Raw genomic sequence first — 281479 nt, 5'->3', positions numbered from 1 at the left:
GGTCCCACCTGGAGCCTGGCATCCCTTCCCCGAACAAACCTATTCTTTATCACGCATGCATCTCCATCACTGTGCAAGGCTCTGTTGCCATGGCTCCTGCCACAAAGGGTTAGGGATGCCAACCTCCAGGTAGAGCCTGAAGATCTCTAAGCTACAGAGATAAGTTTCCCTGGAGAAAATGGCTGCTGGGGAGGGTGGGCTCTATGGCAGGGGTAGTCCACCTGTGGTCCTCCAGATGTCCATGGACTACAATTCCCATGAGCCCCTGCCAGCAAACGCTGGCAGGGCCTCGTGGGAATTGTAGTCCATGAACATCTGGAGGACCACAGGTGGACTGCCCCTGCTCTAGGGGGCTGTTTCCCACTGCGGTCCCCTCTTGTCCCCAAACCCAGCCCTTCCCTAGGTTTCATCCCTAAGTCTCCAGGAATTTTCCACCTGGAGTAGCCACCCCAGGACTCTCAATCAATGCTAAAGTCACACTGGCTTTTGCTGAAGAAGAAGAAGAGGTGGTCACTGGCAGTCTTCAAGCAAAGGTTGGATACACACTTTTCTTGGATGCTTTAGGATGCTTAGGGCTGATCCTGCGTTGAGCAGGGGGTTGGACTAGATGGCCTCTATGGCCCCTTCCAACTCTATGATTCTATGTGGTTCTTATATGCTGCTTTTCTCTCCCCGAAGGAGGCTCAAAGCAGCTTCCATTTGCCTTCCCTTTCCTCTCCCCACGAGAAAACCCCTGTGGGGGAGGTGGGGCTGAGAGAGAGCTATGACTGGCCCAAGGTCACCCAGCTGGCTGCATTTGGAGGAGCGGGGAATCAAAACCAGCTGCTCTTAATCCCGCCACCCAGCAGGCCCTTGCCTTCAACTCACTTTCAAGAGCATCTCTCTTCCTCAGTGGCTCCCAAATTATAAATCCTGCAAGGTGACTTATATTGTCTATGCTGGCAAGTGTCCAGTAGGCTGATGGTCCCAGTCGCCTTAAGAGGGGGACCTGCATGGCAGCCGCCTGCCCCAGTAAATGATCCCCCCACATAGCAGCAGAGGGGCTGGTGGCCCGCCTTGTATCTTGAAACTAACCCTGCTGGCCAGTCAAATGTTCTTGACGACACAGACACTTACCCGTACAGCCCCACACTTTGCCCCATGTGCATTTAAGGGAAATCAGGCACCAATCCAAAGGGTGGCGGGAGAGTTAAATCCGCGGGCTTGAAGGAAGCCAGACACCCCCCCTGGGAGCTCCATCAGACCTGAGCACAACAGAAAGTGCGGACAGAGCTGCTGGCAGCCATTTCCAGCTGAACAGCCAAGCCTGGCCCTACCATCTCCAGCCGCCTTCTGAAACACCAGCCGTAGCTGCAAGGGACTGTGTGCGAGTTGCGTAACATGGAGAGCGGCCAACTCTGTGGGGTTTTATGAGGGTTTAATTACAAAGGGGATTTTTTTAAAAAGGAAAAGCAACAACCCCCAGAGTTTACCTGGTATCAGGGAAGGGCGGGGCTGTCTGACATCGCCCGCTCCGGGGCTCTCTGTGTTGTTTATCAACAGAAAAGACAAAGATCCGAGAATACAGCCGCTTTGGCTTGTCGGCTGGGATGTGAGGCTGGAGATCGGGGATCAAGGGCTGGTGGCTTCTTGGGAGAAAGAGAGAGAAAGAGAGAGAGGGAGGGATCTTCGCAGTCTCTCTCCATAATCCGCAGCCGACATTTTCACGTCTCGGGTCTTTGTGCCCACGGATTTCTCTAGAATGGGCTGGAGGATTGGCTGGCAGCGTTTGGGTGGCTCTTCCAGCACCAAGAGAAGGCAGAGCAGTGGCAAACGGGGATGTCTTTCTCCTGGCCGCCCACACAGGCCTGGCCTGTTCTTTCTTCCTTTCTTACAATGCAAGCACTTGGGGGCACCCAATGAAATGAACGGGCAGTACAGAGAAAAGGAAGTCCTTCTAAAGGAGGGCCCTATATACTCGAGTATAAGCCGGCCCAAATATAAGCCGAGGCACCTAATTTCACCACAAAAAAACCTGGGAAAACTTATTGACTCGAGTATAGGCCGAGGGTGGGGAATGCAGCAGCTATTGGCAAATTTCAAAGATAAAAATAGATCCTAATAAAATTACATTCATTGAAGCATCAGTTAAACGTTTTTGAATATTTACTTCAAAGAAAAACAGGAAACTAGCTCTGTAAGTGCAGAAGAGGATAACCAGGGTGGCCAAAGTGCTTAATCCATGCTCCATCATCACAGGCTCCCCCCCCACACACACACCAAATACAGAAAAGTCAAGAGGATGAAGAGCTGCTGGGTTTTGTACCCCGCTTTTCACTAACTTAAGGAGTCTCAATGCAGCTTACAATCGTCTTCCCTTCCTCTCCTCATGCCAGACACCCTGAGAGAGCTCTGACAGAACTGCTCTGTGAGAACAGCTCTGGCAAGAGAACCAAACAGTGGCCCCCCCAGGCCAGCAAACCAGAGCAGAACAACAGTACCCAAAGTTGGCTAATTACTACAACAAGTGCAACTAAACTGGGAGAATGGACAATAACTACAACAACAGTATCCCCCCCCCAGGACAAAACACTGAAATAAACTGTAAAACTGAACACTGAAAGTAAGAACTGTACAATTCAACTTTTAAAAGGAACACAACCCCAAGAAGAAAAGCCAAACAATGCAGCCCTTCAGATAAAAGATGAAACACTGGGAGAAAGTGAATCCCAAAGCAACCCCAAAACCCACCCTCCCCACCCACAGAAACCAAAATAATAGTTCGTAAAAAGTGATTAATAAGAGGAAGAAGTGAAGGCAAGAGGAAAAAAATATCAGAGTCCCTCAATCAAACCGTTGATGTCTTCTCCAGCGATGATCCTCCAGTGCTCAGCGCAACAGCCAGCCAGCCGCACTCTCTGGGAGTCAGACTATAAGAGTCTACTCTACCAGACAGAGCAGCACAGGCCAGGAGGCCTGCAGCAGAAGGCAGGTAAGAAGACCCCTGGCCTTATATAATTTCCTGGCCAAACACAGAAGATTTTCCAAAAGAAAACCCACCTTTGCTTGGCAAGGACAAGTTTTCCCCCAAAAAAACATGCTGTAGGCTAACTTCCTCAGCATAGCAATGCATTTTGCAAATCATGCATCATGCATTGCAATGATTGGTTAGCCTCAGCACGCCATTTAAAAGAATTTATTTCAATTACCGTACATACTCAAGTATAAGCCAAAGGGGGCTTTTTCAGTGTTAAAAAATGTCCTGGAAAACTCAGCTTATACTTGAGTATATACGGCAATCTTATTTATGTTCTCTTGTGGCAGAGTTTCACAAAGGAATCATATAATAATATTAAATATGTAACCAGACTGAGGCAATGGACATTGCAGTCTAACTGGCAACCCTCCTAGATGCTAACATCTACGTTTTCAATCCACTCAGTTGCAGCTGAGAGGAAGACAAAGAGCTCCATCACATCTCCCTGGAAAACACAACGCTCACGTTCCTGAGGCAGATGGAAGATAGCTTTGTGGGCTGCAACACAACTACATTCAGGACCTGCTATTGTGAACAACAGGTTTGCACAACTACCAAAGCCTGCTTGCTGGTCAAATCCTGCAGGCCTCTCTTTGCAGTTGCAGGTAATGGATATCAGGTGGGACTGATTTCATCTGTGATTGCAACATTCCTTCCCTAGACCAAAATGTTGGAATTGCAGGATTTTCACTGCTCAGTGGCCAGATGCTGTTTATAGCTCAATGTCCTTATCTGTGTGAGGGTGTGTAAGTCAGGTGCCACTCAGGTAGACATTACTGAGATGGAGACAAGAGCATTTTGTTTTTCCGGCATTGTGAATGACCTGCTATCTATAGTAGTAGTCAACCAAAATTTCAAGGTCCTTAGTCAGGATTTCCTCAGTCCTGTCAATTGATTTGTGCGTTACTCTAATCAACACGTGGAACTCACTGCTGCAGGAAGTTGTGGTGACTTCAAGAGGGGACTGGATTAATCTATGGAGCAGGGGCCCGTCCGGGGCTCTTAGCTACAAGGCACAGAAGGAACTCTCTGTCTGGGGCAGAGGTGTCCTGTCTTCTTGGTGTGCGGGAGGGGGCTTCTGGAGTTCTGGATCTGATGGGACCTAAGTTTTGGCCACTGTGTGACACAGAGTGTTGGAATGTATGAGGCACTGGCCTGATTCTATATTGCTTTTCCTGTCCTCACTATTACTAAAAATTATAAAGTTGAAGTTACCTGCAAATAACTCACTCCCTATGTGATTGGCCCTCCCTGTGGTTGTACTGCCAATAAGGAGAGATCATTCTGCCCATCAGGGCCAATCAGTTCAAATTGCAATCTGCCAATGAGGGCCCATCAGTTCAAATTGCATACAGACATCTCACTCCCTATCTGATTGGCCCTTCCTAGGGGTGTGCTGCCAATAGAGAGAGAGAACACTTTGCCAATGAGGGGTAATCAGTTCAGATTGCACTCTGCCAATGAGGGCCAATCAGTTCAAACTGCATGCAGACAACTCACTCCCTACCTGGTTGGCCCTCCCTCAGGGTATGCTGCCAATATGGGGAGAGCAATCTTCCAATCAGGACCAATCCTGGGGTTTATCTGTCCACTTCTTTCTCTTCCTGCTGGTTGCTGGGTGGATGTGATGCTGGCTTCTCTGTAAGGCCCTGCTGCTGGTAAGTTGCTCCATCCTCAGCCCCACATCTCCCCCAGGCAAAGGAGAGAAGCCAGCTGCTTTCTTTGCCTCCTGTGTTGGTCTCAGTTTTCAGCTTTCTGCTAGAAGGAAGCACAAACAAGCTGCCAAGGAGGCAGAGAGAATCATTATTTCAAAAACAGAATGCAGTCAAGGGTTCCTTCAGGCAGTCCAAGGGCATCAGCAGAAGGAGCAGGTCCACAACCCAGGCCTCTCAGCCTCCAGTTAATATAGGCTGTCAACAGCTCCTCAGTCCTCACTCTGTCATGACTCACAGTTGTCTGCAGTCAGCAACTGTCTTCCTAACATGGGGTGGTCCCTTTTAGACTGGAGCTCGCTTCCAGCACACAGCCGGCCTTGCTTAATTGGCTCAGGTGAACCAGGTGGGCTGACAAGGCAGGGAGCGGCAGCTGGAGGCTGGACAGAGGAATGAGAAGCTCCTGCAACAACTTTGGGATCTGAGCTCTGGTTTGTCTACAGCTCCATTCCCTCCTGCTGGTCAGAGCTCTCTGCCAACTGAACATCTGGCTGAGATAAGCTCTCATCCAGCTGAGGCTCAGGAAAAGCTGGGAGCTTCTGGCAAGGCTTTTCCTGCCGGGGAGTCCTCCTTTAAAGGACCTGGATTCACAACACTTCCCCATGATCCTGCAGCTGGCCATCAGAGCACTCTTTGCTTCCCCCCCACCACCCTCCTGCTCCTCAGAGGGGCTAGGAGGATCATAGAATCAAAGAGTTGGAAGGGGCCATAGAGGCCATCTAGTCCAACCCCCTGCTCAACGCAGGATCAGCCCAGAGCATCCTAAAGCATCCAAGAAAAGTGTGTATCCAGCCTTTGCTTGAAGACTGCCAGTGAGGGGGAGCTCACCACCTCCTTAGGCAGCCTATTCCACTGCTGAACTACTCTGACTGTGAAAAACTTTTTCCTGATATCTAGCCTAAATCGTTGTACTTGAAGTTTAAACCCATTACTGCGTGTCCTCTCCTCTGCAGCCAGCCCCCCCCCCCACCTTCCCAGTCCTGCCTTTGGAAGATGTGGAGGGCTGGGAGGTGGAAGCCCACTCTGCCATGGCCTGCCTGGCCCTTGGAAGATGGGAAGTTGGGGACAGAGGTGACCTGTGTAGACGCTGTTGAATTGGGGGGAGGGGGTAGGAGTGCCCGTGACCCTCCAAGACAGCTGTTTTCTCAAGGAGAACTGATGCCTGCTTTCTCTCTCTTTCTCTCTTTCTTTCTGTCTCTCTTTCTCTGTCTCTGTCCGTCTCTGTCTCCCTGTCTTTCTCTTAGGGCAGGGGGAGTCAACCTGTGGTCCTCCAGATGTCTGTGGACTACAATTCCCATGCGCCCCTCCCAGCGTTGGCTGGGTCCGGCATCGCTATTTTGCACGGGCCGCAGCCTGGTCTGGAGAGGCCTTTGTATTGACAGCACCCTGGTTAAAACAGGTCTCCGTAGCTTTTCTCTTTCTTAGAGCCTGGTCTTTCCTGCACATGCATCAGGTCACTAGTTGGACTCTGGCAATAGAAAAGGCGTCAGAGCCCCGAGAGGCCAATAAAAGCCTGGAATTCATGCGGCCTTGCGAGGTTTCTTCCTTGGCTTCCAGTTGTCCCAGCCTGGCAGGCAGACAAGGGTTCTTCAGCCGTGTGTCATGGCAGGGGGAACGTGGACTCAGGGAGGTGTGCTTGGCTTGGCCCTTTTCCGGAGGGTCACGATGACCCAGCCAGAAAAATATGGAAGGAGGGAATTCTCCGCTGGGCTCGGGGTGTGATTTGGAGACACCGTTGAGAGTTTCACCGTTGAGACAAACACGGGCAGTTCCAAACCGGACGTGCCAGCAACCTCTAACTCCAGGCCCACAGAGGGGAGTTTTCATCACTTCATTAAATGCTCTCATAACTTTACAAGTTTCTGCTCATGGCTGGTGGTCACTTGGGCAACAGGAAAACATCGGTCTGGAGTTTTGCAAACAAGGAAGTCCTAGAAGCAGCAAGAAGCCCTGGCCTCTGGCCTGGAGCTGGTGGGCTCCTTCCAGGAGAAGGAGAAGGAGAAGGAGAAGGAGAAGAAATTGGTTCTTATATGCCGCTTTTCCCTACCCGAAGGAGGCTCAAAGCGGCTTCCAATCGCCTTCCCATTCCTCTCCCCACAACAGACACCCTGTGGGGTGGGTGAGGCTGAGAGAGCCCTGATATTCCTGCTCGGTCAGAACAGTTTTATCAGTGCCGTGGCGAGCCCAAGGTCACCCAGCTGGCTGCATGTGGGGGAGTGCAGAATCAAACCTGGCATGCCGGATTAGAAGTCCGCACTCCTAACCACTACACCAAAGTGGCTGTATGATTCTATCCGAATCAGCTGATTCGTGCTTGAGGCTGACCGAAGCAATTCAGCCGACTCTGAAGCCAATTGGCCCCGTTGAAGGCAATGGTGCCATTGAAGTCTACCAGAATGGTCTCATATCCATGTTCTCCATGGCTGCCTACCCATTACTGGGCTTGATTCATGGTATTGTCTAGCCTTGTTGGGGCTTTGATCCCTCACATCTTCCAGAGCGCCTTGCTTGCGACATGTTCCCATCCTGCAAATGGGCAAAATTGATAATTGCCTGTACTTGTCCCTCTCTGAAGCCAGGGGCACCTTCCAGCCCAACAAAGTTTTATCCAAGGCACAAGCTCCCCTTTGCAAGCATACCTTTTCAGACACAGAAAAACAGAGGGCATTTCTGCACCCTTTAAATGTAGTGAAATGCTTACTTTAGAAGAAGAAGAGTTGGTTCTTATATGCCTTTAGTCGTTATCATCAGCAGAGGGAAGGTTTGGAGGCTCAAAGTGCTGAAGTCATCTGTATCGTCCCACCCTTGCACCCCCCCCTCCCTGTCCCTTATTCCTGGGGATGGGAATTTCTTTTTTAAAAGGTCTAATGTCCTGGAGCAACAAGTAGGTGGACAAGCGTGCAGGCAATGTCAGAAATAATTTCCCCCCAAAGTTGTAACACAAAGCATGCCTCTCTAACCCCCCCCCCAAAAAAAAAGAAATCCAGAATGAGATTAATGTTTAAGTTATATGCATAGGCATTTAAATGGAGAAGTATGAATTAAGAAAAATTAGCGAGCATGGCAGGACCTTTAAAGCATGGAGAAAGGGGATTGGCTGCCTGGATTGATTGACAGGTGTGTAAACCACGTTGCTCTCTTCTGCCATTTCCAACAGCAGGGTGAGAAGCGCAAAAAAGCGGCAGACAAGAGCGAGACAGCAAAACGGTGAGGAGGATTTGGGAGACACGATAATATTTAGCGCTATACCATTCAGCTGTCGTAACACTATTTTTGCTGATGTGCGGAAATGCCCAGAATCTCCTCAACCATTGCCTATAGTTAAAGATTGGGCAGAGGGGTCAGTCTCTAGGAACAGCTAGTTCGAGTCGGGATGCACAAGTCACTGAGCAATTCTTCCTCTGAACCCCCAGAGTGATCCTCTGGGCTCTGCTTCTTGGCACTTCTGTGAGCTCAGTGCCCATGGCTGTGGCATGCAGTGACCTGCCTTGTTACACAAGGTCCCTTGCAGGGGTGGGAGGCCCTGGTTGGCATTCCAGTGACCTTGGAGAGCCAAGAAACACAAAGGAAGGCTGGAGAAAAGCCACTGAGAAGCAGCTGGGGAGGGAACCACCAACCCCAGAGCAACCCTGCCTTTCTGAAGAAAAACCTTGGCAAGGATGCCCGTTGAAAGGACTGGCAGGCGGGGGCATGACTGCCAAAGAGCTGCGGGGACTGGCAGAACCATTTTGGAAGAGATCCATCTCCTGCCCCGGGGACCAAATGGCCTGGCAGTTCATCGGGCATGGGCAGGACGTTTGGGGATCTTGTGCATGGGCTGTAATGTATCCCCCGTGTCCCTGACTAGCTTGCCTCCATTCCTCAGCCCCAGTTCCCCAGCAGGGGCACCAGGCCAGAAACCTCTCATCTCGCAGAGTCCCTGTGAAGGCTGGGTGAGGAAAAGGGCGTATCACTTTCCCGTGTCACTAGGGGAAAAGGGCCAAGCACGCCAGAGCCACGTTCACCGCACTGTTGGGCCCCATCTGTTCTTCTTCCCCTCTCTAGAGAAGGGACCTCCACTCTATAATGCCTCAAATAGCCCCAGATCAGATCAACCAAACTCCTGCAGGAGAAAGAAGAATTCTGGACATGTCACCTCCAACCATTAAGACCTCTGGGACTCAGGAGGGTCTCTGTGTTGGTCTGCAGCAGTAGAACAAAATCTGAGTCCAGCATGGACACTTCTTCACTGCACTTCGTTATATCTAAAAGAAATGTGCGTGAATAAAACTGGGTCGGTCTTAAAGGTGCCCTGGACAAACTTTTTTCTGCTGCCTCCAGCTGAGCCAATCATCAACCACGGACACTTCAGCGCCTCGTTATGGGGATGGGCCTGGCTGGAGGGGAAGGAAAGTTTTTCCACCTTCCACCTTGCTAGAATGTCATGCAAAAAGAAGAGGCCCTGGGAAAAGCATAAAGCCAGGGTGTTTTGATGTCTTTTGGGGTCAGGAAGGCCAGGGTATGAGGAATAAGCTGTGAAAGTCCCAGAGTGGGGACTTCTTCCATCATCGAAGCACACCTCGTCTTACACATTTTGCAGCTTGATTTTTCTGTGGGTTTTGACCTTCGTGGCACGGAGGGTAAGGAAATGTCCTGGAGTGAGCAAGCCAGGAGAGCCATATTTAAAGTGAGAACGGAAGCCTAAGTAACACTGAAGAACTCTCAAACCCTCAAATAAAAGTTTATTAATGTTGACATCCCTCAATGCACAGTCAAGAAGGATTTCCTAAGGAAAGACTTACAGGGAATCCTTCTTGACTATGCATTTAATTACATCCTTCTTTGGAAATGTTTAAACAGAGGCTGGAGATCCCTCTGATGGAGAGGCTGATTCTGTGAAGGTTCAAGGGGGTGGCAGGTGACAGTGGATGTGCAAGAGGGTTCTGAGTGTCCTGCATAGTGCAAGGGGTTGGACTAGATGACCCAGGAGGTCCCTTCCCACTCTATGATTCTATGATGCAAGTTCAGGAATTATTAGCCTATCTCTCCTAATCAAACAGTTCAGGACAGCAGTGTTTTCACCATTTCTTCGTTTTCACCATTTCTAGCTCTGCCTGATGTATGAACGCACCATGTGTACTCTTTGGATTTTTATTTATTGAACCACCTTATATTTTGAGTACTTGAAGCCTTGAATTCTTGATGCCAGGGGAAACTTCAGCAATCCGTTTCCATTAAAGGTACAGGAGACTTCTCTCCAAGACAGTATTCAGCCCTACTTCTAGCCCATTTTAATCTTCGAGAGGACCCTGCCCCTCCTCCCATGCTTGCTAAGCTTACTCGGGAGGAGTCTCTGGTGACGCACCTTGTCAAAAGCCATTTGAAAATTGGTCAGGGAAGAAAGGGGTTGGGAAGAGTGTTGATTCTTTGGAAATGTTGTGTTGGAGGAGAGTTTTACAAATACTGTGGACTGCCCGAAAGACATAGAAGGGTGTTCTAGAGCAAATTCAGCCTGGACTCTCCCGAGAAGCTGAAGTGACCAAACTGAGGATATTGTTCTTTGCTTGCATTGTGAGAAGGCAGGAGTCACTAGAAATGACAATAATGCTAGGAAAAGGGGGCAGCAGCAGGAAAAAAGGGAAGGTCCAGCATGCGATGGACGGGCTCCGTCAAGGACCCTCTATCTGCAAGACCTGAGCAAGGCTGTTAACAAGAGGACATTTTGAGGACATTAATTCATAGGGTCAGCAGAGTCTTGATGGTCCCACAAAAGCACAATGTGAATCTGGAGGTTGTCATGGGTAATAGCCATCTGGAACAGCCCTGTAAATTGTCCAGTCTCTTTTTGGCAGCTTTAAAAAGGGACCAGACAACAGCTATGGGACAGGGAGAAGCTTCGGTCTCTGTGCCCGACTTGTAGGCCTTCTATGGGCATCTGCTTGATCCAGTGAAAAACAGGATGCTGAACTAGATGAAACTTTGGTCTGATCCAACCAGGATCACCTTTCTTCGAATGTGGCTCATTTCAAAGCACACCTTTTCTTACAGATTTTGCAGCTTGATTTTTCCGTGGATTTTGACTTCCGTGGCACGGAGGGTGAGGAAATATCCTGGAGTGAGCAAGCCAGGAGAGCCATATTTAAAGTGAGAACGGAAGCTAAGTAACACTGAAGAACTCTCAAACCCTCAAATAAAAGTTTGTTAATGTTAACCCCCCACTCCGATAAACTGTTCCCCCATCTCTGGCCTCTTTCTGTTAATCCTATGCAGTCTTTCCTCTGGGATTTGCACGAACTTATCATATAGGAGGTATTTTTATCTTGGGAAGAGGGTGTGCGAATGAATCCTAAGAATGCTTCTCCATCATCATGGCTTGAGGTTCACAGTTCGGATGTTTATTTCTATCAGCCGCCCCTGCCTTGCTTCTCAGGCTGGCTCTCCCGCCAACCTCTCTGGGTGAATCATGGGGAAGAGCAACCGAAAATGATCAGAGGCCTACAGCATCTTAAGCACTCAGGGCTGTTTAGCTTGGAAAGAAAGGTGAGTAAGGTGAGACGTGATAGAGAGAGATTATGGCAGAACAGGTTTGCTCTGGCCTACAGGCCTATTCTACCCTGTCTACACCCAACACCTGGAGAGGCTTCTGTCTTTATCTCTCTAGGGCAGGGTAGTCAAACTGCGGCCCTCCAGATGTCCATGGACTACAATTCCCAGGAGCCCCTCCAGCGTTCGCTGACCTCTCTATAGAATTGCCTGATGGGAGGGTCAGAATTCCCAGCTTCCCTTCACGGGTCTGAGGCTTTGCCTCTGTCTCCCTGCTGCCCAGTACCTGGTCACCATGGGGACAGTTTATTGGTTTGTGCATCCCTGAAAGAACAGCTGCTTGACACCTGTTGGCCCTCCCCCCAGTGCTCCTTTTAAAACACCATGTCTAAAAAGGTGGGGAAGGGTCTATGTGGCACAGAGAAGCACCAGCAGCAGCACATAACTTTAATATGGTCATAGACCAGCGTAGAACAACCAGAATAAAAAATTATAAAGGATTTATTAATGAGGAAACATTTCACAAGCATACTTTTAGCACAGCACCAGACTGAGCAAAGGATTCAAATGAAATGGGCAGCGCAAAGTTCCTCTGTCCTTCTCTGAATACATGCCTCATCAGATGTTAAAATATAGGACAGTCTCTTTATTTTAGGATGATGCAAATCTGCACCAAGTTTTAATTACCTTGAAGTTTCCTGCAGCTCTTCTGGCCAACACATAGTTAATGATTGGTTGCCTCCTCCTCCTCCTCTCAGACCTCAGTTAAGAGTTTTGTCTGCTCTGGTGGACTTGGCACCAAAGAGACTGCCCTCCTTATTCCCCTGAATTTTATCACCTCACTTTTCCCCACCCACTGACCTGTACACCATCTTAAGAACCTCGTGGCTCTTACCAGGTGCCCTGAAAAGGAACTAATTAATTGCTCAACCCAAGTTCAGCCACCAAGCTTGCTGGCTGACTTTTGGCTAACCCATCTTCAGTCTAGCCTACCTCACAGGGCTGTTGTGGGCATGCACTGTTGTGGGCAGGGGGCCCCACTTGTCCCACTCTGAGCTCCTTGGTTACAGTGAAGTCAAAGATCGCCCGATTCATCTCCGCAGCTCTGAATTTCTCTCACTGTCCAGATCCAGCCCAGAGCACTGTTTTGATGACAGAGTTGTGCTCAGCACTTCCTAGGATCAGTCACAGCCCCGCAGGTCATTTGAGGTCACAGGTAATGTGAGCTCCTGTCGGTTCCAGCTGGCCATCCTTGTCTCTTGAATGTAAATACAACCCACCTGTTGCAAGTATGCGTGCCACTCTCACTCTTGTGCCAAGACTTCGTAGCATTGCATGCATGTGCGGAACTCTCCTCCTTCTCCCCATGTGCCCCCCTTTTCTCGCCATCCCCCCCCCTCACCCTCTCTCTGGTCCTGACCTGCATCTGTTCCATGCACAACTGTAGCTCAGCTATTTGGCCAATCTGACCCTCCCTTTCGAGATCAAAATAACGTGGTGTGTTTTTAATTTATTTACCCACCACCTGTTGGTGTTGTGTCTGGGTCATCCCATGGGGGGGGGAGGAGTCCATGGAAACTCATCCAATCAGCCGATTTGGGTAGAAACAAACTCATAGATAATCTCTAGCCCCTGTCCTCCTAGTCCCTTAAACAGCTCTTCCCATGAGCCCAAGGGGCCACACAGAACTAGTTTTAAAGCAGGAGCAAAAAGGTCAGGGCGATGGGGAGGTCAGGCACACAGTTCCTTCCTGTTTCTCAGCTGAGCCCCTTCATGGCATCTGACTCGCCGAGCCCGGCACTCAACTCAGAAAAACACCAGAGGAGCCCTGCTGGGTTAGGCCAGGGAGGGGTCCCTCTAGCCCAACCTCCTGCCTTACACAGGGGCCAACTAGTTCCTCTAGGGCCAACAACAGGCCAAGATCCTCAGAAGAGCTCTGCTGGGTCAGATCAGGGAGGGTCCACATAGACCATCCTCCTGTCTCACAGAAGGGCCAGCCAGTTCTTCTGCAGGACCAGCAAAACGGCATGGAGGTTGAGGCCTTCATAAGAGCATCAGAAGATCCATGCTGGATCCGACCAATGGACCAGAGTCCATCTAATCCAGCATCCTGTCTCTCACAGGGGCCAACCCATGTAAGGTTTTCTGTGCCTGGGGCCATCATTACATGACTTCCTCTCCTTCCATGGGCCTTTCTGTACAAGGGTGCAGTCATCCTTTCTCAGCCTGGAGAAAAGGAGGTTGAGAGGGGACAGGATAGCCCTCTTTAAGTATCTGAAAGGTTGTCACTTGGAGGAGGGCAGGATGCTGTTTCTGCTGGCTGCAGAGGAGAGGACACGCAGTAATGGGTTTAAACTTCAAGTACAACGATATAGGCTAGATATCAGGAAAAAGTTTTTCACAGTCAGAGTAGTTCAGCAGTGGAATAGGCTGCCTAAGGAGGTGGTGAACTCCCACTCACTGGCAGTCTTCAAGCAAAGGTTGGATACACACTTTTCTTGGATGCTTTAGGATGCTTTGGGCTGATCCTTCCAACTCTAGGATTCTATGATTCTATCACGTATGACATACTTGGGAGGGCCAGGGTCAGACCAAGTGTTCTAATGCAATGTCTCAGGAAATAATCGGAATGGATCACGATAGCTCTGCTCCTGTCAGCAGTGGCTTCTGGGGAGCCGTTCTGAAAAAAGGGGGGAATCAACAACGGCCTGCTCGTGTGCCTTCTCCATGGCGCTCCCCCCCCCTTGTGGAATGACCTGCTCGAGAAGGTCAGGAAAAGACCCCCCCCACACACACACACCCTTTCCTGGCTTTCTAAAAGAAAATTATTCAAAGACAGCTTTTTTGAACAAGTAATAGAATTAACCCGTGTTAAAATAGGCAGAGCTGCCCAAATTGCCCATCTTATCAGCATCGTCAGATCTCGTAAGCGGGTTGGTCCTGCTTAGTAGTTGGATGTGAGGCCACCAGAGGGTTCACTATGCATCAGAAAGCCATGGCAAACCCCCTCAGCTCACAGCTTGCCTGGAACACCCCCAAGTGAGTGGCTGTGTGAGATGCTGGCCCATTGGTCACTTCAAAGAACTTGCTTCCACTTGTGACGGTTGACATCTGACAGGATAATTGCCATGGCACTGACGCATCAAAAGACAGCATGGGCAATGTTCAGAGCACAGGCCTGTGACCAGGTGGGCAGAAGGGCCATACTCCATTCAGACCTGGAGCTCCTTGAATGACCTTGGGGCTGTTGTGCTCTCTTTCCCTCCCAGCCTAGCCTAGCACACAGGGTCGTTGTGAAGACTTATGTCAGGAATGGGACATAAGGCTGCCCATTATGGGAGTGTGGCCCAGTGGCAGAGCATCTGTTTTGCATGCAGAAGGTGTGCGGTTCACTCCTCAGCTGTGAAAAATAACCAGGCAAGAGGTGGATGAGCGATAATGGATGAGCAAGAGGGTTGTGAGTGTCCTGCGTAATGCAGGGGGTTCGGCTAAATGACCCAGTGTCAAGAGCAGACAGTGAGGTCCCTTCCAACTCCATGTTTCTAGTGGATGGGAAAGATTTCTGCCTGAGACCCTGTAGAGAGCCACTGCTAGTCTGAGCAGACCTTGAAAATCCAAGGGTTTGAGTCAGAAGAAGGCAGTTACACATGAGTGCGCTTTTGGGGAGGGGCCCTGGCTCAGTGGCAGAGCCTCTGCTTGGCAGGCAGAAGGTCCCAGGTTCAATCCCCGGCATCTCCAGGTAAAAGGGCCAGGCAGGAGGGGATGGGAAAGACCGTGACCTGAGACCCTGGCTCAGTGGCAGAGCCTCTGCTTGGCAGGCAGAAGGTCCCAGGTTCTATCCCTGGCAGCATCTCCAGTTAAAAGGACCAGGCAGGAGGGGATGGGAAAGATCTCCGCCTGAGATCCTAGAGAGATTGCTGCCAGATAATATGGAGCTTGATAGACAAATGGTCTGATAAAAGTAAGAATTATCTCTCATTTGCAACTGCATCTCAATCTGACGGAAGGAATCCGCCACGAAAGCGGCACTCACACTCTCCCGCCACGCTCTTTGTGCTCCGCTTGTGGGCTTTTTGCATGGCTCTGCCTGGCAGCTGTTAGCAAGAGGCTGCTGGACTGGATGGACCCTGGGCCTGATCCAGCAGGGCTCCTCTGGTGAAGAATATTTACGCTTCTGTGGGTCATTATTACTAAATCTCCCTCCTGTCTCGCAAGCACATTTTCTCGCTATGAACATAATACGGAGGGAGAGCAGCCAAGAGGGATGCTTTAGCAGCCCAAGCCCCGATTTAAGCTAACTAGATATCCTGGAATTCAATTTTTGGATCCCAGAAACCCTGGCCAACGTCTGTCAGCCTCGCATGGCAGCCAAGCGCTTGCCAAGAATTTGCTCGTAAGAAGGAGGGGGCTGGAGGGAAGCTCAACATCCATCTAGATGCATTTCTGGATGTTCCTGACCTGTCCTGCTCTCAAGAAGTCACCATGGCTTAGCCAGTCTGTCGCTGGGGTGGGTTACGGCACTGCAGCTTTTCCAAGCCGACCCCCAAAGCGAACACGGAGCTCATGCTTTTGGGTTCTTCCTGCAGTGACCTAAAATTTCGAGCTAGCTCCCTTTTGGCTGTGCAAAATTTCCTCGGTTTCACACAAGAATTGAGTTTCTCAGGTGAATATTTGGAGGAATCATGCAGCTTTTTGGTGTTCAGAAAAATGGCAAAATTCCCTCCCATCCTGAGGAGGGAATTTGCAGTAATCCAGGGTCTGTGGTCAGCATTCAGCGTGGCTTCTCTCTTCTTTCCTTGCCCTCAACATGCTTTTGTGGACCAGTGTGCCCCCTCTCTGCTTCTCCGCCTCCTGCTTCCTTCCCCTGCACCCTGCCACCATTTGTGTGTGTGTGTGTGGGGGGGGGGTTGTTGTTGTTGTTGCTGGTCATGTTAAGATGAATGAACATTGTTATAAATTAATGCACCCACAGAATAAATACCCTCATCTCCATTTAGTGACTAAAATCGGCTTAGAATGACCACCTAATGTGTGTTTGGAATGCTTAGGAGCCCCTCTAATTTCCTCAACTGTGGAGCCAGACGTGGGGTTTCCGAGAGACGATTTCTTGTGGTTTGTTTTCCCCCCCTCTATCTGATTGCGTTAAGATGCATGTTCATAATTGCGATTGTGCAGCCCCACACACACACACACACACACACACACAGAGGGCTTCTCTGAAAGTATTTGAAAAGGCCTTGTTTTCCCAGCCCCCACCTTTTTGCCTTCTTCCTGAACAGGCTCCCCCCCCCCCCCGTCCACCTATCATTTCAGCTTTGAAGGACAAATTTGGAGTCCAGGGGCACCTTAAATAAGGTGACCAGATTGCCCCACTATTGGAGGGACATCTGGGGGCACCTGGCAAATTGTACTTATGTTGCAAGTAAAAATATATATATTACAATACTATTTTTGCGTTCTATGAATATTTGTTGTTCCATATAGACCAAATTTTTAATCCAGAACCCCTCCGGTCAATGCTGTCCTGCTTTACCAATGTTAAAATCTGGTCATCTTAACCTTAAAGACCAACAAAGTTTTCTTCAAAGTTTTATTCACACTTCCTCAGTTACAAAGAAATCACAAACCCTCAATATTAACATTTGCAAACTCCCTGTGAGGATGGCCAGGCCCAAAAGCAAAGTGGACCTCCGGAGGCCGAGACGAAGGAGACCCGGAGAAAACAGACAAGTGTGGGAATGGCCATAGGGAAAGGCTGTGGCTCGGGGGGGAAGAGCATCTGCCCGGCATGCAGACGGCCCCTGGTTCAATCCTTGGCCTCACCAAGTACAAGGGCCAGGCAGGAGGGGATGGGAAAGGCCTCTGCCTGGGCTCTGGAGAGCAGCTGCCGGTCAGAGCAGACAATATTGACCTTGAGGGACCAAGAATCGGATTCAGTATAAGGCTGCCTAAAGTAAGTTCATCTGTGTTGCAAGAGTTCAGATACACAAAACGGATCAAAGTACCCAACTGCTTAAACGAAAATACTTTTATCATAAGGAAAAACAAATTTTGGAGCAAGAGAGAGAGAGAGAGTTAACTATCTAATTGTTCTGCTGTCTTCATTCAGTCTGTTCTGGAGGCGAGCAAGAAGGGAGTGTGAAGCACGCACACGACTGATCTTGCGTATTCCCAAACTGTGTCGTGACCACCCCTTTGGGACGTCAAGAGAAGTGAGCAGAGTTTTGACTGTTTCAACCTTCTCAACAGTGTCTGCCCTCCTCTGGGTCAGGAAATCTAACGCATCACTTTAGGATGGGTGAGACTTGTCTTGGCAGGTGTCAATGCCAGGCCTTCATGCTGGGCCTGGGGGGGGAGAGACCTCCTGCCCAAAGCCCGTCAGAGGGCCGGCACATCATCGGAAGCACAGTCAGGACTCTCTATGATATGACATTCCCAAACGCTGCCAGTCACAAAATGGCGCGCAGAGGCGCAGCAGAAAACTACAAGGAGAAATCAAGGAGAAATTAAAGAGGAATTCCTCTTTCGAAAGAGAAAAAGTGGACTGAATGTCTGTATCTATTTTTTAAAAGTGGATTATGGGGAAAGATCAATGCTAGTTTGGGGCACCCTCCGGTTTGGGCTGCTCCAAAGCCGTCATGTTGGGTGCTTGTTCGCAGACCCCCCACCCCCCCGGTTGGGCGACTAGTCTAGGTGGCCTAATAGCAAAAGGCAGTTTCATACACACGTGGGGGAGGGGGGGAGGATTAACTCCCCCCCCCCCCCGTTCTGGCCCTGTGCCCTGAGATTGGAACCCGGTTCCGGGGCCGAGGTCAAGCCCCAGTGCTGCGCGGCTCAGAGGAAGGATCAACTGTGAAGCATTTTGGGCTTCCCGGCCACGCCAGGCACTCAGGCCCTGGGAGAGATGCTTCACATTCCTGAGACTGTTATGGAATCTTAATCCGTTCTGCTCCCTCTGAAATAGTTTCAGCAGCCAGAGAGAACTGGGCTGGGGGAAACAAGGACCAAGGTGAACTTTGCACACGGGGGGGGGGGGTGTGGGTTGTGGGTTGTGGGTTGTGCACAGGACAGTCTGAGAACCTGCCCCTTGGCGGCTTCTTCTCTGCTGCCCACAGCAGCCAACCGTCTCCATTGCAGGAGTGCCTCAGAAGCCCCAGTCCAGGGCTGGGGGACACGGGTGCAAGGTCCGACTCGGCCGCCATCTTGCCACGTCTTTCCCAGCATGGCAGTTTATCTCAGCCTCAGTTTCCCATCTGTAAAGTAAGTAGAATAGCAAAGGGGTCCCAAGGACAGGGTTCCTGTGAATAAGGGACTGCAGGCAGGACTTTCTCAGTTCCAGATTTCATAGACATCAGAACCTCAAATGAGCTCTGCTGGAGGAGACCATGAAGATGATGAAGATGATGATGAAGATGATGAAGAAGAAGAAGGGCTACTTTTTAAATACTCCATTTTTCACTGCCCGAAGGAGTCTCAAAGTGGCTTCCAATCACCTTTCCATTCCTCTCCCCACAACAGACACCCTTGAGGCAGATGAGGCTGAGAGAGCCCTGACAGGACTGCTCTGTGAGAACAGTTCTATGAGAACTGTGGCTAGCCCAGCTAGTTCCATGTGGAGGAGAACTAGGGCATCAAACCTGGCTCTCCTGTTGCCAGCACTGGGCTCCCAAAGTAACTGTGTGTGTGAAGGCACCAGCTCTTTCTCACTATTTCTGCCGGCAACTGGGTTTGAGGTACACTGCCTCTGAGAATGGGGGTTCCGTTTAGTGAGCGTGGCTAATAGTCAGTCATAAAATTGCCTCCTAGGAAGATCGATTCAGGTGGATCACCATGCTGGTCTGAAGCAGTAGAACACAGTTCCAGTCCAGTCAGGCACCTGTAAGACCAAAGAAGTCTTATTCAAGGTACAAGGGAGGAAAGGCTGGAATCTCTGGGGTTTTCGGTTGAGAAAAAAGGCAAGTGGGAGTGCACACAATTGAGGTTTATCAAATCAGGCATGGGGTGGGGAGAGGGGTTTCCTCCCTTCCCAAAATGCTAGAGGGCATCCAGTGAGGCTGGTGGGCAGTAGGTTCAGGGTGGACCCAAGGAAGTTCTTCTTGACATAGAGAGGGCTTCCCATGTGGAATTTGCTGCCAGAGGATGGAGTGATGGCCACAGGCACAGCCAGCGCTCACAGGGGATTACATAGAGGCACAAAGGAGAGTTCCATGCGTGGCTGCTAGCCATGATGGCCAAAAGAACCCCCATGTCCAGAGACGGAAAACTTCTGAATACCAGAGCCAGGAGGCAGCATGAGACAGGGTTGCCAGCCTCCAGGCTGGAGATCTCCCAGAATTACAACTGATCTCCTGCCTTCGTGAATCACTTATCTAAAGTATTTGCTCCACTTCTTCTGAAGGATATGGCTCCTTGGAAGGGGGAGTGCAGATTCCTGAAAAGAGTCCCCCCCCCTTAATCCCATTCTACCAGGCTCAAGACTCCAGGTATTTCTGAACCTGGAGTTGGCAACTTTGGCCTCGGGGGTCCCTCAGCTGCATGAAACAGGATGCTGGACTGGACCCGTGGCTTGATCCAGGGGTGGTTTTTCCCTCTCTGTCCCAGCCCCCATCTCCAATTGCGGGGAGAACACTGCCCAGCATCTCAGGGGTGTTGCGGGAATTACAAGAGAGCTCCTGTGCGCGTGATGGGCGGATGCGCGGTGCTCTTCCGATATTTATCTCCATCCCGAGAGACACTTTCCCTGCCAAACTCCTGCGTCTGTCAAGCAGATAAGATAACGAGGGGGGGGGGCAGACGGTGTTTTGCTGTCTAGCGAGCTGCCCCCCCCCCCCCCGAGGGCCTTCGTTGAGGATGGAAGGGTGCAAGAGAAATCAGTCAAAGAAAGAAATGAAAAGTCCCAGAGAAGTTGGCGGCCTTTTCATCCCTCTTAGTGCCTCAGTAACGCGTTTGTTGTGGACGGGTATCCCTCGGCACGCTCTCCAATGGCCATGATTGACGGCACATTCTCCCAATGAGGTGCTGAATGTTCCAAAACCGCCAGGCAAAGCCCTGCCCACACCAGGGGGCTTTGGGTCGTTCAAGGTGCAACCCACTGAGCCTCCCCTGGCAAAGCTTGGCCCGCCAAGGTGGGGGAGGTATTTAGAGGGACTGTGCTGCCCTGTTACAGCTGTTACAGTTCTCTCAGAGCTCTCTCAGCCTCCCCTCCCTCACAGGGTGTCTGTTGTGGGGAGAGGAGGGGAAGGTGAATGTAAGCTGCTTGGAGACTCCTTTGGGTGGTGAAAAAATGGGGTGCAAAAAGCCAGCTCTTCTTCTACTTCCACAGTTGCCAAAGCAAACTGGGTGAATTGGCTTAAGATTTTAGGGTCCCTCCAGGGCTTAGATGGACTCAGGGCTTCCTAGAGTTGGCCTGCTTCTCAAGCTGTCACTGTCCTCTGCCAAGGAGACTCAAACAGGAAGCCCATGTTGGCTGGGACCAGCCTGGCGATTTGGGTGTGGAGCCTTGGGAGAAGGGGAGAGCTCAGCAGAGAACTGTTCTGCAGAGTCCCCCGTCCAAGGCAGCCATATTCTCTGGGTAAGCTGATCTCTTTGGGCTGGAGACCAGCTGTAATTCTGGGCAACCTCCAGCCATCCCCCTTGTGGTTAGCGGTCCTAAGAGAAGGTTTCCTCTCCCTCACTTGTGGGAGTTCATAGACAGTCTCCCAGTTAAGGCCAGTTTGCTGTGAACGGGCAGTGCAGGCCTGGCTCTGGCCGCTCCGGCCTCTTGGGCTCTGCTCCCTCAAAAGTGCACCTTGCCTGTGGCTCACAATCACATCCCCTCTCCCTCCACGAGAGCCAAACCGCAGGCCTGGAGGTGACTCATTTCAAGCCCAAAGGGGGAGATTCCTACGAGGTGGGATTTTAGCTCTCAGCCCTGGTTCCTGGCCAGCTGGGTCTGGGGGGAAGCCCCCACACAATCCCTCGGTGCCACAGCCCAGCTGCTGTTGGTGACCTCGATACCCACTTTTGCTCCCGAGGCTCCCTCAGCTGCGTTGTTCCGGCGACAGTGCAACACAGACACCCCAGGCAGGTCTGCTCTTCTGGGGACATTTCATCCAGCCTGATTTTACAAAACCACAACTAGTCTCCTCCCTTCCCCCAAATGGTGCAGGCCAGGGGATCAGCAGGGGCTGTTCCTTCGAAGAAGGACATTCTGCCAACGGAAGACTAAAACGTGGCTTCTCATGGCATTCTTATCCTCGGCAAAATGGAGAGGGGGCCGAGGAGAGCGACACGGAGGATCCGGGGCCTGGGGACCAACCCCTGGGACAAAAGGCTGAGGGACCGGGGGATGTCCAGCCTGGAGAAGAGGAGGCTGAGAGGGGACAGGAGGGCTCTCTGGAAGTATATGAAAGCCTGTCCCTTGGAGGAGGGCAGGGAAAGGTTCCTGACAGAATCCGCAGTAATGGGTTTAAACTAAATGTACAACTATACTGGTTAGATATCAGGAAAATATTTCCATAGTGAGTAGTTCAGCAGTGGAAGGGGCTGCCTGAGGAGGTGGGGAGCTCCCCCTCACTGGCCGTCTTCAAGCAGCGGCTGGACAGATTCTACTCCTGGATGCTTGAGGCTGATCCTGCTCTGAGCAGGGGGTGGGACTAGATGGCCTGCATGGGCCCTTCCCACTCTGGGATTCTAGGAGTCTAGTTCAGCAGTGGAAGGGGCTGCCTGAGGAGGTGGGGAGCTCCCCCTCACTGGCCGTCTTCAAGCAGCGGCTGGACAGATTCTACTCCTGGATGCTTGAGGCTGATCCTGCTCTGAGCAGGGGGTGGGACTAGATGGCCTGGATGGCCCCTTCCCACTCTGGGATTCTAGGAGTCTAGTTCAGCAGTGGAAGGGGCTGCCTGAGGAGGTGGGGAGCTCCCCCTCACTGGCCGTCTTCAAGCAGCGGCTGGACAGATTCTACTCCTGGATGCTTGAGGCTGATCCTGCTCTGAGCAGGGGGTGGGACTAGATGGCCTGCATGGGCCCTTCCCACTCTGGGATTCTAGGAGTCTAGTTCAGCAGTGGAAGGGGCTGCCTGAGGAGGTGGGGAGCTCCCCCTCACTGGCCGTCTTCAAGCAGCGGCTGGACAGATTCTACTCCTGGATGCTTGAGGCTGATCCTGCTCTGAGCAGGGGGTGGGACTAGATGGCCTGCATGGGCCCTTCCCACTCTGGGATTCTAGGAGTCTAGTTCAGCAGTGGAAGGGGCTGCCTGAGGAGGTGGGGAGCTCCCCCTCACTGGCCGTCTTCAAGCAGCGGCTGGACAGATTCTACTCCTGGATGCTTGAGGCTGATCCTGCTCTGAGCAGGGGGTGGGACTAGATGGCCTGGATGGCCCCTTCCCACTCTGAGTCTTTGTTTCTACATATTTCTGAACCATGCAGGCTAGAGATCTTGTTTATTGCAACAGAGAATAGGAAGTAGGGCTTCATTCACTCATTTATTTATTTTTGGATTTGTATACTGCCATTCCCTGACAGGTCTCGCGGCGGTTGACAACATAAAATTCTAAAAACAATAAAATCCCAATTTATACAGTTAAACAGTATCACAAAGATGGCAGTAATATCCTTATTTATGTGGAGGAGGAGTGCAGAATCAACCCTCCCAGTTCTCCTGGTTAGACTCTGCCACTCTTAACTGTGCCGAAGTCACTTGTGGGTCACTTCTGGGCCAGGTCTCCTCGCTCCCAGACAGGGCCCCCCACCAGCGCTGATGGTCCTGTAGAGCCCCCTTGAACCCCATTGCCTCTCATGGGAACCCGCCATGCAACAATGTGGGTTTTGTAAGAAGATGCTCTGTTTGTTCCTGTAAACAAGTTTGCCATAAGTGTGGTGAATGTTTGGAATGCTCTAGAATGACCAGGTCAGGATTCAGAAATAAAGACCCTTTTATCACCCCAGACCAAACCAACACAAACACACACAAACACACACACACACAGTCTTCTTTGGGCCCCGAGCGAGAGAACATTCAAGCACCAACAATGAATTAGAAGCAGGACTTATTTTTAGGAACTGTGTGTGTATTCATAGATTTCGTCCTTCTCCTCCCCCCACCCCCCAATTTGGAATCTTGATCTACTCTTTTTCTCTTGCTTGCTATTAAAATATATATATATTTAAATGACACAGAAAGGCTGCTTTGGTGGTCGGGGCAGCAAGGCAAAAATATCCCGTGGCTTTGTTTGGGACTTTTGAGTTAGTTATTTATTTTTTTAAAAAAACTTAAAAACAGCAGCAGTCAAATCTTTAAAAGGGTTTCAGCTGCAAAGTGGGAACCCCCCAAAACACCCCACAGGAAGAGAGACCAGCCCTCCAGCAACTGACAGCTCTCACAGGCCGCAGCTGCCTGCTGGGCTCAGCACCCCTCCCGCCCCCCTCGGAGTCTGCCTTCTCGGGCGTCCCAAAGGGCTGGCAGCAGCCGGGCCTCTTACTCCAACTCCCCAGCCCGGATCTTAGCCTGGGGCCCCACTTCCTCCATATCTTCCACAACAAAACAATGTCAACCTGTTCAACAGGGGAGATTCAGGTGAGCAACCGTATTGGTCTGAAGCAGCAGGATAAAGGTTTGAGTGCAGGGACTCTTGGGAGACCTTCCCAGGCTCAGTCAGATGCAAAGAGTTTAGATTTCTCCTCCTCCTCTTATTCTTGTTCTCATCTTCCTTCTTTTTAATCTCTTTTTCCTCTCCCTTCTTCTCCTTCCTTCATTTATAGCTCACTTTTCTCAACCAGACTTAGGGCCGATTGCAGAATATGACCAGCAATTCAATAAGACCTGTGAGGAACAGGGCTACAGCGGACACAGCCTGCCATAATGGGGGAAGAGGGCCGCAAAAGCAAAAGGAACTGCAGAAAACCACACTGATTCCAACGTGGGCAATACAAGTCCATGTTGACTGTCCCTTCAAAATAAAAGACAGTTCAAGAGTTTATCTTGCCTGGATCACAAACTTTTCCCCATCTTATTTTATTTTATAAGGACATGAGAGAAGCCATGTTGGATCAGCTCAACAGCCCATGATCCAGTCCAACACTCTGTGTCACACAGTGGCCAAAACCCAGGGGCCTTCAGGGGGTCCACCGGAGGGGCCAGGTCTGTTGCTAGTCCCATCCATCTTCACCCTAGCATGGAAGCAACCCCACAAGTGACAAGCCCTGCTGAGTTTGTTCTCCTGTCTGAAGACCAGTGAGTTAGATTCTAAATTACATTGTATACACACTGACATCACATTACAGTACCATTGTCCTAAACGAAATGAAGAAGAGATTGTAATGTAGATATAAGGGTCGAATGAGGTTAGCATAAGTAGTGAGATAAGAAACCAATGTCCCTGTTGAGTCCTGGGGATTTCATTGTTTTGAGTGTTGTAATAACTTGCATCTCTGCAATCTCCTTTTCTAGTCTGTTCTTGAAGTTTATTGTTCCATTGTCTGAGAGTGCCTGCACATGAACGCTCACTTGTTGAATAAACCTTAAAGGTGCCCTTGGACTCTATTTTTGTTGTCTCACTTCGGACTGACATGACTACCCACCTGAATCTTTCTGTACCAACAGTCGGTCTTCAAGGGTAGACCTCACATACAGCATATTGCAGTAGCCTAATCTCTAGCCGTGCCCGGGGGCATGCACCACAGAGGCAACCTTTCCCATCCAAGAAGGGCTGCAGCTGGCTCACCAACCCCATTGAGACCAGGAGCTCTCCTTATTCCTCAGCCAATTCTTTTCCCACCGGTAGCACCACCACATTTGGGGGATTAAAGTTCAGGTCATCACAGAATGGAATTATTGGTTTTAGAGCTAGAAACATGTTTGATTGCTATTGAACAAACAAATAGCCCATTTTTCACACACACAGACACACACACTCCACCCACACACAAAGCCGCAAGCACAGGTCCAATGAGTGACTTGTTTCCATGTGTGAGAAAATGGGCTGCGTGGCTGGCCACGAGAGGGCAGCATAACTAAAACTGAATTTTTGGCAACTGAGGTGAGATCAATGTTTTGAAATACTGTTTGTTTGTTCCTCCCCTGGTAGATAGTAACTCTTCCCCACCTGCTGCCAGAGATCCCTTGAACCCAGGACCTCCTGTGCAAATGCTCCAATCCACTTTGAGTCTAGACCAGGGGTAGTCAAACTGCGGCCCTCCAGATGTCCATGGACCACAATTCCCAGAAGCCCCTGCCAGCGAATGCTGGGAATTGTAGTCCATGGACATCTGGAGGGCCGCAGTTTGACTACCCCTGCTCTAGAGCAACGCTTTTCAAACTTTTGCCTGTGAAATAATTTTTCAGGCTTTGTGATGTCCACTGGCCATGCCTCCCTGCCACACACCCCGGAAGTGCCTTCGCCACCCATGATAACAGACAGGTTCAAGGAGACCCAGGAGGGTGGGGGGGGGGGACACAGGAAGGAGTTTAAGGCAGATGGGGAAATGCCACAGACCCTGCAGCTCATGCAATCCCTGCTGAATGTTGTGGTCTCGTTCTCATGCAGGTGACCAACCAGGCTGAAAATCCTGCACAGAGGCAGGTTACCTGCTGTCAACTCCAGTGGAATTTGAGCATCCTAAACTGGGCCTCAAGGTGGGCTTGGCCAGGTACAGCCCTGCCTTGTCAGACCTTGAGAGCCAAGCAGGGGCAGCTCATGGATAGAAGGTCACCAAGGAAGACTCAACTCCAAGGCAACCTCAACTCCCCACTTGCCTCGGAAACGCCTTGCTGCAAACAGCCCCAGTTATTCAGCATTCTGCAATCCAGAAGGGCCCCTCTGCCCATCAGTCTCCCCTTTTGAAACATTTATTTGCTTCTCTGTGTTTCCTCCCAGAATTAATCCTGTTCCACATAGGCCAGTGTCATCCAGTCACTCACATCATAACAAAGGCAGAGTCCAGTGGCACCTGTAAGGCCCGCAAAGTTTTATTCAAGGTGTATCTTGAATCTGAGGGACCGTCTGTCTCCTGATGCTCCCTGCAGGGCCTCCCCTCCAAGCACCAGCCAGGGCTATGCCTTCTTAAATTCTGGGATCCAACGGAATCGGGTTAGCCTGGGCCATCCACAGCGGGGCTTAATGGCAAAGAAGCTAGACCAAAATTCCAAACTGGGTGAAAGCAGGAGCGGGGGGGGGGGGTGCGGAGACAGGAGCCTGGAAAATTTTCCCTTTGGCCTTAGCTCCGTTTGTGAGACAGAAATCCTCCTTAAGTGGCTACGGATGGGGGGGGGGGCAGGTTGCCCCCAAAGAAGCCCAGCTGCTGGGAGCTGAGGCAATCTCCGTTGTAAGGTTTTCCTTCCCCCTCCATGGAGCTTGCTGAGGGCTGCGGATGACGGAGTCCTTCCAGCAGAAGCGATGGCAGTGGGGAGAGGGGGGGAGGCAGGGGGTGTCTCCTAATTGCTACTCTGCGTCGCCTCATTTTGCAGGGTTTGCTGAAGGCCAAGCCAGGAATATGAATCAGACGAGGAAGGACATGTGCCTGGGGGGGGGGGGGGGCTGCCAGAGTTGCATTTCTTGTTCCTGAGCAGAGAAATTTCCAGAGGACTGTAAATCTTCTTCTGCTTCCCAAAAGGAGGGAGGGAGGGGAGGGTGGAAATGGGCCTGCTGTGGATGCAGTCAAAAGGGGGGGGGGCAGATTCCAGCAGCAGGGACATTTCATGCCCTGGGTTCTTTGAATTGGGCCAATTGGTTTAAGGCTGGGGAGCCAATCAAGGCTTCACCTGGAGCCAATCAAGGCTTCACCTGGAGCCAATCAAGGCTTTGGCAGGAACGTGGGATGGGAGGTAAGTGGGGGGGGGGGCGTTGAGTTCAGTTCTTGGGTGTGTTCTCAATAGAGTTGCTATTTCACTGCAGGAGCCACCCTGCCCCTTCTTGAACCCGCTCTTCAATAGGGATTCTGAGCTCAGAAATGCACCCAAGACTCTGCAGGGCTGGCGTGGGCACAGCCTGCTTGGGCTGCTGGTGAAGGGGCAGTCAGGCAAACTGGGCACATGTGCATGAGAAGCCATTCAAGAGATGAGAGAAGGGCCGTGGGGAGGGAGGCCAGCCTCCCAGGGGGGCTTTCCAGCTGCAGACGGTTGGAATGAGTGACTCAGTGTTGCCACCTGGAAGCTGCTCTTTGGCCTTTCCTCTCTCTCTGGGGGCACTTTGTGCTCTGCCTCCCCTTCCATGGCCTTCCATGGAGTCAAGCAGATCTCTCCTGAAGATACCATGCCCTCCTCGTGCCCTGCACACACGATGCTGGTCAAGAGGGCCATTTGTGAGAGGGAGGGCATTCTTTAGATGTGGCTTCTCTTGAAGATATATAAGCTGATTTTTCTGCAATATGCTTCTGGGGAGTTTTATTTCCTTCACTCCGGACCACGCTTCTGTGCCTGGGCAAACTCTCCAAATATATTAACCAGATATCCCAAGAAGGACATCAGTTCTTCTTGGAGCCTGGGCCAAATGCCCCACAGCCTGTCCTTGCTAGGCCCCATTCCAAAAATCTGCAGGAATTTCCCAACCCAGAGTTGGCAACCTCAGCAGGGTATAAGGCCATAAAGTTTATTTTTATATATTAATTGGATTTATAGGCTGCCGCTCTCAGAAACCGGATTTTTAGAAACCCTAAAAACAATCCATACAATAAAACAGGGGTAGTCAAACTGCGGCCCTCCAGATGTCCATGGACTACAATTCCTACAAGCCCCTGCCAGCATTCGCTGGCAGGGGCTCGTGGGAATTGTAGTCCATGGACATCTGGAGGGCCGCAGTTTGACTACCCCTGCAATAAAATAATCCAGTAACAAAACCCCCATTAAAACCCTAATTACCACAAAAACAACAAGAACTCAGGAGATGGCAAAGGAAACCGTAGCCCTCCTTAAAACAGGGTGGCCATTTACGAAGGTGGCTTTTTCGGGGGGGGGGGACCAAGATGTTCAGTGCCAGATGTTCAGGCGCCAAAGGCAAGAGGGTCCCGTATTACCCACTTTAGCACCAGCCCCAACCACAGACCTGGTGGAAGAGCTCCGTTTTGCAGGCCCAGCGGAAGGTGGAAAGCTCTCCGAGATGCCAGCCTCCAGGTGGGCCCTGGGGATCCCTTGGAATTCCAGCTCATCGCCAGAAGACGGACATCTGTTCCCTCGGAGGCAGCGGCTGCTTCGGAGGGTGGGCTCTGGGGCGAGGTACCCCACCGAGGTCCCTTCCTTCCCCAAACCCAACTCTCCCCCAAATCTCCAGGAATTTCCCAACCTGAAGTTGGCAACCCTGTTTAGGTGACAAAAGTTGTGAGAGGCGGGAAAAAAATCCAAGAAGAAATACATTTTAAAAATTCATAAGTTGCCATGGAAGGCCCTTGTGTGCCTGGACACTTGTGGGCTCTTTTGGGGGGGAGGGGGCCGCAGGCACTGAGCCCCTTGCCTTCGCCAGGCCCCACCCCCATATCCCCAGCTGGGTCTGGCACCCCTGCTGCCTCCCCCCCCCCTGCCCTGCTCTGTGGAGGGCCCAGGCTGCAGCAGCCGCTCTTCTTCCTCCGCCTGTCAGGAGCACCAACTGCTGGACGCATCAGCCCGGGACGGCTGCAGGGGACGTGGACAAATAAGGCCAGAGCTCTGGGCCAAGGGCACCGAGGCATCTCCGTATTTATACCCGCTCACGCTGGCGAGGGGGCATTTCCAGTGACTTCAGGGGACCGTCCGGAGGGGACTTTCCACCTGGCTCTGTAGCAGGATGGGCTCTCTGGCCAGGTCCCCCACCCCATTCCCCGGCCCGATGTCATGCTCCCCTCCCCCCAGCCTCAATTGGGGGGTCTTCGGATCGAGAGGGAATCTGAGTATCGAGAGGAAAGCAGAACATGGTCTGGATTGGGGGGGGGGGATGAGGGACCGGATGCTAAACTCATATGAGCCGACCCTTCTTGGGTGATTCCCAACAAGCAGCCCCCCCCCCACATCTCCTAACTCACTGCAGGCTTAAGGGTTGTGAGCTGCTCAGGGTTGCCAACCTCCAGCTGGAGTCTGGAGTTCTCCTGGAATTTCAGCTCCCCTCCAGACTTCAGAGATCAGTTCCCCCCTCCCCCAACCCTGCCCTTCTTAAGCTTCACCCCCCAAACCTCCCTTCGTTTCTTGGCCTGGAGTTGGCAACTGTCTCTGTGGGTGTCCCCACCAGGGCCCTGGAGGCAGCTGGCCTCAGCTTGTTCCCAAGGAGAACTCACTTCCGGCGCGCCCACGGGTGGAGCAGGGCCTGCCTGGTGGTGGAAACGCAGACAGTTGCCACGCGGCCTTTCCGTGGGGATTTCGGGCCAAGAGGTGTTCAAAGGTGACGGGAAGTAGGCTCAGGCTGAGGAAAAGGAAATGCTACTCGACACAGAGAGAAAGTGTAAAATTTGCTGCCGGAGGATGCAGTGATGGCCGCTTGGATAGATTCATGGAGGATTTGTTGTTGTTGTTGTTAGGTGCGAAGTCGTGTCCGACCCCTCGCGACCCCCTGGACAAGGATCCTCCAGGCCTTCCTGTCCTCCACCATTCCCCGGAGTCCATTTAAGTTGCCCCGACTGCTTCAGTGACTCCATCCAGCCACCTCATTCTCTGTCGTCCCCTTCTTCTTTTGCCCTCGATCGCTCCCAGCATTAGGCTCTTCTCCAGGGAGTCCTTCCTTCCTTCTCATGAGGTGGCCAAAGTCATGGAGGATAAATTCATCAAACAATATGAGCTGAGGGGAAGCTCCACATTGGGGGCACTAAACCTCTGCATCTGAGAGACAGAAAGCACCATCAACAGAGGACCCTGGCCTCTCTGCCCTGTGGCTGGCCCTGCAGAGGAACAGGTTGACCACTGTGTGAGTCAAGATGATGGACTGGAGGGACCCTCCCTGGCCAGACCCAGCAGGGCTCTCCTAATGTTCTTAGGAAGGCCTCGGCCTCTCTGCCCTGTTGTTGGCCCTGCAGAGGAACTGGCTGGCCCCTGGGAGAGATGGGAGGCTGGACTGGAGGGACCATCTCTGGCCTGACCCAGCAGGGCTCTTCTGAGGGTCTTCTCAGGGGAAGGCCTCGGCCTCTCTGCCCTGTTATTGTCCCTGCAGAGGAACTGGCTGGCCCCTGGGGGAGACGGGAGGCTGGACTGGAGGGACCCTCCCTGGCCTGACCCAGCAGGGCTCTTCCGAGGGTCTTCTCAGGGGAAGGCCTCGGCCTCTCTGCCCTGTTATTGTCCCTGCAGAGGAACTGGCTGGCCCCTGGGTGAGACGGGAGGCTGGACTGGAGGGACCCTCCCTGGCCTGACCCAGCAGGGCTCTTCTGAGGGTCTTCTCAGGGGAAGGCCTTGGCCTCTCTGCCCTGTGGCTGGCCCTGCAGAGGAACTAGCTGGCCCCTGGGGGAGAGGGGAGGCTGGACTGGAGGGACCCTCCCTGGCCTGACCCAGCAGGGCTCTTCTGAGGGTCTTCTCAGGGGAAGGCCTCGGCCTCTCTGCCCTGTGGCTGGCCCTGCAGAGGAACTGGCTGGCCCCTGGGTGAGAGGGGAGGCTGGACTGGAGGGACCCTCCCTGGCCTGACCCAGCAGGGCTCTTCTGAGGGTCTTCTCAGGGGAAGGCCTCGGCCTCTCTGCCCTGTGGCTGGCCCTGCAGAGGAACTGGCTGGCCCCTGGGTGAGAGGGGAGGCTGGACTGGAGGGACCCTCCCTGGCCTGACCCAGCAGGGCTCTTCTGAGGGTCTCATCAGGGGAAGGCCTCGGCCTCTCTGCCCTGTGGCTGGCCCTGCAGAGGGACTGGCTGGCCCCTGGGTGAGAGGGGAGGCTGGACTGGAGGGACCCTCCCTGGCCTGACCCAGCAGGGCTCTTCTGAGGGTCTTCTCAGGGGAAGGCCTCGGCCTCTCTGCCCTGTGGCTGGCCCTGCAGAGGAACTGGCTGGCCCCTGGGTGAGACGGGAGGCTGGACTGGAGGGACCCTCCCTGGCCTGACCCAGCAGGGCTCTTCTGAGGGTCTCATCAGGGGAAGGCCTCGGCCTCTCTGCCCTGTGGCTGGACTTCCAGAGGAACTGGCTGGCCCCTGGGTGAGACGGGAGGCTGGACTGGAGGGACCCTCCCTGGCCTGACCCAGCAGGGCTCTTCTGAGGGTCTTCTCAGGGGAAGGCCTGTGCCTCTCTGCCCTGTGGCTGGCCCTGCAGAGGAACTGGCTGGCCCCTGGGTGAGACGGGAGGCTGGACTGGAGGGACCCTCCCTGGCCTGACCCAGCAGGGCTCTTCTGAGGGTCTCATCAGGGGAAGGCCTCGGCCTCTCTGCCCTGTGGCTGGACTTCCAGAGGAACTGGCTGGCCCCTGGGTGAGACGGGAGGCTGGACTGGAGGGACCCTCCCTGGCCTGACCCAGCAGGGCTCTTCTGAGGGTCTCATCAGGGGAAGGCCTCGGCCTCTCTGCCCTGTGGCTGGACTTCCAGAGGAACTGGCTGGCCCCTGGGTGAGACGAGAGGCTGGACTGGAGGGACCCTCCCTGGCCTGACCCAGCAGGGCTCTTCTGAGGGTCTCATCAGGGGAAGGCCTCGGCCTCTCTGCCCTGTGGCTGGACTTCCAGAGGAACTGGCTGGCCCCTGGGTGAGACGGGAGGCTGGACTGGAGGGACCCTCCCTGGCCTGACCCAGCAGGGCTCTTCTGAGGGTCTTCTCAGGGGAAGGCCTCGGCCTCTCTGCCCTGTGGCTGGACTTCCAGAGGAACTGGCTGGCCCCTGGGTGAGACGAGAGGCTGGACTGGAGGGACCCTCCCTGGCCTGACCCAGCAGGGCTCTTCTGAGGGTCTCATCAGGGGAAGGCCTCGGCCTCTCTGCCCTGTGGCTGGACTTCCAGAGGAACTGGCTGGCCCCTGGGTGAGACGGGAGGCTGGACTGGAGGGACCCTCCCTGGCCTGACCCAGCAGGGCTCTTCTGAGGGTCTCATCAGGGGAAGGCCTCGGCCTCTCTGCCCTGTGGCTGGACTTCCAGAGGAACTGGCTGGCCCCTGGGTGAGACGGGAGGCTGGACTGGAGGGACCCTCCCTGGCCTGACCCAGCAGGGCTCTTCTGAGGGTCTCATCAGGGGAAGGCCTCGGCCTCTCTGCCCTGTGGCTGGACTTCCAGAGGAACTGGCTGGCCCCTGGGTGAGACGGGAGGCTGGACTGGAGGGACCCTCCCTGGCCTGACCCAGCAGGGCTCTTCTGAGGGTCTCATCAGGGGAAGGCCTCGGCCTCTCTGCCCTGTGGCTGGACTTCCAGAGGAACTGGCTGGCCCCTGGGTGAGACGGGAGGCTGGACTGGAGGGACCCTCCCTGGCCTGACCCAGCAGGGCTCTTCTGAGGGTCTCATCAGGGGAAGGCCTCGGCCTCTCTGCCCTGTGGCTGGACTTCCAGAGGAACTGGCTGGCCCCTGGGTGAGACGGGAGGCTGGACTGGAGGGACCCTCCCTGGCCTGACCCAGCAGGGCTCTTCTGAGGGTCTCATCAGGGGAAGGCCTCGGCCTCTCTGCCCTGTGGCTGGACTTCCAGAGGAACTGGCTGGCCCCTGGGGGAGATGGGAGGCTGGACTGGAGGGACCCTCCCTGGCCTGACCCAGCAGGGCTCTTCTGAGGGTCTCATCAGGGGAAGGCCTCGGCCTCTCTGCCCTGTGGCTGGACTTCCAGAGGAACTGGCTGGCCCCTGGGTGAGACGGGAGGCTGGACTGGAGGGACCCTCCCTGGCCTGACCCAGCAGGGCTCTTCTGAGGGTCTTCTCAGGGGAAGGCCTCGGCCTCTCTGCCCTGTGGCTGGCCCTGCAGAGGAACTGGCTGGCCCCTGGGGGAGACGGGAGGCTGGACTGGAGGGACCCTCCCTGGCCTGACCCAGCAGGGCTCTTCTGAGGGTCTTCTCAGGGGAAGGCCTCGGCCTCTCTGCCCTGTGGCTGGCCCTGCAGAGGAACTGGCTGGCCCCTGGGTGAGACGGGAGGCTGGACTGGAGGGACCCTCCCTGGCCTGATCCAGCAGGGCTCTTTGGAGGGTCTTCTCAGGGGAAGGCCTCGGCCTCTCTGCCCTGTGGCTGGCCCTGCAGAGGAACTGGCTGGCCCCTGGGTGAGACGGGAGGCTGGATTGGAGGGACCCTCTCTGGTCTGACCCAGCAGGGCTCTTCTGAGGGTCTTCTCAGGGGAAGGCCTCGGCCTCTCTGCCCTGTGGCTGGCCCTGCAGAGGAACTGGCTGGCCCCTGGGTGAGACGGGAGGCTGGACTGGAGGGACCCTCCTCCCTGGGCTGACCCAGCAGGGCTCTACTGAGGGTCTTCTCAGGGGAAGGCCTCAGCCTCTCTGCCCTGTGGCTGGCCCTGCAGAGGAACTGGCTGGCCCCTGGGTGAGACGGGAGGCTGGATTGGAGGGACCCTCTCTGGTCTGACCCAGCAGGGCTCTTCTGAGGGTCTTCTCAGGGGAAGGCCTCGGCCTCTCTGCCCTGTGGCTGGCCCTGCAGAGGAACTGGCTGGCCCCTGGGTGAGACGGGAGGCTGGATTGGAGGGACCCTCTCTGGTCTGACCCAGCAGGGCTCTTCTGAGGGTCTTCTCAGGGGAAGGCCTCGGCCTCTCTGCCCTGTGGCTGGCCCTGCAGAGGAACTGGCTGGCCCCTGGGTGAGACGGGAGGCTGGACTGGAGGGACCCTCCTCCCTGGGCTGACCCAGCAGGGCTCTACTGAGGGTCTTCTCAGGGGAAGGCCTCGGCCTCTCTGCCCTGTGGCTGGCCCTGCAGAGGAACTGGCTGGCCCCTGGGTGAGACGGGAGGCTGGACTGGAGGGACCCTCCTCCCTGGGCTGACCCAGCAGGGCTCTACTGAGGGTCTTCTCAGGGGAAGGCCTCAGCCTCTCTGCCCTGTGGCTGGCCCTGCAGAGGAACTGGCTGGCCCCTGGGTGAGACGGGAGGCTGGATTGGAGGGACCCTCTCTGGTCTGACCCAGCAGGGCTCTTCTGAGGGTCTTCTCAGGGGAAGGCCTCGGCCTCTCTGCCCTGTGGCTGGCCCTGCAGAGGAACTGGCTGGCCCCTGGGTGAGACGGGAGGCTGGATTGGAGGGACCCTCTCTGGTCTGACCCAGCAGGGCTCTTCTGAGGGTCTTCTCAGGGGAAGGCCTCGGCCTCTCTGCCCTGTGGCTGGCCCTGCAGAGGAACTGGCTGGCCCCTGGGTGAGACGGGAGGCTGGACTGGAGGGACCCTCCTCCCTGGGCTGACCCAGCAGGGCTCTACTGAGGGTCTTCTCAGGGGAAGGCCTCAGCCTCTCTGCCCTGTGGCTGGCCCTGCAGAGGAACTGGCTGGCCCCTGGGTGAGACGGGAGGCTGGACTGGAGGGACCCTCCTCCCTGGGCTGACCCAGCAGGGCTCTTCTGAGGGTCTTCTCAGGGGAAGGCCTCGGCCTCTCTGCCCTGTGTCTGGCCCTGCAGAGGAACTGGCTGGCCCCTGGGTGAGACGGGAGGCTGGACTGGAGGGACCCTCCCTGGCCTGACCCAGCAGGGCTCTTCTGAGGGTCTTCTCAGGGGAAGGCCTCGGCCTCTCTGCCCTGTGTCTGGCCCTGCAGAGGAACTGGCTGGCCCCTGGGTGAGACGGGAGGCTGGACTGGAGGGACCCTCCCTGGCCTGACCCAGCAGGGCTCTTCTGAGGGTCTTCTCAGGGGAAGGCCTCGGCCTCTCTGCCCTGTGGCTGGCCCTGCAGAGGAACTGGCTGGCCCCTGGGTGAGAGGGGAGGCTGGACTGGAGGGACCCTCCTCCCTGGGCTGACCCAGCAGGGCTCTTCTGAGGGTCTTCTCAGGGGAAGGCCTCGGCCTCTCTGCCCTGTGGCTGGCCCTGCAGAGGAACTGGCTGGCCCCTGGGTGAGACGGGAGGCTGGACTGGAGGGACCCTCCCTGGCCTGACCCAGCAGGGCTCTACTGAGGGTCTTCTCAGGGGAAGGCCTCAGCCTCTCTGCCCTGTGGCTGGCCCTGCAGAGGAACTGGCTGGCCCCTGGGTGAGACGGGAGGCTGGACTGGAGGGACCCTCCCTGGCCTGACCCAGCAGGGCTCTTCTGAGGGTCTTCTCAGGGGAAGGCCTCGGCCTCTCTGCCCTGTGGCTGGCCCTGCAGAGGAGCTGGCTGGCCCCTGGGTGAGACGGGAGGCTGGACTGGAGGGACCCTCCCTGGCCTGACCCAGCAGGGCTCTTCTGAGGGTCTTCTCAGGGGAAGGCCTCGGCCTCTCTACCCTGGGGCTGGCCCTGCAGAGGAACTGGCTGGCCCCTGGGTGAGACGGGAGGCTGGACTGGAGGGACCCTCCCTGGCCTGACCCAGCAGGGCTCTTCTGAGGGTCTTCTCAGGGGAAGGCCTCGGCCTCTCTGCCCTGTGGCTGGCCCTGCAGAGGAACTGGCTGGCCCCTGGGTGAGACGGGAGGCTGGACTGGAGGGACCCTCCCTGGCCTGACCCAGCAGGGCTCTTCTGAGGGTCTTCTCAGGGGAAGGCCTCGGCCTCTCTGCCCTGTGGCTGGCCCTGCAGAGGAACTGGCTGGCCCCTGAGTGAGACGGGAGGCTGGACTGGAGGGACCCTCCCTGGCCTGACCCAGCAGGGCTCTTCGGAGGGTCTTCTCAGGGGAAGGCCTCGGCCTCTCTGCCCTGTTGCTGGCCCTCCAGAGGAACTGGCTGGCCCCTGGGTGAGACGGGAGGCTGGACTGGAGGGACCCTCCCTGGCCTGACCCAGCAGGGCTCTTCTGAGGGTCTTCTCAGGGGAAGGCCTCGGCCTCTCTGCCCTGTGGCTGGCCCTGCAGAGGAACTGGCTGGCCCCTGGGTGAGACGGGAGGCTGGACTGGAGGGACCCTCCCTGGCCTGACCCAGCAGGGCTCTTCTGAGGGTCTTCTCAGGGGAAGGCCTCGGCCTCTCTCCCCTGTGGCTGGCCCTGCAGAGGAACTGGCTGGCCCCTGTGTGAGTCACGATGCTGGACTGGATGGGCCCTCCCTGGCCTGATCCTGCAGGGCTCGTCTGTTGCTCTTAGGAAGGCCTGAAGGCTTCTATGCCCTCCTGTTGGCCCCCCAAAGCTTCCATTCACTGCAAAAGGAGTTAACTCTGTGGTTTAGAGATCAGTCATAATTCCACATGCACTCCAGGCATCCCCTGGAAATTGGCAGCCCTTTCTATCATTCACCCCTCAGTTCTCCGGCACATGCTCCCATGTCGTTGCTTCACCTCCATGTGCTTATGTTCAGCACATTGTGGCGCATGGATGAGCGAGGACCCCAAGATGAGCCCATGACGGCCTGTGTGGGGAATGTGACGCCAGCACAACAAATGGGCTCTCAGTGCCCCACCCGGCCGTCCTCCTGCCATTCACTGGGCTCGGCCAGCTGTCCCCTTTGGGAGCCCCCCCTCCCCCGTCCCCCCCTCCTCTCGGCTTTCTCCCCGGATGAGCCCTGGCTGCGGGAGCGTGGCCGGCCCTGGTGCCAGAGGAGCGGTTGTAGAGGCTCAGAAAGGCTTGTTCTTTTTTACAAGCTCATGAAGCTGCCCGGAAGCCCCCGTGGCAGCAAAAGGACTGAAGCGATTAGCACCAAACCAAGCCATCACTGTGACGGGTGGCTCCAATGTGCATAATTGCAATCACATTATTGAGGATCCTGACTCCTAAACAGTCAACGAGAGCTTACACATAAATTTAAGACGGTCCACACTGCAAGAGGGGCTTATATAATGGGCTGAAAACAACTAGATAAAAATGTATTAAACATTAATCAACTTCCACTCACTCAGGATACCTTTCCAGGGCCATCAAGAAACCCTGGCTGACCTAGATGTACCCCCATGTTGCAGCTGGTCATCCTACAAGGTCTTCCTCAGGAGTTTTCTTACTATGACTTATAACACTGCACTTATGTGGGAAGCAGCCCAATTTTCTTTTCTTAATCTGGTGCCATTACCTTCTCTTCTAGCATTAGCTGGCAAAATGAAGAAGAGTTGGTCCATAGACCCCACTTTTGACTAGACAAAGGAATCTCAAAGAAGCTGGACATGGCCTCCCCTTCCTCTCCTCACAACGTTCCTCGTATGCTTTTGAATCTTGCACTTTCCAACATAAATGGAATCTAAAATGACAATAAGAGGGGTTTTGCTCCTACTTCAGCCTCAGCTGGAGCCACGAAGCACATGTTACAGCACAATAAAGGTACATTAGCAGATGCGTATGAGTCATCTGTGGCATTCTCCCCAGCCCCGCCCTCTTTCTGGCTCACTGTGGTCTTCTGGAGAGTAGGGATCCGGGCAGCAACTCCCCCTTAGCTTCTGCTTGACCTCTGGTGGCAACTTGTGCGACCTCTAAGGATGTGTGAAGATGCAGAGCAGGGCTTGGGCATGCAGCGGTAGAATTACCCAGCTGGAAGACTCGGGGGTTTCTGACGGGAGAGATCCGGTTTCAGCACAAGGTGAGGGCTGCATCATTCCAGCACAGCTTGGGCACTCCGAGGTTGGCTTGACACAAGATCCTGCAAGTCGCCGTGGCAATCACAGCACGGAGAGCAAGAGCCAGGTCCCTGGTGTAGATCCTCGATGGACCCAGCAGATCTACCCCTTCTGTCCCCCAGTGACAGATCCCTTTGTCACCTTGCAGACTGTTGCTGAAAACCCCAACCATTTTCGACTGCGGTCTGCCAAGCGGTGAAGGGGAGCATGCCGTTTGGGGTGGGTGTGCCTCTGCTTATACCCAAGACAAAACTACAGCTGGAATTCAGCTCAGTGGTATTCAGAACCACCCCAAACAGTCTTGAAATTCCGGGAGTAATGAAAAATTTTCTCCCCAAGTTTTTTGGGGAAGCCGGGGGTGGGGAGGGAAATTGTAATGTTACAGTGATATAACAGTATTCACTCAGGTGGGTAGCCATGTTGGTCTGAAAGTTGAAGTCCGGTGGCTACTATAAGACCAGCAAAGTTTAATTCTGCATCTGGGGTTTTATGTGCACGCATGGTTCTTCCCTTCTTCTGAAGAAAAATACATTTGCACAAAAGTAGGACTCCTTCTCACTCATAGAATCCTACAGTAGTTCAGCAGTGGAAGGGGCTGCCTCAGGAGGTGGGGAGCTCCCCCTCACTGGCCGTCTTCAAGCAGCGGATGGACAGATCCTTCTACTGGATACCTGAGGCTGATCCTGCACTGAGCAGGGGGTGGGACTAGATGGCCTGCATGGCCCCTTCCCACTCTAGGATTCTAGGAGTCTAGTTCAGCCCTGGAAGGGGCTGCCTCAGGAGGTGGGGAGCTCCCCCTCACTGGCCGTCTTCAAGCAGTGGATGGACAGATCCTTCTACTGGATACCTGAGGCTGATCCTGCACTGAGCAGGGGGTGGGACTAGATGGCCTGCATGGCCCCTTCCCACTCTAGGATTCTAGAAGTCTATTTCAGCAGGGGAAGGGGCTGCCTCAGGAGGTGGGGAGCTCCCCCTCACTGGCCGTCTTCAAGCAGCAGCTGGACAGATCCTTCTCCTGGATGCTTGAGGCTGACCCTGCACTGAGCAGGGGGTGGACTAGATGGCCTGCATGGCCCCTTACCACTCTAGGATTCTAGGAGTCTATATACTCTACTGCTGCTCTCTTCCGTCCTCCAGGACAGCAGCTTTGGCTTGGGTTGCCAGCCTCCAGGTGGTACCTCGAAATCCCCTGGGATTAAACTCATCTCAGATTATCCAGATCCGTATCCCTGGAGAAAATGGCTGCTTGGCAGGTGGACTCTTTGTTACTAGACCTTCTCCCCAAGTCCCACCTTTGCCAGGTGGCACCCTCAGAATCTCCAGGTGTTCCCTGGCTCCCCCTCCCCCCAGCACAGCAGCACAGGCTTGGCCCCAGGGGTCCTGTGCAGTCCCTCTCTTGTACCCCGACTCTCTCTGCGTCTCCCTGGGACTGGGAGGCCAAAGGGGGGGGCTCTCTTGATGGCCCAAGGAGGGCACGTGGCCTTCCTGGCATGTGTTCTGGGACAGGTGAATGGAGGGTCATTTTGCAGAGCTTATTTTAGGCCTGCATTACACCAGAACCTTTTAAAAGATAGTGTCATGATGCATTGGGAACTTGCACAGCGACACACTTCTCTAGGGACGGCACCTTTCCGATAGCCTGGATCACTTGTGAAATACTTGGATGACCTCAGCCTCTCAGGGCCTGCGGTCTGAGCATCTCGGCTGCTGCACGGCCCAGCAGCCGGCTTTCCGATTGGGCAGAGAGGACATCCCGTCCACCAATGGGCAAGCCCAGATGCCTGGAGACTGCATCTCCTCTCCTGCACTGAGTAACCCTAGAAAGGGGGAACCTTTTCGCCTTGGTCACTGGATAGACTTGATAAAAATATCTCCTCTAGTAAATGCACAGTTATGATGCCGGCCACGGGGACGTGAGGGTCGTCATGGTGAAGGCCCAAGCGTCCTTCTTTGGTCATGGGTCCAAGAGAGAGAGGGCACCAGGCTTTGCAAACAGTGGGGCCAGGCAGGAGATGGGGAGTCTGTTGAATCTTTCCTGCCCCCCCCCCGGGGGTGGGGGTGGGGTAGGGTTGCCAGATCCAGGGTGTGGGACCTCCTGGAGATTCAGGGATGGGGAGGCCAGAGACTTCAGTGGAACACAGTGTCATAATATCCACGACCAAAGCATATCTTTTTCTCCAGGGGAACTGACCTCTGCAGTCTGGAGAGGAGCTGTGATTCCAGGGGATCCCCTGGTCCCACCTGGAGGCTGGTATCCCTAAGATCAATAAAACAAAGTCAGAATCCAGTGGCACCTTTAAGATCAACAAAGACTTATTCCAGGCATCAGCTCCGTCAGAGGAAGAGTGCTTGCACTTGAAAGCTCTCGCCTTGAATAAATCTTTATTGATCTTTATTGATCTTCAAGGTGCCCCTGCTGGACTCTGGTTTTGCTTCATTTAGCTGCTTCAGACCAACACGGCTGCCCCTCAGATCGACTCTAATACTAGCAAATTTCCAGGTCCAACCTAGAGACTAAGTCAGATGAAAGAGAAACTGCCGATCCTGGAGACTTAAAATAGACAAATCTGACCAGTTGACATTAAAAAAAAAATCTGCTTTTGTTTATAACTGAGCACCTTAGAGACCTCCGTGAAATGCTGAGCTTGAGGGGCTGTTTGGATGAAGGATTTGATGATATTGAGACACGACTCATTTAGAAATAAAGCACTAAGGAAGAAGCAAACACTGAAAATGGGGGATTGAGAAAAAAAAATTGTGTAACCGATATGAAGATAATATCTATTGAATAATAATTATTGAAGTTATTCATTTTTTCCCAATTGGAGCAATTAAATTGGAGCAATTTTTATTTTTGATTTTATTTTATTTTTGATAGCCAACCGGTTGCATTTTTCTATTTTGGATACTTCCATCCGACCAGCACTCTTTAGCACGTAGTAATTTGGCAACATGGACCCCCCACCATGACCCCACCATGGGGGACAATTCCACGGAGGGTTGAGAGCCATGGCAGTCGGTGGAATCTCTGATGGACCACTAAATACCAGCAACTCTCGAGGAGACAGACGGGAAGATCCATGACCTTCCTGCCATGCTAGTAGGCTTCCTAGAGGCATCTGGTTGGACAGGTTCTGTGAGATGCAATAGGAAAAAAGCTGTATTTTGTTTTGGGTTTTTTTGCACTCTACTTTTTACCACCTGAAGGATTCTCAAAATGAATCATAGAATCATAGAGTTGGAAGGGGCCATGCAGGCCATCTAGTCCCATCCCCTGTTCAACGCAGAATCAGCCCTAAGCATCCTAAAGCAGGGGTAGTCAACCTGTGGTCCTCCAGATGTCCATGGACTACAATTCCCTGCCAGCGAATGCTGGAAGGGGCTCATGGGAATCGTAGTCCATGGACATCTGGAGGACCACAGGTTGACTACCCCTGTCCTAAAGCATCTGGTCAAAATGGCTTCCAATTGCCTCTTCCCTTCCTCTCCCAACAACAGATGCCCTGTGAGGGAGGTGGGGCTAAGAGAGTTCTGATGGGACTGCTCTGGGAGAACAGCACTATCAGGGCTGTGATGAGCTGGCTGCATGTGGAGGAGTAGGGTACCAGACTTGGTTCTCCAGATCAGAAGCTGCTGCTCTTAACGATGACATCACCCGGATGGAGCTGCTGGGCTCCTAACAGCTGGTCCAATCCAAGATCTCGTCACTCTCTCCAAACACCTTGCCAGTTTGCTCACGTACCTTGAGGAGAAGGTTGCAGATTGACCTTTAGCCTGATTTTCCTCCCTACCGCATATATATTTTGTCTTGTCTCCCCCCCCTGCCCTTTCACCATCCTTCAGCATTTGCATCCAGTGAATCACCCATGAAGACTTATGACTTCTGAGGAAACTTACACTGAAAAGGGCCTCACCGGCCTGTGGAAATGCAATCCTGCATTGCCCAACCTGAGACGGACCAACTCCTGCCTGCAGGCTCCACCAAGGCTGGGAGGGAGGGGCTTTTGCGCCGGAGTTTGGCTCAGCGCTAGATGCACTTTCCAACTTCTGAAAAAGCAGAAAGGGGGAGGCCTGCGGAAGGTCCCCGGTTCTATCCCGGCATCTCCCGTGTAAAAAGACCAGGTGATGGGAAATGGTCAGCTGCTGCCAGTCTGAGCAGGCAATGCTCTGTTTCCATTTAAGGCACCTTTCTGTGTTGCTGCTCTCATAAGTGGAGCCTTGAGTTGGAGAGAGGCCCAAAGAGGTTGCAGAGAATTTGGGGGCCTGGTCTACAACACATCCCGCATTTATGTGGAGTGTCTCCCAGGCCATGGCCTCTCCATGAACAAGTATCCTTCTTGGGTGGTTTATCTCCTTCACACTCCAGACCAGCATTTGAAACCACAAGATATGTGCAATTTGGTTTGTTTGATCCTGGACTAAAAAATGCCAAAACACACACTATAATGGGAGGGGGGGGAGAATAATTTGCATTATCAACTTAAAAATTTACAAATGACATTCAGAAATTCAGGCTGATCCTGCCTTGAGCAGGGGGTGGGACTAGATGGCCTCCATGGCCCCTTCCCACTCTAGGATTCTAGGAGTCTAGTTCAGCAGTGGAAGGGGCTCCCTAAGGAGGTGGGGAGCTCCCCCTCACTGGCCCTCTTCAAGCAGCGGCTGGACAGATCCTTCTCCTGGATGCTGGAGGCTGATCCTGCACTGAGCAGGGGTGGGACTGGATGGCCTCTATGGGACCTTCCCACTCTAAGAGTCTAGGAGTCTAGTTCAGCAGAGGAAGGGGCAGCCTAAGGATGTGGGGAGCTCCCCCTCACTGGCCGTCTTGAAGCAGCAGCTGGACAGATCCTTCTCCTGGGTGCTTGAGGCTGATCCTGCCTTGAGCAGGGGGTGGGACTAGATGGCCTGCATGGCCCCTTCCCACTCTAGGATTCTAGGAGTCTAGTTCAACAGGGGAAGGGGCTGCCTCAGGAGGTGGGGAGCTCCCCCTCACTGGCCGTCTTCAAGCAGCGGCTGGACAGATCCTTCTTTTGGATGCTTGAGGCTGATCCTGCCCTGAGCAGGGGGTGGGACTGGATGGCCTGGATGGCCCCTTCCCACTCTAGGATTCTGTGATTAGTATGAGTTAATTTAATGTTTCTATGTTGCTTGTTGTTTCACTTCATTCATTATTGTTAATCTCAGTTATCTGTATTGTTCTGTTTTATGTGAACCGCCCTGAGCCTTCAGGGAGGGTGGTATATAAATAAATCAATAGATGAATAGATAAAAATATAATTGATAAGTCAAGGGGGTGCTATCCTTATTAACCCTTAGGAGGTGCTGTGAGGCTGTTGTGCAAATGGCAGGCATTTGGGGGAAGTGTGTACTGGGCAATGGGGTTGATGCTTGATTGGTGGGTTTAATGATGGAGGCCAAGCTGTCTTGAATAATGGAGAAAGAGCAGATATAAATGTTTGCACCTGGTGTGGCTGTTGCCCAGTAAGGCTCCCCGTTGGCCACTGGGGAGTTTATTGGTTGTGGAGACTTTTTTTTTATGTTGCTTTTGACAGCAGCTGCCCCAGGACACAAGCCCCAGGCACCATAAGGGGGATGCAGGATGGAGCAGCCTGTGGGAGGCCCACCAGCAGCCCAGGCACCCCCATTTACACCACCCATGCCAGCCCTGCAGGCGGAAGATGGTCGTACCTTCCCCTGCTGGCAGAGGAGAACAGTATGGTGAGCTCCTCCATTCGCCTGCCCTCCCAGGACCATCTCCTTGCTTGCCTGCCAGCCCACCAGATGGACAGCCCCCAACCACTGACCCCATCTCCCTCCTCGAGGCTTCCCCTGAGAGCTGCTGGCCAGGGTGCGTAAGTGGTGTGGAGGGCAGGGAGGGTGTGCTGCAGAGCCCGGCCTGGGTTTGCCATGGCGATGGTAGGCTGGGTCCAGGCACAGGCTGGCTGCAGCAAGATTTGGGGTGGGGGTGAGCAAGGCAGCTGCGTGGGGGGGGGACCACTCTTAACCACGGCACCAACTGCTCCACGGCCACTCAGCCACCAGAACAAGCGTCTCTCCTTGTACAGATCCACTTCTCCGCCCTTGAAGACTGCCTCACTGGCAGTCTTCAAGCCAAGGTTGGATGCACACTTTTCTTGGATGCTTTAGGATGCTGAGGGCTGATCCTGCGTTGAGCAGGGGGTTGGACTAGATGGCCTGTATGGCCCCTTCCAACTCTAGGATTCTGTGATTCTATGGGCTGATCCTGCGTTGAGCAGGGGGTTGGCCTTAGATGGCCTGTATGGTTCCTTCCAACTCTATGATTCTGTGATTCTAAGATCGCCTCCCCTCCTTTTCAGCGCAAGGAGAACTTCCCCTCCTCAGATGTTCTCCAGCACCGCAGAATCTTCTGGCTTCACCGTGCAGAGGCAGGAGGACTATTTTGTGTCCGCTCAAGAGAAGGGCACCTTCCTCTCCTTCTGCTTCTCTCTCTCCTAATCAGAGCCTTGGCTTAATTAAATCTGGAGGCGGAGAAGGAGGCGACGCCCACCGAGCATTAATTGTTCCATTTCGCAACCGCTAACGGATTTATAGCTTCCTTTCTTGCTCTGTCTTTAAAAAGAAATTCTGGGAAATAGGAATCTACCTTTTGGGGGGAAGGGGGTGCTCTGTTGTTCCTGATTCACAGCAACAGGTGAGCAGGTGAATGGGATTTCGGTCTGCTGACCATGACATGCCTGCTAGCCTGCAGGCCGGTGGCATTTCAGAAAGCCTTGCTCAAACCCCTGGCATCCGAATTTGCCTTATCCTCAAGCCTAGACAGAGATCTGCATGCAGAAAGAGTTGCACCATTAGTGCAAAAGATGCCTACACTGGTCTTTAGCTCACTGGCTTAATTGACTTTTAGAAAGGAAAAGAGATTGATGAGAGGATGGGAGCCAAAATATCTGAACAGGACTTTAGGGTTCTGGGGACAGGGGAGAACAGACTGAGAAGAAGAAGAGCTGTTGTTTTAATAACCTGTTTTTCACGACACAGAATTACAGTCACCGTTCCCTTCCTCTCCCCAGAACAGACACCCTGCGAGGTAGGTGGGTCCGAGGGAGCTCAGAGAGAACTGGGACTTGCCACAAGTCACCCAGCATGTGGACTATGATTGGGGACTCAAACCCACGTCTCCAGATTAGGGTCTGCTGCTTTTAACCATAACTATAACTCTCACATATCCAGGGTTTGATCAACAATTCAGGCCTCTGCCTTCATCTCTGGGTTTCTTGAAAGCACCTCGTTGACCCTCAATGGAAACAGAAGACTGAGCTAGTGGGCTTTCTGCTGTTCTCTTCCAGGAGTGGGCAAATTGTGGCCTTCCAGCTGTCCATGGACTACAATTCCCACGAGCCCCTTTCAGGGGCTCATGGGAATTGTAGTCCATGGACAGCTGGAGGGCCACAATTTACCCACCCTTCTGTGACCAACATTCCCTCTAATTTTTCCCCTGTACTCAGCCCACTCAGCAACTCAGCTGATTTCTCTCTCGCAACATTAGGAATGCTCATGATTTTCAAGGGCATTCTGAGATCACAAATTGCTCGCCCAGAAGAACATTGGCCATCCTGTCCTGACCGTGTGAGGAATCCCAGCCAATCAGGGATCACTCTAAGAGTTCCCAGCCCGTTCGCAAGCCGCCCTCGCCTTCCCCAGGTACGGATGAACCTCTCTGAAAAACTGCGCTCCTCGTTTCAGCTCCACTCAATTAAGGAACGTTTTCCAGGACGGGGTGTGCCGGTGCAGAGTCGGCTTTGCAAACAGTACGAGCCAGTGAGTCAGCCCTGGGACACGGTGACCCTGGAGGAGATTGGTGCCATCCGTTCCAAGAGTCACCGCTTTCCATGGTGTTCCCGATCAAAAGGCCCCATGCGCAGGATGTGTCATGCTGCCTCAGGTCTCCAGCTCATCAGGAGCACACCTGGCGCACCCCCCTACTGCTTACACTGCAGTCTTGTCCCACCCCGACAGCTCTTCCCCCCCCCCCAAGGAGGTGACGCTGATTAAAAAGACAATGGCCACGGGTTGGTAATGGCTTAGGAGAGATTCAGTAGCAGCCGTCTGGAAGATGCGGGTCTTGAAGAGGGGCTGGAGGAAGAGGGCCAAGGTATTGTCCACCACCTTACACCTCCCCACGTGAAACTACCATAGACTGAAGCCTGCCAAGCGTCCATCAACATCAATATTGTCTGCTCAGGTTGGCAGCAGCTCTTGGGGTCTCAAGCGGAAGTCTTCCCCGTTCCCTCCTGCCTGGTCCTTTTAACTGGAGATGCCACCGGGAATTGAGCCTGGGACCTTCCGCCTGCCAAGCAGAGGCTCTGCCCCTGAGCCAGGGTCTCAGGCCAAGGTCTTTCCCATCCTCCTCTCCTGCCTGGTCCTTCTAACTGGAGATGCTGCTGGGGATTGAACTGGGGACCTCCTGCAGGCCAAGCAGAGGCTCTGCCACTGAGCCACGGCCCTTCCACTAGGGGAGAATGAGAGGGGACCTGTGCATACCTCAGCTGCTACTGTTTATGGAAAGAATGAGGTCTTGGGCTCTGCCTGTGGGTTACAGGTGATGCATCTCAAGTGGTTCATCTCACCTTTTCTTCTATGTCACATTCCTTTTAGCAGCAGCAGCAGCAGCAGTAGTAGTAGTAGTAGTAGTAGTAGTAGTATACCATAAGGAGGGAGAGGATAATGCCAGCTCAGATCACATCAAGGGGCATCTTTTGCTCCGGAAACCTTGTCTTGAAACAGATGGCTGAGAAAGAGACGTGCGAAGAACAAGCAGAGCAGGAGCCTCAAAGCAGCACCGAAGAGCCACCCTGCAGAAGGACAAAACGGCATCAGGTCTTCGAAATATTAGGGGAAACTAAAAAGAACTGCAAATTGAGAGGTCTGCACATTCTTTGAGAGTGTGGAAAACCTTTGAGTGAGGGGGGAAGCCAATGATATATTTCATTCATAACCAGGCCACAGAGTATGGATCAGAATAATCCACAAAATGAGGCCAGGGACAGACCGACAAATTTGAAGGAAATCTGAAATTTACAGAAAAAATATACAGTATTAAAAAATGCATTGGGAGATTAACATCCCCCCCAAAAAAAAACCCCTAAAAGAACTCCAGTATCAGGTGCTGCGTTTGATGGCCTCCACCACAGCCTGCTAAGCAACAAGGCCCCCCCCCCAAAGAAACAGACTCCCCGCAAGAAACCCCATCTGGAATAGCCACAGAAGGGCAAAGCTGAAGGCAGCATGGGGTGAGGGAGCTGGGGGTCGCTTGGAGCTGCTGGGATCAGCTGAGGCCGGAGGGCACCCTCTGAGCGGCAGTGCATAGCTGGCACATGGGAAAGACATTAATGCTCTGGAACTGGAATCACAGCCCTCAAAGAGGATGACGGTCCCTGGGTGCACTCACATTAAGAAAAAAGGAGGGGTTTTTTTATGCTAAGGAAGTTTAGAGTTCAGGATAATGCTAGTAAATGTTTCCAGCCAAGTGAGGGGATCAGTCGCTTCCAGAGTTCCAAAGGATCCCTGGGAAGGGATATCCGCGCTATCACTTGTGCTGCACAAAGAGCCACACCAGATGTGCTCTGCTAGGGCCCTGCTGACTGGGGCGCTGTGAGCTCTGCAGACGCTTAAACGGGGCCGGAAGAACACCCGTGGCTGTAAGAAAAGAATGCCCACTTAGGCCAGGGGTAGTCAAACTGCGGCCCTCCAGATGTCCATGGACTACAATTCCCAGGAGCCCCCTGCCAGCATTCGCTGGCAGGGGCTCCTGGGAATTGTAGTCCATGGACATCTGGAGGGCCGCAGTTTGACTACCCCTGACTTAGGCCTTAGCATCCATGGGAAGCAGCATCCTGGACGGGAGAGGCACTTCTGGGGAGCCCTGTGCGTGAACGAGATCTTGGGGTATTTGCAGGCTGTAAGCGAAACATGAGCAGGCAGTTTGATGCGGCAGGAAAGAAGGCCAATGCAGTCTTGAGCTGTGTAAAGAGAGGCATCACAACAAAATCGCAAGATGTCAGAGTCCCTGTGCTGTATATACCACATTGGTCAGACCCCACCTGGAGTCCTGGGTGCAGTTCTGGAGGCCCCACTTCACAAAGGGTGTGGACAAAACTGAGAGGGTGCAGAGGAGGGCAACGAGGATGATCCAGGGTCTGGGGATTAAGCCGTGTGAGAAAAGGCCAGGGGACTTTGGGAATGTTCAGCCTGGAAAGGAGGAGGCTGAGAGGGGACAGGAGGGCTCTCTGGAAGGATCTGAAGGGTTGTCCCTTGGAGGAGGGCAGGGAGAGGTTCCTGGGGGCAACAGAAGAGAGGACCCACAGTAAAGAGTTTAAACTACAGGTAGAATGGTAACTGCTTAAATATCAGAGAGGCTCAGAGTCCCAACATTAAGAGGATGGGGCCAACCCCCAAGGCCCCCCCCCATGAAATATCTTACCCCTTTCACTCCCAAATACTCCGGCATGCAGAGCTACAGTAGCCAGAACATTTCACACTTATTTCGGTAGCATTCGCAACAACCTTGCAAGGATGGCCAGAGTTATCTCAGGTGTTGTTTGGGTAGAGGTGAGGCTCAATCCCTAATGGCCCTCAGAAATAGTGTTCTGCAGGGATGGGAGGATGCGCCATTGCAGAAGGGCACCCCAGAAAATGCTTCCCGAGGAAGGTCACAGGAAGCCATCTTTCCTTGCTGAATCTAGGCTGGCCAGGTCAGCCTGGGAATTTCTCCTCAGCCTCAGAGGAACAGATCCTGGTTTAAGAAGCCGACGCAGGAAGAGAACGCAGTTCCTAAACACATGTGGTGCTCTTTTCTTGCACGTTGTTCGGGCGTGAGCAGAGGTATGGTGGGCTCTGGTGGACCACAAGACTCTGCTCCAAGCAGGGCAAGAAGACGGGGGCTCTGGCTTCAGGAAGACTTGGGGCGGGGGGGGGGCATAGTGGAAACCTTCTCTTTCCCTGGGACAGACTCCGGCAGGGTGTAGGTGTTTGCTGGAGGCTATGATGACAAGAGAAATACCTTTGCAAGGCGAGGCCAGGGTGTATTTGGGCGTGACACGGGGGAAGTCGGAGCAGAGGGATTTGCTGGTGTGCAAGGGAGAGAGAAAGCTCTATTCTCTTTAATTATACCTGTGCCGGTAACTCGCTGCCTGATTTTATTTTGATTATTAATCACTGCTTAACAACTCCTTTCTTGGCTCAGGTGGGAAAGATTTCATCTGCAGCTCTGTGGAGTCCAAGATTTATGACAGACACGCAGGGCCGATCCTAGCCAAGAATATCTGACAAGTGGACAGGACGGAGAGCCCGGAAGGAAGGAGACTCTGAGCTTGTCACTGGGTGATGGGGTTTTTTTTTTAGATTTTTAAAAAGATTATTAGCAATAAAATGAATGCAGACAAAGTTCTGAAATACGAACTACAACACTATTAGAAAACATTTAAGAATCCAAGCTCGAAATTAATTCCTCGTTCTAGACAGGAAAGCATTTAATGCTCCAAATTTCTCAGACGTTTGGCTGTGTGATAGACCAGTTAGTTTACACAGAAGAATACTTTCTGCTCATTTCTCCTCCTCTTTCTGGATTTCAAGGTCGAGGACAGAGGGCACCTATTGGGTAAGGGCAGTAACCCCGTGGCCTGCTCCCTTGTTCTCTTGCCAATGGGATTGAACATCGATATGCACCCTCTTGCACAGCTGGCCCGGGCATTAAGGGGACGGGGGCAGGGATGGGGTTTTTAAATTGTATTCTATTCTATTATTGCAACTGTCTTTATCGAATATGTTTTATTGTGCCAACCGCCCCAAGCCCCTAGGGGCAGCATAGAAATTAATCATTTTATTCTATTTGGGGGGGATTACGTTCTTCTTCCAATTCTAAACAATAATTTGCCTTGCAGATCTGATGGCATTAAGAACAAATTCACAAGCATCTTTAGAGGAACTTCAGCACAATTTATTAAAAAAAAAACACACCCAAAAATCCTTTAAGGGAAAATGGTAGTTCTTTCCTCTAGGGACAACTGCAGCAATCACATTCCAGAGCTCTCTTGCTCTCCTGCCCTCCCACCAGATGTGTATAAAATTGGCATTGGTAGTCCCCCCCTCCCCCCCCCACAAAACCATCCTCATTCGTCCCTGGGTATGTTTTTGTTAATTTATATATAGAGAGAGAAATGCCACAGATCTAGCGTTTTCATTCAATTTTCTTTTATTATTATTATTTTAACTGAGAAATTTAAACAGCTTCTTGGCACTGACGCCAAACCTCTGAGATTATTGAGGCTTTCAGATCTTTTGCCCGGAGTCTGGGAAACGTTTTCTTCCTTTTGCCATCAGTGGCTAATAGGAAATTATTTCGTGGGCAGGAGACGTTGCCTTGTGTAAGGCCATGGGGAGACCAGCGTCTGGCTGTCCACTTTTCGGAACAAAGCTAGTTTGGAACATCTCGGTCTGACCCAGCATCGACCCCTTTCCCATTCAGAATAGGAGGATCCATGAGAACCCTTGAAGGAGCATCAAGCGCAAGACCTTTTTGAGGTCAGCAGGCCCAGCAGCGTGGCTTTCTTCCCAGGCATCCTAGCCGGAACGGAGATCCAGAAGAAGAGGTTTCATAGAAATGTTGTTTTAAATTCCCTTTGAGATTACAACACGAAAAAGGAAGGTTCATGTATATAAAAAATTATATTAAAACTGAATATATAGATAGTTAGAACAAGAATATTGCCTGGGATAGGTTCCTTGTTTTTCTGTTTAAATTCCTTTTGGGAAGACCTACCTTTCACACATACTAAATCAGCGGTTCCCAAACTTTTCCCCCCGATGCTGCCCCCTTGGCTCCCAGGCCACAACCCTAGTGCCTCCCCCCCCCCCCACACACACATACAAACACACCCCTCTTCCCTGCTGTCTGGTCGTGTGAAAATTCACAACATCCTGTATTGCCTCACTTCTTTTTTTTCAGTTGTTGTACAGTGGCTGTGTTTCAATCTGAGGAAATACATAATTTCTTTGTAAAATTCACTTGGGAACTCCTCTATTAAATTGTATCTGTGTTGTAAACCAGTCTATTAATTAATTAATTAATTAATTAATTAATTAATTAATTAATTAATTAAAGCACTTTCAATCCATTTTCATTGCACAAGAAGAATATTGGCAAGTTGGGACATGCCCGGAGAAGGGCAATTGGGATGGTTGAGGGGCCGGACTCCGTGCCTTACGAGGAGAGGTGCAGAGAGAGTTGGGCCTGGGTCGCTCGGAGAAGAGGTGGGTGACATGGGCTGAACGAAGAAGAAGAAGAAGAAGAAGAGGCTGAGGCTGAAGTTGAGGTCCTTTTAACAGGACCTAGGCAGAGGTGCCTGGAGACTTCAGTAACAAAATGCAGAGCAAGGTGTCTCCTATATATTGATGACACCCAATCCCAAGCCTGCACTCATAGAATCTTAGTGTTGGAAGGGATCTCCAGAGTCATCTAGTCCAACCCCCTGCACAATGCAGGAACTCACAACTATCTGCCCACCCACAGGGACCCCAATTCCATGTCCAAGTGACCCCCCCCCCAAGTAAAAATTTCCAGAATCCAGCCTGTTCTGGAGGAAATTCCCATCCCACAGTGTCAATCAGCAATCCCCTGGGTCTGCCAGGAAGGGCCACAGGAGACAAACCCTGGCACATCCCTTCCTGCCCACCCACTCACCACCTGCCTCAGTTTACTGAATTGGCATTTCAGTGAGATGGCTCTCTAGCCTCTGCTTAAAAACTTCCAAAGGAGGAGAACCCATCACTTCCCGAGGAAGCCTGTCCCACTGAGGAACCGCTCTCACTGTCAGGAACTTCTTCTGGATGTTTAGCCGAAAGTTCTTTAGAATTAATTTCAACCCGCTGGTTCTGGTCAGCTTAATTCAGCTGCTCCATAGGAATATTAAAGCACATGAGACATGCCGGCCCCGAGTATAGCATGATGGAGAGAGGCCAACTCCTGAGCCGGCCCATTGTTCCCTTGCCTTGGTGTGCTGCGACCGACTCCCCAGCTCTTCCCGTCTCTCCTTTTTGGCAAACAGTGCTAAAGTCAACCCAGACAGCTGAAGCAGCTACCATAAACCACAAGGAGCAGCTAGAATGGCGGACTTAACTGCTGCTTTCAGCTCCCCTTATTGCGAGGGGATGACTCAGGCCTTAGGAGCACCAAGACTTTGCTCCTTGACAATCTTTTGTTTGCAGTTTGGGCTTCTTTCTTTCTTGTTTGCATGTTTGCTTGCTTGCTTTGGTTTCCACCACTGCCGCAAGAGCAGACTTCAGGCTCTGGGCACAGTTTGGGAAATTTCATTTTGCTTTCTTCATGTCTGCTGTGCTCCCCAATGGGGAGCCAATCCAGCTTGCCTCTTTCTCCGCCCTTTCCTTTTACCATCACAATAGCCCTGTGAAGTAGGACAGGCTGAGAGGGTGCGACTGGCCCAAGGTCACCCAGCAAGCTTCCACAGCACAAGCTGGGATTTGAACCTGGGCCTCCCAGATTCTAGTCTGACTCACCAGCTGCTAAAGCACAGTGGCAATTCCCTGAGAAGCTCTTCCTCTACAGGCCCCAGTCCGATGAACGCTCACTTCATGCACCCCAGAGCTGCCCCTGCGCAGAAGTAAATGCACATCCTGGAAAGACCTACCTTAAGAGGCTTCTGTTGCTAGATTCAGGCAGGAATCTGTGTTGGCCTGAAGCAGCAGACCAAAGATACAGCCCAGCAGCACCTTGAAGACCAACAAATATTTTAGTTATTTGTTTGTTTGGTTGTTTGTTTGGTTGTTTGTTTATTTATTTAAAATTTATATCCCACCTTCCTTGACAAATGTCACCTTGAGGCAGCTTACAGAATAAAAACCATAAAACAGAGTAACCCATAAAAAACCATTAAAACGTTAGAAACATTACACAAGCACTAGCCGTAAAGCCCGCTATATCCAGAAATGGGCAGTGGGCGCTAGCATGGCTCTCAGGTGGGGGGGGGAGGTCACAGGGAGGGAGAGCATTTAAAATGACAGGGCAGGCCAGGGGGGGGGGGTGAGGGAGGCCTGCTTCCTCCTCCCCCCCGCCCTGCCCTGTCATTATGCAATGGTGCCATGGCAGGGAACTGGCTCCCGGCTTTGGCGCCATTTTAAATTGACAGGTGTGTGTGGGGGGAGCGAAGCCTTCCCCTCTGCCCACCCCCCACAGTTACCTGTGGTGCATCCCAATTGGGCCCTGCCTCGGACATGCCATGCCCAGTCCCCGCCCACCCACCTACCCCTTAGGCTGTTATTTTAACAACTGTTAAAGATAGTTATGAAGATGGCAGTATGAACTCAATAATAAACTCTCCAATCCAATTTAACTAACCCCAACCAGGACTAATACCATGGTCCTAAGGATGTAAAACTGGCCCTTGGTCTTCTGCATTCAGGATGGGAATGCCTAGGATGGGGCGGGACCCCCGTTCGTAACTTTGTGAGCTTTCGGGTGCAGGCACCCTTCAGGAAGATTGAAGTGGGCTGTTGCCCAGTTGGTCTGAAGTGATAAACTAAGTTTCAGTCCAGTGATACATTTAAGACAAATTTAATTCTGAGAAGAAGCTTTTGTTGGCATGCACATTTCAATATCTCTGAAGAAGTGTGCATGCACACAAAAGCTTCTACCCAGAACTAAAATAGAATGGTGCCATTGGCCTCCAGTCTCCTAGAAGTTACTGGTGAGCCCAGCCCAAAAGAAACCTCCCTCAAAGGCCCCCTCCCCCTGCCTTTGACTGATAGAAACAATAATGGGAGGCTGACCATACTCTTATGGTTGCCTAGTAACAGCCGCTGAAAACATTTGTTTCTTAAAACTACAGACACAGTTTCCTATCATTTTGCAGAGGGTTTTTTTTTTAAGATTCCTGGTGCTTTTAAAACGGATTACAGATTTTCCTGCAAACCTGGGGCTTTCGTCAGATTTGTAGAAAACATCGGTCTGGTCTGTCCATGACCCCAGTTTCTGGATTTAGGTATCCGCAGATTTGGCTCCATTGAGAATTCAGACCATTGACTGGCAAGGTAACTCAGGATGAAATCCTGTACACCCTTAACTGGGAGTAAGCCTCAATTAGCGGAGTGGGACTTACTTCAGAGTAAACATGCAAAGGCCTGCATGGGAAACATCTTGGATTTCTGCACCAGTAAAAGATAAAGGCTGTAATCCTGTTCCAAATAGCTGCCATGCAACTGGCATTGAAAACCTCAAGTTAGTAGCGCCTGGCTTGTTTCATAGGTTTTAATGGAGCTCCGTCACGACTCAGCGACTTTGGACTGAAGCCAGCCATTTAAACCTATGTTGGATTTTTTATTTCATTCCCCCCCCCCCCATTTATTCAGGAATAGGCAAATCAAGTGCAGGCACAAATCAAAAGGTTTTTGAAATTTAACTTCCAGGGGGAAGAGGATTCTCAGAGCTGAGACGTTGTATTGTGTTTTCCAGAATCAACTTTTTTGTTGTTGTTGAAGCTGTGGGCACTTATTAAATTTGAAATCACATACGTATCTAAAACGTTTCCAACCTACTTTCTCTCCTTAGACTCAGGGTTAAGGCCCTTAGCATGTCTTGTCCAGCCCTGGATGGATGCAACTAACTCCTCCTCGTGCCGAGGACACAAAAATCCAGTCAAAAGGAATTGAAACAGGAAACGGCATGCAATGTGACACTAAATATTTGTTCTACTCACTGTGTCCTACAGAGTCCAGTTGTGCCAGCAAATTTTATCCAAGGTATAAGCAACTTCCATGTGCAGGCACACCTTGAAAGCAGGTGCCCCCTGCATAAACCTTTGTTGGACTAACATTACAACTAGGCAAAGCCCCTAGTTTTAAAAACTGTCCATCGAAGGGTGGGGGGGGTGGAGGGTAGGGAGGCCCCTGCAGAACAGAGTGGCTGAGCTCACAGACGGAGCCACCGTGTTCTGCCGGAGCCCTGCCACCCTTCGCCCTCTGCACTTCCACCCTTGTGCCTGCACAGCAGGGAGGGACAGGAGGCTGCGGTCCCAGCCCCGCTCAGCTTTCCTCAGGAATGCCTCTTCCCTGCCGTCCGATCAGCTCCATGCTGCAAACCTTGCCGGACAAGACAGCAAGGCCATCTGCTCTTGGGCCCTTGGGCCCTTGCTGAAGAAGGAGATGCTCTGTGCACAGGGCCCCTGTTGGGAGGAAGGGGTGGGAAACCGGAGGACCCCGAAAGAGCTTCTCTCCTCTCTGCTTCTTTGAAGCTGTTGGGTTGTTGGAGGGGGGGGGGAGTGCATGAATCCTCAGGCTTGCCGGCCTAGGAGAGGAGGGCAGGGGTGTGGAGCCGATTCCCACGGGGCTCGGGGCTGGGCAGCCTTTGGGCACCTTACCCCCAGGCTGCACAGATCAATTGTGCCTGTCCCACGTACGGCCATGCTTCCCCTCCCCAGATCTAGGCTGTAGGGCAGGAGGGAAGGTGGGGAGGGGGGCAAGCAATTGCCCCCCCCCACCTGGCCTTCTTTCCACTTGGCAGGGATGCATGAGTCCATTGGACAGGCCCAAAAGGGGGGGTGAGGGGGCTGATCTGTGAGGGGGCAGTGCCACCAGACTTCTCCATGAAAAGGACCTTCCCCCAACCCACGAGGACTGTGTTTTTATGGCTGTGCTTGGCATGGAAAAATCCTTCCCCCTCCATTTCTGGCCTGGTTGGGGCCTCCCCTCTCTCTTTCCGATGGCCCAGCATCACACGGTGCCTCTCCCAAAGCCATCGCTCTCCCTCCCTGCAGCGGAGTTCAGTGCAGCCAGAGCAGTAGGCTGGGATGCTAGTCTCCCTTTGCCCCAGGCTAAATTCTCTTTGACAGCGGTGGATTTAATGCATCCGCAAGATGAGCCATTGCTCTGGGAATCCACCCCAAGTCACCACAGAGGTCACAGGGGTACGTGGCAGAGTCACTCGGGGCGCTTCTTCCTCTCCTCCCGTCCTGTCCCTGAGTCAAGCAGAGGCCAATGAAAGGCTAATCTCTCTCTCTCTCTCTCTCTTTGCCTAGGATGTCTTCCAAAGTGAGTGTCAGGCTGGGTCATCATCATCCCAAGAGGCTTAAGGGCTTAGCAACAACGGCAGTGAGACACAGAAAGGGATGGTCAGTTTTTAATATCTGCTGTATGTGTTTAAAGCTCTCTGTAGCTAAAAACCTTTCCAGGAGCTTTCATGGCTCATGCAGTCTGGAAGGGATTTGTACGCAAGAAAGAGCAGCCATGTTCTGGCTGCCATTTTGCTTTTAGGCAGGAGCTGCATGATACTGGAGGAAAGACGCTTGCTTTGTGAGTTCAGCATCTGTTAACTTTGAGACAGGTAATTGCTGAACTCTGGAACCACCTCTGAGGGCAGGCAGTGCTGGGGGGGGGGGAGCTGTAGATGTCTTTGCCACATGCTGCAATCCTGGCACACTCCATGTATTGCACTGGCCTGATCCTGCATGGTTAACAGGGGCGTCTTTGCATCTGGCAAGCTGGGGTTGATTCCTCCACATGCAGCCAACTGGGTGACCTTGGGCTAGTCACAGTCCTGGTAGCAAGGGAGGGTGGTATATCAATATAAAAATAAAATTATAAGAAAATAAACAGTGTTCTTTGGACTGAGCAGGAATCCCAGGGCTCTCTCAGCCTCACCTACTTCACAGGATGCCTGTTGTGGGGAGAGAGAGGGAAAGTGATTATAACCTGCTTTGAGAGTCCTTTTGGCAGTGAAAAGCAGGGTATAAATGCCAACACTTTTTCTTCTTTTTCATCAGTGCTACACTCCAGATACTTTCAAGCGGGTAGCTGTGTTGGTCTGAAGTAGCACATCAAAAATAGAGTCCAAGAGCACCTTTAAGACCCACAAAGATTTATTCAAGGCAGGAGTTTTCGAGTTTTGGTCTTAAAGGTGCTCTTGGACTCTATGTTTGTTACACTCCAGAGATACATTCATGCACCTAGGCATAAGTTGACCCACATATATTATGTACATTTTACATATTCCACACCAAAGCCAAAAAGGGTCATATATGCATTGTTTGTAAAGTATCTATATATCAGCTGTAGCTATGGTGAAGCTAATGCCCATTTCTGGTGTACAAATCTACATATGTAATGTGATAAGGATGATGATGTCAGCCATTCAGTCGTGTCCGACCCTCGGCGATTCCACAGGAAAGTCTCTGTCATGCGCCCCTGTCTCTGACTGCTCCTTTCAGTTGGTCCATGGTCATCCCTGTATCAGCTTTGCCGAGCATTCATGATTTCTCCTGTGAGTTGGATCGCATGATGTGTCCAAAGTAAGCGAGCTTTAGGCGGAATATCTTCCCTTCTAACGACACGGTTGGTTTGCTCCTCTCTAAAACTGTCTTGTTTGGCTGTCCACGGTATTTGCAGCATTCGTCTCCAACATCAATACCTAATGTAGATACCTTTAAATCCGTAACTGATGAGGCATTTCGAGATATCTTTCTAGCTGAGAGGTCGAAATACTCTAAGCCAGGGGTAGTCAAACTGCGGCCCTCCAGATGTCCATGGACTACAATTCCCAGGAGCCCCTGCCAGCATTCGCTGGCAGGGGCTCGTGGGAATTGCAGTCCATGGACATCTGGAGGGTCACAGTTTGACTACCCCTGCAATAAAATAATCCAGTAACAAAACCCCCATTAAAACCCTAATTACCACAAAAACAACAAGAACTCAGGAGATGGCAAAGGAAACCGTAGCCCTCCTTAAAACAGGGTGGCCATTTACGAAGGTGGCATTTGCAGGGGGGGGGGGACCAAGATGTTCAGCGCCAGATGTTCAGGCGCCAAAGGCAAGAGGGTCCCGTATTACCCACTTTAGCACCAGCCCCAACCACAGACCTGGCGGAAGAGCTCCGTTCTGCAGGCCCAGCGGAAGGTGGAAAGCTTCTGGGAATTGTAGTCCATGGACATCTGGAGGGCCGCAGCTTGACTACCCCTGCTCTAAGCGGTACCCCTGCATCAGGTTTGGTAGAACGTTTCCCCGGTACCTAACAGATCTTTCAGCTGCTTCCCCGGGGAAAGCATTTACAGCCGCACAATTTGAAGCCTCGCCTGCCCACTGGTGCCTGCCGGGCAGACTGAGTAGCCTCCCACTGGACTCCCTGGTCTCAGGAGACTGAGGATCTTGCTCCTGATGGGAGGCGTTGGCCGATTTATGATCCCATCTGCAGTAAGCTGAGTCAGGCTATATCACGCCTCCCTGCCTTACGTGAGGCGGGTGCTGATTTCCTTTTGGCTGACGTCTGCTGGTCTGTCACTCCCACGGCTGCGACGTTTATTCATTGATCTGTTAAAGCAAGGAAGAAATTTGTTGGCGGAAATGTCAAGGGAAGTTAAAACGGAAATATTAATTGTTTTTTCCCCCTCCTATATTGACTTTTTATGGTTTGGACTTTTATCATTTTTGCATTTATTGTGTGTATTTATTATCTTGTATATTTCTCAGTGGAACAGGCTTCCTCGGGAGGAGGTGGGCTCTCCATCATTGGAAATTTTTAAGCAGAGGCTGGAGAGCCATCTGACGGAGAGGCTGATTCTGTGAAGGCTCAAGGGGGTGGCAGGTGACAGTGGGCGAGCGATAGGGATGTGAGTGTCCTGCATAGTGCAGGGGGTTGGACTAGATGACCCAGGAGGCCCCTTCCAACTATATTATTCTGTGATTCTTTCTGATGTTGATTGTTGTTAAGAAAAGAAACAACGTTGTAAGGCAGAGAGCAGAGGGACAGCTCTAGTGCGGCATTTGTTTCTCTCCTGCAGTCTGGCTCAGACGGGGGGAAAGCAGGCACCTACTCTGCCTCAGCACCGCCCCACATATTGCCCTCCTGGACTCTGGGGCTGGTGGCAGGAGACCGGGCATGGCTGGGAGAGCCCGGCTTGGATGAGGCCGTAATTTACTGCAGGCATCTCTGTCGTGGGCATGGCCCGCTGGGGGTCTGCCAGAGGTGGGCCCGAGGCTGGGACATGTCTTGGAGAGGCTGCTGCAGACATGATGCAGCGTGGTGACCCCCATGGCCCCAGGACTATGGCGTGGCTTCAGGAACACCCAGGACAGCAGGAGGCCAGAGCATCCACCACTGAGGTGAGCTGGACGGCCGGCTTCCTTCTCTCCTCCTCTTTGTCCTTTTTGCGGTGCTTGCCACCTGCTGGCCAGGTCTCTGCTCTGCCCCAAAGAGGCCTTGGCTTGCCTCACTCACCCCCTCTTCCTATAGCCCTGTGAGCCCACCAAAGACCTCACCACCTCAGAGTTGTGGGCTCAGCTTGCTCGCCTTCCCTTCAGTGCTGGAGCCCCCTTGCAAGGTGCCAGGAAGAGGGAAGGGTGTTCCGGCTGGCCTCAGCAGGGCCCACCCCTAAGGCCACGATCCTCCTCCTCGTGGGATTCAGCTACACTGTTGTCATGGTGGGGGGGCAATAACCATCTATAGTCATTTCCTTTGCTTTCACACGCCCAAGCGCGACATAAGATGTGTTTCCACATCAATAAGTACTTCCTTAACAGTGAAAAACACTTGTCTTACTTTTTATTGTACTTTATGCAGTACAATTTCTTCTTTATATCAGCCAACTTCAGGTGGTGGTTAGGCGTCCCCAGGGCAGAGTGACCACCGATCTTTACACCACATAAACTGGTTTATTTATAATGTATTTATGTATTTATTTTGCAGCGCAAGCTATCTCTTTTCAGAAGGAAAAATAATAAAACGTAGCTACTTAATTTGATGGGGTGGTCAGGCCCAGCCTTCCAGGGAGGGATGTCAGGTGGGACCTGGGGATCCCCTGGAATCTCCGGACTAAAGAGATCAGTTCCCCTGGAGAAAACGGCTGCTTTGAGGGGTGGGCGGCAGAGTGGTCCTCCCCACCCCCAGTCCCAGCCCTGCCTGGCTCCATTCTCCAGTATTTCCCACCCCAGAGCTGTTTCTAACACCAGCCAAACACCCAAACATGGATTTTTTTTTGGGGGGGGGGGTGAAATATATATAAAGGGATGGGTCCTTTGAGAGGAGGGAGGGGGAGCCTGTGTTGCTTTTTTTCCGGGGCAGCCAGAAAATTGTCCCTCCCTGTTCTAATCCTGCCTTGTTAGAAAAGCAAAATGTCTTTCATCGGAGTCTGGTGCGATCCGTTTGCACACCTGCCATTTCCTGCTGCTCTCATAAAACGCTGAAGCAAGATGAGGACAACTCCCCCTCTTACTGGCTCCCATGGAGTCTGGGGGCGGGAAGGGGTGGGCCGCAGATGTCTGCCCGGCTCTGCTTTCGTCTGACTCCCCCAGACTTAAAAACAGCCACTGCAGTGACTAACAGCATTGCTGCCCGGCCACCTCCGCAAATTCCTCCGGCAGAGTTTGTGGAGCCACCTGAATGTTGCAGGACCCTCCAACTCCTCTCTTGGGGAGGGTCAACAGTTGCCCAGGGCTGTCCCTGGCACCACGAATGGCCCTCCGGCCATGGGCAACCCCTGTCCCCACCCAGACCCTCTTCTTCACTTGGAGGAGATGCCTTGTAAGCCCTTGTGGTGTCCTGGTTGGAGACTCAGAGGCAAACTGGAGCGTGTCCAGAGGAGGGCAACCAAGATGGTGAGGGGTTTGGAGACCAAGACATATGAAGAAAGGTTGGGAGAGCTTGGTCTGTTTAGCCTAGAGAAGAGATGACTGAGAGGGGATTTGATAGCCATCTTCAAGTATTTAAAAGGGTACCAAGATGAAGCAGAGTTGTTCTCTCTTGCCCCGGAGGGACGGACGAGAACCAATGGGATGAAATTAATTCAAAAGAAATTCCATATAAACATTAGGAAGAAGTTCCTGACTGTTAGAGTGGTTCCTCAGTGGAATAGGCTTCCTCGGGAGGTGGTGGGTTCTCCTTCCTTTTTAAGCAGAGGCTGGAGAGCCATCTGACGGAGAGGCTGATTCTGTGAACTCAGGCAGATGGTGAGTGGGGGCCTGAGCTTGGCTCTAGTGAGCATTAATTGTATGCTCAAGGAAATGTTGATCACCACTTTGGGGTCAGAAGGCAAATTTCTTCCAGGCCAGACTGGCCAGGGATTCTGGGTGGCCAGGCCACTGTGAGTTTCCTGCATTCTGCAAGGGGTTGGACTAGATGACCCCGGAAGTCTCTTTGAATCTAAATCAAGGACTATTTTCATTTCTGTTTTATGGGTTTTTATTCTCTTATTGTAAACCGCCAGGAGCCAGACTGGTTTCGGGTGTGGCAGTGGATAAATCCAATTCATAAATAATAATTATTAAATCCCCCCTCTTGCTATAGGAGTCACAGTTGGGCCCCTCCTATTATCAGTGCCGTGGCGAGCCCAAGGTCACCCAGCCAGCTGCATGTGGTGGAGGAGCAGGGAATCAAACCTGGCTCGCCAGATGAGAAGTCTGCGCTCCTAACAACTACCCCAAGCTGGCTCTCACTTCCCTGGAAGTGACATCACAGCAACTATGACACACTAGGAATTTCCTCTAATTTCTATGGTCCTTACCATGGAGATTGGGGGAATTCCAAGGGTACCATGGGTGGTTATAGTGTAATTTCTCATTAGATATCTGGATATTATGTCTCAGCATGTGGAGCACTCCCCCTTTCACCCAGCCATGCCTCCCCCAAACTCCTGGGATTAGCAGGCTCAGGGGCTGACAACCGACTGGCTTGTCTCCTCTGCAGTGCAATGCATCTAGTCCCCTTTTGCCTTTCTGCAAAGCTACCCATGCAGGCATGGCTGGTACATCGGGTTGCCAACTGCTTCTTGGTCTCCTTCCTCTCTGCCTACTGCCATTTTGGTCTTGTGCCAGTGTTGTGATGTCACATCTGGCGAATACTCGGAAGTCATGTCACACTGCAAATGTGGCACTCTAGGATTCAGCCCGAACTCTATGACATTCACTGGAAGTGATGTCACACCATCCGTGAGTCATCATTTTCCCCAAGGCTGAAGGGTGATGCTCTAGTTTCCAGGATCCAAACCAACTAACTTCTTCAGTTAGGGAGGGGGAAGACAGGGAGGGTACGGCACAGAGGGTCTCTGCCCTGCCCTGAATGCACAGTTAGAACAACAGGGGCTAGAAACTTCAGAACGAAGGCCATTTAATTTTGGTCAACTGGGGGACATTGCCTCCTTTCTCTGAATAAATGTAGCCTCCTTTCACACGCAGGGAGAGTATGTGGGGAGGAATGAAATGGAGTCTTCCCATCTCTATGCTCACCCATTCTGGTTTGAGATTACAAAAACCGTATCCTGGTGCTTATTCATTGGCGAGGAAGGGATCTCCTGAATGTCTGTGAGAAAGCACGAATTGATTTGTAGCAGAGTTTTCTAACTGCCTCTGCCTGGAGGTCTCCCAAGGTCGCCTTTTGATGGTCCGAGATGCTCTTGAACTCACTTCTCTTTGTTATTCCATCCTGTACCTGGCCCAGGGAGGTTTGAACTCTCAAAAGCTCACACTCTGCAAACCTTGCAGGTCGTGAAGGGGCTCCTGGATTCGAATGGAGCACGTCTCCTGCAGACCGCTGAAACGAAGCCGTTTGAAATAGTTTTCAGTGAAAGGACCCATTTCCTGGTGTCCCTCTCGGAAGCCAGGCCTGTTCTTTTCTTGGCTCCAGCCCAGAAGAGCCATTCCCTCACCCCCCACCCCCCTTCACAATTCACAGATGTTGGGAACTCATGGGACGGACGGAGGGTGGGCGGAGGAGAACGTCAGGTGTTAAATAGCTCGCTCCTCCCCAGGCTGCAGACGAAATTTCGTTCCTCCTGACAGGCCTCTGACTTCAAGTCCCAACGTCAAGAACTCCCCCTCTCCCCTCAAGCCCTTGGAGTGAGGCTCCACCTGCTTGCGGAGCTGATGTGAGCTGAGCCAACCAGACAGGGTTGCCAACCACCAGGTGGGCCCTGGAGAGCGCCCTGAATTACAAATAATCTGAGGAAGGGGGCAGCAACTCCTGAAGGCTCCTTCCCTGCTGCTAAGTGGGTTGGTGTTGAAGGTGCACGGTTGCTCTTCTCTACAAGTAATCTCCAGATGACAGAGATCCGTTTTCCTGGAGCTGCTTGGGGGGGGGGGCGCCCTGGACGGCACCTCGCCATGCTGAGCCCCCCCCCAGCCTCCACCCCCCAGAATCTCCTGCCTGCAGCTGACAGCCCTAAATCTACAGGGACCGGTTCCCCTGGAGAAATGGTGGCTCCAGTTGGCATCCTCGCCCTGCATAGGTCCCTCTCCAGGTTCCACCTTCAGGAACATTATTTTATTCCTTTATTTATTTTCATATTTATATACCGCTGCTCTCCAATCTCTCTCCAGCAATACAACATCCACAGCATTTGGTGTTCTTTGGGCTCAGGCACAAAACGCGCAGGGACCCGGAGTGTCTTTGCTCCTCCCCGGAGTCCCCTTTTATTCAGCCTTTGAGGAAGAGCTCATTCGCTTCCCAAACCGTAAACTGGAGGCTGGTTCCCAGCTGCCGTCTTGGGTGAGGCCAGAAGGGTCCGGGGGGGTTCCCTCTTGCGCTGCCTCTCCAGCATTGGCAGTCTGGGTTTCGCCTGAAGGCCGATTCACTCTGGGTATGTCTCTCCCCTTCTGCCGCGGTCTCAGGAACACAAAGTCTGAGTCGGGCCTGGTACCCGTAAGGCCAGCCCAGTTTCCTTCAAGGTCTTGGCTTTCCCGTGCAGGCACCCTTTGTCAGATGCAGGTGACAAGGTGGACCTTGGGCTGGGCATTCTGAGGCTGGCCTACCTCACAGGGGTGCTGTGAGGTCAAAGCAGAGAGAGCTCTTTGGGGTAAGGAGGGGGGAAAAAACAGCACGCTGTCTGTCTTAAAGCTCTGAGGGATCAGAGGCTGTGCCGGCCCCTCCCTTGACAAGCTCCCCTTGGGAGATTATTATTATGCATAATGCACTTTCCCCTGCAGTCCCCAACCTTCAGGGGGCCTGGAGATGTCCTGGAACGGCAGCCCTGTTCTCCAGGTGACCGAGGTCAGTCCCCTCCCCCAAGGGCGGAGTCTGTGGCATTCTCCCTTCCCATCTCTGGGATTCCCCTCACCTGGAGTTGGCAGCCCTAATTTCCTATAAACGTACACCGGCATGTGTGAATGGGAAGCGCCAAATGCTTAGAAAGCCCCCCCCCCCGCCCCGCCCCGAGGATTCAGACAGCGGGACTGGAGAAGTGGGGCTCTCTGCCCAGGGGCTTGATCCGCAGTCTGCTCCGGCTGCCCGGGCTTCCCCGTCGCTTCGGAGGCCAGAGCGGTGCGCGGGAGGCGGCGGCCAAAAGTTCCCTCCGCTCGTCGGAGTTTCTGCCGGGGCGGCAGCTGGCAATGGAGAGATCCCAATTGGGGGGGGGGAGGTTGCCAGCCTCCAGGCGGGGCCAGGAGTCGCCCCAGAACCACAGCGCCAGAGCTCCGTCCCGCTGCCGGGCATGCCTCCCGTGGCGTCCAACCGCTTGCCATGGCCTCCCGCGGAGTCTCCCGGCCGGGAGTTGGCCGCCCTAGGCCCGCGGCCGGTGGGCGCCGAAATTAGGTCCTGATGTCACCGCGGCGGGGCGGGAGGGCACCGCTGGCCCCTCTGCTGGGCGGCCGGCAGGGCTCATTGGCCGCCCCGGGCAGGCTCCACCCCGCCGCCCGCCTAGAAGAGCCCCCGGGCCACGCTCCGATGCCCCCGGCCCACCACCCGGAGCCTCCCCGCGGCACGGCGGCCATGGCCTGGGAGCCGGCCCCGATCCCCCGCGCCCTGCACGGCGGCCTCGAGCCCGCGCTCCAGCGGTGAGTCCCTGCGCCTCTCTCCCGCCCGCCCTCCCGCCCGCTCCGTCGGGAGCATCCCTGGCGGGGAGCCAGCCGAGAGGGAAGGCGAGCCTTGCGCCTGGGGCGGCCCGGGGCAGGGGGCACGCTCGGGGTCCCCGGCGCCCTCCGCAGCAGCCCCGCCGAAAGGCCCGGCCCAGGGGATGGGAGAGCCGCCGCAGAGCCGCTGCCTGCCCGGCAGGCAAGCTCAGCCTGGAGAGAGCATCTGGCTGGCGGCGCAGGGGGCCAGCCGCCATGAGTAGACCTGGTGCCCGTCTCAGGGGGCCCTTCGGACCTGGATGCAGGGGGTGGGCTCACCTTCCTTGCACGTTTCTAAGCAGAGGCTAGGGAGCCCCCAACCCCCAATGCTCATTCTGTGTGTTTAGGCAGATGGTGATGTGACTGAGCTTGAAGGAGAAGAGTTGGTTCTTAGATGCCGCTTTTCTCTGCCCAAAGGAGTCTCAAAGCAGCTTACAGTTGCCTTCCCTTTCCTCTCCCCACAACAGACACCCTGTGAGGGAGGGGAGGCTGAGAGAGCCCTGAGATTAATGAAGAAGAAGAAGAGTTGGTTCTTATATGCCACTTTTCTCTACCCAAAGGAGTCTCAAAGCAGCTTACAGTTGCCTTCCCTTTCCTCTCCCCACAACAGACACCCTGTGAGGGAGGGGAGGCTGAGAGAGCTCTGAAAGAACTGCTCGGTCGGAACAGCTTTATCAGTGCCGTGGTGAACCCAAGGTCACCCAGCTGGCTGCATGTGTGAAAGCACAGAATCAAACCCGGCTTGCCAGATTAGAAGTCTGTGCTTCTAATTACTACACCAACCTGGCTCTCCCAGCATGCCTAGAGAAATGTTGATTGTCACTTTGGGGTCAGGAGGTGAATTTTTTGGCCAGGGATTCTGTTATTTTTTGGGGGGGGGGCATCCTCTGGGCATGGAATTGGGGTCCCTGGGGGTGGGCAGGGAGTTGTGAATTCCTTGCATTCTGCCGGGGGGCTGGACTAGATGACCCTGGAGGAGCCATCCCACTCGTGGTAAGCTAGCTTTGTGTGTTCATGTGTGTGAATCCAGGTGCCCAGGGGCTGAGGGGTAGGGCTGCCAAATCCAGGTTGGGACAAGAACCTCAGAGAGTCCCAGGCCACAGAGTCCCCCCTCCAAAACACCCATTTCCTCCAGGAGAGCTGATCTCTGTTGTCTGGAGATGAGCTGTCATTCCGGGGGATCTCCACCTGGAGGCTGGCATCCACAAGACAAGTGGGTAGCAATGTGGGCCTAGAGAGCATTTGGCATGCCTTCTCTCAGGGAAGGGGAAGCTAGTTGCATAGAATGAACACTTCTCCCACCAGGGGGGGGGAGGACAAGTTGCGGAGGGGGGGCAGCAGCATTCCCTGCATGGGATGCAGCTCTGCTAGGCTGCGGTTATGCCCTGCAGTGAATGGAAGAGCTGAGGAGCACAGGAGCATCATAGGGGCCTGGCTGGGTCAGATCAGGGGCCACCTGGGCCCACCTCCTGCCTGGCTGGATCCAAAGTCCCCTTGTTTGGCCTTCCTGGGCTCAGGGCTCCCACCATGGCCGCGTCTCTGGCAAGGCTGAAACACAGTGGCAGCTCTCCCGTCTGCTCCCAGCACTGGTTACTGCTGCAGTTCATTTTGCCACCCCAGCTAAGAGCTGCTGATTAACCAGTTCTCCATGAACACGATGCACCTGGTCGGTTTATGCAGAGCTCCCACTGTCCCATCTCAAAGCAGTGGCTTCCAAAATGTAATTTAACTTTGAGTGGAGAAGTGGTTGTCAATACATTCTCTTCTGGTGAAGGTGGATCTCGGGAGAGGAGGCAGAACTCAGAGGTAGACTGCTTTGGGACCTGGAGGTTCTGTTGAACTGCTCCTGCCTTGAATAGATCTTTGTTGGTCTTAAAGGTGCCTGACTGGACTCTGATTTTATTGTGCTGCTTCAGACCAACACGGCTACTTAATTGAATCTATCTTCTAATCAGGAAGCCTTTGTAAGTAGTGAGGGCTATGCTTATTCATCGGCGAGGGAAAGACACTTTGCACTGGCTCAGAGACAACAGTCTTTATTGCTCCCTGTCTTGTAGTCTCAGTCGCTGTGGTGGGCTCTGTCCCTTTGCTTGCTTTCTGAAATGAGAGATTTTGAAATTCAGGCCTCCCCAGGTTTGCCAACATCCAGATCTCACCACTCGTTGTTGTTGTTAGGCGCAAAGTTGTGTCTGACCCATCGCGACCCCATAGACAGTGGTCCTCCAGGCCACTGGTAGTCCTTTCCTAATCTGGGACTTGTGTGGAATATGAACTCTGTATATGCTCAGGAGCACACGGATCCTTCTCTTACTGTGCAGCTTTATCTGTGAAAAACCTCTCTGTGTTTTTATCTGTTGGGAGGGCATAGAGAGGCTAGAAAGAGATGCCTGGAGCTTAAGATGGCTTTGCTGTTTTCCCTCTCCATTAAATAAAATAATCAACTGAGGAGAATCAAGTCCAGCATTTGATCAAAGCTGTAGCCCAGAACTTGCCTTCAGCACCACGGCCTACTTTGGCCCAAAGAAGTTCGGTTCCAGGTTAGAAAGAGCAAGTGTCAGAAGAACTGTAGCATTTCGCTTCCGGTTTATTTCTTCTTGAAACGGAATATTTTCAAGCCGTCTTGACTGCGTATTTCAGATGGCTGAGAAAGGAGTCAAGGCTTTGAGATTCTGGGGCTGGAGCCTGGATGGTGCGATGTTTGTGGAGGAGAGGGACCTCAGACGGGCAGGAGGCTGCTGGGTCCACCCTGCAAAGCAGCCGTCTTCGGGGGGGGGGGGGGGGGAGCGGACTGATATCCGTGGTCTGGAAATCCGTGGTGGTTCTGGGAGATCTCCAGGCCCCTCTGGAGGTTGGCAACCCTAACTACATGGCTGTATGCCTGCCTGTAGGATGCCAGAAGTCCTACCTGAGGATTACAGATGGGGGGGGGCTCTCTTGAGCCTACGGAGACTTGTTTTGGAGACACTTTCCTCTCCCCTGCCTCCCAGCTGGCAGAAAAGGAGCGTAGAGGCCTGGCCAGGACCGAGCAGCAGCCGTGTGAAATTGCTGGCGGTCCGGAGCTCAGGACCCCTGGCTTGGGGAATGTGGACCGTGGCCAGCAGAGGGCTGGCAGGGTGACGCCTGGGAGGGAGGGAGGGGGCGTGGCCCAGAGTGCAGATTTGTTTTCCTTGGGAAGGAGCCGTCTTGGACTTTCGACAAGCTCCGCCAGCTGCGGATATCAGAGGCGGCCGTCCCTCCAGCCCTTCTGGGACGGAGCCCTGGACAGAAACCCGAATGGCGCAAAGGGAGTTTTCTGGTTGCGGAGCAGAACCGGCGGCCCAAGAAATGTGGATCCTGATAAACAAAGGATGGCAGAGCGACCAAGTGTGAACACCCAGAGGCCCAGTTCTGATACTGTAGGACGGGGGTCCCCAGAATGGCACCCACAGCACCCACTGCCCCTTTCCTGGTACCCCTCAAATGCTATTAGGAAATGGGTGGGCCTCGGCAAGGGGTTTGCCCAGCAGGGCTTCTGATTGGCTGGGCAGCCTGTGGAACGGAGCTCCTGCCTGCCTGCCAGTCTCCAGGTGGGTGCCAAGAGGAAATGGACCGGCCACCTGCGTGAAGCCAAGCCTATAAAGCAGGGGTAGTCAAACTGCGGCCTTCCAGCCAGCATGGGGTCGTGGTTAAGAGTGGCGGCCTCTAATCTGGATTCCCCTCTACTCTTCCACAGGCAGCCAGCGGGGTGGCCTTGGGCCAGTCCCAGTTCTCTCGGAGCTCTCTCACCCCTCCTCCCTCACAGGGTGCCTGTCCGTTGTGGGAGAGGAGGGGAAGGCGATTGTAAACCTCGAGACTCCTCTGGGTAGTGAAAAGTGAGCTAGAAGAAACAACTTCTAGCAGAAGCGGAAGTCTCTCCTTCCAGGAGAACTGATCTCTGGGGCCCGGAGACCCCTTGTGACTCCGGAAGAAATCCAAGCCCCACGTGGAGGTTGGGAATCCCAGCCGTGTAGCTGTCAGGAGAGGGTAGTTTCCCCACGGGTCACAGAAGGGCTCCATGAGACTGTCGGCTGGGGTCCCGTCTGCACTGCCTTGAGAAGGGAGGTAAGATGTGGTGGGTGGTTACCTGGAAAGGATGGTGTTTGGGGAGAAGGCCCGGTCACCAGGGCTGGCCACCTCTGGTAGTGCCCGGAGAGCTGCTAGGACGACGGATCTCTAGACAGCAAAGATCAGTTCCCTTGGAGGAAATGGCTGCTCTGTGGGGAGGGCTCTGGGCATTGTACGTGGAGGGGGTCCCTCCGTGTCCCATTGGCCGGACAGAGAGCTTCTACCCCTCACTGGACGTCTTCAAGCAACGTTGGGAGAGATCATAGAATCATAGAATCGTAGAGTTGGAAGGGGCCATGCAGGCCATCTAGTCCAACACCCTGCTCTACGCAGGATCAGCCCAGAGCATCCTAAAGACCCTTCTCCTGGATGCTAGAGGCTGATCCTGCACTGAGCAGGGGGTGGGACTAGATGGCTTTCATGGCCCCTTCCCACTGTAGGATTAGGAGTCTAGTTCAGCCATGGAATGGGCGGCCTAAGGGGGTGGGGAGCTCCCCCTCACTGGCCGTCTTCAAGCAGCGGCTGGACAGATCCTTCTCCTGGATGCTTGAGGCTGATCCTGCACTGAGCAGGGGGTGGGACTAGATGGCCTGCATGGCCCCTTCCCACTCTGGGATTCTAGAAGTCTATTTCAGCAGGGGAAGGGGCTGCCTAAGGAGGTGGGGAGCTCCCCCTCACTGGCCGTCTTCAAGCAGCGGCTGGACAGATCCTTCTCCTGGATGCTTGAGGGTGATCCTGCACTGAGCAGGGGGTGGGACTAGATGGCCCCTTCCCACTCTAGGATTCTAGGAGTCTAGTTCAGCAGTGGAAGGGGCTGCCTAAGGAGGTGGGGAGCTCCCCCTCACTGGCCGTCTTCAGGCAGCGGCTGGACAGATCCTTCTCCTGGATGCTGGAGGCTGATCCTGCACTGAGCAGGGGGTGGGACTAGATGGCCTGCATGGCCCCTTCCCACTCTGGGATTCTAGAAGTCTATTTCAGCAGGGGAAGGGGCTGCCTAAGGAGGTGGGGAGCTCCCCCTCACTGGCCGTCTTCAAGCAGCGGCTGGACAGATCCTTCTCCTGGATGCTTGAGGCTGATCCTGCACTGAGCAGGGGCTGGACTAGATGGCCTGCATGGCCCCTTCCCACTCTAGGATTCTAGGAGTCTAGTTCAGCAGGGGAAGGGGCTGCCTAAGGAGGTGGTGAGCTCCCCTCACTGGCCGTCTTCAAGCAGCGGCTGGACAGATCCTTCTCCTGGATGCTGGAGGCTGATCCTGCACTGAGCAGGGGGTGGGACTAGATGGCCTTCATGGCCCCTTCCCACTGTAGGATTAGGAGTCTAGTTCAGCCATGGAATGGGCGGCCTAAGAAGGTGGCCCCTCACTGGCCGTCTTCAAGCAGCAGCAGGACAGATCCTTATCCCCGATTCTTTAGGCTGATCCTGCACTGAGCAGGGGGTGGCCTAGATGGCCTGCATGGCCCCTTCCCCCTCTAGGATTCTAGGAGTCTAGTTCAGCAGAGACTTTTCCTGGATGCTTAAACCCCATCATGGACGCACAATTCTGAGGTGGGGGGGGGGGCGGGAAAGGAAATGACAGCCCCCTCTCGATCAGTGTCTGGGGAAACTTCCAGGACCACCCCCCCCCCCTGAGACAGACAGCAGCCACCACTGAATCCATGAAGACCCCATAATTACGATCAAAGGGCTGCTGCTGAGAGCTGTGCAATTATCCCCCCCTCCATCCCAGATTAGGTGGGGGTGGGATGTTTGCAGCACAGCCCCTCCCTCATCAGAAACCATAGCCAGAGGAGAGCAGAGCTTTGAGCCATGGAGGGCCAGGATTTGCGGGCAGGCCTCGGTCTTTGTCATCTCCCCATCTGTTGTGAGGAATACTTCCGATGCTGCGCTGGGGCTCTGGGGCTCACCTCCTCCTTCACCTGGGCACGGAAGGCCCACAGCAGGAGCAGAAGGTGTGGCTCAGAGGCAGAGCCTCTTCTTGGCATGCAGAAGGTCCCAGGTTCGATCCCTGGCATCTCCAGCTAAAAGATCTGTTTATAGATAATAGGCAAGACCCTTTCTGCCTCAGGCCCTGGAGAGCGTCTGCCAGTCTGAGCAGACAATACTGACTACAATGTACCCAGGGTCTGACTCAGTAGAAGGCAGCCTCATGTCCGATCACATGTGACACCCACAGGGAAAGCCAGTTCTGGGGAGGGGCAGTGGCAGTCTTCAAGCAAAGGTTGGATACACACTTTTCTTGGATGCTTTAGGATGCTTAGGGCTGATCCTGCGTTGGGCAGGGGGTTGGACTAGATGGCCTCTATGGCCCCTTCCAACTCTGTGACTCTGTGATTCTATAAACATGCCTGGCCTGCAGAAGGTCCCATGTTCAGCCCCCTGACTCTCCCGTGAAAAGAACCAGGTAGGAGGGGAGGGGAAACGGCTCTTGCTGAGCTTCCGGAGAGCTGCCAGCCTCCAAGGGGGGCCTGAAGATCTCCTGGGATAATTTCCGACCGATCTCCAGAGAGTCCTTCCGTTTTGTTTTTTTTTAAAACGTGTTGCTTTGGAGGCTTTGGAGGCATCATGTCTCATTGAGCTCCCCTCCCCAGAATCCCACCCTCCCCCGGCTCCACCTCCCAAAGCTTGAGGAATTTCCCAGACATGAGTGGGCACCCTAACGCCACTCAGTTCCACTGTCTTCCAGAGAAGACACCCCAGCACGAGGGGGGCCGGTCCTCAGCCACCTGCCTGAATTAGGCCCTCTGGAGCAGACTCCTCCATTCCTGCACGGGTATTGTTCCCAAAGGGGAGGCAGGCAGAATATTTTTATCATTGTTGCTTGATTTATTGTCCACCACTCCTGGACACCCGGCTCACAGCGGGTTACATGCAAAATTCAGTACAGTAATACAATCCCCAATCCCCCCCCCTGTTAAAAATACAAAACCGTATGGCAGAAATGATAACAAACCATCTCAACAGATGGGGCGGGGGGGGGGGGGAGAGAAGCCCCATCTGATCTTCTACCAGCACTGGCCTCAACCGTAGACCTGGCAGAAGAGCTCCATTTTGCAGGCCCTGCAGAAAGTTGAAAACTCTCCCAGCTCTGTCATGTGGCCTTCCCTGCAACAGAGAATGCGGGGGAAAGGTTCTTCCCTGCTCCGTCCCCACCTGGGAGAAACACGGTGGGATTAATGTGTCAGGTGTTTGACAACATCTTCCCCTAAATTTTGCTTGGGGGAAAGCCTGTAAGCTGGATTCCTTCTTTGTTTGCATAGGGTGTCTTTTTGCTACACCCTCTCTTTTCTACCATGCACCAGAGTTTGGGGGGGGGACTTCCCCAAGGTGCATGAGATCGGGGCCCTGCAGAATGCCTCTCCCCATAGACCAGGGTTGTAGCCTCTCTCTTTCCTCCTTTCCCCTCTTTAAGTGGCACCTGTTCCACTGGGAGGAGCCTGTCTGGCTGCAGAAAAAGAAAGAAGAAAAGAAAGACCTGTCAGATTCAAAGGCTGCTCACTGCTTGGGGGGCATGTGCTCACCCCACTCCCACCTCTGCTAAACAGGGGGTGCATGTTTGGGGGGGGGCTCTTCTGAAAAACTGCAAATCCTCTTGGACCAGCTGGGCAAAAAATATACACTTTCCTCAAATCCTTTTCTGCCCTCGTGAATATACCTGTCGGTGCTTGGCCAGAGGTATGTGCTACTTTGTACATCTCTCTGCGATTTGCTCACAGGGTTGCATTTGGACTAAGTTCCAGGAGACTGAACGGGGGAGGGACCAGAGCTCTTGCTCTGTTACTTTGTGACTCCAGCGCTGAGTTCCACATTGTGGGTGGATGCAGGTATCCACCCACCCACCCACCCATCCATCCATCCATCCATCCCTGCCTCCCTCCCTCCCACCATCCTTGGATTTATATCCGCCTCTCATGACTTTTTTTGCCTCAAGGTGGCTAACAATTGAAACCATAAACAATTACCCCATTAAAACAGTAACAATACATACAGTGACCCCCAAGATGGCGGAAACAACTCCCCCAATGCAGTCTGCTAAGTCCAGCCAAACAAGTCAGCACTAATTGTTATTATATTCCAGGGATGCTCAGCGAGGGTGGGGCCCCTGGTCGAACTCTGGTCACCCCTCCCCTCCCCTGGCCTCAACCAAACACCTGGCGGAAGAGAATTATATAATCATAGAGTTGGAAGGGGGCATACAGGCCATCTAGTCCAACCCCCTGCTCTACGCAGGATCAGCCCAGAGCATCCTAAAGCATCCAAGAAAAGTGTGTATCCAACCTTTGCTTGAAGACTGCCAGTGAGGGGGAGCTCACCACCTCCTTAGGCAGCCTATTCCACTGCTGAACTACTCTGACTGTGAAAATCTTTTTCCTGATATCTAGCCTATATCGTGGTACTTGAAGTTTAAACCCATTACTGCGTGTCCTCTCCTCTGCAGCCAGCAGAAACAGCATCCTGCCCTCCTCCACGTGACAACCTTTCAAATACTTAAAGACGGCTATCATGTCCCCTCTCAACCTCCTTTTCTCCAGGCTGAACATTCCCAAGTCCCTCAACCTATCTTCATAGGGCTTGGTCCCTTGGCCCCAGATCATCTTCGTCGCTCTCCTCTGTACCCTTTCAATTTTATCTACATCCTTCTTGAAGTGAGGCCTCCAGAACTGCACACAGTACTCCAGGTGTGGTCTGACCAGTGCCGTATACAATGGGACTATGACATCTTGTGATTTTGATGTGATGCCCCTATTGATACAGCCCAAAATGGCATTTACCGCTGCATCACACTGCCTGCTCATGTTTAGTTTACAATCCACAAATACCCCAAGGTCTCATTCACACACAGTGTTACCTAGAAGCGTATCCCCCATCTTTATGAAATTGCATCTGGTTCTCATTTGCCCATTTTTCCATTGTGTTCAGATCTCCCAATTTGGTGTCATCTGCAAACTTGATGAGTAGTCCCTCCACCCCTTCATCTAGATCATTAATAAAAAGAGCTCCGTCTTGCAGGCCCTGTGGAACTTAGGCAGCTCTGTTAGGGCCCTTAGCTCTTCCGGGAGCTTGTTCCACCAGGCAGGGGCCAAGGCCAGGCGGAGATCCGAGGAGGGGGGGGGGGGGGGCTTTGTGCCTGAGCTCTTGCTGCATCTCATCTGAGCAGACCATACTGATCAACATCCTGGCAGCTGCTTCTGCCTTTGGAGAGGGCCTGTCCTTCATTGTGGAGAAGCCCCTGCTGTGGGTGTGCGGGAGGTCCTGCTTCTGTTTGGGGTTCAAGCCCAGGTAGCTCCAGTTAAAGGGTTCACAGATAGCCAAAGGCCTCCACCTGAAAACCGGGAGACGGCCAGGGAGGGTCCATCTAGTCCAACCTCCCGTCTCACCCAGGGGCCAGCCGGTTCTTCTGCAGGGCCAGGTCGGATGGTTTGGGGAGGCCAGGAGGAGACCCCACAGAACGCGTGCAGCTGTATTATACAGAGTGGGACCACCGCCGTACCTGGCCCAACAGGGTCTCCCACATGAAGGCAGCCTCATTCCAAGGCTCATCACGGTCAGTCTTGTCTGCTTAGCTTGGGAGCAGCCTCAGGGCCAGGTCTTCCCCATCCCCTCCTGCCTGGTCCTTTTAAACTGGAGTTGCCACTGGGGATATTACTGTTCTTTTTAAAAAAGGTCTTCATGATTTCCATGTGGGAGCACAGGGCTCGGATCCTTTTCCTCTGAGGTTAGCCAGCTAAATCGGAGCATCCCGTCACTGACTGCAGGAGCTTTCACCCCCCCGCAACCCCCCCCCCCCGCACCCCTGCCCAGCTCCTTCTCTCTCCACTGGCCATGATGTCACCTTGGCTGCCCGTCACTCTGGTTTTCCTCATGGCCTCTGAATCTGGAGAATGCCTGCCTGGCCTGGCCTGACCTGAGATAACGGGCCCCCTCCCCAGGAGCACCTGCTCCCCAGAGGGCCAAGCTGCCCGAGGCGCTCTCTGGCCCCAAATCCACAGAGCTTGGAGCTTGGAGCCTTGGCCGGGGCAAAAAGAGCGGCCTTCAGGGGCCGTTTCTCAGAGCAGATCAACAACGGCACTCCTCAAAGGCTTTCTGAGGAGGACTTTGAGTCGGGGGGGGGGGGCAGGGGCTCATGGGGGCATTAAATCAGCCTCGAGATGGCTGGGCTGCATGGCTTCTTCCGTGCAGGGGGGATTGGCCTGGACCAGAGCCGTGGCGGCACTGATGGGTCCAGATGGGATAGCTTCCCCCCCCCTGTTGCTGGTGGGATTCCAGGGTGGGGCCCCATTTCCCTGGTGAGTTAGAAGGCTGGAGAGGAGAAAGACCCAGCAAGGAGCTCGTACTCTGAAAACCCCTTGCATCTTAAGGCACTGCAAGACTCGAACCCAGCTCTTCTACTGCTGACCCTCTGAGACAGACTGCCGTTAAGGACTGGTGGAGAGGAGTGTTGGGGTGGGGGGGAGGAGGAGGGGGGAAGGAGGCTGACTTGAATTGGGGATTTCCAAGGGATACAGAGATGGCTGCCTCCTCCTCTCCCCCCCCTTCTCCCCTTGTGCAGCTGTGTGTTCCTTTCATAGTGGTGCCTACAAATCACAGTCGTGTGCAAATCAAATGCATCACAGGGGAATTCCAAAGGGTTGCGCATGGCCAAGTTCCGGGAGCTTTTTTTTGGGGGGGGGGGCAGGAACAGAGAGACCAGCGGCTACCTGGTGCCTCTGGGCCTACAAGGCCCTCTGCCCAGAGCCCAAATAACAAGGGGGCAGATCAGAAGCTACAGACCCCCAGGCAGTCTTGGGCACAGAGAGATGGCTGACACTGTACAGGTGCCACCTCCAGGGAGGGAAATGCCTGGAGATATTGGGGGGGGGCAGAGCTTGGGGAGGGTTGGATTTGGAGTGGGGTGGGCCCTCAGAGGGGTATGATGCCATAGACTTTGCCTGGTGGAAGGGGGAGGAAGGGGTTGCCCCCCCCCCCTGGGCACGGAAGGTTGCGGGTTCCAGGCAAAGACCTTCTTGGGCTGAGGAGGGCAGCGACCCACCAGCGACTGGCATGGATGTGCCAGGGGACGCCGTTACCATTGTAGGTCAGGAAGAGGGATGGACACCTCTCTCCCATCATGCACCTGGGATGCCGGGGGGGGGGGGGGAAACGACCTTACACGGAAGGGGCAGGCCGCTTTCTGGGAGTAAGCCCCACTGAGCAAACCTGAGAAGGAGAAGAGCTGGTCTTTTGCACTCTGCTTTCCACTACCCGAAGGAGTCCCTTTCCCTTCCTCTCCCCACAACAGACACCCTGCAAGGTGGGTGGGGCTGAGAGAGCTCTGCAAAAACTGCTCTGGGAACAGCTCTAAGAGAACTGTGACTGGCCCCAGATCACCCAGCTGGCTGCACGTGGAAGAGGAGTGGAGATTCAAACCCAGCTCTTCAGATTAGAGGCTGTGGCTCTACGCCACGACACTACGCTGCTCTTAACCAGTACGCACCAGTTCTCTCAGAGCTCTCTGAGCCCCAAACCCTTCACAGGGTGTCTGTTGTGGGGAGAGGAAGGGAAAGGTATCCACTGAAGTCCATGGGGCCGGACAAGTTCTGGGGGGTGGAGGGGGATACCTGGAGATTTGGGGGGTGGAGCCTGAGGAGGGTGGGTTTGGGAGAAGGGAAGGACATCAATGGGGGACAGTGGAAGAGAGTTCCCCTGCTAAAGTGGCCATTTCACAAGAGGTTTCACAAAGGAAGAAGGGGAGTTGGTCTTTATACCTCGCTTTCCACTCCTTAATGGAGTCAATCCGAGTGGCTCACAGTTGCCTTCCCTTCCTCTCCCCGCAACAGACCAGAGTTCGAGTCCGGGGCACCTTTAGACCAACCAAGCGTTAGGCGAGGTATGAGCTGTTGGGTGCTCCCTGGCGGAGTGGGCATGCACACGGAAGCTCATATATATATATCTGGAACAAAACTTGGTTGCCTCCTTCTGCTGCTTCAGCCCCACACGAAACGAAGCTGGAAGCTGAAGAAAACCCACCTGAAGCCCACCTGAATCTGCCTCCCTGCAACAGGCACCCTGTGACACTGTGGAGATTTCGGAAGACGGAGCTGGAGGGGACTCCAAGGGTCATCTAGTCCAACCCCCTACGCCATGCTGGCAATTCACAGCTGGCTCCCCGCCCCACGCCCCCGGTGACCCCCTGCTCCAAGCCCAGAGGAGAAGCTAATTTCAGTCGCCAGAAGCAGTTTGTGGGTCTCCAGGGAGAGGAGCAGAATCGTGCGCTGCCGGGCTGGTGCAGACACGCCTGGCCCCTGTCTAGGAGCCGGGGCGAGACGGGTCGGTTCAGCACGTGTGAACGGTGGGCAGACTGGGAGGGAGAACGGGCAGAGAGCGGGGACTGGCCCCAAGACCCCCCCCCCTCCTGCTGTCCTTCCACTCCCTTTGGGGGTCCTGCGCTTTGCGTGTCTTCCCCGTTTCGCCCCAGGGCCCTCTGCGACGGGAGGGGGTTGCATGGGGTGGCCAACCCCGGTGTGTGTATGTGTGTGTGTGTGTGGGGGGGGCGCTGTGGAGGCGAAGCGAGGCGCCCCCCCTCCCCTTCCCAGCCTCCCCGCGCGGCCGGCGATCGCCAAGGGGCTAGTCCTCAGCGCGGGAGGAGGTGGAGGTCGCTTTCGGCAAGGCAGGCAAGGCGCCCTTCCAGGCAAGCCCGAATCTGTTCCCCCCCCCCCCCCACTTTGCATGCTCTGCAACCCATCTCTCTCCCCCCCCCCCCCCCCCGCCAGTGGGCCCCGGAGAGTTTCCCCCTTTGCAGAAATGCAAAACCGGCGGGGGATTCCGCGGCTGCTTGGGGGGGGGGGGAGGGGGGCGCGGTCGGGTTTTCCGAGCTGTTACAAACCTTCCAGGCTGCAGGCCCAGGTCGTCAGCTGAAAAAAACAGGGGTGCCAGCCTCCCGGGGGGACCTGGCGATCTCCCGGAATTGCAGTGTCTCCCCAGACCGCAGAGGTCGGTTCTTCTGAAGAAAACCGCCCTGATCCCAGGAGGAAAAGCGGTAGAGGCATTTAACAACGAAAGGAAAGCTTTGGAGAGGGGGCCCTGGGGCCTGGTGCCCCATGGAGGTTCCTGCCCTCCCCAGGCTCCAGCCCCATATCTCCAGGATCTCCCAACCTGAATGTGGTAACTCTCCCTCGCCCATCCCCTGCTGCCCACCCTAGGAGAAAAGGTTAGAAACATGGAACTGGAGGGCACTTCAAGGGTCATCTAGTCCAACCCCCTGCACCATGCTGGAAAATCACAACTGCCTTCCCGCCCCACTCCCCCAGTGATCCCTGCTGCACGCCCAGAGGATAATTTTAGGGGCTGGAAGCCCTTTGACTCCTTGTGCCTGAAGGAGAACGGGGCAGACATGTTCACCGCTGGGCGTGTTCAGACTCGCCTCTTCCTTGTTTTGTCTGTTGGGGGAGAGGAAGGGAGGGCGATTGGTGGGAGCTGCTCTGAGACTCCTTCGGGCGCTGAAAAGCCGGGTAGAAAAATAGCTCTTCCTTTTCTTCCAGCTGAGATCAGTTCTCCCGGGGGGAAATGGCAGCTTTGGCATGGTACCCCAATGAGGACCCACCTCCAAATCTGCAGGGGCTTCCCAGCCTGGATTTGGCAGCCCTGCCTCTAAATCCTGTTGCCAACTCAGAAAGGAGAAATACCTGGGGATTGGGAGGGGTGTCGTTCGTGGAAAGGGGGGCCATAAGACCACAGAATCCCTCCTCCAAAGGAGGCATTTTCTCCAGAGGAGATCAGCTGTTATTTAGGACAGGGGTAGTCAACCTGTGGTCCTCCAGATGTCCATGGACTACAATTCCCATGAGTCCCTGCCAGCTGCTGGCAGGGGTTCATGGGAATTGTAGTCCATGGACATCTGGAGGACCACAGGTTGACTACCCCTGATTTAGGAGATCTCCAGGCCCTACCTGGAGGGTAACGACCCCACCCACAAAGCAGAGATTTTCCCCAGGGGAACTGATCTCTGTGCTCTGGAGACCAATTGGGAGGTTTCCAGGCCCTGCCTGGAGGTTGGCAATCTTAACTAGATGTATCTCCCCCCCCCCCACTACCCTTGAATGCGACTGGCTAGCACCTTCCCCTTCCTCTGTGAGCTCTGGGAGAACTGGGAGTGGCCCAAGGTCCCCCAGCTGGCAGTCTGTGGAGGAATCGGCTGTCCAGGTTGGAGGCTGCTGCTCTCCCCCTCTCTGGTTCTCCCTGTGACCTGTGTGCTTCCCGCCGCCTCCCCCACAGCAGGCCGTTTAGCAGCCCCTCCCTGGGTAGCCAGTTGCAGATGAGCAGCACCTGCCCCTCTCCCTCCCAGGAGCCCTTGCTTGGTGGCTGGAGGAGAGGGGCAGAGCAGGGGTGATTCCTCGCGGGCTGAGCAGCTACCTTTCCAGCTGCAGGTGCCCTTTGGTGATGGGCTGGTGGAGGGAGGGGGAGGTGCTGCATGCCAGGCGGGGAGGTAAAGTTAATTTGGGGCTGGGGCCGTCCACGGGACCAGACCCCTCTTTTGGGAGCTCCTGAAGTCTGCCTCCCCTTCCTCATCTTCCGCTATTTGGACCTTTCTTCCCTCTGGTGGGGATTTCCCCCCCTGACTGCTATCAGGGGTGGCCAAACTGTGGCTCTTCGGATGTCTGTGGACTATAATTCCCACATGCTGGCAGGGGCTCATGGGAATTGTAGTCCGCGGACATCTGGAGCATCCATTCGGCCGTGCAAGAAGAAATTACTTCCTCTGTCGTCTCTTGCTCGTGGGCGTAGAAGGTTTGTGGCACGTATTATTTGTCTCTAGGTTTGCGGATCCCCCCGGCCACTTTTCCTGGGCGGAGAGCTACTTCCGCTCCACCATGTCGCAGGGCTCGCAGGCCGGGGAGCTGCTCAGTCCGGACCTTTTCCAGCATCTCTTGGACCTCCTTGAGCAGTAAGTGGAGAGATGCAGGCCCAGGGGGAGGGGTGGGGGGATGCCTGGCGTAGAATATTCAGTGGGAACAGTCTGCTGGCCAGGAGTAGTCAAACTGGGGCTCTCTAGATGTCTGTGGACTACAATTCCCATGAGCCCCAGCTGGCAGGTGCTCATGGGAATTTTAGTGCATGGACACCTGGGGAGTCACATTTTGGCCACCCAAGCGCTAAACCAGCCATTTTCAACCTTTCAATCCGGTTGGAGCTCCTGGAATAATTTTTTAGACTTTGAGGAGCCCCGGAAGTGATGTCACTTGGCCACGCCTCTCTGCCACACCCCCAGAAGTGACATCACTACCTGTATTCGTCGTCCTCCTTTTGCACTAAGCCAGGGGTAGTCAAACTGCGGCCCTCCAGATGTCCATGGACCACAATTCCCAGAAGCCCCTGCCAGCGAATGCTGGCAGGGGCTTCTGGGAATTGTGGTCCATGGACATCTGGAGGGCCGCAGTTTGACTACCCCTGCACTAAGCCATGGGTCCCTGTAGAGCCTGCAGTCACTTTTGGGATTTGATACAGCCCAGTCATAAAATGGTTGCCCCAAGAGGTGGAGCCAGCCACAAAATGACTGCCATGGTGTCCCTTCGGCCACCCAGCAAAGATCCTTATGCCATGGTGGCAGCTCTGGCCAAAGTGACTTCTTAAAAGGTCTTCACATGCGCAAAGTAGCATATAAATGCACGGCAATGTCTTGTAGTGGTTCGCATTGTTAGATAGCATGCCTATTGATATGGGAACATTGGAGTTAAATTTACCGGTAGGGGAGAGAGCACGGTGGGAGCTTGTAATCCGGAGAAATCCCATTTCAGTGGGTCTGCCACAGTGGAGGGCCCCAAGAGAAGGTCCCCCGGGCCCCGCTCTCATCCGTGTCCTCTCCCCTTCAGCGGGCCGATGTGTTCGGTGCAGCCCATCAGCCTGAACTTTTCAGACGACCCGACGGACAACGGGCCTGCCAGCAAGATCGAGGTCAGCCTGGATTGCTTCCGGCTGCAGGACCCGGGAGTCAGTGATCCGATGTGGGTGAGTGAGGGCTGCGCCCCAGGGAGAGGGGAAGGGTCCGGGGAGGCGGATACCAGCAGGCGGGTGGTGTTTCCCAGCGGAGGGTGACGGATGCTCAGCTTTTATTTGCGGATCGAGTGAAAATATTGAGCAGCGCCCTTGCCTCTGACCGCAGCTCAAGACAGCTGACGGTAGAAACGAAATGCAGGAAACAAAATGCATACTGTAATGATGATAAAAATACATAACACCAAAAATTAAACACACGGCTTAGAGCAGCCGGGATTTGACCGCACGCTGGCCTGCCATGTGTGCAGAATTCCGATCCTGCCTCCGCCCTCGGCCGGTCTTCAGACGCAGCAAAAGGGCCCTGAGCCGCTGACCCCTGATAGAGGACGAAGGGGCCGGGCGCATCTCTCTGGGGAGGTTGTTGGACACTTGTGGGGCTGCCACGGAGAAGGCCCTCTCTCGTGTCCTCCCCCTTCTTCTTGGGAGTCCGGCGTGGGGCTGTGCCCAAGTGGTAAGCTCTGCCTTTTGGGTGGGGGTCCCAGGAAAAGGGATTCCTCCCAGCTTTTGGCCCCATCAAGGCTCCTCGGTTTGGGAAGGAGGCCGAGGCCTGGTCATCTGCAGCCCGCTCTTCCTTTGCCCGTGCGCACGCTTGCTTGGCCGCTGGCAGGCAGGCAGGCAGGCAGGTGGCTCCCCCGAGGTGTTCTGAGTGCGAGCCGAAGCGTGGGGCCTGCCTTCCAGCCCGCTGCCTCGGAGGCAGGCCGTGGCGTCGTCTTGCAATTGAGTGCAGCTCTGGCGTGTGGCTCTAATCTGCTGTTGACTGCCGGGCGGCTCTTAAGTGCTCTCTGCCCCTGCCTTCGTGTACCAATCTGCCACTCTTCCCCCGCGGCACTCCCCGGGACGCCCCTCTGTCTTTCACTCATTCATAAAAGGCTCTTGGCAGGGCCTGAACCCTCGGGGACGCTGTGCAAACAGAGTGTGCCCGGAGCGGGGCCGGGGCTGGCTTTCTCCCCTTCTGGGGGATTGTCAAACATCGCCTGACAGGCGGAGGAGCAGCCGGTGTTTGCTTTGCTGCTTCTGAGAAGGAACAAGGGAAGCTGTAGCCCCGGGGAAGGTGTTTTGTTGCCTTGAATCAGAAAGGCCTCCTTGTCTCTGGCCCTCCTCCCCACCCTCTGCATCGCACGGGGCCGGGTGTCCGCCTCGCACCTGTCTCCAGTCAGACCCCCGCAGGGGTGGTGTCCCTGTGGACACAAGGAGCCCGGCCGCCTGCTCCACTTTCTCCTGAGGCGGGTGGAGGGTCGGCCAGGGGGGGGCAGAGACCCACGGAGGAATGCAGCCGAAGGGGGGGCCACCGTCCTGTCTGGGAGGCTCAGCGCAGGCCGGCACGGGAGGCCGTGTCCTGCCCAGCAGAGGTTTTGTACACGGTGGCCCTTCTGAACCACAGAAGAATGTCTCGGTCTGTGCTTCTGAATGGCGGGGGGGGGGGCGCAACCCCCTTGATGTGGGTGGAACATTGGAGGGACGCATGTGGAGATTAGGCCTCCCCGCCGGCAGGAGTTGGCTGCATTAGATTTCACTTGGGGAGGGGGACGGAGGCCGGCGAGAACCACGGAGAAGATGAGCTTCAGGTGGGTCGCCTGTTGCTCTGAAACAACAGAAATAAGTTTGAGTCCAGCCAGGCACCCTTAAGCCCAAGAAAGCCCTGTTCAAGGTGTAAGCATTCATGCGCACGCCCACTTCTTCACACAGAAGCCTTCACCTTGAATGCAACTTTAGCGGCCTTAAAGGATAGATTCAAGTGGGTCGCCGTGTTGGTCCGGAGTAGCACATGAGTCCAAGAGCAACTTTAAGACCAACAAAGATTTATTCAAGGCGGGAGCTTTTGAGGGCAAGCGAATAAATAACGCCTTGAATAAATCTTTGTTGGTCTTAAACAGGGGTAGTCAAACTGCGGCCCTCCAGATGTCCGTGGACTACAATTCCCATGAGCCCCTGCCAGCGAATGCTGGCAGGGGCTCCTGGGAATTGTAGTCCATGGACATCTGGAGGGCCGCAGTTTGACTACCCCTGGTCTTAAAGGTGCTCCTGGACTTTGATTCTATTGGGCCTTAAAGGAGAGAGCGTATTTCCATAATGGGTCACACACACAAGTTCTAGACTGGGGGTCCCCAACATGGCGCCCAGGGGTGGCAGAATGCTGCTGACACCTTGCCTCGTGCCTGCCCAATCTTTTGGGAAAGGTGTTGGGGCCAGGTGGGGATTTTGCCCAGCAGGCTTTCTGATTGGCTGTGCAGATTTTCAAAAACACTGATAGGCGGCAGCTGCTGACTCAGCATCGGGGTATCCCTGAGGGGCAGCCTCAGCAGTCGTGGTTGGCTCCTCCTCCTGTGGCCGCCATTTTGTGGCTACACTCGCCACCCTTTCTGTGAAAGTTCAGAGGGGCTCCCTGAAGCTAATAAAAGGCTGGGAACTTGTGTTGTAGGCTTTGGCCCGGTAGAACCATGCGGATAGAATGAGGAGAGAGAGGATGGAGGGGAGGGATAGACTGCGCTGTTTCAGATTGCGGGCAAGGCTTGACTTTGTTTTGGAAGTTTCCCCGTGCGCTAATAAGGCCTGTTTGTTAATGACAAGGAGAGTTTACGTGGGAGAGCATGACATGAGTGCCTCCCCCGGCCCCCCTCGATTCACCCTCTTTTGCTGTCTGTTTTTATTCACTTCCTCCAGACACCACTGTCTGCCCCACAGGAGGCCCAGGGAGGCCTAAGATATTCTCACAACCACCCTGGGAGATCAGGTAGGACAAGGGAACATAACTGCTCTGGGATCATCCAGCAGGTTTCCACGGCAGAGCGGAAATCTGAACCTGCATCTTCCCTGGCCCAGTTCAGTATTCTGAGCACAACACCACACTGGCTCTCGTGGCGAGATTCTCCCAGCTGGTTCTCCTGCAAGCGTGGCCAGGCCTTGGGCTCTCACCCTGATGGCCCCACTGGCAAAGGCTTTTGGGGTTTTGTAATTGTACGACAATTTCTTTACACGGGCAGAGTCGGTGCTTTCCACAGGAGATCCAGTGAGTTCAGTTCGGCCTGAAAGACTGTAAATAAATTGGTGGTTGTTGATGATCCAGTTGAGTACAAAATATAAACCCTGGCTTGGTTAAGAACTTCAGAAGAGCCCTGCTGGATCAGACTGTTCAGGGTCCTTCCAATCCAGCCTCCCGTCTCACCCAGGGGCCAGCTGGTTCCTCTGGAGGGCCAGCAGAGAGGCTGAGGCCTTATATTACAGAGACAGGGAACCAGTGTTGATGTAGAGCTTGTGGGGAAACGGGAACTTTTCTACCTATGGGGCGGTCCTGTCCTTTGGTTTTTGACTTTTGCAAGGCGGAGTTTGCGGAGATTAATTTTATTACAAATGAATATTTTGAACCTGAAGTGGAGCTGGCAGTTCTACATTTGTATCTTGGTGACTGTAAATATAGCAAGCAGAAAAACACTCTAAATTTTCGTTTAGTGGCTGCCAGGAGTGTTATTGTGTGCAATTGGAAGAGGGTTAATAATGTTTCATTGGAAGACTGGAGGTGAAAAATATGTAACTTCGTAATTTGGGGGGAAACGTCTGATAATTATTAGAGCAAAACAAGGTTGGAAGATTGAGGTTAGGCTCGGTTCTGCCGTCTCGCTGATCACGGAGGCCTGAGGCGGCGTGTAGGAGGGGCCAGCGCATGGCGTGGAGAGGAGGGGGGTGGCGTGGTGCGGGCCTCCTATGCACTGCCCAGGCGACCGAACTGAGCCGAAGTGCACATCCCTAAAATGTGAGGTTGCAGTTAAGTAATTATGAGAGTAAATTTCCAGACTCTTAATATTTGCAACTCTCTGTTATTACATTATACTGATTATGGGGGTGAAGCGAGAAAGGTTTGATCATTCATTCATTCATTCATTCATTCATTCATTCAGATACTGCCCTCCCCCAAAGGCTCAGGTATATAAATATAAATACATAAATAAATAAGAATATGTCTTAATTTATGGATGATGGTTTATTTCTTTCCTCTGCCCTTGTGTTTTTTCATTGTTGTTGTTCATGTTTGTTTATTTTGGTAAATAATATATATATTTTTAAAAAATGGAACAGCAGAAAACTGTGATCCAAAAACAGGAGGGAGAAAGTGAGCGGTTGATGGAGGAACATTGTGTGTGCTTGAGGAGGTGGAAGGCGAGTTTGGCGTTAAGAGCAATGGCCTCTATTCTGGAGAACTGTGTTTGATTCCCACATGCAGCCAGCTTGGGGAACTTGGGCTGGTCACAGTCCTTTTAGAGATGTTCTCATAGAGCAATTCAGTCTCAAACGCACTTCCCTCATGGTGAGTGTCGTGGGGAGAGGAAGGGAAGGAGATTGTGAGCTGCTTGGACACTCCTTTGGGCAGGGGAAAGCGGGGCATGAAAACCAGCACTTCTTCTTGTCTTGATATATCTGGAAACGGAGGCTGGGAGGCGGGGCTTCCACAGCCTGGTGGAGATGAGCTCTGAACCAGGCTCTTTCTGGCTTCTGTCATCCGCACCTAGAATGTGCAGCATGTTCAAGAGCCTCTTCTTACCCCATTCCTGTCCCTTCCGTGTTCTGTGCAGCAATCACACCCAGGATCCCCAGTCGCTGCCTTTCCTTGAGGAGCTGGTGCTCAGCTTGCAAGAAGACCCTTGGCGAGGAGTTGGAGATGGGGGTTAGGCTGAGCCCTGCTTCGGGAGAGGGAAGGCAGCCTTCAGTCATCGTCCCCCCCCCGTGCCCCGCCCACTTTGGCTAGATTTGAGGCCCCCCTCCTCCCCCTCCCTCCCTCCGCCTGTGCCTCTCTGCTCTGCTCCCCTGGGGCATCTTGCCTTGCCCAACCAGTTTGACAGAATGCCTTCCCGCTGAATGACTCCAACCTGGGGAAAGTCTCCCCAACTCAACAGGCTCCTTAACCAAAGGGTGGGTGGAAACTTCGGAGAAGCTCCTCGTGCCATAAAGGAAATGGGCTTCCTCCCTTTCCACATCCGAGCCCCTCTGCTCTGTCCGGGCAAGAACGGCAGGAGTGATGGGGGGGGGGGGGAAGCGTCTGTTTTAGCTTTCTCGGTTACTTTGCGCCTCACCTCTAACGTTTCCTGCCTTCCATGATCAGACCGGCGGTCCCTCCAGTCCAGCATCCCCCCTCACACAGTAGCCAATTAGTTCCTCTGCAGGGCCAGCCTCAGGGCAGGGAGGCCCAGGCCTTCAGAAGACCCTCAGAAGAGCCCTGCTGGGTCAGGCCAGGGAGGGTCCCTGCAGTCCAGCCTCCCGTCCCACCCAGGGGCCAGCCAGTTCCTCTGCAGGGCCAGCCACAGGGCAGAGAGGCCGAGGCCTTCCCCTGAGAAGAGCCTCAGAAGAGCCCTGCTGGGTCAGGCCAGGGAGGGTCCCTCCAGTCCAGCCTCCCGTCTCACCCAGGGGCCAGCCAGTTCCTCTGCAGGGCCAGCCACAGGGCAGGGAGGCCAAGGCCTTCAGAAGACCTTCATAAGAACCCTGCTGGGTCAGGCCAGGGAGGGTCCCTCCAGTCCAGCCTCCCGTCTCACCCAGGGGCCAGCCAGTTCCTCTGCAGGGCCAGCCACAGGGCAGGGAGGGCCAAGGCCTTCAGAAGACCTTCATAAGAACCCTGCTGGGTCAGACCAGGGAGGGTCCCTCCAGCCCAGCCTCCCGTCTCACCCAGGGGCCAGCCAGTTCCCCTGCAGGGCCAGCCACAGGGCAGAGAGGCCGAGGCCTTCCCCTGAGAAGACCCTCAGAAGAGCCCTGCTGGGTCAGGACAGGGAGGGCCCCTCCAGTCCAGCCTCCCGTCTCACCCAGGGGCCAGCCAGTTCCCCTGCAGGGCCAGCCACAGGGCAGAGAGGCCGAGGCCTTCCCCTGAGAAGACCCTCAGAAGAGCCCTGCTGGGTCAGGCCAGGGAGGGTCCCTCCAGTCCAGCCTCCCGTCTCACCCAGGGGCCAGCCAGTTCCTCTGCAGGGCCAGCCACAGGGCAGGGAGGCCGAGGCCTTCCCCTGAGAAGACCCTCAGGAGAGCCCTGCTGGGTCAGGCCAGGGAGGGTCCCTCCAGTCCAGCCTCCCGTCTCACCCAGGGGCCAGCCAGTTCCTCTGCAGGGCCAGCCACAGGGCAGGGAGGCCGAGGCCTTCCCCTGAGAAGACCCTCAGGAGAGCCCTGCTGGGTCAGGCCAGGGAGGGTCCCTCCAGTCCAGCCTCCCGTCTCACCCAGGGGCCAGCCAGTTCCTCTGCAGGGCCAGCCACAGGGCAGAGAGGCCGAGGCCTTCCCCTGAGAAGACCCTCAGAAGAGCCCTGCTGGGTCAGGCCAGGGAGGGTCCCTCCAGTCCAGCCTCCCGTCTCACCCAGGGGCCAGCCAGTTCCTCTGCAGGGCCAGCCACAGGGCAGAGAGGCCGAGGCCTTCCCCTGAGAAGACCCTCAGAAGAGCCCTGCTGGGTCAGGCCAGGGAGGGTCCCTCCAGTCCAGCCTCCCGTCTCACCCAGGGGCCAGCCAGTTCCTCTGCAGGGCCAGCCAGAGGGCAGAGAGGCCGAGGCCTTCCCCTGAGAAGACCCTCAGAAGAGCCCTGCTGGGTCAGGCCAGGGAGGGTCCCTCCAGTCCAGCCTCCCATCTCACCCAGGGGCCAGCCAGTTCCTCTGCAGGGCCAGCCACAGGGCAGAGAGGCCAAGGCCTTCCCCTGAGAAGACCCTCAGAAGAGCCCTGCTGGGTCAGGCCAGGGAGGGTCCCTCCAGTCCAGCCTCCCATCTCACCCAGGGGCCAGCCAGTTCCTCTGCAGGGCCAGCCACAGGGCAGAGAGGCCGAGGCCTTCCCCTGAGAAGACCCTCAGAAGAGCCCTGCTGGGTCAGGCCAGGGAGGGTCCCTCCAGTCCAGCCTCCTGTCTCACCCAGGGGCCAGCCAGTTCCCCTGCAGGGCCAGCCACAGGGCAGAGAGGCTGAGGCCTTCCCCTGAGAAGACCCTCAGAAGAGCCCTGCTGGGTCAGGCCAGGGAGGGTCCCTCCAGTCCAGCCTCCTGTCTCACCCAGGGGCCAGCCAGTTCCTCTGCAGGGCCAGCCACAGGGCAGAGAGGCCGAGGCCTTCCCCTGAGAAGACCCTCAGAAGAGCCCTGCTGGGTCAGGCCAGGGAGGGTCCCTCCAGTCCAGCCTCCCGTCTCACCCAGGGGCCAGCCAGTTCCTCTGGACAATCAGTCACAGGGCATAAGGGCCCCACTGGATCAGACCAGGGAGGGCCCATCCAGTCCAGCGTCCTGGCTCACTGAAGGGCCAAGCAGTTCCTCTGGAGGGCTGGCCACAGATGTTCCCACCCTGCAGTGCCTTCCTTCACTGGGAGCTTTTTCTCCTTTGCCCTCCAGTCCTGACTCAGGAAGTTCTCTGCTAGCCAAGCAGTTGAAACCTTGAGGTTGAAATCTGTCTGGCAATCTGAGGACAGCGTTGTCTTTGGTTCTTGGCAGGCTCATTACCGATTGCAGAGCTGAGGAAAGAACAAGGGGGGCTGGCTCAGTGGCAAGAGCCTCCGCATTCCGGACGCAAAGTCCCCGGTTCAATCCCCAGCAGCATCTCCAGGGAAAAGGACCAGGCAGCAGGGGATGGGAAGGGCCTCCGCCTGAGGCCCCAGGGAGCTGCTCTCCGTCTGAGAAGGCCGTTTAGACTTGATGGGTCCCAAGGGTCTGATTCTGCCTTTCCCCCCTGTCAGCTTTCCCCAAAAGACAGAGACCCGCCCACCCTGCGGTGCGGGAAGCAGAGCCTGTTCCCAGGGCAGGACCGGGAGGGCGGCTTCCCCCTGCCCCCCTCCCCCCCCCATGGGGCTGCACGTGTTCCTGGCTGGCAGGATGGAGCAATCGCCCCGCCGCGCTCCTTGGTGCGCCTCTCGGCAGCTTCAAAGTGCTGCGTAAACGTTTAATTAAAAGCGATCTTGATCTCCAAGCCGCCGTGCCTCTGGAGGTTTGGCCCCCGGGCTTTGGAAGGAGAGCAAAGAGGGATTTGCGGAGAAGCCTCCACGGCCCCCCTGCCGGTCCAGAAGGTGCAGGGAGTTCCTCCGCCGCTTGATTTCCTCCTCGTTCTTGGCGGCAGAGTTGCTCCAGAGGAGCCGGGCCGCTGGTGGTAGCTGCAGGGAGCAGGTTTGCACGGTCCCCCGGGGAGTCTGGCGCAGTGGACAAGGGCCGTGTTCAGATGGGCAGAGAGGGGACCGTCTAACACCCCAGCCGACCTCATAGGCCCGGTGGGAGGGGAGAGGGAGGAGGAGAGCGGAAAGGCTGGCTCGTTCACTGTTTGGAGTGAATGCAGAGGTAGCGCTGGGCCTCCCGGGTGTCTCTGAGCCTGGGGTCACGCTTGGCATTTGGACCCAGATGCCACGGTTGGCAGAGCCACGCTCAGCAAGGGAGCCCGAGGGCAGGGCAGAGCAGGGGTCATTTAAAATATACGGGGGGGGGGGACAGACGTAGGGGAGTAAGAAAAACCAACCACTCTGGCAGCAGCTGCTACTGAAGGTACCAAAGTTACCAACAAGACCGTTTTAGAGAGGAGCAAACCAACCATGTCGTTAGAAGGGAAGATATTCCGGCTAAAACCCGCTTACTTTGGACACATCATGCGATCAAACTCGCTGGAGAAATCGTGAATGCTCGGCACGGTCAGCGGCAAAAGGCAAGGTGGTGGCCAAAGGATCCTCTGGCTTGACTCGATCAAAGCCGACCAGGGATGACCCTGAGCCAACTGAAAGGAGCAGTCAGGGACAGGGGCGCATGGCCAGGACTTTCCGAGGGCCGGACACGACTGAACGGATGACATCGCCACGGCTGAAACCCAGTTCTTGTCATTGTCAAGTCAGAAGCCCTGCTGGGTGAGAGCCCCAAACACTTGCTGGGCCCCGACAAAGTGCCAGTGAGGGCTGTGGGGCCCACGGGGACTGTGTCGGGGACCCCTTCCCATGTGCGGCAGGCGTGAATGGGAGGTTTCTCTTCCCAAAGGAGCCCGACCTTGTGGCCCCTGGCCTTTTCTCTCTCCCTGGAGTCAGAGTCCAGTCCGGCTCCTTTAAGACCAACAACGGCTTATTCAAGGCGGGGGCTTCTGAGTGCAGGCCCTCGGTTCACTTCTTGGCATCTTGAGTAGTGGGCCTGGGGGAAGACCTCTAGGTGGGCCCTTGGGGGGCGGAGGGGGGGGAGTGCTGAAGCGGATGGGCCCCGACTGACCGGCTCATTCTCTTTTAAACCTCCTGTAGCTCAAGGACAAGAAGAAGAAGAAGAAGAAGAGTTGGTTTTGATGCCCCGCCTTCCACCACCCGGAGGAAGAGAGTCCGAGCGGCTTCCAATCCCCGTCCCTTCCCCTCCCCACAACAGACATACTGCGAGGGAGGTGGGGCTGAGCGAGCTCTGAGAGAACGGCTCTGGGAGGACAGCTCTAGCAGGATTGTGGGAGCATGCCGCTGCTCTGCAGTTGAAGCCTTTGGTATTTGTGAGCCCCACGAACGGGGGTGCCCAAGGACTCCGTTGCAGCCTCTCTTGCCAGGAAGTCCTAAACTTTGGGGCGCCAACAAATGCAGGGAGAAAGTAGCGGGAAGGGAGAAATGTGCTACTGGTGGGAAGTGCCGTGGAGTCACAGCTGACTTACAGCAACCCTGCAGGGTTCTCAAGTCGAGAGGCATTCCGGGGTGGCTGGCTTCTGCGGGGCTTCCTCGGGGGTCTCCCATCCAGGGGCTGGCCAGGACCGAGCCCGGTTTGCTTCCTGGTCTGGGCAGTTGGGCCCTCCGGGATATAGTGGAGAAACATGAAGCACGAGAGCATCTCAGAGTACCTTAGTTCCCTCTTTAAAAATAAAGAAATAATGAAGCTAGGACTTTTTAGCTTGGAGAAACGACGACTGAGGGGTGACCAGAGAGAGGATTACAGAATTATGCCTGGGATTGAGAAGGGAGAGAATGAAGCCCTTCCCTTGCGTTCTCACAAGACAAGGGCTCAGGGGCACGTCCAGAAATGGAGGAGCAGGAGGCTTAGAACAGATCAGGGCAAGACCTCCCTCACCCCAAGAGCCGTTAATGTGTGGGATTCCCTGCCACAGGAAGGGGTGGTGCCTACAAGCACAGACTTCAAGAGGGGGCTGGAGAAACATCTGGAGCAGAGGCCCACGAGGAATAGAGGGAATACTCGTTCGGGGGCAGAGATGCTCTGTCTTCTTGGTGCTCAGTGGGAGGGCCCCTGGGGTTCTGGTCCTGCTGGGGCATCTCCTGATGGATGTGGGGTTTAGACTACTGTGTGACGCAGACCACAAACACCCCCTGATTATCTGCTCTGGCTCCTGCTGCGAGGGGGAGAGACAGACAGACAGAGACAAATTGCAAATGAGCCTTGATTCCCTGCTACAAACTAGCCCTGATTACCTCCTATGGCTCCTGAGAGAGAGAGAGAGAGAGAGAGATCTGTGCCTGCCAGTGTCCCCTGGGTCCTAAGCAGGGTTGGTGCGTGCGAGTGGATTTGTGGGAGACCAACAAGGATGTTTGGGGTTGCTGCGTAGGGGCAGGGAATGGCCTTCCGATTTCAGAAGCTGAGATTGGTCAGGCCCTGCAGGTCCTTGGATGGGAGACGGTCCAGGAGGTCTGGGGTCACTATGCAGAGCCAGGCCAGGGAAAGCCACCTCTGAATGTCTCCTGTCCAGGCAGGGGAGCTGGCCGGCCGTGGGGTCCTCTGTCCACCCCCAGCCTCTGGTGTAGGGACTGGCACCCTGCTCCCTTGGGGCATGAAGGCTGCGATGGCTTTGAGGGGCAAGAGGTGTTGGCAGATGCATCTTCCGCCGGCTGTCAAACCCTCATTCCTCAGCAGCAGTGGCCGTTGTGATCTCCTGTGGCAATGAATTCCACAGGTTTAATTTAGCGTTTCGTGAAGCTGCCGTGCCTTCTGTGAGGCTGGAGCCTTGTGCTTATGGCTCCTCTGCTAGCCTTGAGCGTGACTTCGGTTTCTTGCACCCCCTCCCCGTCCCTCGCCCTCCCCCACCCATGAACAGTCAAGCTTTGGGAGCCCAGCAGCAGGGGCCACCCCCCTGGGACTTCTGCACCGCTGGGGCTTGGCTAGCTTCTTGTTGTGCAGAAGAGCTCGCTTGGGATCGCAGTTAAGAACCGGGTTTGATTCCCTTCTCCTCCTCCACGTGCAGCCGCCTCAGTGACTTTGGGCCGATTGCAGTTCTCTCAGAGCTCTCTCAGCACCACCTCCCTCACAGGGTTCCTGTTCTGGGGAGATGAAGGGAAGGTGATGGCGAGCTGCTTTGAGACTCTTCAGGTAGTAAAAAGAGCAGAGTACAAAGGACTAGCTCTTCTTGAAAAGAGGGCTGTGAGGACCCCACCCCCACTGCCCCACCCCAAATTTGAGCAGTCAAAGGAAGCGGCTGAGGTGTGGCCTCCAGGAGTCTGGGGGACAAAGTGCCTCTGAGGGAACCTGGCGGAGTGTGAGGCGCTTCCAAGAACTCGGATGCCAGTGATCGGCAAAGGACGCAGGATAAGAGCAATATGGCACAGGAGGCCCCTGCTGGCGCGGCATGTCCGGTCGGTCCCTGGTGTCAGAACCACTGAGGACTGTCGGTCAGCAGCTCCCCTCTCGCTCTCTGGTCTGGACCATGCAGACACCAAGGGAGTGTTTTAGAAGGCCTGGGGGCTCCTGCCCATCAGAGGACTCTGTGCCGACAGAGAGGAGCCCCATTCAGTGCAAGGCAGCTCCACGTGCTCATGAGTCGCTCACCTCCTCCGGCTGCCCTCCTTCTGCTTTACCTGATCCTCAGCCTGGTTCTCCGTCATCCTGTTGGCCTCAGTGCGAGAGACGCTTGCGTTGCAATGGGGTCCAGACAGGTGCCTATTGCTGGAGACCCCTGAGCTTCAGCAGAAGGGTTTGGGATCAGAGGCAGCTGCTGCAGAGCCATGACGGGTTTCTGCCCCAGGGCAAATAACATTGCGGCAGATGACTGGTGGGTGCCGGCTGTGGGAGGGCAGGGAGGCCAAGGCCTTCCTCTGAGAAGACCCTCAGAAGAGCCCTGCTGGGTCAGGCCAGGGAGGGTCCCTCCAGTCCAGCCTCCCGTCTCACCCAGGGGCCAGCCAGTTCCTCTGCAGGGCCAGCCACAGGGCAGAGAGGCCGAGGCCTTCCCCTGAGAAGACCCTCAGAAGAGCCCATCAGAAAGGTTGTCACTTTGAGCCTCCTCCAAGGAAAGGAAAGGTTCCTGTGGCCAGCAGAGGAGAGGTCCTCAGTAATGGGTTTAAACCATGGGTAGAATGGTAATGGCTAGTTAAGAAGAAAAAGATGTTCCCAGTCAGAGTAGTCTCAGTAGAACGGTCTAGATGGCCTCTGTGGCCCCTTCCTACTCTGGGATTCTAGGAGTCTAGTTCAGCCGTGGAAGGGGCTGCCTAAGGAGGTGGGGAGCTCCCCCTCACTGGCCGTCTCCAAGCAGCGGCTGGACAGACCCTTCTCCTGGATGCTGGAGGCTGATCCTGCACTGAGCAGGGGGTGGGACTAGATGGCCTCCATGGCCCCTTCCCACTCTGGGATTCTAGGAGTCTAGTTCAGCCGTGGAAGGGGCTGCCTAAGGAGGTGGGGAGCTCCCCCTCACTGGCCGTCTCCAAGCAGCGGCTGGACAGATCCTTCTCCTGGATGCTGGAGGCTGATCCTGCACTGAGCAGGGGGTGGGACTAGATGGCCTCCATGGCCCCTTCCCACTCTGGGATTCTAGGAGTCTAGTTCAGCCGTGGAAGGGGCTGCCTAAGGAGGTGGGGAGCTCCCCCTCACTGGCCGTCTCCAAGCAGCGGCTGGACAGATCCTTCTCCTGGATGCTGGAGGCTGATCCTGCACTGAGCAGGGGGTGGGACCAGATGGCCTGCATGGCCCCTTCCCACTCTGGGATTCTAGGAGTCTAGTTCAGCCGTGGAAGGGGCTGCCTAAGGAGGTGGGGAGCTCCCCCTCACTGGGGGTCTTCAAGCAGCGGCTGGACAGATCCTTCTCCTGGATGCTTGAGGCTGATCCCACATTGAGCAGGGGGCTGGACTAGATGGCCTGCATGGCCCCTTCCCACTCTGGGATTCTAGGAGTCTAGTTCAGCCGTGGAAGGGGCTGCCTAAGGAGGTGGGGAGCTCCCCCTCACTGGGGGTCTTCAAGCAGCGGCTGGACAGATCCTTCTCCTGGATGCTTGAGGCTGATCCCACATTGAGCAGGGGGCTGGACTAGATGGCCTGCATGGCCCCTTCCCACTCTGGGATTCTAGGAGTCTAGTTCAGCCGTGGAAGGGGCTGCCTAAGGAGGTGGGGAGCTCCCCCTCACTGGGGGTCTTCAAGCAGCGGCTGGACAGATCCTTCTCCTGGGTGCTGGAGGCTGATCCTGCACTGACCAGGGGGTGGGACTGGATTGCTGGCAGGGACCCGTCCCACTCTAGGATTCTAGGATAAGACTTTATTTGCCTTAGAGGTGCCCCTGGCCTCCCGCTTTGTTCAGTGGTATGCATAAGCTCTTCAGCACGTCCAGAGTGCTTTGTCCGTCCTGTCGCTGTCTTGCTTACAAATAGCCTGGTGAGGTTGGCCAGAAATGCTAAGCTTACCTGAGAAGCGGCATTCTTGAAGGCAACTGGTGAGTCCGTTGCGGAGATGAGGTGTGGCCTGGAGCACCCACTGGGCCGTGCCGATTCCCTTCCTGAGGATATTAGGCAGAGCTGGATCAGAGCGAAGGTCCCGCCTGCAAACCAAAGAAGGGGAGCAGCAGCAATCTTGCCTTGCTTCCTTCCTTGCCCATGGCCTAGTGCTTCTGAACATGGAGGTTCCACTGAGCTGCCTTCCCTGACAGCTGTTTGAGGAACTGGGGGTTCCTCTGTCCCCCCTTTGTGAAAGAGCTCCTCTGGCAAGTTGCCCAAGTTATATTTTCAGGTGGTTTTCTTTATTTTATAATTATTTATTTTTATAATTATATTTGTATACCGCTGCTGACGAATTTCTTGCAGCAGTTTACAGATGTCGATAAAAACACAATTTGGGGAATCTGGGGATTTCTGGGCATGCCAGCTAAATTTTGGTTTGGCTTGCAGGATTATAGGGGGCTCAGCATATTCCAAGGCCTGACCGAGGTTGTGGTGGGGAATTTGCGATGGGCATTGACTTTCGGCGTGGTGGAATTGACTTTCGGCAACTGTGTAGGGCTTCTAACCAAAGAGGAAGAGGTGTATTTTTCAATCCTACTTTTTATTGCCTGATGGAGTCTCAAAGCTGCTTCCAGTCGCCTCCCCTTCCTCTCCCCGCAACAGACAACCGGTGAGGTAGGTGGGGCTGAGGGAGCTCTGAGAGAACTGTGACAGGCCCCAGGTCACCCAGCTGATTGCAGCTGGAAGAGGAGTGGGGGATTAAACCTGTCTGTCCAGATTGGAGTCCACGCTCTTAACCACGACCCCAAGCTGGAGACATTCAGAGGTGGACGGGCGAAATCCTCTCAAAGCGATTTTCTGGGCCTTTGCAAAAGTGGATCCGGTGCTGGTCCAAAGCTCTTCCTCCAGTGGCCGAGCCATTTTGGCCCTGCCCTTCATGGCCGCCCGGATCTTCGGGTCCCCCTGTGGTCGTCCCCCTGCCCTCCGAGCCCGGCGTGCGTTGGGCTCTCTGCTTTGCCTCCCTCTGCTCCTTCCCTTTCTGGCGATGCTGCGGTGATAAGGATTCCTCAGCCACTTAATGACTTGGGAGAGGCCTCCCTCCCTTGGAGTGGAGGAGTCCAGGTGTGCAACATTTTGACAGGTAGAGGCCCGCCCCCACCGAGCGGTATATAAGGGAACCTTAAATTATGTAGCCAGGCATACGCTGTCCCGAGAGCTTCCCAGCAGAATCACCCGTCTCCTTTCCTCCCCAGGGGCTCGTTGGGGGTGGGGGGACCTGGTGGGGAGGAAGGACGCACCCTGGAGCCCGAGGAGAGGACGGAAGCCCTGCTTAACCTCACCGCTAGCATGTTGTACCTGGAGAATAATGCCCAGTCCCAGTACAGCGAGGTAAGACCCCCCCACCCCCCACCTCCCTACCTGGGGCTTTGCTGCAGAATCAGGACTTGGATCTCCACTGGAACGGGGATCCTTCTGGAGCCAAAGTTGGCAACACTTTGTGGGTCTTTTGGTTTCCTGCATTTCTTGGGGGGAGGGATGTGTGGGGAGACCTCAGGGGTGTTCAGATCTGGAGTTTCACAGGCGAAGCGGAATACAAAACAAAACAAAAAAGAGGGGCTGATTTTTCCGTGGCGAGAATTTGATGCGCATCTCGTGTTGACTGTAAACGCTGCAAGTGATTTCTTTCGTTGCCATCCAGCCTTGCTGGGTGCGAGGATCTCTCTGCAGAGGGCTCGGGTTACTCGAGGGAGCCAGGCAGACAGCGTGATTTCCCCGATCCATGTGCAGATAGGGAAGTTCACAAGTCTGGCGCTCTTTTAATTGCTCGTGTGGGTCGTCCTGTCCCCCCCCCCCCGCCCGCGGAGACAGAGAAATGCCTCTGTGTCAACAGCCCGTGTACATAAATGCCTCCGAAGTGCGTGTGCCCGAAACATCGCCCGCATTCTTGTTTGCAGAGCAATTATGTTTGTTTGGGTGCGAGCGAGGAGACCCGTGTGGCTGGCGGGTAAACTTGAAATGTCGGTGGCGATAAAGCGGAGGATGTTTTTTTTTTGTGGGGGGGGGCAGGGGGGGCTCATGTGAAGGGAAGGAGACCTCCAGGCCCCGGTGAACGGCAGATTAGCTGACATTCCAGGGGGACATTCCAGGGGGCCCCCCCCCATCTGGGAGGGGAGGCAGCTGATCCCTGTGGTTTGAAGCACTCCCAAATGGCGCGGGCAGAATTGCAGGGTTGGGCCCCTGAGGGAGCTGAGCGCAGGGAGAGGTGTGAGAGCTTCTCCGGAGGGAGCCAGTAGCAGCAGAGGCGGTGCAAGGAGCCCTGGGCACAGGGTGTGGGCATCCCCAAAGCCCTTTCAGGGGCCTGCTGGGGGGCAAGGTGGGGGTCACAGTCAGGTCTGCGGGGTCAGGCCAGAGGCTCCTGTCCCGTTGGTCACCGAGGCCAGGGGGAAAGCCCCCTTTCCCTCCTTGATTGATAGGGCGGAGGGTGTTAAGCCTCACTGGCTCTTCCGTGGCCCCCTAAAGACTAACAAAATCTGTGGAGGGGGGGGGCTTTCGGGAGTCATGGCCCACTGGTGAAATGTTAGGCAGGATAGAAGCTTTTGTCTCCGGCTCACACCGTCTGCAAAATAAATAAATAAATGTATAAACGTGGAAGGTTAGCCGCCTTGTGTTGTTGAGAGAGCTTGCTAGCCAGCCCCGATCCTGTGGCTGGGAGTGTGCATGTTTACGTGCAAGTTCTCTGGAGACTGGCATGCTGGATCAGACTGCAGGAATCACACCCCTCCAAAAAAAGCTGGATGCTCCAGTGGGGGCCCAGCTTGGCCCCCACATATGCTTTCCGGGCATCATTCTGGCCTCTGGCCTCCTGGCTTTGCCTCTTGCGGGGTGCGTGCGCACTCAGAGCGAGGCTTCTGGCTCCCCATTGTCCCTGCCCCCTCACCCTCCGATCCCTTGCCCGGCCTCTTGGGGGTGGGAGGCAGCTCCAGCCGCGCCGGTTTGGGGTCTCTGCCTGGGGTCTTTTGTCTGGCCTTGACAGGCGCTTGGGGCCGTCACTCACGGAGTTGAAAGGTTCTCTGCATTGGGAGGAGAAGAGAGCAGAGATGCTTCCTTCGTTTTGGACGCAGACCGTCAGCCGCACGTGGGGGGTCGGGGTGGGGGGCTCACGGGGGCCCTGCCTGGGGCCTCCGCATTGGGTTTGTTTCCAGCTCCAGGAGGGGAAAGGCCGGCTTGTTTGAACAGAGCAAGGCATGGCTGTTCCTCGACCACGTCCGGGACTAAAAAGGAGAAGGGCCCATAGTCTTGAGACACATCAGGCGGAGGGAGGGATAGCGACGCTTCCTGCACGCTCCTTTTGCTGCGCCATTTGGGGTTGGGCTAGCGATGCAGGGGAACGCGAAAATCCTGCTGGTTCCGATTGTTTGGCCCGACTCCAGAATCCTCAGAGGGGTCCCGGGAAGCCTAATGGGTCGGCCAGCTGAAAAGGTTTAAGGAATTCCGCTCGACCTTTCCCCAAGAACGCCAAAAGTCAAACCACAGTTGGACAGCCTGTTGACTACCTTGACTTGGGGTTTTGGGGAGGGGTGTGTGTGTGTGGGGGGGGCTGGCCAGGCTTTCCCTCCACTTGCTCAGTTTTTGTCCCCCCCCCCCGGGTGCTGGGGGCCATGTGGGCCACCGAGGCAGCTGTGGAGGGTGATGTTCGCTGGCTGGTGGTCAGGGGAGGTGCGCCACGGATGAGTCTGGATTTCGAAAGACATGAGGTGAACGCGGAGGTATCCCGGCTGAAAAGAGAGGGTGGCCCCCTGGTGCAGACGCAGGAAGCTGGGCTGGAAGGCTGAAGCAGGGAGGGGTTTGGAACCAGGGCAGGAAATGGGGAGAAAGGGAAGAGGTGCAAACTCAACCCCCCCTCCCTCCCATCCCCTCCAGCAGTCCCTTTCTGGGAATTGCTGCCTCCTCCTCCTCCTCCTCCTCCACCTCCACCTGGTGACTAATTCCTCTCTTCTCCAGACAACGTCTCTGGCCCGGGGTATGCAGCCTGCTCCACCCAGGCGCTTGGGAGGTAATTGTTGTGCAAGTGATCACCAAAAGTCCGCGCTCCGGAATCTCTCTCTCTTTGGGACGCAACCCAGGGCTCCTCTGGGGGGCTTTGGAAGAATGGTGTGCCCCCCCCCCACACCCTTGGGTTTAATGGGTTTGAACTACAAGTACAACGATATAGGCTAGATATCAGGAAGAAATTTTCACAGTCAGAGTAGTTCAGCAGTGGAATAGGCTGCCTAAGGAGGTGGTGAGCGCCACCTCACTGGAGTCTTCAAGCAAAGGTTGGATACACACTTTTCTTGGATGCTTTAGGATGCTCTGGGCTGATCCTGCATTGAGCAGGGGGTTGGACTAGATGGCCTGTATGGCCCCTTCCAACTCTATGATTCTATGATTCTATGATTCTTTATGTGTTGGAGCCCAGAGACCCCCACCTGGCGCATTATGCGCAGAGCCATGTGCTACCATGAACACACACGTGAAGCCCTCTTCTGCTGAATCAGACCCTGGGTCCATCAGGGTCTGCATTCTCTTTGCAGATTGGGAGAGGTTCCTCAAGAGTTCCAGGCAGAGGTCTTCCCCATCACCTGCTGCCCGGTCCTTTTCCCTGGAGATGCCCCTGGGCACCGTCCTTGCCCATTGAGCCCCAAGAATGCAGCCTGGGGCATCTGGGCCAGCTTGTTGAGTTGATTCCTTTGCTTCCGTGGCAATGCGGGAAGTCCGGGGACGGCCCGTGGGACTGCAGTAGACGTGAGGCAAGACTCATGAGGCTCTCCTCCCAGGGACAGACAAACGGCTCCTTCGGGGCCCTGACTCACCCGCCGCATGGCGCTGGGAAGGATATTAGCCATTGGGCAAGTGGCAGAGGGGGAAGTGCGCTGGCACAAGGCCCTTGGGCGTAGAATTGTGCACTCCCTGACCTTTTGCAGAATTGGGTTGGGTAGGCCAGACGTTTGCCTGGGGAGCGGCAAAGGAGATTGGGCAGGCTGCGAGGGGGGGGGTTGGGGGGCAGGGGCTGAAGCCAGAAGAACCACTTTTGAGAGGAGGCAGCTGTGCTTTGGACACCTTTTGACCTACGGTGGACAAATGAAAGGGGGGGGGGGTCTCGCTTCCCAGAGTTGGTTTTGAGTCGGGTGGGATCCCATCCCCCATTGGGATGAATCGGAGGGGGTGGGACTGGGATGTGACATCAAGTCACAACTAACTTATGGCAACCTCAGGAAGGGGCTCTTAAGGCACTTGAGAAGCAGAGGTGGCTGGCCTTTGGCTTCCTCTGCAGAGCCTTCCTTGGTGGTCTCTCTTCCAAGCACTGACCCTGCTTAGCTTATGGCATCCCCAGCATGGGACCTTCAAGGCAAGGGAGAAGCAGAGGTGGCTGGCCTTTGCCTTCCTCTGCAGAGCCTTCCTTGGTGGTCTGCCTTCCAAGCACTGACCCTGCTGAGCTTTCAGGATCCGTGCTGCCTTCATTGAAGGCCATGCTAACTGCAGAAGGTGGGAAGGTGCAGTTGAGGCTTGGGGGAGGGGGCGGGGGGGGAGAGATTGGTTTCTTATCCTCTTATTTCTGGCACATATTTCTGGCACAGTATCATCATCAGCAGCAGCAGCCTGGGGATAGAGGCACGGACGGAGGGTTTCTCGGTGGGCTGCACGGTTGCGTAACTCGGAGTGACCCAAGAGTGAGGGACGATGCCCGGCATGCAGAGTGTGTGGCCAGTTGGATGGAGAGGAGAGGCCGGTCGTGGGGCAGTCCAGGAGGCAGCGAGAAAGGCCTTCAGGGCAGGGGGTCTGGGGCAGGAGCGTGTGGCAGGAGCACCAGGGAAAGGGGCACTCCCGTCATGCCCACCCAGTGGAACTTTCTCCAAGTGTCTTTTGTTCTTCTGTTGTGTGGACTCTGTGTCTGGGTCCAGCGAGGGCCTCATCACGTCCTTGCACTTGAGGCTGCTTCAGTTCAGCAGAAATTCAGCCCCTCGGGTGTTGCCGCACGGCTGCCTTTGCTCTCCATCGAGATGCTCCTTGTGGCCAGCGGCCGGCCGTCTCTTTTCCAAGCTGTCGGGTTTCCTGCCCCCTTGGCAGGACTGCGTTGGCTTCCTGCAGACGCTCCGTGTCTCCTTGGGCGGCTTCTCGAGGGGGAGAGCGCAGGGCCCTCCAGGGAGCGAACTCAAAGGCCGCTTCCCCCCCCCCCCGCTCTGCCCCCCCCCCCCCCGTTTGTCCTTCTGGCCCTTTCCCAAGGGTGGGGAGTGACTCAGCTCAGGCTTCAAAGGGAAGCACTTAAGCGCTCCTCCATTGGCGCGAGAGGAACCACCGTGAAAGTGTTGACAAGGAGGTTGGTGTCGCCCCGCAAGCACGGCTGCCGCGGGAGGGACGGAGGATGTGCCCCGTAGGGAGGGGTCCGCTTTGGCATTCGAGGGCCACTGGTGGCTTTCCCAGCCCGGTTCCCGGCCCTGGTTCCTTTGAAGGCGCTCTGGATTTTCTTCCACGCAGGGAGGATTTCAGTGCTGCCGAAACAGAAGCTGCACAAGAGAAGGCCGCTCTTGAACCCACGTTTGCAGCTGGATTCGAATCCAGGGGTAGAAACTTTTTAGAGTCAAAGCTCCTTTCAGAATCCTGACCTGCGTTTGACGAAGGAGCTCCAACTCCCAAAAGCCTCTGCCCCAGAAGGCTTTCTGGTCTCTAAGGTGGGGCACAAATTGAGCTGTCCTGAGCAGCAGACTCTAATCTGGAGAACCGAGTTTGATCGCATACTACTAGTCCACATGCATCCAGCTGGGTGACCTTGGGCTAATCGTAGTCCTGTTAGAGCTGTTTTCGCAGAGCAGTTCTGCTAGAGCTCTCTCAGCCCCACCTCCCTCACAGAGTCGTCTGTTGTGGGGAGAGGAAGGGAAAGGTGTTTGTAATCTGCTTTGAGATTCCTTCGGGTAGTGAAAAGTGGAGTATTAAAAAAAACAGCCCAACTTCTGGTTGGTCTCTAAGATGCTCCTGGACTCGAATCTGGTGCTTCTGCTGCCGATGGACACAGTTCCCCTCTGACATAGTTTAAGTGCAGGATTCTCCACTGCTTTTCACACTTCTCCGATTCTGAGTTCAGAGAGCGGAAGCCAAGGAGGACCGTTCGCCATCCCGGAGTAGTTCCGATTTCTGGGAAGCTCTCTCTTCTTGCTAAGTGCACTCTTGGGGCAGGGCAAGGTCCGTCTTCGGCCAGCGTGGACTCCCTTGCCCATGCACCAAAATGCTCGGCTGCACGTAGGCCCCCCCCCCCGTGTGCTGACCTTGGCCTTCTTGTGTGTGCGCAGTGTGCTGGCGTGCCAGAGGAGAATCTGTCCCGTGGTCCAGGCAGGGTTCGGGCGCAGGGAGCAAACCTGCGCTAAGCAGCCCCACCGAGGGGGTGTCTGAGAGAAGATTTCTGAGCCATTTTGCTTTCCTGAAAAGTTTCCTGCATTTTCACAAGACTGCCGGCATTCCCCTGGGGCAGGATTTCTGCCAGCTGCTTCTTGCGCTGAGAAGAGGAGTCTAGGGGGGCACCTGTTTGTGTCCTCCTGCCTGTCCTTTCACCCCTGCCAGGCCCCCCTTTTGACCCCCGCCTGCCACCCCAGTGCGGATTAGCTCCCTGGGCGGGGCTGAGGCAGCGGGCAAAGGCATCTCGCCCTCCCCCTGCAAGGGAGGACTTCCTGCTCTTGCGTGGAGTCCCTGCGAGCAGAAGCCGTCTGGAGGCTAATCGTTTTGTGCCTGAGTGACGACTCCTTGTGTTTGTGGCATGTGTGTGTTCCTGTTCCTTGTTTTCTCTTTGAGTGCCACTGAGTGACAGATGGCAGCGATCAGAGGGGATTACCCCGCTGTCTTTAGACAAGGGCAGCAAAAAGCCGCTTCGTGGGAATCGTCCAAGACAAAAGCCACATGGCAGGTTGGTCCGTTTCCGGATCGAGGGTGGCTTTGAGATGTGGGCGCTGGTCCGGGGAGCCGCCAGCTTTGTGGGGATGGTGCCAATCCCTAGGCGGGTGATGCCCAGGCCAGCTGCCAGGTCAGGGTGGGTACCAGAGTGGAGAACAAGGCGTGGCCAGCCAGTTTTGGAGATTCCTTCTCAGGCAGAATCAGGGCAGTATTTCATAGAATCACAGAATCCTAGAGTTGGAAGGGGCCATACAGGCCATCTAGTCCAACCCCCTGCTCAACGCAGGATCAGCCCAAAGCATCCTAAAGCATCCAAGAAAAGTGTGTATCCAACCTTTACTTGAAGACTGCCAGTGAGGGGGAGCTCACCACCTCCTTAGGCAGCCTATTCCACTGCTGAACTACTCTGACTGTGAAAAACTTTTTCCTGATATCTAGCCTATATCGTTGTACTTGAAGTTTAAACCCATTACTGCGTGTCCTTTCCTCTGCAGCCAGCAGAAACAGCATCCTGCCCTCCTCCAAGTGACAACCTTTCAAATACTTAAAGAGGGCTATCATGTCCCCTCTCAACCTCCTTTTCTCCAGGCTGAACATTCCCAAGGCCCTCAACCTATCTTCATAGGGCTTGGTCCCTTGGCCCCAGATCATCCTCGTTGCTCTCCTCTGTACCCTTTCAATTTAATCTACGTCCTTCTTGAAAAGGCTCGTGGGAAACCTTTTGGGGATCGAGTGGGGGCTTGTGCTTCTTGGAGCCAACACAGAATCTCCGGCTCTCTGAACAAAAGATTGCTAAAGCTGGTGGAGATTGGCAGGAAGGGATGTGCCAGTGTTGGTCTCTTGTGGCCCTTCCTTGCAGACCCAGGGAATTGCTCATTGCCACTGTGGGATGGGGGGGGGGTGAATTCCCTCCAGGTCAAGCTGGATTATGGAGATTTTGGGTAAGGGGGGGATCACTTGGGGATGAAATTAGGGTCACCCTGGGTGGGCAGGTAGTGGTGAGTTCCTGCGTTCTGCAGGGGGTTGGACTAGATGACCCTGAAGGACCCTTCCAACTCTAGGATTCTTGAAGCAGCCAAAGCGCACCAGAGTGTACAACCCTAGAGTGGACATCCATCCATCTTGTGATATAAGGACAGACCCACCTTCTCGCTGTTTCCGAAGAAGGGAGCCGTGACTCACGCAAGCCCCTCCCTGGCCACAAATCTCGGCAACCTTTCAGGTCCTCCTGGGCTCTGACTCTTTTTCAGACTGAACAGCGAGAATCTTTGAGAACAACATGGTTTGGGAAGTCTAAACTTTTGTGAGTCACGGCTCCCTTTTCTCCGGAACAGACGGAGCAGGCGTGAAAGTGCCTGAAGTTTAGGTGCCTACAAAATAGAAAGAAACAAATTCAATTAACATTTATTGGGAACAACTGATAGAGTTAAAGAGATCGGCCTATTGGCTCCCTCTCTGTTTTTAACTTTTTAACTCTATCCGCTTTTTGGTTTTCTTATTTCATTTATTATTTATAGTATAACTTATTGTTCGCCGCTCTTGGGCTGGCCCATTTGCGGTGGTTCACGACAAGATTACAAAAGCAGAATACGATCCCAGACCCATCAGTGGAACTGCTTTACAGAGAATCAGACCATCGGTCCCTCGAGGTCAGTCTGCCATATCACATGGTCCTTTTTGACTGGAGATGCCGGGGATCGAACCTGGGACCTTCCGCATGGCAAGAAAATTCTCTACCACTGAGCCATGCCCCTCCCCCCATGGCTCTCCAGGGTCTTAGGCAGAGGTTCTCCAGGGTCTCAGGCGGAGGTCTTTCCCGTCACCTTCTGCCTGGCCCTTTAACTGGAGATGCCAGGAATTGAAGCTGGGACCTTCTACATGCCAAGCAGAGGCTGGCTGTTCCACAGAGCTCTGCCACTGAACTTTGGGTACATCACGTTACCTTCAAGTCAGCTGTGAAGGGGAATTCTGCCGGAATGTGCTCTTCCTGCCCCACCTACCTCCTAGGGCGGGGTTAGTCAACCTGTGGCCCTCCAGATGTCCATGGACTACAATTCCCATAAGCCCCTGCCAGCGAACGCTGGCAGGGGCTAATGGGAATTGTAGTCCATGGACATCTGGAGGACCACAGGTTGACAACCCCTGTCCTAGGGTACCTGCTGGGGGAGAGGAAGGGATGGCGATTGTCAGCCACTATCAGTGAAAAGGGGGGTACAGGCAGGAGGTAAAAGCTGCTTTTCTCTCCCCTCTAGAAGAGCAGACCGGGCAGGGAGGGGGCAGCTGTGTTCCCTGGGACGGCCTCCTCTGCCTTTGTGCCCAGTGCCTCTTTGCCAAGGGCCAGCATCTATGGAATCTCTCCTTGGGCAGCCAGTTAATGGGCCCCCAAACTCCTTCCCTCCAAACAGGCAGAATAAGAGCCGGAGCTGAAACAGTGGTGTGGGATCGCAGCTTGGAGAAGACTGAGTGGGGATGTGCACTATGGGTCTGAAACACACACATGCACACACGGATGCACACGCAGAAATGGCCGTGGTGTCCTCGAGCGTCTCGGCGCGTTCCCCTGAGTCAGCCGCGAGGCTGTTCCGGCCCGGTGCCTCCCCGGCCGGCGGCCGTGTCTCACCTGCAGTTGGGACATCTGCTCACCTTGTGCTCTGCAGGCCACGCTGGCACACTCCCCGCCAGGCCTGAGTAATGCCTGTCCTCAGTCCATTGCAATGAAATGCGAGATGGTGCCGATAAGCCGGGCGGCGGACAAAAAGAGGGCGCATGAAGCAAGTGTTTGGCGGCAGTCTTGTTCCTCTTCCCCTCAGCCGGGCGCTCCCCCTTCACATCTGACTCATGTTTTCGTTCATATTGTTGCAAATGTTTCAGTGTGCCTTCCCGTTCCCGTTGTTCCTATAAAGTGAACGTCTGAATAGATAAATATCCCCCCCCTGCAGCAGTAGAATTTTTGCCTCTATTAAAGTCTGCTGCTCACAATTTTCCTGTATCCAAAACTGGGCAAGAACTTGCAGCCCCTGTTTTTTTCTTGGGCTGCTGGTTTTTAAAATCCAAGCAAAATCATGATTTTCAAGCTGGTGGCGGCACATAACAGCTAATTCCACCGTAAAACAATTTATCAAACTTCCAAATCAACAAAATGAACTCTGAGGTTTTTTTTGTTTTGTTTTCAGTATCTTTGTCAGAGATATAAGATGCTCTTTAACTTTTATCAATCAATCCTCTTTAAATGAATTCTTATCCATGTTGAACATGTATTAAAAGAATATAAACTGAATCCCACGGTGATCTGTATCTGGTTCACTCTCCAAATCGTTCTGTAGTATGCAATAAACAGAGGTCTACAAGTTACAAGTGTACCTTTGTGATGCTAATACTTGTAGACCTCTGTATATTGCATACTATATAGAATGATTTGGAGAGTGAACCAGATACATATCACCGTGGGATTAAGTTAAGTAGTGAGTACAAAAGAGCATTTATTTGCCATTGCCAGCTTGAAAATCATTATTTTGCTTGTATCACGGCTGACGTAGAATCATAGAATCAGAATCATAGAAACATCTGGCCATGCAGGCCATCTAGTCCAACCCCCTGCTCAATGCAGGATCAGCCCAGAGCATCCTAAAGCATCCAAGAAAAGTGTGCATCCAACCTCTGCTTGAAGACTGCCAGTGACTGCCAGTTGTGTCTTCTTCACCTGCTGCTTTTTAAAATCTGGCAGTCATATAGCATAGCATTTATTTAGACCAGAGCAATCCTAAAATACGAACATAGAAACAGATTGAATGAAACAGGAGGGGGAAATCTGACCATTTGTCTGTTTAGGATTGTCATATGCTTAATGTGGATTTTCCGACCCAGGCCCCTTCTGCGGTGTTCAGGCTCTCCTGTCCGGCTCAGCCGATGATCGGTGCCCTTCCCAGCTCTCTTTTGTGTGTGGAAATGAACGCAGAGCTTCTTTTTCCGTGAAGCGCAGAGAACTGCACAGGCACCCTTGTTTTGATTAGCGAATAGCTGAGTTAGTTGAAGGATTGGGCCCTTTCCCTTGACCCTGGTCCGTATTGGAGCCAGAAGCTCACATACTTAATGCATTGTTTAAAATATTTATTAGCCACACCTCTGCCATAGAGGAACTCAAGGTGGTTTAGTAACACTGGCATCCCAGAAAAGTCCATTTGCAATTAATATTTTAAAACTGGCAGCAGGCAAAAGACCCAGGCGGATGCTGTTGTGAACGTAACTGTCTTCTTCTGACTGAAAGGCTGAAAGGGAGGGGGCCAGGCTTGTTCCATAGTTGTGGGGCTCCCACCCAAAGGGCCCCCTGTCTTGTATTCCCACCGAAGGAGCTTCTTGGCTTGACGGGGCAGCCCAGAGGGCCTTTCCCTGTGATCTTAGTTCCTGGGCAGGAGCGTGAGGGAGGGGACGGCTGTTCAGATTCCCTTTTCTCGGGCAGCTGGAGCTTCCAGATCCCCGGTTTCCTCTCTGGTGCTTGAGTCTAAGGAAGACACGTGTCCGTGGCTGTGTCCGTGTGTACGCGTGCCTAGGACAGTTCAGTGTCTGCTTGATTGAAATGGTTTTAAAACACGGTTTTCCTGCGTACATCTTAAATGAATTGCTCCTTGGTGTCCCTTGTGAGGCCTAAAAGGGGAGTTGTACAATTTTAAAAAATAAGTAAAATAAATTTGTAGAGTATTTATTTATTGATCGTATGGGACATGTACCATGGAGCCAGGAGAACCTGAGATTCTCCAGCAACCAGGCAAGAGACGCTCAGAGGCGGTTGGCCATTTCCTGCCCCTCCCTGTCATGTCCCTGGTGTTGCTCAGAGGTCTCCCATCCAAGTGCTACTCAAGACCAACCTGCTTATCTTCCAGGATCTGGCAGGAGCGGACTTGCATGGGCTATCTAGGTCGGGTTTATCGACAATGCTGGACTAGAGTCCAGGTTCCCTGCAGGTCACAGCAAGATGGGTCCCAATCTCATATCTGCTGGAGAGAAATGTGGTTTATGTGTATATAGAGTTTGGGTTTATACATGCTTATAGTTGCATGTGCCCTAATGGGACTTGATTTTTTACTCCTAGAGGTGGTTCCGACTCTTCTTGGGTGTAGCCTTCTTTTCCTCTGTGCTGGTCGATAAAAGAAAGCCCTTACCATTTTGGGATTGTGATTTTGCCCTCTCCTCCCCCTTCCTCGCTGGTGTGTGTGTTCTTTGATAATCCTGACCTCAAACCGGCTATCTCTTTATTGTCGACCTCAGGCAGGTGGTAAAAGCCCAAAAATGGCAAGCATTTGGCCCCCGGGCAGGGTTTGTTTGGACGGCTCACGGCTCCTGACGGGTCGTCCCTCGGAAAGGGGAAAAGAGCTTTAACTAATCTCTGCATTGCATAACCTGGCTCGTGTTTAAAGGTGCATCAAGAAATGTTGGGCCCTGAAGGACTGGGAAAATGTGTCTGGGATTTTTGAAAGAGGATCATTTGAGGCGGCCATTAACCTAGTTCTGTTCCCTGGCGTCCGGTTTTAAAACTTTTCACGTTTTGTTTACGACTCGCCTTCGGTTCAGCCTAGAGAAGGGCAAAATAGGTATGGGTTCCCCTCAGATATAGTGATCTATTAATCACTTGTCATGCGGATAGCTAGGTTGTAATTCATTAAAAAGTGCTTGGAATAGGGCTGCCAACCTCCAGCTGTCATCGGGAGATCTTCCACTATTGGGCAGGTGAGCTTCAGCTCTGCTGAAGAAAATGGCCGATTCAGAAGGTGGAGCCTACGGTACCAGGCTCTGAAGAGGCCCCTCCCCTCTCTGGACTCCATCTTCAGAATCTCCAGATATTTCCCACCTGTAGTTGGCAGCACTACACTGGAGAGGGAAGTGTGACATTTATGGCGAGAAATCACAAGCCCTAGGGATGTTGATGTGGAAGTGGAGCTCCCTCTTGCATCTGGGTGCATGAGCCTGGGGGGGGCAAAATCCTTCTTATATTTACTGTTCCCCACCCCCCGCTCAATTTGGAAAAGTTCCCTCTCCACCTGTGCCTCCACCCTAAATGAGTGTGACCCTACGAAGAGAGAAGCCCTCTAAAAGCACACAGATTTCAGCAGTAAGAACATAATTCTAGAATCATAGAGTTGGAAGGGGCCATACAGGCCATCTAGTCCAACCCCCTGCTCAACGCAGGATCAGCCCTAAGCATCCTAAAGCATCCAAGAAAAGTGTGTATCCAACCTTTGCTTGAAGACTGCCAGTGAGGGGGAGCTCACCACCTCCTTAGGCAGCCTATTCCACTGCTGAACTACTCTGTGAAAAACTTTTTCCTGATATCTAGCCTATATCGTTGTACTTGTAGTGTAAACCCATTATTGTGTGTCCTCTCCTCTGGGTGCTTATCTTTGCCCTTGACTGCAGTTTGTTCATTTTTATATTTATACCCTGCTTTCTTCTCCCTAATTGGCTTTCCAAATTTTTGTGCCCTCCTCTGTTTTATCCTCTCCGTCCCCCTGTGAGGTAGGCGAGGCTGAGAGCATTTAGCTGGCCCAGAGTAACCCCTGCTGGGGAAGGGACCGTGATTCTGAGGAAGCGCGTCCCGTGGGTAGAACTCTGTCTTACATGCGGAAGGTCCCGGTTCAATTCCTGGGAACCCCAGTTAAAAGGGTTGGCCGATATTAAGGCCTGTGCCGAAGAACCCGGGAGATCTCCTGTCCGTCTGAGTAGGAAGCATTTTTAAAATGTGGTTTTATTAAAGTTTTTCAATACTTAAAAGGTCAACAAAGTTTTAGAGCAGCAAGAACAAGACAGAGAGAGAGAGAGAGAAGAAAAAAGACATATAAAAAGCATAGCAAGAACAGAATTAATGAACATATAGGTGTATATTCTGAGTTGACCCATTCCACAGATTCTTCCTGCTCTCCCAAGAATCCCTGCGTAACCCTCAAGCCCCCGTTACAGAAATCCTACGCCAGTTCTGGAGACACTGATATATATTTATTAGTATAAGGCACCAGTGTTGTTATTGATTACTGAAGATTGGTGTTTTCTTGAAATGGTTTTATTGACTCTACTGGTTTTGTAGTTGTGAGCCGCCAGGAGCTGGCTGTGCTGGGAGTGGCAGGAAAGAAATCAAAGCAAAGCAAATACTAGCTAGCCAACTAGATAACTAAAAATAAAACATAAAAATGAATAAATAAATATTTGAGTAGGGCAGAGTGACGATTCGAACTCAGTTCTCCCAGATGGTCTGACCGTCACCTCCCACTGGCTCTCCAGAGGATGCTAGCCATCCTGATATTGTATGCCGAACGGATCAAGGATGACACCAAATTGGGAACAACCCGGAAGATAGAGATAGAATTCAACAAGATGCAATTCAGTAAGGAGAGGTGCAGATTTCTACATCTGGGTCCCACTGGGTGGGAGAGACACTTGTGGGGAGCAGGGTGTGTGAACATGATTTGGGGGTACTTGTGGGTACTGGCTATGTGGTATAATGTAAAGCAGAAATGTCTTTAATCCGTATTGATACATGAAGCCAAAGTGTAGACCGGTTAGAAACACATTCCCACACCTTTCCTCCGTGGCTTATAATTATATAATTGCAACGTTTACGTGGAAACCTTGATGCTGGTTTGCAAAATACCCCTAGTGTCCACAGTCTCTAAGAAGCAGCAGTTAAAGTCAGAAAATCTCTTTGCAGGCTGAGCCACCAGCACTTGGTCCCCCGAAAGAATGATTCTTTCCAGGAGGTTTTCTGAATTGAACGGCGGCGGCAGCTGCTTTAGGCTGGACTAGATGGCCTCTATGACCCCTCCAACTCCAGTATCCTACGATTCCAGGGCAGCGGGGAGGATGGTTTTATTAATCTGCTGAAAATCTGCATTCCTCTGTTGTGAGTGAGAGGCAGCCTGCATGTTGTCCCTTTCAAACCATTTCAAATAAGCCTCCTCCCCATCGTAGCAGATGGCATATTTGCAGGGTGGCAGAATGAGTTCTGGCCACTTGTTGATTTGGGGAGGATGCGCTCAGGACAGATGGCTTCCGAAAGACGGTGGAGTTATGAGCGCTCGAGATTTATTGGTCACGGCAAGTGTTCCGTGTAGCTGGGAGATGTGAGGATTGTGCGGCTGCCAGGTGAGGGACGTTTGGAGGAGATTTCCCATGGCCTACCCCTGTGTCATGACCCCCCCCCCCCACCCAGTGTTACTCTGAGGAACTCCCACCCAGACCCTCCCATCCGACTACTAGCCAGGGTTGGCTCTGCTTAGCTTCTGTGATCTGATGCGATTGGGCTGGGCTGGCGATCCAGATTGGGGCGTGAACTCTGGCGAGTCAAAGCATCTCTGAGGCACGGAGCCTCAACTCTCCCAGCCTCGTACCCCTCAACTCCCCGTGGCCCTGAAGGTGCCGCTAGACTCGAACCTGAGCGCTCCTTTTGGCTGGTGATCCCATTGGGACTTAAATTGGTGATCCTATTGGGATTTCAAATTCATCACTCTACATGGACTCTCCTCTCTCTTGTCCCCTTTTAGCTTCAGCTTCTGGCTCAGGCCCCCGACCCTCACCCCCCCAGTGGATAAGGAACTGCCCACTATGGGGCCAGATGTCGATGTGAAGGCCTGGGTACGCAGGGGGGGACGTCTGCTCCCTCAGAGCCTCGCTCGTCCCCCTCATTTGGAGGTTTGAATTCTGGCTTGAATTTTGAGTGTTGGGAGGGTGCTCCCTGGAGTCCACTAGATGCCAGTGGGTCCCCATGTTGCCCTGAAGCCATTGAGCGTGGATTGAGTCACTGGCAGTCTTCAAGCAAAGGTTGGATACACACTTTTCTTGGATGCTTTAGGATGCTCTGGGCTGATCCTGCGTTGAGCAGAGGGTTGGACTAGATGGCCTGTATGGCCCCTTCCAACTCTATGATTCTATGATTCTATGATTCTTTGTTTCTTCTTGCATTTATTTATTTGTCTATTTATTTATTTTTGTTTATTTATTTATTTAATATATCGCCCTCCCCGAAGGCTCAGGTTTCTAGTGACCAATCTTAAGACCAATACAGTTTAACTCTGCACATAAGCACACAGAAGCATAGTCCCAGAATTAAACACACCCAAGCTTTTGCTGCATCAGCCCCATGGTCCCTACGTGTCCTGGGGGGTACAGCCACAAAATGGCTGCTGCAGGAGGCGGAGCCAGCCACAAAATGGCCGTAGCCTTCTTTTCCATCACGTGTCGAAGTGCCTCCTGCTGTGGAGGTAGCTGTTGCCAAAACAACACTTTCCAAATTGTGAAACCTTGATGGGGAGAAGACCCACATGGCCCCACCCTGTTGCTGTGGATTGGCGACACGGTGCAGACCCTGCCCTAGAACTGGCCTGAGGAACACTGGGGAAGCAGAGTCCCTTTCCAGAGCCGTCCTAAGTGGAGTCTGTCTGCTGAGGACAGCCCTGTCAGACCTCCGGTTGCCCTCCAAGAAGATAAAAACGGTGTTTAATCTGGCGCTGGGGGTATCATCCCAGCAGAGTTAGGCTGGAGGGGGCTGGGCTGTTTGAGCCCCCCTTGCATCATCAAAGCAGACCACCTGAATCCGTAAATAACTTTCCAGCGTGTTCTCTTCAAAGACAGCGACTGATCGCCCGATAAGCCCAGCGAGGGCCGGGAGCTCTTTTGTTCTCAAAAATGCAGCCGGGGCAGAGGAAGGAGCAAACGGCAGAGTCGGATTCCGCCCGGGCTTGGCCCCTCCGTCCATTGTTCGCTTGTCACAAGGCGTACGCCTCTGCGGGAGTTATCTGATGGTTCCCCCGGGGCGTGACCCCTGCGTGCCAGCGGCCTCCCCAGCCCCACGGGCCCCGGGCACGGCCTGCGAGAGAGAGGGAGGGAGGCTCACCTCGGCCAGGGTGCACGGCTGGGGCGACACTTCCCTCCTCTCACCTGGACGTTGTGCAGCACCTGTCTGGAGGGGGGGCGGGGGCAAAGGGCGAGGGGCTCCGGGGAGCAGGGGGGAAGGGGAGGCCGCCCGCCTTCCAGCTGTTCCTGTCAGGGCGAGGATTAATGGCTATTTTAATAGCAGGCAGGGAGGCGGTGGCGGTGCTGGCGTTGAGCTCAGGAATGCGCTGGGATCCGCGTGGAGGAATGGCTTCTCCCCTCCTGACCATTCGGACAGATGGTTCCCGGCTTGCTTGGAATGGCACTTCCATATTTACACTCTCCTCCCCCCTACGCCTTAGGATGATGGTGATTTTTATTGGGCTTGGAGCTCTGGAGATTCCAGGAGAGCGTGGAGGACTCAGCTGGCAGAGTGGGAAATGAAGACCTCTCAAGCCCCCCACACGGCCGTATGCCGGACCCCGCAGTGAGGCCGTATGCATCCCTCTTGAGAATCTTTGCATGCCGGATGGAAACATTTGGCTTTCTGAATGCAGGGAGCTCGAAGCCAGGGGTCTTCCTGGTGCCAGCTGATGCTTGACCTGCCGCCTGCCAAGTGTGGTCGGGCTGTTGGCCATTGGAGAGTTGATTGGTTCGACAGATTTTTAGAAATGCTGCTATGGCAGCAGCTGCCACCACGCCAAAAGGATGGTGGGACCGCAGCCATGTTGAAGACGAAGAATGGTTTTTTATAACCTGCTTTTCGCTACCTGAAGGGAGTCTCAAAGCGGCTTACAGTCGTCTTCCCTTCCTCTCCCCACAACAGATACTCTGTGAGGCAGGTGGATCCGAGAGAGCTCTGTGAGAACAGCTCTGACAGGACTGTGACCAGCCCAAGGTTGCCCAGCTGGCTGCATGTGGAGGAGTGGGGAATCAAATCCCGCTCTCCAGATGAGAAGCCACCGCTCTTAACCCCAGAGGTTAAAATCCTGAATCTCTTGCATCTCCAGACCGTTTGGCTTTACTGTTGGCAACTGTGCTCCCTCTGGATTATTTTTATATGCAATTTTGCCAATTTGAATTGTGCTTTAAGCCTCTGGGGAAGCAAGTTTTAATTGTGGGTGTTTTTTAACGGTCTCCTATAGCTGCCATTTGCGGTTAAAACAAAATTCCAAATTGTGGATTCGCCTTACATCCCACATGTGTGGTACCTACATGCGTGGCGTACGCAGAGGAGGTGGCTTCAGTATCTCCCCCCAACCAGTCATGCCTTTTTCCTGAGCTGAAACAGTCCCAGGGTGTGTGGGGGGGAGACAGTGAGGCTCGCTGAGGAAAGCCATGTGTGAAGTTGTGGGTTTCCGCTAGGGTTGTGTGATTCAGCCCAGTTCAGCCGCCTCGGCAACCAACGAAGCCCACAGTGGCATGTAGGAGGCCAATGCCACAGCGTGGAGAGGAGGGGTGGGCAGGGCGTGCCAGCCAGCGGCCGCTGGCTGGCACGCCCTGCCCACCCCTCCTCTCCGCAGAGCTGGTTGCCTCGGGCTTCGGTGATTGCCGAGGCGGCCAAACCGTGCCGAAGCGCACAACCATGGTTTCCATCTTGTGTTAGGGGTCAGGCCCCTTCTCTTACTGAACGGCAATTCAGAGCTAGCATAGCTGTGAACACCTATGTTTGAAATACCATCTCAAAACTATCAGTGCGCGACCCTGACGGGTCCAAAATGGCACAAAAAGGATGGCTGTCAGAAACAAGCCAGGTCATGTGGTTTAGAAATACCGGAGTGGCTGTCGACTGCCCCTCCATACCTTAGAGAGATGTGTAATTTTGGACAATGGGTCTCCCAGAAACCTTGGACTAATCCCATCAACACCCAGCCTCACTTCCCTGCACCCATTTATGTTAGCTAAGCAGCGGCTAATTCTGCTAATTTTGCTCACCTAAACCATTAGCCCTTCCTGCCAGATACTTCTAGGGTCAAACCTCACATGCACCATTGTCCATCTGGAAAAGCCTACTCAGATATTGTTTTTCTGGCAAACGTGTCAGACCCACCTGAGGGTGCATTTTGCCTTGTACCAGAAGCACTCCGCTTCTCCCAGCCTTGGGAATCCTCCACCCCACTTAATTGGGCTCTCTTTCTCTCAACACTGGTTGTTTAGCTGCTTCACAATCGGTAATTATCACCCTTCCCTGAAATTGCTTTTCCCCTCTCCTTCCTGTGTTTCTCTTAGCGCTAGGATGTGTACTTATTTTGTGCATTTTGTTCTATTCTTTGTCTCAAAAAGAACTTTTCCAGTTGAACACCTGCCTGGATTATTTGAGAGTTTCCTTAAGGGAAGAATCCACGTAAACATAGGTGGGGAATTCCAGTTACCCCCTCTTGATCTGTTTTCAAACTCATTCCCCCCAACTCATTAGCCAAACTTCTCTGGACACAGGGAACAAAAAACAAAGCCCGGGGTGAACAAGATTAATGTGTTTTTCTCACACATTTGACAGCGCCCCCCACTCCTTTTGTATGCTAATGATATTCTGGAGTGCCTGAGTAACCCCATAAAACACACAACTGGATGTGGAATCAGCAAGCACCAATATGACTTTCGGAAAGGCCTGCTTCACTCCCGTTTGTCACAAATGTTATGCTGGAGTAAAATAAGTGTTGGGTTCAAATGGGTCCGAAGTAGCACAACAAAAAGAGAATCCAAAAGAGCACCTTTAAGACCAACCAAGATTTATTCAAGGTGGGAGGTTTCGAGTGCATGCACAGAGTGCATGCACTCGAAAGCTCCCACCTTGAATAAATCTTGGTTGGTCTTAAAGTTGCTATTGGACTATATTTTTGTTATCATAAATGTTGTTATTCCTGAAGGTGTTTCTGCATTCCTGTTTTTATTGCACTATAGCTTGGTATTTCTCAGTGGACTAAGAGGATCTCTGCAGCCAGTATTGATTTTAGAGTTCCCAGCTCTGGGCTGGGAAACACCTGGGGATTTGGGGAGTGGAACCTGAGAAGACCCGAGTGTGGGGAGGAGAGGGGCCCACAACAAAAAGGAGAACATATCCGGACCCCAAAAAGGGTCGAAACAGGGAAAGTATGCTAAAGCCATTGTAGGGTAAAACATGCTACAAAATTAAATATTCATATTGATTAAAATTAAAAACCCAAGGCTTGAAATATAGCCTCCTTAAAATCCAAATATACGTTGATCAGTGGTCAGGCATCAATAAATAAAGCAGCAGACTTAAAATGCAGGAACAGGAATGTTAAATATACAGTTGGCTCCTTTACATATACAGGGATATAATATGTGAACTGTGTAGGACAGGGGTAGTCAACCTGTGGTCCTCCAGATGTCCATGGACTACAATTCCCATGAGCCCCTGCCAGCATTCTCTGGCAGGGGCTCATGGGACTTGTAGTCCATGGACATCTGGAGGACCACAGGTTGACTACCCCTGGTGTAGGACACTAAGGGCCTTATTCTATGGACCAGGAGTCCAGATAAACTTATTTGGGGCCTCTTCTGTTTCTAAAGCAGGCCCTGGTCCAGAGGAGCACCTCCAGTGTCCAGGGAGGGTCCGGTAGGAGCCAGCCGGAGGGAGAGGAGCTTCAATAGGGTCTAATGCCATAGAATCCAAAGTGGGCCCTTTAATCCTTTTCTTTTTATCTCCTCTTGCAACCAGCCATTTCTGGGAAGAAAAGCCTAGTTGATGGATTATGAAAGCCAGTTTTTTTCTTTCTTTCAGGAGAGATTCTTAAACTATTCCTCTGTTGTGAAATTGCATGGGGTCAGCAATTCAGGGAGGAAAAGGTTCCGGAAAATCAGTTGTGTCGTCCGGTGTCCTCCTCCTGTCTCCTTCCTCATCGGCTTCCTCTTTTCCCCAGTTGCTCTGGTCCACGAGGACCTTCTCAGGATGTCCTCCCTGCAGTGATGTCGAAATGTCTTTTTTCCCCTTTCAGCAGTGCACTCACGTCTCCTTCTCCTCTCTCTCCCTCCCTCCCTCCCCTCCAGCCGCAGTACACTAACCTGGGGCTCCTCAATAGCATGGACCAGCAGATCCAAAACGGCTCCTCCTCCACCAGCCCGTACAACACCGAGCACGCTCAGAACAGCGTCACGGCGCCCTCGCCCTACGCCCAGCCCAGCTCCACCTTCGACGCACTCTCGCCTTCCCCGGCCATCCCGTCCAACACAGACTATCCGGGACCCCACAGCTTCGATGTATCATTTCAACAGTCCAGCACGGCCAAGTCTGCGACGTGGACGGTAAGCCAGGGTTCCCTCCCCTGAGTCGAGGCTTTCTTGGCGCTTGTTGGGGACGTCGTCAGAGCAGGGAGATGAGGCTCAAGGCCTGCCAGGAAGCGTATCCAGAGGGGAAAGCGCGCCATCGTGACTAGCCAGCTGGTGCCGAATGCTGCAGCTCGGCTATGGATGGGAGCGGGACAGGGCATGCGTGTCCCTCCCGTTCTGCACACTGGCCTGCCGTCTGTAGCTGGGCTCAGTTGAAGGGATTGTCTAGCACAGGGGTGGGCAAACTGTGGCCCTCCAGATGTCCATGGACTACAATTCCCACGAGCCCCTGCCAGCGAATGCTGGCAGGGGCTCGTGGGAATTGTAGTCCATGGACATCTGGTGGGCCACAGTTTGCCCACCCCTGGTCTAGGGCATACAACGAGCTCTCCCTGGACTTGCACCCTCTTCTTTGTGGGACCGCCTCTCTCCTTGTGCCTCCTCAACACAAGATTGTTCAAGTCCGCAGGGGCTTCTCCCGGGACCCACCTGCAGATGGGCAGAACCCACCGCTGCTTCCTCCATGGTGGCTCTGGCCGGGTAGCCCCCCCCCCCCCGCCTTCTGCAGCCTAAGCCAAACCGAATTGGTCAGGAGGGCATTTTCTGCGCAGGTCAGAGGATGGCACAGCAGAGACAGGTTCACACCCTTCCTTGGAGCCGTGATTGAGACGGGGATGCAGCCCGCTGTGAATCCCTTTTCTGTACCACCACGATGCGTTGTGTGAATTCTTATGCTACACCTTGGTTGTTTCTGGTGGCCCAGACTTCTGAAGTCCTAATCCAGTGTCCACATTTTTGTGATTGGAGGGGCTCCCTTTGTGCCTTAAGTCCAGGTGAGACAGGTGGGCTAGAACTAAATGAAAAATATATACTTGGCATGGGTGGGCCCACTCGGAAACACAGGTGAGATGAGGTGCCTTCTGCACCAGGGGAATGGGGGAGGCTGGCCAGGAGATCATTGTCTCTTCTTGTCGTTCTTCTTTGTAGCAGAGAGTGTTGCTTGTGTTCTGATAAACAGCTGTAAATGTGGATAATGTTGAATCCTGGAAGATACGTCCGTCAGTGGCTACTGGCCATGGTCACCGAGGGGAACCTCCGCAGTGAGAGGAGCAAAGCCTCTGAATCCCAGAGCCAGGAGGCAAGGTCAGGGGGAGGCCTCGGCCTCTCTGCCCTGTTGCTGGCTCTCCGGAGGAACTGGCTGGCCCCTGTGTTGAGTCAGGATGGTGGATTAGACGGACCTTCACTGGTCTGATCCAGCAGGGCTCTTCTGAGGGTCTTCTGGAGGTTCTGCGCCCTGTTGTTGGACCTGCAGAGGAACTGGTTGGCTGCTGCGCGAGATCCTTTGGTGGAAAAGAGGGACTCTTCCTGGCATGACTGTGCCGGGCTCTTCTGGCGTCCATGTGCAGCACCTGCTGGTCGCAGTGGTTGAGAGAGCGGCCTCCATTGAGGCCTTGAGCCACGCCCGGGTTCCAGAGTCCACCTTGACTCCCAGCACCGATCCTTCCCTGCCTGCTGGGGCAGTCGTGCTGCCTCTCCCGGGTCCTGGACATTGTGCAGATTGGCCCCCAGTCAGAAGGCCTCAAAGTCTCTTGGGCTGCCCAAGTTGACCGTGGTTCCCTTTCCCCTTCTTTTGGCCTGGGCCTCCTTCCGTCTCCGGTGCTGGCGAATGCCCGTTGCCCTCCTTTTCCTTGGATGACGGTCTAGGAACCAACCCGACAGGAAGGTTTTTGTGGGTTACAGTGACCCATTAAAAGTTTAATTGCAGGAGTCTCCACCCTTGCAAAGAGGTCTCTCTGTTTTGAGGCTCCCGGAGGCGTTGGCACGGAGGCGGGCAGGGTGCCGGGTGCTGCCTCCTTCCCCGCGCTCTGCCCTCCCTGGGCTCCCAGCGCCCGCTCCCCTTCCTGCCGTGGTGGGAATGGGCGTCTCTCGTTGGCGAGATCTTCGTGTTCTCAGCAGGGGTTGTACAGCCAAGGGAAACCATCCGGGGAGGCTGGGGCTGACTCATGGTGTGCTTAGCTCCCCAGGGCTGCAGTCAGGGTGCAGGGATCTTGGCAGCCGCTTGCCGAGGGAGAGAGAAAAAGAGTTTCAGCCACGCATGCAAAGAAATTGGGTGGGTCCTCTCCTATTCCAAGCAATACCTAAATCAGTGTAAAGTGTCAGGGCTGCTGGATTGCCTACGCGTGATGGAGACTTTCCTGCATGTGGTGGGGTCGTATAAGTGACTGTCCAGAGGCCCGTTCACATGTTGTGGCTAACCCTAACCCTAACCCTAACCTGCATGTGCACACTGGACACACATAGACCTGATCATAAGAAAGAGCCAACCGTCTGTGCTCGCTTTATACATGAAACCGTGGGTTGGATACGGTGTGAGAGGTACTCAGAGCTCCATGTAAGGAATAATAATAATGAAAGAATAATTATTTTATTTTTATGCCCTGCCTTTCCCAGAAAGTCAAGTATGCCTTCTGTTCCGGTTGTACTTGAGTGCTCATGGTCACTTGTGAATGGAGCTTTGGACAACCTGGGTTCAAATCCAGAGTCTGCTGCTTGGATTCTGGGGGTCCTTGACGGGGTACAGCCTCATCCACCTAACGTAGATGTTGTTAAGTGGTGAGGTGAAAGCCAGGAAGAGTGTGTGTGTGTGTGTGTGTGTGTGTGGTGGGGTGTAATAGTGCATTTTGTCAATGTTTTCCCAGGACTTTGTCTCAGGGGACAATTTAGGATTATGGGGATGCGAACTCCAGTGAAATATTTTTCCCCCTCTGAAATTGTTGAGATGCCATCAGAAAATATATCATGGAAAAAAAAACCCTGAGTTTTCAATTTTGCCAATGGAAAAATTGGAAAGTTTGGGGGGACTCTTTAGGAAAATAATTGGGGGGGGGGGAGTCCTACAAAAACAAAATCCCATCAAAATATATTTCTTCTGTCTTGAAATATTCAAAATGTGATAAGAGAGCACGGCATGCAAATATCTTCCTTTAAAATCTCGTATTGGGTGGATTTGTTTGTTGAAAACTAAGGCGTTTGTGCTTTTAATTCCATCGATATGGCCATCGGTACAAATATACTTTCCAATCAAGCAGCAAGAACAGTTTAGGTTTGAAGGGAGAGTCTGGATTGCCCACGTTTCAGCTTTTCCCTACTAAAATATATGCAGCACACAGAATTTGGATGCCCTGAAAGGCCCACGCTGTCTCCATTTCTTTTCCAAAAGTAACTCAAATATTCGTACTTGTCCCATGGGCTTGATACGGGGCAAATGCCCTTGACTGCCTTTCTCTTTCTATGAATCTTGCATTTGGAGGGATGGGATTTACCCCTTGAAAAGCAGCAGCTGGAGTTGCAGCGGAAATTCCCTGAAAACCACGCTAGAGAACGCGAGAGAGGAGGAGCCAGGCCCTGGATCAAGGGCACCGGAGGGTGTGTCTCACGCGGAACGTGTGAGGTCCTTGGCGACCGGGAGGGAAGCCGTAAGCGGAGATGCTTTCAAACGGGTTCCCTTGTTGCTTTGTGGGATTCTCGGCCTTGCTGAATTCCCATAGACCTCGAGGTCACATAAGTGCCTCTTGCCACCCCCTTTTCTAAGGCGGAAGGAAACCAGGCACCGCAAAGGAGCTCCTCCGGGAGTTAAATAAAATCAGAGTCCAGCAGGGGCACCTTTAAGTCCAAGAAAGATTTCTTCAAGGCGGGAGCTTCCGAGGGCAAACACTCTTCCTCAGACTAGTTTACTGATTTAACAGAATTAACTTTTGCTGTATATTCCCACTGCCATGATGGTAGTTCATCGTCTGAGGAAGAGTGCTTGCCCTCGAAAGCTCCCGCCCTGAATAAATCTTTGTTGATCTTCAAGGAGCCCCTGATGGACTCTGATTTTGTTTTATTGTGCTGCTTCAGACCAGCGCGGCTGCCCACTGGAATCTACTCCCCACTTGAATCCACTCCAGGAGGTAGTTTCTTTTTCACGCAGAGGAACGGGGTGTTCATCTTCCACCCCCTGCTTAAACGGGGAAAGGCACAGAACCTTCCTGTGCAGTGAGGTCTGCGCAATGTGCTTTCAATGTGCTTTCAAGAGGACGCGGGGATGCCTTTCGGAATGTCAGCTGGGCCGCAAAAGAGCGATCGGGGCCGGCCATGAGGAAAATGCCCCCCTCACTGTTTCATCGGCTTCCAGGGCATTTCCAGCCCCCTTTCAGAGTCCTGCTGTTGACCCACAAAGGCCTCCTTGTTTTGGAAACTGGGTGCCTTAAGCTAGGTCCTCCATATTAAGTTTAATTTTAATAGGAGAGGTTTTAGATGTGCATCTTATTAGCTTGTTGAGGGCAAGTCTGGCCAGGCAACCCCTGCGGGCCCTAAGTTTCCTAGAGAGGTGTGATGTCACTGCCAGGTTGCCCCAGAAGTGATGCCATGGTGTCACCTGACAGCTTTTAAAAACAATTATATTTCTCCTGTTATCACTGAAAGCGGGTGGCAAGTCTTCCCTTCCTTCCTTCCTTCCTTCCTTCCTTCCTTCCTTCCTTCCTTCCTTCCTTCCTTCCTTCCTTCCTTCCTTCCTTCCTTCCTTCCTTCCTTCCTTCCTTCCTTCCTTCCTTCCTTCCTTCCTTCCAGTTTGGTGTAGTGATTAGGAGTGTGGACTTCTAATCTAGCATGCCAGGTTCGATTCTGCGCTCCCCCACATGCAGCCAGCTGGGTGACCTTGGGCTCGCCACGGCACTGATAAAACTGTTCTGGCCGGGCAGTAATATCAGGGCTTTCTCAGCCTCACCTCCCTCGCAGGGTGTCTATTGTGGGGAGAAGAAGGGAAGGCGAATGGAAGCCGCTTTGACCTTCCTTCGGAGAGAGAAAAGCGGCATATAAGAACCAACTCTTCTTCTTCTTCTTCTTCTTCTTCTTCTTCTTCTTCTTCTTCTTCTTCTTCTTCTTCTTCTTCTTCTTCTTCTTCTTCTTCTTCTTCTTCTTCTTCTTCTTCTTCTTCCTAGTTTTAAGGAGTTTCCTTGAGATCCCAGTTCAAGTTGGGAAAAAGGCTGGCGTATATATATGTTTAAATCAATCAATTGTATTGCTTGATCTGTTTTTGTCTTTTGCATTGTTGTTCATTGTTTCGCTGGACCATTTGCTGTTATAGAAGGGCAGGGTGGAAAACGGGCGACCGCAGCAGGCCAGGTCCAAGGCCCGTGTGCAGCATGGAGTCATGGTCAGGAGCACAGACTTCTAATTTGGCAGTCCGGTTTTGATTGCCCGCTTCCCTACCTGCAGCCGGCTGGGTGACCTTGGGCTGGGTGTCTGTTGGTGGGAGAGGAAAGGGAAGGCGACTGGAAGGTGCGTTGAGGCTCCTTCTGCAAGTGAAAAGCTTTGTTTCCCAAACTTTCGCAGCCTAGCACATCATGGTGACACCCACCAAAGGTTTCCCTTTGGAGTGTTCAAGTCTGCGTTGAAGGCCCTTGGGAAGAGGTCAAGTCACTGCTCTGGGTGCGAGTCCTGATTTGAAGGAGGCATTTGTGCAGAGTTGCCGCAGATGGCCTGCTCAGCAGGCAGGGATCTGGATGCTCAGAATGGGGTCGCAGGGCGCGTCCAAGAAGTGCACAGGGATCCAAGTGGCTCAAGGATGGATGGTTGGTTTATCAGCTTCACCCCCAGCAGCTGGGCTTTCTGGAGAGATCTGATCAGCTGTTGAGGGATCAAGGATGCTGGTCAGGATGGACTTTGGGGGCTGATCCCAAGGAGAACGTGTGTCTGGATTTGTACCTCAGCAAGATACATTGCTCTGAAGTCCACCCTCCATCTTCAAGTATTTAAAAGGCTGCCATGTAGAGGATGGAGCAGAGTTGTTCTCTCTTGCCCCGGAGGGACTGACCAGAACGAATGGGATGAAATTAATTCTGAAGAAATTCCGTCTAAACCTCCGGAAGAAGTTCCTGACAGAGGTTTCTCAGTATAACAGGCTTCCTTGGGAGGTGGTAAGCTCTCCATCTTTGGAGATTTTTAAACAGAGGCTGGAGAGCCATCTGATGGAGAGGCTGATTCTGTAAAGGCTCAAGGGGGTGGCGGGTGACAGTGGATGAGTTTGAGGGTTGTCAGTGTCCTGCATAGTGCAGGGGGCTGGACTAGATGACCCAGGAGGATCCTTCCAACTCTAGGATTCTATGTTTCTATGATTCAAAGTAGCCATTTCTCCAGGGCAGCAATTTCCAACCTTTTGACTTTGGAGAAACCTCTGAAATATATTTTTAGGCCTTAAGGACCCCTGGAAGTGATGTCAGCGCCCTGCCACGCCCCCAGAAGTGACATAACCACCCCTGGCCTTCCTTTCGCTCCCTCCATTAACCCCCCCCCAATGTAGGCCAGTCAGAAGGGCAGGAGCTAAGAGGACAGCCCAGACCTCCCATCCCTCACCACAGACAACGCCTTCCCTTTGGTTTTCTACACCCAGGGCCTACCCACTGAGCCTTCTGGGCAGAGATGGCTAGTTCCCTAGCTGGTGGCCAAGTCCGTTCAGGCAGGAATGGAAAGGCCCACAGACCTCTGGGGTCTTTCGACCCCTAGCTGGGAATCCCTACTCCAGGGGAACTCATCCCTGCAGTCTAGAGATCAGCGGTCATTCCCGGAGGTCTGCAGACCCTACCTGGACATGGGCAGGCCCGTCCCCCATTGGGTTGCATAGTTGGGAGAACTTGAGCTCTCCCTGTTCAGATCCTGGTTAGGCGTGCTCACTACTGGGCCACTCTGTGTCTAGATGCCTCTGGAGGGGTCTGGGCTTTGAGCACGGATGGGTGGTGCTGGTCAGCTGAAAGTCTGGAAGTGCAGCGGGGGCCTTGAGGCTCAAAACCTAAATGAATAAGGGCTCCGTCCATCTAGCGGCGGAGTCAGCCGGACTTTCTGGCTGCCGGGACATTTCCTGTACGCGGTGATGTTTCCCAGCAGTAAAATCCCTTGACAGCTGTCAGTGGAACTTCGCCTGGCGTCAGGTTTGCAGGATCCATCAAGGTGTGTGAGATTTATCCCTCGCCTCTCGAAAGACACGATGACTACCTGGAAAGACTGGAAATCTGGCTTGCAAGACTTTGCTTTGTTTTATTTTTTAGCTAATTTTATTTCCCCTTCAAGGAAACGGTCTATATATTTAGTAGCAGCCAGGCCTGTGAGAACCGGTTCAGGAGGGGACCGCTTGTGCTATTCTCGTTTTCGGGCTAAGTTCCCAGGCGTGGGTTGTCAGACTCTGTTTCTGGAGATCTTTTGCCATTTCTTCATTCGCAAAAGGATCTCGGACTTCCAGGTAGAGATGCCAACTTCCAGGTGGGGCCTGGGGATCCCCTGGAATTACAGCTCCTCTCCAGACTACAGAGCTCAGTTCCCCTGGAGAAAAAGGATGTCCTGGAGGGTGGACTCCTGGCATGGTATCCCACTGGGGTCCCCTGGCCCCATCCCATACCTCCCCCCCAATCTCTGGCTGTAGTGCTTGGCACCCCCACTTCCAGGGTGGGTTTTCGTGGGTGCTTTCTACCCCTGCTCCTCTAGCATTCCGATTAGGGCTGCAAGCTCTGGGCATGGACATTTCTGGAGATTTGGGGGTTGGAGCCTGGGAGAGTGGAGCTTGGAGAGGGGAAGGGCCTTGGGGTCAGAGTGCTCTAGTTTCCCTTCTCTTTAATCGGGAAAGAAGACCTCCGTTCACATCCGTTGACTGAACCGAGGACTGCAGGCTGGAGTCAGGTCTGATAAGCAGTCCAGCCCAGTTTCCCCCTCCCCTTGGGAAGGCATTTCAAAGGCAGACGTAACACAGCAGCTACCTGCTACAAAGGGAAACGGAGAGGCTAGGAGGAGGGGGCAGGAGAGAGGGGGAGGGAAAGGAGGGGGCTGAGATGGGAAGCCGGTGGCTATAAACCAAGCAACTCAGAATAACCTCGAGGTGCCAGGGCCATGAGGCTGGCCAGCATCACAGGGCAGGCAAGCAACCATTAATCCTGGCAGAAGAAATGGGTTCACCTGCCAAAGCAGTCATTTTCTCCAGGGAACCCGATGTCTGTAACCGAGAGGTCGTTTGCACTCCCAGGAGATTCCCAGGCCCCACCTGGAGATTGGCAACCCTAATTCTGCTTTTCCTCCAGCTGCCATGTGCAGCATCTCCATGCTCTGCTTCGGAAGCCTCGGAGGCGATAGAGAGGGCCCAGCCCTGTTGGTGCGCGGTTTGCCACACGGAGCTGTCAAAAGCGAGCAGGGAGCCTCCCCGTGAGAAAGTGCTGGGCTGATTCCAGGATCGCAAGTAGGTTTCCTCTTTCCGCATCTCCTGCCGCGAAGGCAACTTTCTCACAGGGGCTCTAGTGCAGCACAGCAGAGGAACAGCCTGTTTTGACAAGGAAGGGTAGGCAGGAAAGAGGCCAAAGGGATCTGCTCGGGAAGCTCAGCGCTAGGCCACTCAGAGTCATGTTCCGTTTATGTCTTTCTGGGTCGCTCCATGTGCAGAACCTCATTGTGGGGGCTGATGGAGTCTTGGAGCGCATCCAGCCCCAAATGTCCTCTAAGTGCTTGGTCCTTGCTATGTCTTGTGGGGAGGGGCTGTGGCTCAGGGGCAGAGCCTCTGCTTGGCATGCAGGAGGTCCCAGGTTCAATCCCTGCAATTTCCAGTGAAAATAGCCAGGCAGGAGGGGATGGGAAAGGCCTTCACCTGAGACCCTGGCTCAGGGGCAGAGCCTCTGCTTGGCATGCAGGAGGTCCCCGGTTCAATCCCCAGGACCAGGCAGGAGGGGATGGGAAAGATCTCAGCCTGAGACCTTGGAGAGCGGCTGGCAGTCAGAGCAGACTAGACTAATCTAGATGGGCCAAGGGTCGGATTCAGGAGAAGGGTGATCATGTGTGGGTATCTTAAACATTGTATAAAGATAGATTCTAGTGGGTTGCCGTGTTAGTCTGAAGTAGCACAGCAAAAATGGAGCCCAATGGCACCTTTAAGACCAACAAATATTTATGCAAGGTGGGAGCTTTCGAGTGCAAACACAGAGTGCATGCACTCGAAAGCTCCCACCTTGAATAAATCTTTGTTGGTCTTAATGGTCTGTATTTTTATTGCATTATGAGGTTTTGCAAAGGCCCTTGATTCTGGAGGGGCTGGGACTTGGGGAAAGTGCTTTATTTCTAATATATATATTCTGTAGTGTGGCTTTTCTAATGGGAAAAAAATGTGAATTTTAGGTAGCTTGGGGTGGGGGGAACACCTATGAAATATTTTGTCATTTGGAATTAACAAGATGACTTTAAAGATGCCGTGTTGCTCAGGCCATGTACAGCCTTAGATTGATTTTTATGCGGTCTTCTGGAGAAAGGTAACACTAAAAAATAACAGGAAACCTTGTGGATTCAGAAAGGATAAATAAACGAGCCACAAAGAAACCTCTAATACAAAAAATATTATGCAAATTGAAAAAGTATGCAATTTTAATAACAACATACAAACTTTGCAAACTGTTCTCAAATACAATATACCCTGTGAATTGTCAAAGGATCACATGATATGTGAAAAGTCAGAGAAAATTATACAGAATTTCATAATACACACAACATATCAAAAAGTCACAAAAATTCAGGATTACATAATGTCTCCTCACAACCAATCACAATATATGTATGTCACTCCCACCAGGATCCAAGAGCTCAGCCTGGAGGAAAGCGGCATATAAATGCAGCCTAATATTCCCATATATATTGTGGTGGTTGAGCCATTCGGTGGTTACCCTGTAGGGTTTTCAAGGCTAGAGGCTAACAGGTGGTCGGCCATTGCTTGACACTGCGGAGCACCTCTGGACATCCTTGTTGGCCTTCCAAGGACTACCCAGGGGCATCAATGTTATTTCTTGACTGCCGTTTTCACAACCAGAGTCTTCAACTGCGAAGGTTGCCCACCCCGGGATGGGAAATACCTGGAGCCTTTGGGGGTAGAGCCCGGAGTGGGCAGGGTGTGAAGTGGGGAGAGACCTCAGTGGAGGCCACCCTCCCAAACAGCCCTTTCCTCCGGGGGACCTGATCTCTGCAATGTGGAGAGGAGCTGGAACTCCAGGGGATCCCCAGGTCCCACCTGGAGGCTGGCATCCCTGTCGACAGCAGGCAACTGTTTAGCTCCCGAATTCTGATAAGATCGGACCTGCGTGGGCCACCCAGAGCCAACATCCTCCCAGAGATGCCATCCAGTGTTTGTAGGTGACTAATTTTATCTGCAATTAACTTGCTGTGGTGTGTTAAATAATATACTATTAAACAGTTTATTGTTTTCTGAATTATGCAAGTTTAACTGGATATCTAAATAAGCGTCTAGTCTCACGGCAACCGTACGGATCTGTTTCCCCCCCCTCCTTAACCCACAAAGTTTGTGTTTGTTTTCAACTTTAGTTTTCCCTTTCAGGTGGCCAAAATTTATATGTGCAAAGAATGTGTTTGTTTGCAGCGTTAGTTTGCCTTGCCTTCCCTCGGTCGTCTTGGGTGCGTTGACCCTGTTCACTTGTAGAAAATGAAGGGATGTGTAAGTCTCCATGCCCTGCATGTGCCAAATGATCCAAAAATGTATATGTGAACTAAATTCTAAATGCACTTTATGCTGTTAAAGCCGTCCGACAAGCTTAGATTTGAGGAGAGGCAAAGAATCACACAATATGTTGATTGAGGACATGGTAGTTTTAAAGGTCACAATGTTGTCGTTTTTGGTATCTCCATGATGTGTCATTGCTTGGAGGGGGGAATCGATGACTCCCCACCCTTAACTTCCCACCAGTGCTGGGTAGTTTGAATCCTTGCTGCCTTTTGCAGGCATGCGCCTTGGGATGCAAGCACGGGAGAGTACAGAGGGGAAGGCAGAGGCGCATTTGATTTTGCTGAAAGTCTACGGAGTCTGGAATGCTGGGCAAAAGTTCTACAGACTTTGATTACTGAGTGGTGGGTGCTTAGCTGTGCATTTGTGACCCACAAAGCAATGCGCTAGCCAAAACTCATGCTTGGGTGCACATCTCCATTAGAGACGATTTGGGATCCCTTAATCCAGGGGTAGTCAAACTGCGGCCCTCCAGATGCCCATGAACTGCAATTCCCATGAGTCCCTGCCAGCTGGCAGGGGCTCATGGGAAGTGTAGTCCATGGGCATCTGGAGGGGCGCAGTTTGACTACCCCTGCCTTGATCCTTGAATGATCTCTGGCTGGCCCCCCTCCTCCTCCTCAGACAACAGGAGCACTCAAACGAGAAAACAGCAGAGAGAGCGAGAGAGCATTTGTGTGTACATATACATACAACAAAACAACAAATTGCAAATTAAGAAGATAATTGTAAATCCTGTTTATTATCCAATCCCTGGAGAACCCAAGGAAGAATCCTCATAATCCCTGCTGAACAAGATTCCGGTAAACAAAGCCTGTTTCATAACTTTCTTCAGCAGCATTAGCTGGAAGGTTAAAAACAACAATGTTACAGATATGAATAGCTGTATCAAACAACCTCCTTATGTATAAAGTTATATGCATAATTGAAACGTGCCAAAATATTTATTTATAAATAAATGAATAAAATATCAGGACACCAGTTCTCCAGCAGGCGGTTCCCACCTGAACTGGAGTCCTTTTATCCAGCGGGAGATGCTGGGGATTGAACCCAGAGTGGGAATCTACATGCCAAGCAGGGATTTTTCCACTGAGATGCGACCCCACAGTTTAGTGCCTGATGCAAAACGAACTGGCCAGGTACACAGGGCGGAATTGCCGAATTGCCTTGGGAAGGGCTGCCGCCTTTTTTGTTTGTTTGTTTTTGTCCCTGGAATTATTTTCATGGAAGGCAGAAAAGAGGACCTGGCTGCTGGCAACGCCCTGCCTGCTTTCATGAGAAAGTGATACACCTAATTGTCAGACTGGCTTAAGGGATCGTTTTCCTCCAGCTTGAGAGAGAGAGAGAGAGAAGAGCATGTAAGAAGAAATTAATTATGTGCACGAAATTGCACCTTCAGCAAGATCACCGTGGCTGGGGTGGGTGGGTGGAAGATTGACTTCATGTGGAAGAGTTTTGATTTGGAAGAAGGGCCATGTTCATGAGGAACTGAGAGGTGTTATAAAATCAGAGTCCAGGAGCACCTTTAAGACCAACCAGCACTGGAAAGCTCCCGCCTTGAATAAATCTTTGTTGGTCTTAAAGTTGCTACGGACTCTGATTTTATTGTACTACTTCAGACCAACACGGCTACTCATTTGAATTGATCCTCAGTGGTGTAAATTGAACAAAGCTTGAGTCTGGGGATGCCATTAAGGCCAAGATTCTGGAGATTTTTGCTGGTGGGGGGGGGTCATTTGGGCATGAAATTGGGGTCGCTGTGGGTAGGCAGGTAGGTGTGAGTCCCTGCCTTGTGCTAGTTGGACTAGATGACCCAGTGCTATGATTAAGTGTGGTATAAGCTTTCATGTGCATGCACACTTCCTTAGATACAGTCCTGTGATATACACCAGGGAAAAGCCGCCCCCCGCCCCCCAAATACAAACAAACTGAGCATGTCTGTGCACAGGGGACAAATTCTGGCTGGGTTAAGCAGCATCTCAAGCCTTAGAGGACATAGCAACACTGACTTTCAGCTTGCAAGGCCAGCCGATACTCTGCTGCTTGCTTGTCTCTGCCTTTTCAGTGGGAAACCTGAGGGGCAGGCCCATATATTGAGGGCTACAAGTCAGATTATCCCATAAAGCTGCCTTGCGCCAACTCAGATTCTGGGTCCATCACTGACTGTCCTGTCTACTCAGACGGACAGCGACGCTCGAAGGGTGGGAGTCTTCTCCGGCAACTTTATACCAAAAAAGGTATTCTGATTCTTCCCCATCATCTGCTTCCTGGTCCTTTCCCAGAAGAAGAGCTGATTTTTTGTACCCCACTTTTTACTACTTGAAGGAGCTGCCTTCCCTTCCTCTCCCCACAACAGCAGCCCTGTGAGGTAGGTGGGGCTCAGAGAGCTCTGAGAGAACTGGGACTGGCCCGAGGTCACCCATCTGGCTGCATGTGGAGGAGGAGTGGAGAATCGAACCCGGGCCGCCAGGTTAGCCACCCCACTGTGCTAGTTCTCAAACAGGCCAAGCAGATGCTCTGCTGCTGAGCCATGGCCCTTGCACGAGTGTGCTATGACAGGCTCAGGGCCTTAGCAGAAAAGCGCCCAGAGGGTTGGCAGTGGCCGGGGGCAGCCCGGTCCTCACAGAGGCAGCCTGCCGGGGGCCACTTGGCTCAGGCACAGTGGTGGCCACGATGGGAGACCTGTCATGGCCGCTGCAGGCCAGCCCAAGCTGAGAGGGCTCTGCCGTGGCTGGGACCACTCCTCTTGAGTTGCTGCTGCGTAGAGGCGATACCCGTTTTACCACGAGTGCCGTGTTCGAAGGTGTTGGTCCCACGCAAGTTGATTGACTAGCCCGCTCGGTTTGTGCTGATCAGCGTCCAATCCTTGCCAGTCCGGTTTGCACACCAGGGATTTGTCAGATGCCCCCGGGTGAGGGCCCTGCTCTTTGGCACCCAATCGACAGCCGGCAGCCTCTCTAGGGGCCATTTAAACAAACACCAAAAAGTAGGTTTTATGTAAATGTGGCATTCATTAATCGTTGCTTCATGGGATGTGGGTCTGATTTCGTGGTCTGTTCAAACCACAACCTGCTGAGCAACAGGGAGCCCCTCTGGGTGAACAGGGAGAGCGCATGTGCGGTAGGGCTTGGGTTGTGCAAGACTCCACTGGGGTCACCCTGTCTAATTAGGAAGGGAGACATCGGGGGACTCTGCCGAACAGCCCCCAGCAGGTCAATGGGCAGCGGCCCCAGCCATTCTCAGTTCGTGATTGGCAAGACGGCAGCCGAAGTGGCCAATGAATCATAAAACCATAGAATCATAGAGTTGGAAGGGGCCATGCAGGCCATCTAGTCCAACCCCCTGCTCAACGCAGGATCAGCCCTAAGCATCCTAAAGCATCCAAGAAAAGTGTGCATCCAACCTTTGCTTGAAGACTGCCAGAGGTACCACCTCTGATACTGGACACATATTACTTTAATGATATTTTTACTGTTGTTTTGTACTCTAGTTTAATAAATGATTCTCCACTCCTCCTCATGCAGCCAGCTGGCTGGCCTTGGGCCAGTCATGGTTCTGTGAGCAGTTCTCTCAGAGTTCTCTTGGCTACATTCACCTCCCAGAGCGTTTGTTGTGGGAGAGGAAGGCAAAGTCGGTTTGGGTCTCCTCCATATAGTAAAAAGAAGGGTATAAAAAACAGCTCGTCTTCTCCGCAGAAGCGTTGTGTAGCGCTTTCCCTGTTCTAATTGAATGAGACCCTGAAAAAGGCCTGATGTGTTTGATTGGTCAGTCAGTGAGCACCCTTTGGATTTGTCCGGTCCCAAGTCCATCCTCTGGTGTTTATTATTTTATAAGGAAATGTGAAGAGTTGACAGGCGTGCTGACAATGCTCCTGTTTGGGGCCGTGGGGGTCGCTCCCCTCATCCCGCCCTGAGCTCTGGGGGTGTCCCGTGGCAGAGGCCTGGCTGCTGCTGCTCGGCTCAAAGACCGCCGGGGCGTGTGGTTTCCTAGAAGGAGGCGCCTCTGGCCACGGCTACTGTTTTGGCTACGGCCGGAGAGAGGCAGCTGTGAGGAGCAGGGTGGAACTTGGCTGGAGAGTGTGGGAACAGGCCTAGAGAAAGATACCAGAGCAGTACACTTGGGAAATTCATCCGTCTTCATCTCACCTGCCTGCTGGGCTGGGCAGCTCCAGAAATAGTGGCACAATCCGGTGGGTGGGGCCGGCCGTGATCGGTGGCACACTCCGTAAACTTAGCATACGCTGTGCTTTACCTGCTTTGCAGCGTGTGTGCATTTGGGAGACGGTGGCAGTAGGCAGATACACGACCTGCGAAAAGCCCCTCTAGCAGCCCCTGCCAGTTCTTGCAAGCCCCCAAGCACCCTCCGGTCTAGGCTGGTGAGGTCTGGGCTGGCTGAGAACAGGAGGGTACAAGATCTTGGAGTCGTAGTCGAGAGCTCAGTGCGCGCGTCAACCCAGTGGGGGCTGGAAAAGGCAAACTCCTGCTCATAGAAAAGGAGCTGAAAATCAGGGTTGGAAGATCCTCTGGTTGGCCAACCACAGGACAGAGAGGCCAAGACCTTCATAAGAACACCAGAAGAGCCCTGCTGGGTCAGACCAGGGAGGGTCCCTCCAGTCCAGCCTCCCGTCTCACCCAGGGGCCAGCCAGTTCCTCTGCAGGGCCAGCCACAGGGCAGAGAGGCCGAGGCCTTCCCCTGAGAAGACCCTCAGAAGAGCCCTGCTGGGTCAGACCAGGGAGGGTCCATCAAGTCCAGCCTCCCGTCTCACCCAGGGGCCAGCCAGTTCCTCTGCAGGGCCAGCCACAGGGCAGAGAAGCCGAGGCCTTCCCCTGAGAAGACCCTCAGAAGAGCCCTGCTGGGTCAGACCAGGGAGGGTCCATCAAGTCCAGCCTCCCGTCTCACCCAGGGGCCAGCCAGTTCCTCTGCAGGGCCAGCCACAGGGCAGAGAGGCCGAGGCCTTCCCCTGAGAAGACCCTCAGAAGAGCCCTGCTGGGTCAGACCAGGGAGGGTCCCTCCAGTCCAGCCTCCCGTCTCACCCAGGGGCCAGCCAGTTCCTCTGCAGGGCCAGCCACAGGGCAGAGAGGCCGAGGCCTTCCCCTGAGAAGAGCCTCAGAAGAGCCCTGCTGGGTCAGACCAGGGAGGGTCCATGTAGTCAAGCCTCCTGTCTCACCCAGGGGCCAGCCAGTTCCCCTGGAGCACACATAACAGGGGAGAGAGGATGAGGCCTTCATAAGGATGTAAGAAGAGCTATGCTGGACCAGGCCAGTGAAGGTCCATCTAGTCCAGTCTCCCATCTCACACTGAGCCCAACCAGTTACTTTGGAGTGCCAACCACAGGGCAGAGAGGCTGAGGCCCTTAAATCAGGAGAGCCTTCTGGGTCAGAGCAGTGATCCATCCAGTCCAGCGTCCCATCTCATACAGCAGCCAACAGGTTCCTCTGGAGGGCCAACCACAGAGTCTATCTGTAGCAGCAGAAAAGAGCCAGAGCATCCTTAAGTCTAATAGCTTTTGTGGCAGGGGAGGAACTTTTGGGAATCTCTGCTCCCTTTCCCAGCATTTCAGGGGTCTGGTGCAAATTCTTGGCAGGTCCCATAACTTAGCAGCAGAGAACTTGCGTTGCATGCAGCAGGTCCCAGGCCCAGGCTCAGTCCTTGGCATGACCTACTGAAAGGCGCTTGAGGGGTGGATGCCGGAAGCCCTGGAGATCGACCACCGCTCTGGTCTAGTCTGGACAGTATGAGGCAACTATCCATATTCGGCATCTGAGATTTGGTTGAGATTTTCACAGGGAAATATCAGGGCTGAGAGTTGCACCCGCCTGCCCGCCCGCCCTCCTGCCCACCCGCAGGCTCATGCCCCTCCCCATAGAACTGGCACGCCTGTGCTCCAGCCCCACAGCTCAGATTCCCTCCTGACTTCACCCCCTCAGAATGTAGGGCGGAGGTGGGAAAAGAGGATGTCATGATGATGTACGTTGCACTGACATCTCATTTCAATGCCCTCATGCTGAACTCAACTGGATGTTATGGTGCGGTTGGGACTTTTCCTTGAAGTTGTGGGCATGAGTTTTGCGCTAGCCCCGTCCGTGTTCTTGGGTCAGTTTGTCACGACAGGCTGGCGCCGCAGCGTGAAATTGCTTTTGCTCTTGCCCACTCAGGGCATCCTCCTTGCTCCATTCTGAACCAGCTTCAGGACAGTGGTGGGAATTGGGTGTCCTGATGGAATCCTTTCAGGTGAAATATCACCTGTGGAAGTGACCCTGGGGCATAAGAAGGCCATGTGGCTTTGTGTGGTGGAAACTGCCATCAAGTTGCAGCCAACTAAAGGCTTAGACAGCACTTTTGAAGCAAAAACAGAGGTGGTCTTCCACCCCAGTACTAACCAGGGTCAACCCTACTTATCTTCCAAGACTTCAAGGCAAGAGGTGAACACAGGTGGCTTTCCATTGCCTGCCTCTGTGTAGCTCCCTTGAACTTCGTCCGTTCATTCATTCATTCATTCATTCATTCATTCATTCATTCATTCATTCATTCATTCATTCATTCATTCATTCATTCATTTATATTTCCATTTATTTCCCACCGTTCTCAGATTTAAAAACATCAAGATTACATTAAACAATGTAAAACACAAGACCCCTTACAGTAATACCAAATGGTGGCATATGTGTAACCAATCAAACTCCCCTCCCCACAATTAATCCCTGCTCAGTGAACCTTGCCCACATCTGACCTGTGCAGTGGGTGGGTGGCTAGTTGTAATGATATCTAGAAGAGATCCCAAAAAGTGGGGAGGGGGGCTCCGTAGATATTCCAGTTCTTCCAGCCCTAGCCTTGACCGAATGTGTGGTGGCAGAGCTCCGTCTTGCAGGCCCTGTGGAACTGTGATGGCTCTGACAAGGCCCTCCGTTCCTCCGGGATCTCATTCCACTAGATAGGGGCCAGGGCTGAAAAGGCCGTGTCCTGGCCCGAGGCCAGGCGCACTTCACGTGGGCCAGGGGTGACACGGCCCTGAAAGGAGATAGACGGTCCCTCAGATATGTCAGGCCCAGACTGTGGATGACCTTGAGGTTTAAGACCAAAATCTTGAACTTGATCTGGAACACCACTGGTAAGCAATGCAGCCGCTTCAGCACTGGCCGAATGTGGGACCTCCAAGTTGTTCCAATGAGGGCCCTAAGTAGCCGCATTCTGCACCAGTTGCAATTTCCGTGTCAAGGCCAAGGGAATTGCTTTCCCTTCCTCTGCAGCTTGGTCTGTTTAGCCTGGAGAGGAGGCGACTGAAAGGGGATCTGATAGCCATCTTCAAGTATTTAAAAGGGTGCCAGGAGCAGAGTTGTTCTCTCTTGCTCCAGGGGGATGGACCAGAACCCATGGGATGAAATTAGTTCCAAAGAAATTCTGTCTAAACATCCGGAAGAAGTTCCTGACAGAGCAGTTTCTCAGTGGAACAGGCTTCCTTGGGAGGTGGTGGGTTCTCCATCTTTGGAAATGTTTAAACAGAGACTGGATAGCCATCTGACGGAGAGGCTGATTCTGTGAAGGTTCAAGGGGGTGGCAGGTGACAGTAGATGAGCAATAGGGATGTGAGTGTCCTGCATAGTGCAGGGGGTTGGACTAGATGACCCAGGAGATCCCTTCCAATTCTTTGATTCCCCACAACAGACAGCCGGTGAAGTAGGTGAGGCAGAACTGATGGGGGTTGACTCAGGAGTCAGTAGGGGCCATCTTTAATTGGTAAACTACCAGCGGAAGTTATGTTTTGGTTTGGACGCATTCCACTGATAGGGATGGGAATGAAAAAAGACATTCCTTTCTTCTCAGTGTTCAGGTGGTCCTTGCGTCCCGCATTGAGTTCCAGCCCTGGGTTATTGCTGCTGCCTCAAGGTGTGTCTGGATTTTATTTTAAACCTTTTAAGCAGTGAATATTTGGAAGACAGCCGATGACCATTTTAGAAACTAACGAGGCCGGGCTAAAATGTCGGGCAAACAGGCGACTTTCAAAGCAGCGCCTGAAACAAAACGGCACATCCCAGTGAGTCATCTGCTTGACTTGGCACCTCAAAGCCATTAAGGTGTGAGGCCAGAGGATGCAGGGATGGTGTTCCTCTGGCACTGCCCAGAAGGGTCTGTCCCTGTCCTCCAGCGGGGCCACCCACCGATAGGCCTTGCTGATCAATATCGCTTCCCCCCAAAATAATGAGTTGTTGAAGATTTGTTCAGACACAAATTCTAAATTTGTGAATGGATCATGGTTTGAAACCCAGGTGGTGACTTGCCATCTTATTTATCCCAGCCCACTTAAACTTCGTTCCATCTCATTTTCTTCCTGCCCTTCGGCCGAGGCGATGCCCCTGTGGCTTTTCTTAAAGGTTTGAACGGGCTGCTTGGGGGGGGGGTAACTTGGCCTGGAGGCAGGGTAGGGGCCTGACCCCGAGGCTCCTGGTCCACTCCTGCCAACCGATGCTGTAGATCCATCTCAAAGGATCCAGCGTCCTCCCCTCCCCTCTCCGGTGCACTTTCTGTGCTCATCGGGACAGTAAGAAAGAAAGAAGCGATGGGTTTTGTCCCCCACAGTCTTCCAAGTTTGGGCTGCAGGCGACGGAGGTGAAACGGCTTGTTTTGGGAGAAGAATGTTCTCGCAGGAGGCAAGACGCAGCTTGCAGGGCAACATCTGCAGCCGGCCTGTTCTGCCGGAGACGTGTTTGTGTCCCGCTACTTGCTCCGACATGTTGCGCTGCGGCAGCAACAAAAATGCCTCAGCGGGAAAGGCAGGGAGCAGAGCATTTGCTCAAGAGCAGCGGGGCTCTCCCCCCTCCCCCTTTAAACCCTGGGGAAGTTTTAATAAATCTTTGGCTCCCTATTCTTTGCTTTCTTCCTCTTTACAGCAGGAGGTGGGTGTGGTGAGTGGGGCAGAAGGGAGCTGAGGCTGGTTTGTTTGGAAATATCCAAGGCAGGTGGTGCAAGCAGGCCCTCTGCCTCTCCCTCGCCGGGTCTACTTTGAGCAAGGGCAGCATGGGGGGAGACCAGCAGTGGGGCCGGTGGACTGGCCAGCGCTGAGGGTCCTCCTCTCAAGCCCAGCTGGCTGGCATCAGCGATGAAGCACGGGAGAAGAGGACATGGTGCGCAAGGGCGTCTCCATTGTAACCCCCGCTGTTGAGTGGTCGCTGGCGCATGGCCACTGCCAGGGAGATGCTGCTTGGCTTGCCCTCGCTCCAGAGGCTCCCCTGAGAATGCCCCCGAAAATGTAATGGGCAAATCCTCCACTGATCCTTTTGGGGGGGATAGGATGGCAGGCTTTGTAGTTTGTAGAGAACTGTGAGATGGCGAAAGAGAGAAGAGAATGGTCAACGCATGTGGGGCCAGGCAAGGAGTCAGACTGGCATGCAGCAGATGTCTTCAGGGCAGGCCTGTGCCCTCCTTTGTTCCCTGTGCTGCACGAACGTGTCCGGGCATGGGTGGGTCGTGCTCTCTCGGCAGTCAGAAGAAAGGGAAAAGTGAGGTGTGCTTTGGCATGCTTGGTGCCGTCTCTGTCTCGGTGGCGTCTCTGGATCCGCTGGAGGGGCACTGGGTCTCCCTCCCGTTGGAAACAGCCTGCCCTGAGCTTGCCCCTCTCTTCCTTTGGGACAGAGTTGGATCGTTTTCCCTCTCCAAAGGCCAATTATGCACGGCAGGGGGCCGGACGCCTCCTCCAGGAATATGGCTGCCTTTTAGAAACCGCGTTTAGAAACAAAGCCCATGATCTGATTGACTTTGCATACTGTAGCTGGCCATTTTGCACCATGGCAGCATTTCCCGTGGACCATGTGTGAATCTGGCCCCAAACAGGATGGGGAGGAGGGGAGGGGAGAAGAGGGAGGCTCATCAGAGACAATAAAGGCCTAGGGTTTTGAGTGGGGTGGCTGCTGAAGGACAATGGGGACCTTCTTGCTTTCTTAATTGGGAGATCTGTTGGATGCAGACCTCAAATCTGCTGTCTCAAGTTCTCTAGACCATCATCATCATCATCATCAATTAAGTTTCAGAAGGTAGTTTTCTTGGTCTGCAGTAGAACAGCCTAGATTCGAACCCAGGACAAGAATTCCAGGGCATGCACTTCCAAGAGTCAGATAGTTTTAACTCAGAAAAGGTTACGTCCCCCCAAATCTGGTTGGTCTCCGAGACGTACTGGACTCAGACCTAACTGGATTCTTGAGACATCTCTAGACCCGTGAGAAAATTTAGAAAACCTGGACTTGATACTCTTGTTCTGCGTTGGTCAGACTCACCTGCTCGAGTCCCAGGTGTTTTGTAAGGAGCAGTTAATCTCCAGAGGGGTGTTCTGGGGGTGTTACACAATCCTCCCCTCCCCCCTTGAAGGAGTTTTTGGCGGTGGGGGCTGGAGGGCTCCCGTCTCCTCTTGGCCTGCGTTTGTGTGTTTGCCGTGGGCCTTTCTCCCCTCCGGATCTGTCCAAGGGGGTTCCAGAGCTGCTCTCTCTCAGAATGGGAGGCTCCCGCTTAGAACGCGAAGGCAGAGAGGAAGAAAAACAGGGGCTGGGTGTCTTCAGCCTCTGCTAAATTTGCTAAAATTATAGGGTTTGTTTCCCCCCCCCCCGTGTTTCATTATATTCTTTCCCCTTCAAGGGCCCAGCCCAGATGATTCTGCCTTCTTGGTATTTGAACACCGAACTTCTCTGTTCTCTCTCGAGAAGAAGCTTCCATCCCAAAGGGAAATTTCTCGCATTTTCAGGCTCCCCCCAGAATCTGGACAAAGGTGCTGCTTCTGGGGCCTCCCCAGAAGATTCCTGGAGACTGGGGGGGGGTGACACCTGGGGAGGGAAGGGCCCTCAACTGGGAGAAGATCCCTCTGAAGCAGCCCTTTTCTCCAGGGTAACTGATTTCTTCAGTCAGAAGATCCGTTGTCCTTCCAGGAGATCTCCAGGTTCTGTCTGGAGCTTGGCAGGGCTGATTGTTGAAAGTCATGGTTTGGGATCTGGTCCGTAGGGTCTCAAGTCCAGCACTCTGCCTGGCAAACTGGGAACAAAGAACTGGAAGGGAGCCCAGGGACAGTCCTTCCTTCCTTCCTTCCTTCCTTCCTTCCTTCCTTCCTTCCTTCCTTCCTTCCTTCCTTCCTTCCTTCCTTCCTTCCTTCCTTCCTTCCTTCCTTCCTTCCTTCATTCATTCATTCATTCATTCATTCATTCATTCATTCATTCATTCATTCATTCACCACTCCCAGTTATTCAGTGGCTCAAGGCGGGTTACAATGCTCAAAACCCCCACAGTAAAAAGCATAAAAGACCCCTGTCCCTTAAACCTCCTCAGCAGCATTCGATCTAGCCCACCCCACGCACTTCCCATAGCTCAAGCCCCCCCCCCCACGCAACACAGGGCATTCACAACTGGCCCCCTCGCCTTTTGCCACGGCCCCTGCTCTGTGCCCACCGGAAGGCTGGGTCTTCTCTGGAATTTCTGCCCCATTCCTGCCAGTTCTCGGAGGAATGTTATTTGACTGGATCTCACAATGTGTGAGAAGCAGCGGAGTGCATTATGCAGGATCGAGTCCTCTGTGCAGGCATCTATGATTCAGATCTGCTTTTTAATGCCCGGAGAGATGTGTTGATGAACGGAGACTGCGATGCACAATTATACCAATTAGGGGTTTGCAGCTGATGTATGCAGGGTGTGTTTCACAACGCAGCACTTGAACGAGGGTTTAGCCTGACACCTCCACTCTGGGAGGCTAACTGGGAGGAGAGGATTGTCCAGGAGAGCTTCCCCTCCCTCTCCCAAAAGGCTAGAGCTGAGGGCCAGGAGCTTCATGATGGGCAAAGGGGCCTACACCCCCCTAGGGCAATAGAAGGAGCCAGGGGGGCGGGTCGAAATTTGGGGGCAGAAGGGGGGCAACAGACTGGCTCTTCCTGCAGTGACTGCTTTTTCCTATTGAGAGACGTTCCAAGGGGGCTTCCTTGGTGGCCTCCCATCCCAGTGCTGACCGGGCCAACCCCACGCAGCTTCCTGCCGAAAATGGCAGCCTCAGAAGGGGGGCTGGATGGGATCCTATTGCTGAGCTCCTTCCCCTTCTCAAACTCTGCCCTTCCCAGGCTCAAACCCATCTTGAATTTGTAGTGGACCTAACACCAGGAAAGAGGGGGGGGGTGTATGGGGGGCACTAGGAATGTGGCCTGAGGGCCATCAGAGCAGCCCAAAAAAGTTTGGGAACCACTGGTTTAGAGGAACTGATTGGCCACTGTGTGAGACAGGATGACGGATTAGATTGGCTACTGGTCAGACCCAGCAGGGCTCTTCTGAGGGTCTTCTCAGGGAAAGGCCTCGGCCTCTCTGCCCTGTGGCTGGCCCTGCAGAGGAACTGGCTGGCCCCTGGGTGAGACGGGAGGCTGGACTGGAGGGACCCTCCCTGGTCTGCCCCAGCAGGGCTCTTCTGAGGGTCTTCTCAGGGGAAGGCCTCGGCCTCTCTGCCCTGTGGCTGGCCCTGCAGAGGAACTGGCTGGCCCCTGGGTGAGACGGGAGGCTGGGACTGGAGGGACTGGTAGATGAACCCACAAGAGGGTTCTGACCAATACTGACCAACAGGCAAGAATTGGTGGATGAGGTGAAGGAGGTGGGGACCCTAGGGGGAAGTGACCATGTCCTCATAGAATTCCTTTTGAGATTGGGAGCCAAGGAAGCTTGTAGCCAGACGCGGATGTTGGATTTTCGTAGGGCAAACTTTAATAAACTCAGAGACATGATGAGTGTCATACCATGGACGAGAATGCTGGAAGGGAAGGGAGCATGTGAAGGGTGGACACTACTCAAACAAGAGCTATTGCATGCTCAATCAATGACTATTCCAGAAATACGAAAACACTGCAGGAGCTCTAAGAAGCCTATTTGGATGAACAGAGAACTTCAAGAGGAACTAAGAAAGAAAAGGAAAATGTTCAGGAAATGGAGGGAAGGACAGAGCTCTAAAGAAGAGTACCTACAGGTTACTAGGCACTGTAGATCAATCATCAGAAAGGCCAAAGCTGAGAGTGAGCTAAGATTGGCCAGGGAAGCCCATTGTAACAAGAAAAGATTTTTCAGTTACGTTAGGAGCAAACGTAAAGTAAAGGAGGCAATAGGCCCGCTGTTGGGTGCGGATGGACAAACTCTAACGAAAGATGCAGAGAAAGCAGAAAGGCTTAGTGCCTATTTTACATCTGTTTTTTCCCACAGGTCAAAGTGTTTAGGCACATCTAGAGATGGCTGTAGCCAAAGGATAGTGTCTGGGTGGCAGGTTAACATGGATAGAGAGGTGGTCGAGAGGCATTTAGCTGCACTGGATGAGTTCAAATCCCCTGGTCCAGATGAAATGCACCCGAGAGTACTCAAAGAACTTTCCAGAGAACTTGCACAGCCCTTGTCCATCATCTTCGGAACCTCTTTAAGGACTGGAGATGTCCCGGAGGACTGGAAAAGAGCAAACGTTATTCCGATCTTCAAAAAAGGGAGGAAGGATGACCCGGGAAACTACAGACCAGTGAGTCTGACCTCTGTTGTGGGGAAGATAATGGAGCAGATATTAAAGGGAGCGATCTGCAAACATCTGGAGGACAATTTGGTGATCCAAGGAAGTCAGCATGGATTTGTCTCCAACAGGTCCTGCCAGACCAACCTAGTTTCCTTTTTTGACCAAGTAACAGGTTTGCTGGATCGGGGAAATTTGGTTGATGTCATTTACTTGGATTTTAGTAAAGCTTTTGACAAGGTTCCCCATGATGTTCTGATGAATAAGTTGAAGGACTGCAATCTGGATTTTCAGATCGTTAGGTGGATAGGGAATTGGTTAGAGAACCGCACTCAAAGAGTTGTTGTCAATGGTGTTTCATCAGACTGGAGAGAGGTGAGTAGCGGGGTACCTCAGGGTTCGGTGCTCGGCCCGGTACTTTTTAACATATTTATTAATGATCTAGATGAGGGGGTGGAGGGACTACTCATCAAGTTTGCAGATGACACCAAATTGGGAGGACTGGCAAATACTCCGGAAGATAGAGACAGAGTTCAACGAGATCTGAACACAATGGAAAAATGGGCAAATGAGAACAAGATGCAATTTAATAAAGATAAGTGTAAAGTTCTACATCTGGGTCAGAAAAATGAAAAGCATGCCTACTGGATGGGGGATACGCTTCTAGGTAGCACTGTGTGTGAACGAGACCTTGGGGTACTTGTGGATTGTAAACTAAACATGAGCAGGCAGTGTGATGCAGCGGTAAAAAAGGCAAATGCCATTTTGGGCTGTATCAACAGAGCCATCACATCAAAATCACAAGATGTCATAGTCCCATTGTATACGGCACTGGTCAGACCACACCTGGAGTACTGTGTGCAGTTCTGGAGGCCTCACTTCAAGAAGGACGTAGATAAAATTGAAAGGGTACAGAGGAGAGCAAAGAGGATGATCTGCGGCCAAGGGACCAAGCCCTATGAAGATAGGTTGAGGGACTTGGGAATGTTCAGCCTGGAGAAAAGGAGGTTGAGAGGGGACATGATAGCCCTCTTTAAGTATTTGAAAGGTTGTCACTTGGAGGAGGGCAGGATGCTGTTTCTGCTGGCTGCAGAGGAAAGGACACGCAGTAATGGGTTTAAACTTCAAGTACAACGATATAGGCTAGATATCAGGAAAAAGTTTTTCTCAGTCAGAGTAGTTCAGCAGTGGAATAGGCTGCCTAAGGAGGTGGTGAGCTCCCCCTCACTGGCAGTCTTCAAGCAAAGGTTGGATACACACTTTTCTTGGATGCTTTAGGATGCTTAGGGCTAATCCTGCGTTGAGCAGGGGGTTGGACTAGATGGCCTGTATGGCCCCTTCCAACTCTATGATTCTATGATTCTATGACCCTCCCTGGCCTGACCCAGCAGGGCTCTTTTGGGGTCCTTCTCAGGGGAAGGCCTCGGCCTCTCTGCCCTGTGGCTGGCCCTGCAGAGGAACTGGCTGGCCCCTGGGTGAGACGGGAGGCTGGACTGGAGGGACCCTCCCTGGCTTGGCCCAGCAGGGCTCTTCTGAGGGTCTTATGAAGGCCTCCTCCTCTCTGCCCTGTGGTTATCCCTCCAGAAGACCTGGTTGGCCATTGTGAGAGGCAGGATGCTGGCCTGGAGGGACCCTCCCTGGCCTGACCCAGCAGGGCTCTTCTGGGGGTCTTCTCAGGGGAAGGCCTCGGCCTCTCTGCCCTGTGGCTGGCCCTGCAGAGGAACTGGCCGGCCCCTGGGTGAGACGGGAGGCTGGACTGGAGGGACCCTCCGTGGCCTGACCCAGCAGGGCTCTTCTGAGGGTCTTCTCAGGGGAAGGCCTCGGCCTCTCTGCCCTGTGGCTGGCCCTGCAGAGAAACTGGTTGGCCACTGTGTGAGAGAAGATGCTGAACTGGAGGGACCCTCCCTGGCCTGACCCAGCAGGGCTCTTCTGGGGGTCTTCTCAGGGGAAAGCCTCGGCCTCTCTGCCCTGTGGCTGGCCCTGCAGAGGAACTGGCTGGCCCCTGGGTGAGACGGGAGGCTGGACTGGAGGGACCCTCCCTGGCCTGACCCAGCAGGGCTCTTCTGAGGGTCTTCTCAGGGGAAGGCCTCGGCCTCTCTGCCCTGTGGCTGGCCCTGCAGAGGAAGGGGCTGGCGTTGTATGAGATGAGATGGACTGTTGATCTGATCCAGCAGGGCTCTTTTGAAGGTTTTAGCCCCTCTGCCCTGTTATGGTTCGTCTGCCGTGTATCCCATCTCCATATGACCTGCCCAGTGAAGGGAGTATGTTTAATCTCCTTCCTGACCAAGAGATGCCTGCCTGCTCCTGCTTCCATTTTCACCCTCCGCAGGTGAGTGGGGCACGCTTGGACCTTTGGGGAATGATCCAGCGCTGCAGTTTTATCCTTCCTCTTGTGTAACCCTCAGCCCCACTCTGTGTGCCCCCAGAAGGAGGGCTAGCACCGACTTCGTGTCTTCCCCCGAGCGCAAAGTATGCGTCATATTCAGTATTGTGTGCAAAACCCCCGGCCAGAAGCTGCCTCCCCCCCAGCCTTACGGCCGTGTTTTGGTCTCCCACCGGATCCCTGTCCCTGGCAGCAAAAGAGATGTTGACAGTGTGTTGGTTAAGAGCAAGCAGGAGAACCGACAAGAGCGCACCTTTGGAAGCCAGAGGGCTGCGATAAGCATCCCTAATCATCGTGCATAATTGGGGAGGTGCTTAATTGGAAAATCTGATTAGGCTGTAACATTCCTGAGGGAAAGGCTGCCTCTTGAATTGTTGTTTGAGTGGGACGGGAGGCATTTTATTTCATGCTTTTAAATTGGAAAGGCCTGGATTGCGGAGTGACGCCTCCAAATGCGCCCCCGTTGGCACACAGGCTCTCTTTGCGCAAGGACGTGCAAATCTCCCCATCTGTGCCCTTGGCTGTCTTGTGGGGGCAAATAGGGACCGTGGCTGTTTGGAGTGGAGGCCCCAGGTGGCCCGTCTGCTGGCCTTCCGGTCCAGCCTCTTCTGCCACCGCCACCACCCCTGGCTGGGCTGCAGCCACTCCATGGAATCTTCACAAACATCCCAACTTTGGGCTGAGGAGAAGGAGGGAGGTCAAGTGGAAAGGGTTCAGAATGCATTTCATTGAGGGAGAGGAAAGTTCCTCCAGGCCACACTTTCCCAGCCGGGTTTTTGTGAAACCTTGTGGTTTCTTGATGGCCCTGGAAAAGTTCTCCACCTGAGTGGGAGTTAATTAAATTTTAATATACTTTTAAAATTTGTTATTTTTGCATTCGCTGGCAGGGGCTCCTGGGAATTGTAGTCCATGGACATCTGGAGGGCCGCAGTTTGACTACCCCTGCTCTAGGCTCTTGTAGGATGTAATTTGACGGGGGAAGAGGCATGGGAGGAGTGTAGCGAAGGGAAGATGTCTGAGAGTTTGTGTGTCTCAGTAGGGGAAAAGGTGCTGGAGGCAGGCCAGCAAAGGAAAAGAGGTTGGGTTTTGAGTTAGGAAATACTTGGAGATTTTTGGAGTGGAGTCTGGAGTGGGTGGGTTTGGGGAGGAGCTGGTATAAAATTGTATACCAGCTCCTCCCACCTTCCAAATCAGCCATGAATCTACGGCATAACTGCCACATGGAGGCCAGCTGCAATTCCGGAAGGTTTTCAGCTGCCCCCTGGAGGCTGGCATCCCCCCGGGGAGGTGAGGGTCCCCTACAGTCCTCTGCAAGCAGTCAAGGCTCTCGGGGAAGACTGTGGCAGAGGAGGGGAGAAAGGAGGCTGGGAATGGGGGCCTATAGACCAGGGGGCTGTTTGGGAAAAGAAGAATGGGGCCGGCTAAGTGGACGCTGAGGGCGTTGATTGGGGGGCGCCCCATTGGAGAGGAGGGCTCCGTCACGTGGAAAGGGCACGGTTCCTTGCAGAGACTGGGAGCCATCCTGATGAGTCCATGTGGCAATGCCCTGGAGCTGCTGGTGTTCCCAATTTCCTTGTGTGCAACGCCTCCTTTGCATGCAGACTTCTCTTTGCTAATTAGTTTGCTCCTTCCCTGTGCCATGAAGGCTGCCCTGAGAAGAGGCGATCAGAGGTTTGCACCGGGCCACTGGGGACCCACGGGGAGCCCACCCACGACCTGGGGCTGAGCAGGACCTCTTCAGGCACAGAAATAAGGAAACTTTTATTGGCAAGGTTTTCGCCCTGCCTTTTCTGCTCCCATAGAGCCCCCAGCATGGCTTCGTGGTTAAGAGCAGCAGACCGGGTTTGATCCCTCTACATACAGCCAGCTTGGTGATCTTGGGCTAGTCACAGTTTTCTTAGGGCTGTTCTCTCAGAGCTCTCTTACAGGGTGTCTGTTACGGGTAGAGGAAGGGAAAGGTCTGGGACTCCTTTGGGTATAACTGGGGTATAAAAAAGCAGCCCTCTTCTAAATATGACCTTAAAGGCCATGAAAAGCAACCTGCAAATGCATCATTAAAACAAGTTGGATCTTCCATTCAGCGGGCCGTTCCCTCCAGAGGAGTCTATGGGTCAGCCTGCTGGTGCTCATCCTGCAGAAATGGCCAAACCTGGGCGGTCTGCGCTTTTGGGTTTGTTCTTTAATTTGCGGCTGGTTGTCCCATTGCGTCCGAATTGTCTCATTTCGATGATGATCCCATAGAGAGGCACCCAGAATCTGCCGCTGCCATCCCTTTGGGAAGGTCTCGTGCTGTAAGAACTGCTCTCAGGAGAACTGGGGCTGGCCCAAGGTTACTCAGCTGGCTGCATAGGGAGGAGGAGGAGGGCAGAGCTCCCTATGCAGCCAGCTGCTCCAGATTGGCGTCTGCCGCTCTGAGCCACCGCACCGTGCTGGGAATCCCGTGGCTGGACGTGGCACCATTACCAGAGTGGATTGAAAAGGAGGATATGGCTAAAGGGAACTTTACTGCCCAGGATAACTAAAGGGAACCTCCAGGTTCAGAGGCACTAAACCTCTGAATTCCAGAGGCAGGAGGCAACATCAGAGAAAGTCCTCTCTGCCCTGTGGCTGACCCAGCAGGGCTTTTCTCATGTTCTTTTTTCTATGTTTGGCTACTTTTATTTCGCCAGATTTATCTCCTTTGTTCACTCACAAGGGACACCAATGGGGGGGGGTTAAGAAATTAAAACACAGTGAAATCATATTTTAACCCCCCCCCCCCACAAAAGCCCATCGTTAGTATGAGATCTAAAATATGTATAGAAAATGCATCCAATACAAAAACAGCAAAAATACATCCAATACAAAATGCATCCAATACAAAAACAGTAATTACAAACCCAAAGAAGTGGGTAAGACTCACAAAAATGCATGCAGAAATCAATGTTGTTAGTCTTGAAAGAGCCAGTGGACTTTGTGACCGGAGACTAACACGTCCACCACTTTGGAGCCATCGTGGGAACCTGAGCCCTGCAGGAAGCTGCTTCATACTCAGCCAGGCCCTTGGTGCATCCAGTTCAGTATTGCCTGCTCAGACTGGCAGCAGCTCTCCAGGGCAGAGGTCCTTCCCATCCCCTCCTGCCTGGTCCTTTTAACCGGAGATGCCACTGGGGATTGAACCGGGGACCTTCTGCCTGCCAAGCAGAGGCTCTGCCACTGAGCCATGGACCCGACCCCAGAAGCCTAGAAGGAGGGAGTAAATGGCTCTCTCTGTATCCAAAGTAAAACGATCTTGGCAGCTGAAACATTATTTGAAAGGTTGTCACTTGGAGGAGGGCAGGAGGCTGTTTCTGTTGGCTGCAGAGGAGAGGACACGCAGTAATGGGTTTAAACTTCAAGGACAACGATATAGGCTAGATATCAGGAAATAATTTTTCACAGCCAGAGTAGTTCGGCAGTGGAATAGGCTGCCCAAGGAGGTGGTGAGCTCCCCCTCACTGGCAGTCTTCAAGCAAAGGTTGGATGCACACTTTTCTTGGATGCTTTAGGATGCTTAGGGCTGATCCTGCACTGAGCAGGGGGTTGGACGAGATGGCCTGCATGGCCCCTTCCAACTCTATGATTCTATGATTCTATGATTATGTAGCTTGCATAGGAGAACTAGGCAGGTGCATTTTTAAAATGGATTCATTGACATCAAAGAACGTGCGCTAGGGAAGGAGCATTAATAGGGAAGGAGTCAGGATCCGTTCCCTGCAGCATTCCTGCATAGCAGGTGTAAATCTATGCCGTATGGCGATTGATGCTTCAGAAACGCATGCGGGCTGACCCAGCCCACCAAATAGATTCGAATCCAGTAGCCTCTTAGGGGCTGACCAGCCTTTCGGGGTATGAACGTTCAAGGGCCAGAGTTCCCTGTGTCAGTTGCAAGACTTTTGAACAGAATTTTTAATCTCGAAAGCTTTGAAAATTGCGTTTGTCTTGAAGGTGCTACTGGACTCAAATATGTGACTGCAAATCAGTATGACCGCCCTTCCCAAAGTAGTTTGTGCCCAGTCCATTGACTGTGAGATTCCCCTCTCTGCTAAGTTTCTAGTCCATGGGAGGAAAAGCCTCTCTGGTCCATCCTCTCTGGTCCATGTGGCCAATGGAGGTACAGTGATGGCTGATTCTTCTGCGAACCCACACTCTAGTTATGGTCCCTCCCACCTTGTGCCACCCTCCAGAGAGCTGGATCCTCTTCCAGGGGGTTGGACTAGATGGCCTGTATGGCCCCTTCCAACTCTACGATTCTATGATTCCGCTCATGTGTGAGCTGTTCGGGGTTCCGATTATGCGGGGCTGCCTGGCCGAAGAGGTTGAGGAGTTGCCACTTAGCATTAGTTTTGAGGAAGAGACAGGAGACAGGTTCTCTTACAAAGGCATTTTGATAATTTAGGGCAGGTGGGTATGAATATTGATGAGGGCTCTCAGCCTGGCGTCTTGCAGTGGTGGTTTGCCTCTGGTATGGCTACAACTGTCCAACTGTCCTTTGGCCTTCTTATAAGCTGTCTGAGGCCTTCTGGTGGTGATGGGAGGAGAGGCAGGATGAATCTCATCGGAACGAATAAATACGGCCGAATCAGCGAAAGGGACAAGTTGGCAGTGCTCCCCCGCCCCATTCAAGGACGAAGACAAAGAGAGACCCCCCAGACAGCCACATCTCTTTCCTCCCCAGATTAGGAAAGCTGAAGCATCTCATTTATTTACTTTACTTGGCTTGGACTGTCCTCATATTGCCGGGAAAGGGACATGCATCTCTTTGGCGTGTATCTCTTTGTCGTCTTCTTTAAATTGAATTGTTCTCTCTTGCCCCGGAGGGACGGACCAGAACCCATGGGATGAAATTACTGCAAAAGAAATTCCATCTCATCCAGAAGAAGTTCCTAACAGTTAGAGTGGTTTCTCGGTGGAAGAGTATTCCTTGGGAGGTGGTGGTTTCTCCATCTTTGGAGATTTTTAGAGAGGCTGGAGAGCCATCTGACGGAGAGGCTGATCCTGTGAAGGTTCAAGGGGGTGGCAGGTGACAGTGGGGGAGCGAGAGGGTTAGAATCATAGAATCACAGAGTTGGAAGGAATCTCCTGGGCCATCTAGTCCAACTTTCCCACTCTATGATTCTATGAATTACCACACTGTGATGGGCTCGTGAAGCAGCATCTGAAGTGGCTCAGCAGAAGCCTGAGGAAGGGGGAGAGAAGGAGATTTTCCCTGGCAGTTCTCCAAGGAGGCTGCCGTTCGGCATGCAAGCCCTCCTGCCGTGTGCATGTTGGGGAGGGAGGGAGGGTTCGCCCACAGAGATGCTGTTTTGCACCATTCTGGCAGATCCTTGAGCCTCTTAGAGGAAAGGGTGGATCCCAACCTCTCCTCCACCCCCCAGCACTCTTGTTCAGTCTGTAGGTTCACGGCCTCAGTAGTTCTTCGAAAACGGCTTTCTTTATTCAGCAGTAGCAACAATCAACCATCAAAGCCGAACAGCCCCAAGTTCGAGACGCTTTCGGATGGGCCCCCGAGAGCCCTGACCGGTCCTCAATGGAGCCCTCAGATCGGTCCATAAAGTGTAATGCCTCTCATAGCAGGGCTTGGCCCACACTCATTACAATTATGGCTTTTAATCCCATCCTGAAATCTCACACAGCACCGTTGGGCCCCTTTGGAATTTGGACACAAAATGGCTGCCGCAGGAAGTTTAAAACCAGTACTGAGGTCCTCTCCTCTGCTGCCACAGGACCCTCTCCCTGCCCTCCTCCAAGGGACAGCCTTTCTGATCCTTCCAGAGAGCCCCCCTGTCCCCTCTCCGCCTCCTCTTCTCCAGGCTGAACACTCCCAAGTCCCTCAGCCTCTCCTCCCAGGGTCCCCAGGCCCCGGATCCTCCTTGTAGCTCTCCTCTTCTCCCTCTCCGTTTTGTCCATGTCCTTTTTGAAGTGAGGCCTCCAGAACTGCTCACAGGACTCCAGGAGGGTCAGACCAATGTGGTTACAGCAGGACTCGGACATCTTGCAATTTCGATGTGATGCTTCTGTAGATGGAGTTCCTTGTCCTTTTAGCTGACAGCATAGGATTGAGAGCAGATATTTGAAGTGAGTTCAGGGGGATGCCTGGCTGGTTCTTGGGCAAATGGCATGGATTTTGCCGCCTGATCCCGGAACCCCATTGAATTGCTCGTCTGCCTCAGGCCTGAGGGCCGGCATGGAGTCAGGGGCTCTGGTTCTTTCCTCTTCTTGGGACGGTCCAGTGGGAAATGCCCCTCCCCTTGATAGCCAGGGTCATATGGATTATCAAGAAATGGTGCTTTTATCAAAGAGCCAACTTGCTCTCAGTGGCTGCTCCGCTTTGAGGCCAGGCGATGCAAACCCCAGTGAACAGATGTGGCCAGAGGTGACGTGAGCCCGTCTGAGACCCCGGAGAGCCCCTGCCAGTCACAGCAGGCAGCCCTCAGCTTGGTGGACGGATGGTCTGGCTGGGGACGAAGCTCTTTCTTGGCTGTCGTTTGGATCCTTGAGCCCTGCAGGCCGGGGTGTGACGCAGCTGCTGGGCTGGACACGGACCAAGGGTCAAAGCCTGCTGGGTGGAGTTGGGAGGAAGTACAGGAAGTGTTCACTTGGGCCCAGGAACCTCCCAGAGCTGTGCAGGAGTGCAAAAGACCAACCAGAACCAGGCAGTGGCTTTCCCACTCCACCCCCCCCCCACACACACACACACCTGAGCTTGAATTCTTGCTCAGAAGCTTCTATCCAGAATTAAACGTTCTTGCTCTTAAAGGGGACTCAATCCTGGTTCTGCTCCTTCTGCCGAGCTGTGGCTCTGCAGATGTCCGTGGACTACAATTCCCATGAGCCCCTGCTGGGGCTCATGGGAATTGTAGTCCACAGACATCTGGGGCTCACGGGAATTGCAGTCCACGGACATCTGGAGAGCTACAGCTGGGCCACCCCTGCTTCAGACCAATAAGGTGACCCTCCTAAATCCATTTAGCAGGAAGCTGGAGGAGGGGGAACCTTTCCTACCCTGCCCAGGCAGGCCCCACCCCACAAGCAGGGGGCCCAAATCATAGAAGGCATTATGCTGGGCAGCTGGGTCCAGACCTCGGCCCCTGGGCGGTCCTGCTTATTAAGGCTTCCCCACCTGAACTCTGGGTCTTCCTGTCAGCTGCCCCATGGCAGGACAAACATTTTGTATTTGCATTGGGTTGCTCTCCATCTGAATATGCCGTGATTTGAACTCTATCCCCCGCCCCCAAGTATGTAAGTTCTCACAAACGGAAGAAGCCTTCCCCCAAATCCAGCTCTGCATCCATCAGGGTCAGTTTTGTCTCCTCAGACAGGCAACCTCTCTCGGGTCTTTCCCATCCCCTCCTGCCTGGTCCTTTCCTCTGGAGATGCTGCCGTGGTGTCGTGGTTAAGAACGGTGGCCTCTAATCTGGCGAACCGGGTTTGAATCCCCGCTCCTCCTCCACTTGGAGCCAGCTGGGTGGCCTTGAGCCAGTCACAGTCCTGTTAGAGCTGTTCTTTCAGAGCAGTTTCTCTCAGAGCTCTCTCCACCCTCACCCCCCAACCTCACAGGGAAGAGAAGGTGATTGTAAGCTGCTTTGAGACTCCTTCGGGTAGTGAAAAGCAGGGTATAAAAACCAGCTCTTCTACTGAACCGCAGGTTTTGCCAGCCTGTGCTATGGCAAAGGAGCTGGGGGGGGGGGAGATGCAGGACGGGGCTACTCTTGGAACCTGGTCCTGTCAGCCTGAGACCGAAGCACTTGCCTTGCCAAGGAGGTGGCTCTCTGTGATTCGTCCTCGGGTCCCAACAGCCCCAAAGAGAAGCCTGGGGGCGGACCAGAACCAGTGGGATGACATTAATTCAAAAGAATTTTCAGCTAAACACCCGGAAGAAGTTCATAGAATCCTAGAATCATAGAATCATAGAGTTGGAAGGGGCCATACAGGCCATCTAGTCCAACCCCCTGCTCAACGCAGGATCAGCCCTAAGCATCCTAAAGCATCCAAGAAAAGTGTGTATCCAACCTTTGCTTGAAGACTGCCAGTGAGGGGGAGCTCACCACCTCCTTAGGCAGCCCCTTCCACTGCTGAACTACTCTGACTGTGAAAAACTTTTTCCTGATATCTAGCCTATATCGTTGTACTTGAAGTTTAAACCCATTACTGCGTGTCCTTTCCTCTGCAGCCAGCAGAAACAGCATCCTGCCCTCCTCCAAGTGACAACCTTTCAAATACTTAAAGAGGGCTATCATGTCCCCTCTCAACCTCCTTTTCTCCAGGCTGAACATTCCCAAGTCCCTCAACCTATCTTCATAGGGCTTGGTCCCTTGGCCCCAGATCATCTTCGTCGCTCTCCTCTGTACCCTTTCAATTTTATCGATGTCCTTCTTGAAGTGAGGCCTCCAGAACTGCACACAGTACTCCAGGTGTGGTCTGACCAGTGCCGTATACAATGGGACAGTGAGAGCGGTTCCTCAGGGGAATAGGCTTCCTCGGGAGGTGGTGGGTTCTCCATCTCTGGAGATTTTTAAGCAGAGGCTAGAGAGACATCTGATTTTATGAACTTAGGCAGATTGTGAGTGGGTGGGCAGAAGGGTGTCATTTGGCGTCCCTTGTGGGCAGGCAGGTAGTTGCAAATCTCCTGCACTGTGCAGCGGGTTGGACTAGATGACCCTGGAGCCCCCTTCCAGCTCTCCCCCTGCCCTCCCCACCCCCTTGGGAAGCAGCCAGAGGGGGCTCTGCCAGGGACCCCCACGACCTCTCCATGCCTTCAGTGAGAAGAGCTTTCAGGGTTGTTCCCCTGCAGCGGAAAGCTGGCCGTGGAGCGCTTGCGTGCGTGGCAGACGGATCGGGCCGGAGGGAGGGCAGAGCATGACCCAGCTTGCCCAGCGAGCTCAAAGACAAGACCAGAGGCGCCGAGTGGAGCAGGAGGGCCCTGCGTGCTCCGTTGGGACTTGCCTCTCTCGCTCCCCTTCGCCCGCGGGGCTGGTGAGGAAATTGGGGGACGCTGCCAGTTCTTCTGAAGCGCAGCCTGACGGGGCCTGCCCACCTCTTGAAGTTTGGGGCTGGAAACGCAGGGGGCGGGGCTGGCGGGGAGAGGATTGAGGGCGTTTGAAGTCAGCAGGAAATTTACTGGCTCGAAATAGTGCAATTTGTGGTCACGGATGCTGCTCTGAGAGCTCTCCAGCCGCAAGCAGGGAATTTTCTGGCCACCTCCACTTCCCAGTCCCTTTCAGGTCCTCAAACGGCTTTGTTATCCCTCATGGAGCAGCGGAAAAGACTCCGGGCACCTTGCAGGCCAACAAAATCTGTTGCCCGTTGGGAGCTCTGGGGAGTCACACGTATATCTGAAGAAGTGAGCAGTGACTCACGCGTTTAGACAGCCTTTTCGGTGCTCCTGGACTCTTGCTCTTTTGGACCACTTCTGGAGTTCAGACAGTGTCGTTCGGAGGCTGTGACCTTCCCCAGATGTTGTCCCCTGGTGCTGGAATTTGGAGGTTGAATGTCTCTGGACATGGGGGTTTTCTTTAGTCACCAAGGAGCTGGCTTCTTGGCATCCTAGTTAAGAGGGACGTTTTCCAAGCTGGCGAGCCAGGCTTGATTCCCCACTCCCTCCCATGCAGCCCGCTGGGTGACCTTGGAGAAGACACAGTCCTGTTAGAGCTGTTCTCACAGAGCAGTTCTCATAGAGCCACCTACCTCACAGGTTGCCTGTTGTGTGGAGAGGAAGGGAAAGCGTTCGGAAGCCACTTGGAGACTCATTCAGGCAGTGAAAAGCGGGGTATAAAAAGCAACTCTTCTTCTTCTTCTTCAAGGCCAATGGTGCAAGGGTAAAAATGTTTTTTGACACAGTTTTTCAGTCTCCAAAAATGCCCCACAAGTTTTGCCAAAAAAGGCAAATCTTTATAATATAATAACATAGAATCATAGAATCCTAGAGTTGGAAGGGGCCATACAGGCCATCTAGTCCAACCCCCTGCTCAACGCAGGATCAGCCCAAAGCATCCTAAAGCATCCAAGAAAAGTGTGTATCCAACCTTTGCTTGCTTGAAGAATGCCAGTGAGGGGGAGCTTTCCACCTCCTTAGGCAGCCTATTCGATACTGTATTTAACAACTATAATATAATAACAACAATTCTTTCAAGCCGCCTGCGTGGATTGTGGAACAGAACATGCAATGAGAGACAACGTTTGGGGTAGCCAAAGCCGCGTGGTGCTTTTGCTCTACTGGGCAGGAGCAGAAATGGCCAAGCCCAGTCGAAAACAGAAAACCCAGCAGCTGATCAGACCAGCAGATGGAATGGAAGGGCCTGTTCAAAGACTGAGGGCAGAGGGACGGAAAAAATGGGATTTGAGTGACCCTGGAGACGCTGCTTGGTCCAGATGCAGAAACCTGATGTCTAAGGACAGAAGAGAAGCCATGCTGGATCAGGCCAGTGGCCCATCCAGTCCACGTCACACAGTGGCCAAAACCCAGGGGCAATCAGGAGGTCCACCTAAGGGGCCGGAACTGCAGAAGCCCTGCCATTGTGGCCCCCCAAGCACCCAGAAGACAGAGCATCCCTGCCCCCGATGTAATACCATCAGAGGAGCCCTGTTGGACCAGGCCAGTCGCCCATCCAGTCCAACCTTCTGGGCTCACAAAGTGGCCCAAACCCCAGGGGTCATTAGGAGGTCCACCGGTGGAGCCAGAACTCCAGGAGCCCTCCCAGTCTTGCCCCCCACCCCAAGCCCCAAGAAGACAGACCTTCCTTGCCCCAGACAGACGGTTCCCTCTCAACTTTTTTACCATTGGGAAACCTCTGAAACATTATTTTGGGCTTCGAGAAACCCAGAAGTGGCACGATCGTGCAGAATGTGGCTGGGAAGCAGAGCTGTGGGCATCCCACCTGGGACCCCTCCCCTGCCCACCCCCTCCAGGCCCGCCAGTGGCCATTTGGGGAGGGGGGCAGGCTGACATGACCACGTATGGTCATTGTACTCCACAAATGTCTAACAAATGGGGAGAAATATATTAAAAATTAATTCAGTCCCACCCATTTGGGAAACCTTTCCAGGACCCTGCGGTTTCACAGAGCGCTGGCTGAGGAAGGCCCTCTGTGCCTCGTAGCCAAGAGCCAGCAGGGACCTCTGCTCCAGATATTTCCCCATCCCCTCTTGAAGCTGCCTGTGCTTGCAGCTGCCGCCACTTCCTGTGGCTGTGAATTCCACCTGTTAATTACTCTCTGGAACGCCTTTCACCTCTGGAACTGATTGCTGCAGGATATTGCAGTGGTAATGAGGATTAGATAGGATGGCAGAAGGATGCCTCTCCAGACAGCCCCCGTGCATGCCTGGCTTCAGGGACTCAGCCGGCCTCTGACCATCGGTCGTCTCAGGAGGATTGCTGGCCGGGAAATGGTCCTTGGGACCTCCTGGTGGGGGTCTGGCTACTAATGGGGGCGGGGTCACCTGGGCCTGACTGTGGACTGCAGGTGGTGCTTGTGCAGGTGAGGCTTGTGTCCTCCTGCCGTAGATGCATTTGCTTCAGAGAGAAGTGGGTCGTTGTCATGAGAGAGCTGATACAGAGGGAGGGGGGGCTGTGGCTGTTGCTGATTCTTCTTAGGCCTAATTTCAGGACGGAGCTTTGCATCCAGCTGCTCCGAGTGCCGGACAGAAGGAGTGGGCTCACGCATCAAAGCTTTGGAGGGGTGGGTGGGGAGCAGGGGCACCCCGAGGCGTCTTTTGTGCCCATTAGGGAGAATTGCAACGGGCTGGCCTTCCTGGCACCCTCCACCTGCAGCAGCCAGGGCCGTGCGCCGGAAGCTCTGAGGGTCACTCTTCCTCCCCTGGGCGGCCCACGCGCTCCCAGCGTTTCCCCTTCCCCGGCCACCACACAGCGCTCCCCCCCCTCCAGCCTCCCCCTTTGTGGTTTGTGGCGGCACGGATGGGGGGGGCTGCATGCCTGATGTCAACCTCTCGAGTGGGCGCGGCCCGGCGAGGAATGCGCCGCTCCCCCGCTCTCCCTCAGGTAATTAATCCCTGCAAATGACAGGCGGCAGCAGGCGGCCTTTGGCTCAGGCCCTCCGCGGAAGGATTTCCTCAGCTCCTCCGGGCTGCTGCGGGCCTCTCTGGCCGGGAGCTGCAGGCTGGGGGAGGCTGGGGGAGCTTGGTGGCCGCAGGGCCCTGGGGTTGTCTCGGGGGCCGTGGGGGTGAAAGCAGCTTCTGGCCAAGCACCAGGAGGCCGAGGGGCTGGCGTGGGTGTGGGTGGTAAGGGTGCCCACAGCTAGGGGGGCTCTCTTCCGGCTCCCAAGGCGCTCCTTGCTAGGTTCAGGAGGGGAGCCGTGTTGGCCTGAAGCTGCAGAGAAGCCCTGGCGTCCAAGGTCTCCTTGGGAGGAGCTTTCCTGTGCGCCAAAGTTTGTACCCAGAGAAAACTTGATTGGTCTTCAGGGTGCCACTGACTCAGATTTGGCTTTCCTGATCTCTGGGACTGCCCCGGGTCTCCTGCTTGCGGTGGCAGCAGGGGTATCTGTGCAAGCACGGAAGCGGGTGTGTGTTCAGGTGTGTGCAAAGTGCCGTGAAGCCGCAGCCATCTTGTGGCGACCCTGGCAAGGGGCTTCCAAGTCTCTCCTGCCTCTGCAGAGCCATCCCTGGTGGTTTCCCTCCCAAGGACCAGCCCTGTTGAGTGTCTGCTGTCTGGTGAGGACAGATTCAAATAGGTAGCCGGGTTGGTCTGAAGTAGCACAATGAAATCAGAGTCCACGAGCACCTTTAAGGCCAACAAAGATTTATTCCAGGTATCGCATCCCCTCTGGATACCACGCTGTTTTATAGGGGATGGATCCTGTGGAGGCTGGAGTGGGTGCTTCCAGTGGGTGCTTCCAGAGGAGAGACCTTGGGAATGTCCCCTACCTGCTCCAAACACCTGCCCTGGTCCATACTGGGATAGGTAGGGTAGGAATACCAGCTACGGGTTGGGAAATCCCTGGAGATTGGGATGGGGGGGGGTAGCCTGTGGAGGGCAGGGTTTGCAGAGGGGAGGGACCTCCATGGGATAAAATGCTGTTGGGTCCAAACTCCAAGGCAGCCATTTTTCCCCAGGGGAACGGATCTCTGTGGTCAGGAGATGACTGGTAACTCCAAGAGGTCTTTAGGCCCTACCTGGAGGGTTTCACCCTTACTGTAGTCTTCCTTTACGTCTGTTTAGAAGAAGAGTTGGGTTTTATATTCTGCTTTTCACTGCCCAACAGTCCCATGGCCTTCCCGTTCTCTCTCCACAACAGACCTCCTGTGAGGTAGGGGGAGCTGAGAGAGCTCTGAGAGAGCTTCTGTGTGAGAACAGCTCTAACATGACTGTGACTAGCTCTAGGTTCCCCAGCTGGCTGCATCTGGAGGAGGAGTGAGGACTCAAACACAGCTCTTCAGATTAGAGGCCGCCGCTGCCGCCGCTCTTAACCATGGCACCCAGCTGGTGCATCCGGGTTGCAAGCTCCTTGGGACACAGATGAGTCATTCTGTTGACGATGCTCTTCAGAGCACCATGCGCTGCGCAACTCTTGTTGGCATTCCTCATCATTGTCTGCATTCAGGAATGCGCACGTGGCTGGACAACCCCGGATCCCAAGAGGCCACATCCACGGGGTGCGCAGGATGAGTTGTGTTTCCCAGGCGTCGTCTTCTCCCTCCCTGATGGCTGGGTCTTAGAATCATAGAATCATAGAGTTGGAAGGGGCCATGCAGGCCATCTAGTCCAACCCCCTGCTCAACGCAGGATCAGCCCTAAGCATCCTAAAGCATCCAAGAAAAGTGTGTATCCAACCTTTGCTTGAAGACTGCCAGTGAGGGGGAGCTCACCACCTCCTTAGGCAGCCTATTCCACTGCTGAACGACTCTGACTGAGAAAAACGTTTTCCTGATATCTAGCCTATATCGTTGTTCTTGTAGTTTAAACCCATTACTGCGTGTCCTCTCCTCTGCAGCCAACAGAAACAGCATCCTGCCCTCCTCCAAGTGACAACCTTTCAAATACTTAAAGAGGGCTATCATGTCCCCTCTCAACCTCCTTTTCTCCAGGCTGAACATTCCCAAGTCCCTCAACCTATCTTCATAGGGCTTGGTCCCTTGGCCCCAGATCATCCTCGTCGCTCTCCTCTGTACCCTTTCAATTTTATCTACGTCCTTCTTGAAGTGAGGCCTCCAGAACTGCACACAGTACTCCAGGTGTGGTCTGACCAGTGCCGTATACAATGGGACTATGGCATCTTGTGATTGTCTTGCATAGATCGGGTTGCCAGCCTCCGAAGATTGCTCTCCAGGGGATCAAGGTCACTTTCCCCAGGGAAAACGCCTTCATCGGAGCCTGGACTCTGTAGCATGTGGACCTGCTGAGGTCTCTCCCCTCCCCAAACAGCACACTCTCCATCCCCCATCCCCCAATCTCCATGGGTTTCCCAAACCTGTGTCAGTAAAATGGGGCACACTGAGTGGTCCCCCAAATGTACCCAGCCTGTCTGCCCTTGGAAAAGAAGAACATAGTTCTTGAACATCCATCTCTTTCCTTAGAAGCAAACTAGTCCTGTCCTGGAGGGGGGGGTCCCCTCTAAGGAAGACCCTCCAGAAGTGGCCGGAGCAGACGTCAGCTTGGGACCAGTTGCTGCCCCCCCCCCTTCCTCCTCCAAGACAGCCGTGGACTTGGCTTTTGTTTTGCTCAGGGGTTTCTTTGAGATTTAATTAGAAACTTTTCATGCCCCCTCTCCAGGAACTTGCTCCCAGGCAGCTTGCGAAATTAAAAACAGCAAAACAGCAAATGTTAAAAGGCATTAATTAAATCCCAGCAAAATCCACCTTCCAGGTGTCGTCTTTTTATCCCAAACTTGGCTTCGCTCTGAGAAGAGGGTTTTGTAGGGAGTCTTGCTCTAAAAAGCTGTACGTGGGGGCCGCGGGAACTTCTGTTGCTGCCCCTCAAGGAGGTGGGGAGGGTCACTGGAAGGGGGGGGTCTACTTGGTTGAGAAACCAGGCAGGTGTGAACTGATGCCCAGCGAGCATGGGTGTGCGCAGAATGAGGCCGAATTACCACCTGGAATGCCAAGAGGATGTAATACAGCCTGTCTACCTGGGCAGGTGGAGAGGGCGGGGCAGTTGGCACCAGAACGCTGCCCCTCTCCTCCCCCCCCCCCGGGTTCTTGTACACCATCTTATTCCTGAACGCCCGCAGTTCTGGGAAGCCTGTTCGTTTGGGCCTGACGCAGGGGTCCCGAGCCCTCCACCGAGAACAATTTCTTGGTCCCCCTCCCTCCAAGAACGCCGGGCTTGGGTGTTATTCCTAGACCGGCTCCCCTCCTCCCCCGGAGACATTCTCACTGCCTCCCCCCAGGGCAGGGCGGCATTAGTGAGGCCCTGGGAGCCTCTGAATCATACTTGGCAGAGACAAAAATGTGCCTGTAATGTGCCCCTCCCCCCCCCAGCTGCTTGGGGGGGGGTGTAAAATGGCAGTGGCAGGTGAGAGATGCCAACTCTGGGTTTGGAAATTCCTGGAGATGGGGGGGGGGTTGAATAAGGCAGGGTTCGGGGAGTTGTGAGTTTCCCCCATTGTGCAAGGGGTTGGACTAGATGACCCTGGAGGAGCCTTCCAACTCCATGATTCTAGGGGAGGTCCCTTGGCGTGGGACAATGCCACAGTCCACCCTCCAAAGTGGCCCTTTTCTCCAGAGGAACTGATCTCCGCTGGCAGGAGATGCAATAGCAGAGGCTGGCATCCCTAGGCAGCTCCGGCTAAAGTACCCACAGAGTGACTGGCAAGAATGCGTCATTCACCCCCACCCCGACTGTCCAGCATCGAGTTCTGGGTGGACGGATTGACCTAGACCTTAAATGGACCGTGGCTGCTCCTTGACCTTAGTGTTGGGATGGGAAAAAGCGGTGTCAGGTGACAGTGGATGAGCGATAGGGCTGTGAGTGTCCTGCATAGTGCAGGGGGTTGGACTAGATGACCCAGGGGGTCCCTTCCAACTCTAGGATTCTAAATTCCGGGAGATTGGGGTGGGGCGGGGGAGGATGCATTTTGGGGAAGGAGGGGCCTTCTGGAATTATGATGGATCCCCACACTTGGAGTACTGTGTGCAGTTCTGGAGGCCTCACTTCAAGAAGGACGTAGATAAAATTGAAAGGGTACAGAGGAGAGCGACGAAGATGATCTGGGGCCAAGGGACCAAGCCCTATGAAGATAGGTTGAGGGACTTGGGAATGTTCAGCCTGGAGAAAAGGAGGTTGAGAGGGGACATGATAGCCCTCTTTAAGTATTTGAAAGGTTGTCACTTGGAGGAGGGCAGGATGCTGTTTCTGCTGGCTGCAGAGGAGAGGACACGCAGTAATGGGTTTAAACTACAAGTACAACGATATAGGCTAGATATCAGGAAAAAGTTTTTCACAGTCAGAGTAGTTCAGCAGTGGAATAGGCTGCCTAAGGAGGTGGTGAGCTCCCCCTCACGGGCAGTCTTCAAGCAAAGGTTGGATACACACTTTTCTTGGATGCTTTAGGATGCTTAGGGCTGATCCTGCGTTGAGCAGGGGGTTGGACTAGATGGCCTGTATGGCCCCTTCCAACTCTATGATTCTATGAGATTAGTGCCCCTAGAGGTCATGTCTGCCTTGGAGTGTGAGCTTGTAGGGGACGCTGCAGATGTTAGGCCAAAGCCCCCTCCAGATTGCGCCTTCCATGGACTCTGCCGTCAAATATCCAAGCCAGGGGGCCCTGTGAACTGAGGGTTTTACACCCCACATATAAAACCCAGTCGCTTGATTGTAATGGGATAGTCCTAATTTCCCAGTGGTGAAGGTGGGAGTGAGGTTGTCCGTTCCAGGCTGGAAAATTTCTGGAGACTTGGGGAGAGGATCCGGGGAAGAGACTTAGCAGTGCGTAATGCCATTGAGTCCCTCTTCCAAACCAGGAAACTGACCTTTCACATCTGGAGGTTGGCAACCCTAGTGGGAGCCCTCAACTGTGGCAAACTGGGAACTGGGTGAGTGGTCCCAGTTTCTGTGGGGTCCCAAATTCCCTCGCTGTGTCAGTGTTACGCTCAATGCAATTCCCACCGTGGAGTTTTGTGAGCGGTTTTCTCTGCAAGGGAGAGAGTGGTCTCATGAGGATTCTTCTTCCAGGAGCCGAATCCTTCGCAGGGAGCCTTTCCCGAGGACGGTGCTGTTTGCTTTCTGTGTTGCAATTTGGCATTCTCTCGCTCTTTCTCTTTTCCCCCCCAAATTGCCTGGCACGCTCCCGTTTCCGCAGGCTGTGTAAATCCTTTGTGTGCATAATCCTTCGCCTGCGGGCGCAAAAAAAGAAAAGGTTGCACAATCCGACATTGTCCCTTGTTGAAGAGGACTCGGTGGCTGCCCTGACCGAAAATCCCCCGGGCACGGGCGGGGCGGGCGGGGGAAGGTGCCCCTTGCGTGGTGGGCCCGAAAGCCCCAGAGGAGTTGGTCATTCTTTTCTGTATTTATTTTTCACGTTCTGTTCTTTGAACGTTCCCGATCGGCGGTTTCACACCCGTTCCACCCCTCCAGCCTTTCCTCCCTCCCTCCCTCCCTCTCGCGCCTCCTCCCCTAATCCCTCCCAGTGCCACATTGCCACCCACCTGCCTGGCTCCCCTGCCAAGCGCTCATTGTCCGGGCAGGATGCGATGGGCAACTCCGCTCCAGGAACATGTGCGTTCCTGCCGATCCTTTGTTTGAGCAGTTGGTCTGGAGCCCAGGAGCAGACGTGCTTACGGGGACTTGGTTGAGCAAACAGACAACGCGTGTGCTGTCTTTTCTTTGGAAACCCTTCCCTTCCTGGAGGACGGGACTCGAGCAGTCTGGCAGCACCTGAGGGGCCGACCAGGTTTTCAGGGTGGGGGATTTGGCTTTCGAAAACCTTGTTGGGCTCTTAGCTGCTGGTGGACAGAGAGCTCTTAGATGGTGTGTAGAACAGTGTGGATCCCCACTGAGATGATGTCCCCGGAGGTCTCTCCAGCGTGGCCGTTCCCGTTGACCAGGAAATTCAGGAAAAGTGGTCCATGAAGTCCACGGAGTTAGATGCCTTCTTCCTAGTTTCTGGTCCTTTTGAACGAAGCCTTGCAAATGTGCTCCCAGAAGCTTGTTCAGGAATGCTCCAGCCTGCAGCTCTGGGTTCTCCTCAGGCAACCTTTTCAGGAGCTGGAGAATGTCAGCAAGTTCGGTGAATGGGGCAGTGGGGGGGGGGGGATCCCCTCTAAGGGAAGAACGAGTCAATGTCTGGGACAGAAGGAAGGGCAGAGATCTGGCCTTTTCCTCCTTCGGCAGTCCCGGGTGGCTTTCCCCTTCCTCTTGTCCCAGAGCCCCATGTGCAATCTTGGAAGGGGGCAGATTTTTACTCCCCGCAGATCCCAGGGCAGGGACGGTGTAGAGCAAATGATGCGCAGGAGCACGGGAGACCAACGTTGTTTGCAGTGGTGGGAGACATGTGGCCCTTCCCCACATTCCAGGGACGTTGTGCAGGGTGTTGGACGAGAGGACCCTGGAGGTCCCCTCCAGTTCTGTGATCTTGACTCTGTATGGGAAAACCATGGTGTGCCCAGAGGCCCACTTCTATGGCAAGACTCTGTCCGTGGGCCAAGGTGCAAACTGCTGAGCACATTTTAGGGCCCTGGTTATAGATCTTCCAAAGCCCAGGAAGGCTGAACTCTAGTCTGGCTTATAAACCTTTGCCCCCCAACCCCCCCCCCATGCCTGTTTATGGTCTCCTGAAATCCACCCCACCAGCCCCAGTAATTATGCCACTTCAGTCAGGACAGGGGTCCCCAGGGTGGCATGGGTGCCCACTAAGGGTTTTTGGAAAGTGGGTGGGGCTTCTGTCCAGCAGGGTGTCTGATTGGCCACTGGGAGTTTGATTGGCTGTCCAGATGTTTAAAAATGTCCCTGTGGCAGCAGCTGCCACCCCAGCTCAAGAATCTTAGCTGGATGAGTGAAGGCGAGCGGTGGCGGCCATTTTGTGGCTGGCTCTTCTTTCAGTGGCGGCCATTTTGTGGCTGGCTCTTCTTTCAGTGGTGGCCATTTTGTGGCTGGCTCTTCGTTCAGTGGCCGCCATTTTGTGGCTGGCTCTTCTTTCAGTGGCGGCCATTTTGTGGCTGTTCCCACTGATCCTGGGTCTGAATTCCAAAGGTGCTTGTGGGCTTTCAAAAGGCTGGGGGACGTCTGAACAGAGAACATGAAGAGAGGACCCCCGCCATGATGTCCCACTGTAGGGTCTCCAGAGTTCAATTCAAACACCTTCCCCTTGGAGGACCCACCTGTCCGGCGGCCGTCCTTTGACGCAGCGCTCCTTCTCTTCCCGCAGTACTCCACCGAACTGAAGAAGCTGTACTGCCAGATCGCCAAGACGTGCCCCATCCAGATCAAGGTGATGACCCCCCCGCCGCAGGGGGCCGTCATCCGCGCCATGCCCGTGTACAAGAAAGCCGAGCACGTCACAGAGGTGGTGAAACGGTGCCCCAACCACGAACTCAGCCGAGAGTTCAACGAGGGTGAGACGGATGGACAGCCGGGCAGCGGCCCCAAACCTTTCGCTCTTTGTCCGGGGTTGGCTGCTCTCGGTCAGTCAGTCTGAAAAACTGGCCCGTGCGCCACCAAGGCTGGACATGGCTGGGGGGTTATGACCGGCTGCATTTCCCAGCCAGCCTTGGAGAAGCTGTAGGCCAGGGGTAGTCAAACGGTGGCCCTCCAGATGTCCATGGACTACAATTCCCAGGAGCCCCTGCCAGCATTCGCTGGCAGGGGGCTCCTGGGAATTGTAGTCCATGGACATCTGGAGGGCCGCAGTTTGACTACCCCTGCTGTAGGCGCTCTCAGGCACATTTTGTGGTCTGATTAATGCCACTTTTCTTGAGGCGTCGACATTAGGGTTGTGCGCCCTGGCGCATGTCAGCTGTTTTGGCGATCGCTGAAGCCTGAAGGGGCCAGCTGGCTGCTTCAGGCTTCAGTGACCACTGGTGCGCACAACCCTGGTCCACATTGGCAAACCGTGGTTTATAGCTGCTCTGTGAATCAGGATTCCAAAGTGGTCTGCAACTTTGGATTGGAACTCTTGGATCCTGAAAGCCCCCCTGCTGCGCCTCCCGGTCCAGCCCCTTCTTCCGCTCTGTGGCCAGCCAGTTGCCCTCAAGGGCCTTTCCTGTGCTTGCCCCTCTGGTGTCCCAGCGCCTCTGAGCACGGAAGCCCCCTTTCGTTATCTTCCACCAGCTTTTGACGCCAACAGAACGACTAGTCATTGCTATTTCTTGGGGAGGGTGAGCGGGACCATCCTTTTGTCTAGACCAGTCAGCATGTGTACCAAAGGGGGCTCAGGTAGGTCTGGGAAGCAATTGAACTGCCCCCCCCCATACACACACATGCTCTCTGCCTGAGGGGGGGGGGATCTTTTAAAACTCAGAGGGAAGATTTTGCTCCTTTCTTCACAGTGGGGTTGGAAAAGAGCAAGGTGCGCGCAACAATAATTCTATGCCGAAGACCAACCCTTTTCCTCTTCTGCTTCCGCAGGTCAAATAGCTCCTCCCAGTCACCTGATCAGAGTTGAAGGCAATAGCCACGCCCAGTACGTGGAGGACCCCATCACTGGGAGACAAAGCGTCCTCGTCCCCTACGAACCCCCACAGGTGACTTGGCTGTCCGGCCTCTGTGTCTCATGTCAAGGGGAACCAGGCGCTTGGGGCTAGAGGGCTGGTCCCTGCAGCCACCTGGGCAGTGGAGCAGATGACCCCATGAGCTGGGTGCAGAGCCCGAGAGAGGCTCCTACAGGGCTTTTTCTACTGGATAGCAGTTCGGGACAAAAGAGGGAACAAAAGGCCATGGGCAGTGCGGAGAAAGGTTGCCAAATCTGAGATGAGCTCATGGGAATTGTCGCCCCTGGACATCTAGAGAGCCCCAGTTCGGCCTTCCCTGGCCTAGAACCCCCTCCTCTCTCGTCCATGGTTTCTGTCCCCATAGATCTCCTATTGCATTGGTCAGGGTTCAGAATGGTTAGTGCTAAACTGTGTTGTCCCCAAACCAGGATGGAAAGCCATGGTTTCGGAAGCGCTTCTGATTTGGGCTAGTTTTGACTGCCAACCTTGACTTGGGCCCAACTCAGAAAGGTGCTTAGAGCCGAATAGGGAAGGAGAGGATGCAGCTTGCCCGTGAGGAGGTGGTTCGTGCAGCAACTGGAAGCGACTAGATTTCCAAACCATGTTTTGGAGACTGGGGGATCTCTCTGAATTGGGCCTTGGTGCGGGGGCTCAGGGGTAGAGCCTGTGCTTTGCAGGCAGAAGGTCTCAGGGTCAGTCCCTGACATCTCCAATTAAAAGGGTCAAGTGGACACGTAATCTCACAGGAGATCCAGCCAGTCTGAATTAGCAGGACTAACCCAGGGGGACCGATGGCCTGATTGAATAGAAGGCAGCTTCGTGTGTGTGTGGCACACATGTATATATATGTATGTACGCATTATGGATGTGCATTTGACTAATCCAAACTGAAAAAATACCTGAAAAATATATACTATTTTAGCTATTAATTGTCCCGTTCAGGGCCCCGTCTCTGCCAAAGGACCTGGCTGGGCTGGGAAAAGAGCCGAGGAGGCAACCAAGAGGGCGAGGGGCTGGGAGCCCTTCCCCAGCAGAAAAGGCTCAAGAGACTTTGGGGTTTAGAGAAGAGATGACAAAGCGGGGAACATGATCGATGTTCCCACTCCAAGCTGAGAAAACCCCAACTTTGTAGGCTGACGGAGTCTGAGCTTGCTGAGAGGGGGAAGGATCTCAGGGCCGTGCAGGAGAGCCCAATGGCAGCATCAACCCACCGCCCTGCAAAAGGCAAACCCCTCTGTGTTCGGGGTGCTTAGGAAAGGGACTGAGATCACAGAATCCCAGAGTTGGAAGGGGCCACACAGGCCATCTAGTCCAACCCCCTGCTCAACGCAGGATCAGCCCAGAGCATCCTAAAGCATCCAAGAAAAGTGTGTATCCAGCCTTTGCTTGAAGACGGCCAGTGAGGGGGAGCTCCCCACCTCCTTAGGCAGCCCCTTCCTCTGCTGAACTAGACTCCTAGAATCCTAGAGTGGGAAGGGGCCATGCAGGCCATCTAGTCCCACCCCCTGCTCAGTGCAGGATCAGCCTCAAGCATCCAGGAGAAGGATCTGTCCAGCCGCTGCTTGAAGACGGCCAGTGAGGGGGAGCTCCCCACCTCCTTATGCAGCCCCTTCCACTGCTGAACTAGACTCCTAGAATCCTAGAATGGGAAGGGGCCATGCAGGCCATCTAGTCCCACCCCCTGCTCAGTGCAGGATCAGCCTCCAGCATCCAGGAGAAGGATCTGTCCAGCCGCTGCTTCAAGACGGCCAGTGAGGGGGAGCTCCCCACCTCCTTAGGCAGCCCCTTCCTCTGCTGAACTAGACTCCTAGAATCCTAGAGTGGGAAGGGGCCATGCAGGCCATCTAGTCCACCCCCTGCTCAGTGCAGGATCAGCCTCAAGCATCCAGGAGAAGGATCTGTCCAGCCGCTGCTTGGAGACCCCCAGTGAGGGGGAGCTCCCCATCTCCTTAGGCAGCCCCTTCCACTGCTGAACTAGACTCCTAGAATCCTAGAGTGGGAAGGGGCCATGCAGGGTCAGCCTCAAGCACCCAGGAGAAGGATCTGTCCAGCCGCTGCTTGAAGATTAGGGGTACTGTCTTTGTGGACCCTCTGGTCCAATCCTTTAAAAGCTGGAGGATTTTTTAAAGGGAAGTCACCAGCAGCCCTGTTGTAAATGTTATCCTTCTCCCTCAAAAAGTACCCCCAGGTATTCCTGGATCAGTTCTCCATCATAGCTTATGGAGACCTCTGACTATAATGGTTCCCACAGGTTATAATGGAGCTGTAAAATTTGACATTCCCAAATATTTACTGAATCCAGATATCATACTGACATTGGGATTTGGGAATATTGGGACTACCAGTATTTTTCAGATTCAATACACCCAAACCTAAAAGCATTGGAGGAGAGGGGTTGGTTGGGTTCTGTTTGCACACCCCTAGTACCTATGCCCCTCCTGCAAGGACCTTGCAAAGAGCCAGGAGGAGCCCGAATCTTTTCTGGTGGTTCTGCCTGGAGCATTGGCCCCGTTAGCTTCCCTTTGTGCCCCCCCCCGTGCTTCTTGCCACGTACCCCAAATGACTCCTGCCTTTCTTGTCCTCCAGGTGGGAACGGAATTCACCACTGTGTTGTACAACTTCATGTGCAACAGCAGTTGCGTGGGGGGCATGAACCGGCGCCCTATCCTGATCATTGTGACACTGGAAACGAGAGAGTGAGTTGGGATCGTGCAGAAGGGAGGGGAGGGGAGGGGAGGGGAGGGCAGGGGAGGGGAGGGGAGGTCGGTTTTTGGGTCAGTTCTGTGCGTCGTCTGTGTTTAAGGCTTGGCTGCATGGTGAAGGCTCAGCAGGTGGAGAGCAGAGCCAACTGAGGGCAGGAAGAGTCCAGGGGCACCATTAAGGCAATGCTGTTTTATTCAAGGTAGAGGCTTTCGTGTCCATGCACATGAGCATGCGTGCGCACCAAAGCTTCATCCTTGAATATTGCGGTGCCTGTATTTTGGTGCCAGCCTTTGTATCAGTGTGCAGTACGTAACTAAGTTCCGTGTTCTCGATCCTTCCAGCGGGCAAGTCCTGGGGCGTCGGTGTTTCGAGGCTCGGATCTGCGCCTGCCCAGGCAGGGACCGCAAAGCAGATGAGGACAGTATCCGGAAGCAACAAGTCTCTGACAGCACAAAGAACGGAGATGGAGCAAAGCGCCGTAAGTAGCCCAAAGCAAATGCCGCTCAAGGTTTTAGGTGGATTGGGGACAGCCCAGCACAGAGCGGTCCGTGCCAGAAAAGAGAGAGGGGGGCTCTTCCGTGTTACAGTGTTGTGCAAATGTTTCTATTCCGCAAGCAATAGAGCAGTGGTCCCCAACCTGTGGTCCTCCAGATGTCCATGGACTACAATTCCCATGAGCCCCTGCCAGCAAATCTGGAGGTCCACAGGTTGACTACCTCTGCAATAGAGTCTTCCGGTGTTGATTTGTGGCACCTGTCTGGACTCAGGAGGGACGGAGCGTCTTGGAGTTGACGCAGCAGCAAAGCCATTAAATTTATCAGCATTATTTATAGGTCCCCTTTCCTTCAGGGACCCAAGGCCAAATGCAGCAGTGAGTCAGGACAGTCAACAAAAGGGGACAGCCAGTAAAACAGTGCCTCAGGATGCAGAGGGCTGGAGCCACCAGAAAGAGCTGATGCCTGGCTTAAGTATTAACATGGCCCACTAAACTGTGCCAAAATTACCTAAAAGGATCTTACTTACCGTAAACTTTCTGCCACAGCGTAGGCCTAATCATTTATCCTGGCAAGTTTGTGAAACCGTTTCGTACAGGGTGACCCTTTTACCTGTGCAGAAAAGCCCTACTGAATAATTCACATAAGAGTGGAAAGCTTAGGAGGATGATCCACAGTCTGGTTCGACCTTTAAACGTCTGTTTTGGGGAGTAGCTGTGTCGACCTGCAGTGGAATGGCCAGAGTCCAGTCCTGCAGCCCTTTAGAGTCCAACAAGATCTTCGGCGTGTAAAGTTCCAAGACTCAGAGCTCCCTTCATCAGATATGAGTTGGTGCAGAGATCTCTGAGTCCAGTCAGAAGGTGCAAAGGGAGGGACTCAAGTTGCAAAGGGGGCTTTGATGCTCAAAAGCTTATACAAATCTTGCTGGACTGGAATCTAACTTCAGTAACCTCTTGATCTTTTAGGATTCTACTAGATCCAAAGGCTACCGGTGGTGGGTTCTAGGCTGCCACCGAGGGTTGTGTGGTTCGGCGTGGTTTGGCCGCCTCGGTGGTCATTGAAGCCCAAGGTGGCCAAACCACACAACCCTACTTTGAACACTGTCAGCACATCTCAACAAAACAAAACCTGAGGGAGATGGCAGGGCACGGGGCGGATCTCCTGCCAGTGCCACAGGCTCACCGTACAGCCTGGGCAGCATCCCTTGGTCCTGGGGGCACCTTCCCTGCCAGCCTCCTTCTGTCAAGGGCACCCACGCCAGTTCGGAAACTCTTAACTGCGTGCCTTGCCAAGCTGGCTCAGCAGAGCGCGTGGCTGAGTCGGGGCCCCGAGCGGAACGTGACGCTTGCTTTGTGTTTGCTCTCGGCAGCTTTCCGGCAGAGCACCCACGGCATCCAGATGACGTCTGTCAAGAAACGGCGTACCCCAGACGACGAACTCTTGTACCTGCCGGTGAGGGGGCTTCACTTCCTTCCCCCTTGCTTGCTGGGCCCTCTCGGAAGCTCAGCAGGGTCGACTCTGACTAGTATTTGGATGGGAGGCCTGCAAGGAGCGCGTGGGGTCCTCATGATGTGGGGGCAGGCAACGGCAAACGAACTCTCAGCGTCCCTTGCCTGGGGCCAGGCAGTCCTCCCATCTCCTGGCTGCACGACACGATGCGTAAATAAATACAGCAACCTCTCTCGGGTCCTTTGCTTATTGTCCACTTTTCTGGCCTTTCTTGGGATTCTTTGGAACTGGTCGTGCAATTTCACATTTTTGCTGAAGATTTGGATTTGGCTTTTTAATGGTACCTTTGTATGTTGTTTTTAAGCCTATAATTATATGCGCTGTTTGATGAATAGTTGCATTACGTTTTAGGGTTTTTTTTTTAGGTAGGTCATCATGTTGATCCGAAGCAGCAGAACAAAGTGTGAGTCCAGCAGGGGCACCTTTAAGACCGCTAAGTTTTATTCAAGGGATAAGCTTTCGTGAGCCAGCAGATGAAAATAAATGCTATGTTGGCCTTAAAGGTGCCCCTGCTGGACTCAAACTTTATTTCATTTTTTGTTTGCTAACCTTTGCTTGAGTGCTTTAATAAAGCACTCCTCTCAGCGCAGTCGTCTCAGAGCAGTATGCAGCTGCTTAAAAACCAGTTGAGCATTTACAATAAAATAGTTTGATAGGACATATTCTTCCCCAAATCCTATCCATCTGGGATGTTCCAAGGGAGGGGGCTGGGGTGCGTCTAGGTTAGGGTGACCAGATTTCAACATTGGTAAAGCGGGACAGCTTTGACTGGGGGGGGGGGGTTCTTGATTAAAAATTTGGTCTATATGGAGCAACAAAAAGTTTTATAGAACGCATAGAATGCAAAAATAGTATTGTAATATATATTTCTTAAATTTCAACATAAGTACAATTTGCCAGGTGCCCCCAGATGTCCCTCCAAAAGTGGGACAATCTGGTCACCTTAGTCTAGGTCAGGGGTAGTCAAACTGCGGCCCTCCAGATGTCCATGGACTACAATTCCCATGAGCCCCCTGCCAGCATTCGCTGGCAGGGGGCTCCTGGGAATTGTAGTCCATGGACATCTGGAGGGCCGCAGTTTGACTACCCCTGGTCTAGGTGGTCCCTGACTTTGCACCATGGGTCCATTCTTCAGTCCCTAGTGCAAGACTTGAGGGACAGGGAGGGGGGTCCCAGTCACAGCCAATGGCTGACCACCCAGTCCCTCCCATTTGGACTCCTGCCCATGACTCTGGAACTGGCAGAGCAGAGCTGGTGCACCTGGGTGTGAGGAAGGCCCGGCTGCTCTGTGGCTCTTTCAACCCACGCAGGTCCCTCTGCCTGACTCCTTCTCACCCCCCACCCCGTGTTGGTCCAGGTGCGTGGCCGGGAGACCTACGAGATGCTGCTGAAGATCAAGGAATCCCTCGAGCTCATGCAGTACCTCCCCCAGCACACGATCGAGACGTACCGGCAGCAGCAGCAGCAGCAGCACCAGCACTTGCTGCAGAAGCAGTGAGTAGGCGGGCCGTGATCCGTGTGCGGTGTGGTGTGTTTGTGTGCCACCCTTGAGGCTGCTGCATGGCAGGAGTTTCAGCTCTTGGGGTGACACTTGGCCGGACTGCAGGCCATCAGCGTGATGCACTTTTTGCGTTGGGGGCGGGGAACCTCTGGATTTGGGGAGGCGTCCTTGCTTGCTCCCAGCTGAGCACAAACTTCTTACAGGAGGATGGCAGGGAGCTGCACAAGCAGCTGGGCAAGGGGGTGTGCTTGATCAAAGCTGCAGAGCTGCCTCTTCAGACTATGTGGGTGGGATTCTGTTTATTTTTATTTATATGCCAGTGGTCTGTTGCAGGCTCACAAACGCCCATGTCTGTGTGGCCTGACTCTGTAACGTCTAACCGAGACAAAAGTGCGTTGATAGCTTCATAAAGCCAGCACCAGCAATATCCCTTGGAAACCAAATGCTAAGAGGTCAACAGAATATACCCTAGTTAAAAAAATTAATGTCAAAGTGAGCTGTGTTTCTTCAGCCCCTGCACTGTTATCTCTGGGGGTCACATGAGGACATGAATCTGCCTTAAATTAACCAGATCAGTATTGCCTGACTCAGACTACAGTGACCCTCCGGGGGTCTGTGGTTGAGGTCCTTCCCGTTACCTTCTGCCTGGTCCTTTTCAAGTGGAGAGGTCGGGGATTGAACCTGGGACATCCTGCATGCCGGGAGAAGCTCTGCTACTGAGCCACAGCCCCTCCCCAAAATCATTATTCCCTGCAGAGACTGGGAGTGTCTCTCCAGGGGCTCATGCAGAGAAAGGTCTTTCCCATCAGCTCCTGCCTGATCCTTTTAACTGGGGATGCCGGAGATTGAACCTGTGACCAGTTTGTTGTAGTGGTTAGGAGTGTGGACTTCTAATCTGGTGAGCTCTCCACAGCACTGATAAAGCTGTTCTGACCGAGCAGGAATATCAGGGCTCTCTCAGCCTCACCTCCCTCACAGGGTGTCTGTTGTGGGGAGAGGAAGGGAAGGCAATTGGAAGCCGCTTGGAGACTCCTTCGGGTAGAGAAAAGCGGCATATAAGAACCAACTCTTCTTCTTCTTCTTCTTCTTCTTCTTCTTCTTCTTCTTCTTCTTCTTCTTCTTCTTCTTCTTCTTCTTCTTCTTCTTCTTCTGGGTTTTCCAAGAAGACAGAAACGATCTCATTAGTGGGGCTGCAGGGCAGTCAACGAGATGAGGGCTTTCCTCTTGGTGCCGACAGAATGGCTTTGTGATAATTATGGGCGGGGGGGGGGGGATTAAAAAGTACCTCCCCAAGTCCTTCGTGGCCATCCCTTCAGTCAGCCGGCTTCCTTGACATGGGTTTGCACAGCAGGGCGGTTGCCAAAGGTGGCCATTCTTTCCTGCAAAATTTTGTGGTTTTTTTCCACATGGAGTGACCCCGGAAGGGGAGGGGGGGAGTTCTGCGTGTCCCAAAATGAGATAATGTCCTTGTTTTTCTGAAACCAAAATAACAATACCATACGAGCCCTGCTGGACACTCCCACGTGGGGCCCGTCCCCTTCCCACCCCCTCCAGGCCCAGCAGTGGCCATGGCGGGCGGGCGGGGGGGGGGAGGGCAGGTTGACATGCCTACATGTGGCCACATGACCTGATAAATGTTTTAACAAATTTAAAATAGATATAAAGAATTAATTAACCCCCCCCCCAATTCAGGAAATACTTCAAGAAACCCCAGGGTTTCACAAAACCCCGGTTGAGAAAGCCCCAGGGTTAGTGGGTAGCTGTGAATGCATGGAATCTGTGCTCTGTGCAAGCATTACGTTTCTCAGATTTGCCCAGAGTCCAGTGGGTGGGAACTCTGGATGTTGTGCCTGCAGTTTTCTCTTTGCAAGAGGGATGCGTTCCGGTCTCGTGGTTCCTCCTACACAGAGAGTTGTCTTTGGTGTGTGTGTGTGTGTCTTTACAAACGGGCTGCTTTGTTGCTGGCTTTTCTCCTGAGATGTGTATGTTCTGAAGGTGGGATAATAATTTCAAGGATGCAACGTAACATCCACAGAGCTTCCCTTCTGGTTGCTCTGGGGGTCACTGAAGATCATCCTGACTGACCTAAATCCTCCTAAAAGGCCCACAAGTTATCAAATCCCATGCAGCGATCTTCCTGGTGTCTCCTTTCCTTTTTCTTCTCATCTGCCTGTGCTTTTGTGCATGGTTTTTCTGACTCACTTTTCATGTCAAATACCTTCAGGATCACAGAGGTTCTCCTTAATGCCGTGGTTTCTCCATACTTGAATGAGCCTGTATGCATACAAGAACATCAGAAGAGCCCTGCTGGGTCAGACCAGTGAAGGTCCCTCCAGCCCAGCCTCCCATCTCTCACAGGGGCCAGCCATTCCTCTGGAGGGCCAATAACAGGGCGTGGGAGGCTGAGGCTTTCTCCTGAATTTGCCTCGTGGCACTGGGATTCAGAGGTTGACTGCCTCTGAATGTGGAGGTTCCCCTCAGTCATCATGGTTATTAGCCATTGAGATGCCTGTCCTTCCATGGATTTGTCTCATTCCCTTTTATGGCTGCCCATGTCTGTGGCCATCCCTGCATCCTCTGGCAGCAAATTCCACGTTTCAGTGAGCCATTCTGAGTGCTCCCTCCCAAAGGCCGAAGCGGCTGAGAGGTCCAGCGGTCTGGGGGCTGCTTACCCCTGAGACTCCTTTCCAACACGTACTCCGCTATGACTGTGGACTGGAGAGAACTGGGCAGGTAGAATGCTCTCCGTGGCAGACCGGACACCCTGCTTTCTCCTTTCTCTGTCTGTGATCCTGAAGGTATTTCGCCCCCTTCCTCTCAGCTTCTTGCCCTGAGCTATGGCTTCTTCACCGTCTTTCTCTCCTCTCTGGTTCCTTCCTTCTCCCTGCAGTCTCCTCTCGGCCTGCTTCAGGAGCGAACTTTCGGAAATGCGGCGAGACCCCCCGAAACGAAGCGAACCCACCCTCAAACATTCCAGCCCCACGAATCCTTCGCTCTGCTTGTGAATGAAGCTGGGGGTGGCATGGGGGGCAGAGTCTGTCTGGCCCACCAGCCGGCTGCCGGAGAAAGGGCTGTAGCTTGACAGAACTGCTCGATTGGGGCAGGACTACTCAATGGCGAGCAGAGACGGGCCGGACACCGGGCCTTTGCTGGGCCTGCAGGCGTCTGCAACCTTAGCTGCCGGCCTTCTGTTCCGTCCCATCGCCGTCCGTCCTTGTGAAATCACTCAGATGAGCAGGCCTCGGTCGTCCCCAGCATCCCTGGACTCCTTAACTCAAGGATCGTTTCCTGCCACAAAGAGAATGCAGCTTCTGACGTAGACGCTCTGCCTCCAATTATGAATCCCGGCTTTCGATGGCTGGTCTGAGACTAGTCAAAGCTTATAGAAATCAGAGACTCGTTTCTGCTGGGCAGATGGACATTTTGATTGCGTTTGGGGGGCCAAGCCCTCGAGGGGGGTCTCCCTCTACAGCAGGGGTAGTTAAACTGCGGCCCTCCAGATGTCCATGGACTACAATTCCATGGGAATTGTAGTCCATGGACATCTGGAGGGCCGCAGTTTGACTACCCCTGCTCTACAGCCTTGCTGTTGTGTCTGCACAACCTTCCTACCTTGTTTGCAAAGGAAACCATAGGAAGACCTCTTCTGTTTGCTGGGAAACCTCTTTGTTGCCAATTCTGGGCCTGCCTCAGGAGGGGGTCGATTTTTAAGGGTTCCCATCGTACCCTGCTGTAGGGTTGGGTTAAGGCTAGCGAAAGGTTGTCGCAAGTGCCAGTGGTCATCCCGTGTCAGTCCGTTCCCCTGCTCAGCAATGCAGGGCTAGAGTCCGGGGATCAGAGGACATTCAGGGTTGGTTTATAAGTTCTCATCGTGCAAATTCATTTGGCCGTTGCTGGTCTGGGGCTCCGGAAGGGGAGGGGGGGCAGGACCTCAGTGTGGTCTTAAGCCACGGAGTCCATCTTGCAGTTTTCCCAAGGAAAGTGGTCTCTGTGCTCTAGAGCAGGGTTAGTCAACCTGTGGCTCCTGCAAACGCTGGCAGGGGCCCATGGGAATTATCGTCCATGAACATCTGGAGGACCACAGGTTGACTACCCGTGCTCTAGAGGTCACCTGTAATTCCAGGACATCTCTGGCCCCACCTGTAGGCCGGCATCCCTACTGGGGGGACATGCGATAGTATTGCTTTAAGAAAGGAAGATGCCAGGGTGCAGAAGAGCTGCATATTCCGCTCCAGTCCGATGTGGCTGATCCTGGGCAGAATCTGGCAGTTCCTCCTTTGCTTCAGCCCTGCTCTACATGCTTCTTCAGAGCGGGAAGAGCCACAATATGGTACAGGTTCCAGGGAATGTCTCCCACCCCGTGCAGGTTGATGATGCCTGAGAGCACTCATGTTGTTGGATGAGAGGCCTGGTTGCATTGAGGCGTAGTCCTTAGGCCTGCATTGCTGAACGGGCGTGGCAGGGAGCTGCCGTCTGGGCTTAGCAATACCCGAACATCTCTGAACACAAGTCTGGAAGGAGCTCCCTTGGGGAGCTTGTAGGGGACAAATAAATAGATAAATACATCTTTTGTCTTGGAGTTCTAATCTTGCTTGTGCTTGGACCAGCCAGCTGGCCCCCTCCTGCCTCCCGGCCCCTCCTACCTGTGGAATGTGTATAGGAGAGATCTGGAGGGTCTACCTCTCCCCTTCCTCCCCCAGCCTCCATCTCAGCCTTAAGAACAAGAGAGAAGCCATGTTGGATCAGGCCAGTGGCGCATCCAGTCCAGCTTAGTGGCCAATACCCAGGTGCCTTCAGGACGTCCTCCAGTGGGGCCCAAATTCCAGAAGTCCTTCCCCCCCCCAAGAACCCAGAAGACAGAGCATCCCTGCCCCAGACATAAGAACGTAAGAGGAGCCTTGTTGGATCAGGCCAGTGGCCACTCCAGCCCAACACTCTGGGTCACACAGGGGCCAAAACCAGGGGGCATCAGGAGGTCCACCCTTCTGCAGTGGTCCCCCACTAAGAATACCAAGCATCGTTGCCCCGGACAGGGTGTTCCCTCTATATCTTGTGGCTAATATCCACTGGACCTCTGCTTTTAAGAACATAAGAGAAGCCAATGGCCCATCCAGTCCTACATGGTGGGCGAAACCCAGGGGCCGTCAGGAGGTCCACCAGTAGGGCCAGAATGTTAGGAGCCCGCCCACTTTGGCCCCCTCAGGCACCAAAAAGACAGAGGACCACTGCCCCCGAGAGCATCCAATGTGCTGCCCACTGTGATTTCTGGGGAGTCCATTATCCGGGGTGGGGGGCAGAAGAAGGACTTTGGCCAAGCTGGTCAGCAACTGGCTTTCGTGTTGAAGGGGGGGGAGGAGACAGAGTTCCATGTCCAGAGAACGGATGCCGGGGGGGCGTCCAAGCAAAGCCAGTCTCTTGCCAATCGCCCTAGGGATTCACTTGCCCCCGCCCTTTGGGGCTGCCTGTCCTTCATATAGCCGGTTCCCTCCTGAAGCAGGGAATGCAGTGATGAGCAGCAGTGGGACCCTGATCCCTGGCTGCAAAGCCCCCGCTGATCCCGTGGTTCTCGACCCTTTATATCATACGATCCACAATCCCTTGTCCGGACAATCGGGGTCCCCCCAAGAGCCCTCTTTCCTCGCCCAGAAGCATACGGAGAGGTTTACAGGCATTCTGCTACCATATTTCCCAGAGCAGAGGGGCATGGGGATTTGAGGAGGAGTGAGCCCTTAGTACCTGCGAGGGAAACCCTCTCCCCGTTGGCTACCTGTGGCTGAGAGCCTCTGCTCTGCACAGCAGTGTGAGGGTTGGAGGTGTCCTGCACGGGGCAGGGGGTTGGACTAGATGGCCCATGGGGTCCCTTCCAACTCTAGGATTCTAGGATTCATGCAGAGAATCCCTTCATTTCCCCCTCTTCCTCTACGACTGTGTGGTGCTGGTTTTCAATAAACTTTTTTCCATCTTGGTTTTACCTGTTCTGCCGTCTCCTCCTTCTTTTCGCCTTCGTCCTCCTGGAGGGTTGAGCTCCATGCCTCCTTCTGCCTGTCCCTCTCTCCTGGGCCGCCTTCGTCTCTCTGCCTGTGGGCTGCCAGAGGCTAGGCTGGGGGGGGGGGGAGGTGCCTTTAAGTTGCAGCCGGGGGGGTTTCAAGGCAAGAGGGGGGGGTTGCCTCTGCATAGCTTCCCTGGAGGGCTCCCATCCAAATGCTGGCCCAGCTTAGCTTCCAAGATCTGACACGGTCAGGCTAGCCTGGGCCATCCAGAGCAAGGCAAGAGTCAGACAGGTGGTTTGCCCTGGCCAGCCTCTGTGTAGCCATCCTGGACCCTCCCAGTGGTCACCCATCCAAATGCTCGCCCTCCTTCCCTTCCGTGAAGAAAATCAAGCTAGCGTGGGCCGTCCAGGTGAGGTCAGGGGAAGCCAAACTACAACAACCTCTGGAGGGTTTTCCAAGTGGTTTGCCATTGCATGCCTCTCCAGAGTCCCTGGCAAGGGGTCGTTCCCATCTTTGAACCGGTGATGCTGGGAATTGACCAAAAAGAGGGGGAAACAAAACCCAACCGGAAATGCAGCTGGGAACCTTAAAGGGTGGAAGAATCCAAAAATGCGTCTCATGTAAATATATCCTTTGTTTTTTATTTAAGGAGCACAAATGTAAAAAATAGTAAGAAACGATAAAGGCAGCAGGGATGGACACTTATTCCTCTAGATCAGGGGGAGTCAACCTGTGGTCCTCCAGATGCCCATGGACTACAATTCCAGCGTTTGCTGGTAGGGGCTCATGGGAATTGTAGTCCATGGACATCTGGAGGACCACAGGTTGACTTCCCCTGCTCTAGGTCACACAGGTATTAATTACATGTGCCCAGAGTTCCAAAATTGCAGTGTGTTCGACCTTTCAGATCTCCGTTAGAAGTCAGGAGTGAGCACACACAAATATTTTAAACACACAGGTATACATAACAAAAATTGAGCCCAGTAGGATCCTTTTGTTGTGCTACTTCAGATTGAGATGAATCTACAGATATACATAAGATATCACAAGGGGGGTGAAGGCGTCCTTATTCCCGCGGAGGTCCCTTGTAGGCTCACTCCAAACGTTATAAATTCTTGTGCATAAATGTGGGTTTTTCCAAGGGCTGTCTCCAGCAACCTCTCCGGGGTTTAAGCAGAATCATCAGGGTGTTCCTGCGTGCCTTCGAACTCATGGCCTCTCCGGAGGGTGCCCACCTTTAAGCCCCTGGCCCCGCATCGGGTGGCGAGTGGCGCTGGGCACGTTCCGGCTGCTGCACGCCCGCAGTTGCTTGCCACCAGCCGATTGGATCCCTGCCCCTGCCGCGGGCCAGGCAGTGACCACGTGTGGTTCCCTGCCTCGGTTTCTCAACGGGGAAGTCAAGGACACGGGGGAGGAGCGAAAGAGAGATTGTGAAACTCTTTGCTTCTGTCTGCCACTATAAAAATAGCATCTGATTAACAAGATGAGGATGGTGGTGGAGCCGGTATCAGTATTTTGAGGCCGGAAGCCGGAACTGGAATGGAGCCCTGCTGGGAGCTGCCTCTTTCAAACAAGCCCACAGAGAGAGAGAGAGAGAGAGAGAGAGAGAACAGTCCTCTTTATGCTCTAGCTCAGGGGTAGTCAAACTGCGGCCCTCCAGATGTCCATGGACTACAATTCCCAGAAGCCCCTGCCAGCATTCGCTGGCAGGGGCTTCTGGGAATTGTAGTCCATGGACATCTGGAGGGCCGCAGTTTGACTACCCCTGCGTCTAGCTGGTGAGGAGACAGCACAGTCAAGTGAAGGGAAATAGTTTCTGTATCCGTAGAAAACTAGCATGCACGGCAAGGAGGTTATTTTGGTAGGGAGCAGCATTTGATTGTGTGCCCTTCCTCATGCAATCAAAGGAAGCAACCCTGCACATAGGCAGCCAGGCGCCCGGACTTCCAGTCTGCAGTGGTACTTCTTAAACATATTTGCCGGCGTGTCTCCTGGGCGGGGCCATGCTGCCGACCTTCCTCTCACCCCTGCTCACCCTCCACGTTAGATCCATCCTCAGGGAGCCGGTGCTGTGTAGTGATCTGAGCGTGTCCCAGTGGGCCTGAGGAGACACGGGTGGGGCTCCCTGGCTGACCTGGGACTCTCTTGGCCAAGCCCACCTCGCAAGGATGGCGGGGAGAATGAAAGGCAGGATAAAAGCTGATTGCCATGGAGGTAAACCTCTCATTGTAACGTAGCCAGGGCTTTTTACCCTAGCAATGAACGCCTGCCAGTCCAGGGCCAGCTCCTATTGGTCCTTGTTGGTGACGCTGCTTGATCCCCCTCCTTCTCCCTTGCGTTTTGCAGAAGTTCCATCCAGTCTCAGCCTTCGTACGGCTCTGCCTCCCCTCCGCTCAGCAAGATGAACAGCATGAACAAGCTGCCCTCCGTCAGCCAGCTCATCAACCCCCAGCAGCGCAACGCCCTGACGCCCACCTCCATCCCGGACAGCATGGCGGCCAACAGTAAGAGAGTCCACCCGCACGCAGCTTCCCCCCACGGGCCGGGAGCAGTCCTATGCAAGTGGGGTCCAGCCCCCCTCCCCCCATCCCCACTGGAACAGTGGCAAGAGATGCTCTCCGTTTTGGGGAGATGGGTGGTCTGCAGTGCCCAAGAGCACTCCGTTGTTCTCTTAGGGCTGATCCTGCGTTGAGCAGGGGGTGGGACTAGATGGCCTGTATGGCCCCTTCCCACTCTAGGATTCTATGCAGGCTTCTGCAGGGCTGGGTAATGAACCATTTAGAAAGGTCAGGCGTAAAACAGCCCTGTGCTAGATGCAGAAGAGCAGCATTCGAACCCAGGAGCGCATCCCAGACGGGCAAGATTTTCAGAAGATGACCTTTCAAGAGTCCCGCCCTCTTAGCGGTTGGCTTCTCCAAGTCCCCTGACGCCCTGCTCTTCTCTCCCTTCCTGCAGTTCCGATGATGGGGGCCCACATGGCCATGGCGGGGGACATGAATGGACTGAGCCCCACGCAGTCCTTGCCCCCGCCCCTCTCCATGCCGTCGACGTCCCACTGCACCCCGCCGCCCCCCTACCCCACAGACTGCAGTATTGTCAGGTGAGTCGGCCGGCCGCCTCCTTGGCAGTTCTCTCTGAGCTCTTCTGTGCCCTCGATTGGGGGCCCGGGCCCTCCTAGCAGCAGGCCGCAGGTCCCCTCAGAGACGCTTCGATGGGCTTATGGAGCAGCCTCCTCTTCCTCCCCGCTGCAGCCTGGTAGCTTGAGCTGGCATCGCTCACTCGCCTGCCGCAGTTCCCGGGCATGGGGAAATGGAAAGATGGAAAAGATGGCTTAAGACCATCTACTGGAAAGGGGCCTTTAGACCAGCTGGGGGGGGGGGATGTGGTGTTGTGGTTAAGAGTGGTGTTTTCTAATCTGGCGAGCCGGGTTTGACTCCCCACTCCTCCCCCACATGCAGCCAGCTGGGTGACCTTGGGCCAGTCACAGTCCTGATAAAGCAGGAATATTAACACTCTCTCAGCCTCCCCTCCCTCACAGGGTGTCTGTTGTAGGGAGAGGAAAGGGCAGGTGACTGGAAGCCCCTTTGAGACTCCTTCGGGTAGGGAAAAGTGGCATCTAAGAACCAGCTCTTCTTATTCTTCTTCAGTAATCTCAGGGCTCCCTCAGCCTCACCCACCCCACAGGGTGTCTGTTGTGGGGAGAAGAAAGGGAAGGCGAATGGAAGCCCCTTTGAGACTCCATCAGGATATGAGAAGTGGTGTATAAAGCCAACTCTGCTTCTTGGGTCTAGCAGCAGTCAAGGACGCCTCACATTTGACCCATCCACCTCCCATTATAGAGGATCTACTTATATGCCTCTGTGGTGTTTTTTAACAATCTCGTGGATTGAATACTGTCACGTATTGTGGGGGTGGGGCAGCCCTTGGAGACTGGTCGGCAGTGCCAGCAGCTACAGAGTCCCCGTGCTCAGCTCCAGGGGAAGGTGGAGAGATTAGAGGCCATCCGGGCATTTCGGGGGCTGCCTAGAGGCCGGCTGGCCTTGAGACATCGGGCCCTGATCCGCATCCCTTCCTGATGCAAAGCCAAAGCCAGGGTGGCAAGCAGCAGGTGCTCTGGGCAGGGCCGTGGGATGGCATTGCCTCTCGAGGTGAGGAGCTGCCTGCCTCTTCCCTGCCTCTTTCTCTCTCGCTTGTCTCTGCGTCGTCCAGAGTGCGGTGGGCCGGGCGTCCTGGCGGGTTTCCCGAGAGGCCTTGTTCTCTCCTCGGCCGTATCGAAGCCTGCCCAGGGCACAGGCCTTTGCGGAGGCCAACCAGGGCTTCTGGGGCTCAGCCCAGACCTGCTCTTACAGACTCGCTTTCCTTTTTAAAAACAAGCGCAAACAAACCGCGGTTTTCCCTGCGTCTGAACTGAGCTCCTCCCTCCCACCCACCCTCCCTCTGGCTTTCGGAAGCCATCCGGACAGCTTTTTTGGGTGGGGGCCTTTCTGTGTGTTGGGAGAGGAGGCGACCTTTGCCCTTGGGTTTGACCCCTGCATTTTTAAAACCTCCCTTGGCCAAAGCAGCGCCTGGTATTGCGGCTGGATCTCGGGGTGCCCTCCTGTGACGCAGTGGGGCAGAGATCTCCTCCGTGCCCTTCCAGGAAGGTGGTCAGCCTCCTCCTTTCTAGACATGGTGAATCCTGACAGGGAGGCTTGGCTATGGGGCTTTCGGCACGCGGGTCTTTCCCCCTAGGCCTGACCGGCAGAACAGAATTCCCCCTTCCACGGGGGGGGGGGGGACCATGGAGAACAGATGACGGCTTCCTCTCTCCCTCTGACGCAGAGTCGGCTACTGCAGCCCCTCTTCCTCCTGCCGCAGAGGACCCCGGAAGAGGGGGGGGCTGGGGGGGCTCCCTTCCCAGCTCCCCCCGCCTCCCCCTCCCCCTGGCCTGTTGCATAGCGGAGTGCCTGGTGTGGTTCTTGCCGTGTTTGGGCTGTTGCAATTGGGTGACCCTCTTTCTTTCTCTCTCTCTCTCTTCTCCTTCCACTGCCCTCCTTCCTCCTCCTCCTCCTCCTCCTCCTCCTCCTCCTCCTGCAGTTTCTTAGCCAGGCTGGGCTGCTCGTCGTGTGTGGATTATTTCACGGCGCAAGGGTTGACCACCATCTATCAGATTGAACATTACTCCATGGATGTAAGTAGCCCTTCCGACCATTCGCTTCCCGGGGACGACCGCATGGCAGCAGCCAGGGCCCAGCGGCCGCTTCCCCCTTGCACAAACCGCAAAGGAGGGCTCAGCCCGCCCTCTGCCTCTCGCTGGGCTCTTAAATATTAAATAGAGTCTCCTTCTCCCCCCCCCCCCAGCTGCTTCCAGTCTCTCTACTGTCTCCGCAGGGAAAGAGGGGTCTGGAGGGGCCCAGCAACTTCCTTGTCGCCCGTCCAGTATTTTCTAAAAGTGGGTGGGCACCAGGTGGGCTTTTGCCCTGCAAAGCCTGGAGTTCTCTTGAGTTGCGGCAGCCGTTTTGTGGCTGTGCCTGCCCCCCCCCCCCCCGCTAGATGCCAAAGGGGCCCCCAGGTGCAAATTGACGGGGGTGCCCTAGCCTGGAGCACTGAGAAAGTAAAGCGTGAGGAGAATAGGGACCAGCAGGGCAGCAGTTTTGCACCCCCCTCCATCCTGATCCAGTTCCGGGTTCCACTGGTGTTGTGCAATGGTGATGCATCTGGGGGGCTTTGCTGCACCCACCCACAGCTTGCCCCCCCCCCCCTCAAGAGGAAGCCTGCTGGGGCTGGCCCACCCAGACCTCTTTCCCACCCACCTTTCAGCTTTGGGCCGCATCGTTTCTTTGGGCTGCCGTGGGACCAGACGGGCTCCCGTCCGCTTGTGGGGCTCCTCCTCCCCTGACCCCCTTTCCCCTCTGCACTCTCCACTTCCAGACTGGCTGCTTGGCTGTGCCTCTGCCTGGGGGGCCCTGTGAGCCTGTTGGTTTGGGATCCCTGCGTCTTCTTACTGAGCCTGGCTTTGGGGGCCCTTCTTCTTCTAAAGCTGATGGTTGCCGAGCCAAAGCAGACTTCTTGAGGCAGAGGAACAAAGCCCCCCTACCCAGGAGCTGATCCCAGCTCCCCGAGAGATTCCTTTGGAGCAGGGGTAGTCAAACTGCGGCCCTCCAGATGTCCATGGACTACAATTCCCAGGAGCCCCCTGCCAGCGTTCGCTGGCAGGGGGCTCATGGGAATTGCAGTCCTTGGACATCTGGAGGGCGGCATTTTGACTACCCCTGCTTTGGAGGGGGGATTCTGTGGCGTCACCCCCAAGGAGCTCTAGCCCCTCCCCCCAACCTCTCCGGGAGAGCCCTAACCCGTCGTGGGCTGCTCTGTCCGGAACCGCCTTGGACCCATCCTTTTGTCCCCGTTCCAGGATCTGGTGAGCCTCAAGATCCCGGAGCAGTTCCGGCACGCCATCTGGAAAGGCCTCCTGGACCACCGGCAGCTCCACGACTTCTCCTCCCCGCCCCACCTCCTGCGCACGCCCAGCAGCGCCTCCACCGTGAGCGTGGGCTCCAGCGAGACCCGTGGGGAGCGGGTCATCGACGCCGTGCGCTTCACCCTCCGCCAGACCATCTCCTTCCCGCCCCGCGACGACTGGAGTGACTTCAACTTCGACCTGGACGCCCGGCGCAACAAGCAGCAGCGGATCAAGGAGGAAGGGGAGTGAGGCGGGGCACACTCGGACCCCCCAGCCCCCCCCCCCACGCCCCGCCCCTCGCCTCCACCCACGGACCTCTCGGCTGCGCCTGGTCTCAGCTGTCGCCCTTCCGTGGGGTGGGTGGGTGGGGTGGGGTGGAGGCGGGAGCGGCAGGGAAGGGTCTTCTCCGCAACCAGCACTGGCGTCCTGCTTGGCCTTCCACGGGGCCTTTCCTGGCCAGCCGTTGCTTTTGCTAGTGGGGGGGTGGGGGGGGGAGCTTTTTATGCCCGTCTTGGCGGGGAGGGGTGGGGGGGAAGGGGTTGCTTCTTCGGGACGAGGGACAGCCTTTGAGGTGACTTTGTAAATTGTGGCACTTAATTCTTGTGCTTCCACTGGACCGAGGCCCATCTCCAGGGGCCCCTGCGTTCAGCGCCAGACGGCCGGCTTGCGTCCTGCACGACTGCCCTCTTGTGAAAGACGGTTCCTTTGGATTCCTTTCTGAATGTTCGTTCCCCGGTTTGCGGATGTTCAAGCCAGCCCGTGAGGCTGGGGCAGTTTTCCAGTTTGGACTGTTACAAAGTTGAAGGCGGGACATCCGGCCCGGCGGGGGAAGTGGGATAATGTTGTCCGGCGGTTATTTTGGCCGCTCCGTGCTCTGCTTCTGAGGAAATGGTTCTGGCCCCTGCGGGAACAGCCCCCCGGGGGGTCCTTTGCTAGCTCAGCATCCTCCTTGCCTTAGAGACAGCAAGAGCCAGAAAGGGCATCGCCGGGCATCCCGTCTGCAGCCCTTCTTCCTGCCCTTGTGTCCCAAAATAGTCTAGCAAGACCCCCCCCCCACCAAGGGCTTTGTGGAGGCGCCCAGGCATTGACGGGGCAGTTTTGGGACATGGGGGCATGCATACGCCCGGGTTTCATTCAGGACTGCTTAGGTCAAAGCCACCCCGAGGGGGCACCGGAGCAGGTTTAATCGGCCTGCCCCCCTTTGCTCAGGAGGCGATCTGCTGTCGAGGATATAGCGATGAGGCCACTGGGGGAGACTTTTCCCCGTGGGCCGGGAGGGAACCGCCAGGGTGTTACGGGACCGGTCAGTGGGCACTTTGGATCGGAGAGGGGTTGAAACGGGTGCCTCTGCCTCTCAGCCTGTCAGGGGCCACAAAGGACCCGGGGGCAGAGGCCAAGCCCTGGCCGGGCTGCAGGGACCCCGAGAGGGCATAGCTGAGCAGGACCCATCTCATGTCTCTCCACCTGCAACCCAGAGCTCCCGTCTTCCCAGAGAGAGAGGGTGGGTCCTGGTTCCCTTTCCTCCTGGATCCATGAAACCCAAAAGTTGGGGGCTCCATTGTTTGCCCCAGCTCAGCCCCAGCTTCTTAGGGGTGTTCTCACTATAAGCAAGGGTGTGTCCTCCAAGGGTGACCAAGCACTGCGTACTGTTTGATGCTTCCTGCATGAATCAGTCTCCACAGGCACCAAAGGGTTTGTGGGTGGCCCCATGCCGATTTTCACACACGTGGGGTAGCTCAGCCATGGCTGCTCTCCCTCCCTCCCTCCCTCTTCCCCCCCCCCCTCTCGTAGTATAACACAAATTCTCTTTCCACCTAAGTCCACTCCGAGAAGGGTTGGCAACAAATCATCTCCATGAACATCCAATTGTGTGTGTGCGTGTACATATATATATATATATATATCTTCCAGCTTCAGCCCCTCCCTGCAGGAGCCCTTGGCCAATGCAAGCATGGAGTCTCTGTCTTAAAGGCACCCGCTCTCAGATCTCTCCCTGCCCCCTTCCCGACATTCACTGCCGGATAGGCAGGGCAGCCCTGCAGTTCCTTCCTTCCTTCCTTCCTTCCTTCCTTCCTTCCTTCCTTCCTTCCTTCCTTCCTTCCTTCCTTCCTTCCTTCCTTCCTTCCTTCCTTCCTTCCTGTGTCTGTCTGCAATTGAAACGAGAGGGGGGGCCTCTTTTAGTTTTCTTGTAAAGTTTGTAATTAAATATTGGTTTTGCGTGTGTTATTTTTTTTGAGGGAGGGGGGACATTTTCCTGTAGCCGTCATTGTGGAGCTCTTGTTTTTTATGGTTCTCGTTTCTCCTTGGGATATTGGGCCTTTCAGAACCACAGTTTTGTATTTTTTTATTTTTTACTTTTTTTTTAAATGGGAAAGGCTGTCTGGATGCTGACTTGCGAAATGTTTGCGATCCTGTTGATGCCAGTGTCTGCATTAATAAAATGGGGGGGGGGATGTTTGGGGGAAAAACCCTCTCTCCTGGGGAGGGGCGAAAAGGCAAGAGTCCTAGATTTCAAAGCAGCTTCATCTGTTCAGTTCCAATGGCAGACTTCCACAGGTTATTTGTGAGTTGGAACAAGTATTAATTTGATCTGTCAATGCCAGTGTAAATAAAGGCCAAATTCTCAAAGAAACGTGGCTGGAATTTGGATGGGCACACCAAGGTGTTGGTTAATCAGGACGTCCGCGTGGTGTCCTGGTTAGGAACGGTGGACTCGTACCTGGAGAGCTGGGCTTGACTCCCCACTCCTGCTCTTCACGCAGCCAGCCAGGTGACCTTGGGCTAGTTACAGTTCTCTCGGAACTCTCTCTGCCCCACCTACCTCACATGGTGCCTGTTGTGGGGAAGGGAAGGGAAAGGGGTTCCTCATCCACTCTGGGCCTCCTGCCAGGAAGAGAGAGCTGGATTCAAGATGCATAAATATTGGGCCGATAACAGCTGATCTTGGAGTAATTGGGAAGTGTGAACGGCTGAACATCAGCATACAAATGGGAGCGTTCATAAACAGATGGGGGCAGTTTGAGGGCACAGCACAGGCGGTTCGAGGCAGGTGCAGCTCAGCTGGAGGCACCAGAGAAAATGGCCACTTTGGAAGGAGAAGTCTGTGGCCTTTTACTTATTTTTTATTTACCATTGCATTTCGATCCCGCCCCTCCCACAAGGGCTGGTGGCGGCTAACAATGACAAAAACTCCAATACATATAAAACCCAGAACATTATAAAACACAACTCAATCATCCCCTTAAAAGTCTCTAATTGGCGTCCCCGCCCGCAAGCCGCCCCATCCCCGGAATCTGCAGGGAATGATTGCGGTGAGAACCGAGAACACAAATTGGGAGCAACTGCAAGGAGAGATGCCACAGAGGGAAGCTCCAGAAGGCCAGAAGCTCCAGAAGGCCAGAGAGGAGCTTCTGCCAAAGGGCGACACTTCCCTGGGATGTGCATGTCCCGAAAGGAGACCAGCAGGACCAATCTAGCCCCCACCATCTGCAGACCCAGAACTGCTGGGGCAGAGAGGCTTGGCGGGTAATGGGGGAGGGGGTGGGGTCCCAGGGGGATTATGGCCCAACGGTCCTTTTGATGTTCTCCTCCAGGCGTCTCCCTGCAAAGTTTCCTGGCCTTGCTTTCAAGATGGACTGTTACGTTGGAAAAACTCCATTATTCCATTTTATTTTGGAATTCCAAACACAGCATGGTGCATCTTGCCTGTGCCTGCACTCGAAAACTCTCACCTTGAATAAATGTTTGCTGGTCTTAAAGGTGCCCAATTGGACTCTATTTCTGCCGTGGAAGGCCAGGTATTGTGATCAAAGCCTCCATTTCCTAAAGCATTTCCTTAGAAAAACTTAATTGACCCACTTGGAATCTTTTCATGCTGATTATAACAGCTTCCAAAACGACTGTAAATTTAGCACGACATTCTCTGCCCAATGCAACATTAGAGAATCATCCTACTCTTATAACTGAATTTCAATATTGACCAAGGAACAAAACATTCTGCTGTAGGCAAGGAAAGTACACAGATAGTCTCCATACCTTCGGACAAAAGATGATGTTTCAATATAATGTTAAGCAAAAATCTGTGAGCAAAGCCTGCGTTTCTTGAAGCACTTGAAAGAGAAATGGCCAGGCAGGAGGGGATGGGGAAGAGCCCCATCGGAGACCCTGGAGAGCTGCTGCCAGTCTGAGCAGGCAATACTGCTGACCTCAAAGGACCAAGAGTCTGATTAAGTATAAGGCAGCTTCATGTGCCCGTGTGTGTTTTTCTAGTCTTTCCCTGCTTAAAATTTTGGCCTCTGAGCTGCCATCAATGGAGACCTGTGGTGCTCTAGAAGCATCTATAATGAATGGATGAATTCTGTCCATTGCCTTTCCAGACCTGTTCAAGGCAGTAAAGCAAGGGTAGTCAAACTGCGGCCCTCCAGATGTCCATGGACTACAATGCCAGCGAATGCTGGCAAGGGCTCCTGGGAATTGTAGTCCATGGACATCTGGAGGGCCGCAGTTTGACTACCCCTGCAGTAAAGAGAGTGAAATGTTATTTCAGCCCCTGCTCCATCAAGAGCTCGGTGCAAGCTCTGGGGCAATGGTGCTTGGCAAGGAGGCAACTCCCAAGATGCCCTCGGTTTGCCAGAGGCCCTTTATCAATCTTCTCCATCAGCCATATCTGCCATTGGCCCTTGACCATGTTTTCTTTCCCAGGGTGCTTTGCCTTTGCAGGGCCCACCCTGGCACTCCCTTCTCCACCACCACCCCCAGCCGCAGCACCCATTTGGGTTCCCCTGCGGGGAAAGCAGGAATCAAATCTCCGGCATCCCTTGCCAAGTTCCTTGTTTGGTTCCTGCAGCCTGATCCGCTTGGGAAACCGGCAGCTCTTCCATGAGGCAAGAGAAAGGAGGGAAAGGAGGATCTAGGGGCTTATTCATGCCACAAGTATGAGAATCTCGCCGTAAAAGGCTCTAGAGGAGCCCGGGGGGGCCACTCCCAAGGCGTGGCGGGGGCCCGCTGTCATGCACGGGAACGAGTTTTTGGAAGCATGTTTGGGAGCTGCGCCTCCAACGGCTCCGTCAGGCCTGCTGGTCTGTGTTGTGTTTGTTTTGTTCTAAGCCTTCCCGAGAGGCTTCTGGCGGCCCGGCCAGAGAACGTGATGCTCATCTGGCAAGGGGAGACGTGCCCAAGGATGCAGTCAGGATGTTAAGGGGGGGGGCTCTTTGGGTCATCCGGTCCAGTGTGAGACCCTGACCCTGGTGGCCTGCCCTGGCCCGATCTTGCCAGATTTGGAGAGCTAAGCTGGGTTTGTCCTGGCAAATGGTATTCCTTGGAGGCCGCCCTTCCTTCCAGGGCCAACCCTGCTTAGCCTCCGAGGCCGGCCTTGCTTGGGTGGTCATTCAGAGGCCGGCGATGGTAAAGCACTTCTGTCTATCCCTGGCTTTGAAAAACCCTCATAAGCTGCCTGTGATTCGGTGGTTCTATCTGCCCCCTGCCCTGCCCTGGATGGTCTGGGCCAGCCTGCATGGGGCCCATTTCAGAGGCTAAGCAGGCACCGTAGAGAAGAAGCTGTATGTCAGGAGCAGGGGCCATGCCTTCGCAAGCCCAAGGCCCCAGGGTGGAGCCCAGGCATCTCCGGGCAGCAGGGACTAGAGAGCCCGGGGCCCAGCGTGAGGCTGGAGCCGGTTGCTTTCGATGAGAAAACCCCATTTGTAGGAAAGGTCCTTTATTGGGAAGCACAAGGAGGCTTCAGTCCCAGCAGGCGACAGTCAGGTGGCCTCTGCTCTGTTTGAACCTCTCGCCCAGGCGTAGTCAAACAGATGCCAATGGACTACAATTCCCGTGAGCCCCTGCTGATGGGAATTGTAGTCCATGGACATCTGGAGGGCTGCAATTTAACTACCCCTGCTCTAGCCCTCTTGCTCCCCTCGCTAGCCCTCCTGGGTGCTAGCCCTCCTGGGTTTTTCCACTAGGCACACCCCAAGGGTGGTCTTTGTGATCGTGCTGAGCAGAGAGTCCCCCCAGCTAACCTCCTCCTGCAACAATAACTCACCCCGGAGCCCTCTAAGGAGATCAGTTGCCTGGACAGAGACCAGAGGCAGCCCTTGCGGCCGGAGTGAGACGCTTGGCCAAGGAAGGCAAATGGCAAACCCCGGCCCCGGGCTGGATGGGGTGGGAGGGTGTCTAGCAAAGGGGTCGTGGATCTGGACACCAGGCGTGGAAATCCCTGGAGATTTGGGGGTGGAGCCTGGGGAACTCAGGGGTGGGGATGGGGAGATCCCTCCGCTGGGCCCGGAGCCACAGGGACCACCCCCAAAGCTGCCATTGTCTCCAGGGGAACTGGAGTCTGGAGACCTGCAAGCTCTACCAGGAGGCTGGCAGGCCGAGAACGTATCCCTGCATCCTCCCTCCCGTTGCATGGAAAAGAGAAGGGCCTGCTCTAAACCCAGCCGGTGACTAATAGTGTGAACCAAATGAGATCAGATCTCTCAGCTCCAGCTGCAAGATCCCCAGACGGGGGTCCAAACCATGCCAAGAACAGTTGTCCCCTGGGGCAGGGCTGCTGGGTCGGCAAAGGAGGGAGGGAAACGGCAGAAGCAGGGCGCGGAGGGGGGAGAGGTTTTCACGGCGGGGGGTGGGGGGTGGCCTGCATGGCCCTGGGGAGACTCCCACCTCCACCCGACCTGACCCGGGGCTGCCAGTGGCCAGCGGAGGCTGGAGGGGGGAAAGCTGCTCCGGACAGACACCATCAGAGTACCTGTTTGGGGACTGCCCTTGAAGGCAGCTTAGCAGAAGCAGAGACGACCCGTCAGCCGAAGGTGAGCAGACAAAAGTTAGTTTTCAAGCTGGCGGTGGCACAAACTGTATTCAAGTTATTATTTTCACAGCCCCTTTTTCGTTTTTACTTCATCAGTCACAATTCACTGAAGTGAAAACAAAAGCGAGGCTGTTGAATCTAGGAACCCGTTCTGCTTATAACAGTTTATATCAGGGGTAGTCAAACTGCGGCCCTCCAGATGTCCATGCACTACAATTCCCAGGAGCCCCTGCCAGCATTCGCTGGCAGGGGCTTGTGGGAATTGTAGTCCATGGACATCTGGAGGGCCGCAGTTTGACTACCCCTGGTTTATATTGTTGGAATGAAGTTTGTGCCATCGCCAGCTTGAAAACTACATTTTCCTGTCTTCTTAAGGCAGCTCGGCAACTGCGGCTGGGTCTCCCCAGCATGTTCCTGCTGGGAGGTGTCTGTGCCGGGTGCCCTCGGGGTCTCTGGGCTGAGGTTAGGGTGCTGGTTTTGACTGAGGCACCCTCGACGGCAGGGTGGCCAAGCTCACCACAGGCCACGGTGAGGGTCCCTCTCCCAGCACGGCAACTCATCTTCAGCCGACGGAGGTCCTTCTCCCTGGAGGAGAGGGCCCCTTCAGACTCCGCTGCATCACACCCTGGCTGAGAGCGCTCCCCTCTCCCGGAGCCCCCCTCAAAGCTCCAGGGTGTTCCCAATTTCTCTTTAATGCCAGAAGCGCATGATGCCGAGGGTCTTTCCTCATCTCCTCCCGGCAGCTCTCTTGGCTGGCCAGTCTCCAGGTGGGATCCGGAGAGCTCCTGACATCTCCGTTCTTCTCCAGACTCTTTCTCCAGTTCCCCTCGAGAACTGGGATGCTTTGGAGGGGGGAGACAGTGTACCCCACTAAGATCCAGGGATGCCAGCCTCCAGGGGAGGCCTGGGGATCCCCGGAAGGACAGCTCCTCTCCAGACTACAGAGAGCAGTTCCACCCCCTGGAGAAAAGGGCTGTTTGGGAGGGGGCACTCTGCAGAATTGGTCCCCACTAAGGGCCCTACCGTCCCCACGCCTGACTCTCCTAACTCTGCCTCCAGATCTTCAGGCATTTCCTGTCCTGAAGTTGGCAACCCTTCCACCATGGAAGGCCATTGTGTGTTTGTGTTTCCATGGGCTCCTTCGAGGGGGACGGCTCCGCAGACATTAGAGAGGGCAGGAACCCCTGGGCCAGCTCCACCAAGAGCCTGCTTGGGGCAAGCCTACTGATGCCAATCTCCAGGTGGGGCCTGGATGTCTTCTGGAATTGCAGCCAGACTTCAGAGATCAGTTCCGTTTGGGGAAAACAGATGATTTGGGATGTGAATTCAATGCTCTTGTACGCCCGGCTCCCCTTCCAAATCTCCAGGAGTTTTCCAGCCTGGATCTGGCCACCTGATCCTCCATCTCCTGATGGTGGCCAGAAGGACCTGCCAACCCCAGGCAAGAAGGGTGGTGTTTCTTCTCCCACCTGCTAGAAGGGAGGGCAGGCAGGTGCTGAGCAGATCCCCCCCCCCCCCCAGCTCAGCCTGGCGCTTGGCAAAGCATGAACTGTCATGGAGGAGATCGGCGTGCCAACCCAGGGAGCGCCGCCCTCCTTCCCGCCCAGAGCCAAAGGCCTCAGCGAAGAACATAAACAAAGGCCGACTCCATCAAGAAAGTGGAAAACCTCATCGGGCCCCGCCCAGCCACCCACTTTTAAGCCGTGAATCAAGTCAAACAAATGGGAAAATTGGCAGGGTTGGGAGAAACATTTGCCAGCTCCTGCCTCCTCCCTCTCGCCACCCTGAGGGCAGCAGAGCCAAGAATGGAACAGAAGACCCTCAGAAGAGCCCTGCTGGATGAGACCAATGAGGGTCCCTCCAGTCCAGCCTCCCATCACACAGTGGCCAGCCAGTTCCTCCTAGGCCTGTGTCCATCACAACCTCAGCTTTGCCGGCAGTTAAGGGGCCCCTGGACTCAGACTTTGTTTGGTGTTTTGGGATGGGGCTTATGGGAACAGCGAGGCCAGACGGACGGTGGATCCAGGGCCGAGGAGGGGACAAGCTGCCCTGAGTCCAGGCGCTCCCTTCTGCGATGCCGGCATGGGAACCTGCAGCCCAAGGGGCGGGCGGTGGCCCACCTCGCAGGGCTCTGCCCCTTCCCCCGCGGGAGGCAGGTGAGTGGCTGCTGGCAGGTTCAGTCAGCCTTGCCCAAATCACCCTGGGCGGGTTTGCGGCGGGGATGAGGGCGAGCAAGCCATGGCGGAGTCTGACTCACACTGGGCAAGATCCCAGCAGGGCAGCCATGCGAGGCGGAGGCAGGAACTTGTCTCCACCGAGCTCCAGAGGGGAAAGAGGCTTCGTCAAGGGCAGGAGGAGAGTCCCCCTCAGCTGTGGGAGGAGGAGAAGGCCGCCAGCTTGCAGGAACGGAGCCCTCGTCGCCTCGGATGTCGGAGCACGCTCCCAAACACACGTCAAACACTTGACTGACACAAATAACTCCCCGGGCCAAGCGTGCCTTGTGGTTTCGGCATTTCTTGGCTTCATTCTGTGCTCTGGGCTGCTGCTGCTTCTTGGTGCAACTTTCATAGAATCATAGAATCCTAGAGTTGGAAGGGGCCATACAGGCCATCTAGTCCAACCCCCTGCTCAACACAGGATCAGCCCTAAGCATCCTAAAGCATCCAAGAAAAGTGTGTATCCAACCTTTGCTTGAAGACTGCCACTGAGGGGGAGCTCACCACCTCCTTAGGCAGCCTATTCCACTGCTGAACTACGCTGACTGTGAACATTTTTTTCCTGATATCCAGCCTATATCGTTGTAGAATCATAGAATCATAGAACAATAGAGTGGGAAGGGGCCATACAGGCCATCTAGTCCAACCCCCTGCTCAATGCAGGATCAGCCCTAAGCATCCTAAAGCATCCAAGAAAAGTGTGTATCCAACCTTTGCTTGAAGACTTCCAGTGAGGGGGAGCTCACCACCTCCTTAGGCAGCCTATTCCACTGCTGAACTACTCTGACTGTGAAGAATTTTTTCCTGATATCTAGCCTATATCGTTGTAGAATCATAGAATCATAGAACAATAGAGTGGGAAGGGGCCATACAGGCCATCTAGTCCAACCCCCTGCTCAATGCAGGATCAGCCCTAAGCATCCTAAAGCATCCAAGAAAAGTGTGTATCCAACCTTTGCTTGAAGACTTCCAGTGAGGGGGAGCTCACCACCTCCTTAGGCAGCCTATTCCACTGCTGAACTACTCTGACTGTGAAGAATTTTTTCCTGATATCTAGCCTATATCGTTGTAGAATCATAGAATCATAGAACAATAGAGTTGGAAGGGGCCATACAGGCCATCTAGTCCAACCCCCTGCTCAATGCAGGATCAGCCCTAAGCATCCTAAAGCATCCAAGAAAAGTGTGTATCCAACCTTTGCTTGAAGACTTCCAGTGAGGGGGAGCTCACCACCTCCTTAGGCAGCCTATTCCACTGCTGAACTACTCTGACTGTGAAAAACTTTTTTCCTGATATCTAGCCTATATAGTTGTACTTGAAGTTTAAACCCATTACTGCGCGTCCTCTCCTCTGCAGCCAGCAGAAACAGCATCCTGCCCTCCTCCAAGTGACAACCTTTCAAATATTTAAAGAGGGCTATCATGTCCCCTCTCAACCTCCTTTTCTCCAGGCTGAACATTCCCAAGTCCCTCAACCTCTCTTCATAGGGCTTGGTCCCTTGGCCCCAGATCATCTTCATCGCTCTCCTCTGTACCCTTTCAATTTTATCTACATCCTTCTTGAAGTGAGGCCTCCAGAACTGCACACAGTACTCCAGGTGTGGTCTGACCAGTTCCATATACAATGGGACTATGACATCTTGTGATTTTGATGTGATGCCCCTGTTGATACAGCCCAAAATGGCATTTGCCTTTTTTACCGCTGCATCACACTGCCTGCTCATGTTTAGTTCACAATCCACAAGTACCCCAAGTTCACACACAGTGTTACCTAGAAGCCATCGCTGCCCCCAACCTCACTTGCCCTCACCGCTATTTTAATCCTGTTGGTCATTGTGAGATGCAGGACTTTGTTCACAGGAGCCTGGGATGGCAGAATTAGCATCTTTTGTAGAGCCAAAAAAATCACATGGGTCGCTGTAGCCAATCAGATTCAAGACACACAATGGGAAGGGGGGGCAAGCAGGGGCAAGGCTGCCAGATCTATGGTGGGGCTCCTCCACTTGCTGGTCGCCCAGTCTCCCCCCAACCCAGAAAAACATTGAACTTATTTTTATTGATTTGATTTTTATACTGCCCTCCCAGAGGACCAACTCTGGGCAGTACCTTTCACATCAATATAGTTAAAACAGTTCTTTAAAATTCAATGTTGTTGTTGTTAGGTGCGAAGTCATGTCCGACCCATCGCAACCCCATGGACAATGATCCTCCAGGCCTTCCTGTCCTCTACCGTTCCCCGGAGTCCATTTCAATGTTAAAATATAGTTAATCAAAAAAATAGCTCAAACAGCAGTTTAATTAAAGTATTTAATCTCAGTGCCAGAGACCTGCATTGCCTGTCCAAGTTTGACTTCTGATCTCCTGGAATGAGGGGATGATCAAGGCCATCCGGAAATGACGTCAGCATGCCAGGGTCACTGGGGTGGGGATGACACTCTATGGTTTGAAGCAAATTCTACCACTGAGTTTTGCCCAAAAGCCAGGGCATCGCCCACCAATGAATAAATAATAAATAAATATTTTATTTCTATCGCACCTCATCCTGTCAGCTTGGGGCAGTTCACAAAAGTATAGAATCATCCACAATAAAGTCACACAACTACAAGTAAAAACCCACCTCCTAGAATTTAATTTCTCGCAGGGTCTTTGAGAGTTTTGAGGGGTTTCCAGTGGTGGACGTTGCATATGGGGAGGACGGCATTTCTCTGACGTGTTGACGTCTCTTCTGTGTAACATTGGCACACCTGAATGTGCCTGCAAAGTGCCCCCACCCCACCCCCTGCTGCCCGCACCAGTACACCGGGAGACCCTAAGGCAGGGGTAGTCAAACTGTGGCCCTCCAGATGTCCATGGACTACAATTCCCAGGAGCCCCTGCCAGCATTCGCTGGCAGGGGCTCCTGGGAATTGTAGTCCATGGACATCTGGAGGGCCGTAGTTTGACTACCCCTGCCCTAAGGGCAGGGAGGGGGGGGAGAAGGGAAGCAACAAACAGAGAAATGACCAAACAGCCAAAGGCTGATGAAACGGTGCCACTCAATGGGGTTCTTTCCTGTGCTCTGATTCACCAGGAGAATTTCTACACCTGTGCACAGTTTGCCACAACTTTCCTGCCCTCTGTTCATTAGCAGCCATGTTCCTGTAGCGCGTAGGTTCATTCGGGGAATTCTGCACAAAGCAAACAAGGTTTTTATCCGCAGTCGTGAGAAATGCTTCTATAGCCTTCCTAAAGTCCCATGAGGTAACAAACCTGCTCCAGACCTGCATCTTTCTCGGCTTCTTTTTCATTGAGGAGCTCTGTCTCCATGCATGCATGACGATTGGGCGCATGGCAACCCAAGACACACACACACACACACACACACACACACACACACCGCCTTGGTGCTTTGAGTTCTATGGGAATTGAGGGACGGGAGGGGGTGCGAGATTTTTTAATCTTCGTTTTCCTTATGGCACAAGCACGTTATTGCACACGCTCGGACAAAAAATTGGGGGAAATGGGACTGCCCACTTTCCTGACAAAAATGCAAAACACATGTTACGATTGGAGCAGTTATGGGAGAATACCACAGCTGCAGAATGTCAGGTGCAAATTCAGAGTCTACATTTAGAGTCCAACGTGGTGAAAACACCCCAGCAAATCAGAATGGCGGGAAAGGTCCTGGAGTTGGTTTGGGAACCTCTAGATTAGTTTCAGTGCTCTATTTTAAAGACAGGTCCAGTGGCTTCTTAGAGACCAATGAGATTGGGGGGGGGGGGGAATCTTTCAGGACTGGAAGCTCCAATCATGAAAATCTCCTTGGTCTTCAAAGTGCATTGGATTTGCATCCAGAGTAGAAAGCTTTCAGGTGCTTCCCCAACAGAAGATGAAAGAAAAGGAACATAAACCCATCCCGAGAAAACAAGCCAGGCACCAGAGGTTGAGCAACAAAACAGATTAAAATTAAAACACAAATATTTACTATAAAGTAATATAATCAAGAAGATTAAACACAACATTAAAACCAAGGGATCCGAGTCTGTGCAATATCGCACGTACCGTCTCAGTGGCTGCACATGGTCGGACCACAGACCAGATGCATTTCTGCCTAGAGGGTCTTCATCAGGGGTCAAATCAATTATAGGCACACGCATAATGCTTCACTGTCACAATAAGACCTGCCTGGTGGCATAAGAACCGTAATATGTGAAGCTCCCAACAATGTTTAATGGTAATTCCACATCTGGAGCTCACAATGAAAAATCAAAGTAGAGTCAGGAACCACCACTCTGTCCAGGGCCAAGGTTCAATCCTAAGTGTGCCCTCTTGGTTTATGCAGAGTTACACAAGATATACACAGAGTCGCATATAGAGACGGAGCTCTACCACCAGGCATGGGGCTGCGGGGGGCACGTAAGACCAGGGGCCCCTCCTCGGCTTCTCTCCACGGACCTCTCCCCTCAGGCACCAGGTGGGAAGGGGGGGCGGGGGGGATGAGGTTTTAGTGCTTCACCACTTGGAAGGGTGATAATTGGGGAATTGGTTTATTATTTTATTGTGGGGTTTTTATTTCCTGTAATTCACCACAAGCCAGCTTGTTGGGAGAAGCAAGCTATGTCAAAACAACAACAACAACAACAACAACAACAACAACAGTTTGATCAATTTTGCTGCTCAAACTTCCCCAACAGAAGCCATCACCCACCCCCTGCCCATGTGAGAAGGTGCCACAGAGGAGGGTGGGGCAGCCCCTGTTGAGATCAGGACCCACGGAGCTATTCTTCAGTAGTTATGTGTCCAAACAGAATACCGCTTCTGGGCAGACGTAACGACTGGGTGTGCTTAATGAATGTATAACTGTTTTCCAACGAGGTGGCTGTTCCAGTTATTGTGAGGTGTGACCAGTCAGCTGCAAGGCTCCAAGTCCCCACGCTCTCCTCAGCCTCCCACAGGCCTCCACAGTCTCTGGCCCTGCAGGTGTTTCCCATCACCAGCTGCGGGATCTTTTAACAGGGGATGCCCGGGATTGAACCCGGGACCTTCTGCATGTCAAACAAAGACTCAGCCCCAGTTCTTGAGAAGCAGCTCGGGAGTCACCCCGTGTTTTGGCTGCTCTCAAGAAGGTTGGGTGGCCGAGTGTGGGAAAGAGCAGAAATGCTCGAGCAACACCCAGCCTCTGGTTTCCAGCTAAATTCTGGGAGATCCAGGGATCTCTTCCTGATCTGCCAGCTGGGTGGGGCTGGTTCTCCTCCCAGCTGAGCAAAACATGGCAGGGCGGGTGGGGCTGGCAGCCCTTGGTGGCACACGCTGTCAGGTTGGCAGTCCGGGGGCACAGGCTGGGCGCACTTGACACTCTGCCCATGCCCCTGGGCAGCACATCAGCACTGGGTTTCCATTTAGTCTTCCACATATTCGACTGATCTTGTCTGCACCACTTTGATCCTGCAAAACAAGGCTCTCCCCCTCCCCCGGCACCTCGTGGTGCGGATTTTCCCAGAAGGTTACAAAACCGCCCCGTGGGGAGATGTGTCCTTGGGCTGTTGCTGTCTCACTTTTGGGACGTGCACATGGATCAGAGCAACGGCCGCCCGTACATGAGCATTCCCCACTGTGGCCCCACTTGCTGCCATGATCTGCCGGAGGAGGTCAGCAGGGCTCCCGAAAACTCTGCAAAAGCACACAAGCGACAGGGCTGCCCCGGGCAGGCTCCCTTGGACGGATGGTTAGGGAGGGTGCTCCGTGCCCCTGGGCTTGGCTTATTTTAAGTGGCGTCCTATTTATGTCGGTTCTCGGCCGCTTAACGGGTCCTGTGAATACTTAGGCCTAAAACACTCAGGTCTGAGTTATTAAACGTTCCATTTTACCAATTTTACTGGCTCACTCTGTGCAACTAGCCTGGAGTCCCAGAGGGAAAGGGGGGATATAATTAATGCAAATAAGTAAGTAAAATGCATCTGAGTTGCATTAAGAGAACATAAGAACACAAGAGAAGCCATGTTGGATCAGGCCTATCCAGTCCAGCACTCTGTGTCACACACTGGCCAAAACCCAGGTCCACCAGGTCCATCATGAGGTCCACCAGAAGGGCCAGAAGCCCTCCCCCTGTGGCCCCCCCAAGAAGACCGAGGATCATTATCCCAGAGAGAGTTCTCCATCTATCTCTTGTGGCTAAGAGCCACTCATGGACCTCTGATCTGAAGAACACAAGAGAAGCCATATTGGATCACATAATTGGCCCTTCCAGTCCAGTATGTTGGCCTTGAGGATCCTGTCCCCAAGAGAGAGAGAGAGAGAGAGCAGTGGCCTACACAGAGCTATATTTGTTAGAATCTGCAAGCTCTGTAATGTGCATGATTTTATTTAATTTATTTATTATTGAATTTTTATACCGTCACTCCTGGGCCTGCTGGTTTATGGCAGTTCACAATCTGTTCCACACAGTATATTTCTGGAAAGGCCTTGGAGGAGGAGCTGGTCTCATGGCTTAAGTGCCACTCAGCACTTAACATCCACTCAGGGTGACTGTCCCGCCCCTGAGGGCCTCCTCCTCCAACTGGCTTGCCTGTCTGTCCAGCGGCCAGCCAATCACCTTCCATCCCCACCTCTGACCACCCTCTGGAGCTTCTGTTTCTCTTTGCAAATTGAAATGTTACCAACAAAATTCTCCCCCATACAAGCCTTGTGTGTAGGACTCTCGTGTTAAAGGCCCAGTCGTGTGAAGGGAAACCATCTCCTTTGGGTGGCACATTTAAACCAGGAGGGCTGGCCCGCTGCTTGCCCCTTGGGTTGCCAGCTCCCCTTTGAGAAATGTGCCTGGGGAGGACAGGGCTTGGGAAGGGGAGGGGCCTGAATGGGCTATAATTCCATGCAGCCCCCCTCCCCCCCCCAAGGCCTCCATCTCCTCCGAGGGGACTGACCTCTGAAACCTGGAGATCACTTGCTATTCCAGGAAATCTTTAGGCACCATCTTGAGGAACCACCTGGCAAGCCCAGCTCCCACTCAACCAGCTCTGGCAGGGGAGGAGGCAAATGGCCAAGGAAAGATGCCCAAGGGAGGGGCAGGCGGAGGGGAGTTGCTCTTGTTTTTTGCTTTTCCCTCAAATAACTCTTTTTTTTTTTTGGGTAGTGAAAAAGGAACATCCAGGGCGATGCTCCCTTCCCGAAATCCGCAAGCACCTGTGGAAATGTGCTGAATCCTTTTTCTCACACTTCCTGACAGCCAAGCAGGACTCGGTGTTCTGATGCTCGCCGTGCCGTTCCTGGATTGCGTGTGTCACGATGGAGGTTCAGCCCACGCCGTGCTGATGGATCCCTGAGAGAGACAGCCGCGTGGGAGAGTCAGGGGTGCGAGCCTGCCGTTTCCCTGGGGTCAGATCCTTTGGGCTGCGAAGCCATGGACCTTGCCTTCTGCTCTCATGCAGGCCTCCCCCATCAAGCGCCAGGAGCAGGGGGGCGGGTGGGGGGCTTAAGGAAGCTGAGCAGGCCTCCAAGGGCCACTCTGGACAGCACTGGGGCATGGTGACATCCGAAGGGCCCTCCATCTCATCCGGCCTCCTGCCTCACACAGCGGCCAACCAGTTCCCCTGGAGGTCCAGACAGAAAGGGCAGAGAAGCCAAGCTTAAACTTCAAGTACAACGATATAGGCTAGAGATCAGGGGGGAAAATTTCACAGTCAGAGTAGTTCAGCAGAGGAATAGGCTGCTTAAGGAGGTGGTGAGCTCCCCCTCACTGGCAGTCTTCAAGCAAAGGTTGGAGACACACTTTTCTTGGATGCTTTAGGATGCTTAGGGCTGATCCTGCGTTGAGCAGGGGGTTGGACTAGATGGCCTGTATGGCCCCTGCCAACTCTAGGATTCTGTGATTCTATGATCCTGTGATTCTGTGATTCTGTGATTCTGTGATTCTAAGCCAAAGTGAGAACCTCAGAAATGCCCTGCTGGATCGGACCACGGAGGGTCCCTCTAGTCCAGCCTCTTCTCTCACACAAAGGCCAACCAATTCCTCTAAAAGGCCAGCCACCGGACTCACCAAGTTCTGCAGGGCAGGGACAGTCCCTGGTGCAGAGAACGGTTTTAGTTGGGCCTCTAAAATGCCCTGGCCAGTTTTCACCCTCATTGGTTTTATTGGGATTGTTACTTTATCTGCCCCGAGAGGGCAGGCCCAAGAGGGGCGTTATGTAAATCGACCACTGATCAATAAATAAACAGAGCCGAGAGTCCAAGGCCTTCGTAAACTCATTGGAAGAGCCCTGGTGGATCAGGAGAGGAAAGGTAGGCTGTAGCTGTTGAGTGACAAGTGGAGAACACTCTGCACATGCTCAGAGTGCCTGTATCCCAGCGGTCATCACGGAGCTTGGCAGCCTTTGGCTTCATGTGTGTGTCCCCTGCAACTGCAGCAGTGCCTCCGCTGACACAAATCTTATGAGACTTTAGGATGCTGCTGCCCTCTGGCTCTCTGCTGCCGCTCCACACCAACTCACCTCTGGATCTGCCCTCACGGAGGCTCCCCACTTAGCTGCACGGGCCGGACGTCCAGGTCCCTGACGAAGGGAGCAGGGCCTTCTGAAATCTCCTCCCGGCCCCACGTGCAGGCAGCCTCCCAGGGGCTCCTGGACTCTGGCTCTTTTCTGGCGGGAGATCATCTTGAACCCCAGGAGAAACTGAGGCGTCACTCAGGGGCTGGCAGCCGCAGGGGAGGGAGGGAATTCTAGTGATTTGGGCACACTAGGAAAGTTGCCAACTCTGGGTTTGGGCAGGCATGGAGATTGTTTTTGGAGGGTGGAGTCTGGGAGAACCAGGTTTGGGCGAGGGGGGGGACCTTGGGTGCCCTGCAGCCCACCTCCCAAAGGAGCCCTTTCGCTCCAGGAAATTGGAATAAATGTTTTCATAAACCTAGAAGCGGGTGGAAAACTGGGGAAGGGGATCTCCTTCCGGCTTGCCTCTTATCACCCCAAGCTTGGTGTGCGAATGGCATGGCGTCCTCCCTGTGAGGAGCAGCACCCCGGATCGTGCCTGTCTCCCAGCCTTGCCCGTTAAATCTGGGAGTGATCGGCACCCCGGGCTGTTCTCAGCCGCTCCAGCCACCCCCGGCCGTCTCATGTGCGGATTTGTTCCCCGTCTTCCCTTTGTGCTCTAATCTGTCAGGAGCGGATTTTCCTGGCGTGGCCAGCCGCCTTGTCAAGCTCCCCTTTGCCCACAGGGCCCTCCGGATTGCCACATCCCGCGCTTCCCAGCAAGAGGCCGGGCCCGGCTCTCTGGGGTTGTCTGGAGAGACAGCATGCGCCTGTCTGCATCTCGGATGCTCATCGCACACGTGCCGGAACAGAGGCGGCCTCGGCTGCCCTCCTGGGAGCGACTCCGGCTCCCCCTCTGGCCTGAGAGAGCCAGTTTGGTGTAGTGGCTAGGAGTGCGGACTTCTAATCTGGCGAGCCGGGTTCGATTCTGCGTTCCCCCACATGCAGCCAGCTGGGTGACCTTGGGCCAGTCACAGCACTGATAAAACTGATCTGACCGGGCAGTGATATCAGGGCTCTCTCAGCCTCACCCACCCCACAGGGTGTCTGTTGTGGGGAGAGGAAAGGGAAGGCGACTGTAAGCCGCTTTGAGCCTCCTTCGGGTAGGGAAAAGCAGCATATAAGAACCAACTCTTCTTCTTCTTCTGAGCTCTGGGCCCCGGGGCCTTCTCTCTGCCACCCAGGCCCCCTCCTCCTCAGCCCCGCCACCTGCCGCCGTCCCTCCATTGGGAAATATCGCGTCCCGTTCAGGGCCCCGTCTCTGCAAAAGGACATGGCTGGGCTGGGGAAAGAGCCGAGGAGGCAACCAAGAGGGCGAGGGGCTGGGAGCCCTTCCCCAGCAGAAAAGGCTCAAGAGACTTTGGGGTTTAGAGAAGAGATGACAAAGCGGGGAACATGATCGATGTTCCCGCTCCAAGCTGAGAAAACCCCAACTTTGTAGGCTGACGGAGTCTGAGCTTGCTGAGAGGGGGAAGGATCTCAGGGCCGTGCAGGAGAGCCCAATGGCAGCGTCAACCCACCGCCCTGCAAAAGGCAAACCCCTCTGTGTTCGGGGTGCTTAGGAAAGGGACTGAGATCACAGAATCCCAGAGTTGGAAGGGGCCACACAGGCCATCTAGTCCAACCCCCTGCTCAACGCAGGATCAGCCCTAAGCATCCTAAAGCATTCAAGAAAAGTGTGTATCCAACCTTTACTTGAAGACTGCCAGTGAGGGGGAGCTCCTCACCTCCTTAGGCAGCCCCTTCCCCTGCTGAACTAGACTCACAGAATCCCAGAGTGGGAAGGTGCCATGGAGGCCATCTAGTCCCACCCCCTGCTCTACGCAGGATCAGTCCTAAGCATCCTAGAATCCTAGAATCCTAGAATCATAGAATCATAGAGTTGGAAGGGGCCATACAGGCCATCTAGTCCAACCCCCTGCTCAACGCAGGATTAGCCCTAAGCATCCTAAAGCATCCAAGAAAAGTGTGTATCCAACCTTTGCTTGAAGACTGCCAGTGAGGGGGAGCTCACCACCTCCTTAGGCAGCCTATTCCACTGCTGAACTACTCTGACTGAGAAAAACTTTTTCCTGATATCTAGCCTATATCGTTGTACTTGAAGTTTAAACCCATTACTGCGTGTCCTTTCCTCTGCAGCCAGCAGAAACAGCATCCTGCCCTCCTCCAAGTGACAACCTTTCAAATACTTAAAGAGGGCTATCATGTCCCCTCTCAACCTCCTTTTCTCCAGGCTGAACATTCCCAAGTCCCTCAACCTATCTTCATAGGGCTTGGTCCCTTGGCCCCAGATCATCTTCGTCGCTCTCCTCTGTACCCTTTCAATTTTATCGATGTCCTTCTTGAAGTGAGGCCTCCAGAACTGCACACAGTACTCCAGGTGTGGTCTGACCAGTGCCGTATACAATGGGACTATGACATCTTGTGATTTTGATGTGATGCCTCTGTTGATACAGCCCAAAATGGCATTTGCCTTTTTTACCGCTGCATCACACTGCCTGCTCATGTTTAGTTTACCATCCACAAGTACCCCAAGGTCTCGTTCACACACAGTGCTACCTAGAAGCGTATCCCCCATCCAGTAGGCATGCTTTTCATTTTTCTGACCCAGATGCAGAACTTTACACTTATCTTTATTAAATTGCATCTTGTTCTCATTTGCCCATTTTTCCATTGTGTTCAGATCTCGTTGAACTCTGTCTCTATCTTCCGGAGTATTTGCCAATCCTCCCAATTTGGTGTCATCTGCAAACTTGATGAGTAGTCCCTCCACCCCCTCATCTAGATCATTAATAAATATGTTAAAAAGTACCGGGCCGAGCACCGAACCCTGAGGTACCCCGCTACTCACCTCTCTCCAGTCTGATGAAACACCATTGACAACAACTCTTTGAGTGCGGTTCTCTAACCAATTCCCTATCCACCTAACGATCTGAAAATCCAGATTGCAGTCCTTCAACTTATCCATCAGAACATCATGGGGAACCTTGTCAAAAGCTTTACTAAAATCCAAGTAAATGACATCAACCAAATTTCCCCGATCCAGCAAACCTGTTACTTGGTCAAAAAAGGAAACTAGGTTGGTCTGGCAGGACCTGTTGGAGACAAATCCATGCTGACTTCCTTGGATCACCAAATTGTCCTCCAGATGTTTGCAGATCGCTCCCTTTAATATCTGCTCCATTATCTTCCCCACAACAGAGGTCAGACTCACTGGTCTGTAGTTTCCCGGGTCATCCTTCCTCCCTTTTTTGAAGATCGGAATAACGTTTGCTCTCTTCCAGTCCTCCGGGACATCTCCAGTCCTTAAAGAGGTTCCGAAGATGATGGACAAGGGCTGTGCAAGTTCTCTGGAAAGTTCTTTGAGTACTCTCGGGTGCATTTCATCCGGACCAGGGGATTTGAACTCATCCAGTGCAGCTAAATGCCTCTCGACCACCTCTCTATCCATGTTAACCTGCCACCCAGACACTATCCTTTGGCTACAGCCATCTCTAGATGTGCCTAAACACTTTGACCTGTGGGAAAAAACAGATGTAAAATAGGCACTAAGCCTTTCTGCTTTCTCTGCTTTCTCTGCATCTTTCGTTAGAGTTTGTCCATCCGCACCCAACAGCGGGCCTATTGCCTCCTTTACTTTACGTTTGCTCCTCACGTAACTGAAAAATCTTTTCTTGTTACAATGGGCTTCCCTGGCCAATCTTAGCTCACTCTCAGCTTTGGCCTTTGGGGCCGTATAGTCCTAAAGCTTTGGGGCCGTATAGTCAAGACAGACAAAAGGAAACAGAACTTTACACAGGGAATGATTCAAATGTGCAAATGGTTGCCAGAGGATGTAGCGATGGCCACTGGCAGAAAGATTTAACAGAAGTTGATACAGATTCATCGAGTGAGGGATTCTCAGGGGCTGCTTCATATGGTTTGAGGAGAGGGTGGGACTAGAGAGCCTGCAGGGCCCCTTCCCACTCTAGGATTCTCTTCTCTTCTAGGGAACCTCCACATGCAGAGGCATCAATCCCCTGAATCCCAGAGCCAGGAGGCAATGTCAGCTCTGCCTCCCTGCCCTGTTGTTGGCTCTCCAAGGGACTGGTTGGCCCCAGTGGGAGACAAGAGGCTGGACTGGAGGGACCCTCCCTGGCCTCACCCAGCAGGGCTCTTCTGAGGGTCTTCTCAGGGGAAGGCCTCAGCCTCTCTGCCCTGTGGCTGGCCCTGCAGAGGAACTGGCTGGCCCCCGGGTGAGACGGGAGGCTGGACTGGAGGGACCCTCCCTGGTCTGACCCAGCAGGGCTCTTCTGAGAGTCTTCTCAGGGGAAGGCCTCAGCCTCTCTACCCTGTGGCTGGCCCTGCAGAGGAACTGGCTGGCCCCTGGGTGAGACGGGAGGCTGGACTGGAGGGACCCTCCCTGGTCTGACCCAGCAGGGCTCTTCTGAGAGTCTTCTCAGGGGAAGGCCTCAGCCTCTCTACCCTGTGGCTGGCCCTGCAGAGGAACTGGCTGGCCCCTGGGTGAGACGGGAGGCTGGACTGGAGGGACCCTCCCTGGTCTGACCCAGCAGGGCTCTTCTGAGGGTCTTCTCAGGGGAAGGCCTCGGCCTCTCTGCCCTGTGGCTGGCCCTGCAGAGGAACTGGCTGGCCCCTGGGTGAGACGGGAGGCTGGACTAGAGGGACCCTCCCTGGTCTGACCCAGCAGGGCTCTCCTGAGGGTCTTCTCAGGGGAAGGCCTCGGCCTCTCTGCCCTGTGGCTGGCCCTGCAGAGGAACTGGCTGGCCCCTGGGTGAGATGGAAGGCTGGACTGGAGGGACCCTCCCTGGCCTGACCCAGCAGGGCTCTTCTGAGGGTCTTCTCAGGGGAAGGCCTCGGCCTCTCTGCCCTGTGGCTGGCCCTGCAGAGGGACTGGCTGGCCCCTGGGTGAGATGGAAGGCTGGACTGGAGGGACCCTCCCTGGCCTGACCCAGCAGGGCTCTTCTGAGGGTCTTCTCAGGGGAAGGCCTCGGCCTCTCTGCCCTGTGGCTGGCCCTGCAGAGGGACTGGCTGGCCCCTGTGTGAGACGGGAGGCTGGACTGGAGGGACCCTCCCTGGCCTGACCCAGCAGGGCTCTCCTGAGGGTCTTCTCAGGGGAAGGCCTCGGCCTCTCTGCCCTGTGGCTGGCCCTGCAGAGGGACTGGCTGGCCCCTGGGTGAGATGGAAGGCTGGACTGGAGGGACCCTCCCTGGCCTGACCCAGCAGGGCTCTTCTGAGGGTCTTCTCAGGGGATGGCCTCGGCCTCTCTGCCCTGTGGCTGGCCCTGCAGAGGGACTGGCTGGCCCCTGGGTGAGACGGGAGGTTGGACTGGAGGGACCCCCCCTGGCCTGACCCAGCAGGGCTCTCCTGAGGGTCTTCTCAGGGGAAGGCCTCGGCCTCTCTGCCCTGTGGCTGGCCCTGCAGAGGAACTGGCTGGCCCCTGGGTGAGACGGGAGGCTGGACTGGAGGGACCCTCCCTGGCCTGACCCAGCAGGACTCTTCTGAGGGTCTTCTCAGGGGAAGGCCTCGGCCTCTCTGTCCTGTGGCTGGCCCTGCAGAGGGACTGGCTGGCCCCTGGGTGAGACGGGAGGCTGGACTGGAGGGACCCTCCCTGGCCTGACCCAGCAGGGCTCTTCTGAGGGTCTTCTCAGGGGAAGGCCTTGGCCTCTCTGCCCTGTGGCTGGCCCTGCAGAGGAACCGGCTGGCCCCTGGGTGAGACGGGAGGCTGGACTGGATGGACCCTCCCTGGCCTGACCCAGCAGGGCTCTTCTGAGGGTCTTCTCAGGGGAAGGCCTCGGCCTCTCTGCCCTGTGGCTGGCCCTGCAGAGGAACTGGCTGGCCCCTGGGGGAGACGGGAGGCTGGACTGGAGGGACCCTCCCTGGCCTGACCCAGCAGGGCTCTTCTGAGGGTCTTCTCAGGGGAAGGCCCTGGCCTCTCTGCCCTGTGGCTGGCCCTGCAGAGGAACTGGCTGGGCCCTGGGTGAGACGGGAGGCTGGACTGGAGGGACCCTCCCTGGCCTGACCCAGCAGGGCTCTTCTGAGGGTCTTCTCAGGGGAAGGCCTCGGCCTCTCTGCCCTGTGGCTGGCCCTGCAGAGGAACTGGCTGGCCCCTGGGTGAGACGGGAGGCTGGACTGGAGGGACCCCCCCTGGCCTGACCCAGCAGGGCTCTTCTGAGGGTCTTCTCAGGGGAAGGCCTCGGCCTCCCTGCCCTGTGGCTGGCCCTGCAGAGGAACTGGCTGGCCCCTGGGTGAGACGGGAGGCTGGACTGGAGGGACCCTCCCTGGCCTGACCCAGCAGGGCTCTTCTGAGGGTCTTCTCAGAGGAACTGTTTGGCCCCTGTGTGTGACGTGATGACCACTGGTCTGATCCAGCCCTGTTCATGGTTATTTTTTTGCCATCAAGTCGCAGCTGACTTACGGTGACCCCAACCCCATAGGATTTTCAGGGCAAGAGATGCTTAGTGGCGGTTGCCTCCTTCTGTGTCACAACCCACCCCCAGATTGCCCATGGCTGACCCACTGTAGCCTCTGGGATGTAGCGATATGGGCCTAGGGCGGCTGACCATCCAGGGCAGAGCAGGATTTTCTTATGTTCTGGCCAAAGGAGGCTGGGCAGATTGATGGGGAGAGATCTAGCAGTGGCTGCTGGCTCTGGCCACTAAAGAGAGCCTCCACATACAGAGGCAGTTAATAAAGCCTGGCTTTATTTCTCCACAGGCTCAGGCCTAGCCCAAAGGGCCTCCTTAGTCCTCGGAAAGGACAAGATGGTGGGCTGATGCTCACATGTACGTAGGGTTTGAACCCGCACTCATTTCTCTTGATTGGCGGAGTCTAGCCAAGAAGGCCGAAATCCGGTTGGTCTCTCTCTGTGGGACTTGAATAGCTGCAGCTTGGCGATCCCATCTCCCATGGATTGGGGCCACTAAGGCAGAGGAGGCTGGAGATGATAGGGACAGATTTCCCAGGAGAAAAAGTTCCTGCTTTGGGCTGGACAAACTAGTAGGGAGAGATTCATCTCCTGATGAGCTGGACAAACCTGTTTTCCGCGGCTCCAACTGACTCTGTCTTCTTCCCACCCCTTTAGTCATGTTTTTGTGTCTGGTGTCAAAGTAGCCCGGTTGTGCCATCGGACTGGGGCAGGGAAGAGACGGAAGCTCCTTGGGCCCGAGAGGACAGGGCGAGAAGTCAGAGGAGAGCTCCACTTTGTGGTGCGCACAGAAGGGCCGTCCAGAGAAGGTCCATTGCTGGTTGGTGGGCCCTTCTCAACACAACCCCTGGTGCCAAGAGAGGCACGACCACCAGCCACTGGGGCTGCCTTGTGGCTGCCATTCGTCCGTTGAATGACCACCTGGAGCACAGCTAATGGCAAGTCCTGCTCAACGGTACTGGAACATCTTTGCCGCGTGACGTCCTTAGCAAGCTGTGGGCTTGGGGAAAGCCTGGGAGAGCCACCTTGTCCTCCAAGAAGATGCAACCTCAACTTTACACAAACAAACAACAAAGATCAGACATCAAAGGAGAAGGGGTAGAGTTTGCCAGCTCTAGGTTGGAAAATACCTGGAGATTTGGAGGGTGTACCTTGGAAGGGAACTCCGCAGGGTCTCTCTCTGTGGGACTTGAATAGCTGCAGCTTGTCCTGGACGTCGCCCTCTAAAGCTGCCACTTTCTCCAGGAGGCCCGAGCTCTGTAAATGTTTATTTACTCTCTGCTTTGTGTCGTAAAGCCAGGCGATCCAAGGATTATCCAGCAGTCCAGCACGGGGTGCTTGGAGGGGGTTTGCCCTTGCCTGCCTCTGTGCCATGATCCCCCCCCCCCCAGTTTCCCTTGGAGAAACTCCTGCCCAGTTCTTTGGTGGCCTCCCATCCACGTACTAGCCAGGATCAGCCCTGCTTAGCTTCCAAGTAGGGTTACGCGCTTCAGCTTGGTTCGGCCACCTTGGTGATCACCGAATCTTGAAGTAGTGTGTAGGAGGCCAGCACCGTAGTGCAGAGAGGAGGGGCCAGTTGGCGTGCTGCTGCCGCCCCTCCTCTCCGGGCCACGGCTCTGGCATCAGTGATCACCTAAGCGGCCGAAGTGAGCTGAAGCACACAACCCTAGATCTCATGGGGTTGGACTTGCCCAGGGGACCCAAATGAGGGCATCTCTGTGGGCAGATCCCTTGTAAGAGGAGGAGACCTCCAGGGCCCCCCTGGAGTTTGACAAGGAGGAAAGCTTTTCCCAGTCAAAAGGCCGGTAGGCCTGCAGAAGTGTCCCAAACTTGCCGGGAGATTTCGGTGCCGTGGATTTCAGCAGAGGAGTCGGCCCAAGGGAAAGTGGGACGGGGAATCACCTCCGCGGAGGGTTCGGCCATTTTGGAGCAGAGCCTTCCCAGGGCTCCGAAAACAGGGCCTGGTTTGCAGGCACACAGGAGCGAGGTGCTGAAGCTACCCAACCAGTCCCAGTCCCACCCTGCCAGATTGGAGCGCAGGGTGTGGCCCTCTGTGGGGTAAGCCAGGTCCTTGCCGAGCTCCATGGCTCACCTCCCAGGGATAGATCAGATAATCCGTTGGCTTCCAGCTGAGAGCTCTGCATTGTGAATCAATCTTTCATCCACGCAAGGTGTGGTAGGCCATTCAGACTCTTTTCCAGCCCCACACCGAAGGCTCCTTTCCTCACCCGGGAGCTTACTGGGGCTTGGCCTGGCACTTTTCCTCCCCCGGGCAGAAGGAACTGGGGAGTGCGCCCTTGCGCCATCTGCCAGGGGCCCGCTCTGTTGTCCTTGCAAAGCTCCCTCTGCTCGCTGCACACAATGGCCTTGCCACGTTAGCCCTCACTGCGGCGTTAAGAACTGCAGGAGCGCCTCCTGCTGGCAGGCAGCAGAATAGCAGCAGGATGCACTGCAGCAGACCTCACCGCGGTCCAAGTGAACTGCAACAGGCAGGGAGCAGCGACTCACAAAAGCTTCTCCCCTGCTGCAAATCTCGGGAGTCTTGATGGTGCACCCTCGCTCTTTCCTAGTGCTTCGTTGGATGGTCGCCCAGGCAGCCTGCAGGGGTCGGCTCAACCAGATCTCCGTGGCTGCACAACCATTAGGGCAGAGCTGGACTCCAGGGGCCCCGCTAAGACCAGCACAGTTCCATTCTGTGGCTTCAGGGCAACAGGGCAAGCCACCGGATTGGGTTGTCGTCACCTGCTCTTTACTCAAAGTGGCTTCCAATCACCTTCCCTTCCTCTCCCCGGAGAGAGCTCCAAGGGAACTGGGCCTGGCCCAAGGTCACCCAGCTGTCTGCCTGTGGAGGGGGAGGAGGGGGAGGGAATCAGTCCTGATCCTCCAGATTAGAGGCCGCCACTCTGAAGCCCCACAGCACAATGGCAGCATCCCATACAATCCCAGAAGAGACACGACTCTTCCAACGCCCAAATCTGAGAAGCCACAGTCTGGCAGTGACTTTGCCACTTGTAGGGGCCTTTTAATGTCTTTATCTCTGTAACCCGCTGCAAGACGGTTCCCTGATAACAGTGGGAAATGAATAAATAAACAAGCAGGCCAAGATGCCCACCCATGAGTCTTCTCCCAATTTGCAGGGTCCTGCAGGGAGATATCCTCTCCCCGAGGTTTAGCATCTGCATGCGTCTCCTTGCCCCCTTGATCCAGACTGTGGGGCTGGGTTGCCTTCAATAGCTGTATGTGTGGATGGATGGCCATCTGTCTACCTCCCGGGCCCCTTGGCCAGAGGTCCGGAGGCGGTGGTGGATGGGCTCAAGCAGAGTCGGCTGAAGTTAAATCCAACTACGATGGAGGTTCTTGGGCTGGGCCAGCATGCCCAGGTGGGCCACTGCAACTCCCGGCTCCTGATGGAATCCAGTTCAGGAGTTCAGAGACTGTTAGGAACCTGGGTGTGACTCCAGATCCCTCCTTAGCCATGCAGGCCCAGGCCACAAATGGTGCTCACCATCATACCTACCAGGCCCAACAATTAGTGCCCTCTCTGTCAGCACTTAGTGCCCTCTCTAGCCACTGCACTCCAGCCATGGTGACCTCCAGGCTGGACTACTGTAACTCGCTCTACATAGGGCTGCCCCTGAGACTGACCCAGAAACTTCAACTTGGCCAGAATGTGGCAATGTGGGATATGATGGAGGGCCCATTTAGGACTTGTCCTCTCCCAGCTACATTGGCTCATTGAAGGCTAAATCAGGTCTCAGTTCAAGAACAGTTCAAGATCAGATCAAGGTCTTAGTTCTCACTTTTAAAGCCCTAAATGGTCGGGACCTTCACTGCTACGGGACTACCTGTTCCCCAGAGAGCATGAGGATCTAGCCAGCAGAATCTGCTTCAGATACCCAGCCCCAAAAAGATTTGACTGGCCTCACCAGGACCAGGGTCTTTTCTGCCCCGGCTCCTGCCTGGTGGGATGGTATGCCAAGTGAGACCAGAGCCCTGCAGGACCTCGGACCTTGGAAGACGGACCTCTCCCGCCAGGCCTGCAGCTGCGGCCCAGAACCCTCCGCTCTATTGGCCCCTGTCAGAATCCACTGGCCGGTTTCCACGGAGCATCTTCATAAGCCCCTCCTTCTCTCCCGGGACAGGGGAGCGGACAGTGGTTGAATATTTGTTTTAATATTATAATTTAATGTGCTGATTTATATTTAGAATCATAGAATCATAGAGTTGGAAGGGGCCACACAGGCCATCTAGTCCAACCCCCTCCTCAACGCAGGATCAGCCCTAAGCATCCTAAAGCATCCAAGAAAAGTGTGTATCCAACCTTTGCTTGAAGACTGCCACTGAGGGGGAGCTCACCACCTCCTTAGGCGGTAAGAATTTATATTCTTACACTAATTTTATGTGTCTTATCCTACTGTAAACCACCCTGAATCCTATGAGATAGCGCAGAATATAAATATAAATATAAATATAAATATAAATATAAATATAAATATAAATATAAATATAAATATAAATATAAATATAAATATAAATATAAATATAAATATAAATATAAATATAAATATAAATATAAATATAAATATAAATATAAATATAAATATAAATATAAATATAGTAAAAAATAATACTTTAATTCTTGTTCCAGTGTTTTGCGAATCCAGGCAGAAGGAGGACACCTGGTTCCATTCTCCGAGTTGCCTGCCTCTCGATAAATCTTGAAGTCTCCGCTGGCTTCCCGACAGCCAGGCAGCCTCTGGTTACTCGCGATGCCCGGAAAGGGCGCATCCTGAAGGTGCAGGTGCGGTGGGTGCAGAGGGTGCTGCAGGCCTGCCAGGGGCCGGTTCTGCCAATGGGCCGAGAAGCAAAGGACGGGCCGTTGCAGCAAGCCCTTGGCCCGGGAAGAGGCAGAGAAGAGCCCAAGCGACATGCCCTTGAGCAAACCCCTTGGGAACAGAAGTGCCCCATGGAAGAACGCACTGAGACTGGTGCAGAGGCAGTGCTGGTGGGTTGTGGCCCTCGTTGATTGGCAGACGGATGAGCCATTTAGACGGTCCCTCCCAAAGATGGTCCAGCTGTGACCCCCCTGGAGCCTGCCTGAGCAGCGGCCAATTCCTGACCCTCGACCTTCCCCAGCGCAGCTCTCCCAGGCTTTAAGGCAGCTGTCAGTTTGGGTATCTCTTTTAGCTCTCTTTGTACCAAGGTCCTCCATCTCATTGAAAACAGGAGGAAGCCCCCCGCCCTGCCCTGCCCTGCCCCTCCCCTCCCCGCCCCACCCCGCCATGTGCTGGTCAAGCCCCTTTCTGTGTCCCAGCCCCAGAAGTGTCCAGGTTGCTCTCTGGGATTTAGTTCCCGATGTGGCCAGATACAGGAGTGTCCCCCCCCTCCCATATAGACAGGAGTTCCCTTTTTTCCCACTGGGAAGTTCACCTGGATCCTCATCCAGGGAGGGTCAAGGTAAAGACAATAAGAATTAACCTCTGGAAGTCAGCACCCCGGGATAACAGGGAGGCCGGCAGCAAAGCTGGATCTCCAAGAGGGTGATTTACGCTCAGGGGAGTTAGGTCTGCTGAAAGACAAGTGACCACAGACCGTGTTTAAAGACCGGATGTAAGAGATAAAAGAGATAAAAGGCTGGGGGAAGGGCTACCAGCAAATTGTTCTGCCTGTGACGTCTGGGCATACACAGAGTGCTGGGTCCAAAGGACCATCCCTCCCCGACTGCAGCATGCACGGCCCCTGTCACCTTCAGTCCCCCTTCTTCAATGAGCAAGGGACAGACCCAGAAGCAGCGTCATCTGAGAGAAGGCCAACATTGCAAATTGTTCAAGTGAGCCAAATTTGTGCAGAGAACTTGAAACCAGATTGCACAGCCCTTCTACCGGCACCCAGGCTCCCTCTGCAGAGAGGTCAGACACCGAGAGTGACCCAATGCCGGCTCCTCAGGGGGTGAGCCCCAGAAAACCTTTTAAAACTTAGGGGGCTGAGACCGGGCACAGCTGGAAGTATTTGCTCGTTTATCGTATGGCATCCACGCTGCGTTGCCAGGAGATCCGAGGACTGTCCGGCAGCCGGGCAAGAGGCATTTGGGGGTGGTTTCTATCGCCTGCCCGGCATCACGATGCCCCGGGTGTTCCTTGGAGGTCTCCCATCCAAGTACTTGGCACGGCCCACTCTGCTGAGCTTCTGAGGTCTGACGGGATCGGGCGGTCCGGGGCCACCCCGGTCAGGAGCAGCCGAAAAGAACGCCTCGCCAGGGAACCCTCTGGGATAAGAGGCCGAGAAGCTGCCTTCAGAGCGCAGGAGACAGACGCACCGGGCTGCAGAGTGGGATGGGGATCCAGAGGCCCGCTGGAGCATCCCAAGGGGAGATTCCCGAGGACCGGCAGGAAAAAAAGGCAGGAGCCGAGCCCTGTGCCCGGGCAAGGGAGAGGCCTTTATTTCTCTGGAATCCCACCGCCTTTCTCTCCGTAGCAAACCTGTCCGTTAACTTAGACCAAGGCTTTGTACAAAAATAAAAGGTTCTGATAAGATTTTTAAACAAATATTAAATAAATATATATATATATATTTATAGTGAGAGAGAGAGAGTTTGGATTGTGTGTCCGTGGGCCTGGCTCATAGCTCGTCCTTGGGGTTGATGCCCAGGTTGCCGGGTTCGAGATACTCCTGGTTTAACGCCGCGATTACTTCGTCTGCTTGGATCCGCTCCTGGGGAAAGCAGAAAGAGAAGATTTAAGAGACGGAGAACAGCTGGGAGAGGGAGAGAGAGAAAGAGAGGGAGAGAGAGAGAGAGAGCACTGCAGGTATAGATAGACCCTCCGGATTTGAGACCAGCAGCATCTTAGAAAAGTAGGAATATGCATGATCCTCAGAACGCATGACTGAGCAGAATATAAAGAGTGTCCTGCAAGGGGCATTGGAGGAGATGTGTGTTTAACACAGTTAGAATAGGAACTTCCCGAAGCTATTCAAATTAGCTCCTCCTGTGTCCTGATTGGCTCAACAAGAGACTTCCTGATCCTTCGAGGTCACTTCCTCCCTGCTTGCTTCCAGAACAGCAGTTGAACAGATGGAATGACTCTAGATAACTGCTAGCTGGGCAGGTCTCTCTCTCTTTCCCACACTAAGTTGTTTCTCTTCTGAATAAAAGTGATTTCATTCTTTAAAAACTCTGATGATTTGCTCCTTTGCATATTCAAACTCTGCCGACAAGAATCAAGCAGATTTTGGGGACATAGAGCTGTTTGGTGCCACCAAGCTCTGCTTCTGCGTGACTCAGAAATTTGCAAACATTTTCCGCTATTGGATCACCACCACCTTCCTTGTCTTCGGGGGAGAGGCTGTGTAGGTGTGAAGAAGTATCAGAGAATCATAGAATCATAGAGTTAGAAGGGGCCATACAGGCCATCTAGTCCAACCCCCTGCTCAGTGCAGGATCTGCCCTAAGCTAGAACTAAGGTCGAGTCCTGGGGCTCCTTGAAGAACCACAGAGTTTAATTCTGGGTGTAAGTTTTCATGTGCATGTACCCTTTTTCCAATGCACTAAAATGGGTGTTACTGGCCCATACATATAGGACGGGGGTGAACAGCAAACTAACAGACAGCAGAGTCGTTCCCTTCACGAGATTTCCCCTTGGGATTAAACCCAAACAAATGGTGACTATATAAACAAAGCTAGCTATTCAGGACTGGTCCTTGCAGCTGTCCAACAACTTTGTTCTGCTGCATGCCAGTTTGCTGCTCACCCTCAACATATCTGAAGAAGTGTGTGCATGCAGCATGGAAGCTTATGCGCAGAATGACACTTGGTCAGTCCTAAAGGTGTCCCTGGACTCCAGCCCTGAAGACAGGATCCGAGCCACTTCCTCAAGGCTGCAGCAGCATTTAAAGGACTTTTCTAGGAGGTTGTTTCCGAGGCTAGCTGGGTTGGCCTGCAGGAGAACAGTCAGATTCAGATCCTGCGGCACCTTCAAGATCTACAAGAGCTTCCCAGGATCAAAGCTTCCTTGGTCAGGCAGGGAGTCTGGACTCTTTCCTCTCCCCTCCTGCCTTGTCCTTTCAGCTGGAGATGCCGGGGATGGAGCCGGGGACCTTCTGCAAGGCAGACACATGCTCTGCCGCTGACCCAAAGCCCCACCGCAGACAATAGGTGCCCATGTAGCTACTGAATCAGACCTCGGTCCAGCAAGGTCAGTCTTGTCTACACAGATCAGCAGTGGCTCTCCGGGGTCTCATGCGAAGGTCTTTCCCATCGCTTCCTGCCTGCTTCTTTAACTGGAGAGACTGGGGATGAACCTGGGACCTTCTGCGTGCCAAGAACATGCCCCGCTACGAAGCCCCAGCCTCTCCCCTCCTAGAGAAAGACAAGGGTAACCAATCAGGTTATCCATCTTTCTATCTGCAGGGGTTGGGAACATGATGTAGGAAACAGAGACCTAATTCCTCATCAGCCATTTGAAATGGATCCAGTCTACAAATATCAGAGTTTGAGTTTGGTCTTCAATATGCCCCTGGACTCAAGCAGCGTCCTGCTGCTTCAGACCAACATGGCGCCCACCCGAATCAAGCCTCAAAGAATTTACAGGCACATTTGTTTGTTCCATCCAGGTGGATGGCACAGAACTGCCTCACTGCTCCTTCTAAAATATCTTGGAACATGGAAGGACCATCTACGTATCTGCCCCCCTTTTCCTGACCCATCCTGTTACCCTGAAAGCCCCCTATCCGTTCTGGCGTGCCCCATCTTCCATGGGCCAACATCCTTCCCTGAACAGAATTCAGGACTCAAAATGGGCATGCAGATAGCCAAGCACTGTTGGCCCGCCTGTGTGTGTGAAGGAAGGACAGTGGCCCTTTCCCCAGAGGAGGTCTTAGCGCGGGGGGCAGCTGTCAACCCACTCCTTCGTTTTCAAGAGAACAGCTGCGGTGTAATCCTTCCCCTCCAGCTGCCCCAGCACCAGAAAACTCACCACTTCTCGGTGGAGCGGATTTAGGGTGAACCACAAAGCAACTGCACACCGCTGGCCCTTGGTGACGGCCTTCACGCCATGAGGGTTCTCCCCGCCGGATGAGAAACTGATCATTCGCCCACACTTTGGCTTGATGAAGGCCTGTCGGAGATCAAGAACACCGTCCTTGTAACTACGCTCAAGTCACGGACAAGGAATCCTAGAATCACAGAATCTCAGAGTTGGAAGGGACCTCCTGGGTCATCTAGTCCAACCCCCTGCACTATGCAGGACACTCACATCCCAGTCGCTCACCCACTGTTACCTGCCAACCCCTTGGGCAGGGGCACCTCAGAGACCCACAGTTATATTCAGGGCATGAGCATCTGTGGGCATGCACCCTTCCTCAGATACAATGTCTATTTCTCCACTTTGGCTCCCCTCCCAGAGAAGGTGGGAGATTGCACCTGAGCAAAGGTGTGTGCCCACGGAAGCTCATGCCCTGGATAAGGCTGTGTGAGTCTGGAGGTGCCTGGCCGGGTTCTAAACTTTGGGCTGCTGCTTCAGACCCAGACGGCTGCCCACAAAGTGTAATTGCCAGGCGAGGCCAGGAGGTGGCAGGAAAGGCTGACGAACGGAGCCTAACGCCAGTTCATTTGCAACCTCACACAGATAAGCACAGAAGTGCATTACAATGTCATAGAATCATAGAATCACAGAATCCTAGAGTTGGAATGGGCCCTACAGGCCATCTAGTCCAACCCCCTGCTCAACGCAGGATCAGCCCTAAGCATCCTAAAGCATCCAAGAAAAGTGTGTATCCAACCTTTGCTTGAAGACTTCCAGTGAGGGGGAGCTCACCACCTCCTTAGGCAGCCTATTCCACTGCTGAACTAGACTCCTAGAATGGGAAGGGGCCATAGAGGCCATCTAGTCCAACCCCCTGCTCAACGCAGGATCAGCCCTAAGCATCCTAAAGCATCCAAGAAAAGTGTGTATCCAACCTTTGCTTGAAGACTTCCAGTGAGGGGGAGCTCACCACCTCCTTAGGCAGCCTATTCCACTGCTGAACTAGACTCCTAGAATGGGAAGGGGCCATAGAGGCCATCTAGTCCAACCCCCTGCTCAACGCAGGATCAGCCCTAAGCATCCTAAAGCATCCAAGAAAAGTGTGTATCCAACCTTTGCTTGAAGACTGTCAGTGAGGGGGAGCTCACCACCTCCTTAGGCAGCCTATTCCACTGCTGAACTACTCTGACTGTGAAAAACTTTTTCCTGATATCTAGCCTATATCGTTGTACTTGAAGTTTAAACCCATTACTGCGTGTCCTCTCCTCTGCAGCCAGCAGAAACAGCCTCCTGCCCTCCTCCAAGTGACAACCTTTCAAATACTTAAAGAGGGCTATCATGTCCCCTCTCAACCTCCTTTTCTCCAGGCTGAACATTCCCAAGTCCCTCAACCTATCTTCAGAGGGCTTGGTCCCTTGGCCCCAGATCATCCTCGTCGCCCTCCTCTGTCATGTATGTTCATGTCGAAAGTGAACCGTGGTTTCCACAGTCTTCCCAACTCAGCTCTACGGCAGTGTCTAAGAATGCGCTACTCCTGCGGCCTTTGAAATCACAACTGAAGGTGCTGATTTGGGCAGTTTAACTTAGGGGGAAGTGCAATTTGGACCGTATTTGTCCAAAAAGTGTCCAAATCAAGACTGATTTGAGTCCTTTTGGGTCTATCCAAAACTAATCGCACAGGCCCAACTGAAACAGCTCCTCGTTTTGATCTATCAGGAGTGGTGGGCCGTGACTCTTGGAAACGCCTCCCCTGCCCCAAATGACACCAGCCTGGAAGGTGCTCCTGGACTCCGGCTCTTTTCTGCCGATCTACAGCCCCCCCCCCCCTCTTCAGCAGCACAACTCGGGAACTCCGTCCCCAGAGAGATTTGCCTGCCTCCTTCTTCTGGTGCCTCCTGGCCTTCGGTCTCATCGTGCTGTTTGCTTTAGTGTTTGTAACGGAATGCTGTTGTTTTAACTGTATTTTAAATTCTTTAATGTTTTAATGTTTGCTGCCACATGGACCCTGATCAGGTGGAAAGGTGGCATACAAATGTTTTAAATAAATAAACCTGGCAGGGAGATTTTGGCATGGAGATGTGAAGGCCCAGAAGAAGAAAAACACACAACCCACAACCCCTGAGAAAATATTTTTAGTCTGGTTCCCCCCCTCCCTCCCGAATTTAAAAAATTCGGAGGGGAAAATTGGAACATTTGGAGAAGCACTTAAAAAAAAAACCACCATGAAATATTTGTTTCTTTTTAAATGGGTGAAATGCGTTTTAAGAGAAAGTTTCACTCACAGTATGCAAGTCAAATAACTTTTCTCCTCATGTCTTCTGATGGAAATTTTGGGGCCCACCAAAAGAATGCCTTGAGAATTTTAAAAATCATTTTTGGGGGGGAGTACAATAATTTGTAGGACAAGTTTCTGCTCCCTCAAAAAGCACAGGGTTCAATTTTTCTTTTTTAAAAATGGGAAATTTGCAAAGATTCCTGCTCTATGTTTACTTGGAAGGAAGGAAGACCCTTCAAGGAACCCCCTGCTGCTCCCTGCAATTGGGTCCCACAGTCTTTTGAGGACTTTTGACTTCTCTTCTGGCCCTGGGCCTGTGTGGGGGGACCCCTGGGGAGGTGCTTCAGTCTGTGTGCAGCAGGGGTGGGGCCGCACGTGGGCCAAGGGCTGACCCAGCCAGGCTGCTGGGAGGCTCCGACCAGCCCAAAGCCGAGGAAGGGCTTTGCTCACCGTCACGGTCTTGGCATCCATTTCTGTAAAGATGAATTCGCCCCCTTCAAAGTCACTGTTCATGTACAGAAGAGCGCTGGAAGCAGAAGAAGCAGGAATGTCAGAGGCAGATTAGTCACAGCCCAATCCATTGCACGTTTACACTGAAGTAAGCTCTGCTCTGGTCACGCATGAAGCTTCACACTGAATCAGACCAAGATCAGCATTGCCTACTCAGACTGGCAGAGTGACCTCAGAGACACAGGCAAGGAGAGGTCCTTCCCGTTACCTCCTGCTTGGTCCTTCTAACTGGAGACACTGGAGTTTGAACCAGGGACATCTACAGGTTCCTTCCCATGGAGTCACAGCCCCCCACCTCGCAAAATCAATCTTGTCTGCTCAGGCTGGCAGCTGCTCTCCAGGGCCTCAGGCAGAGATCTTTCAATCCCCTCCTGCTGGTCCTCCTAACTGGAGATGCTGCCGGGGGTTGAACGGGGGACCTTCTGCAGGCCAAGCAGAGAAGCCTCCACTGAGCCTTCCCAATTAGGGTCTGCCGTTTGAGACCAGGAAATCTCTGGCTTAAAAGAGGTCTCTGCCTGGCAGTCCTTGGGCAGCCTTTGGCAACTGTCCCAGCCCTCCCCCCTGCCCCCCCCAGCCTCCTTATTCGCAGGACAGGGAAAAACCACCCCAGCGCTGCCCTTGGAGGAGTGACGAGAAGGCTGCAGGGCTGTGTCCCCTGCAGCACCCGGGAGTCCTTCTCCCACCTTGACGGGCCGTACCTGTAGTCACGGAAGGTGTACGCCGGGGGCTCCTTCCAGCACTCGTGGGCTTCCGGGTCCAGGAGGCAGTTGTCCGCGTGGATGGGATGGCTCAGGTCGTTCCTCTGGCTCTGCTGGCCTGCCGGAGAGGAGAGGAGAAGGGTTCCGACCCGCTTGGCCCAGGCTCATCCAATCTCATCAGATCTCCGAAGCCAAGCAGGATCGACCCTGGCGAGTCCTCAGGTGGGACAGCGACCAGGAAGCCCAGGAAGCCCAGAGGCGGGACACGGCAAAGCACCCCTGGGCACCTCTTGCCTCAAAAGCTCTCCGGGGCGGCCGTGATTCAGCTGCGATCGGATGGCCCCGGTGGAGCTGGTGGGGCTTCCCGCAAAGATCTGGCCCCACGGATTGGTTGCAGGGGCTGGTTTGGTGCTCCTGCCTGGGAGTGGGGCAGTTGGCAGGAAGCTCTGGCCCCGGGGTTGGCTGGCCCCTGCGCCCTTCTGCATGCCAAGCGGCTGCTCTGCCCCTGAGCCTCAGCCCCCCCCCCCTTGGGACCCGACTTACCTGGTAGGGCCGTCCGACACACCAGATGCGTGTAGGAGAAGAACAGGGTGGAATTAAGCAGGAAGTAGGACTCCACGATCCGGCGGGCTTTCTCGCTGACATCGTAGAAGAGGCGGGCACTCTTCAGAGGGACACGCCCCTCGTATCCAAACTGCAGGCCAGGAAAAGGATGAGTCAGCAATACAAAGGGACTGTCAACGGAGCCAAGCCTGCGGACACTGAAATCCAGAGAGTGGGGCCGTGAACAGGCAAGACAGCTCTCTTCTCCCCCAGGTCCACTGACGCTGCACCCTTAACTCTTCCCCAGTCCTGTTTGCGGTCCTGTTCTTTCTCACCCTAGACCAGGGGTAGGCAAACTGGGGCCCTCCAGATGTCCATGGACTACAGTGCTGGCAGGGGCTCATGGGAATTGTTGTCCATGAACACCTGGAGGGCCCTTGTTTGACTAGCCCTTCCCTAGACATTCACCCATGGGAACAGCTGCACACTTCTGTCTTCAAAGGCAATCTATCCATGGCCCAAACATGAAACCTCAGAAAGGGATGAGACATCCAGGCATTGCCTGAAGACCGGCTCTTCTTAGGTCCGTGCAGAAATGAACAACCAATCCTTGGAACTGCTGGAGACATCAGCCGAGGACTGGGAGAAATGCCCCTGTTTTTATACAGCTTGAGTCCAGTGGCACCTTTAAGAATCAGAATCCCAGAGCGGGAAGAGACCGCAGAGGGCCAGCCAGTCTCCCCCCACCCCACCCCCCCACTTCTCGGGGACTTAAAAGCCACCCACCCCTGAGAGCTGCTCATCCCGTCTCCTCCTAAAAGCATCCAGTAAAGGGGGGGCCCCCACTCTCCGAGGGAGACCCTTCCGTCTGCCAAGAACAAAGCTTTATTCAAGGTATTTGGTGGGCAAGGAGACTTCTTCAGACGGAGGCTGTTTGACCTGCAGCTTTCCAAACCGTTTTTAAGGGGCACCTCATTGACACCCAAGTCACAGTATGCCAAAGTCCCACTGGACACCTCATCGGGGTCCTGTGTGCAGTTCTTGGGGTCTCACTTCAGACAGAATGGAGAGGGGGCCAAGGAGAGCGAGGAGGCTGATCCGGGGCCCTAGGAGGGAAGGCGGAGGGACCTGGGAAGGTTCAGTCTGGAGAGGAGGAGGCTGAGAGGGGGCAGGAGGGCTCTCTGGAAGTAGCTGAAAGGCTGTCCCTTGGAGGAGGGCAGGGAGAGGGTCCTGTGGGCAGCAGAGGAGAGGACCTCAGTAATGGGCTTAAATTATGGGTGGAAAGTACCGGGTGGATCTGAATAGTCCAGCAGCTGCCTGGGAGGTGATGAACTCCCCACACAGAAGAAGGGAGCTGTGGCTCATGCAATCGCCTCTCCTGCCACCAACTGTGTGAGGCTTTCATGGGCTGCCAGATTCTGGCTCTTTCCTCCTGCTGCAGACAGACTGGCTCAGCCGCCCATCTTGGCCTAGCCCTGCCCTGGCAGCCTTCCAGCAGTGACGGGACAAACTGTGTTTTAGGCTGATCCTGCACTGAGAAGGAGTTGGACTAGATGGCCTCTGTGTTCCCTTCCGACTATGATTCTCTGATTCTCTGCTTCTTCTTGCTTTGTGTCTGGGTTTCATGTCTGATGGAACCCGCCTCGAGTTGTTCAAAAGGGGTGGGCTAAACATCGAACAAACAGATAAATAGACCCAGCGTGCCACCCGGTGTGTCTTTAGGTTGACTTTTAAAAAACCAAGCCTTTTAGTGGTGAGGCAGCTGGTGGAGAAAGAACTGAACACGCAGAGTTGCCCAGGGAAACTCTCACCTTGAGAGCCTTCAGCACGGTGGCCCCCTCAAAGCGCTCGTTGGGGGTGTGGGGCGAGGTCTTCCCTCTGTACCCGTCGCCAGCCAGGATGATGCCCTGAAACAGGAGGAAAGTGGGGCAGAGCTCAGAGGGGTGTCGTCAGGGACGCTCTCTGCCCACCTGTTCCTCCCTCACACAGGCACACCCATGAACGCACAAAGCTGCCTTCTGCTGGATCAGGCCCTCAAGGGCAGCACTGTCCACTCAGGAAGGCCCAACCAGAAATGGCCAAAGAATTCTGCCAAAGAAGCCTTGGAGAGAGACTCTGACGTAGTGGTTAAGCGTGGTGGTGGACTCTAACCTGGAGAACTGGGTTTGAATCCCCACTCCTCCTCCACACAAAGCCAGAAGGGTGATTTTGGGCCAGTCCGGTTCTCTCAGAGCTCTCTCAGCCTCACCCACCTCACAGGATGTCAGTTGCGGGGAGAGGAAGGGAAGACAATTGGAAGCCGCTTTGAGACTCCTTCGGGTAGAGAAAAGCAGGACCTAAAACCCAACTCTTCTTAGAATCATAGAATCATAGAGTTGGGACCTCCAGAGCCATCTAGCCCTGCCCCCTGCAGAATGCAGGAAATTCACAACTACCTGCCCACCCAAAGTGACCCCAATTCCATGCCCAGATGATATCTCGCTCTCCAAACCCCCCCCTAGAATCCCTGGCCAGTCTGGTCTGCAGGAAATTCACCTTCTGACCCTAAAGTGGCAATTGGCATTTCCCTGGTCTTGCAAGGAAAGGGCCACAAGAGCCAAGCACGGACACAATCCCTCCTGCCCACCCACTCACCATCTGCCCAAATTTACAGAATCAGCCTCTCCATCAGATGGCTCTCCAGCCTCTGTTTAAAAATCTCCAAAGATGGAGAACCCACCACCTCCCGAGGAAGCCTGTTCCACTGAGAAACTGCTCTGACCGTCAGGAACTTCTTCCGGATGTTTAGCTGAAAATTCTTTTGAATGAATGTCAACACGTTGGTTCTGGTCTGTCCCTCCGGGGCAAGAGAGAACAATTCTGCTCCATCCTCCATATGGCAGCCTTTTAACTACTTGAAGAGGGTTATCAGATCCACTCTCAGTCGCCTCCTCTCTAGACTAAACAGACCGAGCTCCCTCAATCTTCCCTCTTCTTCTTTGCAAGTTCTGAGTATGGCTGATAAAGACAGTAAAAGAAGAACTGTTTTTTTTATAAACCACTTTCCACTACCTGAAGGAGTCTCAAAGCAACTTACAAACACCTTTCTCTTCCCTTCCCCACTACAGACACCCTGGGAGGTAGGTGGGGCTGAGAGAGCTCTGAGAGAACTGCTCTGTGAGCTTTAAAAGAACTGTAACTGGCCCCAGGTCACCCAGTGGGCTGCATGTGGAGGAGGAGTGGGGAATCAAGCCCAGCTCTCCAGAAGCACCGCCCCATGCTGGCTGTCAGGAGGTCATAGTTTCCCTCGGGTTCCCCTAAGTGAGAAGACGCTTGATGGCGCACAACACAGAGAGAGGACCAACGAATGGAGTCCAGCAGACTGGAGGACGTACCTCGGGACCCCAGCAGGATTGCTTGCTAACAGCCGCATTATGTTGGGGTGCATAGCCTGGTACACCCTCCCCCTCAGTATGTGGCCCCCAGCGAATTCAGGGAGGCCAAGGCAGGAATGACCCGTGCAAAGAAGCTGCTCAGAGGGTGTCCCCATCTTTGCAAAATGCCCAGCAGTCGGGCTGCCGGCAACTCACATTGGCAATCTGGAGCAGCTCCCGGCATTCCTGCTCCGAGATCACGTCGTCCAAGAGCACCCGCTGGGTTCCGTTCAGCTGCTCTGAGTTATGGACAAGCTTCACCTCGCTGAACAGGAGGGGACCCCCTAGAGAGAGAAACGGAGGCACCTCGTCTGGCCAAAGATCTTGAGCAGCACAACAAGGCAAAAACAGGCCCCACAAAACACAGCAGAACAGGCAACAGCAAAATACACAGCAATAAAACCCCCAAATCAAAATCTTCTCACAATAAAGACGGCACCCAGGAAGCCTGTATGAGGACAGCATAGGGATAATCCGAAGAGCCCCAGAGACGTAGACTCACAGAAGGGGAGCTACAGCCTCCAGCACATTCAGATCGATTTGAACTTGGGTCTTCCTCTATTCCCCCGTCCCATTGGAACAGAAAGTGTTCTGCACTTGATTGGGGAAGCTCAGAATGGGGAGGGGGGAGCCAAGTGCAGCAGGAATCTCTTTCTTTTCTTGAACAAGGGGCGGGGGGAGAGGATTGGAGACTGCAGGGGAGGGGGGAATAAATCCAAGAGGTCAATCTCTGCTGCGAGAAGTGAGGGCTTCTGCAGCGCAGTCACTTTAAGGGAAGCCTTGCAACCGGGAATCAAGAAGTCTTTGAACTGACGCCCTGGCCAATCAGGGAAGACTGCTTTGCTACAGCATTGGAGGCACGAGGCAGCAAGTTAATTCACAAAAAGCAGAGAGCTGCACATTTACTGATGCTGGTTTTTCAAATATCGAGGCTTATATCCACTTCTGGATATTGTGGGGGAAATGTAGGGCCACTGCAGATCAATCCTGCTGGGAGTGGGTAAAAAGCCCCATGGAGAACGACACCCTGATATGCAGCCACAGAATCAGCCTGAAAACGGGATTTCAGCGACTTCTCCTCCCAGTTCTATTGGAGTCCAGTCAGGCACCTTTAAGACCAACCAGGTTTTATTCTGGGCATCAGCTTTCATGTGCAGGCACACTTCTTCAGACACATTGGAACAGAAAACACCAACCATAATATGAAGGCAGCGGGTGGCAAGGGTATTGCCAGGGAGGGCCAGCTAGAGCTAAGACTGGATGGAGACAGGTGGCAAGAAGAAGAAGAAGAAGAAGGAGTTGGTTCTTATATGCCGCTTTTCCCTACCCGAAGGAGGCTCAAAGCGGTTTACAGTCGCCTTCCCATTCCTCTCCCCACAACAGACACCCTGTGGGGTGGGTGAGGCTGAGAGGGACTGATATCACTGCCCGGTCAGAACAGTTTTATCAGTGCCGTGGCGAGCCCAAGGTCACCCAGCTGGCTGCATGTGGGGGAGTGCAGAATCGAACCCGGCATGCCAGATTAGAAGTCCGCACTCCTAACCACGACACCAAACTGGCTCTCCAAACTGGCAAGACCTGTGAATAGCAGAAGATGCGCATACAGCATAATAAAACGAGACCTTGGGGTACTTGTGGATTGTAAAGTGAACGAGACCTTGGGGTACTTGTGGATTGTAAACTAAACATGAGCAGGCAGTGTGATGCAGCGGTAAAAAAGGCAAATGCCATTTTGGGCTGTATCAACAGAGGCATCACATCAAAATCACAAGATGTCATAGTCCCATTGTATATGGCACTGGTCAGACCACACCTGGAGTACTGTGTGCAGTTCTGGAGGCCTCACTTCAAGAAGGACGTCGATAAAATTGAAAGGGTACAGAGGAGAGCGACGAAGATGATCTGGGGCCAAGGGACCAAGCCCTATGAAGATAGGTTGAGGGACTTGGGAATGTTCAGCCTGGAGAAAAGGAGGTTGAGAGGGGACATGATAGCCCTCTTTAAGTATTTGAAAGGTTGTCACTTGGAGGAGGGCAGGATGCTGTTCCCGTTGGCTGCAGAGGACACGCAGTAATGGGTTTAAACTACAAGTACAACGATATAGGCTAGATATCAGGAAAAAATTTTCACAGTCAGAGTAGTTCGGCAGTGGAATAGGCTGCCTAAGGAGGTGGTGAGCTCCCCCTCACTGGCAGTCTTCAAGCAAAGGTTGGATACACACTTTTCTTGGATGCTTTAGGATGCTTAGGGCTGATCCTGCGTTGAGCAGGGGGTTGGACTAGATGGCCTGTATGGACCCCTCCCAACTCTATGATTCTATGATTCTATAAAAGAGTTTACAAACTGAATAACATTAGCTTGTGGAGTGAGATAAGAAGCCAATATCACTGTTAAGCCCTGGGTGTTTCACTATATCCAAAGTGAGACTTGGTTGGTCTTAAAGGTGCCGCTGGACTTGAACTTTGTTCTGCAGCTTCAGACCAATGCAGTGACCCAACAGTGTCTAAAAGCAGTAGAGAGCAGGACTGGGAAAGGGCTGAAGCTCCAGAGGGCCACACTGCTGGGGGAGGTGGAGGGCAGCTCAACTCCCTTGCCGGAGCAGGGCTGGCATCAGCGGTGCCTCTGTCCAGCAGGGCACCCACTCCACAAAACATGGAGCCAGCCTCCCGTCTGAGAGACAGGGGCTGCCGACTTCCCTTTGGTGTTTCAGAAACCAGATGGCCCACGTGCAGAAAAGCTCATCTGGATATTCTGCAGGGGGCTCATGGGCTTTTCGGAAGCTCGGCCAACACAAAACATCTCAAGCTGCAGCCACAGGTTTCCATTAGGCTGGGCTTTGTGAGAGAAAGCTGTTCCCTTCGTTTATTTTTTCTGCCTTGTGTTAGTTTTTGTTATCTTTTGTATTTTTCCTTAAAAAAACAACCCTTTCAATAAAGGGAGTGAGAGAGAGAGAGAGAGAGAGAGACTTTCTGGATGAGGACCAAAAGGCTTTCTGAACTGGCCATTAACATGGCTGTGGGTCTCCTCAGCATTCCTCAGGGCTGGGTGGGAGCCAGCCAGACCTCTCCCGGGCAGGGGCACGGAAAAGGTAGGCCGAACGGCACACGCCATGCCCCGGGGCTGCCCTAGGAAGCGGCACACGGCCCAGCCGGCACCCCTGTCTGTGGGCCAGAAAGTGCAGCAGCACAAGTGGCTTCCCACCCTCCTTTTCTACAGGAGCAGCCGACAAATGGTTGCTCTTCTGATTCAAAGCTGCTCCTCTTGGCTGCCCGTCCCTCCTCTTTCCTGCATCTAACCAAATGGGCCCCCGAAGCTGAAGCTGCTGGATGTTTACAAAGGCTTCAGGATACCGCTGCGCTGAGCTCTCCACGACAACCCCAAGGTCCTCTTCAGCCTCAGAAAGCTCAGACCCCATCAGCCTGTACTGAAGTTGGGATTCTTGGTCCTTACAGGAATCACTTGATGCTTACTAACACTGAACTTCACTGGCCACATTCTTGACCATTCAGCCGACTTGTCGAGATTTTATCCCTCCCGAGTAATTTGGTGTCATCTTGGCCACGATACTGCTAGGTTGACAGGAGTCTCTGGTGAGAAACCCTGCCAGAAGCCTTTTGAAAGCCAAGGTATTTAATGTCTTTTGGGTCACCATTGTCTATATGCTTGTTCATTTTCTCAGAGCCCCAAAAGGTTGGTGAGGCAGGACTTCCCTCTGCAGAAGCCATGCTGCTTTTCCTTCAGCAGGCCTTGTCCTTCTATGTCCTAACAATTGTTTTATGCCAGTCGTGCCTCTGTTAAACTACTGCTGTGAGTTTCCACCAGCTTTTTAAAGGAAGCTGAGACACAGCCAGGGAGCAGCGAAACGAGAAGGACGCTGGTCATTGTCAATGGCTTCTCGCTGTTCTCTTCCCACAACAGCATTAGTCCACTGGGTTCTTCTTCGTCCTGGTTGCACCTCCGCATTTAGCCTGGCAGACTCTCTCGGGAGTGTCACCCCTGGAGCATCCAGAACCCAAGATGTTTCAGGACTTGATTGTTCAAAAGTAGCCGAGGCTTTTTTGTTCCGAGGGACAGACTGTCCCATGTATGTTTCAGAGCTGCTCCAGCCGGCCAGCTGTGGGAGGGAGGCAGAGGCCCCTGGAAATCCCTTCCAGCTGGTCAGAGGTCTTCGACATGACAGATCAACAGAATGTGGGTGGCATTTCCCCAAAGGAACGGCTTTTAAAACAACAAAATGCTTAATGTTGGAAGAGCTCTAGAAAAGCTCAGGTGGGTGTCTCCCGACATGGGCGGAGTGTGCTGCAGGGTCTCGGCTAATTACTCTCCCGGTTCCACAGCTGGGGGTGGATCTGCCCATTAGCCTCCAATCTTGACATACTTAGTACCTTCCCTGTGTTTCCTCCCCAAAGTAGTTCCCAAACTACGGATAACCTTATCAAGAACTAGCTTGGTCTAGTGGTGAACAGTGACCAGCCTCTAATCTGATTTGATTCCCCACTCCTTCACATGCAGCCAGCTGGATGACCTCGGGCCAGTCTCAGCTCTCTTAGAGCTCTCTCAGCCTCGCCTACCTGTCTGTTGAGGCGTCTGTTGAGGGGAGAGGAAGGGAAGGCAATTGCAAGTCGCTTTGGGGCTCCTTCAAATAGTAAATCTTATAATCTTAGCTTGTCATTCTTGCACAGTCCAAAATGGTACACATCTCCCTTCTGCTGTGTACTAATTTATGGCTTGCCCTCTACCTATATGTGTGGACTGGTAAATTCCCATGTCATTGTGTCTGAAGCAGTGTGCATGCACATGAAAGCTTATACTCTGAATGAAACTTTGTTGGTCTTACAGGGCCCCCAGACTCAAACCTTGTTCTACGGGAGCTCCAGTGGGCCAAGATTCTTCATCATAGGTCAACTTCCAGATTACTGGTCAGCCTCCAGTTGTGGTGGACACTAACTGCCCCGCATCTAGAAGAAGCCCAAGAGTGCATCCCCCCCCCCCTGGCATTTGGCCTGTTTTGGAGTTCAGGTGGGGGGCCTTCCATGTGCCGCCCAGCACATCAGCCATGCGCAGCCATGCGCAGAAGCACTGCAGGCCTCCTGCCCCCTCTCTCTTTGGCTCCCATCTAGATCGAGGTTGCTGCCTTTGCCTCCGGCCGGCCAGGAGGAATTGTTGCTTCTCCCAGACAGCCGGAGGGCGACAGCAAGACGTCTGAGGGAGACCCAAGCCAGGCATCTGGAAATGCTCAGCCCTGCGTTTTGGAAGGGAGCAGCCGCAAAGCGGGCCAGATGGGGAGACAGCAGAACGGCTCTCAGTCACGGGAAATGGATCTGCGCTTGGAGAATTTCAAGGGGGAAGAAGAGGGGGGAGGCATCTGGAACTCAAGGCTCTCTGTGACATTTCCAGGGAAATCGCTTTTGCTTTCCTGGTCAACCGCAGCACAATTTCTGCCTGAAGTCAGCAGAAGAGGGAACACTCAGCCAAGCCCCCCCGGTTGACCTGCAATGAAGGCTTCCTGGTAGCCCCCTTCACAACTATTTCGTGGCTTCTAAAACAATGTAGAAACTAGGCAGGTGAGATAAGTTTCGGATTGTCTGGAAAGAAATCAGTGTTGATTTGGACACTTTGGGGGCAAATTCAGTCCAAATCACGCTTCCCCTTCAGTTAAACTGGCTGAATCTGGCCAACCTGCCATTCGGATGTGATTTGGCCACGTGGAGTTTTGGGGAGTTTAAAGAGACCCACATTTCCCTTTTCCGTCTCTTGTGTGGTCTGCTGGAATTTCTGCTGATTGTTTGAACTCTCTGGCCCGTGTCTTGGTGAAAGAGGAATCTGCCTGCAACTCTGCAGGTCCTACAATTTACACAGAGATGGAAATAACCTTTGGAGGTGCCTGAACCTCCACTCTACAGCCTACTCCTCAGTTCTAGTTGGGGCAAATCGGAGGACTTTCTAGGATCCCGTGGGGAAGGAGAATGGCGAGGAAAGGAAGGAATTTGAGAACTAAAGGATGCAGGAGCGGCTGGAGCCTGAACCAGGGGTCCCAAAATCCTAGCTCCAAAGTCTGTTTTCAATTTCTCTGCAGACCCTTGGAACATGTGAAACAAGGGAAAGTGGGCTTCTGAGCATGTGCAGAGTGCCTATTCACCACCACCATCATCATCCCCACCCCTACAGAGCCACAGCCTGCTCTGCTTCTCACACCGGCTGGAGGAAGGAGGGGGTGGGGGAGCACAGCGCCCAGGCAGGGGGCAGGATGAGTCCAGAAATTCTCCCCTCCTAGAAATTAGTCCACAGGGATGGGGGCTAACTCCCCCTAATCTTCACAACCTGTGGCTGCTCGGAGTTGCCTGTGGCCAGAATCTTACCTTCCTTCAGCTCCCGGTCCCCATTGAACACAGTCTTCTTCCCTGGGTGCTGCCCGGGGCCGTCCAGCTGGTCTCTGTGGGCCCCAGAAGGTATCCTGTGGGGCAGAAGCAGTGAGAGAACTTGGGGGGGGGAGGAGTTAAGCTGCTCTCTGCCCCACACAGAAAAAGGGACGATGGCAGCTGCCCTTTGCATTTCACAGATGGCTGGGGCTCCACAATCTTTCCCCCGTGGGTCTCAGACCTCAGCTTTCCCCGATGAGACAGTTCTGTGTTGCCTGGTTTTGTGGGAAGCGAAGGACTCTGCACGAGCTCAGAGGGATGGAGGGCCCGGCCCGGCACAGCCTTCCTTCTGCTCCAAAGGGATCCCTTGGGGGCATAGACTGCTCCTCCCGGGGCCCCCCTTCTGGCCTGACCCCTTCTCTCTCCACACTGTGCCTTCTGGCTCCAGGGCCTGCATCCTGCATCTCTCACCACCCTAGCTAATTAGACGAGATTAGACTAGAAGACACCTGATGGGGCCTTGGAGGCCCAGCCTCACCTGTGCTCATCCTGCCGGGACCCAGAGATGCTCCAGTAGCTCTGGAATGAGAAGAGAAGGGCCTCCTCAAGACTGTGAGCTGACAGGACTCCCCGGTCTGAATCTCTGACTCCAGAAGGGCCCTCCCCGCCCACCGCCCGGCAGCAGACGGTTCTTACCGGCTCCGTGTACGAGAATCCCAAGCCCTGCGCAGCTGTCTGCAGCAGATGTGCTTCCAGCTTGTGTCGACTCAGGAACTTCACAGCATCCTGAAAGAACCGGGAGAAGGTTCTGAAGGCATGCTGAGTGGGAAAAGGTCAGCAGGCACCCCCCACCAGCAGACACAACGTGAGCATTACGCATGGGTTCTCCAACACCCCCAGCCACAACATGAATGAACGAGTTCTCACCAGCGGACAAAAGGGAATCATTCTTCGCATGGCAGGTGTGGACTCTGCTGCAGGAGGATGTGGTGACGGCCAAAGCATAGAGAGCTACGAAAGGGGGACTGGACAACCTCATGGAGGAGAGGTCTGCCGGTGGCTACTGGACATGGGCACCAGAAGGAACCTTCATGTTAAGAGGCACCAAACCTCTGAATGCCAGAACCAGCAGACAACATCAGGCAAAGGACTTGGCCTCCATGCCCTGTGGTTGGCTGTCCAGAGGAATTGGTTGGCCACCGTGGGAGACAGGAGGCGGGACTGAAGGAAACCTCCCTGGCCTGGCCCAGGAGGGCTCTTCCGATGTTATGTCTGCATGCCAAGCAGGTGATCTGCCACTGAGCCATGACCCATTCCTATAAAAATTGCATCCTACTGAATGTGCCCCGTTGACCCATCAGGGTCACTATTCTCCACTAAGACCTCTCCGAGGTCTCAGGCTGAGGCCTTTCCCAACCCCTCCTGCCTGCTCATTTCACTTGGAGATGCTGAGAATTGAACCTGGGACCTTCTGCATGCCAAGCAGAGGCTCTACCAAACACAGGTCTGGAACTTTCCCTGGCTTACACGAGACCCCAGCCACACATTCTCTACTGTGTAATGACTGGGAGGGGGGAACACACACCTTCACACACCTTCACATTTCACTTCTGTGGCCTTTGCCTCCTCCAAAGAGGCAGCTAAAGAGACTGCTGCAGGTTTCTCAAGAGCCCAACCCAAGATACATTCAGGTCCCCACAGCCAAAGGCTCCTTTCATCCATCAGCTTCTTACCTCTCTGGGCTTGATGCTGGAGAAATCCACAGACTCCTCTTCCAAGAGACTCTCATAGTAGCTCTCGTTGTCTAAGACATCTTCATCATCCGGATGGAAGAGAAGGTACGACCGGGTACACTCCAGGGCTTGCTCGTAATTGCCGACTGAAAGAGGAATGGGGGACAATTGCCATGGGCTTGAAGTATCATGGAAAACTTTTTGCATCCCAGGCTGTGGCTCAGTGATAGAGCCTCTGCTTGGCATGCAGAAGGTCCCTGGAGAGCCAGGAAGTGGGGCTGTAGCTCAATGGAAGAGCTTCTGCTTGGCATGCTGAAGGTCCCAGGTTCAGTCCCCAGCATCTCCATTTAAAAGGACCACCCTACCATGATCTCTCTCTTTCCGCCTAACCTTCTCTGTAGCGGAAGGATACAACGGAGGGGCCCCTACCTCTGAGCTTCTGGGAGCTAGAGCAGGATAAAAGGATCCTGGGTGGCTGAATCAGCCAGGGCTTGGAGCCAGCTCAGGGGAGAGAGCGCATCAGCCACCCGCTGAAGACTGAGAGAAGGACCTCCTCTCCCATCCCCCCCTCCCTGCTCCATGCTCCTGGAGCGCCAATGGTTCTATGTGGGGAATGTGCTGCTAGCTGGCCCCTAGTCCGGGGGGGGGGGGATTTTCCTGCCACTCTTCGCTGCCAAAAGATATTTTTGCACTCATTACTTGAGCTGCGCGAAGACAATGGCTGGGCTGGGCCCTCATTTCTTGTGAAAGCACAAGCATGCATTGTTTTGGGAGTCCTGGGCTGGCCAGGAACGCAGCCGCTCAGGCTGAGCGATTTGAGAGGGCTCACATTATGATTTGCACAGGAGGAGCTGACGGATTGTCATAATTAGGAAATGCTTGTGGCTTTAACGTTTCTTTAAATGAGTGTTATGGTTTAAAAGTTGGGCCGCCTCCGGCCTGCATGTGGAGGCAACCCAAGAAGCGCACTGACGTGATGCTCTAACAATCTCTGCGGCAGCTTCTCCTGTTTCTCAGCTCTTCTTTTTTGAAAAAGAGGAAGTCTGTTTCGTTGGAGGGAGATTCCTTCCTCCTTACATCTCTGCAACTCAAGGGGATAGAGGCTACTTTAGAAAAAGCAAGCGAGCAAGCTGGGAAAACACAGGGCATGGCTTGTGATACGGATGTTCAGGGGCCCATTAAAAAACAGAAAAAATAACCACAGAGAATAGGAGATTATTGCCACTTTGGGGGCAGCCTCTTGATAAATGGATGCCAGGTGGGTGGAAAACCCCAACATTTCCCATCCACATGGCAAAGGCAGCTGGGCATTTCCCACTGGTAGACCCAACTCTATGCTTGCTCTCAGTAGGAAGAAGAAGAGTTGGTTCTTATATGCTGCTTTTCTCTACCCGAAGGAGTCTCAGAGTGGCTTACATTCACCTTCCCTTTCCTCTCCCCACAACAGACACCCTGTGAGGGAGTTGAGGCTGAGAGAGCTCTGATACTACTGAAGAAGGAGAGTTGGTTCTTAGATGCTGCTTTTCTCTACCCGAAGGAGGCTCAAAGCAGCTTCCACTCGCCTTCCCTTCCTCTCCCCACAACAGACGCCCTGTGAGGTAAGTGGGGCTGAGAGAGTTCTGAGAGAACAGCTCTGAGAGAACAGTGAATGGCCCCAGGTCACCCAGCTGGCTGCTTTTGGGGGAGCAGGGAATCAAGCCTGGCTCAACAGATACCACTCCTAACCACTGTACCATGCTGGCTCTCTAGGGACAGGCATCAGTTTAGTGGCATGAGCTCACTTCCTGTGCAACACCGGAAGTGATGTCACCATGATACGGCATATGCACATGAACATTACATGAAGCTTCCTAATGCTGAGTCAGGCCACCAATGGATGTTTGTCAGTCTTGTCTACTCAGACTGGCAGCTGCTCTCCAGGGCCACAGGCAGAGAGGGGCCTTTCCCCTCCCCTCCTGCCCGGTCCTTTCTAACTGGAGATGCTGCCAGGGATTGTGGCCCTTCTGCATGCCGAGCAAAGACCCTACTCTGAACACTCAAGGATTCCGCTGAGACTTTATGGATTTTCCCCCCTGCCTTACGTACTCCACTGGCTGCCAGCTGGTTGTGCTTCTTATGTCAGCCATTTAAGCTTTACTGTAACATTTCCAGAAATCTGGGAGCAAAGCAGGATTGAGCACGACTGGCAGAAAGCCACAGAAACCCTGATTGTGTGTATCACCAAACTGCATGGAAGTGGGGCAGGAACCCAAACAGTTCTCCAATAGCAATCAACCGAGGGCAAATAGCCTGTGGAGAAAGGGCCTAAATTTCTGTGCACAAACCAAAGCGCTCCACCACGCCTGGGGGGGGGGGTCCATCCTGGAGAAGAAGCAACAGAACAAAAGAAGCAACCAACCGTGTAGCCAAAATATGAATCTGTGTCTTGAGAAGCACAGTAAAAAAGGTTACGTTAAAAGCCTCTTTATTATACCAACAAATATTCATTCTAACAGTTAGAGCAGTTTCTCAGTGGAACAGGCTTCCTCGAGAGGTGGTGGGTTCTCCATCTTTGGAGATTTTTAAACAGAGGCTGGAGAGCCATCTGACGGAGAGGCTGATCCTGTGAAGGCTCAAGGGGGTGGCTTAAGGGTTGTGAGTGTCATAGTGAAGGGGGGTTGACTAGATGACCCATGAGGTCCTTTCCAACTCTAGGATTCCATGATTCTAAGCAAAGTGAATCCGGAGGAAATAACCCATGGACATGCAGAGGACAGAAGAACCGCACATGGATTGCATAAGAAAGAAAACAGCCATTTTGAGCTTGGCAGCTTCCATCCTTCTCCTCTGCTCCATTTTATCCTCCCAACAACCCAGTGAGGTAGGCCACGCAGAGAGAGGGCGGCTGGCCCAGGGTCACCCAGCGAGCTTCCATGGCACCAGTGAGGATCTGAACTCCGGGTTCCTGGATGCCAGCCGGACATTCTTAACCACTACACCACAGGGGCTGCCTGAGGGAGCCTGGCTTTCCTACGGGAGGTCAAATACGCAAGGTCCGGATTCCCAAGCAGGGAATGCTCACAATGTAGAATGCATCGTGCAAGTGTTGCCTGGACCATGGAGCGGGGCTGAAATAGTCCGTCTAATTCCATGCAGCCCCATAGCACGGATATTCTCTTACGCTCCATGGAGTCAGATCCAGGTGGGTGGCCGGGTCAGCCTGTCTGAAAGGCTAACCAATCTGGTGGCAGGAGAGGAGCTTTTGTGACTCACTGGAACTTCCATGGGGAGCTTTCGTGAGTCACTGCTTACTTCTCCAGACAGAACAAGATGGGTAGCCATGTGCGTCTGCCTATAGCCACAGAAAAAGCCAGAGCCCAGGAGCATCTTAGAGGCTAACAAAATTTGTGGCAGGGAATGAGCTTTCATGACTCATGGATGTTCCTCCCCTGCCCCAAATGCTGTACATCAGGGGTAGTCAACCTGTGTTCCGCCAGATGTTCATGGACTACAAGTCCCATGAGCCCCTGCCAGCAAACGCTGGCAGGGGCTCATGGGAATTGTAGTCCATGAACATCTCTGCCTGTTTTCCCAGTGGGTGCAGAGGCAGGTCCCGTCCTGTAGAGGGCGCTCCTCGCAAGGGCAGCCACGGCCTTCTCCCAGCTGCTCTATTTATTTCACTTATACAGACTGCTTCTAAAATAAAATACAGTTCGGCATGAATAGGCCAGCTTAAAAATAGACCGTTCTTTTTAAAGAACAGAATGAAATTTGATCAGAGTTCTCTTCTGTTGGGGGGAAAACTTCAATGCAATCCAGCTGTGCAATTTTTTGGTGACTGAGAACTAAAGCAAGGGGCAGCATCTGTGTTTGAGCAAACATCTGGACATATCTCAACATGTGCCCCTCTGCCCTCAGCCCACTGGCAGGGCTGAACGAGGCCTGGGATGGACATCCTGTTTGGGCCACATTTTGCCCAAACTAGACTTTCTTGAGAATTTCCTGCGTCCACTTTGCTACCCTTGAGAGGCCAACGGCCTGACTCCATAGAATAGGAATATTTGGAAAGCAAAAAAGGGGATATATTTCCCGACTGACTGCTTCAAACGATTGTTATGACAAATCTCCTTTTAAATACCTCGACTATTTAAGTTGCGATAACGGCTACTAGTTATCACAACCTTGGCCCCAACCTGGTGGAACGAGCTCCCAGAACAGCCGAGGGCCCTGACGGAGTTGTTCCTTTCAGTTTCTTCTTCAAAGACCCTCTAATTTGCGAGAAATTACCCCTTCTAAAGTTAAATGTGGTTTTGACCCTAGAAACCCAGTATTTGCACCTTGACGTTGTGCACGAGAAATCTCAATAAAACTATGTTTCTTTATCATAAATTATGGTCACAGATTTGGGATTGTAACTGGGTTCTCGAGGACCCCAATGTCCAATCAGTGAAAAAGTATCCAGATGCACAACAGATTTCTAGATCAAGCAAGTTCTAGCTCTTTGCTTGTTCAAGATTACCCTTGACTTTTTGTGCCATTTCAGCGAGGTGACCATCTGTACAGAACAATGTCCACACACTTGTTAGGTAGGATTGCCAATCTCCGGGAGAACTTCTGGAATTACAATTAATCTCCAGACAACAGAAGTCAGTTCTCAGGGAGAAAGTGGTTTCTTTGAAGGTGAAATTCTATGCTGTTATACCCTGTTGAGATACTTCGCCTCCCCATACCCTGACGTTCCCAAGCTCAACTACTGAATCTCCCAAGAATTTCTCAACCTAAGGCGTCAGTGGTAGCCCCACCATCCATGAAATGCTTGTATCAGGGAGGAAGTCCAGTCAAAGGAGCTTTACCTCTGTAATACGCAAACTGCAAGAAGTCATAATGGAGGGGGAGGTAGTTGTCGATAGGAGAGAGACGTCCAGGGCGCGTGGCCAGATCCCGCACACACTCGTGCTGGCACACCAGAACTTGCATGTAGTGATCTGTCAGGGGGAGGGAAGAAACACAAAAGCACAAACTTCACACAGGAGCAAAAAGCAAGAACTGGAGCACAATCTCATTTCAATTGTGGAACTCTGTGGCAATGAGGATGGGGCATGTCTAGGAACACAGAGCACCTTCTCTGGAACCCTAAAGGCAGCCCACTATGCAGCCCACCCCCACCCCCACCCCCACCCCATTTACAACAACCCCCCATCAGAAGAAGCCCTGCAGAGTCTGGTCGCCCCATCTGGCCAGTGCTATTTTGCATCACTTAGTGCAGGAGTAGGCAAACTGCGGCCCTCCAGATGTCCATGGACTACAATTCCCATGATCCCCTGCCAGCGAACAGTCAAAGACCAGTTTGCCCAAGAGGCCCAGAACCGTTATACCTCCATAACCCCCCCCCCACCCCCAACCACTATATTTTGTGCAGAAGTATTCTTTCCCGCATTCATTTCTTCTGACCAGCAGTGGTGTGAAAACAACAGTGGGGATGTCTGGGCAACACTTATGTGTAAACGCCATGGGAAGGACGGGTTTGGATTCTATCTGGGAACACAGCAATAAGACAATAACACAACAGAGAAGCTCTCTGCACCTCAGAGAGCCAGAGAATCATAGAATCACAGAATCATAGAGTTGGAAGGGGCCATACAGGCCATCTAGTCCAACCCCCTGCTCAACGCAGGATCAGCCCTAAGGATCCTAAAGCATCCAAAAAAAGTGTGCATCCAACCTTTGCTTGAAGACTGCCAGGCACAGAGGCAGGGAGGGCTACAACCAGGAGTACCACTCAAGCCCAGGAGAAAACAACCAACTTGACATGAGCCAGACATGGCACATGGCAAAAGGTAGTAAAAAAGCGGGGTATAAAAAAAAAACAGCTCCCGGCTCCCCCTTGCTTCCTGTGTCTCTGAGGGCTGCGGAAACGTCTCAGGAGCACGCAACAAACGCGCGTCCCCCTCTCCGGGGCTCTCCTGAGCAACAGCATGCCTGCAGTCTGGACTCCCTCCAAGCAGGAACGTAAACCAATTTCTCACTGTCCTCCGGGGGCCTTCGGAGAGCGGACTGTGGGCGTGAAGGTCAGAGTTTCCTTCCACGGAGTCTCCAAAAATACTGCTGTGTGTAGAAGGAATAACAGCGGTTGGAACGGATCAGAATCCAGCTGTGTTGCCAGAGGACGTGCGGCTGAAGGGCCTCTGCTCCAGAACGATCCCTGAACATTACAAGCCCGGATCCAGGAACGTCCTGCGATAAGATGGTGGAAGTGGTGCGCTTGGGGCGGAAGGAGAGTCGCCCAGCCCACAGGCCACCAGCCTCCCCTCCCCCAGCGGCATCCCCTCCAGTCTCTGTCTTCTCCTCCAGCTCATCTGGGCCAAAATGCAGCGTCTTTTTCTATTCCAAATCTTCTGTCCGCTTCCCAGAATCTCAACAGAGTCACACCTTGTGGACCAAAGAAGTGAGGTCCCAGGACAGGGGAGAACGGGGTGTCATCAGTCCAGGTCCTCCCACTCGTTGGGTGGCGTGGTTAAGAGTGGCAGCTTCTAATCTGGAGAGCTGGGCTTGACTCCCCTGCCCTCCTCAGCTGGGTGACCTTGGGCTCACCACGGCCCTGATAAAGCTGCTCTGAGCAGTCCTGTCAGGGCTCTCTCAGCCTCCCCTCCCTCACAGGGTGTCTGTTGTGGGGAGGGGAAAGGGAAGGCAATTGGAAGCTGCTTTGAGACTCCTTCGGGTAGAGAAAAGCAGCCTATAAGAACCAACTCTCTCCTCCTGCTTTTCCTCCAACCTATCTGGCATTCCTGGCCTCCTCTTATAGCCAGCATCTCACTCCCTGCTGCAAGGGGGAAGTGTGACGATAACCCTGGCATCCCACGGAAACATCCTCTCACTTCCAGTGTGAAACAGGAAGTGACATCATTATGTGGTGGTGATGTCCTAAATTGTAGGGTGTTGCCCTGTCATGATGACATCACTTCCAGTCAAGGAGATCACTCCCGCCCCCAACATTTCCACCAGTTTCTCCCCCCCCTTGGCACCCTATGGAGCCATCAGCCTTCTGACCGGTATTATTTACCCAGGTCTGCTCTCCCTATACTTTTGGTCCCCTTTTTTCTTCTAGTGACGCACAACCAAAAAGTGCTGCAATCCAAATACGTGTCCTCATTACAGCTTCTAACCTGGGATCAGACACTAGAATTGCCATTATTAAGGACAAAGAAGATGACCCAAGATCCGAGCGCTTGTCCCTCTCCACTGATTCTGGCCTCCCATCTTCGCAAGCAGTTGAGGGCTTGCCGATGCCAGACTGCGTCCTCCTCAGCCACTGGGGACGGCGTGGCACTCGGAGGAACGCGGCCAAAGACCTGGGTCTCTAATGGACCGTGACACTCGGCCACTGGCCAGGCGGGGGGGAAGAGAGCAGCTCTGGTGCAGGGAAGTCTGGAAAGAGAGAGGGGGGGAGAGGGAGGGAGGGAGGGAGGGAGAGGGAGGGAGAGAGAGGGGGGAGGGAGAGGGAGGACTCCCAGGTTGGCTGGGGCCAAAGGTAGGGTATGAGCCTGTGAAGGTTGGGTGAGCATCTAAAGGGAGAGGCCACCATGCTGAACAGCTGATAATGACAGGAGCCCCATCCAATCCCTTTAAATCCCTCTTCAGCTGAGGAGGGGTTTAAAGGGAGCTGGCAGGGCCCCTTCACACTCAGCTGTTTGACGCCCTTTAAGTGCTCAGCCAGCCTTTGCAGGGGAAAGGAGCGGGCAGGATGCCAGCTGTCGTCAGCTGTTTAGCAGGTGCTCTCTTGCCCCCTTGCTCAGGCACCAGAGACACAGCTGCCTGGGGGGGGGGGGGTGACAGAAGCATGTGCACAACCCCCACCCAAAAAAAAAACCTTTTCAGATTATTGCTTTTCCAATTTGGCTGAATAATTTCCAGATGAATCCGAATTAGTACCAATTCTCGTGTGTGTGCACATACCTAACACAGCCTTTCCTTACAGTTCAAGGGGTCTGTTTCCGTCAGGCGCCAAAAACCATATAATTTAGTCACCTGGAGAATCACCAGAGCGCAGCTGTTTCAACATCTGGGGGCCAGCAACGAGAAGACCACTGACCCCTGCACCTCTGAGAGAGGCGGGAACGCAAGAAGACTCTTTCCCTGAGATCTCAGTACTTGGGCAGATCTGTATGGGAGAAGGAGCTCCTTCAGATAACCGGGCCTCAGGCGTTTAGGGCTTTATATGTTAACATCAATATCTTGAACTGGGCCCGGTAGCAAACAGGGAGCCGGTGTAGACCATTCAAGTCTGGCATGATGTACATCTCGCTGCTGCATTCTGCACCAGTTCCAGCTTCTGGACCATCTTCAAGGGTAGCCCCATGTAGAGTGCATTACAGTAGTCAGGTTTGGAGGTTACCGGGGCATGGATCAAAGTGGCCAAGTTATCCCTGTCCAGGAAAGGCTGCAGCTTGCAAACCAGTCAGAGATAGAGGTAGTTGGCTCATGGAGCCATCGCCTCTACCTCTGGCCGCATTTCCCCACCACAGTCACTCATCCAAGGTGGCAACGACGGACAGTAAGGGCTGTACAAATCTAATGTGTGGTGCACATGTTTTCTTGAATCCCGAGGGCCCCCCACTCTCCACGGTGACCAAAAATCTGCCATCTGACTCTCCCTCAGGGGAGTTTTGAGGAAACGTCATTCAAATTTCACTTCCCACATCTTTCTGCATGTCCTGCGGGGAGGCTTAAACCAGGCCTGGCTGAGCTCCCTTGGAGCTTCCGCTCTGTGGTCGTGGGCCTGAAAGCCCCGCGCCTCCCCCACCGGGGGTCTTACCTGCAATCGCTTCGTAGAGGGTGACTTTATAGTCCAGGTACTCGTACTCTTCGAACCGCTGGGGTCCTTCGCACAAAACCCGGCACTCCATGTCGGCCGTGCGGTACCCCTCCAGCGCCCGCTCCAGGAAACGGATGGCCAAGGGGTATTCCTCTTGGTCGTAATGCCTCACCCCGGCCAGGTAGTCCTCCTGCAAAACCCAGAAGGGACAGAGGGTAGCCGAGGTTGGAAAACTAAGATCTGTTGAGTTCACGGTTCAGAAGTATGCGAAGAATGTCCTGCAGGGGGCACTGGAGGAGACAGAACTCCCATGAATGGCCAACTTTTAATGTTTATATCGGGGACTTAATGAGTTGGGTTGCTTTATTCTTTTATTGTGAACTGCCACGAGTTTTTAAAATATAAATAAATATTATTTAACATAGTTAGGACAGGGACCTCCTGATGATTTTCAAATAATCTCCTCCAGTGTCCTTATTAGCTGAAAAGGAGACTTCCTGCTCCTGTGAGGACACCTCCTCCCTGCCGGCCTCCAGAACTAAGGACTGAATGACTGCAGACAACTGTTAGACAGTTAGTTAGGTCTCTCTCCTCTCCTTTTCTGTACAAAGTTGTTTCTCTTCACAATAAAACGATGTTATTTCTTTTAAGCAGCCTGGTGCTTAGACCTCTTGCATATTTAAATTCTGCCAAGTTGTCGCACTTCTGAACTGTGTATCTGTGTCACGGAGGGCGTATAGTTCAGCTGCACAACACATGTTCTGTGTTTAGGGATCGAACCCGTTTCTCCAGATTAGACGCCACTACTCTTTATTCACAATACCAACCGACTGTCTAAATAAAATCTTTTTTTATCCCCTGCTTTACACTCCCCAAAGGAGTCCAAAAGTGGCTCACAAACACCTTTCCCTTCCCACAACTGACATCCTGAGAGAGCTCTGAGAGAGCTCTGAGAGAACTGTGACTGGCCCAAGACCACCCAGATGGCTGCCTGTGGAGGAGGAATGGGGAATCGAACCCGGTTCTCCAGATTAGAGCTCACCTCTCGCACCCACAACACCAAACAAGCTAGCAAAACTTTGCTGCCCCCCTTGCTTCAAACCTATGAACTGGCCCCATTCTGGCCCCACCTGGGCTTACCATGTGCTGCCGGGCTTCCCGGTCCACCAGCTCCACCTTCCCCGCCATGGCCTTGTAATGTTCCAGGTCCTGCTGGACCTCCATGTGCTCCGGATTGGCCAGGAAGAAGGTGTGCGCGGCGTCCGCTGCCTTATCCAGCTGGTTCAACTAGAGGTAAGAAAGCAAGAAAGCCGGTCAAGAGCAGGAAGGGGATGGGCCACGTGGCCACGCCACAGGAAAACCCAAGCACGATGCTACCTGGTTCTAGGCTTGCCAACCTCCAGGGGGTGGCTGGAGGTGCCCTGGCCAACTGATCAGCAAGCAACACAGCTCTACATGCGTTGGCTCATGCACTCCCGGTCCACTTGAGTAGGAGATCTTTCTGCTCCGCACAGGAAAACCTCCCTGCAAAAGCACACGGAAAGTGCACAATCCGATGTGTGCAGAACAGGCCCGGGTCACCTGGAGAAAATGGCCATTGGGGAAGGTGGGGTGTGTGGCATCTAACCCCACTGAAGCCCTGACATTACCCAGCTGTGATTCCCTTGTAATTCTAGATCTCCAGCCCCTACCTGGAGGTTGGCAGCCCTACAGAATGCTCACTGCTGGATCACTTCGGGCCAAAACAGGCCTGCTGGAAACCTAGCTAGAAACCTCACTTGCTTTCCAGACCTGCTTCTCATTTCCGGCGAGGGCCCAGTGCTCCCAGGGCACTCGAGGAAGTCCTCTGCAGGGGAATCTCTGAGCGAGGAGAAGGCACGTGCCATCCTGCTCCCCGCCAGCGGGACTTCTGAGAGCAAAGCTGCCGGGCTCGGCTTGCCCCCTGGGGCCGTCACTCGGTAAGAATTACCGCACGATTATCAAATAGGCGGTTTTCATTTCCTGAGAGCCTGGCTCCAATTACGCCCATCCGCTCTGCTGGAGAGGCCTTCTCCGCTCAGTCCAGCGCAGCTACGTGCCCAAGGGGGTGTCCGTGGAGAGGGCAGAAGAGAGCCATTCGAGGCTCACATCTGTGGGAGCCACCAGGATCGAGTTGCCAACCCGCATTTGGGGCCTGGGGATCCCCCAGTTCGGAGCCTCCCCCCAATTTTTGGACTCTGACAGCGCAGGGAGGTGAACAGAGGAAAGTAAATGCGAAGTCTCTGCATCACCCGGAAGCAAAGCAGGAGGTTTTGCCCACAAACCAGAGCACTGTCCCCAGCCGCGTGTGACATCACTTCCGGGGGATGCAGGGATGTGGTGCTGGCTGGGCCCTCCCCAGCTCCTGGCAAGGCCCCCTGCCCCCACCAGCTGGTCCCACGGACCGGGCATCCTGACACCAGTGGGTAGTTGGCTCCTGGCCACTTGCAGAACCACAGAAGCTGATTACTAGGGTTGCCAACTCTCGAGTCAAAAATCCCTGGAGATTTTTTCTTGGGGGGGTGGGTAGGGGGGCTAGGGAGGACAAGGCGTGGGGAGGGGCTCTATGGCTGCCAGGGTCTCCAGCAGAACTGGATCGCTATCACCTGGGGAACATCTGTAATCCCAAGAGACCCGGCCAAGCCCAAGCCCACCAGATCTGAAGGACGACCTTCAAGGAAGACCAAGGTCGTGACATAGGGGCAGGCCATGGGAAACCACTTCTGAACGTCTCTTGCCTGGCAGCCAGAGCATTTTAGGATCTCCTGTCTAGGTTACACACCTGCCATGCGATCAATGAATCGATAGCTCACCGTGTCACCATAAAGAGGCTGACAACGCTCAAGGCCAACCTGACCTGGAGAGCCCCGGCCAGTCCGATCCGGTCAGATCCCAGAAGCTAAGCGGGGTCAGCCCTGGCTAGTACCTGCATGGGGGACCCCCAAGAAACACCAGGGTCATGATGCAGAGGCTGGCCCGGGCAAACCACCTCCAAATGTCCCTTGCTTGGCAACCCGACACTCATAGGACCTCCTGGCCCTATCACACTCACAGGACCAATGCAGGAGCACACGAAAACAATATATGGCAGGAAAGAACCAGTGCTCCATGCCTGGCCAATATGTGCTCCTACACAAAAGCATAAGTAGCAGTCTTCACTGGCAGTCTTCAAGCAAAGGTTGGATACACACTTTTCTTGGATGCTTTAGGATGCTTAGGGCTGATCCTGCATTGAGCAGGGGGTTGGACTAGATGGCCTGTGTGGCCCCTTCCAACTCTAGGATTCTGTGATTCTATGATTCTAAGTAAAAACAAAATTCTTGTATATTTCCTGTTTAACTCTTGATATGAAAGGAGAGTAATCCAGAGATAATTATTCAGAGAAAAACATTTCCAACCAGCACTATTCTTTTCAATGTGTGGAATTGCCCTGGGAAGCACCTCATATAACTGGGCTGAAATTCTTCTCTGGCTACCGTTGTGAATTTAAGGGGCCCAGTTCTTGCCTTTGGGGCCTTTCAGGGCCTTGGAGGGTCTTGAGCACCTGCCCCAGGCATCGCGACTCTGACCTGTAAACAGATTCCAACTCAGGTAGTTTATGCTGGACAGGGGAGGGTTTTTTGTGTGTGTTTTTGCAGAGTCCAGAGGGTGATGATCAGAGAGAAAGTTTTGGACACAGAATATCCTTTCTTGGCTCTACTTCACTGCAGTCCATGGACATCTGGACAGCCACAGTTTGGCCACCCCTGCCAGCGTGAATTCCATGAGTGAACAGGGCCTTCGTTTCCTTCCATCTGGCTTGCATCCCCTGCCACTCAGTTCAACTATCCTAAGGAAAGCCAGAGGAAGAGCTCTCCCAGCCCCCCCTTTCAGCACCACGCACAGCTTATAAACCTCTGTTCCATCCTCCCCCCCCCCCCCGGTCACCTTTTCTCTAACCTGAAAGGCCCCAACTGGTTCCCTCCCAGGGCAGGTGCTTGAGGCTCCCTGGTGCTTTCCTTGGCTCTTTCCTGCCCATTCCCCCACCCTGCCCTGCCCGGCCCATTCCGAGACTCGGCACGATCCCCGCTGAACGACCCCGTTCCCTGCATCCCGTGTCCTTCGAGGTCCCACTGACGGAGTCCATGACATCCTGGCACAAGGTGCTCTTTGAGAAACATGCCTCCAATTATCTCATTTTCCAAATCTGAAAATAATTAGGAGAAGACGAAGTTTCGAACATAATTTTCCAGCGGCAGAGAGCTCGGGTTTGATGGGTGTTAGATCCCCGTTAGGAGCCAGGAGACTGCAGAAAGGACACAGCCCAGTGGAAAAATTGCCTCTTGGCAGACGGCTGGCCCGCCAGGGACCACAACACCCCCCCCCCCAAAGGAGGCCTCAGTGCATTCTGGGGCCCAGTGTGCGGCCAGGCCTGCCTGCCTGCGAGAAAGCCACATGCAATCAGGCCCTTGTGGCTCGCCCACATCCCAGGGCCACGAGGCAGCGGGTGGGTGGCATCAGGAGAGAGACGCAGCATCTTACGGCTTCCGCTTGCTCGGGAGGGCGAGGTCTTGAAGAGGGGCAGCCAACAAGGATCAGGGCAAAGCTGGGCCAAAACGCTCCGGCCCGTCCCGAACAAGGAGGCACCTGCCCACGGAGGGCACCTTTCCCAAGCAGACAGCCGCTCACAGCTACAGCTGCCAACCTCCAGGAAGGAACGAGGCAAAAAACCATTTGAGGCTAGCTACATTCAACATGTTTAATAAACTTATTTAATCTAACCTTATACATTAGACAGAGATTGCATTACAGATTTCATTTCTGTATTTTATAGATTAAGAATCCTGAAGAAAATGTTCAGCTTTCCTGCAAGTCCGGCCAGTTTGAGAGTTTGCAGGTGGACGCAAGGTCACCCAGCCAGCGTCCACAGGGGAAGGGGGTGATTCAAACGTGGGCTGACCAGGGCCCTGGTCTCCCCTCTGCAGCTGTTCTGGAAGGAGAGAGGGGAGCGAGTCCCACCCCCTCCTGCCCCAGACAGGGCAAGGTCGGCTGTGCCAACCGTCCCACGGGGTTGGGTGGGGAAAGGAAGCTCCGGCCGCCTGCCTCCCCCTGACGCTGTCGTGCGTCCCTCTTGCGCTGGACAGAACACTCTTGTTCCTGCCGCCTGCCCCCAGACACGAGTGACCTTGCCCTGAAGACTGCAAAGAGCCACTGTGCTCCGTCCCTGCTGGAGCATGAAAGCGCACTGTTCTCCGTCCGCGGCTGCGGGAGCGAAAGGCGCTTGGCACCTCCCCTGCGGACACGGAGCGCAGCCTCTGCATGACTCGCTTTCTCTGGCTGCTCCTCTGGCCCGAGCCACAAAGCCAGGCTCTCAGGAGAGGCGGCTATTTTCAGGGCCTGGCGGGGTCCGGGTGTTTTCCGACTGACCTCACCAGAATGCCTTCTTCTTCTCTGTTTCTGAGGGCCCTTCCCGGCCGACGGGCACAAGGAGGCCTTTGTTGCCGGAGCCCTCCTTTGAAAGCCAAACACGCCTCATGCCGCCAAAGGCTGTTTGCAGAGACTCGGAAATGCCACGAGGGGAAAAGTCGTGTCAGGCCATGTTGATGCCCCTCCGAAGGCTGCCTTCCGACCCTCCCATGTCCTGTCCGACAAAGGCCAGCCCTTTATGCATTCAGCCTCCAAGGATTCCAGCTGCATGCATAAAACTTGGCTGGGCCTTAAGGGTGCTCCTGGGCTCCAACTTTGTTCTGCTGCTCCAGACCAAAACAGCGGCCCACCAGAACTAGTTTCCAGAATGCAGAGATTGGTTCAGCTGGAGAAAAAGGCTGCTTTGAGGACGGGCTGTACAGAGTTAGGCTCTGCTGAGTTTCCGCCCAGCTCCGGGCTCCACAATGAATCTGCCCTGAGGCAGGCGATTCATCAGCCCCGATCCGTGGGGGCTTCATTCGCTCTGTCTTCCAAACACGGGCTGTTCCTCTCTCCCTGCGCAGGGCTTGCAAGACGCCGTGGGCAGCCGCCTCCGGCTGGCCTTTGCAGCCAGAGCTCTGAAAGGGAGAGCCAGCCCTCTCTCTCCGCGCCCATTAAAAGGCCGCTATAAAACCCAGGACAGCAGAGTACATTTGAAAAACATGTTGGGACGCGCATCGTCATTGGGGGATTAATGGAAAACACATCTTTGGTGCGCTGTTTTCTAGGAAGCAGAACACTGGATCCGTCCCTGGAAAAAACAACAGCAGAGGGGCCAGGGTGGGGGTGGGGGAATTCTGAACTGGTTTTAACTCTGCGTCCAGAGGCAGATTTAGGATCAGCACAGGTTCATTCGGCGTAGGCTTCTGGGCATGCGCACTCTTCCAGATGCACTGAGCTAGGCCATGTTGATCTGAAGCAGCAGGTAGAACTGTAAGCCCAGGGGCGTCTTTAACCCCAACACAGTTTTGCTTTGGACATAAGCTTTTATGTGGATGTGCCCTTCATTATGCACATGAAAGCTTATGCAACATGGAAGCTTATTTCTTGTTGCTGTTGTCAGCCACTCAGTCTTGTCTGACTCTTGGCGATCCCATGGCACAGTTGCCGCCACAATCCCCGATCCCACATAACACTTGGTTGGTCTTAAAGGAGCCCCTGGACTCAAACTTTGTTCTCCTGCTTCGGACCAAGAGGGCGACCTACATCAATCTATCTGAAGAAAGCCTACACACTGTGAAATCGGTGGTTTTAAAGACCTTGGTTGATTCTGCACTTTTATTTCTTCTCTTTCGACTCCTGAGCAAGCAGCAGCCTCTCAGAATGAGGCAAATCTCTGCTGAGAGAAGTGTGGGATTCTGGAGCGGAGTCACTTTAAGACAGGGGGGAAGCCTTGCAGCTGGGAGACAGGAAGTCTTTGAACTGACGTGACAGTCCACACATCTGCACTAAGACTCCCCCTCCCTTAAATTTCTTTTCCCCACAGAGGACAGGGGCAGAGAGGAAATGGTGCCAGGCCCAAGTGTGGGCACGTTCCAGGTTCTGCTTGGCATGGGCAGCTCCCGTGCCCTGTGCCGTCTACATAATCAGCCAGTGAATGGGCAGGGCCCACCCAGCACCCTCCTTTTCACTGACCCTGACAGACCGCTGATGGGATGGGGTGCCCCTGCCGGGTGGGGGGCATCAAGGCAGCAGTTTTGTTCCCAGCTCTTTGTGCCACAGCAAACGGCTCGGCCGCATGACCTCCTGAAGGGCAAAGCACACGCGGGCCGGAGCCCTGACTCATTCCTCGTTCCCTGCCAAAGTAGTAGAGCTGGAGCAACCAAGCGACAGGAAGGCTTAAATTACAAGGGTGGGGGGGCAAGCCTCCCCACACTTTGGCTTGGGGAAGGACAGGCGAAAGGACCGCATCGGCCGAGAGGGAGCACTGCGGCCGGATGGTGACCAGCGTGCCTGATGCCAAGGTCAGAATGACCCGGAAGGCAGGACAGGAGCCAGGGGTCAACGGAGCCAGCAAGGCTCAGAGGAAAGGAGCTCTAGAGACAAAAGAAAGCCCCTCCTTCACTTGGAACGGACCACGGGATCACCTCTTCCTTCCACCTAAATTCACAGAATCAGCCCGTTTTGAAACCCCTAAAGCAGGAGAGCCAGCCACCTCCTGAGGACCCTGTTCCACCGAGAAACCACCCCTCAGAAGTTCTTCCCAATGCCCAGCCGGAAACTTTTTCAACCTGTTGTTTATGGCTTGGGGGGCACCAGAAAACATCTCTGCGGCAAGTTTATTGTTTTAGTAGCCTGCTCTTCCCTACTCGAAGGAGTCTCCAAGTGGTTTCCAATCGTCTTCCCTTTCCTCTCCCCACAACAGGCACCCTGTGTGGGAGGTGGGGCTGGGAGAGCTCTGAGAGAACTGTGACTGCCCCCAGCTGGCAGCCTGTGAAGGAGTAGGGAAGCAACCCAGATAGCCAGATGAGAGGGCACTGCTCTCCCTCCCCTACTTGAAGATGACCCTCTCATTCTTCCCTCTCCAGACTCAGCTGTAAACAGAGCCGGACGTGGTGCTTCGGCAGCCTGGAGAGGAGCCATCCACACGATGAGGTCATCCCTGGACGGCCCTCGGCGCCTCCAAGATGAGGATCTCTCTGGCATCTGAAGCTCCAGCTACGGCACCGGTGGGGTGGACATTCGCTCCCTGGCCTGTTCCAGGGCCCAGGACTGTTCCCTCCAGCAGAAAGGAGTCCAGATGTTCACACCGAGCCCTACGTGCTCAGCTCCTCCTCCGCTGGGAGACGACCGCGGTGGCGGAGTGTCCACAGTTCCGTCTCCTGCCCAGCCTCCATGACGCCTCCCAGCTGCTCTTGGGCTGCCTCCCAAGGACGCTTCCATTACAGCAGGTGAGGTGGCTTCATGGACCTGCACTCTGCACCGCGGAGCTGAGCCTTGGCAAAGAGCAGCAGCCCATAAATCTGAAGGAAGCATCGTGGGAGGAAGAAGAAGAAGAACCTGCTGGAGAGCCGAGCGGACCCTTTCCAAAATGCTGAAATCTAAACCTTTCCTTGGGAACCAGGCAAAGGGGAAACAGGATCTTCGTCTCCGAATATCTCCCCCTCTCCCTGCTGGCTCCTGTGGTCTTATCCACACCTGCCAAGACCCATCTTAACTGCTGGCATCTGTGGGGGAATCCGACAGGAGCAGGAGTGGGTGTTTAAGGGAATGGTTACGACCTTCTGTTTGATCATCCAGTTATTGAAAATTGGCTTCAGCTCCATAAAGGAGGCCAAGATCTGGTCTCTCTCCCTCTCCCTGTATTAAAGACAATGCTTTCTGCTATGTGTACATTTTTACCCAGAACAGAGCAAGCAGCCTACGCAGGGCTGTATTTCACGCCAGGTTTCCAGATAAGTTGGAGAACTAGGCTGGAAGTGAATTGTAGATACTTTTAAACTGTGTGGGTTAAAAATTAAGGGTCACTGAGAGATGGGCCAGATACGAGCTGACGCCAGAGGTTTGGGGAGGTCCTGCCAAGTGTATACCTGGGGGCTGAATGCTGGCCCACCAACTCCCCGCCATGTCAGAGGCTCCAGGGCTGGCCTGGAGTCTTTGGGGCGGTCCTGGACATGACGCTGAAGGAGGGGCATCATTGGGTTCATTCAGGCCTCTGAGCCAGCCCTACGAGGTAGGCCTTGAATAGCCGGTATAACCCTTTATTCTTCGCACGTCCCATCATTCTTCGGCCATCCAGGCCCCCCCCCCCCCCCGGGACTGCTCTTTGCTGTGCTGCAGCTCAATAAAAGTCCACGCAGCATCCTGCGTGGTTTGACGACTTTGCACGTTGCAAACATGCATGCTGCAGGAGAGAGAGAGTCTCGTGACACAAGCACGCCTGTATGCAACTGCTCAGCAAACAAGATCCTGCTATTTAGAAACACACATTTACAATATCGAAGCAAGTATACCGCGTGTAGCCTTGCATGGAGAAGATTAGGCACAGGCATTGCTCAGAGCTTGCAATGTGTTGCAGTTAAACAAATGGCACAAAGATTTCCCCATCTGGTGGGTCTCTGGGTCAAATGGACTAGATGGCCCCTGCATGGCCCCTCCCAACTCTAGGATTCTATGATCACGCTGGGCAAAGCAGACCTGTTTAGGGGCCGGGCCGTCATGTCCTTCCTCCCCCTGTCCCTACCCAGAGGACACGCCTGCCACCCCTCCTCCCTCCTGGCTGGAGAAAGGCCAAACGGAGGCTCCGTCTGCGGGCGGAAAAGACCCTGGAACAGGGCCAGGCCTCTCTGCAGCTGTGCTAAGGGGAGGGGGGCTCCATCTCCTTGAATGGTTGACATCTGGAAAAATACGAGCCCTTCTTGTCCCCTCACTGGTGCGGCCGGCCTCCTTCACCGGGCCTCCTCTTTGCTGAGCTCATCCACCTCTGACTGCCAGAGAGAGCCCGCCCTCCTCCGCGTGAAGACCCCGCATTTCCGAATTCATCTGGGTGGCTCTGAGCATGTGGCTACAACCGTCCCCCATGTTCCGGATCAGTCACTCAGCTTCTCTTCTTGGAGAAGGCTTTAAGCGTAATGATGGCCTCACGGGGAATGTCCATGCAGCAAAAGGGAAGGTGGGAGCACAGCCCAAGGAGGGTTCCAAAATGGTCAGCTCAGGGCCTTCACCAGGACCGGCACCAAGACAACATGGGAAGAACACAGGACTCCAGTCTAGACCCATCCCAAAAGCGCTGGATTCCCCATGTCACCTAGCTAGATTCGCCTCCCCTCCCCCCAAGTTCACAAAGATGGTGGTGGCTTCATTCCCTGGCAGATGGTGTTGCAAGGTAGACTGCCTTTCAGTATGGAGGCTCCAGTTGACCTTAACTACTAAGCATTCAGTGCATGACACCGGGAAAGCTCAGCCTGGAGAAGGTTGAGATGGGACAGGGTGGCTCTCTTGAAGTAGCTGATAGGGTGCCACTTGGAAGGGGGCAGGGAGGGCTCCTGTGGGCAGCAGAGGAGAGGGCCCACAGTAAAGGGTTTAAACTACATATGTGGACAATTATATCACCTAGATATCTCGGGGGGGGGGGGAATTCACAGAGAGCAGTTCAGCAGAAGAATGGGCTGCCTAAGGGAGCTCCCTCTCACTGGGGGTCTTCAAGCAGAAGCTGGACAGATATTTATATCTTGGGTGCTTGAGGCTGATCCTGCACTAAGCAGGGGGTGGGACTAGATGGCCTTCGTGGGACCCTTCCCATTCTAGGATTCTAGGAGTCTAGTTCAGCAGTGGAAGGGGCTGCCTAAGGAGGTGGGGAGCTCCCCCTCACTGGCCGTCTTCAAGCAGCGGCTGGACAGATCCTTCTCCTGGATGCTGGAGGCTGATCCTGCCCTGAGCAGGGGGTGGGACTAGATGGCCTGCATGGCCCCTTCCCACTCTAGGATTCTAGGAGTCTAGTTCAGCAGTGGAAGGGGCTGCCTCAGGAGGTGGGGAGCTCCCCCTCACTGGCTGTCTTCAAGCAGCGGCTGGACAGATCCTTCTCCTGGATGCTGGAGGCTGATCCTGCACTGAGCAGGGGGTGGGACTAGAAGGCCTGCATGGCCCCTTCCCACTCTAGGATTCTAGGAGTCTAGTTCAGCAGTGGAAGGGGCTGCCTAAGGAGGTGGGGAGCTCCCCCTCACTTGTGGTCTTCAGGCAGCGGCTGGACAGATCCTTCTCCTGGATGCTGGAGGCTGATCCTGCACTGAGCAGGGGGTGGACTAGAAGGCCTGCATGGCCCCTTCCCACTCTAGGATTCTAGGAGTCTAGTTCAGCAGGGGAAGGGGCTGCCTAAGGAGGTGGGGAGCTCCCCCTCACTGGCTGTCTTGAAGCAGCGGCTGGACAGACCCTTCTCCTGGATGATGGAGGCTGATCCTGCCCTGAGCAGGGGGTGGGACTAGATGGCCTCCATGGCACCTTCCCACTCTAGGATTCTAGGAGTCTAGTTCAGCAGTGGAAGGGGCTGCCTAAGGAGGTGGGGAGCTCCCCCTCACTGGCTGTCTTGAAGCAGCGGCTGGACAGACCCTTCTCCTGGATGATGGAGGCTGATCCTGCCCTGAGCAGGGGGTGGGACTAGATGGCCTCCATGGCCCCTTCCCACTCTAGGATTCTAGGAGTCTAGTTCAGCAGTGGAAGGGGCTGCCTAAGGAGGTGGGGAGCTCCCCCTCACTTGTGGTCTTCAGGCAGCGGCTGGACAGATCCTTCTCCTGGATGCTGGAGGCTGATCCTGCACTGAGCAGGGGGTGGACTAGAAGGCCTGCATGGCCCCTTCCCACTCTAGGATTCTAGGAGTCTAGTTCAGCAGTGGAAGGGGCTGCCTAAGGAGGTGGGGAGCTCCCCCTCACTGGCTGTCTTGAAGCAGCGGCTGGACAGACCCTTCTCCTGGATGATGGAGGCTGATCCTGCCCTGAGCAGGGGGTGGGACTAGATGGCCTCCATGGCACCTTCCCACTCTAGGATTCTAGGAGTCTAGTTCAGCAGTGGAAGGGGCTGCCTAAGGAGGTGGGGAGCTCCCCCTCACTGGCTGTCTTGAAGCAGCGGCTGGACAGATCCTTCTCCTGGATGCTGGAGGCTGATCCTGCACTGAGCAGGGGGTGGGACTGGATGGCCTGCATGGCCCCTTCCCACACTATAATATTATGATTTCTCTTATCTGTACAGATGTGGATGGAATGGATGCCCAAAAAGTCTTCAGTCTAGAGTCACCCAGTGATGAAATGCCTTGAGCTGGGAGTGCTGATCTCAAGGGCAGCCAACTCGGGTGACGCAAATTTCCTTCTGTTTATGTAGCCACTTTAAATTTGTGTATTTTCAGCTGACCTTCACTCTGGTACCTCAGCTAATTCTCATTTTTAAAGCAGCTGCTTGCAGCCTCTTCTGCAGAACATCATCCAGCTGGGATTAGGGTTAGTGGCTGGACTGCTACTTCCCCTGGATGCCTGAGGCTGATCCTGCCTTGACCAGGGGTGGGACTGGATGGCCTCTTTTGCCCCTTCCCACTCTAGGATTCTAGTAGTCTAGTTCAGCCGTGGAAGGGGCTGCCTAAGGAGGTGGGGAGCTCCCCCTCACTGGCCGTCTTCAAGCAGGGGCTGGACAGATCCTTCTCCTGGATGCTTGAGGCTGATCCTGCACTGAGCAGGGGGTGGGACTAGATGGCCTGCATGGCCCCTTCCCACTCTAGGATTCTAGGAGTCTAGTTCAGCCGTGGAAGGGGCTGCCTCAGGAGGTGGGGAGCTCCCCCTCACTGGCCGTCTTCAAGCAGCGGCTGGACAGATCCTTCTCCTGGATGCTTGAGGCTGATCCTGCACTGAGCAGGGGGTGGGACTAGATGGCCTGCATGGCCCCTTCCCACTCTAGGATTCTAGGAGTCTAGTTCAGCCGTGGAAGGGGCTGCCTAAGGAGGTGGGGAGCTCCCCCTCACTGGCCGTCTTCAAGCAGCGGCTGGACAGATCCTTCTCCTGGATGCTTGAGGCTGATCCTGCACTGAGCAGGGGGTGGGACTAGATGGCCTGCATGGCCCCTTCCCACTCTAGGATTCTAGGAGTCTAGTTCAGCCGTGGAAGGGGCTGCCTCAGGAGGTGGGGAGCTCCCCCTCACTGGCCGTCTTCAAGCAGCGGCTGGACAGATCCTTCTCCTGGATGCTGGAGGCTGATCCTGCACTGAGCAGGGGGTGGGACTAGATGGCCTGCATGGCCCCTTCCCACTCTAGGATTCTAGGAGTCTAGTTCAGCCGTGGAAGGGGCTGCCTAAGGAGGTGGGGAGCTCCCCCTCACTGGCCGTCTTCAAGCAGCGGCTGGACAGATCCTTCTCCTGGGTGCTGGAGGCTGGTCCTGCACTGAGCAGGGGGTGGGACTAGATGGCCTGGATGGCCCCTTCCCACTCTAGGATTCTCGGAGTCTAGTTCAGCAGTGGAAGGGGCTGTCTAAGGAGGTGGGGAGCTTCCCCTCACTGGTGGCCTTCAAGCAGCGGCTGGACAGATCCTTCTCCTGGATGCCTGAGGCTGATGCTGCCTTGAGCAGGGGGTGGGACTAGATGGCCTGCATGGCCCCTTCCCAATCTAGGATTCTAGGAGTCTAGTTCAGCAGTGGAAGGGGCAGCCTCAGGAGGAGGGGAGCTCCCCCTCACTGGCAGTCTTCAAGCAGCGGCTGGACAGATCCTTCTCCTGGATGCTTGAGGCTGATCCTGCACTGAGCAGGGGGTGGGACTGGATGGCCTCCATGGCCCCTTCCCACTCTGGGATTCTAGGAGTCTAGTTCAGCCGTGGAAGGGGCTGCCTAAGGAGGTGGGGAGCTCCCCCTCACTGGCCGTCTTCAAGCAGCGGCTGGACAGATCCTTCTCCTGGGTGCTTGAGGCTGATCCTGCACTGAGCAGGGGGTGGGACTGGATGGCCTGCATGGCCCCTTCCCACTCTAGGATTCTAGGAGTCTAGTTCAGCCGTGGAAGGGGCTGCCTAAGGAGGTGGGGGGCTCCCCCTCACTGGCCATCTTCAAGCAGCGGCTGGACAGATCCTTCTCCTGGATGCTGGAGGCTGATCCTGCGTTGAGCAGGGGGTGGGACTATACGGCCTGCATGGCCCCTTCCCACTCTAGGATTCTAGGAGTCTAGTTCAGCAGTGGAAGGGGCTGCCTGAGGAGGTGGGGAGCTCCCCCTCACTGGCCATCTTCAAGCAGCGGCTGGACAGATCCTTCTCCTGGATGCTTGAGGCTGATCCTGCACTGAGCAGGGGGTGGGACTAGATGGCCTGCATGGCCCCTTCCCACTCTAGGATTCTAGGAGTCTAGTTCAGCCGTGGAAGGGGCTGCCTAAGGAGGTGGGGGGCTCCCCCTCACTGGCCATCTTCAAGCAGCGGCTGGATAGATCCTTCTCCTGGATGCTGGAGGCTGATCCTGCGTTGAGCAGGGGGTGGGACTATACGGCCTGCATGGCCCCTTCCCACTCTAGGATTCTAGGAGTCTAGTTCAGCAGTGGAAGGGGCTGCCTGAGGAGGTGGGGAGCTCCCCCTCACTGGCCATCTTCAAGCAGCGGCTGGACAGATCCTTCTCCTGGATGCTTGAGGCTGATCCTGCACTGAGCAGGGGGTGGGACTAGATGGCCTGCATGGCCCCTTCCCACTCTAGGATTCTAGGAGTCTAGTTCAGCCGTGGAAGGGGCTGCCTAAGGAGGTGAGGGGCTCCCCCTCACTGGCCATCTTCAAGCAGCGGCTGGACAGATCCTTCTCCTGGATGCTGGAGGCTGATCCTGCGTTGAGCAGGGGGTGGGACTATACGGCCTGCATGGCCCCTTCCCACTCTAGGATTCTAGGAGTCTAGTTCAGCAGTGGAAGGGGCTGCCTGAGGAGTTGGGGAGCTCCCCCTCACTGGCCATCTTCAAGCAGCGGCTGGACAGATCCTTCTCCTGGATGCTTGAGGCTGATCCTGCACTGAGCAGGGGGTGGGACTAGATGGCCTGCATGGCCCCTTCCCACTCTAGGATTCTAGGAGTCTAGTTCAGCAGTGGAATGGGCTGCCTAAGGAGGTGGGGGGCTCCCCCTCACTGGCTGGACAGATCCTTCTCCTGGATGCTGGAGGCTGATCCTGCACTGAGCAGGGGGTGGGACTAGATGGCCTGCATGGCCCCTTCCCACTCTAGGATTCTAGGAGTCTAGTTCAGCAGTGGAATGGGCTGCCTAAGGAGGTGGGGGGCTCCCCCTCACTGGCTGGACAGATCCTTCTCCTGGATGCTGGAGGCTGATCCTGCACTGAGCAAGGGGGTGGGACTAGATGGCCTGCATGGCCCCTTCCTACTCTAGGATTCTAGGAGTCTAGTTCAGCAGTGGAATGGGCTGCCTAAGGAGGTGGGGAGCTCCCCCTCACTGACCGTCTTCAAGCAGAGGCTGGACAGATCCTTCTCCTGGATGCTTGAGGCTGATCCTGCATTGAGCAGGGGGTGGGACTAGATGGCCTGCATGGCCCCTTCCCACTCTAGGATTCTAGGAGTCTAGTTCAGCAGTGGAAGGGGCTGCCTAAGGAGGTGGGGAGCTCCCCCTCACTGGCCGTCTTCAAGCAGCGGCTGGACAGATCCTTCTCCTGGATGCTTGAGGCTGATCCTGCATTGAGCAGGGGGTGGGACTAGATGGCCTGCATGGCCCCTTCCCACTCTAGGATTCTAGGAGTCTAGTTCAGCAGTGGAATGGGCTGCCTAAGGAGGTGGGGAGCTCCCCCTCACTGACCGTCTTCAAGCAGCGGCTGGACAGATCCTTCTCCTGGATGCTTCAGGCTGATCCTGCACTGAGCAGGGGGTGGGACTAGATGGCCTGCATGGCCCCTTCCCACTCTAGGATTCTAGGAGTCTAGTTCAGCCGTGGAAGGGGCTGCCTGAGGAGGTGGGGAGCTCCCCCTCACTGGCCGTCTTCAAGCAGCAGCTGGACAGATCCTTCTCCTGGATGCTGGAGGCTGATCCTGCATTGAGCAGGGGGTGGGACTAGATGGCCTGCATGGCCCCTTCCCACTGGGATTCTACGAGTCTAGTTCAGCAGTGGAAGGGGCTGCCTCAGGAGGTGGGGAGCTCCCCCTCACTGGCCGTCTCCAAGCAGCGGCTGGACAGGTCCTTCTCCTGGATGCTGGAGGCTGATCCTGCACTGAGCAGGAGGTGGGACTGGATGGCCTGCATGGCCCCTTCCCACTCTAGGATTCTAGGAGTCTAGTTCAGCAGGGGAATGGGCTGCCTCAGGAGGTGGGGAGCTCCCCCTCACTGGCCGTCTCCAAGCAGCGGCTGGACAGGTCCTTCTCCTGGATACTGGAGGCTGATCCTGCACTGAGCAGGGGGTGGGACTAGATGGCCTGCATGGCCCCTTCCCACTCTAGGATTCTAGGAGTCTAGTTCAGCAGTGGGAGGGGCTGATTAAGGAGGTGGGGAGCTCCCCCTCACTGGGGGTCTTCAAGCAGCGGCTGGACAGATCCTTCTCCTGGATGCTGGAGGCTGATCCTGCACTGAGCAGGGGGTGGGACTAGATGGCCTGCATGGCCCCTTCCCACTCTAGGATTCTAGGAGTCTAGTTCAGCCGTGGAATGGGCTGCCTCAGGAGGTGGGGAGCTCCCCCTCACTGGGGGTCTCCAAGCAGCGGCTGGACAGGTCCTTCTCCTGGATGCTGGAGGCTGATCCTGCACTGAGCAGGGGGTGGGACTAGATAGCCTGCATGGATCCTTCCCTTTCTATGTTTCTTGGTTTCAAAATGGCCCCGTGGCCTTGGCTTGCACTTGGCCAGCAGCACAGCATGCAGAGGATGGGATGCCAGTCCCGCCTGGTGCCAGTGATTATCCAGGTGCCAAAAGCATTCCTGGGGTGGTTTGATGCCTCCTCCTTGGGTGGTGCCCAGAAGGCCTGTGGGAGGTTTGGTTGGAGAACAGATCCTGACCCTGTGCATTAATAAATGCACATTTCTCTGTTGCTATGCCTATCTAATCACAGATGCATAATGTCTTTTGAACGCTACCCCTTATGGAATCACCAGTCTTGATTATTTTAAAAAATTCATTTTGTTTCTGATTTTTTTGGGGGGTGGGGACTTAAAAGAGGTATGCTTTGTCCTACAACATTGGGGGGGGGTTATTTCTGACATCACCTGTCTGTCTATTTGTTGCTCCCGGATGTTAGGCATTTTTAAAAAGACGTTCCTGTCCCCAGGAACAAGGGAGAGGGAGGCAGGGCAAGGGCAAGGGCGGGACGAGGCAGGTTCCTTTAGCCCATTTTGCCCACCATGACTTCCCTCCGCTGGTGGCCTGCTGGTTGCTCTCCATTAGCTAGCGCCACATAGGTTGGTTTATCCAGTTTTTAGGATACCCGAAATAGCGCTTTAAAATGGAGGATGCAGTCGGCCGGTTACTGCCTGGACGATGCATGTTGGCGACGTCATATGGAGGGGCTGGAATGTAACGACGACAAAAGGGAAGCATTTCACTACATTTAAAGGGTGCAGAAATGCCCTTGGTTTTAATGTCTCACTTTTCACTGCCCAATGGAGCCTCAAAACAGTTTACAATCCCCTTCCTTTCTTCTTCCCATAACAGACTCTCTGACGCAGGTGAGGCCGAGAGAGGCCTGATGTTACTGCTGGGTCAGAACAGCTCCTTCAGTGCTGGGATTTTCCCAAGATTGCCCAGCTGGCTGCATGTCGGGGAGCGGGCAATCAAACCCGGCTCGCAAGATGAGCAGCTGCCACTCCCAACCACTTTATAAGGGTGTGCAACTTTCCAAGTTCATCTGAACGCTTTATTAGCCTGCTCGTTACAAAAAAGGTAAAAAGGCAAGAAAGTTTAAAAAGAGAGATGACTTCAGCAGAATCCATTGCACCCAAAATTCCTGAATTCTAGGGTGGGGCCTTGTGGTCTCTTGGCATTACAACTGCTCTCCGGATTACAGCAGTCGGTAACCCCCTGGAAAACAGATCTGATTTGGCGAGTCAACTCTGAAGCATTAGGCATTGCTGAAGCCCCCCCCCCTCCTTCCCAAATCCCACCTCCCCAGCCTCCACACCTGGGTTGCCAGGTATTTCCCCACCTGGAGCTGGCTACTGAGCAGGGCTGAATGCAGATGCTGACTCGCTCTCCAGAATTTCACACTGAACGAGTCTGAGGTCCCGGCCAATCCCAGCCAGTCACATTCCTCTCGGCTCCCCTCCAAAGCCAAAGCTCGATCCGTAATTTAAATTCCGACCATTCCAAACAATGTGGAACGGACTCTTTCAGCCTGCGAGGGGAACTCCCTCAAATCACATCAGCCACAAAACTGCTCTGCCAAACCGTCATCTCTGCTCATTCGCAGCCCTGCTCAAAAAGGTGTCTTGTGTATCTTCGCCCTCGATGTCCTTTAATTAAGGGGCAGAAAATATTTGACGGGTTCTCCTTCAAAGCATCTGCTGAAGCTCACAGGACACAGACGGCGGGCGCTGGATTCGCCCTGGCAGCCCTCCACAGGCCGAGGATCCCCGGGATGGAAACCAGGAATCCCGACATGTAAACAGCCTTGTAATTAATTGCCACAGGCCCTGACGTTAATTACAGCAGCCCCTTTCCCCCCCCCCCATTAGGAGCTTTCTCCCCTCCTCCTTGGGATTGGGGAGGGTGCCAGGAATTCGCTCGGCTCCTGATTCCAAGTGAGGGGGACAACGCAGGCCGTCACGTTCCAAACCGGCAATTACACAACCCGACCCTTTCCCAGTGCAGCTACTAACACCCAGATGTACGCTCTGTGCCGCGGATCTGTTCCTCGTCAACGTGGCTGGGATGGCCGACATAATGCAAAGACTCAGCTGGCCATTTTGGTGCAGTGGTTAGGAGTGCGGACTTCTAATCTGGCATTGCCAGGTTCGATTCTGCACTCCCCCACATGCAACCAGCTGGGTGACCTTGGGCTCGCCACGGCACTGATAAAACTGTTCTGACCGGGCAGTGATATCAGGGCTCTCTCAGGCTCACCCACCCCACAGGGCATATGTTGTGGGGAGAGGAATGGGAAGAGGATTTATTGCGTTCCTTTTCTTCGGCTTGTTGCTTCGTAGGATCAGCGGGTCTTTTTTTTGGACCCGCCTGGGGGTTGGCAACCACACCGAATGGGAGGGCCTGGCTGAGCATGCAATGGCTCCACCTTGCATCTTTGCACTGTAACCGCCTGTCACGTTCACAAAGGGACCCAAAGAGTCACAGAGTTGGCAGGGACCCTCCAGGCCATCGAGCCTGACCCGCTGCTCCGTGCGGGATCAGACCAGGATCTTTGTCCACCCCAAAAAATCCACTTGTGAATCCCTTTTTTGCCATTCAGTCATAGCTGAGACAAGAGATTAACAGAGACGGTTTCCCACCGCCTGCCTCTGCATGGCGACCCTGGACAACTTCCTTGGGGGTCTCTCATCCAAGTCCTAACCAGGGATGACCCTGCTGAGCTTCTGAGATCTGATGGGATCAGACCAACGTGGTCCAGCCAGGTCAGGGCAGACATTCAGGGATGGCTCCTCACCACCTGCCCCTCCCTGGCACCCTGGGCTTCCCTGCTGGTCTCCCATCCAAGTCCTAACCAGGGATGACCCTGCTTAGCTTCCAGGATCTGGCATGGATGGGCCGTCCATGGCCATAGGACACCCACGGGGCAATAACAGCGGCTACAGCCCGTGACGCCACAAGAGCAACTGCAGAAGTCAACAATATAACTTGTGAGTACGGTTTGCCAGGCTCCGAGTGCAAGTCTTCTGCCCTCCCCAAGCATCCCACAGCCTGGGAGAAGGGGGCGGGGTCGCAGACGGCACTCCCCAGGGCATTTTAAGGGCCTCCACATTTGGACGGGCACCAGAAAGCAGCTCAGCTTCTCTGCAGAGGAGTCCGGGAAACATGGGAAGGGGAGGGGCATCTGAGCGTGGCTTGTGCTTGTTGGGGCAGAGGGAAAATCTTCTGAGGGAAGGGCCTTTCGCCCCCCTTGGCTGCTGGCCCCACAGGAAGAAAGAGCATTTTTAAGAAAGAGCATGCCCTTTTCCCCACTGACGTCTCTGGTCCCTTGGCCAAGGTCCCGAGCAGCAAGAGCCCCAGTTGCCCTGGGATTCGCATTCGATAAACAGAGAGTCGCCTTTCCCGAGAGTCAGCGGCGTTCCCTCGAAACAAGCCGAGGTTTCCCGCGGCCCAGTCCTGCCCGCCCGCCTCCCGGCTCTGCTTGCTTTGGACTCCGCAGGCAGCTTGGCAAGACATGAGACAAGCCCCAGCCTGTGACCGCAGCTACCGTCTCGCTCTGGAGCTCCGAGACCCTCTGCAGGCAGCCCGGCCCGCCTCAGTGAGCTCATCTGGCGCGGCTCCGGGCAGGCCTGGAAGGGCACCGGGGCAGCCAGGCCTCCATCTGAGCCGTCGGCGGGCACTGCCCCCTGGCAACACGCAGCCGTTCCATGGCCCGCCCTCTGCTCTCTGCAAGCTCAAAGGTCTCGCCTTCCTCGCCTGGCAGCAGGGAACCGGCTACCGACTGGCACTGGCAGCGAGGGGACCAGGCCTGGCCTTCGGAGTCGGGAGGTTCCCACTGGAAGCAGAACAGCAGGACGTGCTCCCTTCCCAAAGCTCCGTCTCACTCGTGTTCAAAGACGTCTTGGCAGGAAACGGTGCCCTGGGAGGACCGCCAATTGAAAGCAAAAGCTGGCCTCTCTGCTTGTCCTTCTCATCTCTCAGGGACCGAGAAGGTTCGGGGGCAGAGATGCCGGAAGGGCCTCTCCGGTCTCTCTCATGCTTTATCGTGCACATCTAAACCTGGCCGGTGTGTGACAGAAACCCGCAGGGAGACCAGCCATCTCCAGCCCCTTCCGCCTGGGCTTGCCCGGAGGACAACACCTGGGCACAGGTCTTCCCCGAATGGGGGGCGCCCGTGTTGTCTGGAAGGGACGACGTGTGGCTTTTCAGCTTCAGTGTCCGTGAGCCAGAACCCGCCACATCAAGGTTTCATTGCAGCAAGTTCATGATTTCTGTCAAGTCACAGTTGACTTAGGGAAGGGTTTGAAGGCAAGAGATGTTCAGAGGAGGTTGGCCGCTGCCCGCCTGGCCTCCCAGCCAGTATTGACCAAGATGTGATGAGGTTGGCCAAGACCCACAGGGGAGGTTTGCATGGTGCCCTGTGTTTCCATGAGGGGCCACCCCCCCCCCCGAGTGCTAACTGGGATCAACCCTGCTTGGCTTCTGAGATCTCATAATCATCAGAAAGGCCAAAGCTGAGAGTGAGCTAAGATTGGCCAGGGAAGCCCACTGTAACAAGAAAAGATTTTCCAGTTATGTGAGGAGCAAACGTAAAGTAAAGGAGGCAATAGGCCCGCTGTTGGGTGCGGATGGACAAACTCTAATGAAAGATGCAGAGAAAGCAGAAAGGCTTAGTGCCTATTTTACATCTGTTTTTTTCCCAAAGGTCAAAGGGTTTAGGCACATCTAGAGATGGCCGTAGCCAAAGGATAGTGTCTGGGTGGCAGGTTAACATGGATAGAGAGGTGGTCGAGAGGCATTTAGCTGCACTGAATGAGTTCAAAAAAACTGGAGCTGAATTTTGTTTTGTTTCTATATGCACAGCAGCAGGGAACAAGAGCTGCTGACTATCTCAGGAGTGCCCCAATTTCAAGACACGAGAAGGGGTTACAAGTCACCACTTTGGAGAAATTATGCAGGCTCAGTTCCTCCCCGGCCACACAGTTTCTCAACGGCATCTTTCCTGCCTTCTGGGACGCAGGGAGACAGGTGTGTGGACCCTTCTTACCCAAGACCTTCTTACCCAACTAGTCACACCCCCAGGCAGCCTATTCCACTGCTGAACTAGACTCCTAGAATCCTAGAGTGGGAAGGGGCAAAAGAGGCCATCTAGTCCCACCCCCTGCTCAGTGCAGGATCAGCCTCAAGCATCCAGGAGAAGGATCTGTCCAGCCAGTGAGGGGAAGCTCCCCACCTCCTTAGGCAGCCCCTTCCCCTGCTGAACTAGACTCCTAGAATCCTAGAGTGGGAAGGGGCAAAAGAGGCCATCTAGTCCCACCCCCTGCTCAGTGCAGGATCAGCCTCAAGCATCCAGGAGAAGGATCTGTCCAGCCAGTGAGGGGAAGCTCCCCACCTCCTTAGGCAGCCCCTTCCCCTGCTGAACTAGACTCCTAGAATCCTAGAGTGGGAAGGGGCAAAAGAGGCCATCTAGTCCCACCCCCTGCTCAGTGCAGGATCAGCCTCAAGCACCCAGGAGGAGGATCTGTCCAGCCGCTGCCTGAAGACGGCCAGTGAGGGGGAGCTCGCCACCTCCTGAGGCAGCCCATTCCATTGCTGAACTAGACTCCTAGAATCCTAGTGGGAAGGGTCCATGAAGGCCATCTAGTCCCACCCCCTGCTCAGTGCAGGATCAGCCTCAAGCATCCAGGAGAAGAATCTGTCCAGCTGCCTCTTGAAGACCGCCAGTGAGGGGAAGCTCCCCACCTCCTTAGGCAGCCCCTTCCCCTGCTGAACTAGACTCCTAGAATCCTAGAGTGGGAAGGGGCAAAAGAGGCCATCTAGTCCCACCCCCTGCTCAGTGCAGGATCAGCCTCAAGCATCCAGGAGAAGGATCTGTCCAGCCAGTGAGGGGAAGCTCCCCACCTCCTTAGGCAGCCCCTTCCCCTGCTGAACTAGACTCCTAGAATCCTAGAGTGGGAAGGGGCAAAAGAGGCCATATAGTCCCACCCCCTGCTCAGTGCAGGATCAGCCTCAAGCATCCAGGAGAAGGATCTGTCCAGCCGCTGCTTGAAGACGGCCAGTGAGGGGGAGCTCCCCACTGCCTGATGCAGCCCATTCCATTGCTGAACTAGACTCCTAGAATCCTAGAGTGGGAAGGGGCCATGCAGGCCATCTAGTCCCACTCCCTGCTCAGTGCAGGATCAGCCTCAAGCACCCAGGAGAAGAATCTGTCCAGCCAGTGAGGGGGAGCTCCCCACATCCTTAGGCAGCCCCTTCCCCTGCTGAACTAGACTCCTAGAATCCTAGAGTGGGAAGGGGCAAAAGAGGCCATCTAGTCCCACCCCCTGCTCAGTTCAGGATCAGCCTTAAGCACTCAGGAGAAGGATCTGTCCAGCCGCTGCTTGAAGACGGCCAGTGAGGAGGAGCTCCCCACCTCCTTAGGCAGCCCCTTCCTCTGCTGAACTAGACTCCTAGAACCCTAGAGTGGGAAGGGTCCATGCAGGCCATCTAGTCCCACCCCCTGCTCAGTTCAGGATCAGCCTCAAGCACCCAGGAGAAGGATCTGTCCAGCCCCTGCTTGAAGACCGCCAGTGAGGGGGAGCTCCCCACCTCCTTAGGCAGCCCCTTCCACTGCTGAACTAGACTCCTAGAACCCTAGAGTGGGAAGGGGCCATGCAGGCCATCTAGTCCCACCCCCTGCTCAGTTCAGGATCAGCCTCAAGCACCCAGGAGAAGGATCTGTCCAGCCGCTGCTTGAAGACGGCCAGTGAGGGGGAGCTCCCCACCTCCTTAGGCAGCCCCTTCCTCTGCTGAACTAGACCCATAGAATCCTAGAGTGGGAAGGGGCAACAGAGGCCATCTAGTCTCAGCTCCTGCTCTGTTTCTAAACGGAGCTTTTTGACACTGCCAAAGTTTTCCCCTAAAGAAAAGTTCCTTTTCTTCATTATTCTGATTTATCCCTGTGAGGTTCCTCCCCCTTCAACCCGGCTACTGCTGGCGCACTCTGGATGATTCCGGATTCCTTTGCTGTGTTTAGACTACTCCAATTTGGGTTTCACACCTCGGGGGAGAGGGAAGGCCGGCCTTTCTGGGGGGAGAAGCCGCTGGTTCTTCAGCCGCCTTCCGGCAGTGAATGAGGTAAGGGGAGCGGAGTGGCGACCTGCACACAAGTCCATAGAGTGGAAGGAATGAAAAGCATCTCCTCGGAGGACTCATGACAACAGCGGCTGGGATGACTCAAGGGCCGGCCTGGCCTCACTCTGACACCAAACCCAGCAGGACCAAAGTCAGGACCCAAAAGGGCACCGAGGCCTGTCCGTGCAACTCGCCATTTGTGTTCAAGGTTTGCAATCCACTGTGCGGATGTTTAAAAAGCTGTTTTGGCAGCGGCTGCCACAGTGGCTGGGGAGGGGAGGGGAGGGGAGGGGTGGGGGAAGGCCCGCTTTGACATTGCTCCCCCTGCTTTGGGGGTTTCAGAAGGCAAAGGGAAATCCTGCCCACAAACAGCCCCTTTTTTGGTGGTCCTCACCCCTCCTGGACCTCCCCCACCCCTCCCTGGAACCAGGAAGAGCACCCCAACAGGTTGACATCCACACACCAGGGGGGAGGGGGGTGTAATGCTCTTGGTTTGGGGCGAAACTCTTAGGGTTTGAGGCTGGTTTTCTTCTTTACCATAGAGTTCCCACCAAGGCCCCCCCCCCGATGTTTCCAATGTGCCAATAACAACCTCCAAGACGCCTGGGCAGTAATGGGGGGCAAACACAGAGCAAACACTGAGGGGCTTTTCACTGGTGAGAAAAACTGGCCTTGGGCTCCTGCAGAGCAGCCCGGCTGTGAGAGCTCCGCGGGCTTGGCCAGGAGGAAACCTGTCTGCATGGACCGAACATCACCGCAGGCCTGGGAGCAATTAGGGTGCCGCAGGGAGAGTCTCACACGCACGATTCAGACAGGAGCGATCCAACACACTAAGGCAGACCCCGGACCCCGATGACACCCGGAGACCCTGGCCTCTGACACCCACAAGCATCAAGAAAGGAGGGGGCCAGGGGCAGAGAGGGCAGGAACACAACAAGCAGGGTGGTGCTTCTCCCCAGGCCATCCAGTCCCACCCCCTGCTCAGTGCAGGATCAGCCTCAAGCATCCAGGAGAAGGATCTGTCCAGCCGCTGCTTGAAGATGGCCAGTGAGGGGGAGCTCCCCAACTCCTGAGGCAGCCCCTTCCACGGCTGAACTAGACTCCTAGAATCCTAGAGGGGGAAGGGGCCATGCAGGCCATCCAGTCCCACCCCCTGCTCAGTGCAGGATCAGCCTCCAGCATCCAGGAGAAGGATCTGTCCAGCTGCTGCTTGAAGACGGCCAGTGAGGGGGAGCCCCCTACCTCCTTAGGCAGCCCCTTCCCCTGCTGAACTAGACTCCTAGAATCCTAGAGTGGGAAGGGGCCATGAAGGCCATCCAGTCCCACCCCCTGCTCAGTGCAGGACTAGCCTCAAGCATCCAGGAGAAGGATCTGTCCAGCTGCTGCTTGAAGACGGCCAGTGAGGGGGAGCCCCCTACCTCCTTAGGCAGCCCCTTCCCCTGCTGAACTAGACTCCTAGAATCCTAGAGTGGGAAGGGGCCATGAAGGCCATCCAGTCCCACCCCCTGCTCAGTGCAGGACTAGCCTCAAGCATCCAGGAGAAGGATCTGTCCAGCTGCTGCTTGAAGACGGCCAGTGAGGGAGAGCTCCCCACCTCCTTAGGCAGCCCCTTCCCCTGCTGAACTAGACTCCTAGAATCCTAGAGTGGGAAGGGGCCATGAAGGCCATCCAGTCCCACCCCCTGCTCAGTGCAGGACTAGCCTCAAGCATCCAGGAGAAGGATCTGTCCAGCCGCTGCTTGAAGACAGCCAGTGAGGGGAAGCTCCCCACCTACTTAGGCAGCCCCTTCCCCTGCTGAACTAGACTCCTAGAATCCTAGAGGAGGAAGGGGCCATGCAGGCCATCCAGTCCCACCCCCTGCTCAGTGCAGGATCAGCCTCCAGCATCCAGGAGAAGGATCTGTCCAGCCACTGCTTGAAGACGGCCAGGGAGAGAGAGCTCACCACCTCCTTAGACAGCCCATCCCACTGCTGAATTACTCTAACTGGGAAACAACCCCCCCCCCCCCGCCCCGGCTATCTATCTGATATCATTCTCCATGTAGCTTTAACCCATTACTGTGGGTCCTGTCCTCTGCTGCCCACAGGAGCCTCTCCCTGCCCTCCTCTGAGTGCCATTCCTTTCAAATCCTTCAAGAGAGCCCTCCTGTCCCTTGTTAGCCTCCTCTTCTCCAGGCTGAACTTCCCCAAGTCCCTCAGCCTTCCCCCCTAGGGCTTGGTCCCCAGGCCCTGGATCCTCCTCGTCGCTCTCCTCGGACCCCCCCTCTGGAGTTGGCAACCCCACATGGTGCGGCATCTGTGCCTTTTACACGGTGCATCCCCCCCCCCTGCTTTTCACTCTGCATTCTGCCCAGGCTGGCTTGCAGAACCTCCTGATGACCCCACCAGTTCCCAGAGAAGCCCCGGGCTCCCTGGGGAGGGGCAGGCCGGATCCGGCCACTGTTTGGCTGTTTCCCCGCGGCTGGCAGGGCCACACAGACCGCCTGTGGCTGCGGCTCCAAGCACGGCCGCTTTGCAGAGGCTTGTTTACACCAGCCCAGCGAAGCCTGGAGCCCGGCTGAGTCACGCCATCCCGTCATGCTTCTCTTTGGCCAGGTCTCCCCCCACCACGGGGAGTGCAGTCATGCTATCTCACTGGGCAGTTCACTCCCCGGGAATAGAGCAAGCCCCTCCCCAGCCGGGGAAGCAGAGCCTCTCCCAGAGAGATGCAGCTTCAGGACAAGGGGCTGGGACTGCTGGGCTGGACAGGGCTTTAAACGCCCCTCTGGATGAAGGAGCCAGCCAGCGAGGGGCCGCGGGTAAGAGCAGCGGCCTCTGATCTGGGCAAGCCGGGGTTTGATTCCGCGTTTTTTCCTCCTGGGTGGCCTTGGGCTTGTCACAGTTCTCTCAGAGCTGTTCTCACAGAGCAGTTCTCTCTCAGCACCCACCTCCCTCGCAGGGTGTCCCTTTGTGGGGAGAGGAAGGGAAGACAATTGGAAGCTGCTTTGGGACTCCTTTGGGTCCAAAAAGCAACTCTTCTTTTTTCAGGACACAAGCTACGGTTGCCAACATCAATTTGGGGAATCAGGAGGCCTCATGCTCCCCAGGCCCCATCCCCCAAATGTCCAAATATTTCTCAAGCTGGAGCGGGCAATCCGAATATGATGCCGTAGCAGCCGCTCTCTTCTCCAGCGGATCTGGCCCCTGAAACTGGAGATCAGGTGCAATTCCAGGTCTCCCCTGCTCGACTGGAGGGTGGCAACCCAGCCACAACCTGCACCAAAGGCCTGCATGCATTTTTAAAATCCTGGATCGTGACACTGTGGGATTGCAGGATTTTTTTTTTGTTACGCTGCCTTTCAATAAAATAATTTATTAAGGGCTTAATAAAAACACAAGACTAGAATGAGAGCCAGGCATTTAAAGTATCCAAGCAATGCAGGCAGGAATAAAGAGCGGGTTTGAAAACACTGAGGGAAGCCAACCGAAAAGGGCAGATTCTGAAACTGCTGTCCAGCTCAGAACGAGCCAAATACACAGAGGGGTTGTTTTTTTTTAAAAAATAGGAAGGGGCTTCAGGAAGAAACTTCGGAGGTGGTGGGGAGGAGAGCGGAGAGGACGGTTCCGTGTCTGGAAATGAAGCCAGGAAAGAAAAAGGCTGCAACAACTGGGAATTTTTAGCTAGGACCTGACAATAAACAGGGGGGGGGGGGTCATTTCTGTTGGCAGTGCAGAACAGGATTCATAACACTGGGCTTAAATGATGGGCAGGTAGATAGCCATGCGATACGGGGGGGGGGGGAGCTGCGAGTTCTCCGTCCTTGGAGGTGCTTAAGCAGAGACCACACAGTTATTTCTCAGGGATGATTTTGGGGTCATCCTGCACGGGGCAGTGGCTCAGGCTGGGTGGTTTTCAGGCCCCGTCTAACCTTTTATTTCCATGAAAACTTCCACAAGAGGGCATTCTGCTACTGTCGTAAGGACCGGTATGCGGCCATTATATTTTTCCTTTGCAAGCTCCCCCCCCCCCCCCCCAATCTCTACAAAGGCAGCACATCCGTTTTCTAGATAAATAAATAGCTTTGGGGCCATGGCATAAAAGGCTGCGCTTCCCCTGGAAATAAGTCTTGTTCTTCCGTAAGAGGGAACCTGACTAGTAGAACTTGTAGACAGGCAGGATGGGCCCCTCGGGATCGGTAGCTCCCTGCAGAGGCTCCTTTCCTTTGCCCTCTGCTTGAATCTAGTTGATTACAGTCTGCATCAGCCCCTTGCCTGCACACCCCCTGCACCTCCTGACTGGGATGAAAGGACTCAGAGATCTCTGCTTCTACACACAAATGACAACACCGTGACTCTCAAAAGTGCCTGCCCTGAAGGTCGGCCTCTAAGGAGAGCTCCTGGACTCCTGGACTGGATTTTGCGTCTCTGCTTACGGCCTCCTGATTGTTAGATGGGTTGATCAACCCCGGAAGGACTTGTTGCTCTCAAGGAGCCCCTGGACTTGGATCGGGCTGTTCTGCTGCCAACCAGCAGAGCTAACATCCCTTGCATAACACCCTCCCCCCCCCCCGTCTGCCCACTGCCAACCAATAAGCTGATCATTTTTATTGAGTAGCCTCAGAGTTATGAGAGGAGGAGAGGGGCTCGGGGGGGGGGGGCAACGTTCTCTTTCAAGCAGCAAAAAGGCGAAGAGGAAAGCCAGACTTCTGGCGGAGGGCTCAGAGCCCCAGGAGTGTGGCTCCAGATTTCCGGGAGCGGCCGAGAGAAAAGGCTCCAGGGCCCGGGCCGACAGAGACAGGATGTTTGCCCTTCCCTGGGTCTCGCATGAGGCCCCAGAGACATTTCTGCCCTGTCTGTGGAGGGGAAGGAAGCGTCCGCTTGCCCAGGAATTTGCTGTGTCTCTCGAAAGCCAGGCCAAGGCCAAGGCCGGCGCACGCCTGTTCATCCCATCAGCGCTGCAGGGCCCGGAATTCGCTGGCTGCCTTGCAGGGCTCTCCCGTCATCCAGCCGGGCAGTGAGGTCAGTGTCCGAAATGAGCCTCCGTGGAAAACTCACCGCTCACCTGCTGGCTTGCTTGTGCCGCCTGAGGTGGGCCGTGTTGGCCTCACTCTGGGGAAGCTGCCCGGGTCGGGAATGTGGAAACACCCCTGAAGAGCATGGGGCACATGAGGGCTGACCCTGGGTGTTGAACTCAGCCACCCAGGAGAGGGGGAGAGGCGTGAGCCTTACATGCAAGGCAGACCCACAGTCCACGTCAACGTTGGAAGTCCACCTGACTGAGCCTGGGACCTCCTGCAAGGCAAGCAGAGGCTCTGCCACTGAGCCACGTTCTGGACCGACGGCCGCTTCCCCAAGTTAATGGTTTTCACACGAACACCTATGAAAACGCCGAATCTGACCCTCCCCACACCAGCACCTGCTCTCCGGGGTCTCCGGCAGAAGTCTTTCCCGTCCCCTCCTGCCCTGGAGATGCTGGGGACTGAGCCTGGGACCTTCTGAATGCCCTGTGCATGACCTCTGAGGCTCTTCTTGAAGCCTGCGGATTTTATTTCAGACTTGAGAATGCTAATTTGTAAGCATTTTTGTGCAAACGTCTGGACCTCATGGCTGCAGAAGGAAAAGCAAAGAAAACAGCACGTCCTCATTGCCTCTTGATTCCACATGGAGTTTTCACCTCCCACGGCCATCATGCGCTGTTGGGGCAACCTTCCCTGGAAACCTCCACCCTCCAGGAATGGCTGCTGCATCTAAAAACAGGACTTGGTTGGGGGAGACTCTCTGGACTCTACTGAGTTAAAGAGGAGGAATTAACCGCTCTATATTTACGCCAGGGGGAGGAATGCAAGCGAGAGGGTTTTTCAGCTGGAAAACCATTAATTCCTTATCGGAAGGCTCTCGTTTCAAGGGCACAGCGCCACCGCCCTGCGTACCCCTGACCGACGTGAGGAAGGCAGCAAGAACAGATGTCTGCCCCGGGTCCGCTTTCCAGGCTCACAATCCGCCCAAAGTGGTGCTTTGGCCTGATCTCGAACGCAGCTCTCCCAGCTCCAAGAAAACTTCAAGTGACTTTTACAAAGTCCAGCCACAAGTCGCCCAGGTCAGAAAGTATCTGGAAAGAGCTGGTGAAAGCAGAAGGAGGCCGAGTAAAGTAGCAGAGATGCAGCGTGCTGAATGCCGGCCCACGGATATCCCTCCGTCCGAGGAAACGCTCTCTTGCCAGGGTTAATTTGCACGGGACGCCCAGGGCCTGTGAGGGAGGGAGGTCGGAGAGGAGGGTCACCCTAGGGCCCGTTCCATGGAGACTGGCTCTGAAGCCATGATGCCCGGGGGCGTTACGGACATGGACAAGACCCATAGCACCTGGGGTTGTCACTGCATCCTCTGGCAGCGAAGTCCACATTTCAATCCTTCCCCTTCTAACCGGAAGCAGCCGACCCTTTTGAAAGGGCTCCACGCTCCCCTCCAACCACCCCTTTCCTGGATTTTGTGGAAGAAAGTTGAGCTCTATAGTGCTAGAACGATACAGTATCTCAGCGGGGCAGCTGTGAGCTAGCCCTATAGCGCTCCACTTAGCCTGTGAGAATAAAAAAGTCTGAGGAAGATGGTGTGTTGAAAAGGGGCAGGGGGAAGTGCAGCGCAAATAGAAGGGCCGCAGATGTATAAAGCAGGACACCACAGATTGTGGTGTGGGTGGGGAGAAGGGACTGTGCCCATGTTTGGCTCTTGTAGGCCTTCCTTGCATGCCCAGGGAAAGGCCAATAGCCACTTTGGAGTCAGGAGGCAAATTTCCTCCAGGGATTCTGGGTTTCTTTGGGGGGGGGGTTATCATCTGGACACGGAATTAGGGTCACTGTCAGTGGGATGGTAGTTGTGAATTTCCAGCATTATGCAGCGAGATGGACTAGATGACCCTGGAGGCCCCTTCCAGCTCAATGACTTTATGACTCTAAAAGGTGAAAATGGGAGAAAGGCATTTACCCTTTTGCTAAGCAGATGCAAGCAGCTATGTATGGAAAGTAAATGAAATTAAATCCATTAGCAGCCAGTTGCTAAAACAGTTGCACCAGAAATGGCACAAAAATGTGTTAGGAACCAGCGACTAAAATGGATCAACAAGGCTGTTTGAATGGGGCCAAAGTGCAAGAATGAAATTGAGATGGAACAAATTCCTTCAGGGATGAAGCAAACACTCATCACACAAATGGCCCCTGTGTGAGACGGGAGGCTGGACTGGAGGGACCCTCCCTGGCCTGACCCAGCAGGGCTCTTCTGAGGGTCTTCTCAGGGGAAGGCCTCGGCCTCCCTGCCCTGTGGCTGGCCCTGCAGAGGAACTGGCTGGCCCCTGGGTGAGACGGGAGGCTGGACTGGAGGGACCCTCCCTGGCCTGACCCAGCAGGGCTCTTCTGGGGTCCTTCTAAGGGACTGGAGGGACCCTCCTTCCTGGCCTGACCCAGCAGGGCTCTTCTGAAGTATTTAATTAATGGAAACAGCCCCATAAGCCTTAATTTTGGCCCCTGCAGCTGCACATTCCTTTGGCAACACTAGCTCTGGTCTATCAGATGGCGAGTTTGGTGCTATCAAAACACCAGCAAGAGTTATTATTCAGTCCCAGCTGAATGCAGGTGGAGGGCTGGGAGGGCGTCCATCAGGCCTTCCCCTGATCTTGCCTCCTGGCTCTTGGATTCAGAGGATCAGTTCCTCAGCCCCCATGGCTAGTAGCCACCGCGGGACCTCTCCTCCATGCACCTGCCTAGTCCCCCTTTAAAAGCCATCTCCTCTGGTAGCAAATCCCACAGTTCAAGTGCTCCCGCTTTCATCCGCATGCCCCCGCCCCTTCCCACCCTTCTGTCGCCAGCCAGCTACCCATCCATAAGTCATTGCCTCGGCTGATGCTTGTTGTGTAACACCAGCTGCCAGCAGGTCTGGCTGAGGGCCACAATCTGCAAACACCACAAACGCATTCCTGCCTGCACACGTGTGGGAAGAGCCATTGCAGCCCTGCCGCCGGCCCCCTCCCCTCTGGGGCACAGGCAAGCTTCCCAGGCCAACAGCAGGGCTGGTGCCGCAGGCCGTGTTTCTTCCAGCTGCCCCGCTCTGAAATCCAAGGAAGCACCCAAAGAGCTCGTGGGAGACATCGCTTCTGTTTTGGGCTTAATTTCTGGCTTGGTTTTGGATATCCTTAAGCCATTTCGGTCTGCCTTTATGAGCTCAAAACAATAAAGTATTGGTTCAGCCTCACGTAGAGTCCTCTGTTCAGTTTTGGGCACCCCAGTTGATGATGAAGAAGATGATGATGAATGATGATGAAGAAGAAGAAGAAGAAGAAGAAGAGTTGGTTCTTATATGCCGCTTTTCCCTACCCAAAGGAGGCTCAAAGCGGCTTACAGTCGCCTTCCCTTTCCTCTCCCCACAACAGACACCCTGTGGGGTGGGTGAGGCTGAGAGAGCCCTGATATCACTGCCCGGTCAGAACAGTTTTATCAGTGCTGTGACTAGCCCAAGGTCACCCAGCTGGTTGCATGTGGGGGAGCGCAGAATCGAACCTGGCATGCCAGATTAGAAGTCGGCACTCCTAACCACTACACCAAACTGGCTCCAGAGGGATGTAGAGAAACTGGAGGGCTCACTGTCAACCCCATCCTCCCCAGGATCCATCCCCAAATTTCCACCTCTCCATCCCCTGCCTGGGGTCAGGGGGGCTGGGCCACCCTACTAATTGCCTGGGCTCTGATGCTGGTTTGAACTTCCAAGCAAAACAGCCGTGGTTTCTGTTCCTTCCTCTAGAATCCTAATCTAGCCTTTGCCCTGCAGTTCCCCCAAAGAGGGCCCTTATTTGCCTGCCTCTTGTTCAAAGCCCTGGACACCCTATGAATTTTATTCAAAATTGTATTTCTGCACCCTCCTCTCATGCAATGATCTCAGGATTCCAGGTACAAAAATATGCCTTGCAATTTCTCTGTGAGTGCGACCTGTTCTTACGAAGCTGAGAAGTTTGATTGGGTTAGTGAAATTTCAACTCTCCCTCCCCCCCCCCCGCCAAATGCTCCATTCCCACCCGGTCTAGACATGTCCCTTTGTGATCCCCAAGGATGCTGCGGAAAGGCCTCCCACGTACATACGGAGCGCCAATGTGCTCAGCTCGCCCTGACACCCACGAGACCAAGCAGCTGGCGCTGGCATTCCTCCTGCCTGAGTCGGCCCCTGGCCACACCCACTGAGCAAGCCACGCAGGGCCTCCCCAGAGCTCCCTCCCCAGAGCTCCCTGGCGGAGACTTTTTTCACCCCATTAAAGATTAGGGACTGGGGCTCCCTGGCTGCATATTCGGCCGGCAGAGCACTTCCATGGAGAGCGGGGCAGGGAGGGCTTCTGGAGCACAGAGAAGGACCCAGAAGATGGCAAAGGAGGCAGATCCTGGAAAGTAACCATAAATGCAAAGAGAAGCTGATGAACTGGATGCTGTACAAGGTCCCGGGTCCAATCCCTGGCAGCATCTACGGTCAGACGGTCCACGCAGGAGGGGATGGGAAAGACCTCGGTGCTGGACGCCCTGCAGAGCTGCTGCCATTCCAAGAGAGCCAGTCACCGTGGCCGGGACTTTGCAACGGCAACCATTTCATCTTCTTTGCCAGCTGCTTTGGGCAGCTGCTGGACGCCTCGTCTCCCTGTCTCTCTCAGAAGTCACAGAGTTCTGTTACCCTCCTGCAGACGCCACACGGCTCACTCTTATTCAGCAGAAAGGCCCACTTACATTCCTCCTAAGTTACTACAAGGCCAGATGGCCAAGAGGTCACCAAAAGCACACTCCTGTTTCAACACAACAGCTAGAAAGCTGCAGAAACAAATGCTCCCCATTAGAAACTCAGCTCCTCTTGATTCCTGTGAAACCCCCCCCCCCTCCCCGGGGAGACCTTGAGAAATAATGAATCAGCCGGGCCTGTGGGAGCCCAGTCAGGACCAAGTAGCCTCAGGGCCTTGGGCTAAATTTCAGTCCCAGAATAATGGTTTATCTGGGGCTGAGGACCCCAAAGGACAGCTGTTTCCAAGAACTCCCTCCCTTCTTCACCAGCTGAGCACAATTACTCAAGAGCTAAATGCCAGGAATGCTGCCAGTTGCTTATCATTACGGCAATTACTGTTTGCTTTAGCATTTCTAGCCCAGCAGACATGCCCCCCCCCAAAAGGCATCAAATGAGTTGCCCCCCTCTGGTTCCTTTTTTAAAAAAAATTAAGAACTGCACATCATTATGAAGGTGGGAGTCAGCCTGTGGAACAGTTTCTTCTCATTCCCAAGGGACCCAGGCAAATTGAAACAGGATCCCCACCCCTCACCCCTGTGTATGAAGAACGCACATAACTGGGTTGAAAATATTCTTGGAGAGACACGCTGCATGTTACTTCTACATCTTCTTTATGGAATCCCATTTCCGATCTCAGGAGCTCCATTTCGTATCTGAGACAATGACATATAGAATCATAGTTGGAAGGAACCTCCTGGGTCATCTAGTCCAGCCCCCTGCACTATGCAGGACACTCACAACCCTCTCGCTCACCCACTGTCACCTGCCACCCCCCCCCTTGAGCCTTCCCAGAATCAGCCTCTCCAACAGATGGCTCTCCAGCCTCTGCTTAAAAACCTCCAAAGATGGAGAACCCACCACCTCCCGAGGAAGCCTGTTCCACTGAGAAACCGCTCTAACTGTCAGGAACTTCTTCCGGAGGTTTATAAAACCGTCCTCTTTATTAGAAGAAGAGTTGGTTTTTCTACACTGCCAGAAGCAGGGTATGCGCTTTCATACACTTTTCACTGCCTGAAGGAGTCTCAAAACGGCTTAGAATCGCCTTCCCTTCCTCTCCCCACAATAGACACTCTGTGAGGTAGGTGAGGCTTGGAGAGCTCTAAGAGAACTGTTCTATGAGAAAAAAACATAAGAGAACTGTGACTGCCCAAAGTCACCCAGCTAGCTGCATGTGGAGGAGTAGGGAATCAAACCTGGGTCTCCAGATTAGAGGCTGCCACTCCTAACCACTGCACTAGGCTGGCTTAGAAACCTGCAGTGTAGGTAGTCTGTAAGGAACAATTAAAAGCAAGGGGAAGCTGACCTGGGTGGACCAATCTCTTATAGAGATTGAATCATAGATTTGGAAGGGATCTCATGGGTCATCTAGTCCAACCCCCTGCACTAAGCTGATGAACTGGATGCTGCAGAAGGTCCCGGGTCCAATCCCCAGAAGCATCTACAGTCAGAAGGTCCAGGCAGGAGGGGATGGGAAAGACCTCCGTGCTTGAGACCCTGGAGAGCTGCTGACAGTCTGAGTAGATGACGGTGGGTGACCTTGAGGGACCAAGATTCAGCAGACAGCATGTGTATGTGGGGAGGGCCCCTGGTTCTGTAGCAGGGCCTCTGCTTGGCAGGCAGCAGGTCCCAGGTTCAAGGGGCGCAACAAAAACAAAGGGAAAAGGAGGCGCCATTTTGCAAAAAAGACACTTCTTTGAAAAGAGGAAGGGAGCAAAGCATGATGGGAAGCTGCCTCCATCAGCCTCCGCCTGGGAAATGAGGAGAGGAAAGTCCAAATCTGGAAACGCTAGAGTCAACCCGCAGCATCCCAAGGAAGTCGAAAATGAGGCTAAAACAAGGTCATGTGGAAATGGTCACAGAGAGGTTTTCTGTCTCCTGCCTGGTCTTGCGGGGATTGAACCTGGGACCTTCTGAGACCCATGTAGATGCTCTGCATGCCAGTACAAACCAGGCACCAGCAGGGGGGGTGGCAGTGAGAGAAAAGGCGTGCACTTGAAGATTTAGGACAGGATGTTTTTGAACCTTAGCAGAGTCAGTTTAAGAACATAACCATTAAGGGACTACTAAAGGCTGCACAGGCTCTGGTTAAGTGAGTGCCTCAAAGGGAGAAAGCCCCTGTATGCAGACTGGGCTGGAAGGCTGCAGTGCGCACACAACAAAAGCCCAACGCGAAACCAGACCCCGTATGGCAAGTGCGCATTTCAAAGCATGCCCAAATATGTCCCAGAGCTCACACCGGGAAACCAAACCTTTGAACTGATTTTAAGGCTGCCGGGCACAGCCCCAGGAGAGAAAGCCGGAGCAGGGAGACGAACAAGAGAAATATTCTTTGCTAATTGAAGGCCCTTTAACCTTTCCCATGAAAACCACTCGTTATTCTTGGCCAGGCATTTCTGCTGACTCACGGCAGGCAGCACAAGGAGCTCCGGGCTGGGGCAGAAGCATATCAGCAATTCCCCCGCGTCAGCCCTGCGCCACGCTCAAGGTGGTGCCTTCTCCCCCAAGAGAGAGCTTTGGGAGAACAGGAGGTACGGAACGGACCAGAAGCCTGTGCGGGCACCCGGACACGTTCAGGAGCCACCGATAGAGTGGCCTCCACTCAGTCCAAAAGCAGCACGGAGCTGAGTCAACTGGCTGAAACAGGACAACAAAGAATCCGGGGTTGTGCATGCACGCCACCGGGAGATGTCCAGCACACGGGCAGTGCAGCCTCTCTTCCTCAAGGGAGTTCACTCTCAGCCGCACTGGGCACTTTGGTTCCTTCAAAGGGTGCTCCCCCAGGGCCCTCTAATTTTGAGAGGCACAGGGAACCACTCCACAGCTGCCAAACTGGGGTGGGAACAGGGTGAGTCCCCTCTGCCTCCATGGTACCACTTCAAAGGGACCCAAGAAAGGAGGAGAACTCCAGAGAAGGACCCCAACCCACACGGCTCGGACCTACATGGATGGGGCCCCAAAGGAACCGGGCACTCTCCTGGGGAACCTGCCTTTCCTGGGTTTAACACTGGAGGGTGTGGCAGGGAGCATTCTGTGCCCCCCCCCCACCCCACCCCCAGGGATATGTCTTACTTTCTGCACACAGGAATCTCTGTCTGCAAACGAAATGCAGATCTCAGGGTTGACAAGCCTGGGGAATTCTTGGAGATTTTGGGGGTGGAGTCTAGGGTGGGCAGTTGTGTGTGATGCCCCCGAGCCACCCTCCAGAATGGCTGTTTTCTCCAGGGAACTGATCTCATCTAGTCCAACCCCCTGCAGTATGCAGGACTCTCACATCCCAATTGCTCTGTCTTCTGGCAATACAGGTCATGACATGGGCTGGATATGGGCCCTAGACAGGCTGGTTCCAGACCCATTTGACTCCCCCCCCCCCGTGTGCATGCAAAGACACTCTTGCAAACTTGATGCTCCTTGAAACACTCGTCAGCAACAGGCCCTGGTTCGAATCCACCCTCCTGTGCAGCTTGTGGGATGACTCTGGGTCAGGTTCTCTCTCAGCCCACCTCTCCAGGCTGTTGTGAATATCAGTGATGGGCTCGAACTTAAAATCTGAAGCACTAGCTCCTGCGTTGCTAATTCAAATTACTGTTTTAATTGATTTAACTATGTTTGTACAGGTTTTTATGCTGTTCACTGCCCAAGCCAGCTTGCAGGCAGAGGCAGCCAATAAATGAAGACATAAATACATAAACGTTCTGGTTGAGTGCAGCCCAGAAGTTTCCCAAACTGAACTACCCCTTTCTAAACAAAGGGTGGCGAAATGGACGTGTTTAATGGCTCACAGCCATTTAAGTCTAACAACTGACAGACAGACACCCCACCCCCACTCAGCTGTTAGGCTTAAATGGCCCAAACAGCCAAACAGTCCTGAACCAGGCCGGGCCAAGTTTGTACAGAATTTTGGATCATGAACTGGTTGGTGCCCATCCCTAGAGAGTATCAAAGGGCAGAAGTCTGTAAACAGCTTTCTGTGTGGGAAAAAGCAAATAAATTGGGCCTCCGTGATGGGGGAGCCTGGGGGGGGATACCTCTGGGGCTCTCCCAGCCAACCGCTGATTTCCCCAAGGAGTTACTGTGACCTTGGCAGCTGCAAGCGAGCTAAGAGGAGGTCACCGAGAGGCAGAGGAAGGGGGCCTGCTCCAGGCAGGCAGGCAGGCTGGCCAACCAACCACGAAACAAACCAGACAAAGAAGCCGAAAGCACAGGCCCTCCCCCCCCTCCCAACGGCCACACATTCCTGGCCAAGGGATTGTCTGGGATCCGGAGCAGGAAGCCTCCCCTAATCTCATTTCCTTTTCAGCTTTCCAGAGACTAAGCCAGGTCAAGCTGCCGTTGAGCCCCACAGCAAGGTCCGCCTGGGCCCTTCCCTGCAGGTCACTTGCTAAAGAAAATAAAAATAAAAATATAATCCCTCTCTTTGCGCAGGGTTTGCCTACGAAGGACGTGGCTTAGTGGCGGGAACAAGACAGGATTCGCAGGGCGGGTCGCCGTGTCGGTCTGACGCAGCAGCAGACAGTCTGGGCCCCGGGGCCTCGTGAGGACCCCAAAGTTGGATCCTAGGCCTAACCTTTCGTGTGCAGGCACACTTCCTCAGAGACGCTGGGACGGAAGTCCCCAAGCAGGACACAGAGGTTGCCGAATAATTCTGTTAATCTTAAAGGTTTCAGTCCACTCAAATTTTATCCAGCGGGAAGCAGAGAGAGACCTTTAGATCTTGCAGGCTTCTGTGAGTCGGGTCACCCCCTCAGCCCCTGGGCAAGACAGGAGGCTGGACGAAATGGTCCCTCCCTGGTCTGATCCAGCAGGGCTCCTCCTATGTAAACCTTGGCCTCTCTGCTACAAACTGGTTCCATGATGGACTTCCGTCCTGATCCAAATTGTCCCTTCTGTAATCCACATTTTCCCAATCTGTGCCAAACCGCCCCAAGCACTCCTGCAGACATTCAAAGACATGTGTTTTCATGCACATTCCATGTACGGCGCACTCTCCAGTATGCACCAGTGCAACCTGTGGCCCAGTGCGTCTTTTGTCCACATCAGGTGTCCCCGGTGTGGTGCCTGTGAGCATGATGGTACCCATTGAAACCTTCTCTGGGGCCCACCAAGTGTTTTTGGAAAGTGGGTGGGGCTAGGTGCAGCTTTCCCCCAACAGAGCTTGTGATTGGCTATGTGGATTTAAAGGTAAAACACAGCTGCTCCCTGAGATGCTAGGATTGGGCTTCTATAGAATTTTGGTCCCTGATGTTTTGTGGCTGGCTCTGCCCCCTGCAGCAGCCCTTTTTGGGACTGTGTCCATCACCCCAGGTCGGTATTAGAAAAGGGACCACCAGCTCTAGAAACATGGAGACCCCGGCTGACCTCACACCCACATTAGATGGCACCTCCTGGACCATTGCACATGTACACCATGAGTCATTCACCCTTAAGCTTGCACACAGAGGAAAACTTTGTCTTACAAGGGCCCTGTTGGATCAGGCCAATGGCCCATCCAGTCCAGTACTGGGTCACATAGGGGCCAAAACCCAGGGCCCTCAGGAGGTCCACCAGCAGGGCTAGAACTCCAGTAGCCCTCCTACTGTGGCCCCTCAAGCACTACAGAGCATCCCTGCCCCAGACAGAGTATTCCATCTCTCCTTCATGGCTCAAAGACACTCCTGAACTTCTGCTCTCAAGAACATAAGAGGAACCAGATTGGATCAGGCCAGTGGCCCATATCTAGTCCCGCCCTCTGTGCCACAGCAGCATCCCGAATCCCTCAGGTGCCCTCAGGAAGTGCAGGGCCAGAACCCCAGGAGCCCTCCCACTGTGGCCCCCCAAGCACCCAGAAGACAGAGCATCTCTGCCCCCCAACGAGAGTTCCCTCTATCCCTTGTGGCTAAGAGCCTCTCATGGGCCCCTGCCCCAGATGTTTCTCCCTCCCCCTCTGTGCTTCCTGCAGCGGTGGGGTCATTTCCCCACAACCCCGCAAAGTGGCAAGCTCTTCTCACCCTGGGGTACAGTCCCGTCACTCAAAGAAGTTGGCTGTCCAGGCTGGGACCGGAGGGGGAGTCACTTCCGATCAGTGGTCCACCTCCTGCAAAGCACGACCTTTGGGACCTCACAGGGCCAGAGGAGGGGCAGGATTCAGCCGTGCAAAGAGCACCCAGCCGCCGGCTAGAAGGACACACTTGGGAAACGGCGTTCCAGCCAGGCCTCCTCCTGGGACAGCTGCAAACTCAACGGGTCCGGCCACCTCTCCTCCTCGACTCCCCCTGCGCTGCACTGCCATTCCCGCCACACGGGAGACCCCGGAGCCTCGTCCCACTCCTGGCGGCTCCGAGGAGGCCAAGCGCAGCGAGCGGAAAACGGCACGGAAGAGACCGGCGGGGACACTGCCAAGCATCGGACCAAAAGAGCAGCCGGGCTGGCCCTTCCCAGCACCGCCGCATCCCGCTGGCCTCTTCCGATGACTGGCGCAGCAAATGGGATTCTTTTGCGCCTCCAAGCAGAAGCTGAGTGGGACGGAAGCCCTTCGGAGGCTGCTTCTCCCCCAGGCAAGGGGGCCCTGCACCCCTTGGCTCCCCCCTGGGCACAGAGAGGTGCTGCCTGGCTGGTCGACTGGCTGCAGACTCCACCTGCCCTGAAGAAAAGCATCGGGGGAAGGAGGCGATTTTGACAGGAAGAACAGCACCTGTGGGAAGGCAGTGGGCGCAGGGGGCTCCCTATTTCCACAGGGGCATTTCCCCAGCCCTCTCCTCCGCCCACCACTGGGGACCCCTGCCCTCCTTCTCCCCCCCCCCCTGCATGCCTCAGCCAGCTTGCCTGCAGCCCTTCCCCAGGGGCACCGGTGCAGGCAATGCGTGCAGCAGGGAGCACGGGAGAGGGAGTACTACCAAGGGAGTCCGCAGGGGGCGGGGGCTGTCAGAAACCTGAGGGTCTGTGGACACCTGCCCTGGACTGTAACAGCCACCCAGAAGCCACTAAGAAGACCATGCAATCCGCAGTCATACAGGTGAGCACAAAGGCAGATCTCCTGGATGTAGCCACCTCTTAGATATCCTGGGGGGGGGGGAGGCTGGGAGGAACAGACCCGAGCATCAGGCCGGAGAGATGACCGGGGAGGGGAGCTGTCTAGATGCACTGCAGACGCCGGACCCGTGCTGGGTACCAAATGGGTGGGGAAAAGAGGCGGGGGGGAGGGGCCGGCAAGGACTTTCGACAGGGAGCCCAAGGCCACCGTTGGGGGCTTCAGCCGGCTGACCGGGAGGGGCGACGGGAAAGCGTCTCTGTGGCCGGGACAGCAGTTCTTTCCCGAGCTCAGGGGGGCGGGGAACTTCCCTCGCAGCTCTGCGCCGTTCCGCACCGCTCGCTTGATGCCTTCAGATGTCCCGGGCAGGGCGGGAGGGGCGCCCGAGGACCAAATGCCCCGTGCCTCTTTCCAAGAGCGGGGCAGGGAGAGGAGGGCGGTTCCCGCGGGGTGTCCCTGGGGAGCGGTGGGGCAGGTGGGCGGTGGCCTTACCTGGATGTAGGCGCGCTGCAGGTAGCTGTAGGGCAGGCGGCGCTGGAAGTCGGCGCGCACCTCGTGGCTGGCGGCGGGCGGCGGGCGCGGGCGGCAGGCGCGGAGGCAGCGGGCGCGGCGGAGGGCGGCGCGGGCGGCGGGCAGGTCGTCGGCGGGCCGGAAGGGCGCCTCCCGGCGGCAGCGGAGCCCGCACGACACGCGCCCCTCTCGCAGGCGCCGGTGGGCGCTCAGAGCCCGCTCCAGGCAGCGCACGGCGCCCGCGAAGTCCCCCCGCGAGTGCGCCTCCACGCCGGCCGCGTACAGCTCGTCGAAGGGCAGCTCCGGGGACGCCGAAGCCTCGTCCTCGTCCTCCGCCTCGGGGCACGCCGCCCCCAGCCCGGCCCCCAGCAGCAGCAGCCCCAGCAGCAGCCCCAGCAGCAGCCCGCCGAGGCCCGGCGAGGGCAGCATCGTCCGCGGGCAGCGAGGCAGGGACGGAGGCCGGACGCCGCCGGCCCCCGGGCGGGGAGGGAGGGAGGGCGGGAGGGCGGGCTCCAGGCAGTCCCGGGCAGGCGGCGCGCACCGCACAAGGCTCCTCAACCGGCGGCCCGGGAAGCGCCGGCCGCTCTGAGCCGCTCCGCTCCGCTCCGCTCGGCCCCGCCCCGCCGCCTGCCGGCCGCCCCCCGCTCCCGGCTCGGCTCCCCTGGCCGTCGCGGGTGGGGAAGGCGGGGCGGGCGGCCGTGCTGCGCCTTGCTGCTGCTGCTGCTGAGCCTCCTTCTTCGTAGGCTAGCTTGGACCTCCAGGCCAGGCTGTCCGGGCTCCCGCTGGGGCTGGGGCTCGACCGTGGAGAAGGTGACCCCCAATGACCAAGTGACATGTGGGCATCCCAATTGCACAGGCCGCTGGCTAAGCACGGGGGCCACGCCCAGAATTAGGCCCCCCACCTGCGAGGAACCATCGCCTGCCCCATGGACACAGCACAAGACTTCCCTGTAACTTGTGGGCACAGCTGGCCTGTTTTTGTCTGCCCAGGAGGGGGCAGGTGGAACCCAGAGCTTCCCCTTCATTCCATTGCCCCCAGGCACCATAGAAGAATAGCCCATCTGTGGCCCAGTCAGCAGGAGGGTCATGCAGACTGGTTGGGGAATCCCCCCGAGGATTTCTGTCTCAGCTTTCACTCCCCTCCATCTCAGCTGGGGAAGAGTTCAAAGAGCTCGGTCACATCTGCCTGGAAAGCA

The 281479-nt window shown here is 54.3% G+C and overlaps 2 protein-coding genes across 7 annotated transcripts; one reads left to right on the top strand and one right to left on the bottom strand.

Annotated features, from left to right (window-relative positions):
* The first annotated feature begins 64360 nt into the window (after positions 1–64360).
* Positions 64361–182272, top strand: TP63 (tumor protein p63). 6 transcript variants are annotated; one of them, XM_077348010.1, is made up of 14 exons: positions 64367–64444; positions 79371–79499; positions 80425–80560; positions 115949–116203; positions 162007–162193; positions 163206–163321; positions 165875–165984; positions 166333–166469; positions 167855–167937; positions 169352–169488; positions 177832–177989; positions 178441–178585; positions 180562–180655; positions 181877–182272. In XM_077348010.1, the coding sequence occupies exons 1-14, from the start codon at positions 64380–64382 to the stop codon at positions 182171–182173; spliced, it is 2049 nt and encodes a 682-aa protein (XP_077204125.1). In that variant the 5' UTR covers positions 64367–64379; the 3' UTR covers positions 182174–182272. The 6 variants fall into 6 exon arrangements, with proteins under 6 accessions (XP_077204130.1, XP_077204125.1, XP_077204128.1 ...); XM_077348011.1 differs by lacking the exon at positions 64367–64444 and adding an exon at positions 78908–78981; XM_077348013.1 differs by lacking the exon at positions 180562–180655 and having other exon boundaries at positions 181877–182037.
* Positions 182273–212391: 30119 nt separating this feature from the next.
* On the bottom strand, positions 212392–281018 carry P3H2 (prolyl 3-hydroxylase 2). The gene is made up of 15 exons (XM_077348006.1): positions 280266–281018; positions 240346–240492; positions 239206–239395; positions 235247–235378; positions 230415–230560; positions 229378–229467; positions 229220–229260; positions 228682–228776; positions 222479–222606; positions 220721–220816; positions 218910–219060; positions 218367–218484; positions 217609–217684; positions 214836–214976; positions 212392–212574 (listed from the first exon to the last, which is right to left on the bottom strand). The coding sequence occupies exons 1-15, from the start codon at positions 280710–280712 to the stop codon at positions 212482–212484; spliced, it is 2091 nt and encodes a 696-aa protein (XP_077204121.1). The 5' UTR covers positions 280713–281018; the 3' UTR covers positions 212392–212481.
* Between the last annotated feature and the right edge of the window lie 461 nt (positions 281019–281479).

Source organism: Paroedura picta, chromosome 8 (genome assembly GCF_049243985.1).
Source record: "Paroedura picta isolate Pp20150507F chromosome 8, Ppicta_v3.0, whole genome shotgun sequence".
NCBI classification, from domain to species: Eukaryota; Metazoa; Chordata; class Lepidosauria; order Squamata; family Gekkonidae; genus Paroedura; species Paroedura picta.
This window is presented reverse-complemented; position numbering and strand designations above follow the sequence as displayed.

Excerpts from the sequence above, each read along its gene's own strand:
- P3H2 (XM_077348006.1), bottom strand. The coding sequence starts at position 280,712 with ATGCTGCCCTCGCCGGGCCTCGGCGGGCTGCTGCTGGGGCTGCTGCTG. Across the intron at positions 228,777-229,219 it reads TCCCGGCAGGATGAGCACAG|GATACCTTCTGGGGCCCACA; the intron begins GTGAGGCTGGGC and ends TCTGCCCCACAG. Across the intron at positions 218,485-218,909 it reads GTGTCGGACGGCCCTACCAG|GCCAGCAGAGCCAGAGGAAC; the intron begins GTAAGTCGGGTC and ends CCTCTCCGGCAG.
- TP63 (XM_077348010.1), top strand. The coding sequence starts at position 64,380 with ATGGCCTGGGAGCCGGCCCCGATCCCCCGCGCCCTGCACGGCGGCCTC. Across the intron at positions 64,445-79,370 it reads CTCGAGCCCGCGCTCCAGCG|GTTTGCGGATCCCCCCGGCC; the intron begins GTGAGTCCCTGC and ends ATTTGTCTCTAG. Across the intron at positions 79,500-80,424 it reads CTCTTGGACCTCCTTGAGCA|CGGGCCGATGTGTTCGGTGC; the intron begins GTAAGTGGAGAG and ends TCTCCCCTTCAG.